The sequence below is a fragment of the Pseudorasbora parva genome, chromosome 9 (assembly GCF_024679245.1).
Source record: "Pseudorasbora parva isolate DD20220531a chromosome 9, ASM2467924v1, whole genome shotgun sequence".
Taxonomy (NCBI): Eukaryota; Metazoa; Chordata; class Actinopteri; order Cypriniformes; family Gobionidae; genus Pseudorasbora; species Pseudorasbora parva.
The window spans coordinates 43978810-44186117 of record NC_090180.1 but is presented as its reverse complement, the minus strand read 5'-3'; the positions used below and the strand labels follow the sequence as shown (position 1 = coordinate 44186117).

The 207308-nt window shown below is 38.8% G+C and overlaps 10 protein-coding genes, 1 long non-coding RNA gene and 1 other non-coding gene across 25 annotated transcripts; 8 read left to right on the top strand and 4 right to left on the bottom strand.

Annotated features, from left to right (window-relative positions):
• Window positions 1-2313: 2313 nt before the first annotated feature.
• LOC137089889 (uncharacterized) lies at window positions 2314-17539 on the top strand. The gene is made up of 12 exons (XM_067453453.1): window positions 2314-2549; window positions 3140-3454; window positions 9538-9856; window positions 10637-10683; window positions 13936-13972; window positions 14055-14132; window positions 14270-14370; window positions 15969-16018; window positions 16094-16141; window positions 16215-16274; window positions 16375-16479; window positions 17447-17539. The coding sequence occupies exons 1-12, from the start codon at window positions 2504-2506 to the stop codon at window positions 17468-17470; spliced, it is 1230 nt and encodes a 409-aa protein (XP_067309554.1). The 5' UTR covers window positions 2314-2503; the 3' UTR covers window positions 17471-17539.
• A 7384-nt stretch (window positions 17540-24923) lies between these two features.
• On the top strand, window positions 24924-26260 carry pigrl4.2 (polymeric immunoglobulin receptor-like 4.2). Its single transcript, XM_067452777.1, has 3 exons — window positions 24924-25039; window positions 25469-25795; window positions 25876-26260. Exons 1-3 carry the CDS (start codon window positions 24994-24996, stop codon window positions 26223-26225), a joined length of 723 nt encoding a protein of 240 aa, XP_067308878.1. The 5' UTR covers window positions 24924-24993; the 3' UTR covers window positions 26226-26260.
• Window positions 26261-28478: 2218 nt separating this feature from the next.
• Window positions 28479-30459, top strand: LOC137089755 (uncharacterized). The gene is made up of 5 exons (XR_010907782.1): window positions 28479-29102; window positions 29247-29404; window positions 29596-29630; window positions 29742-29816; window positions 29969-30459. It is a non-coding gene; the product is annotated as an uncharacterized lncRNA (long non-coding RNA).
• Window positions 30460-31753: 1294 nt separating this feature from the next.
• lrrc24 (leucine rich repeat containing 24) lies at window positions 31754-70142 on the bottom strand. Of its 2 annotated transcripts, XM_067452772.1 has the most exons (6): window positions 69636-70142; window positions 69323-69524; window positions 43123-43295; window positions 40644-40922; window positions 38716-38884; window positions 31754-35875 (listed from the first exon to the last, which is right to left on the bottom strand). In XM_067452772.1, the coding sequence occupies exons 2-6, from the start codon at window positions 69441-69443 to the stop codon at window positions 34719-34721; spliced, it is 1899 nt and encodes a 632-aa protein (XP_067308873.1). In that variant the 5' UTR covers window positions 69444-69524; window positions 69636-70142; the 3' UTR covers window positions 31754-34718. The 2 variants fall into 2 exon arrangements, with proteins under 2 accessions (XP_067308873.1, XP_067308872.1); XM_067452771.1 differs by having other exon boundaries at window positions 69323-70142.
• A 15305-nt stretch (window positions 70143-85447) lies between these two features.
• Window positions 85448-89082, top strand: them6 (thioesterase superfamily member 6). The gene is made up of 3 exons (XM_067452768.1): window positions 85448-85497; window positions 86837-87341; window positions 88756-89082. Coding segments are annotated over exons 1-3 (618 nt in total). The 5' UTR covers window positions 85448-85495; the 3' UTR covers window positions 88867-89082.
• Window positions 89083-89417: 335 nt separating this feature from the next.
• On the top strand, window positions 89418-92448 carry si:ch73-52e5.2 (protein THEM6). Of its 2 annotated transcripts, none has more exons than XM_067452769.1 (3): window positions 89418-89505; window positions 89929-90433; window positions 91667-92448. In XM_067452769.1, the coding sequence occupies exons 2-3, from the start codon at window positions 89933-89935 to the stop codon at window positions 91772-91774; spliced, it is 609 nt and encodes a 202-aa protein (XP_067308870.1). In that variant the 5' UTR covers window positions 89418-89505; window positions 89929-89932; the 3' UTR covers window positions 91775-92448. The 2 variants fall into 2 exon arrangements, with proteins under 2 accessions (XP_067308870.1, XP_067308871.1); XM_067452770.1 differs by lacking the exon at window positions 89418-89505 and adding an exon at window positions 89522-89613.
• Window positions 92449-94607: 2159 nt separating this feature from the next.
• ftr67 (finTRIM family, member 67) lies at window positions 94608-102651 on the top strand. The gene is made up of 7 exons (XM_067452767.1): window positions 94608-95277; window positions 95360-95455; window positions 98377-98610; window positions 100332-100485; window positions 100608-100667; window positions 101459-101545; window positions 101678-102651. Exons 1-7 carry the CDS (start codon window positions 94681-94683, stop codon window positions 101731-101733), a joined length of 1284 nt encoding a protein of 427 aa, XP_067308868.1. The 5' UTR covers window positions 94608-94680; the 3' UTR covers window positions 101734-102651.
• A 1497-nt stretch (window positions 102652-104148) lies between these two features.
• On the top strand, window positions 104149-109104 carry ftr87 (finTRIM family, member 87). Its single transcript, XM_067452751.1, has 7 exons — window positions 104149-104744; window positions 104833-104919; window positions 106706-106939; window positions 107152-107311; window positions 107449-107508; window positions 107621-107674; window positions 108332-109104. Exons 1-7 carry the CDS (start codon window positions 104169-104171, stop codon window positions 108880-108882), a joined length of 1722 nt encoding a protein of 573 aa, XP_067308852.1. The 5' UTR covers window positions 104149-104168; the 3' UTR covers window positions 108883-109104.
• Window positions 109105-109186: 82 nt separating this feature from the next.
• Window positions 109187-123268, bottom strand: eef1da (eukaryotic translation elongation factor 1 delta a (guanine nucleotide exchange protein)). Of its 8 annotated transcripts, none has more exons than XM_067452758.1 (10): window positions 123173-123232; window positions 118558-119063; window positions 116049-116169; window positions 115627-115698; window positions 111894-111959; window positions 111399-111486; window positions 110951-111051; window positions 110663-110842; window positions 110368-110562; window positions 109187-109316 (listed from the first exon to the last, which is right to left on the bottom strand). In XM_067452758.1, the coding sequence occupies exons 2-10, from the start codon at window positions 119058-119060 to the stop codon at window positions 109278-109280; spliced, it is 1365 nt and encodes a 454-aa protein (XP_067308859.1). In that variant the 5' UTR covers window positions 119061-119063; window positions 123173-123232; the 3' UTR covers window positions 109187-109277. The 8 variants fall into 8 exon arrangements, with proteins under 8 accessions (XP_067308859.1, XP_067308858.1, XP_067308863.1 ...); XM_067452757.1 differs by having other exon boundaries at window positions 110663-110860; window positions 123173-123187; XM_067452762.1 differs by lacking the exon at window positions 118558-119063 and having other exon boundaries at window positions 110663-110860; window positions 123173-123268.
• Window positions 123269-123969: 701 nt separating this feature from the next.
• trnal-uaa (transfer RNA leucine (anticodon UAA)) lies at window positions 123970-124052 on the bottom strand. The gene has a single exon. It is a non-coding gene; the product is annotated as a tRNA-Leu (tRNA).
• Window positions 124053-128501: 4449 nt separating this feature from the next.
• ghrhra (growth hormone releasing hormone receptor a) lies at window positions 128502-151717 on the top strand. 2 transcript variants are annotated; one of them, XM_067452766.1, is made up of 13 exons: window positions 128502-128768; window positions 129380-129488; window positions 133711-133818; window positions 138416-138516; window positions 138957-139054; window positions 139202-139334; window positions 142723-142876; window positions 143179-143239; window positions 143426-143495; window positions 143626-143717; window positions 146024-146153; window positions 146262-146303; window positions 148973-151717. In XM_067452766.1, the coding sequence occupies exons 1-13, from the start codon at window positions 128724-128726 to the stop codon at window positions 149126-149128; spliced, it is 1299 nt and encodes a 432-aa protein (XP_067308867.1). In that variant the 5' UTR covers window positions 128502-128723; the 3' UTR covers window positions 149129-151717. The 2 variants fall into 2 exon arrangements, with proteins under 2 accessions (XP_067308867.1, XP_067308866.1); XM_067452765.1 differs by having other exon boundaries at window positions 138413-138516.
• A 3754-nt stretch (window positions 151718-155471) lies between these two features.
• adcyap1r1a (adenylate cyclase activating polypeptide 1a (pituitary) receptor type I) lies at window positions 155472-196548 on the bottom strand. Of its 4 annotated transcripts, none has more exons than XM_067452753.1 (15): window positions 196341-196548; window positions 194103-194206; window positions 188168-188273; window positions 177212-177319; window positions 169818-169918; window positions 169589-169686; window positions 167759-167891; window positions 164843-164996; window positions 164552-164612; window positions 163095-163164; window positions 162913-163004; window positions 161625-161708; window positions 158572-158701; window positions 157651-157692; window positions 155472-156544 (listed from the first exon to the last, which is right to left on the bottom strand). In XM_067452753.1, exons 2-15 carry the CDS (start codon window positions 194196-194198, stop codon window positions 156320-156322), a joined length of 1500 nt encoding a protein of 499 aa, XP_067308854.1. In that variant the 5' UTR covers window positions 194199-194206; window positions 196341-196548; the 3' UTR covers window positions 155472-156319. The 4 variants fall into 4 exon arrangements, with proteins under 4 accessions (XP_067308854.1, XP_067308855.1, XP_067308856.1 ...); XM_067452754.1 differs by having other exon boundaries at window positions 155472-156531; window positions 196341-196547; XM_067452755.1 differs by lacking the exon at window positions 161625-161708 and having other exon boundaries at window positions 196341-196546.
• Between the last annotated feature and the right edge of the window lie 10760 nt (window positions 196549-207308).

Below are 207308 nucleotides of genomic sequence, written 5' to 3'. Positions count from 1 at the left end.
ATTTCTGCCCGAGTCCTATTTTCCACCGACTGTGAGGTGAAGACCACATGTCCCAAGATGCTGCATACATCAAACTATGCCTTTGTTTTGAATAGGCGCCTTCTAGTGGATGGAAAAGTTGCATAGTGCAGCTTTAAATATGTTTATTGTGTGTCTTTGTAGATATTTTGCATGCAAGTTTTTATAGTGCTAATGTTTTCTGGCTGTTAGCTGTAAAATCTAACTCTCTGGGACTCTGGGAAGGTTGTAACAGCAAGACTCTAGGTTAGTTGTAACATCAATGAAGCATATGCTACGTTCGCTCAGCGGCTGCTATGCGCCTCATAAAGTTTTAAATATGGATCATTTTCTCACACAAATGCATCGCTTCGATTTAGAAGGCTTTTATTAACCCCCCGGAGCAATGTGGCAGTTTTATGATGGATAGATGCACTTTATGGACATTAAAACAGAAGCGGCCATCCACTTCCATTATAAAGCTATGAGCCAGCACATTGTTTAATATAAATACAATATAATTTATTCTGAAGCTTGATCCCCTGCCCATTTGAAAGTGAACGTGCCCTTTTCGATCGCACCACAGTGCCCCCACAAACACGATTTCCACCCCGCACCGAGATGAGAGGGACATTTGGTCCCCACAATGTGATATAAACAAGTACACACACACACACACACACACACACACACACACACTGACATACAGACACACACCCAGTAGTGTTCAAGTTATTGAAGCTGGTGCACATTTGCTCATTTTATAATTTTTTGTTTCACAGCCACACACACCAACTGTGATAAAAAGCAGTGTTGAATAAAAATCTTTTAAAATTCATGGTTTGCATTTCATAATGTTTCTCACCCCTAACTAACCCGGAATATGTAACATTTCACTCCTCGTGTTTGAAACTAACCCACACATTTTCTGTTTGTGCTGCAAAGATATGACAGCTATGTCGTTGAATACCTGACACTTGTAACTAGTTTGAATCACGTTTTGAATGCTCTGCCTTAAAGGAACTCCAATATACAGACAGAAATGTTACAATATAAACATTTTACAACCATCGGTCTCTCGATGGAGCATATAGAATGTTGCAGTTTATTCAGGATATACACAACTTTTTAACTGTCGACTGAGAAGGATGCTTGCCCCATATGTGTATCACACAGTGGCCTGTTGCTGATGTCCATGTGGTTAACACTTTAAGTGGAGCAGAAGTCAGTCTCTGCTTGAATGCTTCCTTACTTACTCGTGTGTTTCTGTGGTTAATTTCTGTTCAATGGCCACACAGTGCATATTCACACTTTATTTTATTCTTTGCTCAGAAGTTCAGCACACTCAACCAATGCAACCTCAAAACATTTACAGTTGTTTTTACAAAACGTTTTAATATACATAATTGGGAATTATTTTAAGGCAATATGAGAGATGGGCATGGTTGCAATACTTTTTTTAAACCTCAAACTTTGATATAATTTTCCATATGTTTATGTTATGAATCGTGTTTTGAATTTAATTGAATGAATTGTGAATTGTCCCCAATGAACCCCTTTCAACAACTTCAAAAACCTTTTATAAAACCTCAAAATTATTAAAGGAACTGTATGTAAGAAATGTATTTTAGTTAATCATAAAATGGCCCTATGTCGTCACTAGACATTAAGAAATCATGTTAATTTTAAATACTTCTATCACTGACAGCAGTAGTCCGGCCAGGATATTATCATTTAAAAGTTCTTGTTGCAGCCCTCAACTGATGTTGTGTTTTGGCCTGAAGCTCCGCCCTCCATCTATCTACCAATCCCGAAGTCAGTAGTGTTTCTGCATCCGGGTTGCCAGATCTGCTCTAGTTACCACAGCTGCAGATCTACAAACGTTCCTGCTGAACCTGCAGCCAATCTGGCAACCTCGAGTCAGAGAGAGGGGGAGAGGGGATTCACCGCTCTACAGTCATTTGAAAGTGATTGCAGTTCCAGTTTTGGCCACAATCTTACATACACTTCCTTTAAACCTATGATTGAAAAAACAAAACAAGCTAACAAAGAAACTTTAACAGTATGTTTCACAGTTTCACAGTTTTGTCAAAATGGTTGCTTGAACAATAACATTTCTTACCTGTTGCAATTATGTTCTTACATGAGCGATCATAAATGTGTTATTTAATGTGAGTTGTGTTGCTACATGTATGTACACTGCTGTCTACAAACAGAATTGCCTTTTAGGACAATAAAGTTAACTCAACTCAACATTTTGTTCAGTAATAGTGGGAACAGAAAGTGTTTTATAGGCTTCAGATTGTACCACTATCGTTTAAAACAAATGAAATTAGCCTTAAGTAAAATGTTAATTTGTTGTGTTGAGGCTAGTTAGAGCTTCTGCTGAAAATGGACTACTTTTCTCACTTGCTGACACTGTGTGGTTTCAGGTGATTATTTCTGCTCTGAGACAGGCTACAAGAAGGGACCGGCTCCTCTCCTGCACACACACCGCGCTACAGTCATGATTTACCCTCTGATTCTCTCTGGGATTTTACTTTATATCTCAGGTAAAACAAAATGATAATTCTGTTTAAAACGCATTATTACATTGTAGAGGTGGTTTGCATATACATTGGTTCAGACTGCAGGATGCCTGAAAGACTACAGAAACTTTATCAGCAAGATGGTAGAAAACTGTACATTTCTGGTCTCTTACCAACAGCTGCTACTTACACCAACAACGGAAATAAGTGCCCTTACAATGGCAAAATATGTGTGAGACTGTTGCTATAGTGTGAAGATATTGTACTGCAAAAGGTAGCACATCAAAGTTAATACAGAACAAAACTAGTTACTGTAGCATATCATTTGTATAGGGTTTTATTAAATATCTGGTTATGATTACACTTAAACAGGAATAATATACTGCACCCAGCATATATGTATAAAGTTGAGAGAGAGAGAGAGAGAGAGAGAGAGAGAGAGAGAGAGAGAGAGAGAGAGAGAGAGAGAGAGAGAGAGAGAGAGAGAGAGAGAGAGAGAGAGAGAGAGAGAGAGAGAGAGAGAAAAGAGGATCCAAACATGCCCAAACTATATATGAATCAGTACATGTGCAGTTTGTGAGTGTTTTCTGCCCTACATTTATTCTTGTCTACAGGTGGTGCTGGAGTTTATACACTGGAACTTAATATTGCAGTGAAATCTGGATCACCTGGAATTATGCCATGTGTGTATGATAAAAAATATAAAGCACAACGCAAATATTGGTGCTGGGGGACTTTTTGGAGAAGTTGCAGTATGTTGGCATATGCAAATGAGTCAGGAAAATATTCCATCAGTGATATTCCAGAACAGAGTCTTTTTACAGTGCAATGGGACAATCTGCAGACCTCAGACTCTGGATATTACTGGTGCGCTGTGGAGATTCGTGGCTTAGATGATGGATATTATTTGTATCTGACGGTACAATCAGGTAAAGAACTTTTTTCCAAATTACCTTTTTTTTGGATAAACATGATAATGCATTTTAATATAATATAATATAATATAATATAATATAATATAATATAATATAATATAATATAATATAATATAATATAATATAATATAATAGCCCAGAAACTAGCCTAGAAATCTAGACGCACCCTAGCGGCTGCAAATCTAATCTGCCCGCGAGTGTCGTCTAGCAACTCTCAATACCCTTCTGAACTGTAAACTCCAAACTCTTGTCGGGCCAATCACATCGTGTATAGAGCCCGTGGGCGGGGCCATAATGACGACGGCAGAGTTGCATTTGCGTGCTTCTAGTAAACACAGAAACTGGCGAACGGCGGTCTTTAGAATCAGCTTTGACCGCAACTCTAGAAGACTTGGAGTAAAGGGGGGGGGGGGGGGGGGGTGAAACACTCAGTTTCAGTCAATCTTGAGTACCTATAGAGTAGTATTGCACTCTTCATATCTCCAGAAAGTCTTTAGTTTTATTATATTTATAAAAGAAATATGGGCTGTACCGAGTCTTTCCGGAAAAAAAAACGAGCGGCTGGAGGCGTATCGTGTGGGCGGAGCTAAAGAATGACGAGCGCTCACAAAGCGGTGACGTCCTCAAGCGTGGAGAAGAAAACGTTACTCTAATAAACCATGGCTATCGATCTCAGCTAATAGATATATGATCCAGAATCAGATCCAGAGGCTGAAATAAATTGAACAGGAGAAACAGCAACAGCAGGACATCCGTCTCTGTGGTATGGACTGTATTTAGTGGCCTGTCAACATTTGTGTGTGTTTACTCGCAGTTTATGAGGACATGATTCGGTTTATGGACTATTGTATGTGACTAAACCTTAGCAGTAGCAAGCAAAACGGTTTTGCACGTCAGACTAGTGTAACGTCATACATAGAACAACAATGGAGTAACCGTTAGCGCATTTGAATGATGAAGCACGCTTTGTGAGAACGCTAGGTTTATGTTTGGGTGGTTTTACTGACACCTAAGTTATAGTGGTCAGCTAAACAAATGTATTTAGACACACACCATAGATCGCATGCTCCATTGATAAATTAACTATACACGATCGTGTCATTTACTGATGTTTACTCACGCGACGAGCCAACAGCACAGACATTTGAAGCAGTTTTACTCACCGGCTGCTTCCAAAGCAGGACCGAACCTTTATCGCTGGGACCGCTCCATCAAAAACACACTTCTGTGGTATGATTTGGAGAATTCCTATGACAGCAGTGACCGTGGAGATCCGCGATGTTGTGAAGCTTCCCGTCATTTCTGTGTTCAAATCGGTTCAAATGCTGCGCTGCCTTCCTGGAATGCTGTGCTGAAGTGTTGAAGTCGCTCGCCGTCACCCATAGGAATAAAGTGGAGTGCGGCGCAGACTATAACGACATAAGTGTTCACAGACGACTAGATCTGCAGCTGAGCGAGTGTTTGGGCGTGCATTTTCTCTCTCGCTCTAGTCACGTGCGCGCACCCTACCGGGAGAAGAGCCCGTACGGCCCATACAGGGACCTTCCACTCTATCGACATCAAGCCGAGCCATACTCGAAAAAAACTCTCAGAAGCTTGTGAGAAACCGGAAGGAGTATTTTTGACACAGAAATACTCCATCAAACGTCCAACATTAGTTTTTGAAACTTTGTCTATGTTTTGGATGGGAATCCAAGTCTTTAACAGAAAAAGCTCAGTATGCATGAAACAGCCTTTCATCCCCCCCCCCCCCCCTTAAATGTTTAAACTTAATCTAAATCTAAATCACTTGGAGAAACTGTATCTGAAGAGTAGGCTAGTGTCACTTTTATGAAAAGTGCGGGACTTTTGATGACCTGTAGCCATAATAGCCAGCCCCTAGGGGTCTCACTTTGACTGAATGTTATGTCCTCCTCATCATGTCATCACTCTCTGTCATGTTCGCATGCTTAAAAGCCAGGAAGAGCCTAAATCCCTGCCCGCCCCTGACCAGGTACAGTAACTATTATAGTTGCTGTTCTATTATGGCTACAGGTCATCATAAATCCCGCACCGCACTTTTCATAAAAGTTACACTACCTTACTCTTCCAATACAGTTTCTCCAAATGTGTTTAGTATTCAGTATTCAGACCCCCTTAAATTTTTCACCCTTTCACGAGTTCGCACTTACATATAATTTATGAAGAGTGAGTTTAAATGGCGAGCTGTCCAGGGGGAGAGCTTCGAGCTCTGAGTTTGGCCTAGAATACCCTATTGGATACTCCAGTGTGTGACATTTTTTCTGTATTTAATGCGGCTAGAGTTTTGATACAGTTGTGTACTTCTTTAAAAAAATGAAACAAATCAAGCAGGGATACTTACTTGTCAAGCAGAAATGTGATTAACTCTGCATCTCGGACTCTATCGAATTCTTTCTTTTTGTCTTTTTTATCATCGTCATCTGTCTTTTTCCGTTTACCCGTCTTTATTTCATGATCAGGTGCCACTCAAGGATTTGGCAATTTGGATTGTTTGTCCGCCATAAGCAAAGCTGTGGCACACCGCTAATTCTTGAATTTGAACACCTGTACGCGCTGTGTACGAGAGGGGTGTGATCCGCACACACAAGATTGATTGACAATGCTAAGACACTCCTCCTGGCTCTGATTGGTTGTTTCTTACCGGGAGCGGTGTATTTCTGCAAATGGCAATAGGACAACTGGGAGGAGCCAGAGGAGATAGATTTTTTCACAGATTATCTGTCTCATATTCTACTGTCAGGACATAATGACAGGTTTAACAAATATATTAAAAAATATTTTTTTAATTTTCACAAAAGTTACCTACTGCAGATTTAAGTAAAAAAAAACAACAAAAAAAAACATCTCATTAATGTACACACACCACCCCATATTGACAGAAAAACACAGAATTGTTGACATTTTTGCAGATTTTTAAAAAAATAAAAACTGAGATGGTCCTATGGTCCTAAGTATTCAGACCCTTTGCTCAGTATTTAGAGTCTTTTCAAGTTTTTCACACTGGATTTGGGGATCCTCTGCCGTTCTTCCTTACAGATCCTCTCCAGTTTTGTCAGGATAGATGGTAAACACTCGTGGACAGCCATTTTCAGGTCTCTCCAGAGATGCTAAATTGGATTTAAGTCAGGGCTCTGGCTGGCCCATTCAAGAACAGTCACAGAGTTGTTGTGAAGCCACTCTTTCGTTATTTTAGCTCTGTGCTTAGGGTCATTGTCTTGTTGGAAGGTGAACCTTGGACCCAGTCTGAGGTCTTAAGCACTTTGGAGAAGGTTTTCGTCCAGGATATCCCTGTACTTGGCTAAATTCATCTTTTCCCCGATTGCAACCAGTCGTCCTGTCCCTGCAGCTAAAAAACACCCCCACAGCATGATGCTGCCACCACCATGCTTCACTGTTGGGACTGTATTGGACAGGTGATATTTTTCTCCACACATACTTAAGGACAAAAAGTTCTATATTGGTCTCATCAGACCAGAGAATCTTATTTCTCACCATCTTGGAGTCCTTCAGGTGTTTCTTTTAGCAAACTTTCATGTGTCTTGCAAAAAAATATGTCAACAATTCTGTGTTTTTCCGTCAATATGGGGTGCTGTGTGTACATTAATGAGAAATTGAACTTAATTGATTTTAATAAATGGCTGCAATATAACAAAGAGTGAAAACTTTAAGGGGGTCTGAATACTTTCCGTACCCACTGTATTATTTCAGGTAGTTATTATGACGATAATCCATTTCCAATAGTCAATTTTCTTGGATGAGTTGGTTTTTTTTTAATTACTTATTTGACACAATGCTATAAACACACACTGACCGGAAGGTACTTGACCATGCTTCAGATGTTGATGCCTTGGGAGTGAGAATGGGTTGGTTAGAGCTCCACAGCAGACTTCTTCCTGACAGTCAAAGTAGCATGAAGTCACAAAAGTGCAGACTCTTAAGAAGACAACGAGTGTTTAGGCTGCCATTTGGGACAGGTCCTATTTTTAATGCACTGAAAAGAACCGTTTTATAAGAGTCATTTGTTCTGGATTGGATCACTCGTATCGCTGAATGTAGTTTAAAAAAAATCAAATAACTGCTATCAGTGCAGGATAATTTGTTTTTAAATCCAGTAAAAATCCAGTAATCCAGTTTAAAGCAGCACTTGGCAACTTTTGCTCTCAGGGTCCCCCTACAATTGGGAAAAAATAATGTGGTCAACTACTGTCGTAAGCTCTGTCCTCCTACAACAGGGGATGCCATTGCGCGTGCATTTGTTGACATGACAGCCCTGATAGCCCTGAACTAGTGATGCGCGGGTTGTCTCATAACCCGTGGACCCCGTATGTCTATTTAAAGGTGCATTATGCAGCTTTCCGTCCACTGGAGGGCGCCTATTCAAAACAAATCGTAGTTTGATGACGCAAAATGTGAGCGCAGCATCTTGGGAGATGTGGTCTTCACCTCACAGCCGGTGGAAAATAGAACTCAGGCAGAAATCACGTTCATGCATGCGGTTATTAACGCTACTGTAGTGTAAAGCAGAGCAGGACCGAGTGTTGTGGAGCTGAGCACGGCCGCTGGAGCGATTGTTAAACAAATACCCGCCTCGCGAATACCGGGACTTTTATTATGACGGGACGGGACACAGTCGCCGGGCGCCCGCACAGATCCGCTCTTCCGGTTATGATTTTGAGGTAATGCAGCTCTGTTTATCATATTAGATACATTTAAGTGTGTTTAAAACGATGTTATGACTTTACTCCGTGCGTTCACTTGTTCACACTGCTAAGAGTAAAGCGCTCCTGCGAAATAAAAGCTGAAACCGAGGGTAGCGCAGATATGACGCAATTGACAGGCGACTCCCTCAAATGCAATGCTGAAACGTCCCTGTCCTTAGTTAAAATAGCAATTTTCTCACAATTTACAAATAGTTGGAATAGTTGGAAACTTCTGGGATATTGTAGGTACTCAACTGAACAAAATATATAACACTGGCCAAGTGTTTTTTGGATATTTTACTGTAAAAATACTACATAGTTCACCTTTAATGGTCGCGGGTGCTGCGCAGGTTGTAAAAATATATACAGTGGTGCGGTGCGGGCCAAATAACTTCATAAAAGCGGCCCGCGGGTTGGTGCAGCACTAACAGTTCCCCTGAACACTGCAGGAGGAGTTCACATTCAGGTGTTCTTCTGGCGTCGCGTGTGAAATGTCTTCATCCCAGGTACAGTCAGTGGCATATGAATATAATTTCATGGGTTTTATTTTTTTCAAACGCCAAATAATCACGATGCTCACGTTTACAAGCCAGCGTCATTATAGTAGTCTATTGGTTACCGTTTTACAGAATCTATATGATACTTCAGTTCAATGTTTGAGTGGTAGCTCACCATAACCAGCCGGACAGCATCGGTCGGGCACGCCTCCTTCAGCTCACGCCGACGAGCAAACGCTGGTCACATGTTGATCCTCGTCCTGCCTTTAATCCCATCACTTTTTCGTTTCCTCTTATTGCTTTCCTCCAACAAAACCTTTTCTTTCTTATTTGTCTCTGCTGCTTCGGACATGACTATATTATCCGACGAACAAAGTTCTGCTCGCACGTCCGAATTTAAGGAAGTGTGAGTGTTGGTGGAAGTGACGTATATGCCGTAAAGCAGTCGAATTTTGTATTTCTTTTTGTTCTCGGGTTACTACCCGAAACCCGAAGTTTAAAAGTACGATTAAAAACGATACAGACCCCATCAGGCTATGGCAGACGTGTCATTCAACCTATTGTAAGTCGATTTATCATCACAAGAGTCTTGAAAATATATTATGAAGGTTAAAAAGTTACCTAGTGCTGTTTTAAAGGGAAATTATGCCGCAGTCAGACTATTTATTCCCTGTGCATTGGTGGAAGAATGCTTGTTCGATAAAATGTCATCTTTATCTGTAACTGTTTAAAAAAAGAACCGGTTTTGAATAAAGTGTAGTAGTAAACACTTTATAGTATCAAGGGAACTTAGATATTTACATCATAGCCAATAAGACAATTGATTGACAAATCGTATTGTCTTTTTGACCTTGTTCAGCTCCTGATGTGTCTGTGGTGAGCAGCAGTGTATCTGGACATGAAGATGGTAATGTCAGTGTCCAGTGTTTCTACAGTTCTGGATATCAGAATAAACTCAAACAGTGGTGCAGATATAAAGATCAGAGCTGTTACCCAGTGGGGAGGACTGACACATCCCAGACTTCATCAGTCCAGATCAGTGATGATGGGAGAAGCTCCTTCACTGTGCTGATGACTGGACTGAGACTCAGTGATTCTGGATGGTACTTCTGCTCCGCTGGAGATCGGCAGATTCCTGTTCAACTCATAGTCAATAAAACCAAACATGGGAGAGACATGTAGGTGTAATTTTTGCAATTTTTTGACCATTTAAAATAATCAAACACATGCAAATACTTTTGTAGCCAGAACATTTAAGTTAACCCTTTGTAAAGAGCTGTAAAAAGGGCAGTGTTCAGTTTTTGCTGTGACATAATTACTGTATTATTCTCTAGTTATAGTGATGTACGATATTATTGATATTGATAATGCTTTTTTATTAATTAAAACATCCAATTCATGGCCTTTTATTTGATGTAATTGCTGTTCAAAGGCATTAATACTGTATCTGGCTGTAACATATTAATGTCTGTATGTGAGAGAACAACTCAGTCAGGCTAATTAAGCATATTAAATATTAGTTTGATTTACTTTAACATATGACTTTCCTTTATTGTTTGCTCTTTTACACTCAATAAAAATAAATGGGATCTACTTTCAAGCTTCAAAAAATGTCACAAAACCACCATATGTGCTTTATAAAGTAAAATATCTAGATTACAGCAGACCACTTTCCGTATTCAATTTACAGAAAAAGCTTAACTGGCTTAACGATGATGTCGGATGTGGCGTAAGTATTTTGAACTGTGTGAGGCGCTACACTTTCTTCGTAAGTTTAATACGGAAGATGGTCCGCTGGAATCTAGATATTTTACTTTATAATATGTTGAGGGTGAGTAAATGATGAGGTAATTTTCATTTCTGTGTGACCTATCCCTCTAAGAGAAAACGCAACACAATATCAAAATAAGAGTCCGAGACGTGACACTTTGTCTTTTTCTTTTTACATTGTTTTGCAGGTACACAACTCAGACATCTGCTGAGGATTTCAACAGGAATCTTAGAAGTATGAATAAAATATTACACAGTAGGAGCAGCTGAGATGGGTTGATCAGATTAATTTAGTTTTTTTTTTTCTTCAGAATTACTCCAGAACAATGATAATGCGTTTAATAACTAATTATGATATGGAATCTTTTTAATCATTTGTCCATCAGAAAAGACAACATAATTTGGAGACAATCGTTGTTGAGATGTACCAAATGGAAGCCCATTTCAGACACATAAGGAAAAAAGTATTTTAATTATTTTAAGTATTTTAATTATTAGTAGTTTAATAATTATGATTTACTAAAGAATGATTCATGACATAATACATAATTTATGAGATAAAAAGTCATATTTGTTAACAAGCTGAAATGATGGCATTAACATCATAACTATTTCATAAAAAGTCTTAATTATGCCAACATACTTTTTAATATTATTTGAAAGTATCAAAAAGTATCAAATTTAGTAAATCATAATTATGACCAAACTCATAAAAATTATGACATAAAAAGTCAGTTATGACAACAACAACAAAATCAAGATTATTAGATTAAGTCATAACTATGACAAAAATTTAAATTGACACGAAAAAAGGATAAAATCTTGCTTTAGCATATTACTATTATGACATAGATTATGACATAAAGCCTTGAGATTATAAAATAAAAATTAACTCTTTGGCCTGGTTTCACAGACAGGGCTTAGATTAAGGGTGCGTTCACACTTGTCATGTTTGGTTCGATTAAAACGAACCCTAGTGCGATTGCTCGTTTAGTGCGGTTCATTTGAACCTATGTGAACGCTGCCATCCGAACCCTTGTGCGCACCAAACAAGCTGCGTTACCTCATACTCATGACCGGAGAAGCGGAAATAGCGCCGGCGACTGCGCCGGAGACCCATCTTTTTAGTGGTCTCGGTCCGCTTCCAAACGAACTCTGGTGCGGTTCGATTGATATATGAACGCAACACGGACCAAAGACATGTAAACGGACCAAAAACCGGACGTAATGTCACAAGATGCGACGCACAATGCAGCTGACTTGACGACGCGGAAAGATCGGTGTATCCAAAATGAGTAACTTTAAAGTTAGAGGGCAAACGTGGAGCAAGGAGGAAGTGCCTAATCAATATTTGGTCAGACGAGCATGTTTTGAAAATGCTAGAAAAAACACACAAAAAGCATACCTGGCTCTTCTCATCAAAGTTCCTGTGTTGCCCATTATTAGCAGGTACAGACGACAGAACGGCCATCTCTTTTCTGCACAACGGAGGAAATCCTGCTGCTGTTTTGAATGTTTTGAACATTTCATGAGCTCTTCATGAGTTCTCAGGGGGTAAAAATAATGCCACATGTACACGCATAAAATGATCGCGTTTAATCCAGCACAGCGTTGTTTTGAACATTTCATGAGCTCTTCATGAGTTCTCTGGTAAAAAATAATGCCATATGTGTTACACGCATAACATGATCGCGTTTAATCCAGCACACAGCGTTGTTTTGAATGTTTTGAACATTTCATGAGCTCTTCATGAGTTCTCTGGTAAAAAATTATGCCATATGTACACGCATAAAATGCCTGCGCGTGTAATCCGCACACAGCATTGTTTTGAATGTTCGGTAAACGAGCTCCTACGTCATATAAGCCGACCAATCAGGTTTTGACCGTCTCCCTGTGCCTTTGGTTCGGTAACTTTAGGTTCGCTGTTAAAAATGCCCGTGTGAACGCTAAGCGGACCAGGACTATTATGTTTGTTTTTGTTTTTTGGTCCGGACCAAACGAACCAAACGAACCGAACTACAAGTGTGAACGCACCCTAAAGCTGCACTATGCAACTTTACGTCCACTGGAGGGCACCTATTCAAAGCAAAGGCATAGGTTGATGACGGCAAGTTTGTGCGCAGCATCTTGGGACATGTGGTCTTCGTCTCACAGCCGGTGGAAAATAGGACTCGAGCAGAAATCACGTTCATGGATATGATTATTAACGTTACTGTAGTGTAAAGCAGAGCAGGACCGAGTGTTGTGGAGCTGAGCACGGCCGCTGGAGTGATTGTTAATGAGATGATTGTTAAACAAACACATGGCTCGCGAGCAGCGGGACTTTTATTATGACGGGACACAGTCGCCGGCGCTATTTCCGCTTCTCCGGTCATGAGTATGAGGTAACGCAGCTCTGTTTATCATATCAGATACATTTAAGTGTGTTGAAAATTATGTTATGACATTACTCTGTGTGTTCGCTCTTCGGCTGCTGTGACTCTCGTTCACACTGATAAGAGTAAAGCGTTTCTGCAGAATAAAACCGTACACCGATGGTAACGCAGATATGACGCCATTGACAGGAGACTCCTGGGTCCTGCACACTGTGCGATTTTTCAAAATCCTTTGCGAATGTCCCTTGTCAGACTGTACGAACATGATCGCCGCTGTCACACTGTAAGATCTCAGTTGTCATTAATGTCAGACTGCACGGTAGTGAAGGCGCGCCAAAAAACAGACGCACACAAGATAAGCGTCCGGAGTTTTATATCATCAATGAATGACGCGTTCAGTGACAGTGAGCTGCATTACACGCGGGACTGAAATGCTGACTACAAAGAAATCTCTAGCTCTCGTTTTGGTCATAGTTTGTCTTGAAAAACGGAGATATTTGACTGTCGTCGTAGGAGAAGTCACACTGCAGGATTGTTTGCCAAATCTTCTGACACTGCCAGAATTTCTTCTGAGGTAAAATTTGATCGCAGCACTCATTAATCGGCTGCCGGTGAGCATGTCAAACTAACGACCAAAGACGTCAGATTTTAGCCTAGGATCAGAGGAATCTTTTAGGATTTGCAAAATTTGTCTCAGGCGGCCAAATCGTAATCAAAATCGCACAGTGTGCACCCGGCTTCCCTCAGACGCTATGCTGAGACGTCCCGGGTCCTTGGTTAATGGTTAAAATAGCAATTTTCTCAAAATGTACAATTACTTATAAACATTTGGGATATTGTAAGAACTCAACTGAACAAAATATATATCACTGGCCAATTGGTTTTGCGATATTTTACTGCAAAAATACTACATAGTGTACCTTTAAGCCAGGATTAGGCCTCAGTTCAAGGCATTTAAGTAGCTTTTATAAACCAATGTGCCTTAGAAAAAAAACACTACTGGTGTGCATTTTTTTTCTTGTGTAGCGGAAATGGGCTTCTATAACAAACAGCTTCTTTCATTAATGATAACATTATGATCAAACTAAGAAACTTGTTTCTGTTTTTGGCAGAAATTATGAATACTGTTTTAAGACCTAAGACAAACATGTAAGTGTAAATATTGTTATTCAGTTATTATAACAAATGATACCAAACTATTACATGTCACAAATTATATTTTTAATTGCAGAAATGAAGCCACCTCATCTCTAACTGAAGCTCCAGAAACAGAAATACACCGCGAGAATGAGCTAAACAAGTTTTTAAGGCATGTCAAGTAACACATTTGCTTTTGTTGTTTTTCTTAATTAGAAACAAAGCTTTAACAGATTAACTTGCTAGTACACATTAAAAGTGAGACCAGTTCTGTATGATAAACACAAATATGTCTCTCCGTCACTACAGGCATGATGCGACTCTGTTCATGTTTCTTGTAGCGATGCTTGTGCTGTGTCTGCTTCTTTCTCTTGTTTTAATCGTAACCAGGAGGCGGAGAAAGAAGCCAGGTGAGTTTTCTATTGTTTCATTTACAACTACTTAACAAATAAATTACTAAATTGACATAAATATATATATATATAGATTTGAGTTTAATTTATTTTTTACAGTGTGTGAGACGAAGGAGACTGTAAAGTTAGAGAGGGGTATTAAACTAGCACAGTTACAAAAACGGGGACAAAAACGAGTCAATGTATAGTATATCAGCATGACACAAATACATTTGACAACAGACTGAACAAACAGAATCAACTATTTCATGGGGCCATATAAAATAAATAGTATTTTTTACCTTTTGTGTATTTCATTCATAAACCCTTCCAATTCAGTTGATTGTACATGATTTGGAAAGGCACACACTTGTCTTTATAAGGTCCCACAGTTTACAGTGCCTGTCAGAGCACAAACCAAGCTACGAAGTCCAAGGAATTGTCTGCAGACCTCCAAGACAGGATTGTATCGAGGCACAGATCTAAACATTTCTGCAGCATTAAAAGTCCCAATAAGCACAATTGCCTCCATCATCTGTAAACGGAAGAAGTTTGGAACCACCAGGACTCTTCCTAGAGCTGGACACCCGGCCAAACTGAGTGATAGAGGGAGATGGGCCTTAGTCAGGGAAGTGACCAGAGCTCATTGACAGAGCTCCAGCGTTTCTCTGTGGAGAGAGGAGAACCTTCCAGAAGAACAAACATTTCTACAGCTCTCCACCAATCAGGCCTGTATCTTACAGTGGGCAGATGGCACATGACAGCCAGTCTGGAGTTTGCCAAAAGGCACCAGAAGGATTCTCAGACCACAAGAAACTAAATTCTCGGATCTGATGAATCAAAGATTGAACTTCCTGGCCTAAAAGGCAAGCGTCATGTCCGGAGGAAACCAGGCACTGCTCATCACCTGGCCAATACCTACCAATGCCCTACAGTGAAGCATGGTGGTGGCAGCATCATGCTGTGGGGATGTTTTTCAGCGGCAAGTACTGGGAGACTAGTCAGGATAAAGGGAAAGATGAATGCAGCGATCTATAGAGACATCCTCTCCAGAAAACCTCCATGAAAACCTGCTCCAGAGCACTCTGGACCTCCGATTGGGGCAAAGGTTCATCTTTCAACAGGACAACGACATTAAACACACAGCCAAGATAAGATAGGAGTGGCTATGGGACAACTCTGTGAATGTCCTTGAGTGACGCAGCCAGAGCCCAGACTTGTACCCGATTAAACATCTCTGGAGAGATCCGAAAATGGCTGCGCACCGACACTCCCCATCCAAAGTTTCAAACAAACTTCTTTCACGTTGTCATTATGGGGTATTGTCTGTAGTATTGAGGGGAAACATCTGTACATTCTGTAACATAAAATGTTGAAAAAGTGAAGCGCTGTGAATACTTTCCAGATGCACTGCATATTTGGTTCCTCAAAGAAACTTTCAGTGATCATTTCTTAAAATAATCATTTTGCGTTCTTAGTGTGAAGAACATTTTTCAAAATCTAAAGAACCTTTTCCCATAAAATAACAAATCTTTTGTGCAATGGAAAGATTCCAAAAACGTTTTTTAGTGTCTATGGAAAATATTATGATTATGATCTTCATATTTCCCTGACAGAGAGGGGTCACATTGGAGTTGATGCACATATTAACACCACCAGTAATACAGTAAGTATTTAACATACTGATGGAGTTCAGAAATCATCCGAAAATAATCTAAATCTGTGTTTGTGTTTGATGCAGACGTCCTCTGAATACCAAATGACATCCAGCAGTCCAGCAGCTGCTACTGTAAGTCATCAGTCCTCTGGAGACATGTCCTGAGATTAAAGCAATTGAATGATCATCCGTTGTTTATTTACAGTCGTCTGCCTCAGTGGGTGGCTCTTCAGTGATTTACAGTGCTGTGATCTTTCGGAAGACAGTAGGCTAAGTGTTGTCTTGAATGTGTCACCGTCTGTTTGTCCAATTCAAAAGGGAAACTTGGAAATGATCACACTTTTTGTATTTCTGTTATGTTACAGAAACATCAGAACATCAGCGCTGATCAAGTTTGTACACAGAGTTTATCGTCAGTGGATCCCGAGGGTGATGTGATCTACAGCTCTGTGGAAAAACCCCGCAAAAAAGTAAATAATTGTACATTATTAATAATATTTCTAAAAACAGCCACGACTATGTAAATATATATGAGGTAAATTTTGAAAAAATGGAAAATAGTTAAACTTGTCAATCTAGCACCACCATCATTTTACATTGCAGATACTAACAGTGAAGAAATGTAGCTAGGCCTATTTATTAAAAATGTTCCTATTATTATTTAAATTAATATAGGCTATTTAATGCGGTGGTGCAGTTTAAATAGTGTAGAGCAAGTGAAAAAGCATTGCGTGTCCTCATAATTGTAATTGGTCAAATAAACTGACCTGGAATTTCGGAAGAATTAAATGTCCCTCTTTCTCTGTATCCCCCGGAAATCATGCGTGTGACACTGATATCTGTCTGTTAATAGAAATGGTGCCCAGCTTCATACCACCTTATGAATTAACAAAAAACATGAATGCATTCACTCATACATTATTAGATCAGTATGACAAGTAGTTCTATGATTCCATACTCATTAACTGCATCATCGATCTTCTACACCTTTGTTGTTGTTTTGAAGAGGTTAGCGGCCCCTAGTGGCGAGAAAATACATACACTGATGGTTCTAATGAATTTTAATTGAAGTAAATTGTTAATTCAATGAGAGCCTCATGAAAGATATAGATATTAATTTCTGTCATTAATTTATGTCAACGGTAACTAAAATGGTTTGGTTAATAATATATTAAAAAATATCTATAATTATTTGTCCAGGATAAGCCAGGATTTATCCAGAGTAGAATCTTAGCCCCAGTGCAGTGTGTGTGTGTGTGTGTGTGTGTGTGTGTGTGTGTGTGTGTGTGTGTGTGTGTGTGTGTGTGTGTGTGTGTGTGTGTGTGTGTGTGTGTGTGTGTGTGTGTGTGTGTGTGTGTGTGTGTGTGTGTGTGACAAAATGAGTGAGTACAGTCTTGCATAAAAGTGCCTTTCGTTTCTCTGCATCTTACTTCACAGGTACCTTCCAGAATGGATTCTTGACCAAATTACAGAACCTTCTTGACCACTTCAGAAAAAGCTGAAACCTTTATTTTTATGTTTAAGTCCAAATAGGCCTGCATAAATTTTAGGCTTACATAAACGCAGTTTTGTTAGTTGTAGGCTAACTGAAGGTGGGGGTGCTATTTTACTTTTTTCTCATATAATACACATTTGTCCTGTATGTGTGATCATCTGTGATGCCATCTGCAGTTTTACCTTGTATCTCTTAATCTACTTACATAGCTGCCATTTTTAAAACACAGTAGGCTAATGCATGCCTTGCCCTGTTTAATCATCAATGTGTGTGATGTTCTTATTGTAACTTTTTAACATTGCAGTGTTTGTTTTTTTCTTTTAGTTCTGATGTAAAATTTCCTGAAATCTTTAGAAGGACAGTTCACCCCAAAAATGAATTTCTGTCATGAATTCCTCACCCTCATGTCGTCCCCAAACCGTAAGACATTCCTTCATCTTCGGAACACAAACTAAGATCTTTTTAATGAAATCTGGGAGCTTTCTGTCCCTCCCACTTTAAAAGCCCTTCATGAAAATATTCACATGATTTCTTTTCTACCTTTCTGGGGCTTGAAAGTGGTTGTTGTGTGGAGGGACAGAAAGTCGCTCAGAGCTTCATTAGTGCTCCGAAGATGAACAGAAGTCTTAAATGTTTGGAATTACATGAGGGTGATTAATGACAGAATTTTCATTTTTGGGTGAACTATATTTAATACTTGCCATTAGATAGGGAGTATTCAACTCCACTTTCTGTAATTTCCTTCATTTATGCATACTTTAAATAGTTTAAATGCTCCAATGAGGTCAATCTTGTGTGTATCTTGTGATGTATTTATATTTGTTACAGACCAGCATAGTTTAGCAGTTTAATATGGAAGCATGTTTCCTCCACTAAAAATTAATTAGAGTAATTGTGACCTTTTATATCAGAATTTTGAACTTTTTTCACACAATTGCGAGTTAAGTTGTAATCACCAACAAAGGCTTTCTCTATAAAGTATTAAATAAAGTGTGTTCAATACTTATTCCCAGTGTCATTTCGCTTTATTATGACTCAACTTGTACACTTAAATGTTCTGATTTCTTTGTATGAATTCAATATTTGGCTTGATGGCTACATCTGGTGAAAATTGCGTCAAAACCCCACTTAGAAGTCCCCTTACTGATAAAAATGCTGATGTGTCAAATACTTATTCTCCCCGCTGTAATTTTAGTGGGTGTATTCTCGGAATTCAAGCATTGAGTGTGTTGTTCTCGGGCTGTCGGGTCTCTGTCTCCCTCGTCTGGTGATGTTCGGGACCACAGTCCTCTAATGGGCTAACGGCGTGGGTTGAGGTAATTAGTGCAGGCAGGTGTTTCAGGTTAACGAGACTCACTAAAACCCTCAGACTGTGCCGTTCAGAGGGAGGTGGTGAAGAGATTTGCTGTGTTTAGGCGGCTTGCCCTTTGTGTGGCTGAGTGGAATGAGCTTGATTTTTGTTGAAAGGCGTGTTGCCTTAAAAAAAAAAGGTTGGAAAAGCAACAAGGGAGAAAAATGCTTTTATTATTTTATTCTCAAAGATTAAGGAGGACTCTTTAGAGTTGCATGCCTTTTGGCTCTTCTTAAAGGTTATATTTTTAATAAAATATCCAAAAACCACTAATAATAATGTTATATTTTGCTTATGGACATACATTTATCCCAAATGCTTCCAAACAATGATTAAATCTATTGAAATCAGCCATTTTAGCACGATTTATATTAGAGGGGAGTTGGAAACCTTTAGGCTACTTAGCAACAGAAAACGAATCTGTGTTATAGGCTACAGCTCAACTGTTATGTTATCGTGTATGGCTAAATGCATCTTGTTGTCATGTAGGACCCTGTTCTTGTTGGACAGACATTTTAATTGCATTTTGTGTCTGTTAAGAGGCACAAAGATACCCTTTATGTTATGCCCCCAAAGCTGCCGTTTTAGCTGAGTGGGGGCTCTGGGCATTAACTGTAATAACTCCGTGTTGCAAGCACCAATCCGGTTCGTTTTTCTCTCTCATATAGACTGCACTCACAAAGATATAACGATCAAGATAAACTTAAAAATTCACCGGAGTTGACCTTTAACCAGCCATTCAGAAACGTCCTGTTTAGCCTTAAATGTCGAATTTCTTTGGAGCTGTCGTATTGTCCCGGGTCCGACTCCGGTTCAGATTGATAGAGTTGCACAGATCTGTCCTCAGAGACTCAAGTTTCGCCTCTATTGTCGGCAAGGGCAACAGCTCCATGTGCCGGCCCACAAACAGAGGTGCGGGTTCATTTGTCATTTAAAGCCGTATGCACCGGTGTACCTTTTGTGCCGGTCCCAAGCACGGATAAATAGAAAGGGTTGTGTCAGGAAGGGCATCCGACGTAAATATTTTGCCAAATTCATTATGCGAATCACAAATATGACTTCCATACTGGATCGGTTGGGTCCCGGGTTAACAACGACCGCCATCAGTGCTGTTGACCTACAGGGCACTGGTGGAAACTGGCCTACTGTTATGGAGAGGAGGAATTGTATTTGAATTATAATCACTTTGAATTCATATATGTTCATATAAATATGATTTTAATTGACAAGTAGCCAAATAGTAATATAAATATAATACATGCATTCATAATTATTTTAAACAACATGTATTCATTTGAGCTCTTTGTGATAATTATTAAAGCTACACTGTGTGATATTTTCCCCCATCTAGTGGTGAAAAGGTATATGACCATCCCGTGAATAATAGTTTCTGCTCCTCTCAATTTCGCTTTCATTTCAACTCCTACGGTGGCCGATTTAGTCATGGCTTCCAGTTCGACCTCTTCGGTGAGTGTTGCTTCAAGTGATGAGGTTACTTTTGAAAACTATTATAATTTGCTGTTATTTAATTTACCAAATGATCTATGATCAAATTAGTCTATGTAAAATGAATATTAGTTTTACGTTTTCGTTATTTTTAACCATTTCATTGCTAACATCAGCTATCAGGTTCCCAGACGAATTCAAGCTAATCTTAGTAAAGTATCTTTTATCAGTGCTATCGTTATTCTGTATATTGTACAACACCACTAGCGTAAGGCAAACAAATTATAATGCAATTAAAATATTAATCTCATGTTATCCGTCATAGAACACGGATTTATGTTATAAGGTAAACAATACTTTTTCATCATTGACGCGAGGAAAACTATCCTAGACGTCGCTCTAGTGTTATGCACAGCACACCATGATATAATTAGCCAAGCAACAATAAAACTTCCAATATACACAAATAGGCTGAATTAATATTACCTGTCGAGAAGAAAGCAGGCAACGTCGGCATCCTTTTTAAAATCGTGGCTCCTCATGAGCTCTTTATCTTAAAAGGCCACTCCAATATTTACTTTTGTCTTGTTGATTTGCCTGTCGCGTTGCCGTCTTAATTCTCTTTTCCGCTTCCTTGGTGACTCTGATACATATCCCGCAATGTTACTAGGTCCCCGACCCGGGTCGAATTCGGTAATCAATTCCGGGACGTGGTTGCTTTCACACAGAAGGCGACCCGGCAATGTTCCGGTAATATTGCGGGTCCGACGTGCAGTGTGAAAGGGGCTTAAGAGTGATCCCCCATCATCATATAGCAGCCTCAAGCAATCCTCCTCTTCACATTCGACACAGTGCCATCGAGTGTTAAAACGCGAAAAGCGAAGCTTAAATTTATGGGTATGTCCCTCTTTGGCAAATGTACTTTCAAGATGGAGGAGCAACATGGCGACCGCCATCCGAACCCTCAACACGTATGTATTTTCAATGGTATATTATAAAATTACGAGAATGCATTATTACTTGAAAGAAGTAAATATACATTAATGAGCACATATATTTTTGAAAGAACTAAGTGATTATAGCTAAGAATAAACTAAAAAAGTTACACAGTGTAGCTTTAAACATATTTCTTGATTCACATCATGCATTGATGTGGTCAGATATTCTTTAAGATGCCTTCTCAAACTGTCGCCGCAGCATCAGAATTTATTCCTGCCTTGTAAACACATTTAATTTCATAATCATTTTCAAAACGATCTCTCAATCTTCAGAAGAGAAGTGAATCAAACGTACACTGTGATTGGCTGCTTGCCGCACGTGTCACACTTTCAGGTGCACGCGCTTCAGAGTTGATCACTAACTCTGGATTAAACCTGAGTTTTAGTTTAAACCTGAGAAAGTTTATACCGAGCTTTGAGATACAGTTGAACTTGATCTAAACCAGGTTGGATTTATCAGGATTTGTCAACTCTAAACCTACTCTGAAACTCAGAGTTTGTTCAGCTAGCTTCATGCTACAGGCCTCAGGAGACCAGGTGGAAAGGGAGTAAGGCTAGAAACATTGTAGCAGGGTTTAAACTGTTTTATAATGGAGTAGGAGTGATCCTGAAGGAGGAGTTTGTGAAGAATGTTCTGGAGGTGAAGAGAGTGTCAGGTTGATGAGTCTGAATCTGGATATTGAAGGTGTAATGTTGAATGTTGTTAGTGCCTATGCTCCACAAGTTGTAAGCAAGATGAAAAAGACAGATTCTGGAGCGAGTTGGAGGAAGCGATGCAGACTGTTCCCAGAGGTGAGAGTGTAGTGATAGGGGCAGATTTAAATGGACATGTTGGGGAAGGGAATAGTGGGGAAGAGGAAGTGATGGGCAGGTTTGGTCTTCAGGAAAGGAACCCAGAAGGACAGAGGTTGGTAGACTTTGCTAAAAGTATGGAGATGGCTGTAGTGAACACATACTTTCAGAAGAGCCAGGAACGCAGGGTGACATATAAGAGTGGTGGCAGGAGCAAACAAGTGGACTATATCTTATGTAGACGCTGTAATCTGATGGAAATTAGCGATTGTAAAGTAGTGGTAGGTGAGAGTGTAGCTAGACAGCATAGGATGGTGGTGTGTAAGATGACTGGTGGTGAGGAAGATGAAGAGAGTAACGGCAGAGCAGAAGACAAAGTGGTGGAAGTTGGAAAAGGAAGAGTGCTGTGTGGTTTTCAGAGAGGAGTTGAGACAAGCTTTCGGTGGTCAGGAGGGGCTTCCGGATGACTGGACTACTACAGCCAAAGTGATTAGGGAGACAGGTAAAGGTGCTAGGTGTCCTCTGGAAGGAGGAAAGAAGACAAGGAGACTTGGAGGTGGAATGAGAAGAGTATCCAGAGGTTAGCTAGAAAGAAGTGGGACAGTGAGAGGACGGAGGAAAATAGACAGGAATATAGGGTGATGCAGCGTGAGGTTAAGATAGAGATGGCAAAGGCCAAACAGAAAGGGTACGAGGACATGTATGCAAGGTTAGATAGTAAGGAAGGTGAGAGTGATGTGTATCGGTTGGCAAGGCAGGGGGATAGAGATGGAAAGGATGTGCAACAGGTTAGAGTGATTAAAGATAGAGATGGAAATGTTTTGACAAGTGACAGGAGGGTGAGGGAAAGATGGAAGGAGTACTTTGAAGAACTGATGAATGAGGACAATGACAGGGATAGAAGAGTTGTAGAGGCAAATATTGTTGACCCGGAAGTAGAAAGTATTAGAAAGGGTGAAGTTAGGAGAGCTTTGAAGAGGATAAAGAGAGGAAAGGCAGTTGGCCCTGATGACATACCAGTGGAGGTAGGGAAGTGTCTAGGAGAGATGGCAGTAGAGTTTTTTACTAGATTGTTTAACAAGGTTTTAGAGAGTAAGAGGATAATGGAGGAGAAGTGTTTTGGTGCTGATTTTTAAGAACAAGGGAGATGTGCAGAGTTGTGGAAACTATAGAGGTATTAAGCTGATGAGCCATGCAATGACGTTGTGGGAAAGAGTAGTGGAAGCAAGGCTAAGGGGAGAAGTGGACATTTGGGAGCAGCAGTATGGTTTCATGCCAAGAAAGAGCACTACAGATGCATCATTTGCTTTGAAAATGTTAATGGAGAAGTACAGAGAGGGTCAGAAAGAGCAGCATTGTGTCTTTGTAGATTTAGAGAAAGCATATGACAGAGTGCCAAGAGAGGAGCTGTGGTATTGTATGAGGAGGTCTGGAGTGGCAGAGAAGTATTTTAGAGTGGTCCAGGATATGTGTGAGAGCAGTAGGACAGTGGTAAGGTGTGCTGTAGGCGAGACAGAGGACTTCACGGTGAAGGTGGGACTGCATCTAGGATCGGCTCTGAGCCTCTTCTTGTTTGCTGTGGTGATGGACAGGCTGACAGATGAGGTCAGACAGGAATCTCTATGGACTATGATGTTTGCGGATGACATTGTGATCTGTAGTGAGAGCAGGGAGCAGGTGGCGGAAAGAAGAATGAAGGTTAGTCGCAGCAAGACAGAATACATGTGTTTGAATGAGAGAGAACCAAGTGGAACAGTGAGGTTACAAGGAAAAAAGGAGGTAAAGAAGGTGCAGGATTTACCTAAGTACTTAGGGTCAACAGTCCAGAGCAATGGGGAGTGTGAAAAAGAGGTGAAGAAGTGTGTGCAGGCAGGTGAATGGGTGGAGAAAAGTGTCAGGTCTGTTGTGTGAAAAAGAGTACCAGCAAGAATGAAAGGAAAGGTGTACAGACAGAATTGAGACCAGCGATGTTGTGTGGTTTGGAGACAGTTGCACTGAGGAAAAGACAGGAGGAAGAGCTAGAGGCAGCAGAGCTGAAGATGTTGAGGTTCTCTTTGGGAGTGACGAGGATGCATAGGATCAGGAATGAGTACATCAGAGGGACAGCACATGTGAGATGTTTTGGAGAAAGAGTTAGAGAGGCCAGGCTGAGATGGTTTGGACATGTTCAGAGGAGGGAGAGTGAATATATCGGTAAAAGGATGCTGAGGTTAGAGCTGCCAGGCAGGAGGTCAAGAGGAAGACCAAAGAGGAGGTTTATGGATGTAGTGAAGGAGGACATGAAGATAGTCGGTCTGAGAGAAGAGGATACAGAGGATAGGACTAGATGGAGGCAGATGATTCGCTGTGGAGACCCCTGAAGGGAACAGCCGGAAAAAGAAGAAGAAGAAGAAGCACTGAAATGGCTTGCTGAAAACAGAGCTGTTTTTGACCAGGTAAAATGAGTGTTTTCTTACAATACTAGTGAGAATTTTTAATTAAAGCATATTACAAAGTTTTCATTTAGACACTAAAGAATCATATTAACTTGTATAAAAATGGCGTTATATGTATATATATATATAAAAAAAATTCTCCACTTGTTTTCACTCTAACATACAACCATATAGCTTATCGTTCCAATTATTTTTTTGTTTGTAGAGCTAGTCAACCACAACATCAAGTCTTATGTCATTTAAATGTAGGGATTTTTTTGGTTTGTTTTATGTTTTATTTCAGCAAACATAATTTGGGGTCAAAATGAGCCAGCCAGAATAGCGTGTGTGTGCACAGGACTGACGATGTCTCATGCTGACATTTCTTTCATTACATCAGTGAACACAGAAACAGGAACAGCTCATTATCAGAGGCAGAAAGTCAGATTTCATTTCAGGTTCTGTCTTTTACTCACTCCGACGGCCACATGGCTCTTCCTCCGGTTCTCTTTGGTGTTTTACTTTACACCGCAGGTAAGAAACAGAAATTGCATTATAACCTCAAAACATGCTTTTATGTTTTCATAAACTTTGATTTCAATTCTTATAGACACAGCAGGGTTAGCATGCATGTGTATTTGAATATATGTATGTATATACAGTATAAATATCTTCTGCTTTACAGTGATGTTCATTTTATACGCAGTTGTGCAAGATTCAAATGTTGCATAAGAAACCTTTCAACTGTTTTTTTTTGTAAAAAACGTTTTAGTAACTATTGCAACATTTGTTGACATAAATGATGACAGTATTTAAAAAAAAATCAATATTTGATGCATATATTTATTTATTGTAAATCTTTTTGTACCAGTATTATCATTAAAGCTACGTGTTTTAAAGCAGTGGTCATTTATTACATATTTTGCTGACGTGTGTGTGTGGGTGTGTGTGTGTTGTCTACAGGAACTTTGAGCATGAATACATTAGATCATGTAACTGTGAGAGAAGGAGGAACTGTTACAATCCCGTGTCTGTATGACAATCAGTATAAACTAAACTCAAAATACTGGTGTAGAGGGTTTGGTTGGTTGACTTGCAGAATTACAGCCCGTGCAAACAGTAGACCTACAGAGAAGTGGACAATAACTGATTATCCGGCACATAATTTCTTTACTGTGAAACTCAACGATCCAACATTCTCAGACTCTGGACATTTCTGGTGTGCTGTGGAGGTCGGCACTAATATAAATCCAGATTACAAAAAATATTTGTATTTAAACGTTCAACAAGGTAAATACATTTTTCCCCCTTTTCCTTTTCAGTAGATATTTACTGAAGTTTAGATTTAACAATGCTGTCTGTGTGTTCAGCTCCTGATGTGTCTGTGGTGAGCAGCAGTGTATCTGGACATGAAGATGGTAATGTCAGTGTCCAGTGTTTCTACAGTTCTGGATATCAGAATAAACTCAAACAGTGGTGCAGATATAAAGATCAGAGCTGTTACCCAGTGGGGAGGACTGACACATCCCAGAATTCATCAGTCCAGATCAGTGATGATGGGAGAAGCTCCTTCACTGTGCTGATGACTGGACTGAGACTCAGTGATTCTGGATGGTACTTCTGCTCTGCTGGAGATCTGCAGATTCCTGTTCAACTCACGGTTCACTGGGACAATAAACATAAAAATACATGCAAGTCATTTATTTCTGTTATTTTGTAAAAATGTATATAATTGAAATGCATTTACAGTCAGGTCTGTACATATTGGGACATCGACACAATTCTAATATTTTTGGATCTATACACCACCACAATGGATTTGAAATGAAACAAACAAGATATGCATTAACTTCTGACTTTTAGCTTTAATTTGAGGGTATTTACATACAAATCAGGTGAACGGTGTAAGAATTACAACAGTTTGTATATGTGTTGCTTACTTTTTAATGGACCAAAACCAATGGGACAATTGGCTGCTCAGATGACCCATGGCCTGGTGTGTGTTAGTCCCTCATTGTCCCATTTACAAGGAGCAGAAAAAAGGTTCAGAGTTAATTTCAAGTGTGCCCTTTTCATTTGGAAACTGTTGCTGTCAACTATCAGTAAAGCAAGCCATCATTAGGCTGAAAAAACAAAACAAACCTGTCAGAGAGATGGCAAAAACGTTAGGTGTGGCCAAATCAACTGTTTGGGACATCCTTAAAAATAAAGAACGCACCGGTGAGCTCAGCAACACCAAAAGACCCGGAAGACCACGGAAAACTACTGTGGTGGCGGTGAATGACCGAAGAATCAGATCGAGAACACTCTCCAGGAGGTAGATGTATGTGTGTCAAAGTCAACAATTTAAGAGAAGACTTCACCAGAGTGAATACCCTTCACCACAAGATGTCAACCACTGGTGAGCCTCAAAAACAGGAAGGCCAGATTAAAGTTTGCCAAACCACATGTAAAAAGCCTTCACAGTTCTGGTACCACATCCTATGTACTGATGAAACTAAGATCAACTTGTACCAGAGTGATGGGTAGAGAAGAGTATGGAGAAGGAAAGAAACTGCTCGTGATCCAAAGCATACCACCTCATCAGTGAAGAGTGGTGGTGGTAGTGTCATGGCGTGGGCATGCATGTCAATGGAACGGGTTCTCTTGTATTTATTGACCTGGCCTGAATCCGATTGAGCATATATTCTACTTGCTGAAGACAAGACTGAAGGGAAAATGCCCCAAGAACAATCAGGAACTGAAGACAGCTGCAGTAGAGGCCTGGCAGAGCATCGCCAAGGAGGAAACGCAGCGTCTGGTGATGTCTAAGCGTTCCAGACTTCTTCAGACTTCTGCAAAGGATTTGCAACCAAGTATTAAAAATTGAAAGTTTGACTTATGATTGTTAATCTCTCCCCTTACTTTTAGTCAGTTCAAAATTGGGAGGCACATATATAAACTGTTCACATGAAGTCTGCAGTTAAAGCACATCTTGTCCGTTACATTTCAAATCCATTGTGGTGGTGTATAGAGCCAAACATTTTTGAATTGTGTCGATATCCCAATATTTATGGACCTTACTGTTTATATATAATATATTCTAAATATAATCTATTTTAATATAAAAATATATTCTATTTTAATATAATTTATATTAAAATAGAAATTACACACTTCACGCACACTATATATACTGTATATATATAGTGTGTGTGAAGTGTGTAATCTCTATTTTATTATATCAAAATAAAAAATACTTAATTTTAAATTATATGTAAATAATTTTAGCCAAAAGTATTGGGACACCCCTCTAAATCATCAAACTAGAGTGTTCCAATCACTTCCATTGCCAAAATTTTATACAATCAAGCACCTAGGCATGCAGACGCTTCGACAAACATTAGTGAAAGAATGGGTCGCTCTCAGGAGCTCAGTGAACTCAAGCGTGGGGCCGTGATAGGTTGCCACCTGTGCAATAAGTCCATTTGTGAAATTTACTCTCTACTAAATATTCCACGCTCAACTGTTAGTGGTATTATAACAAAGTGGAAGCAATTGGGAACAACATCAACTCAGTCATGAAGTGGTAGTTCACGTAAAATCACAGAGCGGGGTCAGCACATGCTGAGGGCAGAAGACGGCAACTTTCTGCAGAGTCAATAGCTACAGATCTCCAAACTTCATGTGGCCTTCAGATCAGCTCAAGAACAGTGTGTAGAGAGCTTCATGGGATAGGTTTCTGTGGCTGAGCAGCTGCAATGCAAATGCTCTGCTCTGGATGCAGTGGTGTAAAGCATGCCAACACTGGACTCTAGAGCAGTGGAGACATGTTCTCTGGAGTGACCAATCATGCTTATCTGTCTGGCAATCCAATGGACAAGTCTGGATTTTGCGGTTGTCAGGAGAATGGGACTTGCCTGACTGCATTGTGCCAAGTGTAGAGTTTGGTGGAGGGGGGATTATGGTGTGGGTTGTTTTTTCAGGGGTAGGGCTTGGCCCCTTAGTTCCCTTTAGTTAAAATATACATTTTGGAAAAATGTTATGCTCCCAATTTTGTGGGAACTGTTTTGGGGATGGCCCCTACCTGTGCCAACATGACTGCGCACCAGTGCACAAAGCAATACAGTCATGGATGAGCGAGTTGGGTGTTGAGTAACTTGACTGTCCTGCACAGAGTCCTGACCTCAACCCGACAGAACATCTTTGTGATGAATTAGAGCGGAGACTGTGAGCCAGGCCTTCTCCTCCAACATCAGTGCCTGACCTCACAAAAGAGCTTCTAGAAGAATGGTCTGAAATTCCCATAAACACACTCCTAAACCTTGTGGGAAGCCTTCCCAGAAGAGTTGAAGCTGTTATATCTGCAAAGAGTCTGCCAACTCCATATTAAACCCTACGGGTTAAGAATGATATCTCACTAAAGTTCATGTGCATCTAAAGGCAGGCGTCCCAATACTTTTGGCAATATAGTAAATACCATAAAAGTTCCCATACTAACCTATATATTGAGATGTCAACTGCATCTGTGTATCAAATATTACATTTCATGTTTTGCTTTTTGTCCTCCAAACTCAGCTGAAAATTATATAAACTGCGATGAAGCCGGTCCTTCTTCGTAAGTAAATCCCTGAAACTTGAATTAATCAAGTCACGAATATCAGAAAATGATCTCTCACTGTAGTTAGACGTGGAAAGATTTTTGCTCCCTACTGATTAAAAAGCTGACTTAAACTGACCCATGAAATGATTGTATTTGCAGTAACAGCTCTAAATGTGAAAACCACCAAATAGCAAGAAATGACCCAAAGAATGCCTCTGACCACGGGAGCGGGATTTTCTTGCTGCTCTGGACCGCTGTACCGCTACTTCTGCTACTGATGCTGGTTTTGGTGATCTGGAGGATTATACAAAAACACAGTCAGTTCTAACACTTAAATATTCAATTTTAAGCAAGACTCCTCTGCTAATGCCTCAAATCCAATTTCACAGGATTTATTGCACTGTCGCATTACCTTGGTGAAAACTCATAGTCTCCATGAATTGGTTTTTTTATTTGTAACATTCAGAGGTTGCATGTGGTTTTATGATATGATTCTTCCTGTTTTTAGATTTGCCCAGACAGGGACCAGACGTCTGCTCTGTGGTATGTGTCCAGGCCTTGAGATATTTACACATGCATGATGAAACACTGCAAATTTACTTTCACAACATCTTAATACTCTTTTAAAGTTTTGTTCACACTCTTCTTGTACAGACAGAAGGTCCTGTGACGTATGACACGGTGGCCTTCAAGAAAGGAAAGGACAATGAACAAAACCAGGTCTCCAATGTAAGCATTAGTCCATTGCTGTTATCACCAATGCATGTCCTGTAAGCTTGTTTTTTTCTGTGGAAATGCATAATTTACCATGACCTCAATGCTTTCAATCACTAGCTCATTGGAATTCATCTCAGTCTTTTTGTTTATTAAATGATTCCCAGAGCTGTCCTCCTGATCGGGATGAAGTGATCTACAGCACAGTGAAACTTCACTAATAACAGATGATATCTGACACACGATTAACATGCTTATCTGAAGTAAAGGCATATCTTTTTCTGTTTTACATCATGCAAAGTTCCCTTTAAAGCCACAAAGGAGGTGAGAAAGAAAACAAGGAACTTGTTATGTTGTGTGCAGTCTGAGAGTTCATGGTTGAGTCACATTATCATTTTACTAATAAGAGTTTTGGCACAACTGCAAAATGCAAGATATTAGAATGTGTGTTTGCAGAGGTACATTTTCTTCTGCTTTTTGTACTTTTACTTTTAATTTAAGTGAGAAGTAAAACTGAAACACATCATGACAAAATCCGAGAGCAACAAAATCAGTTCCAGTCAACTAAAGATGTGTTACACCACTTCAGAAACAACTGAAAAATTACACTCACTTGAAATCTATTTACTCAGTAGCATTGCAAATAAAGGATTTTTTTAGCTGCATTATTATTGTTGATTGTGTAAAAATGTTAAAACAATTTCTCCTTTTCCAGATGAATATGTGCAGTAAGTCATTTGTCGGTTTGATTTCCTCAAAAACTGTGTGTGAAATGCATGGGAAGTATTTCAATTTGTACATCAAGAAATATTTTGCTTAAGAAATAATGGTGTTGCAATGTATGTATCATATATAATAATAAATCAAAACATAAATATGCTGTATGGGTCTCATTCAATGTAATGTTAATTATACAGTATACACCGACCAGGTATAACATATGTAATATTATTTTGGTCCCCCTTTTGCCGCTCAAACAGCTTTGACCTGTCGAGGCATGGACTCCACTAGACCCCTTAAGGTGTGCTGTGGTATCTGGCACCAAGATGTTAGCAGCAGATCCTTTAAGCCCTGTAAGTTGCAAGGTGGGGCCTCCATGGATCGGACTTGTTTCTTCAGAATTAAGTCAACACCTCAAATTGTTGTTGTGCTCCTTAAACTATTCCTGAACCATTTTTGCTTTTGCCTTGTGGCAATGCTGCAATGCTTAGGTAGGTGGAGCGTGTCAAAGTAACATCCACATGGATGGAGGACCCAAGGTTTCCCAGCAGAACATTGCCCAAAGCGTCACACTGCCTCCCCCGGCTCACCTTCTTCTAATAGTGCATCCTGGTGCCATGTGTTCCCCAGGTAAGGGACGCAAACACACCGGGCCATCCACGTGATGTAAAAGAAACATGATTCATCAGACCAGGCCACCTTCTTCCATTGCTCTGAGGTTCAGTTCTGATGCTCACGTGTCCACTGTTGGTGCTTTCGGTGGGGTCAGGGGTCAGCATGGGCACCCTGACCGGTCTGCGGCTATGCAGCCCCATACACAACAAACTTCTGTGTATTCTAACACCTTTCTATGAGAACCGGCATTAACCTTTTGAGCAATTTGAGCTGCAGTATCTCCTCTGTTTTGATCGGACCACACAGTCTTTGATACTCGTGCATCAATGAGCCTTGGCCATCCATGACCCTGTCATCAGTTTACCACTGTTCCTTCCTTGGAGCACTTTTGATAGATACTGACCACTGCAGACCGGGAACAGCCCACAAGAGCAGCGGGCTGCGGTTTTGGAGATGCTGGTTCTGATAATTGTATTTATTTATTTCTTTTTCTTTCTTTTTTCCCCTCATTAACACCACTAAATATAAAAAGCAAGGACTTTATAATGAATGTAAAGCAGCTTACCTTTGAGTCCTGGTGACTGTCAAACGTTCACTATTTTCCTTTGACACATGGCAAAACTCAAATAAATGCATAATTTATTAGGGTAAAATAGGTTGATATTTGATAGACATTTGACAGAAATACACAAACTATTGTTGAGCAGAAGCTTAACACCTTGAGATGTCCCCACAAGCTGTAATGAATGTTTTATACAGTATACCCTGATGTGATCAATCCTACTCAGTTGTCCATATAATGCTGGGGAAGAAAATAGCAAAGAGGGGAAAACACTTCCAAAAACAATACCGTTATATATGAAAGAAACTGGCATATCTAATAATTTACAAAAGCTAGCTGTGAATATAGAGTCCTGTTTGTTCATTCACAGTGTTATTCCAACAGAGGTCAATAGTATGAAACAGAAAATAGATGCGACTACTTCATTTGTATCCCGTCTGTAGTAAACACACCACCCACCCACTTTTGGTCCTTGTTTAAACCAGGTTTCTTTCTCTTCTGCTGCCTGCCGTTCACAATTAAATCCACACAGGAATGCAATTAAAAAGAAAGAATACTTATATGTAGACCGCATTTGCTAGAAGGACATTAAGCGTTTCACGTCGCGACACAGATGTCCTTGGCTGTTGTCCTCGCAGTCCTTGTCCACGAGGTCAAACCCTGTGATTGACCTCAGCCTGGATCACTTCATTTCACAGTAACAAGACAAAACATATCCAGTTTTTGGTAGTCTTCTTTTAAAGGTAGGTAACGGCTCTCATTCCACAAGAATTAGCTTTTAGCAAAAACCAACACTGTTCTCTTGAAGAAATAATTCATCCAAGAGTGAAAATGTGCTCATTTGTTCACCCACGCGTTGTTCTGAAGAGGCTGGGATATTAATGATCCTTATCTGTTATACTGACTTGGGATACTGCGTTGTTTTAAACGACATTAAAATCACAAGAACGTCTGTGATAAGTGCACTTTTAGTGTCGCAGTTTGGCCCTTTCTTTCTGCCTGTCGCAAACTGAAAAAGACACCAGATTTAATGAACTATACCGTTCAAAAGTTTGAGGGATGTTTTTTAATACTTTTGAAGTTTCTTATGCTCACCAAGGCTGCGTTTATTTTATGATCACTGCAGTAAAAACAGAAAAATTGTCAAATATTATTACACTTTAAAATAATGAATATATTCTAAAATGCAGTTTATTCCTGTGATTCAAAGCTGAATTTCCAAGTTAATAATAACAGCATTTATTTGAAATTAAAATCTTTTGTAACATTATAAATGTCTTTGTCACTTTTGATCAATTTAATGCATCCTTGCTGAATAAAAGTTAACTTATTTTTTATTAATAAAATGGAAACTCTGTTTTCTCTCCCAAATACTCGCCTGCATTTCTTCCTCATGTATTTTTATAGTAGGTTTTTAAAATGTACAATTTTCCCTTTTTTCTTCACTTCTAATTTCTATTTAACAACTTTAGGAATACTTATTATATATTTTTTTATTATTATTCATGTAATCAAAAATGTACATTAATTACAAACCTATGCTTTTATTTTATTTTTTATCTATGAAACACAAACAGGAACTTGTTGAATATGCACAATGGTGAGAGTTTTTGTAAATAACACCATTTATTATTCTACTGTAAAGTCTTTGTGATTCTACCGAGAGAGGGAAAACAGCGCAAATGCAAATGGTACAGTTTTCATTTTTGGATGAATTATTCCTTAAAAGCTGCTGTGTGCAATCCCAGTTTAATGTTCAAAGATGATTATGTTGCCGGTCAGTAAGTAGCCATTCGCCGGTTTCCCCAAACGAGAGTAAACACTGATGGGTTTAACATTTCTCTGCTTGAGCAGCTCAACATACAGGCTTAAAAATATAGGTTCTTAAGGGTTTTTTTATAGCAATGCAATGGAAGAACAATTTTGCTCCCCAAAGAACCTTTGCCTGAACAGTTCTAAAAAAACAAAACATTTTATTTATTTATTTATTTTTGTGAGAAGATCATTTAAAAAATCTAAAGAACTTTTACACTATCTATAATGAACCTTTTGTGGAATGGAAAGGTTCTATGGATGTTAAAGGTTTTTCATGGCAAGGCCGTAACCATGTCATGAACATTATGGGGGTAATTAAAAAAGGAAATGTATTTAAATATCAAAGAAGAAATGAAATGAAAGGATAAATATGGATTTAAGGGAATAAAGAAATAATAATTATAGCCTATATATTTATGAAGTAATCCATGTATACTCAAAATATTTTATTTAAAAAAATGCACACATTCACTCTTGTTTGTATGTCTGATGTGTCAAAAATCTGGTCACATTCAGTTATGAAGGACATTATTTAAATATTTATAAAATTACATTGATAAAGTGGAGTAGTTTACATCACTGTATGTTACTGTGGGCCTTGTAAAACGGTTGTCAAATATTAAATGTTTAGCTACTTACATCTTATCACGCACACACTCTTTCGCTGTAAAAACTAAAAGCGTCGCCTTGAATTCACACTCGTCTTCTGGGAATACCCCTGCCTTCTTTGATCTGACTGGCCATCATTTTGACTTTGACGAGACCAAAAAATGTAACTTTTACACATTCTAACAACAAACAGAGTGGTACGTAATGGAGAGCAACATTAGGAAATATATTGGGGTAGGCAATTTGGCAAAAAAAAGATTGTCCCCCTCAATGCCCATGGTGGTGACGGCCCTGCTTCATTGATCCATCAACGGCAATCAAAAGCCTTTACTTACTTTGCTTACTTACTCAACACTAACTCAACCAATGGTGTGAGTTTGGAACTAGTACAACCTGCTAATTGGGAAGCGTTGAAAATCAGACAATTTCGCAAATACATTTGATGGCACCGAAATTGCACAACACAGCTTTAAATTCTGTTATTCCCTTAATGCTAAAAACTAAACAAAAAAACATTTGTGCTCTCCGAACAAAATAGGAAATTCAGCAGGGTAACATCCACTGGCGAAAACCCGAAGTCTTTCCAGCGAGACAGTTCAGCAGTGGATCTCATAAGCGATCTGCGTGTCAAACAGCAAGCTCTGGTTCATGAACAACCCTTCGGGATCAAGCGGAGGTCCTTCGCCTCCTTCTGCGGGAGCCCTGCGGGGTCCGATCCCTGAGGCCCGGCCTGGAGTCAGACACTCACTGGCCTTTAGAACCGCCCCCTGTTGGTTGCATGTCGGGGGAGGAGGCAGCACCGGTTTGGCGCGGTTTAACACGTACATCTCGTGGCCGCGTTCGTCCCGGTACTCTTCGAGCTGAGCGAACGTGGTGGGACCATCTGAGTAGTCGTTGACATAAAGGATGCTTTCCTCTTTGCTGGCGCCGTACCCGCCTTCCTCTTTCTGCCGCTGGCGATGACGACTGTAAATCATGCAAAGCAGCAAAAGCGCCGTCAAGGCAAGCAGCGAGATTCCCACCGCGATGGCCGTCTGTGTGGCGGTTCCCAGTGCGTTGAAATCCATGCTTTCGAGCTCGTACAGCGGCTCCTGACTCACGTCTACAGAGGAAGGATGATAGTAAGACGAGGAATGCAACCGAGGCCATATTTCCGAGCGGGACGAAGACATGTTCACTGAGAGGTGAAAAGTCACACGAGCAACACCTCCGGGATTCCAGGCCTCGCATTCGTAGCGTCCGGCATGCGCCACCGTGACGTTGCTGAGAAACAGCATCCCGCTTCCCGTATCAGGATCGAAGTTTTCCCGGTCAGCTCCCTCCTCGGCTCCTCCTCGGACTGGCCCGCGACTCGACGGCCCTCCTTTTCCGCCGGGCCTGGCCGTCACCAATCTGCCACCGGTCCTTGCATCTCCGTCGATCCCCACCTCCTGCACCAGACCTCTAGGGGACAGCTGGGCTTTTCCGTGAGACGCTTTCCTCCAGGTGACCTGGGGCTGCGGGTAACCGGACGCCTGGCAGGACACACGCAGACTCTCCCCCAGACGCACCGTCAAGTGGCTGGGCTCCAGCTGCACTACAGGCGGGATGCAAACAAGGCTGTTTGGGGGAACCTCGACCAGACTGAGGTGGGAGAGGCGCGGAGGTTCGGCGCACAGCATCCGGCGCTCGGCTGAGCTCAACAGCCTCTGACCCTCTTCGTTTATCCAGCCGCGCAGCCAGTGCAGAGCGCAGTCGCAGCGCCAAGGGTTATCTGTGAGAGCAAACACAATATAAGCCTCTCAAAATACATCATTAAATATTTATCCAGACGGCATGTTGTGCAAAAATATCTAAATGCCATGTCAGTGTGGTATGTTTGCAGGTCATACAACTCATGGATCATAGTAAAAGCTTGGATCATCAATATTCATTTGTTTGCTTAAAGGAACTGTATGTAAGAAATGTATTTCAATTGATCATAAAATGGCCCTGATATGGCACTAGACATTAAGAAATCATGTTAATTTCAAATACTTCTATCACTGACAGCAGTAGTCCGGCCAGGATATTGTCATTTAAAAGTTGTTGTTGGAGCCCTCAACTGATGTTGACATGTTGTGTTTTGGCCTGAAGCTCCGCCCTCCACCTATCGGCCAATCACAAAGTCAGTAGTGTTTCTGCATCCGGGTTGCCAGATCTGCTTTAGTTACCACAGCTGCAGATCTACAAACGTTCCTGCTGATCCTGCAGCCAATCTGGCAACCTCGAGTCAGGGGGAGAGGGAGAGGGGATACACTGCTCTACAGTCATTTGAAAGTGATTGCAGTACCAGTTTTGGCCACAGTCTTACTTTCACTTCCTTTAAAGGGGTCATGAACAGAGAAATCACATTTTTCTTGAGCTTTTGACATATAAGAGGTCATCATACTGTAAAAATATCCTGTAAGTTTCAGAACTGAAAACTTCCTTGCTAGTCCAATAAAAGCTTTTATTGACACCAGGCCCAGCAAACGGTAGGTTTTTCAAAATGGGGATCTATGACGTCACTGCCTGTTTAGCTTCGCCCACCGACTCGCGCTTTATACATGCAGTAGAATAGGTGACCTAAGTAACATAGGCCTACCTGTTGTTAAACCAGATTGAGCTACCAAGCAAAAAACTTGAGGACTACAAAATATTGTGCAGTGCCTGGGCTTGACATTAATGCAACATGCAAGTAACTTTGTTCATTATAATGCTTGATCTGAAATGTAATGATTCATATACAGTCAGATGTTCTTTGTCTGTGTGTCAGTAAATCAAACCAGTGACTAAACGTCATATTTGCGTTGTTTCTCTTAGTAGGATGAAAATAATCTGTTAACGGTGATTAGATTCAAAGAAAAGGTTAAAAAGAAAGCTCCCTTTGCAATCGCTGGAGCAGCCTGCGGTGCAGCTGTTTATCAGTGACTCCTGTTTTATTCAACGAATCTCTTAACTATATCACGTTTGCACTGTTAGTGAAGATGAAAGCATTCGTTAGTGTACAGAAACTGAGCTAAAACGACGAGATCACTGCGCTCATCATGCCTGTGATTGGCTACATTTCTGCAACCTTTCATGCCACAATCTTAATATAATGCCATATATCTAAATGTAATGCAACACTTTTTTACGATTGGTTAGCCATGAGAGCTGTAATAGTAAAAACATACTTAAAGAGAGAGTAATACTTAGCTATTTCAAATGGAAAGCCAATCACAGCAGTAGGTGTTTACACTGAAGTCTCACAGCAGACACGCCCCTTAAAACAGAGCTTTCAAACCAGAGGGCTAAAATCAGGGTGGGAAAATGGCTTTACAATATATATATATATATATATATATATATATATATATATATATATATATATATATATATATATATATATATATATATATATATATATGCTATTTTTTATGTAAAAAGCATTCTAACATTATAAGGAAGCATCATAAAACAATAAAATAACGCAGTTCATGACCCCTTTACATAGGAAGCGCTACAAAAATGACTCGTAGTCATTTGTGTGCTTTTCTAAGCAGACAAATCTAAACAGTAGAAGGACCTATTTTTACAAGATGTAAAACAAGTCTCTGATGTCCCCGGAAGGTGTAGGGATGTTTTAGTTCAAAATGCCCCACTGATCTTTTTAGAGCATGTTCAAATTTCCACTTTTTGAGGTACCGTTTTTGTGTGTGTCTCTTTAAATGCAATTGAGCTGGTGCTCCCCGCCCCCTTTCAAGAAGACAAAACAGGACAATCTCACACTCTCAAAATATCAGAAAATGTCAGTAGAGTCGGACAAGATGCCTACAGAGCCAGATAAAATATGCTGCATGGAGATTTAATGGGTATAGTTTAGTTTAATTACATTTATAACTTATGTTGTTATTACAAAACTTTACTGATGAATTTTATGAAGTTTATTGTATATCACACAAAAAAGATAAAGCATCTGTTTTAAAACAACTCTAATGACCTGTAATAAAATGTGTGCTCTCCGTTTCATTACTGTGTAACTGAAGACTATAAACTGGATGGATCACGAACAGTTGGTACTGATCCATCCTTGAGCTTCAAAATTGAGGAGTAAAATGATTTCGGCAGAGTTTATTCAGTGGCGCATTACCCTAAAAAACAAAACGAATCCACTGCGTCTTCTTCAGTGGCTCTTATGTCAGGAGAAAATGAAGACTCTCTTATGTTCACTTTTACATCCAACAACAAAGCGCCTGCATTTCTTACGAGACATTATTATTATTGTCAATACAGCTGCTCGAGTGCAGAGAAAATGGCCGACATTGTACAATTCGCTCAGGGTGGAAACTATGCTAATACGGGACAGTCTGTCATCGGTCGTGGGCAGGGCCTGAGCAGAATCTAAACGGCTTGATAATTGAGACGGTTTAGGTTTTGGGGGGATAAAAAAGGAGTGAATTGATTTGATCATTATCATTGTATGTGTCCACACACTGCTAAAACACATTTATATACAAACGCAATGTAAAAGTGAAGTCTGATCCGATGACCCCTTTAAGATGATTCTTAAAGTTCTGATAATTGTGGCAGTGTCTCATGTGAACCTCTCACCTGTGACTCTCAGGACCTGCAGGCTGACGAGGGGTTTCAGAGACGCGGGACTCAGGGTCCTCAGGCTGTTCCTGCTCAGGTCCAGAAGAGCCAGAGAGGACAGACCCACCAGAGCTTGATCTCCCAGCACCTCAACCGCATTCTCCTGTAGATGCAGCTCCTGCAACCGCTGGAATCAATTCATCAACATTTCATCCTGATTACTGCAACAAGCATGATCAGTAAGTAAAAACACACACCTTGTAAAGCGATCTCGTCTAGAGTAATGCAGCATCATCTACTGCCAGTTCAGTGTCTCCATCAAATTAGGGTAGAGAGCATTCAAGTGGAACAGAGGGACAGTTGAAACACCTTAAAGGTGCCCTGCCACACGCATTTCATTACTTTGTGGTAATGTCTGAAGTTCTATCATGGACACTATAACATTTTTGTGAAAAAAATGCCTTGGTTACCTTGTTTCAAGCCATTCTAGCGTGGCATAGAAAGCCTGCAGGAAGACTCGATTTGCACCAGTCCTCGTTAATATTGCCATATAAATATGTTCAGCCATTCTTGCTGTATAAGAAAACTGTCACTGAGCTAGATGAATTCTGTAGGAGCGGTCTCAACTGGGCGAGCTCCCAGGCAACACCACAAACGACCAGCTTTTGTAATTGGCCTGATTTCTCCACTTATTTATTTTCAGTGGTTAGAGCTGACAGAGGAGGTAGCAGTTCATTTTCACATCCACGACATAACAGAAACACATATGAACCTAAAAGTAAAAAAAAAAATACAAGTAGAAATTATTTTGTGTGGCAAGGCACCTTTAAATAACGTAATATGCACATCACTCATTAAACACATTTTGTAGTTTATTTGTGGTCGTTTTCCACAATTAAAGAGGATGTTACTACACATGTGCACACATTTAAGTTGTTTCAACTGTCCCTTTGTTCAAGGTCTATGCTACCATATTGCTTCATTTAATTTTGGTACTGCTTTTCTGTGGTTTCCGTTTCACTTCATAATTTCAAAACTTGCAGACTTCGGTGTAACATCATGTAAAGATTGTGCAAATGTGTGGTACATTCTAAAAATAATTTAATTTGAATGGCCATATGATGGTATTAGAATTTCATAAATGTTAGGATAAAACATTGAACCAGGGTTATTATTATAAATTATTTTAAAACTCAAATCATAAAAACATTTTTGCTACTTGAAATAAAAATCAATGTTACCTGAAATCAAATTATAATATAATTATTCAGTTATAATATAATGTAATATATATTACAGCTAGTTGAAAAGGCGATATTTCCCATTTTTAATTTAACTAAAACTAAAACATATAAAAATGATAATAAATGTACTGATATATATATATATAAATGAATGACACAGATTATAAAATATGAAAATGACAACCACAAGTGACATCATGTCACTATGCAGGAGTCAAAAACAGTCTAAACCTTAATTTGACAAAATTACCAAACTTTAACTAAAAAATGAAAAAATCTGAATAAAATTAATAAAAACATATAGTATCTCAATGATACTAAAATAACACTGGTTTGACTTCCATTGAATGAAGTTCTCAAAATTTTGTAAAATGAAATGTTATTAAAACTTTTAATTGCAAAAGCATTGTGTTTGTAGAGGCACAATAGTAGAATACTTGCACTCACAGTCAAATATTTTCCAATGCAATTTTTTTTTTCCTCTTTCATTTTTATTTTATATTTCTTAATATTGTTTACAGGTTATCATAATCTCTTGAATTCTCTCTCCCTCTCTCTCTAACAAGCCCAAAAATTATAATCCTAGCTAAAATTGTATCTTTGATTGAACGTTTTAGTCACATTAATACCGGAAATGAATGTTCCCATAACATACTGTAAATGTAAATGTAAATCTGCAGATGACACAGACAGTCCTTTCACCTGCAGCCCGCGAAACGTGTAGTCCTCCAGTCTGGTGATCTGGTTTCCTGCGAGGTAGAGGATGCGCAGGTGATCCAGGCCGCGGAAGACGTCCGCTGTGATCAGGTGGATGCGGTTTCCATTGAGCGCCAGCTCCAGAAGCAGGCCCAGGTTTCTGAACGCCCCGGGTTCAAGCGTGGAGATGCTGTTGTTCTGCAGGTACAGGTAGTGCAGCTGGCCGAGGTCAGAGAGATCCCGCTGACGGATCTGTCCAATGGCATTGTCCTGTAGAAAGATGGTCTGAAGCGGACACAAAGTGCATGGGAGATACATCAGTACATAACACAGTTTGAAAAGAAAAGAGAGAGTGGGTGACAGCGCTTCATTTTATAAATTGGACCAGGTTGATCAGTATTTTTGTTCTTTCTTTTTTTAATCTGAGTAAAAAATTATTATTGTTGGTGGCATTATTAATAAGCATTATATTATTAATGGAAAAAACGATATATATATATATTAGTTATTATTGATTTCTTATTGTTGCATGCACACGCACACACACACATACACATTTTCCTTTCTATAGCTGTTCATCTTTGCTCTGTTCCAGGTGAATTCAAAGTGAGAGAAGATTTCCTTTAACTTAAAATGGATCAATACAAAGTTCGTCAAGTGTTTCATAGTTCTGGGTTGACGATCAGTGAAACGTGCAAACAAATCAATTACCAGCATCAGGAAGCCGCCTTCATGGGCTTTCACAAGAGCAGGACGGAGTGGCCTGTCTTCACTACGGTTACTCTATTAATGAGGCAACATATTACACTAATTACTTTTCTAATTGATTTCTATCACGCTTTTGTCTGTGATCAAACACAGGCCGAGCCGAAGCAAATTTCTTGTGAAGCATAAGTTACACGGGTTAACTGAGCAATTTATGCAAGCCAGCTCATGAATATTCACAAGCTGCAGTGATATTAGTGATTTGACTGGAGCAGATACATAGACATGCAAATAAAGTCCCCGAGGGGAATATGGCCATAAGAGTCGCTGATTTAACCAATGATTCCCAGCACTTCCTGGAGTTATGATCTATAGTTTTAATCTCAGCTTTGCTTTATTGTGGGTCAAGGTGTAGACACATACAAAAGAAGGCAGTATCTTATCATTAAGATTGACCAGATGACCAGAATAAAAATTTGGGACAGGATGGTGAGAAGACCTGAGGTCAAACGCAGTCTAGTGTGATTAATGTGGTTTCATTCTCTTCTCAAGTCTGCAAAGAACTGAATAGAAAGTTTTTATAAACATATTCACAATTGAAAATTGAGTGTAGAGACATTTTTCTCTCAGAAATTACAAGTACATTTCACCAATAATTACAAAGAAAAGGCACGTAACACAATTGGATTAAGCGTGACATTGCGAAGTAGAAAGACTGACAGAATTTTTTCTTGTAAAACATACTCCAATGGACTTTTGTACAGTGCTCAAAAATTATAACATTAAATTATTTTTCAATAAAAACTTTATACAACAACATTGTTTAATATTATTAATTTACAAACTGTGTAAATTAAATGTAAATTAACTTTTTGATCACACATTTGAGGAGCCTCTTCTTACTCTGAACTCTGATTCTGGAAGTATATTTCCTTTTTGTTTTTAACATTGAAACCAAAAAACACCACACACACGCACGCACATGCACACACCCACACGCGCACACATGTCGTGTTTCCATGTTTTATGGGGACTTTCCATAGGCGTAATGGATTTCATACTGTACAAACTGTACATCCTATCCCCTTACACTGCCCCTGCCCCTAAACCTACCCATCACAGGAAACATTCTGCATTTTTACTTTCTCAAAAAAGCTCCTTCTGTGTGATTTATAAGATGTTTTTCTCATGGGGACCTAAAAATGTCCCCACAAGGACAAGGATTTTGGATATTGCCATCTTTGTGGGGACATTTTGTCCCCATAACGTAGGGATACCAGGCCACACACACGCACACACACACACACACACACACACACACACACACACACACACACACACACACACACACACACACACACACACACACATACACACACACACTTATCATTTGAATATGTATTAAAATATTATCTATATTATTAATTACTTAATTAGAAATTCAAAATTATTAGATCAGTTATAAAATGAGGCTTTACATTCTTAAAAATACAGTTTCTAAAGGGCAATATCATTGAAGAGCCATTTGTTTGGTTCCCCAAAGAACTTTTAAGCGACCGGTCTTTAATAGAACCATTTTTTCTTAGTATGAGGAACATTTTAATAATCCAAAGAACCCTTTTCCATGATAAAGAACCTTGTTTAGAATGGAACGATTCCATGGATGTTAAAGGCTCTTGGTGGAACTGCCGATACCATTTAAAACCAATATTTTTAAGAGTTTATCTTATTTAAGAATATCTCACCAACAGACGTCCACATGCCTTGTGCGATCACTGACCTGTGTCCCGTGAGTAATGCCTTGCGGGATTTCTTTGAGTCCGATGGATCCACATTCCACGGTCAAACTGTAGCAGCGACACCCAGAAGGACAACCCAGAGAAGAAGCGCACAGCTGGGCCAACATGAGCACCAACACCGGAGAGAGCTGAGGAGGATTCATCTCAGCAAAAACTGCGAAAACAGGAAAGACGGAATGATGGAAAAGAGGCGGCAAAACTAGGGCAAGAAGAGGAAGAAAGAGAGATGGATTGCAGTTAAACCAGTGGAATAATTGTCAGAGAGAGAGAGAGAGAGAGAGACAGACAAAAAGACATGGTTTGTTGTTAAAGAGTGCATGCACGTGTGAGCTAATCGGATCCGTAACGCATGAGAATCCCGCTTAAGTGGATCGGAAAATTGAATCCTGTGGTGCAGAAAGGGAAGAAAGCATAGAGTCAACATAAGGAGGGGGAAAAAAGGCTGAAAGACGGATAGCGCTCATTCCTGCCTGCTGGTCCCTACAGAACAGTCTCTTAGGAGGAATCTGTGGTGGGCTTTGGTTAATTAAACATGAGGCTTGAGGTGCACATGCTCACAGCCTCCAGGATCTCTCGTCTGTTTTGAAAGAATATGAAATAAAACACCAAACACTGCCCAGTGCACATTACATGCTTCTCCCAGGAGACGAGATCAAACCCTCAGCCTGCTCGACTCTCCTCACCCATCTGAAATCCCCAGCTTTTCATTAAGACATGGATTAGACGAGCTATGAACAAGATTTACAGCTTACTAGATGTATTTCACGGCTGGACAGTATGACTGTTTAGAAGTCTGAGATTATATAACACCTAGCATTGGGTTTATATGACAAAATAATAAAATTGCTTTACCAAAAAAACACGGATATTTAATATATCCTCACTATTGTTTAAATTTTGTGGTCGCATGATTATTATTATTATTTTTATTTTTTAAACAAGTCTCTTCTGCTCACCAAGTCTGCAAAGAATGAAAGAGTGGTGAGTGAGTGAGTGAGTGAGTGAGTGAGTGAGTGAGTGAGTGAGTGAGTGAGTGAGTGAGTGAGTGAGTGAGTGAGTGAGTGAGTGAGTGATGGAGTGAGCGAGTGAGTGAGTGAGTGATGGAGTGAGCGAGTGATGGAGTGAGTGAGTGAGTGAGTGAGTGAGCGAGTGAGTGAGTGAGAGATGGAGTGAGTGAGTGAGTGAGTGAGTGAGTGAGGGATGGAGTGAGTGAGTGAGTGAGTGAGTGAGTGAGTGAGTGAGTGAGTGAGTGAGTGAGTGAGTGATGGAGTGAGCGAGTGATGGAGTGAGTGAGTGAGTGAGTGAGCGAGTGAGTGAGTGAGAGATGGAGTGACTGAGTGAGTGAGTGAGCGAGTGAGTGAGTGAGCGAGTGATGGAGTGAGTGAGTGAGTGAGTGAGTGAGTGAGTGATGGAGTGAGCGAGTGATGGAGTGAGTGAGTGAGTGAGTGAGTGAGTGAGTGAGTGAGTGAGTGAGTGAGTGATGGAGTGAGCGAGTGATGGAGTGAGCGAGTGATGGAGTGAGTGTGTGAGTGAGTGAGTGAGTGAGAGATGGAGTGAGTGAGTGAGTGAGTGAGTGATGGAGGGATGGAGTGAGTGAGTGAGTGAGTGAGTGAGTGAGTAAGTGAGCGAGCGAGTGAGTGAGTGATGGAGTGAGTGAGTGAGTGAGTGATGGAATTAGTGAGTGAGTGATGGAATGAGTGAGTGAGTGATGGAGTGAGTGAGTGAGTGAGTGAGTAAGCGAGCGAGTGAGTGAGTGATGGAGTGAGTGAGTGAGTGAGTGAGTGTGTGAGTGAGTGAGTGAGTGTGTGAGTGAGTGAGTGAGTGAGTGAGTGAGTGAGTGAGTGAGTGAGTGAGTGAGTGAGTGAGTGAGTGAGTGAGTGATGGAGTGATGGAGTGAGTGAGTGAGTGAGTGAGTGAGTGAGTGAGTGAGTGAGTGAGTGAGTGAATGATGGAGTGAGTGAGCGAGTGAGTGAGTGAGCGAGTGAGTGAGCGAATGAGTGAGTGAGTGAGTGATGGAGTGAGTGATGGAGTGAGTGAGTGAGTGAGTGATGGAGTGAGTGATGGAATGAGTCAGTGATTGAGTGAGTGAGCGAGCGAGTGAGTGATGGAGTGAGTGAGCGAGCGAGTGAGTGATGGAGTGAGTGAGTGAGTGAGTGAGTGAGTAAGCGAGTGAGTGATGGAGTGAGTGAGTGAGAGAGTGATGGAGTGAGTGAGTGATGGAGTGAGTGAGTGAGTGATGGAGTGAGTGAGTGAGTGAGTGAGTGAGTGAGTGAGTGAGTGAGCGAGTGATGGAGTGAGTGAGTGAGGGAGTGAGTGAGTGAGTGAGTGAGTGAGTGAGTGAGTGAGTGAGTGAGTGAGTGAGTGAGTGAATGAAAGAGTGGATAGGTGAATGAATCAGCAAAAGCATCCATTGTGCTGTTGTGTGTTTCAAATCTACAACTCTTTCCTTCTGTAGCTACTCTATTCTATAAAACATTCAGAGTGAAAGAGTTTGCTGAGAGCCAGAGCATCCTCAAATCCCTGACAAGTCTCACAAAATGGATCAATACAGAGTTCTGTGTCAATTTAACAGTTCTATGTCGACTGTCTCTGAGCTTAGAGACTGAAGCATGCCAGTGACCGAAAAAGATCAGCACTGAAAGATTTAGATATCCTGACCACGTGGATCAAAAGCGGCATGAGGCGATTTGGAAACGAAGATTTGAGATGCCAGCTCTGAAATCGATGCATCCTAAATAGTGTTCAAAACCTTAAATATAAAAATAATAATTTGGCAGAAGACTTTTGCTTCACTCTTGATGTGATACATTTGAGCTGTTTTTGACTTAAATGTGTCATTGAATGATGAACCATGAGCAAATGTGAATATTTTATGCCTGTTGCTTAATTTAGAGAGTATTTGAGAGGACAGCGAGCTCAATTAATGCAACATGACCCACATAAGCCTTTTTATCTGCTCAAAGCATGAAGGAGAGAGACATGATAAACATCAGTGGAGAAATGGCAGTCTATTCAAGTCCACTGTCCTGCACTCAAACGCTATTCTCCTGTCGCTGGAGAAAGAGAATAAAAATCACAGCGGATAGAATAAAGGGGGGGGAATGGGAAATTCTGAATGAGTTTTGCTTTCAGCGTCTTTCTTTTGCTACGTGTGCCGCCTCTCAAACATTGGCAAGTCAAAAGAAGGAGCTGTGAGGTGTTGAAAAGGCGATGTTCTGTGAGATAGGCCGCTCCCTTACATGTGCGTCCGGGTTCTGAAGTGATTCTGCCAGATGAGATCCTTTAAGAGCAGCAGGAACATCTACAGAATTTAATATTTAGCGGCTTCACATCATGAAACCTCGTGTTTGGAATTCACTGCCTTTCGGCCTCCAAAAACAACAGAGTGTGAGTGGAAAACAGGAATGATGGATGGATTGAAATGGGAGTCTCAACAGACGTTATATCTCAGATGAATGGATAGACAGACTGACTGACACGTCTAAGAGAAACAGGAAATGCAATCAGGAAAAAAAATGTAGCAGGAGAATTCATTAAGCCATCTGAAACTGATTGAATCATGAAAAGTGGGAATTTTGGTTTGGCTGCTGGTAGATTCTGTAACCAGGGTTATCATCATTAGCTTAAACCACACAAAACACTTTCATTACTATAATAAACAGTAACTAAATTCAAATAATAATATGTTTTTTAAAAATTATTTTATTTTAGCTAGTTGCCAAGGAAGCATTTCTCATTTTTGTTTACTGTAACTACTAAAAAAATAAAAAAATAAAACAAGTATACAGGTGCTGGTCCTATAAACAGATTATCATCAAAAAGATGATTTATTTCACTAATTCCATTCAAAAAGTGAAACTTGTATATTATATTCATTCATTACACAAAGACTGATATATTTCAAATGTTTCTTTCTTTTAATTTTGATGATTATAACTGACAAATAAGGAAAACCCCAAATTCAGTATCTCAGAAAATTTTGAATATTACTTAAGAACAATACAAAGAAAGGATTTTTATGAATCTTGGCCAACTGAAAAGTATGAACATCAAAAGTATGAGCATGTACAGTTTTGGCTCCTTTTGCCTGAATTACTGCAGCAATGCGGCGTGGCATACAGTCGATCAGTCTGTGGCTCTGCTCAGGTGTTATGAGAGCTCAGGTTGCTCTGGTATACTATAGTGCCCTTCAGCTCTTCTGCATTGTTGGGTCTGGCATATTGTATCTTCCTCTTCACAAGGTCAGGCAAGTTTGCTGGCCAGTTTAGAACAGGGATACCATGGTCCTTAAACCAGGTACTGGTTGCTTTGGCACTGTGTGCAGGTCCCATAAAGTTGCTTTAAAACTTTCTGGTATATGGCTGCGTTGACCTTGGACCTCAGAAAACACAGTGGACCAACACCAGCAGAGGAAATAGCACCCAAACCCTCACTGACCATGGAAACTTTACACTGCACCTCAAGCAACGTGGATTGTGTTCCTCTGCTCTCTTCCTCCAGACTCTGGGACCCTGATTTCCAAAAGAAATGCAAAATTTACTTTCATCAGAGAACATAACTTTGGACCACTCAGCAGTCCTTTTTATCTTTGGCCCAGACGACACGCTTCTGACGCTGTCTGTTGTTCAAGAGTGGCTTGACACAAGGAATGCGACAGCTGAAATGTCTTGCATACGTCTGTGCGTAGTGGTTCTTGAAGCACTGACTCCAGCTGCAGTCCACTCTTTGTGAATCTCCTCCAAATTTTTGAATGGGTTTCACAATCCTCTTCAGGGTGTGGTTATCCTTATTGCTTGTACACTTTTTTCTGCCACATCTTTCCTTCCCTTCGCCTCTCTATAAATGTGCTTGGACACAAAGCTCTGTGAACAGCCAGCCTCTTTTGCAATGACCTTTTGTGTCTTGCCCTTTTTTTTCCAGAACTGTATATGTATATAAAAAATATACCAATATAAATAAATTAATTAATTAATTAATTAAAAAAGGAATAGTTTGAAGAAAAAAAAAAGATGTCAGAGATGTCATTATTTACACTTGCGTCATTCCAACTTTATTTCTGGAGAAATAAGTTCTAAGGCTTTCAATCTTCATAAAAGACACAAAAGTATTAAAAACGTTGTCCAAATGATTTATCTGCAATATCCCAAGTCTTCTGAAGCCATATGATTCATGATTCTTTGAGAAACTTAAGTCATTATTCACTAATAATCCTTTCCTCCAGAGAACCGTAACTGTCGGGTTGAGTTAAAGGCCAAACAGACTAAACAGATGCTGCATTCTCACATGCCTCATACTTTATTTTCCTGCTTCTCGACTCATTATGTTGAACTCGACACTTAACACATAAGAACAAACACTCAGTCCATTCTAGTGAAAAAGCACATCTGCAATTCAAACAACAAATTCAACAATTTTGCAACAAATTCAGCCCATCCATTTCTTAAACAAATACAAAAAAGAAAACAAAGGGCACCATTTTTCACTGGAAAGCTGTGGTGGAAAGCTAGATGATATACAGTATGAATGTCAGTTTGCCTCAGAGATATTTTCTGCTGTCATGAGCCTGGTTATAATTCTGTACGCTCTGGATGAGCTATAAGGGCTGTTCAGTTCTGACAAGCTAATAGACTCTTGTTTATAGTTTGTACCAGTCCTGAATGCAGTAAAGGCTGATTCGGGAAGCATGCAGTGCTTTGTTTGTTCTTGTCTGAGAGCAGCTTGGAGGGTTTAATATCTACAGAGCCGTATGTAACCGGGTGATTCGAGAAATGGCACTTCATTCAGGACCCTGCCCCTGAGCGAGACAGCAGACTGCCCTTGCACCAGAATTTTTTTTATCTTGAAATGTGCTATGATGTGTTGCTCTAAGTATGAGAAAATGTGATGTCAGTGGATGACAGTTTAAGGTAAACTATATATTTAACATCTATTTATATGCCATTGGCTTTCTTCATGAAGGACTGGTCTAGTTTCATTCTTTCTGCTGCTATCCTATTAGTTAGATTAGCTTGATATTGCCAATTTTAAAAGAAGCACTCTGTTATTAGTCTTTCTACTTTTTATGATGAAAGTCAAAATATTGCAGGAAATATAAGAATTAATGTCAAAAGCACTGTCAAATTAGACTGGGTAAACCCAGCCTGATCTGCCGACGATTTGATTTCGCCCTGCAAATTATTCGGGAAGCCTGTACATTAATTTCTACTGCTTCTGTTACACTTTTGCGGCGGGAACCAATCACAGACTGGCTTATCCACCTGGCACGCTATTGGCAGGTTTAACACAATGACGGCTAAAGAAGTGATGGGTCATTGCCTGTTGATCACGCCTCTTGTGGTCTGATTGGTTGAAGGACTATCCAATTGTGTACAGAGTCATTTGAATTATGCTTGTTTATCACGCCTCTTGTGCAGTAGAAAATACAGAGCAGACTCCCCAGACCATGTTCAATCTTAAATTGTCGCATTCCAAAACAAAATCTCCTAAAAAAACTTGTTTTTAGATCAAATGGTTAAAAAGTTAAAACCATTTGAAAGGTGAATTTTTAAACTGGTGACCACAAAGTTGGTCAGAATTCTACTCATTGCCATTACTACAAGTGTGGAAATTTTCATAATTTTCCTATTTACGGTTCATATGGCTGACATTGACTCCCACTGGGGAAGAATAATAAAGTAAACTGACAGTCATTTTCTGGGTGAACATCCCTTTTATTACCATTAGTCAGATTCATTAGCTTGATATTTGCAATTTCAAAAGAACCACTCTGTTTTTTGTCTTTTTACTTTTAATGATGCAAATCAATCTATTGTAGGAAATCTAAGAATTAATGCCAAAAACACTGTCAAATTAGCCTGACAAGCCAGACCCACATCAAGATGTTTGGTCTGGAAACTCACCATTGACAGCTCAATCCTAGGGGCGAATAAACGGTTGTCTTTCAAACTCCCTCTGCACGCGATAGGATAGCGCTACAACCAACCAGAGCAACGAAGGTGAAACAGAGCTCGTAGACTGATTAAACATCCGCCGTATCCGGTCGGCAAAACTCCGAACACATCTTCCCTTCTTAAGAATGACTTCAGTGCCGTTCTTTGTTCTTTTCGTGGTCAAAGCTGATTCGAAAGACCGCCGTTCGCCAGTTTCTGTGTTTACTAGAAGCACGCAAACGCAACTCGGCCGTCATTATGTTAAGTCCCGCCCACCAAAACACAATGTGATTGGCCTGACCAGAGTTTGGCGTTTACAGCTCAGAAACGTATTGAGAGTTGCTAGACGACACTCGTGGCAGATTAGATTTGCTGCCGCTAGGGTGCGCCTGGATTTCTAGGCTACTGTCAAATCACATTTTAACACAAAATCTAAAGAAAATAAATCATATTTTGCATAAAGAAAATTAAGTGTATTTCATTGTATTTTAGGACCTATAATACTTAATTTTCAATAAAATTAATGACATGAGAAATCAAATTTGCCTCCATTTTTTGCATATAAGATGTCTTTGTACCATTAAAACATCCTGCAAGGTTCATGGCTTAAAACAGCCTTCTCATTATAAACAAAGCATTTATTTAATCAAGCTCCAAACACAGCTTGTTTGGATATTGCGGGATTTGTCACGTCACACTGCCAAATAAATTTGCATATGCCTGCCTTTAGAGCAAGACATTGATTAATAAATTATCACATCATAGGCCCCACCCACAGACTTTCAGTCACTTAACGGCTGACATTTGCCTACACCAGATGAGAGTTTCGTCAAAAGCAAATAGTTCCCATTATAATCGCTGATGCTGTCTACAGTCAAAGACTTTATACACAGATAAAGTGCACTTGCATTATGAATGGGAGAAATTGCAATGCGCAATATGGCGGAATAAGTCCCGCCTTCTAAATAAGAGCCAATCGCCGATTGGTAAACTCATGCCGGCATCTGCAGTTAGAAGCTCCGGTTCTTATAGAAACTGCAGACCGGAGCTCACACACAAGCCATATCCATATTTAACATGTAATATCTGTATTCAATTTAAATCCTGTATTCAACTGTATTCAACTTTTGAAAAAAGCCCAACTGGCCCATTGTATGATGTCGTATGTAGCGTGGCCATCGGATGTTTAGGACCCTAAACTATAGTTAAATAAACTATAGTTTACTAAAAAAGTAAAGTCAAAAGATCCATATCATGACCCCTTTAAATGTACCTCTGAAATTGTATTCAAATGCATAAGTATTTTAGTAATTATTTTCAATAACGATTCCTATTACCGGTACTGTACACGTACATATTATCAAGAAATGTTTTACATTCCCTCATTTTATCTCCATAAACACACATCATGCTCTTGTGGTAGCTGTCACGTTTCGATCTAGCATGTTGAGTGTGTCATTATTTTAGCAAATAAACTCTGCGCTTGCACCTGTCACCCTCATATAACATCCCATTCAAACCTAATGTGTTCCCAGGAGTGCTCTCTTAATGGCCAGAGACGCAAAGAGGCAAATGGCCCGAGCTTAAAAGCTTTGAGTGTCTTCTTCTAACCCATATCATCAATACAAATCTCACCTATTGCGTCATCTGACACGGGCATTCATCAGCGGCGCTCCGCGGCCGAGTCACACGCACATCTATAATTTGAAAGTGCGGTTCTAAATAAGAACACTCGAAGTGATCAAATTCACCGTGTCAGGAAGAGATGAAAGAGAGAAAATGTAAGTGAGAGTGCAAATACACAGCGATGCCCTCCGGCCATGCCTCCCATGTTGTCATGGAAACAATAGCACAGGGCTGGGATTCTGAAGGCGAGGCCTGCAGGCACTATTACAACCGAGAAGTGTGTTCAGCAACGAGCAGAGACGGGAGAATAAGACAGAGACAAAGAATCAAAGGCAGAGGGAGATTAACTATGTGAATAGGGAGAAAGAGAGAAATACATTCATTAAACGGACCGCTTTTCAACCGCCTTGAGTCAAGTATGCAGCGAGCATCACTAATATTAGTGCTCATGTAGGGTTAGGCATAGGGCCATATGATTTCTGCGATGCGGAAAATGTGGATGGAGCATTTCAACATTTATTTGATAAAAACTATCATTGTATCATATCATATACACACAGAAACTTAAAGGTCTTTATGACGCACCGCCACATATAATATACAATGTCAGGTTTATTAGACAACTAGATAATAATATTATTAATTATCATTTGATTTATTAATATAATTATTGTCATCATCATCATCATCATCATTATTAATAATAATAATATTTCTATTTAAATATTAAACCTGTTGAGCATCACTTTCTTTGCCAAAACAATTGTTAAATATTAATTTGATTACATTTTGAAAGATGAATTAAATGTATGAACTAATTTGATTACCGATGTTTTTTTGTTTTTTGTATTTAATATTAAGAACAGAATCGAAATAAAATCAGAACAGACAACACAGAATTTTAGAAAAAAACAAAACACATTTAATTTGGCCCAATTATTGTTAAAATTGTTTAAAATTGTCCAAAATTATATATATATATATTTTTTTTTGTTCAATTGATTAGACATGATTTCTGATGATTCGAATTTAATCAAACCATTAAATGTGGGTCCAGAAAAAATCAAATGGAAACACAATGTACGGGGTAAAAAATATGTAATTTATGGGAACATAAAACTAATTTCATGACAATACAGAATTTCAGAAAAAATACAACATTTTATTTGGCCCCATTTTTGTAAATTTTTTAATAAATTGTTAAAAAAAATTGAATTAAATTTATTAGACATGATTTCTGGTGATGAATTTAATTAAACAATTAAATTGACATCCATACAATTTTTAATGGAAAAAATAATTTTGTAAACAAATATTAATAATGGAATTTGCAAAAAAATAAACACATTTCATAGTGCCATTGATAGTGACTTGAACAAAGCCCTGACCTTAAGTTTAAAATGTCAGCACATAATTCACCCTGCATGTTTGAGCTGCAGACATGAATGATAAATAATGCTGCATGTTGAGGCGAGGTGTGCTGGTGCGCTCAGACTTACAATTTTAACCAAGCAGAAGATAAAAGGTCTAGAAAGATGGATGCCAGCCATGCAGACAAACATACCAATGGCGAGGCCAGAAATATTAAACTGAGTGAAATAGGGTGGACCAAAGCCTACTCATTTTCCCATACATAAGATGATAATTTGACAGTTAAGGTTAGTTGAATGTGATTTACTGTCAGCCAAACGTTTCATGAAAACAACAAAATCGATAATCAATTCATCCATTCACCTGGAGAGCATCAAAGGTTTCTATTTACAATGTGTTCTTGCAGCTTGGAGCAATTTAGTCAATCTGTTGATTTCCTGAAAACAATGGCCAATCAGAAGTTAGTTAGAATTCACTCACCAGTCAAAAGCCAGAGTTTTTATTTAATGCTGAGATCTTTATGCTTGATAATCCTCTCCTAATAACAGAGTGTAGACACTATGCAAATAAGAGATTCATTGTGCAGTCAGCTTCATTGTGCAGACATCGTTAAAATATGTGACTAAAGTGATTCAACGTTAATCTTATGAAGCGACAAGAATACTTTTTGTGTGCAAAAAAACTAAAATAAATGTATCAACATCATTCTCCTACACTTATCACATAGTAAAAACAGTGCAGCGTTTCCAGGTCAGAACGCCGCCTCATTATTGTCAACAGCGAGACTGACACAGATGAGAAGAGATTGTTGAATAAAGTGTTATTTTAGTTAGTTTTTTGCAAAAAGAAAGTATTCTCAAGGTTGAACCACTGGAGTCACATGGACTATCTTCACGATGTCTTCACTACCTTTCTTGGCCTTAAAAGTTGCAGTGACATCCATGTCTATGGTTTAGAGCAGGGGTGTCCAAACTCGGTCCTGGAGGGCCGCTGTCCTGCAGAGTTTAGCTCCAGCTTGCCTCCACACACCTGCTGGAAGTTTCTAATATGCCTATAAGACCTTGATTCACTGGTGCAGGTGTGTTTACTTAGGGTTTGAGCAAAACTCTGCAGGACAGTGGCCCTCCAGGAGCAGGATTGGACACCCCTGGTGTAGAGAGCTCTTGGATTTCATCAAAAATATCTTAATTTGTGTTCCGAAGATGAACGAAAGTCTTACGGGTTTGGGACGACATGAGGGTGAGAATTTTATTTTGGGGTGAACTATCCCTTTAGGTATCTGTTTAGCTACTCTGTAGTTTTACTAAGTATCAAAGATATCAGCTACTTTTACCCTCTGCTTGAATACATTCTTTCCTCCAATACATCTGTAATGAATAATGTAATTATTTTGTACACTTTGTGTGGGACTTAACTTTTTCTGCAGCAGGGCTTTGAATTGAAGGTACGATTTCTTGTGAGTTCTTCCCTTTCTCACCCAAACCTCTTTACGTGAATGTGAGTGCTTTATCAGGAAGTTGCTGAATCGCAGGGGTTTGATTTATGAGATGAGGTCATGACTGCTGCCGGTGATGAGGCCGAAACCAGCACATCCAGTGCAAGTAGACTTTAAATAGTTCATTTTACTTAACATTATTTTATTTATCCATTATAATGAAGAGACATTTTTGAAGGATGCTGGTTTATTACTTATGGCCTCTTTTGAGCACTTGAACTTAACCGAGACTTAAGAGACTATGTCGTCCTTGATTTATTCCAATAAATGTTCAGATTTATTTTGATTTTAGAAAATGGTTTCTTTTCACTGGCAAGTCCCTTAGGTGCATCTTTGAGCCTACATTCAGTACAAGTAAAATACTTCATACTGTTAAAATCAGAAACTCTATGGCTGCATTTACACTGGCACAACAAATCAGATTTTTTACTCACATCTGACACATGTAAACACAAAAATCCGCACGAGATTAGATTTTTTCCGCATTCGAACTGAGCCACTTACAAATGTGCTTTTATATAGATTCCCCATTGAATTCCAACCGACCACAAAGATAGCTTTTTAATGTTGTATAATGAAGCAGACATGCCTATGTGCGCTTACTGGCAGCTTTTATATTGATGTGGAAACTTTATAAAAGAAAGAAATTGCACACACACACACACACAGAAACCTTCGGGACTTAGTTTTCAACCTCTGCCCTGTGAGTCTTATAAATAAAACACCTACACTACTGAAACCAACATAATATTTCTCAGCAATGAGCTGTAATTAAACCAACAAGCTTAACTATTAGCCTTAGGCTACTCTCTCTCTCTCTCTCTCTCTCTCTCTCTCTCTCTCTCTCTCTCTCTCTCTCTCTCTCTCTCTCTCTCTCTCTCTCTCTCTCTCTCTCTCTCTCTCTCTCTCTCTCTCTTTTTCTCTTGTCTTACAGTGCTACTTTATTTCACTTTAGAATTCCAGATCTAAGCCGTAGATAAAATAACAAACAAAAAATACTGCCATTTTCCTGTCTAAATCCTTTCAGTCATATTCTGAGCTGCAAAACATCCATGACAGCTGTTATCTTGCTTGCTGGCAAATAATATTGGCCACCCGTCACCCGACATGAATTATATGAATAATTCTAATATCACGCAATTCAAAACCAAAGGGTCTAGTGTGTGCATAGTCAAGTGATCCCTGACAATCATTTTGTGAGGGAATTAAAGGGTTAGTTCACCCAAAAATGAAATTGATGTCATTAATGACTCACCCTAATGTCGTTCCACACCCGTAAGATCTCCGTTCATCTTCAGAACACAGTTTAAGATATTTTATATTTTAGTCCCAGAGCATATGCAGTCTATGCACACTATACTGTCCATGTCCAGAAAGGGAATAAAACCATCATCAGAGTAGTCCATTTGTGACATCAGTTAGTTCATTAGAATCTCTTGAAGCATCGGAAATATATTTTGGTCCAAAAATAACAAAATAACAACAACTACGATTTTATTCACGTCACCTGATTTCAGCAGTTTGGCAGTTTGACACGTGATCCAAACTGCTGAAATCACGTGACATTGGCGATCCGAATCATTGATCGATTCACTGATTCATGGCCGTTTGAATCTTTATTTGAGGTTGGAAAACAAACACAGAAGAGAAGACTGATGCTGAATAAAGTCATAGTTTTTGATATTTTTGGACCAAAATTTATTTTCGATGCTTCAAGAGATTCTAATGAACTAACTGATGCCACATATGGACTACTTTGATGATGTTTTTATTCTCTTTCTGGACATGGACAGTATAGTGTGCATAGACTGCACTATGCTCTGGGACTAAAATATAAAATATCTTAAACTGTGTTCTGAAGATGAACGGAGGTCTTACGCCTTAACCCTTTAATGTAAACACTGATATCGGAATACCAGTCGTGTCTAAAGTGAATGTAAAAAGACGGGCCAAAAGAAACGAATATGGTCAAAAGATCTGTGATGATCTGTGCATTAAAGGGTTAAGACTTGCGGTGTAAACGCAGCCTATGATCTTTACTCAAGTGGTATTAAAAACACTTTAATTAGTAATTTTTCGCTGTTTGTATCTGTACTTTTTAAAGAAGTGTGGTTTTCAGGTACTCTTTACCCAGGAGGGACATCTGCTAAATCAATGTATTTGAGTGATTCTTTCTGTGCATGCGTGATTTGATTGGGTAGACCGGCGGTCAAGAGTCGGCCAATGCAGTCCTGGTTCTTCTGTAGCGTCGCCAATGCAACATACATAAGTTTTAAGATTTTTTCACGTTTCATCTTCTGCATTTGTGTGCATTTGTGTGCTCAAGAGGCAAGATTATATAAATTGCCGTGCTCTGTTCTTCCTCTATGATGTGTGTTTTCCATTCAGCCCGTGGTAATCACAGAACACAAGGGTGGGTAGTAATCAGAGACACAAACACACTTCCACTCCGTTGTCTTTCATCATTTCTCATCAAAAGTAAAATCACACACACTCCACGGTCCCAGCAAGCAGACAAAACCTGCACCTACTGTCTGCAAATCAATACCAGGCCTGTGAATGTCTGTTGCATGTGCTGGCGTGTCACCAATTTTTCCAGAGAGTCTGAATTTCGGATGGTCTAAATGAATAGACACATATGTGTATTATTTAATCGCAGCAGCACATCCAGATGCGGTTTGCCGTGATCGATTTTTCTGGTCGCTAAGCACAGATCAATATGTGCGTGTGATTGCCAGAGGAGCAACACTGTCCACTGATTTTAAAACTTTTAGGATGCAAATCAATGTATTGTGGGAAACCTGAGCACGAATCTCACCAAAACAGTCCAGCTCGCTTAAAGGAAATAAATCCGATCTATTAGGCATTGTTGAATTATTTTCATGAATATTAAATTAAGCACATTTCCCCTGAAATTCTCATTACCATAAAACACTCAGACATTGTTTTTCATTTTTAAATTCTCATTATTCACAATAATGATTTCCATTAGTTTCTCATTACTGTAATACAGTATTTTTATGTAGTTTAACACAAATTGCAGTAACAAAGAATGTTTTATTTAAATCACAAATTAAAGTGCAAAAATAATACCAGGATGTATTTATATAAAATAATAATATTATATCATATTTTATTTTTCTTTGTTGCATTACAATTATAAAAATGAGACTTATTTGCATTACAGTAACTGGAACTGGGAGAGATGAATAGCTCAATTGTCAAGAAAATAATGTCATAATGGTCCTAAAATAAGCTTAATTTTATTTAAGCAAAGTACATCTAATATATTTAAGCATAATATATCTGATTTGCTTGGCTGATCAGATGTGCCATATCTGCCTGACACTCACACACCTCCATTGTTCTTTACACATGTTGGGTGTTGTAACATTACAGGATCCACACGTGTGCTGAGCTTTGCTGGCTGAATTGTATCGATCGCTGCTATGTTATTCAGCGCACGCTCATGTGCGTGTGACACTGTGCTCTTGTGCTTCCACGCTGGACTTCCAGCCGATACAGTCAGATAAAGCCTGAAAAGAAACCAGCACCATCACTGAATCACCTGTCGCTCAACTTCCAGCTCCGTGTGCTCAGTGCCATTCACGTGCCTTTCTGAGCACGTTTATTAAGAATTGCATCTCAAATCCACATGCAATATGTCTTTTAAACAATAATGGCCGGTTCTGTACACTCTTACAGCCTATAAAAATAGAACTCGTTGTATCCTGTCAATATGAAGACCTTTTATCCATGTTGGTGTTTTACCTGTATTTTGAATGGTATGACACTATAGTCCATCTGTGTAAATGAGGACAGCAAAACAAACCGTGACATATTATTCCCAAAAATTCTTCATACAGTTGACTACCAGTAAAATTGACACAAATGTGGCCTGACTATGGTTTGCTTATGTGTTTTTTATTTAATTGCTATTGTGACCTTTTACACCATAGACTGAACAAAATTAGTTGAAAAATCAACATTGGTTGACCTAAATTTGTATTATCTAATAATTATGTCATTAAATTTAGCAGGTGACAGCTGATTGGTTGATTGTAATCCATTTCATACCTTTCTATCAAAGTTATCTGACATTATCAAGATTAATCTGACACAGTTTAACTTCTCTGAGTCATATTTTATCACCATAATGTTGAAGGTGTCCGAATACATTTTAAATTCAAATTGACTATATATATTATAATCAGGGCTTGACATTAACTTTTTTGCTCACCAGCCAATCTGTGGCTAATGTCATGCCTAGAATGTAATATATCAGGCGGATCTCACGAAAATGCGTATATATAGTACGAGTGTGCAATGTCGTGGAATGTAAAACTCATTTTGGCTTGCATGTGCATGTGCTTTTTTTTTCGCGTGCATATGATACGCACTCTATGGCGTATTATATGGACAAACCACCCTAATCCTACCCAAGAGCATGTCATATGCAGGCCATAAAGTGTGTATCATATGCACGCGAAACACACTCGTACAATTTATACGCATTTACCAAGCGGCAACCTCCTGCGATCTCTCTTAAAGCCATTACGGAAGTAATGTAAACTGCAATTCATCGACTGGCCACTAGGGACAGGCTCCAGAAGGAGCAGAATCTCATTGAGCCCCATGTTAAAATTCCTAAATTTACAGCAAAAAAAAACATGTTTACAGCCTGGTACAAATTGTGGTTTTGGCCTATACGGCTAATCTTGACCTTCATGGCAACTGTGAGGGGGGTGAAATTTGTTATAACTCATTCGTTTACATTATATAAAGTCTTAAATTTCTGCATAATTAAGAGCGTGGTTACTTTGAGTGAATGGATAGCCATTTATCCGCTGTCTATAGTCATTGCATCACATAAGCTCCGCCCACATCCCGCCTTTTTGCCCATTTTCTGTTATCCGGGAGTGACATGCGATGACTTGCTCACAAGATGGCAATGCCCAGCTCGCCCCTACTTTAAAGGACAACTCCGGTGAGAAATGAACCTAGGGGTAATTAACAGATGGTTACAGAGTAGATCGTTCTCTGGGATGCGTTTTCTTGAAAATCGAATGTAAAGAGTTTTATCTCTAAAAACAGATTAGCTTATAACACTAGTCTATGGGGCACAGGGTAGACACAGGGTGGTAAAATAAAATCGCTAGTTAATATCACTAACAAGGCTCAAAATAGCCTCACACTAACACAGTAGCATAATGAGGGTCCCTACATGCAAACCGAAGCATTGAGAACTTTGTAAGAGTACAAACAGTTTAATAAGAAGATACGTTGTAAACATAGTCCCTTACGCGTTCACGGACAGGCACCATCTCGAAAAACAGTCTCGACTCATCGATCCACGAGCGCTGTTCTAAGTGAACTGGTCGATAGGAATTAAGTTTGTGAAATGTAATAACATGGACATTTTTGTATTTATTTATTTATTTTCTCTGTTGTGTTCAGTGTTTTCTTCCGGAAACAACGGACCATATGAGATTCCAAGTCACAGTTCATCACTTAGCAGAGCTCTCGTCGCTCGATTCATCGAGACTGTTTTCCAAGATGGCGCCTGTCCGTGAACGCGTAATGCAGTATGTCTATAAACTGTCTTCTTATTAAACTGTTTGTACTCTTACAAAGTTCTCAATGCTTCGGTTTGCATGTAGGGACCCTCATTATGCTGCTGTGTTAGTGTGAGGCTATTTTTAGCCTTGTTAGTGGTATTAACTAGCGATTTATTTTCATTACTCTGTGCCCCATAGACTAGTGTTATAAGCTAATCTGTTTTTAAAGATAAAACTCTTTACATTCGATTTCCAAGAAAACGCATCCCAGAGAACGATCTACTCTGTAACCATCTGTTAATTACCCCTAGGTTCATTTCTCACCGGAGTTGTCCTTTAAGCTTCAGAACGGCTTATCTGAATCCTATGGGTGACGTCACGGACACTACGTCCATAATTTTACAGTCTATGGCCTTTACATGTGATCGGACTGAATATATAGTTCAGTCTTGAAGCTCTTAGAGGTCACATCCTTATCACATGGCACAAGCTGATTGGTCTCTGCTGATCCTGCAGCCAATGAGATTGCTTGCTTATCATTTGAATAGTCTGGTTAATTGTTAGCTGTTAGCTAGTCCTGCAGTGCACTATTTGAGTTCCTCTGAAACACTCCCCCCAGCTCCACCTGCCTAGATCTGCTACGAGATTTCTGTATGTCTGTATATGCAGGGCCAGCATCTTAAATGCACACAGCAGCGTGTCTGCACACCTGGTTTTAGATGTGCTTTGGTCGATCAGATCACAAGCTAAATACAGGTGTAAAAGGGGTCTAAAAGGTTTTGAGCCTGTTCACTTTCGACCACTTCCAGAGGTCGTCGAAAACACATTTGACCGTGATTGCTTTCGTAGTGTAAGCGCTCGTCTGGTCGAATGTGTTTGGACAGCCACAAAAGACCATCTTCTCTCCACCTACTGACCTAACGTTAGGGGAAATGCACTAGCCAGACAGGATTTAAGCTTTGTCGGCTGAAGACCCAAATTTGATTTGAAGATGAAAAACACACCAAGCACAATGTTCTCTCTCCATTCCTGATTTCTAACACACACTCACTCGGCTGGTCTTGCGGCTGTCAGAGCAGAAACGAAAGCTCCTTATTTCCATCGCCTCCGTGCGCGTATAATGTGAAATCTTTTTTTGTCCATTAGATCGAAAGATCTGGGGAAAAAACACATTCCTTTACCTGCCCATTGACCCTCGCCTCGAAGAAATCAGGACAGAAGTGTTTGAAAGTGAACAAAAGAGACGGATTAAAACACCATGTCTCTCTCGGCTACTTATGATCCGATCGACCAAAACACATCTTAATACCAGGTGTACACAAGGCCTAATTATATGATGTTTCTTAAAAAACTAAGTTCGGGAGAAGCACGTGCAAATGATCTACCTAATCATGATGTCATTCCAACCAGCTGTCAACAATCAGTAATCATCATGTCTACCAATCAGCTCAAGTAGAGGATCACATAAATAGCCAGTCAACTCACCAATGTTCCTTGACAAAGTTTGCAGCATTCTGGCAGGTCACTTTTTCTACCCACGCTGTCAACATGGCTCCACACGCTGCTTGAAGCTATGCTACAATGCTAAAAAACTTTCCTTACAAATTCCTAAGCTACCTAAAGCCCCTTTTGGCCGATTTTCATCAGCATTCTTTCAAACCAATGGCTCCTCAACATCACGGTAAAAGAATTCCTGTTTTTTCCAAAGTGTAATGTGGTCTTTGCCACAATTCAATCAATGAGGAGTCAATTGTTTGAGCAGCGCTCAGACACTGTAAAGAGTGCACACTGCACAGACTTGCAGCAGGACAGCTACAACAGCTCCTGTCCCAAGAAATAGAAATGTATCTTAAATAACATAGTTCCGGCACGCATCAAGCTTTGTTGTGATCTTGCTGCCTCTGTGTACAACAGACAGAAACTTGTCACACACAAAGTGCATTTGCCGTGGTGATAAACAATAAATCTACTCGCTCGCAAAGCGAATGAATGTATCGTGAGGCTAAGTAACTTAAATGTTGACAATACAGCATAATGATTATTTAAGCCATCTTATATTTTGGAGACAGAAACATGCATCACATCTTCCTAATTGTGATTAAACTTTTGAATGTGGCGTCGTGTTGCGTTCAGAATATTACAGTTTCAGAGCATTTACAATCAATGTATGGCGCCAAGTTCTTATGAACCAGGACTGTTTTCTTTATTGTGATTATATTGTAATGTTGTATGCTAAATTTAATAAGAGTTGGACCCAAATGGGTCTCTTTCAAAATAAGAGTCCCATTATGGTTTTACAAACATGCTTTTCCATTTTGTTCCATCTAACTTTTTCTCCACCACAGAAGCAGTGATGTTCCATCTTCTCCCATAGGAGCTCAGTTTCTCTGGCTAATTTCTCCTCTGCCATAACAGTGCTATTCTCTCTGCTCCCACAGGAGCTCAGTTTTCTGGCTAATCTTTTTCTCCTCCGCGCCACAGCAGCACTGTTATCTCTGCTCCCGCAGGAGCTCAGTTTCTCCGGCTATTTTTCTCCTGTGCCACAGCAGTGCTGTTCTTTCTGCTCCCACAGGAGCCCAGTTTCTCTGGCTAATTTCGCCAGTATCCATAACAGTGTGTTTCCTTTTGCTCCCACAGGAGCTCAGTTTCTCTGGCTAATTCCTCCAGTGTCCATAACAGTGTGCTTCCTTCTGCTCCCACAGGAGCCCGGTTTCTCTGGCTAGTTTCACCAGTATCCATAACAGTGTGTTTCCTTTTGCTCCCACAGGAGCTCAGTTTCTCTGGCTAATTCCTCCAGTGTCCATAACAGTGTGCTTCCTTCTGCTCCCACAGGAGCTCAGTTTTTCGGGCTAATCTCTTCTCCACTGCTGTAGCAGTGCTGTTCCCTCTGCTCCCACAGGAGCTCAGTTTATCTGGCTAACCGTTTTTCCACTGCTCCCACAGGAGCTCAGTTTTTCTGGCAAACCGTTTCTCCACTGCTGCAAGCAGTGCAGTTCCCTCTGCTCCCACAGGAGCTCGGTTTCTCTGGCTAACCGTTTCTCCACTGCCAAAACAGTGTTGTTCTTTATGCTTCCGCAGGAGCTGAAGAAAATTGGTCCTACCCATTGCAATGTTTGAGAATGAAATTTATCCATCTGACGAAGATCCTCTACAGCATTCCACAGCTGCAAGGAGCACCACAACCCAACAAGACACCGTGACTGAATCTCCAGCAACACAGCGTGGCCGTCGGCCCAGCCGAGCCACATCCCGTACACCGAGACGCAGAGGCTTGCCATCGCCTCCACCTTCAAGACATCCACCATCTCCAGCTTCCTCCTACTCCTCAGTACAACCTACGATTCCAGCAATAGAGAAATGGACCGTACTAGGGTTAAGACAAGTGCTAATCAGTGTCGAGGATAATTTTTCCAGAAGAATTAATAAAGCCAAATTATACAACCTGTACGTGTCACTTCAAGCAGCTTCTCCATCTCCAAAATCCACTCCACCTTCCAAAACTACAAACAGATCAAGGAAACATAAGGATCCGAACTCACGCTCTCAAAAGACCCCTTCTCCCACAGAATTGGTTCTTCCTCGAGCACCAGGCCACTGCAGCAGGCCCTCAGCTAGCCCGGGCCGCGCCCCAGTTCCAGCCACCGCTGCCATCGTCGCCGCCACCCAGCACAACTCATCTCTCTGCTCCGCCGAGCCAGAGACCGTGGGTGTTTTCCAGCATTGCACCCCAGGCTACAATACCAGTTTCCTCTGCCCCAGGCAATCCTTTAAGCGTAAGTACGCTTCCGCCAGCAGCTCAAGCTTTGTATCACAGCCTTTTCCTGTCACTTTTTCTAACCCCTTCCCTTGGCCTGCAGCCCCACCATCAAACTCTAGCGCGAGGCTGCCTCCGCTAGCGGTGCAGGCCCAGCAGCTTTTTGTCCTCCTTAGCTTTCCTCTTTCCCCTTTTTCCCATTCCTTCTTTGACGGGGACCAACTGAAACGAGAGGTTGCCTCCGCAAGCGGTTTTCGGCCCCTGGTTTTCTATCTGCCTAACACTTTTTCCCAAACTAGTGCTTCATTCACCCTGTTTTCTGCAACACAGATGCCCTTCCCGCCGAATTCTACAGCCTTGGAACTGCCCCCTGTCGCCAGCAACATTAGAGCACAGATCCTCACAGAAATTCAGGCTGTTGGCGCCAGAGGCGGACCCATTCCCATTCCCAACCCCAGTACCAAAGTATTGAGAGCTAATATTCCCATAAACCACCCATTGAGACTCCTCATTGACGCTTCTCTCAATTCCATCCTTCAAGCTGTTTCCCCCAGAACCCTTCAATCCTACCTAACTGCATGGAAGTGTTTCAAGTCTTTTCACTCCATATACAAGCTGAATTTTCCAGATTATTCTTCGCTTACCATCACTTCATTCATATCTTATCTCAACAGCACCAAGAACCTCCAAGTCAGCTCCATCAAGGGTTATCTAAGCGGAATTCAATTTTTTCACAAACTTGCGTTTGGTCTGCCCTCTCCAGAAATATCCAATTCACAAACATCCATGCTCATCAAAGGCATCCAAAAGACTCAACCCACCCACCCAGACGCCAGACAACCAATAACTCTAGATATACTTACCAAATGTATCTCCACCCTCCGCCGAGGATACCACTACACCAATACTGCCCGCACTCTGGATGCAATGTTCATATTGGCTTTCTTCGGTTTTCTCAGAAGCTCAGAAATTACCATCACATCCACCTTCAACCCAAAGCTTCATCCTACAATTTCAGACCTAGCAGTGCTAGATAACGAAACAATCTCTTACTTCATCAAACAAAGCAAGACGGACCAAATGAAAAAAGGGCATTCCATTTACATTTTCAACCTTCCATCACCAATCCAGCCGTATCAATCCCTTTTAGCCTACCTTCATTTCAGAAGTTCGCAGACTAAACTTTTCTCTGAACCACTCTTCACAGACGATACTAACCGCCCTGTCACACGTTTCTGGTTCCAAAAACACCTCAAGTCTATACTGATTCTATCCGGCATCTCAGCAGACAACTTTTCTAGCCATTCATTCCGCATAGGTGCAGCAACCACAGCTGCTCAAAAAGGTCTCTCCCAGCACCAGATCCAAAAACTTGGTCGCTGGTCGTCAGAGGCTTTCAAGAGCTACATCCGCTCCAATCGCTCCCACATCAAAGAAGCCCAACAGACCCTCATCAGCTAAAATTGTTTCAGCTTCAGCTTTTTTCCATACACTCAATCCTACAGGACCACCACATCCGCTCCATTTCAACATCACCAAATTCACTAAGTGAATCAATAATATTCACTGCCGTAGCAGCATCTCTCCAGTTACTCCCGCAGGAACCCACCTCAAATTTCCACTGCCGCAGCAGTGTTATCTCCTTCGCTCAAACAGAAGCTCAGTATTCCCCATCGAGCTGGCTGTCACTGCCGCAGCAACGCTATCTCCTCTGCTCTAACAGAAGTTCAGGATTCTCCATCCAGCTGGCTCCCACTGCCGCAGCAGTGTTAACTCCGCTCAAACAGAAGCTCAGGATTCTCCATCCAGCTGGCTCCCACTGCCGCAGCAGTGTTAACTCCTCCGCTCCAATAGAAGCTCAGTATTCCCCATCCAGCTGGCTGTCACTGCCGCAGCAGTGTTATCTCCTCCGCTCAAACAGAAGCTCAGTTTTTCCATCCAGCCGGCTCTCACTGCCACAGCAGTGTTATCTCCTCCGCTCTAACAGAAGCTCAGTATTCCCCATCGAGCTGGCTGTCACTGCCGCAGCAACGCTATCTCCTCTGCTCTAACAGAAGTTCAGGATTCTCCATCCAGCTGGCTGTCACCGCCGCAGCAGTGTTAACTCCGCTCAAACAGAAGCTCAGGATTCTCCATCCAGCTGGCTCCCACTGCCGCAGCAGTGTTAACTCCTCCGCTCCAATAGAAGCTCAGTATTCCCCATCCAGCTGGCTGTCACTGCCGCAGCAGTGTTATCTCCTCCGCTCAAACAGAAACTCAGGATTCTCCATCCAGCTGGCTCTCACTGCCGCAGCAGTGTTACCTCCTCCCCTCTAACAGAAGCTCAGGATTCTCCATCCAGCTGGCTGTCACTGCCACAGCAGTGTTATCTCCTCCGCTCCAATAGAAGCTCCGTATTCCCCATCCAGCGGGCTCTCACTGCCGCAGCAGTGTTATCTCCTCCGCTCTAACAGAAGCTCAGGACTCTCCATCCAGCTGGCTGTCACTGCCGCAGCAGTGTTATCCCCTCCGCTCTAACAGAAGCTCCGTATTCTCCATCCAGCCAGCTGTCACTGCCGCAGCAGTGTTATCTCCTCCACTCCAATAGAATCTCAGTATTCCCCCATCCAGCTGGCTCTCACGGCCGCAGCAGTATCTCCTCCTCAGTTCTAACAGAAGCTAAGCTTTCCATCCAGCTGGTTCTCACTGCCGCAGCAACGTTATCTCCTCCGCTCTAACAAAAGCTCCGTATTCTCCATCCAGCTGGCTGTCACTGCCGCAGCAGTGTTATCTCCTCCGCTCTAACAGAAGCTCCGTATTCTCCATCCAGCCGGCTGTCACTGCCGCAGCAGTGTTATCTCCTCCGCTCCAATAGAATCTCAGGATTCCCCATCCAGCTGGCTCTCACTGCCGCAGCAGTATCTCCTCCGTTCAAACAGAAGCTAAGCTTTTCCATCCAGCTGGTTCTCACTGCCGCAGCAGTGTTATCTCATTCGCTCCAGCAGAAGCCCAGTTTCTCCAACCGACTTTTACTGCAAACAGTGTCATCTCCTCCGCTCCAACAGAAGCCAGTTCCTCCACCCAAAGCCTCCACTACCACAGCAGTGATACCGCCTCAGCTCCCGCAAGAGTTCCGTTTTTCCATTCAACTTGCTTGCACTGCCGCAGCAGTGATCTCTCCATATTTCCGCAGGAGTTGAGGTTCTACTTCCAACCCGGGGGTTTCAAAAAACAAGTTAAAACGGCTCGTCCCCACGGCTGCAGCAGTATCGACAACTCCGCTCTCGCAAAGCCCGATACTCCACCGAAACTCGTTTCAATACCACAGCAATGTCGCCATCTCCTTTCCCACAGGAGCCCAATCGTCCATACAAATGGTTCGTTTGGATAGTTGGAAAGCAAGTTGAAACGTCTCGTATCTTTGCTGCAGCAGTTACAGTCAATTCCGCTCCCGCAGGAGCTCTGATACGCCCTTCCAAAACCCGTTCCACTGTCTCAGCAGTCTCACCGTTCCCTTACAGAGAGCCTAATTCTCTGTACAACTGGGTCTTCGGATAGTTTGGGAAAGCAGATTCAAAGGGCTCATCTCCACTGCCAGCAGTATCACCAACCTCACTCCTGCAGGAGTTCCGTTCCTCCATCCAAACTAGTCCCACCACCACAGCAGTGTCATCTTCTCAACTCCTACAGGAGCCTAATTCTCTGTACAGCCAGCCCATTGGATACGTTCGAAAGCATGCTGAAACAGCTCGTCTCCACTGCCACAGCACTGCTATCTCCTCCCGCCTACAAGCAACCACCCCCAGCTGACTACCAACGAGTTTCACCCGTCTGATACCACGACCACCAAAACCTCAGAAAATAATGATCAAAGATCTCCCGATCCAGTAACTAACCCCCCTTCGATCGGCACAGCACCAGTTCATGCTCTGCAACTTTTGGGGGGCATCAACATCATTTACTGGCTGCTGTCCTATGCTAGTAGCAATTTTTTGGGGGAGTACTCTGGGTTCGGGCCAAATACCGAGCTCGGAGCCCTCTCCTCGGACAGCACGCCAAATACGCATACTATTTATTCTATCTGAATTATTTGTAAGTGTGAACTCGTGAAATGATGTTTCTTAAAAAACTAAGTTCGGGAGAAGCACGTGCAAATGATCTACCTAATCATGATGTCATTCCAACCAGCTGTCAACAATCAGTAATCATCATGTCTACCAATCAGCTCAAGTAGAGGATCACATAAATAGCCAGTCAACTCACCAATGTTCCTTGACAAAGTTTGCAGCATCCCTCCACCACCCCTTCTACCTCACACGCACCTGGTTAACTTTCCTAACCAGAGATACGGGGGGAGTACTCTGGGTTCGGGCCAAATACCGAGCTCGGAGCCCTCTCCTCGGACAGCACGCCAAATACGCATACTATTTATTCTATCTGAATTATTTGTAAGTGTGAACTCGTGAAATTAGCATTAGCAAGTCCATACTTGCTCTTCAAGCGCAGTGTGGCAGATCCAGTCCAGCCAAGACCAGATACATTTTGACATGGCTCTAGATCAGTGTCAATATCAGCCATATTAGTCAAGTAATCTAGTCAATATTTAGTTAACCACCATTTAATTACAAATCTACCTTACAAAATATGACCTCGAAATTCACTAAATACATTTGAAATTAAAAATATTTTTAGAGATGACAGATTCTCACAAAAATTGCCTGAATAACTGGCTCGTTAGATAAATCAGTCTATCACTAATCAAGACAGGTCATAATATTTTCATATTTCCAGTTCCATTCCAAGAATTTCCTGTATGCTTGCCATATTCAGGCTCTGACATTCAGCGTCTGCTGCACAACAACTGACATATTGCATTCCTTGCAATCAAACTTGTTGTTGTCTCTGTGTTATGAGTAGAGTGTTAGTAAATTTGCATTAGCTGAGCTAAATAAACCAGCTTTCGTTAATATTAGTAATTGGGTAGTGCTATTAAAATATGCCATAAGGGTTTAATGAATATGTTGCCCTTTGCTACTTTGAATCTTTTCCAAAATAGTACACGATTCTTGAGCGAGACATCAAATAAATCGTATTAGATTCACCTAAATGGTTCATCTAAAATATCAAAATATCATATCAAAAATAACAGCACATCTACTCTCTGTCACACAGAGTGACCGCTCAAAACAAATGATTTCCTTGTCTAATTCAGTTCTGAATGGCCTGATTTTACAGTACTGCACATCTCATATTACATTGCTGAATACGTGAGACATATTAAAAGTCAAAACAATAAGCTCGAGAGTGCATTGCTACTTCCTTCAGTTTGCTGCAGGTAGAAAGACACACTGTTGTGAACGCATGAGGAGAAACAGCAGTGCACGTGTTGGGCATTCAATTAGACAAAGTGTTTTAAAAGTCACAGGATGCGTGAGTATCTATCGGAGGAACGCAGACAGAGGGTCTTACCTCCTGTCCGTGGTCTCGGTGCGGTGGTTGAAGAGCGACGCTGTGGGTCTTTATACGGGCTGAATTCAGATGCACATGAATGAAATATCAATCCACGTCTGGACGGCGAACAAAGCGGCATTTGAGCTGCGATCCGAAAAGGCCACCGCTCCGTCCGGCCATCCTCACAGCGGCGACGCTGGAATATTCCTCTGTGACATCCCTTACAAACAAAATATCAAATCAATATCGACCGGGTCGTGAGTCTCTTACCAATAAGAGATTAACAAAGCAAAATGACGCTCAGTCAGTATCCCTAAAATAGGTTAAGAACCTTTCTCCAATTCCCTGCTTCCCTCTGAACACAGCTGAGTCGCTCTCTCTCTCTCTCTCTCTCTCTCTCTCTCTCTCTCTCTCTCTCTCTCTCTCTCTCTCTCTCTCTCTCTCTCTCTCTCTATCTCTCTATTGTTCAGTCCGATTCGTAACGTAAGACTCGCATCAGTGCTGCAATCGTTCATTCAGCTAGTTTTATTTTGACGTAACAATCTAAATATAGCTGTAATATGAGTAGAATAACATACTGTTTTTGTTTATTAAATGGCTGCTCAAATATATAAATGTTAATTTTAAATTAATTTGCGTATTATAGATTAAAGCCTCTGCTAAGTAAAACCGGCACTAGGTTTCAACATTATGCTACAGAAAACAATCGGCCTATTTTACGATATGTCTATTATTATTGCTACTTGGCCTATTAATCTACAGTTGACTTCCTCTTTTTAAGTTCTCTCTCAAAGTTCTTCGTTTCTCTGCTGTTCTTTCGAAGCTTCTCTGTAAGACTTGAAACGTTGACTGACACCTTTCCGGTCACATGATTTCAGCACCAAGGACAGCGACACGTGACCTCAACACGGGCTTCTACAACAAATGAAAACATTAATGCACTTTATATATGAGCAGAGGCCTATCTAAGCAACAACACAAAAGAAAGAGTGCAATTGTTTGGACATATATTCATAACAGCACAATTGCAAGTATAAAAGTGTTTTTCTACAATAGTGCAATAAACAAAAGGTTAATGAGTAACTTACGTTTTAGACAATATTGCCTGTAATATATATATTTTTTTCCTTTTCATTTATATTTTTGTTCTGCCAAAAAAAAAAGCAGCTCCAAAGAAAGCTAAAGCAGCAATGACTCACTAACCGTAAATGTACGCCTCCTACTGGTGTACCTGCAGAGAAAGTCAATGGGAGAGATAAACAAAAATATGCCTAATATATTTATGCATGCCTAACACATTTATGTATCATTATGATATATAATAGTACAAAATAGTGCATGCATACAAACATTGTTACTATGCTATTTTTTGTCACAAACAACTGCACTGTAAAATCTATTAGTTAAGTACCTTCAAAAACATGCAACCTTATTGCCTTCAAAAATGTTTAAAGTGAAATAGGAATGTATATTGATGTTGTACATTACAAACACTTAGTATAGTTTACTTACACAAGTGTTTTTACACAAGAGAGAATTGACTTTAAATAAAATGCAATTGTTTTATTGTTAAAAAACTTGAGTCTGTGACTCAAGCATGGCCATTTGCAAGATATTTTCACAAATATTGCAGGATTATATCAACCCAATTAAAAGTTTTTAAAAGTGTTTATGACATGTATTAGCAAATTTACAAAATAGACTAGTTGTAGTAATGATTTAGTAAAAAGTCACATTTTAAAAGCAACATATTTATTACTTCTCTTCCTTTGAAACCACAATGAAGTTCCAAGTGCCCAGCCAAGGGAACACTGATCGAGTTTAAACAAAAACATTTGAGGAAAATCAACATCAATATAGGAAGTCATCTTATGTGATGTGCCCTCCAAATGTTTCATTTGTATGGACAATTCAACATTCAATATGACGTTAGGAGATGAGTGAATGCAACTAGAGAAAGCAGCCCACAAACACTTTTAAATATTAAAAATAAAAGGATTCCTCTCTTGAGAAGCATTCAGTCTTTCCACCATGTAAATCGCAAACCCACCATGGTGTGAGCGCAACTGGCTTTTAAAGGGAATGAAGATGAGACTCGGATGAGTTTATTGCATGTTATAACCAAACACACATTACTCATTAAGAGAATAGGATGGACCATGCACAGAGTGTTTTTAATAATAATAGTAATAACTTTATTTTATATAGCGCTTTTGAAAGTAAATTCTCAGAGCACTTCACATTAGTAAAATTAAGATAGATAAAACAGGGATGGTAAACACAATATAATAATAATAATAATAATAATAATAATAATAATAATAATAATAATAATAATAAATAAATAAAAAATAAAAAACAATTTAACAATTTTTTCCATTGTTAAACTAGCAGATTAAAACACACACTAAGTGCACCTGCGCCTTCCGCTTCAGACCATGCACTCAGATCAGGGCTAGACATCACAAGATCCGCTAAAAAACGCATTGTAGTCTAGGTGTAACCCCTTCTGTTCAGACCAGGACTCGAACCTGGGTCCACCGGCATGAGAGTCGGATGCTCTAACAAGGAGGCTAAAGGCTGCAACCTCAAGTGTCAGTCGCTAGAGCGTCCCTTGAGGTCAGAGGAGTGAGGTTTACTCGCACAGCAACTACTGCTAGCTGGCCTCTGTTACATAGGCGTGCAGTTCATTCATTGTAGTTCTTGGGAAGTATATTCTGTTAAAAAATATCTCCCTTTGGAGTGGACTTTGAGCTTCAGATCTTTCAGATCTAACCATCAGATCTTTTTATGCTCATTACACACTAATTAAAAAGCATAATAGGAACTCTAGACATTAAGTAAAGTTAACTAAAAAGTGTTAGTTAGAACAACTGTTGGATTTTAAAGTTTTGGAATATTTTTTGGAGAGGATTTTCAAGTTATTTGTACTTTATAACATCATCAAATAACAACATCAAATGCATCACTATTCCATCACATAATCACAACACGGAGGGGCTTAAAACCCACATTAAAACAGTTTATGAGCAGAGAGGTGCAGTACACCGATGCATTAACTCACAGTCCATTACTGTCTTTTAGTGTACATGAAATAACACTTATATCTGATGGGGAGTTGGTGATCCCTCTGCTGTAACTGTCATTTTCATGCCTGTGTCTATATTTATGTCTGCGCTTATTTCAAAAAGATAAAGTCAGTGTATAAGAGAAAGTGTTGGTATGGTGTGTCAAATAGCTGATTTGTTCTCTGCTCCTGGGGCGAGTCTCACCCCCATAGCAAAGACGAATCGAGCGTCACCCTACTTTAATAATGCATCTCTCCCAGACTGATAATAACACAATTTATTTCCGAACCAACCCTTGCTGTTAATGAATGTTTCGACAGAAACACGCTCCTCATAAATGATAGCACCCGGGTGTCAACGGCATAACCCACATCTCAATAATGCTCGTCCTCAGCGGCCGCACTTTGTCATAAAACAAGGGCTTGGTGATGTCATGTCCGCCCCTTGTGTTAAATCCATAAAACTAGGTGGATGGCACACAATGGAAGGTTGAGTTTTCAGCAAGCAGGTATGGCACTCTGTCACCATGGTGATGAGATCCTGGGATGACATTAGTATTGGTTAACGAGAAGGAAGGGAAACTCTGCCTTTTCCTTTCTGTTTCTTCTCCTGCGTGGGGAACGCAGCTGCTTATCTGCGCGCATAATCCCTGTTGGGTTCTTTTGATGGCTGCGTTATTGTTTATATATGGGTCGTATTAACCTCTGGGATGGAGCAGGGTAGAGGGGGAGCAAGGCAAGCTGACCCACATTCAAATGCGGTTGGATCCGTGTGCATCTGTGGTGATGCATGCATTCAAACACGTTTTGAGCATTGAGACTGTATTGTGGTGTTTGTTTGCATTCGTTGTGCGTGTAAATACCCTCAGGGCTGCGCTGGTCCATGTCGACCCAGATCAGAGTAATTACACATCACAGACCAGCGTCTGGAGTAGATTTGGTACACCACATACTAAACAAACACACGTCAGCTCATATAGATCCATTTGACTTGACAAATTAAACCAAGCGCTGTTTCAAAACCAAGCGAGAAGCTTACCTCCATTTTTTTATTTAAAAATGTCATTCAAACACACTGTCCCAAGATTCTGCATTCCAATTGATATTTCTGACCTCTGCAACAAAAGCATTCCATTGCATAATGCATGGAAGATGAGTTTTGGAAATTGGACATTTTGAGTTACAAGCGTTTCATCATAGGGTAGAATCATATGGTTAAGTCAATCCCAGAACATGCTGCAAGAGAAACAGATATCATTTTGCGTTGTAAATGTATGTCGTTCAAAAGTTTGGGGTTGGTAAGACTTTTAATGTGGTCTTTATTTAACCAAAAACAATAATATTGTTAAATTGTCAGCTTTCTGAGGCCTGTACCATGAAGCTGGTTTAGCTGGCTAGCCAGATTTGTTTAAGCTTAGTTTGTGCCAATCCTGGGTTTTAGGTACCATTAAAGTGGTTTGGCTTTTAGCTGTGTTCATCGCCATAGTAACTTACTCTCCACAGCTAACCTGCTCCAGGGCAGGTTATGTTCTGGATAAGAGATCTCAAACTGAAACTGGACCAATCAGCTGTGAGTAAAGTGACACACTTCTGCAATAAAGTCACTCCCCCTGTTTCTGTCACGGCCGGGATACAGAGAGACACGATGAGAGATCCAAGTGCAGGTATGTCATTTATTTAGGGTAATTCTAAAAGAGAAAACAGTTCATGCAGGGGTCAAAACCAAAACATCAATCCAGAACATAAACTTGACAAGGACACAAAGCGAGAACAAGACTAGAGACGGACGTGAATATCAACAAGGACTCCGTGCCACATACTAAGACAGACTGGTATAAATACAAACGGAGAGACAAATGCTAATGAGGAATAAACTGAGTGCAATAATTACTGACCAGGGACAGCTGAGAGCAATGATTAGACAGAACATGGGAAATGTAGTTTATGAAGTGACAGACATCATAGGGAAGGAGGACATCTAGTGGATACCCAGGGAACACAACCCAGACACTGTGACAATACCCCCTTACTACGGAGCAGCTACCAGATGCTCCAAGACAAGACTAACAAAACAAGACCAGGAGGGAGGTGGACAGGTGGAGGCTCAGGGGGAGGGACGGAGGGCCAGGTAAAAAAAAAAAACATGTAAATGGGGAACAGAGAACTAAAGAGCAGACACAAAACAGGGAGACCAGGAGGGAGGTGGACCGGAGGAGGATCAGGGGAAGGGACGGCGGGCCAGACTCACAGAGGGGAACAGGGACAGGGAGAAAAAAAAAAAGAAAAAAAACAAGACAACAAAAGATCAAGGTGGATCAGGGCGTTCGGGAACCCAGGATAGTGCTGACTGGGCAGGACCCCAGGGTGGAGCAGAAGACCACCACAACCGTGTGGTCGAAACCGGAGCCCACCAGGGCGGCGCCGAAGACCACCACAGTAGGATCGGACTGGCAGGAGAGCAAGTCTGGTTGGGCAAGTCTGAAACAAAGAACGTGAACAAGTTAAGGGTAGCCTCCATGGCCACGATAGGATCAGTCTGGCACTCAGAGAGTTCGACTGAGACGTGACGAGGCTCTGGAAGTTCCGCAGAGGCGAGGAAAGACTCTGGTAGATCAGCCGAGACGTGACGAGGCTCTGGAAGTTCTGCAGAGGCGAGGAAAGAATCTGGTAGATCAGCAGAGACGTGACGAGGCTCTGGAAGTTCCGCAGAGGCGAGGAAAGACTCTGGTAGATCAGCCGAGACATGACGAAGCTCTGGAAGTTCCGCAGAGGCGGGGAAAGAATCTGGTAGATCAGCAGAGACGTGACGAGGCTCTGGAAGTTCTGCAGAGGCGAGGAAAGACTCTGGTAGATCAGCAGAGACGTGACGAGGCTCTGGAAGTTCTGCAGAGGCGGGGAAAGAATCTGGTAGATCAGCAGAGACGTGACGAGGCTCTGGAAGTTCCACAGAGGCGGGGAAAGAATCTGGTAGATCAGCCGAGACGTGATGAGGCTCTGGAAGTTCCACAGAGGCGTGGTGAGACTTCGGTAATCCAGCTGAGATGAGGAGAGGCTCCAGTAGTTCAGCAGAGACATGAAGAGTCTCTGGTACGCCCATGGTTTTTAGACTGGATTCCAGAAGATCCCCACTGACTTGACTTGGCTCAGGAAGGTCCTCGGTGACTAGCCCCGACTCTGGAGGGTCAACGGCGACTAGCCCCGACTCTGGAGGGTCAACGGCGACTAGCCCCGACTCTGGAGGGTCAACGGCGACTAGCCCCGACTCTGGAGGGTCAACGGCGACTAGCCCCGACTCTGGAGGGTCAACGGCAACTAGCCCCGACTCTGGAGGGTCAGCTGTGGCTGTCATCCTGTGCAGAGGTACTGGGCAAGCAGCCATCTTGGGCCATGGCTCTGGACCGGTGGCCATCTCTGGCATTGGCACTGGGTTAGACGCCATCTTGTGCTGTGATGCTGGACTGGCCTCCATCTTGCATCTTGACGCTGAGCTGGCGGCCATCTTGTGCAGTGGTACTGGGCTGGTGGCCATCTTGGGCCATGACTCTGGATGGGTGGCCATCTTAGGCCGTGGCTCTGGGCCAGTGGCCATCTTGGGCATTGGCGCGGAGTTAGTGGCCATCTTGTACTGTGGTGCTGGGCTGGCGACCACCTTGTGCTGTGGCACTGGGCTGGCAGCCATCTTGGGCTGTGGCGCTGGCTCAGCAGCCGTGACATGAACACTCCTGGAAATCTCTAGGATCTTGTTCAGCATGGAGAAGTAATCCAAAAATGTCTCAGCAGCCATCTTGGGCAGTGGCGCTGGGCTGGCGGCCATCTTGCCTCGTGGCATGTGGCTGGCGACCACCTTGTGCTGTAGCGCTGGGGGGGTGTCCATCTTGCCTCGTGGTGCTGGCCTTGCGGCCATCTTGGGCAGTGGCGCCACCATGGCGGACGTGCGCTTCTCCCCTCTCCGTCCACCATGGTGAGACAGTGACTCTGTTCCCTCCTCTACAAGCCCTGGATCGAAGGGAGGCCATTGTTGAGAGCGGTACTGGGCCTCCTCTCGACTACTCCCTCCTCGACGACCTCCCCTGGTTCCCCGGAAAACCACCAGGCGGGTTCCCTCAAAACTTCTTCTGTCCCACTCGGTGGCTGGGGAGGAAACATGAACAGACATACCGCTGGATCTCAAAGATGACGGAGTCCTTCTGTCACGGCCGGGATACAGAGAGACACGATGAGAGATCCAAGTGCAGGTATGTCATTTATTTAGGGTAATTCTAAAAGAGAAAACAGTTCATGCAGGGGTCAAAACCAAAACATCAATCCAGAACATAAACTTGACAAGGACACAAAGCGAGAACAAGACTAGAGACGGACGTGAATATCAACAAGGACTCCGTGCCACATACTAAGACAGACTGGTATAAATACAAACGGAGAGACAAATGCTAATGAGGAATAAACTGAGTGCAATAATTACTGACCAGGGACAGCTGAGAGCAATGATTAGACAGAACATGGGAAATGTAGTTTATGAAGTGACAGACATCATAGGGAAGGAGGACATCTAGTGGATACCCAGGGAACACAACCCAGACACTGTGACAGTTTCTGCTCCAAATTAAAGGTCACTACATAGCAAATGGTTTTTAAAGACTAAAGCATCTGGCTTTTAACAGTGCTTATTTATAATAATAATAATTTTGAATGATTTAAATATAATTAATGTAATTATTATACCCTTAATCAATTACACATTTATCATTAATAGGCACTTTGTTAAAATTTATATAAATAGCCTACATAAAGTCATACAAACTAAGCTTTAAAATTAATAAATAAAACTATTAAAAAAGAAGCTTACTGAGCTTAAATGTTAAATTTTCTCTATATATCAACTAGACTAACTTCATAACTTTTACTGGCATTGACATATAATATTTTTTTTCTTTAAGTAGTCTTCTTTCATAGACCGCTCTTTTCTTCTTACTGTGCATTTTTTCAATCATGTAATATTCTGCAGAAGAGAGAACTCAATTCCACTGCTCCTCTCGTGAGAAGTGAATCTCAGTTCCACAGCGTGTGATTGGCTGTTCACTGCTGATGTCACAGCTAAACTCCTGAACTCTGGATCAAAGATCAGCATCATGGGACCAACAAAGCCTTAAAACATTGATTTGGTTTTGTCAACGCAAAACTAATCCTCTAACCCTGAGTTTGTTAAACTACCATCATGGTACAGGCCCCTGGCGTGTTCTAGTCAAAACACGGCAGGAAGAACTGATTCAAAGTCTTTAATAAGTCTTTTCTTTTTTTAATCAGGAGATCACAGGAGAATACAAATTAGAATGATCACACTCTACTTAAAGATGACATGGAATAATCAGCTGAGGAAGCTGAGGGCTTTATTACATGGTGCTGTGTTCAAATCACCCCTATACCCCCATTCACTATTCCCTACATTACTCCACTAATACAGTCCACTTGAAGGAGTGAATGAAAACGAGTGAGTGAATTCAGACACTGCCTGTGACAGAAGGGCTGGCGCTTTTGTATAGTTTGTGCTTGCTGTTTAATAATCATTTGAAACTTAGCAAACTAGCAGCTCTAATATTAATGAAAAAAATGATCAGTAACTATCATGGAAACTAGCATGTATAAACCTTAATTGAAATATTTAATAATCAATTAAAAATGAATGTACACCTGTATGATATTACACTATACCCAGCAGTTTAGAAAGGGATAGATAGACTGATGATTCATCTGCAGGCGCCATCTTCTGATCAGACGAAGGAATTCATTGGGCACGTGACTCTCACAGTGCATTGTGGGTATTCTCTAGCCATTAAGCAACCATTTTGATCAGTTGTGCACTTGTTATTGAGATGCATTGTAGGATTGAATGAGTGTACATTGTCAATAATATTCATTGTGGTTTTGGACACCATTACAGATGGCTCCTCAAATAGTGCTCTACTTAAGGGTAGGGGCGATTTCGGACACGGACACAGACAGGCAGTCATGAGGTAACTAAATGAACAACAGATGAAAATAATAATCAGTCACTAAAGAAACAAACTGGTATAGAACTGAGTCCAAAATCACCCCCTAAAACCTCGATACCTATTTCCTACTTTAGTCCACTAATACAGTTCACTTGAAGGAGTGAATGAAAACAAGTAAGCAAATTTATTGTGGTGCAATGCGGGATAAAATGAGTGGACTCAATAAAATCCACCATGGTTTCGGACACCACTACAAATGGCTGTCCCCTTAAATAGTGCCCTATTTAAGAGTATAGGGGGGGATTTTGGATTCAGCCTTATAAACCAGAGGAACTTCTAAATCAGATCTCCAGCTCATGAAACAGTATATCATGTTCACGATCTGAGCACTGGTAAGAACAGTAAATGATGCTGGCTCACTACACATTGGGAGACTGATGCCTCTGTTTCCCTGTGACAACGCCCTCATTGTACAACATCATTTCTGGTATTTATAAACCACAGCAGAGCTGATATCTTTCTGACATTACTCATAATTATATTTAAAGAACATTATGATAAATTCTTTGCTTGTTATGTGTGCAACATTTCAGGAAGATTATTGTTAGCTAGGTTATTTATTTATTTTTTACTAGTATCAGTGTTTATGCTGAAATATAAAATAAGGGTTTGTATTTTTAAAGTTTAAAAACTTTTGTCCCTTAAAAATATTTAAAACATTTTTTCATTGAAAAAAAATGCCTTCATGCCTTCAAATAGCTTGAATGTAGCACCTTTGCCTCATTTAGTACACTGTAAAAAAAAAGAAAAAAAAAGATTCAGGCCCCAATTGAAACATTTTCAGTTGGCCAAATTTAATTTAAATGATTTTAATTTAATTCACAGAAATTAAATTTAGCCAACAATTTTTTTTGATGTGATTACTCACTAGAAAAATTTCAATTGGAGACCTGAATTGTTTTTACATTGTATATGCACATCTATGAATATGCAAATTACCCCCGCCTCCACTCATTCGGACCAGCTCAGAGATTCACTTGTTGATGATCACAAGCTTTTTGACGTCAGAAACACCAGCGATTTTGAACCGTGTTTAAATATGTGGTGCAGGCACGGAGCCAGAGAACAGAGGGAGCCCGGTGTAGCCGTAAGGCCGATGGTCCGAGGTGGAGCCGAGGAAGGGAAGAGCAAAGGTAAAGCCAGCAGGTCAACAGGCCAAGATGGAGTGGTGAGATCAATGTCTGGAGGCAGAAGCAGAGGATCCTCTTATAGGTGAAGCTGGAGACTGGAAGGTCTGAGGTAAATCCACACAGAGTAAAGTCAGAGGAGTAGTCGAGGGGCTGAAGGGAACAAGTGAAGGTGGCCGATGAACTGGCTAACTTTGGAAGAGGCCTATGTAAATGTTGCAAAGCAGCTCAACGGGTCTCATTGAGTTAGCATGCTGCCTTTGTAGGCAGTAGACAGCAAGGATTGGCTCACTAGGTTTTGGAACAGAGCAACTGTATCTGTGAACTACAAAACAATAGCTATACGAGCTGTGAATGTGTAAGTAAGATTGTACATTTGTCTATATGTCCATAGGCAGAGTGTTTTGTAGGAATTATTGTAACATTGAACTGAGAAACCAAACACGTTTTTACCCTGGAGAAAGAGGTCGGTCATGACTAAAACAGCTTTGAAGGATTACAGCATTGAAAAAAAGTCATATTTTAGAAAGAAAACATGAGCAATGGTGTAGAGACAGATGTTTTCTTTTCCACTAATCTTTGGGGGTTTTGGGGAGGGATGAAAACAAGGGCTTTAGTAGAAACAGTAGAGCAGAAAGTCTCTCTCTCTCTCTCTCTCTCTCTCTCTCTCTCTCTCTCTCTCTCTCTCTCTCTCTCTCTCTCTCACACACACACACACACACACACACTAACACATACGTTCAGACATCTGTCTCTATACTGGCTGCTCGAGGTCAAAGAATAAGCAGATTTGACTGATTAATGTGTGCACTTTTATCTGTGTGTTTGCAAAGGCCTGTTCACGTCAAGAAAAGCTAAAGATAGCGCTAATGTTCTGTTTATAGGCCTTTATTACACTTCGGCCTTTGAAAAGAAGCTTCAAATAATAAATTCTGCTGTAGACTGAATCAACGGCAGTGCCCATGGCATGGTGATTTATTGATGTGTGTCAGGTATGATGAAACAAAGAAAGATGGTGTCATGTTATTCTGATACATTCCTTGATTTATAGGGGAGCGCACAAGCCTACTGTACGTTTATGTGCAATACTTCAGTCTGGCCACCTTTTTTAATTAAACAGATGCAATAATAAAATACAAACAACATATCACATTAAAGAGCAATATAATTAGAGGAGATTACATCTAAAAAAACATGTATTATTAGCAAAGACTTTACAAATGAAACAATAACCGCATTGCTTTCACATGCTTTACTTTCCAAAACAATCAAGTATTAGATCAAATTGAAGTCGTACAAATACATTTGCAGCCCAGAGTTGATTATTTTAAAATAACTGGTTTGATCATCTTAAATGTTTCACACTGTAGACAAGATTCGAGTAATCATAATAAACAAATACATTTTTTTCAAAATAACTTACAAAGGAGCAGTAATTTTTCGATTTACAACAAGAATATTTTCATACTCATAAAGTATGTTCAGAGCTTTATTTTGAAATAATGATGAACAGGAAAAATCATGAAATTGGTAGAAACCTCAGTTTGTTTTCATGCCAAGAGTTCAAAAGATAATATCCATTACATTTTAGAGAAAAAAAAGGTCTGAAAAATGTTTTACATATAAAGAACAATACAACAGATTTGCCATTTGTTTATTAGCGGTTGAATAGTGTCTACTTAATAAATTGTATGAAAATTATGGAAATATATTGTTCAGATCACTCAAACCATATATGGAACTGGAGGCGCCCGTATATGGTCTGTAATGGAGCTTGGTTGTCATCTACTGAAAAAGTTTGGCACTGCTCCAAAACTAAATCTGACTGAAAGCTCATTTTTTGAGAATTGAAACACAACTCTCGTGTTCGTGTAAAACGTTTTGTAAAATGTATATTTTATATAAAATTTATTTTTACATTTTCATAAACTTTAATTTTTATATTTTTTTCTATTTCACTTACATAATTAATTTAAAAATACTTCTTCTACAATAATCTGCCAAATGTCGTCTTTAAAACAAGACCAGCCTTATATCTATATTCCAAAGCATTCTTGAATTATAACCATTTAAGGTTGGGATAGTGCATTCTCATGTCTATACCAATAAAGGACGGGTGACAGGTTAAAATCATTCAGTTCCTGATTCCAGTGATATAATTCATCTGTGATGTTACTGTTACAGTTGTACAGTGGTGCTATATCTTTATCGTCACAGTTATCTTCCTTTGTGTGAACAGGCCTTAAAGGGATAGTTCACCCAAAAAGGAAAATGTGCTGTTAATTGACTCTCCCTCAGGCCTACATAAAGTGTTTCTTTTTCTTCAGTAGAACAGTAAAGAAGATTTTTAGCTGAAACAAAGTGACGGTAGGTGGCCATTATTCATTATTCAAGGTATTATAGGTACCTTGATCAGGGTTGGAGCGAAACTCTGCAGTGCATTGGCCCTCCAGGGTAAGATTTGAATAGCCCTGGCCTACATCTTATATGGCTTGAGGATGAGTCAATGAACAGCAAATTTTCATTTTTGGGTGAACTATCCCAATTCATCTGTCATCTATTTGAATGTCCAAACCACTCATTCCAACTCACACACGCAAACACTCACAGCCCATCAACGCAGTGGTCTGTAAATCCTCCTCAATGCTTTTCACCAGCTACCCCTCAATATGCTCATTACGATTTCAGAAACACATTGCACCACAATCGATAGATTTCCATTAACGTGATGGACGGCTGTTTTTCAAACGCTCTCCTGTCTCAACAGAATCACAGGATGCCATTTATGCGACAGAAGTGTCATGACTAATGCTCGCTCCTGAGACAATATCTGTCTTCTTGGAATTTCAGCCCATTTAACTTCAGCAGATTATTCACATTCAGACACACTGCAGAGCTATTATTTTCACGTTAAACCTTTGATGAATTCATGTGGTAATGCCATATGAGAAAGGAGAATGGGGGAAGATGGCTTCAGTAATTTTCCGTTTCTTTCAGACGTTCCGAAGGCCTGTTCATCCCTCTCCGTCACTGACAATGCCAGACTCAATCTCCTATAATTCATCATTCATATTGACTTACAGGACTTCTCAGAGGACACAAACTGCAGCCAAAGCAGGGACGAATCCAGCAGATATGAATACCTGAATTCATAAAAAGACAAGGAACCTTTAAAACATGTAAATTTATGCATCCCACATGCTCCATTAATTAAAAAAATATGAAAACACACGAGCAGCTTGGATGAGCTGCTACAGTTTTTAAATAAACAGTCATTCATGACTTGAATTCTGCGAGAATCTTCTCAAACAAATGCAAATCTGCTCATGCTAGGATATTTTAGATGGTCAGTGCATCCAAATTTGAGCTTCTGAGATACATGCCTACTTAACCTAATTAATGTACGCAGTAAAAAACAGTATGGTTATATTAGTAACAGCATATACCCTGTACACCGTGTATTGTACAGTATGCAGACTGCAACATTTGACAAAATGTACATTATACACAGTATCCCACAATGCAGCATGCTCTACAAGAATTTTAAGCATCTCTAAAACTGCAGCTCTTGTGGGCTATTCCCGGTCTGCAGTGGTCAGTATTTATTAAAAGTGCTCCAAGGAAGGAACAGCGGAGAACCGGCGACAGGGTCATGGGCGGCCAAGGCTCAGTGATGCACGAGTGGAGCGAAGGCTGTTCCGTGTGGTTCGATCAAACAGACGAGCTACTGCAGCTCTAAATGTTCAAGAAGTTAATGCTGGTTCTGATAGAAAGGTGTCAGAATAGACAGTGCATCGCAGTTTGTTGCGTATGGTGCTGCTTAGCCGCTGACCAGTCAGGGTGACCATGCTCCGAAAGTGTCAGCAGTGGGCATCAGAACTGGACCATGGAGCAATGAAAAAAATCATATCTAATTCACATATTTTTTTAATAATACCGATTAGATCTGCTATTGATCATACTGATAATTTTGTTCCATGGATGATTTGGGAAGTTGTCCACATCATAAAAAGGAATTGTTCAGGACAGTTATCAGAGAGAATCTTCTAAGCTAAATTCCTCTTCCAGCTATCTTGACCCATACCAACAATATATTTTTTAAAGTTTCACACTGTTTGATAGACTACGTCCTTGATATAGTTAATTGTTCCCTGGAGACATGCAGGCATTTTTTCTGCATTTTCCCAAAGGCTTTTAAATGTGTTGTTGTGAAGCCACTTATAAGAAAAGAAACCTGTATTGTTCTCTACTTTAATAGCTTCTGGTCAATTGCTAACATGTGTTTTTTTTTTTGTTTTTTTTTAGTATGATTTTAGAAAGTTGTATTGCAGCAACTTCATCAGTTTTTAGATGAATATAATATTCTGGAGAAAAATCTGTCAGGTTTCAGATAAGGTCACGGCATTATTAAAGGTAGTGAGTGCTCCCTTTGGGCAGCAAATATGACATCAATTATTACGCTTATGCCACTGATGATATACAATTATACACTGAAAGGAAGACTAAACTGAAATTGTTATTGTGGGCCAAAAACATTAGCAGATAGAAGCTGGATTGGGTTCCTTAGCCCTACAAAAAAGAACGGGTGTCATTTTAAACTGTGACCTGAATTTGAAGTCTCATATTAATCAAGTGACAAAAACTTGCTTTTGTTTATCATCAGAGAAATGTCCTTTCTTATCTGATGATGCTAAGAAACCCATTCATGCTTTTATCTTCTCTCATCTTGTATATTGGCTTACCTAAGATTGATACAAAATGCTGCAGCCAGAGTACTAATGAAATTAAAAAGGAGAGAGCATATTACACCGGTTTTAAATAAATGATTTACTAGTTTATTAAAGGATTGGTTTTAAGGTTATTTTATTGGTTTATAATGCACTACATAATCTAGCACTTTTATTTCCGAACTGTCTGTTAAAATACATGCTCCAAAAATGTAGTAATTGTCAACTTAAAGTGAAAGAGGCTAGCATTCATATTTTTAAAAGGCAGGTTAAAACATATATTTTTAAAGTTATCAGTGATTCTCTCTATAGTGTGTGTGTGTGTGTGTGTGTGTGTGTGTGTGTGTGTGTGTGTGTGTGTGTGTGTGTGTGTGTGTGTGTGTGTGTGTGTGTGTGTGTGTGTGTGTGTGTGTGTGTGTGTTGTGTGTGTGTGTGTGTGTGTGTGTGTGTGTGTGGTTTATTTATAGAATTTTATATTATTATTGAGGTGAAACCTCAATGTAAAGCACTTTGAGACTTTGGAGTTGCATTCCATGTCTAAAAAAGCGCTATACAAAAAAAAAAAATGTATGTTATTTTTCTAATAAATAAATAACTGTATATGTTGTTCGTTACATTCCAAATTGTCTAGTATAAAAAAATCACATCAAATAGCTACACACACTTCTATACTTCAGTTTATATACTTCTAGTAAATACAGTAAAAAAACTGATGCAAAATAGTTTCTTTGGTGAACAAAATTCCCAGGTATGTGAAATATTGAGCTTAAATCTTAACAAAAACATGCTTAGCAAAGCTCCTTCTGAACGCTGTTAGCAAATTAGCCTACTATAAATGCAGATTCTTCCACATTCTTCATAAAGATTGAATGATATTCTTCAAATCTTTAGACTCATGCGTAACAAAAAGCCTTAAACTACATAATAATAATCTTCTAAAGGAATTTTGGATGACCCCTCCTGTAATAGCATTTATTTTTTTAAATACAAATAAAAAAAGTATTATTCTGCTATCTGAACTTCTTGCAATTGCATTAAGATTTGTCTTTTTGTGCTTTGTTTGGTATCATGCTTTTTTCAAGCAAAAAACAAAACAAAACAAAACAAAGCAAAACAAAACAAAAAACAGCTTCTCGTTGCGTCATATCTAGGGGCGTGTCGCCGTGCGTTCAGTCAGGAGACGTACAGAACGTAAAGGAGCAGCTGGTAAAAGCGTGGACATGTAAGTGCTGTGTTTGACACTTTCACAACTATTATTTACTTCCGACGTGTAGTTTTATCGTTATAAATGAACAACTGATTTCGCAAAGATTTACACTGTGCAGAAAGGTGACAGTTTTTTAAAAACAGTTTCTGTTCAAATGACAACTTTGATCCTTAACGCTGTAACGTTAAATAATATCAACGTGCTGAACAGTCGTTCATAAAACAAAATAGTTAATGCATTAAAATACAATAACTACAATTATCAGTATTTGTTACAGTAACGTTAGTTAGGTAATAAAAATACAACTGTTCATTGCTCAGGTTATTAACAGATACAACTTTTGATTTTAACTAAGACATACCTAAGAGCAAGACTAATAAGTAAGTACTATTATTTTATTGTTACTTCATGTTAGCCAATGAAGTTAACGAAATGTAATGGCTTATTATAAAATGTTACTAAAAGGGCGCAAATATTCTAGCAAGGTAGCCTAATTGTTTTCTCTCAAACAGAAGTTTGTTAAACTGTTAGGATTAGATTTAAATTAAAGTGACAGTGTGGATTTTAATCAGTTTCTCTCGTCAATGCATTAATCAACAACAGGTACTCAAAATATTATTTTCCTCCCACAAATACATTCTCTGGAGTTTGATTCTGGAAGTACGTTCATACGAAGCAGCCGAAAATCTCGTTAAAACGTGTTCACAAACCAGCCTAACTAGTTCAACTTGAATGAGACTTGTAGCAAAAACCTGAAAATCTCTGAACCTCAAAGAGATAGATCACCCAAAAATTAACATGTTGTCATCATTTACTTATCAAAGATGATATTTTGTACAGTGTTGGTAACCAAAGAGTTGATGGCAGTCATTGTCTTCCATAGTAGGAAAAAATACATGATGAAAGTCAATGGGTGCCAGCAACTGTCTGGTTACAAGAATTTTTCAAAATATCTTCTTTTGTGATCAACAGAAGAAATAAACTCATTTAGGTTTTGAACAACGAGTGGGGGTGAGTAAATAATGACAGAATTTTAATCTTTGGGTGTACTTGCTCTCCCCTTTTTTGTAAGTCGCTTTGGATAAAAGCGTCTGCTAAATGATTAAATGTTATTGTCCCTTTAAGAATAACATGTGAGCACAAACACTCTTTCATGCAGCATAGAAAGAAATATACTGACAACTAACATGCAACTTTTTAATTAAAAAAATAGAATTGTAACAATAGAATAAAATAAAGAATGTTTGTTCAAAACTGTTTTAAATCGCTGACATGGCATGTCAGCTGCCCATGCATATGTTTAATATATATCTCTTGTGTATTCTGGCCTCAATGTGACTTCTGTATATGACAGGGAGGACACACTGCTGTGGATTCTGGGTGTGTTGCTTCTCCTGTTCTGCACTGTGGATGTGTGGTATTATATCCGGGCAGTGGTCGTGGTGGTAAGGGCCTGGTTCCTCTCACCTGTATTTGATGTCACGGGAGAGCAGACCGCCTGCGGACGAGTCGTTCTCCATGATGTTGACCTTTGCCATATGAACAACGCCCGCTACCTACGCGAGTGTGACTTTGCCCGTTTGTCTCTTTACACCCGCAATGGGGTGTTCAAGGCATTAAGAGCTCTCGGGTCCACCATGGTTGTTGGGGCAACTACAATTCGCTATAGACGCCCACTGTGTGTCGGCGAGGCGTTTGAGCTGCGCAGTCGAATCATCACCTGGGACGACAAGTCATTTTACCTGGAGCAGCGCTTTGTGTCTTGTAAAGATGGGATGGTCTCGGCTGTTATGTTCTGCAAACAGAATGTCCTGCGCAGCAGTCCGGACAAGATCCTGCAGTACCTGTGCAAAAGAAAGGTGAGCGGCTTTAGATTTACTAAAACTTTTAATTTGTAGTAAATTAAAATTTCCCCTCTGGTGGTCTTTGGTGAATGTGATTGCACCTCCTACAACATGACAGTGTAAAGTGACATGTAAAGGCCAAGTCCATTCTTGAAATTTGTCCTCTGCATTTAACCCATACAAGCTGGTGCACACACATAGGAGTAGTAAGTAGTGAGCACACACACACACTGCAAACTGTGGACACGCACCCGGCTAGATGTGTGCAGCATGTTCAGCACCCGAGTCCCACCCCTGAACTTTGAAAAGGTACTCCCTTGCAAGCAGGGACTTTCGGAGAGGGAAATGTTTACAGGGGAAAGTTCCTGCAGTTAAACCGCGGCTAATGTAATAAATCATGGGCTAAATTTCATTTTTCAGTTTATAATTACACACAAAAAAAATACCCCAAAGCACCACCTAGTGTCCAACCTACTAAAAACAATTATGATAATACAAGTCTAAACCACACCAAACCCCTTGGACATTTCCATGTGTAATTTCACAATATAGCCTACAGTTGCTACTTTAGGGTCTAAAATGAGGAGTCTACAACATGAAACAATGAAAAATATAGAAAAGTCAGGCACAAGTTTGGGACACAGTCATGCCTCAGGGAGCATCACAATAGAGAAATGAACCTCAAGGTTGATCCATGTCAGTGTGTGTGTGTAATTGTATAGAGCATTTATTACTTTTGCCTGGAGCCCCAAATCACTAAATCCACCTCAGGGTTAGGGTTAAGACTACATTTTTGGGCTAAATATGTTGACCCCGGAACATGTCTTAGTTGGGGAAAATCACAGGTGACCAAATTATTTTGTGTTTTGAATTTTTTGACTTAAATGTAATCATTCAAAACCTTTTTACTTTGATGGCACTTGCTATATAAACACAAAAAAGAAAAGATTAAATGGTCTTTAATCACATCTACAATCAGCCTCAAATGCAAGTCTTTGTTAATGTCTAAATGTATGCAAAACTTAATAAAAAATAAGTAATTATGTCTGCGAATTACTCTTATAAGCAACTAAGGAATACACAGCCATATATAAATATTTGTATTATTTAAAAATAATAAAACCAGTTTTTATATAGAAATAAATGGTGCATAATTTAGAGGTATATTGTCTAGTAATATGAAATCCTCCCCCCATAAAACAAATATTAAAAATATATATATTATTTGAAACAAAGCACATTCATTTAATTTTTTTTCATGTAGTCTTCTATATTTTTTGAGTGTGACTCACCCCTAATTGAGGAATACCTAAGTTAAAGGACTAGTTCTTAACAAATAATTGATTTACCTTCATGTTGTTCCAATCGAATATTAATCGTCTGATTTTGAAAACATTAAATCCTGACATTTTATTATCTGACTTTCTAGGTTGAAGTGCCAGAATTTCCTGAAGACCTGCAGCACTGGATCAATTTCATCTCGGCCAGCAGTAAAGCCCTCAGGGGGGAATGTCAGCTCGATAATAAAAAGAACGAATGATGGCTCACTGCCTTAAATGAACTCTCGCACACTGGTTTACAAAAACGCAAGACCGCTCTGATGCACATTAATGTCTCAGGTGTTTGGATATTCCAATGTAAAATAAAAATGTGAGTTCTGCTGTAGTCCAAAAGCCTGATCCATGTCATGCTGTGTCTTGCAAGCCTAAGATAGTGAATATCTAAAAATGAATTATTAAAAACAATAGAGAATTTTTTTTCTGCCGTATTTCATGGTGTATTAACGGAATGGACTGTGAAGCACTAATCGGAAGTAAATAAAATAATATTAATAATAAGAAGAAGAAATGGAACAAATGAACAAGTGACTAAATATAAATAACTCCTTCATTAATATATTGTAATCATGTTACTGTGAGATAATTATTTTTCTTTGTATTTTGACTGTCCTAATACAAAATTCAAGTGGTAGAGTGAAACTCCTCTGAATCTCTGAGGTTCTGTAACAACTCTTATATAAAATATGTTTTTGTGTTTTCTAGTAGGATGAGAGAGAATCTGGCGTCATGCCGTTCGTAGTGCGGCCTACTGTCGTAGGCACGTGGTCTAGTTAAACCAATCACTGCGTAGTCTCTGTCATTGCGGAAGTGCGTGAAGCCGGTTTTTGGGTGACCATCGCGTGAGTATCCAGAAATGTCATATTTGGGAAGATTATGATTCTAAACATTAATAAATGCACCTAGTTCATCTATTTATGTGTATTTAAGCGCAAACCGTTAGGCCTGGGGTGGGTTTCTTTGCACGAGCGTCAGTATTCTGTATGTGCGATTTGATATTTAATCTAAATGTAGATTTTTTTCCCCCCCGTTCATTTCCGAAATGAATGGGTGAATGATGTTACATATATTCTCATAGCAACTATTGCATTAGGATTTTTTATAATGACCTAATAATGCATTACGTCGCATTTTGTAGCATCTGAAGCCGGTCTGGATCGCTTTCTCTTTACAGTCGGGCTTTAAAATATTCAATTAACCCAGTTCTGTATCTCCACGTGAATTATTCATGATGTGAATAATTAATAGTCTTCACTGTGTAACAGAATCATGCTGCTGTGGGTTCTGTCCGGGTCTCTGGTTCTGTTCGGCAGTTTTGACGTCTGGTACTTCCTGAGGGGCTCATGGATGGCGATCAAGTGCTGGTTCCAGGGTCCGGTTCGAGATGTTCTGGCCGAGCAGGTCGTCCACGGACGGGTTTTGCCTCACGACCTGGACTTCATGTGTCACATGAATAACGCCCGCTATCTGCGCGAGTGCGACTTCGCCCGCTTTGCGCACTGCACCCGGAACGGGCTCTTCAGGGCCGCGCGCTCGCTCAACGCCACTATGGTGGTCGGGGCCACGACCATCCGCTACAGACGCTCGCTGGCCCTCGGCGAGGCGTTCGAGCTGCGCACCCGGATCGTGTCGTGGGATGAGAAGTCCTTCTACATAGAGCAGAGATTCGTGTCCAAGTCAGACGGGTTCATTTCTGCTGTCATGCTGTGTCGACAGAACGTGATTCGCGGAAATCCACAGAATATCTTGGATTGCCTTTGCAAGAAGAAGGTATGCATTTTTTTTTTTTTACCATTTATTATGTGCATTAAAGCAGTTGATTTCCATCTTTTAGAAGCCACTGGCCCGCCAGGGACCTTTATCCTTCAATTTAAAAGGCTGTTATAGTAGCCTATATTTGTATAAATATCCTATTTATAACGTAAAAAAAAATAGCATTTTGGTTACACTTTATAGGTGCTGTAGGCAAGGCAAGTTTATATAGCACATACTGTATACACAATGTTAATGCAACACGCTTTACACATAAAATGAATTTAAATATCCATAAGAAATATAAACTATAGCTTGAATCAGGGTCTGGAGTGGGAGAACATTAATTAATGTTCACAATTTTACTAATTCTTAAAAATCTTCCTGAAACCACCAGGGCTATACTTTCCGTCAATGTAGTTACTTTGTACATACTCAAATAAGTACTGTAATATTACTACATGTACTTACTAGAGTTTCGGTTTGGTTTCGGTTAGTTACTTGTAATTACATAACTGTTATTATTATAGTAAGCACCTGTAATAACTTGTAACTACATCACCTTAAAGGGTTAGTTCACCCAAAAATGAAATTGATGTCATTAACTCATCACCCTAATGTCGTTCCTCACCCTTAAGACCTCCGTTCATCTTCAGACATAGTTTAAGATATTTTAGATTTAGTCCGACAGCGTATCCAAGTGTAAATGCACACTATACTGTCCAGAAAGGGAATAAAAACATCATCAAAGTAGTCCATATGTGACATCAGTGGGTTAATTAGAATATCTTAAAGCATCAAAAATATATTTTGGTCCAAAAATAACAAAAACTACGACTTTATTCAGCATGGTCTCTTCCTTGTTTATGTTCAATCCTCAAATAAAGATTCAAACGGTTATGAATCGGTGAATCGATCAATGACTTGGATCTTTATTTATTTTAATAAAATGTTTTATTTATTTAAAATAATATGGTTATTTATATCTATCTATCTATCTATCTATCTATCTATCTATCTATCTATCTATCTATCTATCTATCTATCTATCTATCTATCTATCTATCTATCTATCTATCTATCTATCTATCTATCTAATCTCCTAGCACTCCCTTGTGGCCCCCTGGGGGTCGCCGTCCCCTGTTATGAAATTAGAGCGTACCATATTATTGGGCATGTACAGTACTACCATGATTTACTTTCAATATGTTCCTGTTTGACTAACATAACCCATATGTCTGTAATTTGAAGGTGGACTGCCCTGATATTTCAGAGGATCTTCAGCACTGGATTAGATTCATCTCTGCTAGTAGTCAGGCTCTGAGAGCAGAGAGTGGACTAGACGAGAAGACCAAATGATCGTATCTAAAACCATTACCGTAAGCCTTCCTTGTGCATGTAAGTTTCCCCGTGACGCTAACCTTGAATCATATAATGTCTCTTAATGTCAGTTTTAAAATTACAAAAGGGTTTTCTGATCCGGAACCTGTCGCTGTTGGAAGCTTCAGCGTTTACTCTATCATACCAGCCCTTTGTATAGTTTATTTTAGTTCAGAAGCATTGCAACGTCATTATTGTATTTACAAAATCCACTCCAGAAGCTGCAAGGAATGGAACTGATAAAACGCAGAGCATGTTTCTGTGTTGATAAACAGAACGCATGAACAAATGTTGGAAAAAACTTGAATGCTCGGAGCTTTGGAACGCTCCCTTGACCAAATACGCACATGACCGTAACGAAAGTCACCTTAGAAGGATTTGCACTGAGTATTTTAGTAGTATAATGGTAAATGAGTGTGTTGATTTATCATATCACCTCATGGATTTGTTGTGCCGGTCAGATATGTTAATATAGTTTGCCTATTTAAAACTGAAATGGTTTATTGTTATTATTTATGAAAAGGGAACATGTATTTATTCAAGTAATTATTTGCATAATTTCTTTAAGAAGAGTATTTATGTAAAGTATTTTAAGCACCTGTAATGAAACCTGAAGACTTGCATTATGAAATAAAATACTGCATTATAAGTAATGTTTGTATATGTTTCTAATTTATTAGAAGCATTTGCTTATAAACCCTGTCCATGATTCTGTATCAAGTGAAAGCAGCACTGCTGCCATCTAGTGTCCTATTACACTCTGAGTGGAAAGTTGAATTAAAAATGTACAGGTCCTTCTCAAAAACTTAGCATTTTGTGATATAGTTCATTATTTTCCATAATGCAATGATACAAATTTAACTTTCACATATTTTTTTGTGATAATTTATGCTATGCATAGATAATAAACTATGCTAATTTTTTGAGATAGGAATTTTGGGGTTTCATGAGCTGTATGCCAAAATCATCAGTATTAAAACAATAAAGACCTGAAATATTTCAGTTGGTGTGCAAAGTTTAATTTTTATCATTACATTATGGAACATAATGAACTTCACAATATGCAATTTTTTTTAGAAGGACCTGTATATGGGTTTCAGAATGTCTCGGCATGTTTTTTCTCCTATGAACGAATGGCAGCAGCACTGAAGCTCTCATGAACAAAACCTGATGATCATGTTCTTACGCTTCAGTGTAAGATAGAAAATCTGACAAATTATGTACAAAGGAGTTCTTATAATCTCTCATTGATATGACCAGAGAACTCTGGTAATAATAATTTTTATTGGTTTTAAGATGTAATGTTCTTTGTAAAAAATATAATGTTTCTTTGTTTTCCTTAAAATTCTAAATAATTACGTTTATTTCCAAGTTTAAATTAGATCAGTTTCTTTGTGGACCTCACGGTGTATATTACATAAAAAGGTATTAAAGGTTAATTTATGATCCTAAAAGCAGGCTTAATTGTCTTTCATATTTTTAAAAATGTTTTTACATGTTTAGTTTATTCATTTGTACCATATTTTTCTTATATGTATGTATGTACGCAAATCGGGCATAACATTATGGCATAATATTATGTTGGCCCCCCTTTTTGCTGCCAAAACAGCCCTGGCCCGTCGAGGCATGGACTCCACTAGACCCCTGAAGGTGTGCTGTGGTATCTGGCACCAAGATGTTAGCAGCAGATCCTTTAAGTCCTGTAAATTGCAAGGTGGGGCCTCCATGGATTGGACTGGTTGTTTCAGGATATCCCACAGATGCTCGATTAGATTGAGATTGAGAGGCCAAGTCAACATCTCAAACTGGTTGTGCTCCTCAAACCATTCCTGAACCATTTTTGCTTTGTGGCCGGCACATTATCCTGCTGAAAGAGCCACAGCCACCAGGGAATACCGTTTCTATGAAAGGGTGAACATGGTCTGCAATGCTAGGTAGGTGGGACGTGTCAAAGTAACATCCACATGGATGGAGGACCCAAGGTTTCCCAGCAGAACATTGCCCAAAGCATCACACTGCCTCCGCCGGCTTGCCTTCTTCACATAGTGCACACTGATGCCATGTGCACACACATCCAGCCATCCATGCGTTGTGGTTCAGTTCTGATGCTAACACGCCCACTGTTGATGCATACTGCCACATATACAACAAACTGCGATGCACTGTGTATTCTCACACCTTCGCTCACCACGTGCATCAATGCGCCTTGGCCACCCATTACCCTGTCGCCGGTTCACCACTGTTCCTTTCAATCGACAACTTTTGATAGATACTGACCATTGCAGACCGGAAACTCGCTCAAATCCTTACGCTTGCCCATTTTTCCTGCTTCTAACACATCAATTTAATAGGCCATAATGTTATGCAATGTTTTTTTTAATATATATATATATATATATATATATATATATATCTGAAAATACATGTGTCGGAGCTGCAGTATTAAGAATTAGTGCTGAAACTAACTAAATTAATTTAGACCAAATGTCCTAAAAATCAGAAGCTAATAATTGTGTGTCTATAAAAATATCGATAAAAATAGATCACCTTTGAGGACAATTACTTGGATATACATTACTATCTATATCTATCTATCTAGAATACAATATATATATATATATATATATATATATATATATATATACACACAATTATTAGCTTCTGATTTTTAGGACTTTTGGTCTAAATTAATTTAGTTAGTTTCAGCACTAATTCTTAATACTGCAGCTCCGAGACATGTATTTTCTGACATGCTCAGTTGTTGTGCAGAGCAGCTGTTTCGCCCCTCCCCCTCCTGTCAGACTCTGGTCACATGACTCACTTCCTGCATAAACAAAGCTTGCCTCGAATTCATTCTGCCACTGGACGGCAAGAAACCTTTTAAAATGGCGCAAGCTGGGGTTTTTCTGGATCATGACCAGTTTAACTGTTCTATATGCCTGGATGTCTTAAAGGACCCTGTGACTATTCCATGTGGACACAGTTATTGTAAAGGCTGCATTAAAGGCTACTGGGACCAGGACGACTATCTGGGGATTTATGGCTGCCCTCAATGCAGGCAGAGCTTCGCTCCCAGACCTGTGCTAGGCAGGAACACGATGCTAGCAGATGTGGTGGAGAAACTGAAGAAGACAGGACTGCATGCTGGGCCGACCCCATCCGATCCGACCCAAGCTGAACCTGGGGACGTCGAATGTGACGTGTGCTCTGGGAAGAAAAACAAAGCCTTTAAATCCTGCCTGGTCTGTCTGGCTTCTTACTGCGAGACTCACCTTCAACCTCACTACGAGTCTCCTGCCTTTCAGAAACACAAGCTGGTTTCTCCTTCAAAGAAGATACAAGAACAGCTCTGCTCTCGGCATGATAAACTATTAGAGGTGTTTTGCCGCACAGATCAGCAATGTATTTGTTACCTTTGTTTAACGGATGAGCACAAAGGACATGACTCTGTTCTAGCTACAACAGAGATGAATGAGAAAAAGGTAAAATTGTAGACCATTTCTAGAGTGTGGTTTTTGTGAGTGAGAAGAACAAACTATTGTGTAACCTGTTTTTCTTTCCCAGAATGCTCTGGCGGAGATGCAGAGGACTTCCCAGCAGACGATTCATGAGAGAGAGAAGGAGCTGGCAGACCTGAGACAGGCTACACAGATGCTCACTGTGAGTGTTTTCCTATCACAGAACTTATGAAAGAGGTCAATCCATGTAAACCTTTAGCTTTTCAGTAGTGGTTTATTTATTGGGGGCAAATAACACAGACGTCTAGTATTTTTATATTAAATGTTGGTAGTAAGAAGAAAGTCTAATGTTTTTTTGTAGTTAATTTTAAAGTTTTATATGCATTTGGGGTAAGAAATTAAAGGTCCTTTTCTTCGCGATTCCATCTTTCAAATTTTAGTTAGTGTGTAATGTTGCTGTTGGAGCATAAATAATACCTGTAAAATTATAAAGCTCAAAGTTCAATGCCAAGCGAGATATTTTATTTAACAGAAGTTCCCTTTCAAAGCCTACAGCGAGCGGCCGGTTTGGACTACACCCCTGCACTTCCTGCTGTAATGACGTCACTAGAACCGTTTGTTGACTAACCCTCTGCCCACAAGAACACGCAAAATAGGGGGCGTGGTTTAGTGCTCTCCCACGTGGAGAAGAGTGCGCATTCAGCGCGTGCATCTCCCCGTTATGGTAAGAGGCGGGACCTTTCCGGGCAAAGTGCGCTAAGCTGCTGTCCAATCACAACACAGCGCTTTGCTAGCCCAATCAGAACTCGTTACGTATTTCTAAGGGAGGGACTTCATGGAACAAGGAATTCATCAGGCCGTTTTTAGGACAGGGAAAACAGCGCTGTACAGATAAGTCAATTGTGTGAAAAATACTGTTTTTTTACACGCGAAACATAAACTCATGTTATATTGCACACTGTAAACATAATCAAAGCTTCGAAAACACGCAAAGAACGGGACCTTTAATACAGCAAGGATGCATTAAATTCATCAAAAAGTGCATAATACAAAATATTTCTATTTCAAATAATGCTGTTCTTTTGAACTATCTATTGAACTCTTTCTAATGACCTCCTTTTTGACTGACTACAGAGCCAAAGTCAAGACCTAGACCAATACCGGACCTCCTAGACCTAATTGTGTCTGAAATCGCCCCCTATACCCCCATTCACTATCCCCTACATTACTTCACTAATATAGTCTACTTGAAGGAGTGAATGAAAAGGAGTGTGCAAGAAAAGCTGCCGCTCCTGAATAGTTTGTGTTTGTTGTTTAATCATTTGAAACTTAGCAAACTGGCAGCTCCAGTAGTAATGAAAGTATTTATTTGTCATGGAAACTATCTATATACCATAAATAAACAGTCAAGTAAAATGAAATGTATACCTGTATGATATTACGCTGTACCAGCATTGGACCAGCAGTTTGGAAAATGGAAGAATCAGCTGCCAGCTCCATCTGGAATTAATTCGGCACGACTGGGTATTCCCTAGCAGTTGAGCATACATCGGTTTTACACTCATTATGGTGGTGCATTGTGGGATTGAATAAATGCACTTGATAACATCCCTATTTAAGAGTATAGGGCAGTTTCGGACACAGAACTATACTAAGACTTAACAAAGGATGTGTTACCACTTGGCATATTTGGGTGCATTAAAATGAACTGGTGTGATTGCTCTGTTAGTGCGGTTCATTTGAACGCTGTCATCCAAACCCAAAACAGCTGAAAAGATTGGTAAAAGACAAATAATGCAAGATATGACAAGATGCAGCCCTGAAAAGGACAGAATACTCAAGCATGATTCCCGTCACAGTCTCGTTCAGGCATCAGAACCGCAGATCTTGGTTTGATTGTGTGACGGAGGGATACCTGCCGGTGGTTTGATTCCTTTACAACATTTTATAAGCTTCACGAGTTCTCAGATGGTCAAAATAACATCATATGTTCCTTTGTTTGTATGCTACACACACACACACACACACACACACACACACACACACACACACACACACACACACACACACACACAAACAAACAATTGATTGTTGTATTGTTTATTTTATTGATCTTGGTTATTTTGTATTTGTCTCTGTAAATAGTATCTTGGTTTACATAATAAAAAAAATAAAAATACCATCATATGTAGCTACGCACATACAACGAGCGCATTTCGTTTTGGGTGTTTGATAAGTTCCATTGCAAAATACATGTAATTAAAGCCAAACAATCAGGTTGTGAACATATCCCTATGCCTTTAGGTTCGTTGTTAAAATGCCAATATGAACTTGGACAAAACGTTTTTTTTTTTGGTCTGGACCAAGCGAATCGAACTACAAGTGTGAACACACCCTAAAAGATTCAGATCCAGAGTAGCCAGCCCCAGATCCAGAGTCAAGACCCGTCAGGCAGTATAAATAAAATGCTGAAGGTATTCATTTAAAGATTATCTGTTACATCTTTGACTACGACACAGTAATAAGACTCTGAACATGAAAATTACCTCATGATTCACTCACCCTCAAGCCATTCTAGGTGAATATGACTCTTCCTTCTGATGAACACAATAAAATAAAAATGCGATATATGTATCATTAGAAGCGTTATTAAGTTGAATACGGTAGGCGGTCTGCTGGAAGCTAGATATTTTTCTTACAAAAACCCATTGTGATGTGTTTATTATGGATAGATGTGCTTTTTTGAGCTTCAAATCAATAGACCACGTCACTGCCATTATAAATCTTTGAAGTGTCAGGATATTTATTAAAATAACTCCAGTTGTGTTCATCATAAAGTCGTATACACCTAGAATGGCTTGAGGGGAGAAAATCATGAGCCAATTTTCATTTTAAAGTCACTAGTTCTTTAACAAGTTATATGATCTCAAATCCAAGGCTGTAGAAAGATTTCTGAATGAGCCATTTGGCACTTTAGTTGCAGTAACGAGTTCTGAAAGTGACAGTATGTCTACATAGCTCATCAAACTCTAACTTCAAAAGAGCAAGAAAAATCCTGTTTTCCACGGCATGACCCCTTTAAAGCCGAAGTCACGCTTCATCATTTGGCTTTTGTCTCCTCAGCTCTCCGCACAGACAGCCCTTGAGGAGAGCGAGCGCATCTTCACAGAGCTGGTGTGCTCCATAGAGCGACGGCGTGCTGAAGTGAAGGAGCTGATCCGGGGTCAGGAGAGGGCGGCAGTGAGCCAGGCTGAAGCACTTCTGCAACAACTGGAGCAGGAGATAACAGAGCTGAAGAAAAGACACGGTGAATTAGGAGAGCTCTCGCAAACAGAGGACCATATCGCCTTCCTTCAGGTAATGCTGCTGGTTATTCACAAATTGCTTTCTTATCCAAAGTCTCTGGAGTGTCTTAAAGTTAAGTGCCTCATCCAAGCACAAAGAGGGTTAGTTCATGAAGCTCATTTTTGAACATAATAAGTGTCTTTAAAGCTACACTGTGTAACTTTTTTAGTTTATTCGTAGCTAAAAACACTTAGTCCTTTCAAATATATGTGCTTATTAATGTATATTTACTTCTTTCAAGTAATAAAGTATTCTCGTAAGTTTATAATATGCCATTGAAAATACATACGGGTGAGGGGTTCGAATGCTGGTCGCCATGTTGACCCTCCATCTTGAAAGTACATTAGCCAAAGAGGGACATACCCATAAATTCAAGCTTCGCCATTTGCGTTTTAACACTCGATGGCACCGTGTCGAATGTGAAGAGGGGGATTCCCATGTTAATCTTGGACTAAATCGGCCACCGTAGGAGTTAAAACGAAATCAGAATTGAGAGGAACAGAAACTATTATTCACTGGATGGTCATATACCTTTACACCGCTAGATGGAGGAAAATATCACACAGTGGAGCTTTAACCACTGAGCAGCTCTCACTCACGCCATAATGAAGTTTTATTGTTGGATTTTTCAGCTACAGGTTTTTCATGTTGACATAATAATTCACCAAAAGATGAATGTTCTCTGACTTTTTCTCACAATTTAAATTTATCATTTTGCATTTCAGACTTTTTATTTTTTAGAATAATTGCAAGAAATAAACTTGCAATTAAAAAAAAAAAAAGTCTGATTTTTAATGTTTCATCAAAATTGGATCTTTTATTTCTTTAATTTCCTAATTTATTGGGAGAAAAAACCCAACGGAGAAAGAAAAAAGTTGAATTAGATTTTACCTCAAATATAGTATTTATAGTATTTGTACTGTGATATATTTATAAAGATTTAACTTATATTATGAGTCATAGGCTAATTTTTAAGGCTATTTTTTTTTTCATAGGCTAGTTTTTGCTAGTCCCCCCCCCCATATTTATATAGATACATAGATATAATGGATGACCAGTAATGATTTATAATTTAAAAAAAGCTTGCCAGTGTCAATATTTTAATTTAATGAATTAAAAAAGTAATTGTCTTAGAGATTTAGCATTACAGTGAAATAATACTGATTAAAGATACAGAGGGCATATGAATAAAATAAATAAATAAATAATAATTTAAAAAAAAAAATATATATATATATATATATATATATATATATATATATATATATATATATATATATATATATATATATATATATATATATATATATACAGATAAATAATTTCTAATAAGCTAAAAAAAAAAGATTTGGCATTTTTGATTTCATGGTAACTTTACCCATGTTTACTTTTAGGTGACCATTTTCTTCCAATGTGAGCATTCGCTAAAGAAAGTCTTAGCAGGCATGAGCTCTGAACCCACTTTTGTCCTTTGGACTGTTCCTGGTTTTCATTGAGTTTCACAAGGCGAACCTTTATTCAGAACTTCAAAGGACTCGAACAGAGGCGGAATTGAGATTGCATCAGTCTGTGCTTTAATTTGTCATTATGTGCAGAGATGAAAACTAGTCTTTGTGAACTGAAACCAGTAGCAGGAATTGTATTTGGGTTGCATACGGTTTATGATTCACACAAGTTTAAAGTCAAACCGCTGCCTATGGCTAACATTATTTTTTTGCATCGTTCTTGTCCAGAACTGCAAGTCTCTGTGTGCTCAGCCTGTTCCCGTTGACCTGCCAAACATTACCTCTGACCCAAACTTTGGAATAGTGATGGCGGCGGTAACAGAGTTTCAGGCCCTCCTCGAGGACGTCTGCCAGGGGGGATGTGTCAATATCTCAGAGAAAGGTGAACAGACTTGCATTGTGTTTTAAATGACACACTTTAAGCCATTAAAGACTAAATCAATATTTCCTTTATTGTGAAATTACTCTATATACTCAATCTAACACTCCTGTTCCGGTTCGCAGTGAGCGATGTTACGATTATTCAGAGCACTAAACCAAAGGCAGATTCTGAGGCAACTGCAGGTAAGAGTCCATACAATTCAAAACGGTTCCTCAAAGAAGCTTTCAGTGAACAGTTCTTAAAATAATGTTGTTTTTTTTCGTAGTGTGAAGAATATATATATATATTAAAAAAAAAAAAACTTTCTGAAGAACGTTTTTTGTGTAGTGGATAGTTTAATGGATGTTAAATGTTCCTCATGGAACCACCAATGCCAATAAAGACGTTTTTTTTATTATTATTAAATAAAGAACTCACAATTGATTAAAAACATACATTGCACATTTACATAGTGGGTAAAATTGTATATTTTAATTAGATTTAACTATTATATATTTATAGTCACATTTCACTCCATCTGCTATCTTGGGTTATTTGTTTTATTTTTCATTTGCAGTGCATTCTGGGTAAGCGTATTCCTCCACCAAAACTAGGTGTCATAAATGTATACATCTTGGAACCACCTTTTATTTTTATATATATATATATATATATATATATATATATATATATATATATATATATATATATATATATATATTTATATATATAAAACATCACTGTTGAAAATTGTCTTTAGGATTCTTTGATAAATAGAAAGTTTACATTGTAAAAGCCTTTACTGTCTTTTTTTATCAATATAATGTTTCTTTGCTTAATAAAAATCATCAGTTTCTTAAAAAAAATAATACTTTAGTGATGCCAAACTTTTAATTGAGTATTATGCGTTATAATGCAGTCTATGTAGGCAGCTCACTAGGTTAACAGGATCCTTGCTAACAGGATTCATGTTTTTTTTTTCTTTTTTTCATAGCTTTAGCTCCATTGTTTGGCCAGCCTGTGCAGATCCCTTTTAACGTTAGTGTCCCAACAATTGGTGTGTTTCCGTTCTCGTCATTTGGTGAGTATCATGAAAATATTTGATTGTTTAGTGTTGACCTGAGACATGAAGAGATTAAGCTGTGACCACTGTATCATCTTTGTTTCTGTATCCAGTGAATCATTGTCTCCTCATCTTGTCTTTCCTCTTCAGGATCGCGAACACAAGGTCCTCGTCAGAGACTACAGCCCCGCAGGAGGCGAAGGTAGCCTTAAGTGTGGCCTGAGAAAGTCCGAAAGAGGCCAAAGTTGGTTTGTCATGTGTTTTGGAACATGCACATTTTCATGGTAAACAATGTAAAGCTATATTAACCATAAACTCTTATTACTAAATAAGACGGAAATGTAAATGCAGATGCGTTTCAGTGTCTACTGTCCAATGGCTATCAACTTTAAACTTATGTTAAATTGTATATCTTATCATTACAGATGTGCTTGGAGTGATAGTTGGAATATTATGTGTTCAAACTTTTATAGAGGCCATATTATGCTCTTTTACAAAGACTTGAATTTGATTTATTCATGCCTGAATGTAAAAAAAAACAAAACTTAATTTTCTCATGTATTTGATATTTTTGCAGCTCTTCGCTTTCCAGTCTGTCAGTAACGCTCTTTTTAGTTTCTGTCTCTATGAAGCCCCTCCTTTTGAAAAGCGCAATGTGCTGTGATTGGTCGGTTGGACCAGTGTGTTGTGATTGGTCAACGGCTTCGAGCGTGTTTGGGAAATGTCACTCCTCTTACTGGCGTGTCAACACTAACTCAACCATAGAGAATAACTGCCTTTGGAGTGACTTTGTGCTTTGTAGATCTTTTTCTTGCTCAAACAGCAACATTACACACTAAAGAAAGATGGGCATGTAAAAAAGGATAATAGGCCCATTTTAAGCTAATTACCTGTTGATTAAGCTATGATTATAGTATTTTCTTAAGTATTAATCATACATATTATATAGAGTGCTATATTGGTGTAATTTTATCAGTGTTTATTGACTGATGTCTATATTCATAGAAGTGCTGATGTTAATTTAGCTTTATATGACTGAAATGTATTTGTGTGTATTAAACCTTGTTAAACTGCAAGTATTTTTAAAATGATGGTAAAATTAAAAGTAACGTTTCTTATCAGCAGTTTGTTGGCTCTGGGATTTTACTGTGGACCCAAATGAATTTTACTATAAAGACTGAATCATGTGTACGTTTTCTGTATGTATGCAATCATCCCATGATACAATGCGCTTGACATATTCTTTTTTGAGTAGGTACTTATTTTGAATAAGTAATTACTTTCCGACTGCTAAAAATTATGTTCTATATATGAATATAATTTGGATGTACTACATTCACCATGTTGTCATTATCATGTGACCTACCAGCATCAGTTGTGTCGCTTCACTGCCGTTCATACATCTTGTCCCATGGCCTCATGGGATAGTAGTGTCCATCATATATACACATGAAGAATTGTCATCTGGTTCTTTTTTGGGTACTCTTGTGAGTACTTTTATAACATACCCTGGTTTGCCTGTGTGTAGTAGGGAAGGATGGGATTTGGATGCAGCCAATATTTTCATTGTGACGACTGAACACGACAGTATCAATCAATAGCAACTAATGTTTTTTTTAACCTCTTTCTCAATTATTTGATCAACTAAAAAGAACATCTAGATAAGTATTTGAACATCTGGACCTGCACAGATTTGCATGCAGCTTTGCAAAATATGAATTCAAGGGAAAATAAATCTGCTTATGAAAAATAAACTGCCTGTATTTATGACTGGATTGTATAATTTGGATAAGTCACATGAGCTTTGCATGTGAATAAAACATGGTCACCTCTATATTGATGATACTTGTAATTCAAGCAACAATATGCAAATCATGGGATAATTTTCATTTTTGGGTGAACGAATCCTTTATTGCTTAAATAGAACTGGGTGGGTGGGTAGATATATATATAAAGCAAGCAAAATATGAATCCCTCTTTGTCTTTGAGATATCTCAAACTCATCTGTTTGTTCATGTTTATCCCACACTAAAACTTTGACAAGGCAAATGTGAACTAAAAGAACAAATGCACTTGTACTCATATTTCATTCTAAAGAGTTTTTGAAGGGTCTTAGTATGAAAATGTTTGGAAACCACTAATCAATGAAAGACTTAAAAATATAATGAGTTTTGAAATTGTTTAAAGTTTAGAAATTAATTGGAATTATATTTCAAATACTCTATTTTTATATAATATATTAATATTATTTATATATAATATTATTTAATATATATATTTAAATAATATTTATATCATTATATACATTTTCTTTTTTCAAAGCTTAAAAGTCAAAATGTGTTTCTCAAAATGATGGAGCAGATCACAAAATATAATGTATGTATGTTGCATGTAAAGCAAGTTTACCTATACCTGGTACTTTGTATTTGCATAAAAGCAAAAGAAGTGTCCTTTTCCTGTTCTTGTGTGATTGGCCCCTTCAGGCCGTTTCGGACTGAAACCTGATAAGCTTCTACTGTACCTGCATTATGTTCACGCCCAGTTTGTACACAAACAATCATTGTTTCGTCCTCTCTGTCCTTGGTGACCAGCTTCTGCCTTTCACTTCGCTCTCCTCTGACTGCACACATGTAGGGGAAAAATGGCTGGAACAAACATCTCTGTCGATAAAGACCAATTCTGTTGCTCAGTGTGCTTGGAAGTGCTGTGGGAACCGGTCACTATTCCCTGCGGACATAGTTATTGTATGGAGTGTATTAAAGGTTACTGGAGGAAATGCGAGTTAAAGGAGGAATACAGCTGCCCTCAGTGCAGACGCACTTTTAACCCCAGACCTGCGCTGTCTAAAAACACCATGCTGGCTGATATAGTGGAAAAACTGAGAAGAACCGGCATTCAAGATCCTGGTGCGAAGGCAGACGATGTGGAGTGTGACGTTTGCACCGGAAAGAAACACAGAGCTGTTAAGTTCTGTGTGAAATGTCAGACGTTATACTGTGAAATTCACTTGAAGCTTCACAATGAAAGGAGTCGCGGCAGGATGCACCCGCTTATTGAAGTTACAAAACAACTGCAGAAAAGAATCTGTTCGCGGCACAATAAATTGCGGGATGTTTACTGTCGCACAGACCAACAATGCATTTGTAGTTCATGCTTAAAAGACGGACATAAGGGGCACAGCGTGGTGTCGGTGATTGAGGAGAGGATGGAAAAACAGGTAACAAGCACTGTAAAGAAAATCTGTGAATTGCACAAAATAAGAGTTTAAAGATGGTAAAATTCTCACGTGGGTGGTTTTCGAGCAGAAACATCTGGAGGAAGCGTGGAAGAAGTCAAAACAGAGGTGTAAGGAACGCGAAAAGGAACTCAAAGACATTGTAAAATACGTCAAGGTAGGTCTAGTAATTGTACTGAAAATGTCAGATAACGACTTCTATTTATGTGGAATACTGTGCTTCTGCTTTATTTACCCCAGTTCCGTTGGGGAAAGAAAAGAAGAAGAAAAAAAAAGACACCTAAATTCCTACTTCATAGGAATGGTGCAAATCTTGGTGATTTTCGAGGGATGGATGGTGTATAATTATGTCTGAAAACCCTGTTCTCAGTAACTAAGAATTACACAACCCTATTATACATTTATAGGGATTTTACACATGAGTATTTTTTAGTCTTTATTAATTAGGTCTAGCATAAAAAGTGTACTAACTAATACTCTGTTTTGTATATATGAATATACAGTTTATTACAATTGTTAGAGAACACATTTCTCAAAAGAGTGATGCAGGTATGATGTTACTTTGAAGGTCAGCTGGCAGTTAGCATCACACTGGTTCTCTCAACAAAAACCCAATAGGTTTTTCCCATAGGCTTTTGGATTATTGACAAAACCGAAAAAGAAAAAAAAAACTGCGATAATCAAAGGTTTATGACTGTGCTTACCTGTTTGTCGTGATGACGTTAAATCTCCCCGACAGCCTCTGTAGTCCCATTTAGCCACTTGTTAGCAACCACCTATTTCAAGACAAAACTTTAAAGTTCCAGTGAAACGGAAGTTGCAACTAATTTTATTTCAGTGCTTCAGTGCCTCTCCATCTCTCGCTCATAACAGACTAACGGTTGGAGGGGAGTGGTTAAGGATATTCAAACCCAAACCGTCAAATTGACATCATCTGAGAGGGAACGCCATTCCAGACCAGAAGTTACTTTTTTCCTGTGTATTAACTTGCATGGATTAATTGTTCACCGTATGACCTTTAATATGGGCTAACAATAAGGTCGATTTTGATTTCATGAGGACTTAAAAAAAAAAGTGTCTTGAGCTTGTGTTCCAAAAAACCTACTGCAACCATTAAACCAAAACCCCATTCAAAAATCCCATTGACTCAGGGACGATGGAACCGGAAGTGCTAAAATGCTAACTTGCTTCTGCATTTGGCCTACAATGTGGTCATACCTCTACCATTCTAGTTCAAATTTTCAAAAATCTTCCAAAATTGAGAACAAATGCAGTTTATGAGCTAAATACTTTATCATTGCTTTGATATAAAATACATTCAATGACTACGTCTTTCAAATTGTGCAAATTCATTTCTTACTTAGACACAAAACTAAAGGCCAATTTGCATCTTTATAGTACATGCTGTAATGCTGTAATATAATGTAAACATAGATAATGCAACAGTAGTGTGTCATTATTGTTTTTTGTAAGAAACACAACATTGTGTAATGTTATCTGTTGTTATGTCAGTTTTATTAAAGGGTCATTAAACCCTAAACCAAATTTTCTGAGATTTTAACAGAAGTGTTGTTGTGGTCGTTTTAGTGAGTTTTGGATGTGAAATTGAAAAGCTAAAATATGGTTAGAACTTTGAGAAGAGATTTGAAGGGTGACTTGTATTGAGAAATGTATCCTAATGGTGGTAAAAAAAAATTACATTTAAAAAATATATATTTTTTGGAACTAATAAAAACCTTTTTAGATGCAATGGGGCATAATTCAGATACATATCATTCAGTAGCTTACATTGAAATGCTATAAAAATATGAATGAAAAGAAAAAAGAAGGGAAAAAATATAGCACATTATTTTCTTTGAGTTTAATTTATGGTTTTCGTTCTGTTAGACTGGCTCACCAGTGTAGGTGAGGATTAAACAATGTCTGTTCTGTCACTGCAATAGCGTTCTGCACAAGCGTTTGAGGAGGACAGCGAAAAGATCTTCGTCAGGCTGCTGCGCTCCGTCGAAAAGAAGCATTTGGAGGTGAAAGAGCTGATCAGAGGAGAGGAGAGGACGGCTCTCAGCCAGACGGAGAAGCTTATGGAACGACTGAATCAACAGATAGTTGAACACCGGAGAGGAGAGGCCGAGTTAGAGGTGCTCGCAAACACTGAGGATCATATCCATTTCCTACAGGTGAAGTCCCGGGTCTGAAATATGAACTCAATTTGTTTGTTTGTGCTGGAGGTTACGATACTCCACACAAAACAATATGGGGACAGCTAAAGAAAAGTCATTCTCTTTGTGTAGCTATAAGTTAAGCTGTAGGGGGGTTTTGGGCCAGAGAATAAAAAGGTGTGTGTTTGCTTATTCACTAACTTGACCTGTCTGACTCATGACCCATGCAGAACTATAAGACGCTCTGCGCCCCACCTGACGCCGGAGGTCGGCCCAGCATTGACGTCCATCCGTACTTTCCTTTGCTGATATTGAGGAAAGCTCTCACAGAGCTGAGAGATAAAGTCAGTGAGGTCTGTGACAGAGAATCGACAAAGATCTCAGAATTAGGTGAGTATAAAAACAGATCCACAAGACCGCTGAATATGGAGGTCTAGTAGTAGGCTACGCTGCCGACGCCTGCTGTGAATTATATCAGCTGCTGATGCACAAATGACTGTTGACAGCGCACAACGTTATATTTACAGTCGATGAGCACGATCAGTCAGCTGAAAACTCCCTGAGTTGTCCGTTGAACACAGAAACAGGTACAGACACTCACATCCCTCCCAACAAGTGAGTCATCAAACCACATCAACTGCATGTTTATCTGTGCAAGTTAAAACACATCTGACGTAATTCAACTCTGACCTTTTCCAGTCCATAGGCATTTACAACCGACTGAGCCCAGGACCAGAGGAGATTTCCTACAGTGTGAGTTCTGAATTGGCAGATATTGGTTATTTGTAAGGGATACTGTAGCCTACATCCAGTCGGTTGTTATCGCAAAATAAACCCTGACAGGGTGTTCAGAACATGATCCCGCTTATTACACGGCTACTTTCCACTTCAGTCAATTTTATTTGGAATATTTGATTATACCACGGTCTGTCTGAAAACTATTTTTTATTGGTTTTGAAGGCGTGCATTAAAAGCATTCTAATGCACAGGTAGTTCCAGTCTAATTACTGTTCTATAATCATAGTACACACACACACACTTTGTATTAGGCATCTTTAACATCTTATGTACTATGGAGCCGTGTCGGACTCGTCTACTTGTCACTGCCTTTATAAAGCTTGGTAATAACAGGATATTTATTAATATAACTGTTCGTCTAAAAGAAGAAAGTCTTATGGACCTAGGATGGCTTGAGTAAATCATGGAAAGTAAAATAATCCTTTAATACTAAAGCCTCCGTTTAATTTCACAGTAAATACAGTCGATAATTAAGGTTCAAAATGGCATTAGTTCTTATCAAGCGATAACTGCAACCTCAGAATATTGCAACCGGCCAATCAGAATACAGAATTTCAGAGAATTGTGTAATAAAGTAAATTTCTTATTGGCTAAATATCCTTCCTCTTTCAGACTGCTGTGATTTGATATTAGACCCAAACACCGCCAACCTCTTCTTGCACCTTTCTGGAGATCACACAGAGGTCACGAATGTCCACGAGCCTCAGACGTACCCCGATCACCCAGAGCGCTTCAGCAGCTGGGCTCAAGTCTTGTGCACCGAAGGTCTGTCTGGATGCGGATACTGGGAGGTGGAGTGGAGAGGAGCTGGAGGAGTTTCTATTGGAGTTTCCTACAAATCGATTTCCAGGTCTGGAGAGTCCATGGAACGAAAACTGGGATGCAACTCAAAATCGTGGAGTTTAGATTTCTCTGATTCTCGTTGCTTGTTCCGGCACAGTAAGTTTAGCGTAGAAATACACACGCCGACATCACACAGAGTCGGCGTGCACCTCGACCGCAGCGCTGGAACTCTTGCGTTTTATAGCGTTTCTCTGGCAGATGATACCATGATTTTGCTGCATCGAGAGCAGACCACTTTTGCCCAACCTCTCTACCCTGCTTTCTGGGTTGGACTGGGATCCACTTTGAAACTCTGTCGAATTTTCAGCTTCTCAGCCTAGGAATGCATTCTGTGCTCTCATTTTGAACAAGGGACAGTTCACCCCAAAATCAAAAGCATGTTGTTCACTCACCTTCATGTGTTTTCTTCCTGCAGTTTGTTATAGTAGAGGCCAGACAGTCCATGCAACCATTATGAAAAGGAGCACTCTGACCTCAATATAACGGTGTTACACAACATACTGACATTTTCATTTTTGGGTGAACTAACCTTTTAAATAAAATAAAATTAGGAAGCATGAATATAATGGAAACTTGTAAAACCAGGACAGGAATAAAGAGCATACAAATAAAGAGTCAATGCAGTGAGTTTGTTCTCGTGGCTGAACAGTTTATTGGTAACCGTGATATAAAAGCAGCATGACCCAGTGTGAGGTGGTTCTTCGTGGTGAGAGGCTCAGATCTTGTTGAAAGCAGCAATATCAACACTCTGGACCTACAACATCAGGAAGAATTATTGTAGGTTTGGTCTAATTTTAATCAATAAAATTAGATTTATTTATTATTATTTTTTTAAACATTGTATAACTTATTAAAAGAGTGAATCTCAAAAAAATGTAATCACGTTTACACAAACAAAACTAAATGTATACTCTCTCTCTCTCTCTCTCTCTCTCTCTATATATATATATATATATATTTTTTGTGTGTGTGTGTGTGTGTGTATGTATAGATATATAAATTCTTAAATTTTATATAAAGTTGTTTCTTTATTTTCATTACAATCAAGTACGTTTCCTCTATTTTACTAAAATCGGTCATGTAAGATTGCAATAAATACTTTTTTTTTTAATTTATATAAATTTGTAAATAGTTTATACATTATAAAATCATCAGTATTTCACTAAAACTCACAAAATTACTATAAAAACATTTAGCAATAAATATAAATGCTAGATAGACTAATATGCTTTTGTCATTGTGATAAATTATACATTTCATTTCCTATGACTTAAATAATTAGTTATTTTCATGATAATTTACACTAATTTTCTTTGGAAGTTTTCCTCCATTTTATTAAAATGACTGTAATGCAATAACTAAATACACACACACACCTTTTAGAATAGGTTTCTTATCAACGTGATAAAATTATTTTTTCATTATAATATTTATCAAATTTATTTGATTTAATATAATGTATAATTATCTTATTTTTCGTTATTTTCATGACAATCAATTTAATTGATAAATTCAATTCTCCATTTTATAAAAATAATACTGTAATGCAATGAATACACATCACTATAATCTAATTATTTTACTGCAGCATAGAAAACATTTACTATATTAAATTAAATAGAATCTAAAAATGCTTAAGTACAAATGTCTGGATGCATTACAGTAATGGGAATTAGATGAGCAAATGTGAAGAAGAAAACACTGAGCCCTAAATATGCTTAATTTTCTTTCCACAAAATTTCTTTAGGTGAAATGTGACCTGAACTTGTTCTCATGATATTCAGCCCAAAACACAGTGCACTTACGTAGTCCTCATATTTGGTGATCTCCTCTTCCAGAATGTCTGTTCCCACTTTATCATCTTCTACCACACAGTTGATCTGCAGCTTTTTGATGCCATAGCCGACAGGAACCAGCTTAGACGCTCCCCACAGGAGCCCGTCCATCTGTATGGAGCGCACACACTCTTCCAGCTTGGACATATCGGTCTCGTCGTCCCACTAATCAATGAAAGAAAGATGATTTCAATCGAAACTAGAACTCAGCAGGAAGGAATTATACATGATACTGTAAAGATTGTGTGTGCAGAAGGTCTCGTACAGGTTTAACGTCCAGCAGGATGGATGATTTGGCGATGAGGGCTGGCTTTTTGGCTTTCTTCTGGGAGTACTCCTTCACCCTCTCTGCTTTGATGCGCTCTGCCTCCTCATCTTCCTCATCACTGCCAAACAGGTCAATGTCGTCGTCATCGTCAGCACCGTTATGTTCCTCAACCTTGGGCTTTTGGACAGGAGCAGCCTTCAGATAAAATAATATACATGGTATGTAGAGAATTATGGTAGTATCTGTTTAATGCACAATAGCGGACTCATCGTTATTGACTTCTACCTTTGTGACAGTAACAGTTTTTGAAGCTGGTGATTGGCCTTTCTCCAGCGTGGTCATTCTGGACTCCAGTTTGGACAGCGTAGCTCTCAGATCATCCACCACTGATAAACCAACAGCTCCATTAATCTCACACTGATCACAATATGCTCATTAAGACACACTGGATATTCAGCCTAAACTGTGGCAATCTGTTCCAAACTCTAGTGTGCTGCATCGCTGTCCACATAGGCAGCTGCTTTCTAATGCATTCTAGTTATTTTATGTTGGTCTAATTGTGAACTGCATTTATGGGCATTCCCACATTGCATCGCTAACATTCAACAAGTCTTTAAGGCACTCCTAATCGCTGTTGCAACAACCGTCAGGTCAGGAACTAGAAAATTACTTTCTAGGTAGACAACTCACTAGGTTTTGGAACAGCCATATCTCTGTCTTCTTTTATATGTACCTCTGTGCAGATTCTTGTTGTCCAGTTCTAGACTCTTCAAACGAGAGACCAGCTCACTCTGATCCTCAGACTTACTGGCATTCTGACTCTACAAATCAAAATGGAGGAGAAGTGAATATTAGAGCATTGAATCTCAAAGAGCTGACTGTAAAAATCACACCATGCAGGGCTGTGACTGCAGACACGCCCACCAAAAGTTTGTCAAACTCAATTTAAAAAACACAGGAAACGATAAATGAATGCATGTATGGCAGAATATTGTCTTAAACATTGAAATTACATTTATTTTTTCCACTTGATTCGCATTCAATTTACTCTACTGAAGGCTAAATCTTTAAACCATGAAAACACAGGCATGCATGACATGTGCTCCTAATGTGTAAAAACACCAGTCACACAGAAAACTGTTTTGGAAGAGTAATGTGTGTATGATCCACGTGCTGCTCCAGGCTCCATTCACATGCTTTTCACACAGAACTGCCCCAGAGCACTTACGGTCTTCCTCTCCCTTTGCTTTTGAGAGCGTGTGTGCGCTTTACTACCCTGTAGAGCAGTCTTCACCTGAGAGATTCAATTTAAACACCACAACCAGAAAACAAATCAGAAAAGAGACAGATGAACTATAACAGAAAGAGTTTTACTCTATTACAAAAAATAAAAAAAGAAAGACATCAGAGTATAGAAGTATGCAAGCTTGTTTCTACCATGGAAAAGATAATAGCGACTTTTTCATCTCACAATTTTGAAAATTTTCTAGAAATTGTAAGCAATAAAGTCAGAAAGATATAAACTTCAGAGATTTAAAAAAAGACTGAATGGCTGAATTGCAGTTTATATCTCACAATTCTGACTTTAAAACACGCAGTTCTGAGAAGAAAAAAAGTCAGACTTGTGAGAAAACGTTTTTTTTTTTTGCATGCATGGATGCATGCATTAACTGTTTTCATTGCCAATCAGTTTCTGCTTCCTTTTAAAAGGTGTCATGACATGGATTTTTATAATTATTATAATATATCTTCAAATATGTCAGTGCCATTGTTTTGTCTCAAGATGCACACAGGATTTTTTCTTTCTTTCTAAGGCATGTTTATAAAAGCTCCTAAGGCCTAATCCTGGATTAAAATTTTAAATTATTATTGTCCCTTGAGTTTCACTAATAATGTGTGTGAACTTATTTTCACTTATACATTTTTTGCAAAAAAAAAAAAAAATCTGTTTTTAAGGAGTAGTGCACGCTAGTAAGTGCATTAAAAACATTATCCATTGAAAAATGTAATTTACACACAAAGCAGTATGAAATAATTTACATGCGGTTTGTGGTGCAGCTGCTGTCAAATCTCATCTGTTAACAAACGTTTCTTTGCGAACTCTCCATTACTCTGTGCCGAGTTTACAAATAAAAAGCTCCGAACAAACATAATCCACCAACATGATCCAGCACACCATTAAAATAAACCATCTACTTGTTTCCGGCGCCAAGATCCTTCTGGAGTCTATACAGAGACACAAAAGAGCTGTTTAAACTGGGCATCAAAGAAAACGCTCTTTCACTCTTCCATTTGTCCTGTTATCGACAGACTCAAACATATGGAATATGTCAGAAGGTAATGCGCATCTGTATATGTATCCAGTGTAGACAGCATCAGTGATTATAATGGGATCTATTTGCTTTCGACCCAATGCTCTCATCTGGTGTAGGCAAATGTCAGCCGTTAATTGACTGAACCTCAGTGGGCGGGCCTATGATGCAATGTGTAGAACTATTAATGTCATGCTCTAGTCTAGAGTAGGGCTGTCAAAATTGCTCATGACATTCGAATATTCCCTCTAAAACAAACGCAAATATTCAAACTATCTGGGCGCGCATTACGTCAATAAAAGGACAAATTAATACAAAGAGACATAACTACTTGCATAGGTTGTCTATTTAAGTTTATACAAAAACAAGTAGATTGTTATTATAAATAATATAATTATTATTATTATATATAATTATTATATATTATTAAATTAACTCATGGCCAAGACCGCCAAGGTTTAAATGAACAAACTTTGAGTGCTGATCAAGAGTTTTTTGCAAGCAATTTAAGGTCGCGAGACTCGCAACTCTTGTCCCAAATATCGCACGCTTCATTCAGTGACTGAAACAAATATTATTAATATTAACTGAAGTTTTACAGCATATTGAACACTCCGAGTGAGCTGTGCTAAACATGGAGCTTTTCCTTGACATGAAACAGTAAATAATGCAGTGAAAGCAGTGCATTTATTCTTTATTCATGTAATATATCTTCAGTCAGTACAGTAGCCTACATTTTATTAACGTTAAATAAAATGAGGCATGGTATGCTAACTGTATCTTACATAGCTTGCATATAACTTTATCTCGCGGCTCAACAATTTTACCTCCTACCGACCAAAGTCCAACGTACTTCCAGACATGGCTTTTTAGATTATGGAGTTAAAATCTCTTCCTCTGCTACGGTCGAGTTGGGCTCTGCACTTTCTGCCATCTTCCCTGCAAGACGCGTCCACTTTCAGCAGTGACAGTGCGACTCCTGTGACCTGTCCCTGAACCCTCATGCTCGCGCTCACTCGCAAAGCAGAGAGCCACGCCTCTACTACCGCGGCGGGGGATTTTTTTCATTGGAATATTAATTTTCACCTTCGAAATTCGTTTTTTAAAAACTATTCGAATATATATTCAAATTTAGAATATTCATTGACAGCCCTACTCTGGAGATGGGCATATGCAAATGTATTTGCCTTTGATATCACAAATCCCACAGTATCCGAACACGCTGTTTTTGGACCTTGATTAAATAAATGCTTTGTTTATAATGAGACAGCTATGAATCTTGCAGTATGTTTTAATGGTGCAGATCTCACCTTTATAGGTCAAAAGTAAGGCAAATTTGAATTCTCATGTCATGACCCCTTTAAAGACGTAATTAGGTTACTTAAATATATTTGTGAAACTGTGCATAGCTCTTAATAAATTACAGTTGCAGACATATTCGTTTTTCGAGAAGCAAATTGAAACATGCAGTGTAGTGTTTGCAGTGTATTTGTGAGGTCTGCTCAATTCAGTCAGACCAAGACGAGAACATGCCATTAAAGCATAAACCACAAACACTAACATCTTCAGGCAACTGCAAAGCAACCTGCTTCCTTTAACAATATGAACGATGACAGATGAACAAGACTGAGAACGACACAGCGCAGCACATGCATTGCAAAATGAACAGGCACATATAAACAAATAAAGAGGTCATGTTGGGAAGGAGATCAAGCTAGACCCACTTGCATGACAGTACAGTTTTGTAAAGCTAAGTGCTTTTAGGTGCACACAGTTGGATTATATAAAATCTTTGAGGTGAGTGAATCTTAGTCAATTTTGTTTGTGTCTAGTAATGCTAGCTTAGATAATACGGGAGGTGTAAAGTAACTGCTGACAGAGGAGTCAAATACTGCAGAATCAGTGAGAAGAGACTGTGGGAGATTCTGTCTGTTTTGGGAAAATTATGGAGCCTTTCATGTAATGAAGCAATTCAGTGTGCACATCATTTATTAAACCCCAAATTAAAAATAAAATGGTTCACAAGCAAAGTAAACAAAACACAGTCAGCCAATTAAAAGTGCTGCAGATCAAAAGTTTGTTTTCAGTGGTCAAATGCGACAATGCCAACATCTGTTTGTTTATAATATTTTTTATATATATATATATATATATATAAATTATTTGGAGTTGTTTTGTTTTAAAGGTTTAGGTTTAAAAACAAAACTCCAAATCATTTCACAGGTCATGAATTGTGTACACGAGTTAATAATCTGCATGTACAGCTTACTAATCCATATCTATAGCTGATTTTGTCTTCCCTGCCAAAGGCACAGAGGGAGCTCAGTAAACATGTTAAAATAGCACAGGGATATTTTGGGAGGGCGAGTGTTTGTACTGTAGCTCCAGTCTTGTGGGTGAGCAGCAGCTGAATGAAAAACTGTCCTGTTCATTTCACCTCCAACTTGGTTAAAGTTTCATGAAGTAGATTTAAATCAGCGCTTCAAAGTGGTCCCATGCAGGACGACAGATACAGAGCATCAGTAATCACTCTCGTTAAATGCGACTCACAAGAAGATTTCACTACAAATTCATTATGCTCCAAAAAATGATTAATACCAAGAGTTGAGATTATGATGAGTTTTCTTTCATTTTGGGGGCAGTACTCACTCCGGCAAGGGATTGCTGGATATTCTGTCGGGCTTTAGCAATGTCCTGCAGGATGGCACTAGAATCTCTCTCCTGGAAGGGTACAGCGGGGTAAAAAGGCCCATGTCAAACAAACCAGCAAGAGGCAGAGAGTAAGCATGCAAGCAAGCAAGCAAACAAACAAACATGCACAGGTCAGGTGAATATAGAAGCGCTGTCAGTGCAGACTTTTCAGCATATGAGGGAAAAGAAAAAGCAGACATACAGCAGCTGAGTAAACATGAATTCATGCCTTACCATTAGAGATCTGTCACTCATTCATTACGACAACTTCAGCCTTATTTGTATGTTTGTATGACCACCCAAATGAGGAAGTTATAGACCCACAAACTGTGCTGTTGAAACTGCTTTACTAAGACATCCAGATCTCTAGGGGGCAGTACCTGAGATGTTTGAGGTATGCCGTTCGAGCCCTCGTAGAAGCATCTCTCGGCCTCGTCGTATCTGGACTTGTCAAACCAGATGTTCTCCTGGGCGAGTCCCTGAAGTCCACTCATTGTGAGGCTAAGAACATGAAAAAAGGAGACGTGGAAGTTAGAATTATAGTTTGTGTCAAAGAGCAAACATACAATTTCATAAAGACTCAAAGTAACAAAAACAGTCAGAATTCAAATGCAAGCCTTCAATGCATTAAGTAATTCATGAGTAATTGTGCATCACAAATGCATTAAAACAAGCAAATGCAAATCAAGCCAAGCACCATATTTCTTTTTCTGCGTTTACAATTTACAGGTTTCAGAACCATTTAAATTTGATCAGGTCTCTAGATTTTGGATTTTAAATTGAATATACAGTAAATAATAAAAGATTTTCTTGCACTCAACCTAAATTCTTTGCAGCCAATACAGCCGAATAATTCATTATTCTTTTTTAAAATTTTAATAATAAAAAAATGCCTATTTTGTATTGTTCTAAAATAAATGTCAGAATCTCAAAAGTTGAAAGAGAGAAAAACAAAACTTGCAAGATTAACTATGTTCATGGCAATATATAACGATACTATACTAAGTTCATACAATCATCTTTTCACTATTCTGTACATTACCACACATTCAGTCACTGAGTAAAGCAAATCAAATTAGTATTATCAGATGCCTAGTGTTTCTGCATTAGTAGGAAAAAGCTATTGTGAGATGCACAGCAATGGAAAACCATATTTGTGAACAGACCCTTCATTAGTTATTCATTGTGCTTTATCCATTTCATTTTTGCCTGTGAATAGACTTTTATTGTCAAGTCAGTATCGGTTATTCAGCATGAAAAAAAATTAAAGACTGAAGATGATCATTAAAGGGGGGGTGAAACACTCAGTTTCAGTCAATCTCATGTCAATCTTGAGTACCTATAGAGTAGTATTGCATCCTTCATATCTCCGAAAAGTCTTTAGTTTTATTATATTTATAAAAGAAATATAGGCTGTATCGAGTCTTTCCGGAAAAAACCGAGCGCCTGGAGGCGTATCGTGTGGGCGGAGCTAAAGAATGACGAATGCGCAAAGCGGTGACGTCCTCAAGCGTGGAGAAACCCATCTATCTCAGCTAATACAGATAATGATCCACAATCAAATCTGAGGGAGAAATAAATTGAACAGGAGAAACGGCAACATCAGGACGTCCGTCTCTGTGGTATGTAAGTTACTGTATTTAATGGCCTCTCCACATTTCTGTGTGTTTACTCGCAGTGTATGAGGACATGATTCGGTTTATGGACTATTGTATGCGACTAGACCTTAGAAGTAGCAAGCAAAACGGTTTTGCACGTCAGAATACTGTAACGTTATACAGAGAACAACAATGGAGTAACCGTTAGCGCATTTGAATGACGAAGCACGCGATCGTGTCGTTTAAGTTACTGATGTTTACTCATGCGTCCGTAGCCAAAACCAGAGACATTTGAAGCAGTTTAAGTTAACTCACCGGCTGCTTCCAAAGCAGGACCGAAGCTTTATCGCTGGGACCGCTCCGTCAAAAACACACTTCTTTGGTATGATTTGGTAAAGTCCCGACAGTAGTGGCGTGTAAATCCATTTTGAGACGCAACTGAAACGGTGTTGTGAAGCTTCCCGTCATTTCTGCGTTCAAATAGGTTCAAATGCAGCGCTGCCTTCCCAGAGAAGTCGCTCGACGTCACCCATAGGAATAAACAGAAGTGGGGCGCCACATTAGTGTTCACGGACGACTGGATCTGCATCTGAGAGACTGTTTACAGCGTGCTCTAGTCACGCGCGCGCGCACCCTACCGGGAGAAGAGCCCGTACGGCCCATACAAGGACCTTCCGCTCTTATTAACGTCAAGCCGACCCATACTCGAAAAAAACTCGCCGAAACTTGTGAGAAACCGGAAGGAGTATTTTTGACACAGAAATACTCCATCAAACGTCCAACATTAGTTTTTGAAACTTTGTCTATGTTTAGGATGGGAATCCAAGTCTTTAACAGTGTAAAAAGCTCAGTATGCATGAAACAGCATTTCATCCCCCCTTTAATAAACTTGTATATCCTGCAAACACCCACTTTACGCCTGGCTAACTTCCGGATGACGGGAAAACTATATCGTCCAGGTCTTACATTCACATTGATTTTGTAGAATGGTTATTTGGATTGATTGTCCAAGTCCATTCAACCACTAAACCTCCTTTCATTCATTTTTTTGCTGACACGGGCTGCAGACAATGGGACAGACTTTGCGTGCTAAAGCCCTCGGATTAGTTTCACACTGATCAACTTTCACCCAGCAGCCAATCATGACAAACCAGCTTTTGAAAAGAGAAAAATTCTCTTTTACGGTCCACAAACAACTCAAGTAAAACTCACAAAAACACACCGTTCAGTAAGTGAGAAGACTCAGAGTTTCTTAAAAGTCAATTGTCCCATGCCCCTAAACTATCCATACTTGTCCCTTTTCTGAGGGGCGCGCTCGGTCTCGGAGAAGACCCTCTTCCTGCTACTTTTTGGGAATTGCCGGTCCCTCCGGGGCTCAGACGATGAGCGCTGGTAGGTTGAACCCCGCTGCTGTTGATGTGACGCATGGGAACGTGTGTAAGTTTGGTTCTCCTTCTCTTGGGATTGTTGTGCACCGTTCCGTTTAGCCCTGAAGACCAGGGTGCGGGGAATTCGGTCTTTGGGGTTAGTAACTGGCGGGGTCCCGCTCCCAGTGCTCAACAAGCTCTGATAGGCATCGTTGGACTGCTTGTATAGGTTGCGGTTGAACCAAACCTTCTCTCCTCTAACGCCCTGAGTGGTCAGATCATGATGGAAACGACCTTCTTCAGAACCCTGATTTTCAGACCTGGACGAACGAGTGCGGTTTTTCTTTCTGTCGTTTGAATTCGGCAGATTTCTTGTCAGTTCGTGTCTAGTATCTTCTTTGGCTCGAGACCCACACTGGTTCTCCATCCTCTAGCTCAATTATAGCATACAAGGAAAAACAAAAATGGTACATGCTAAATAATTAGTTTGAGCTTATGTTAGACACAGTAACAAGGGCAGATATGGAAACAACCAAGCACATCCAGAAGCCCGGCAGAGCAGACAGTTCATGAGGGATTCATCAAGGGAACCAATAAAATACATTTTGAAATTCAGACAGTGTGACTATTCAAATTGCGTATGATATTATATTGTACAGTCTGGTTAATGAGTATTATGTAAATGATTGTTGTCCCTTTGATAAATACATTTAAAATAATATTTAAACCTTTTTGAGCCATGCAAATTGAGCAAAAAAAAAAAAAAAAACCGTACAAAATGAACAAACAAGTTGCACAAAATAACAGCCAAATGGCTTAATATATTTTGGCTATATATCCAAGTTTTACATTACATGTTTGGCAAACTGTTGAACACAACACAAATGTTAAGCTATAATCATTCTAGTAATAAATGCCATCTGGCCAGTAACTGGAGCCGAACGGAAAAAAACACAAATTGCAACGCCTTTCACTAGAAATTAAAGTGCCCTATTATGTTTTTTCAAACATTCCCTTTCCATTCAGCGTGTAATATAGCTAGCTGTCTGTCAATTGTGAACATTCTGCAAAGTTGTAAAGTCAAATGTGAAAGATAAATAAAAGTTATTGTCTTCCAAAAGTAAGAATCAACTCTTGATTCTTGAGTCATTTGTATTTTGAGGCCCATGGTTTTATGGTTCTACATCACTAAAAAATAAATTTGCATAATGCCTGAATATGTTGTACATTGTCCGCCCACAAACAACTTGTCCAGCCCTCAAATGCATAATTAAACTGACGACTGCTTCTCAAATCTGAGTTCAATGTGGGATTCACAAAACAATTGCTCCTGGGTCAAAGCGTTTATTTAGACCAGCTTGCTCCTTAGAATAACTACCTGTAAGTCTGAATAATTATTGCTTCTACTTTCTTCTACCAGGTTTTCAAAATACGATTACTGGTTTTATAGTGTGTAAGTTCCTGTGTATTGTATATGTGTTACAGTCCTACTGAAATGCTTCAGCTAATCAGCGGTGTGCCACTATTAACTAAAACTGTCTATTAAAGAGTTAGTTCACCCAAAAATGAAAATTCTCTTATTAATTACTTAGCCTAATGTCATTTGACACACGTTAGACCCATAGACCGTAAAAAAATATGGACGACTCGACATCATCTGTTTCCGCTTGCCATATTTGAAGCTTTCAGGTGGCCTGCACGGCGCTGACATCTTGGGACCGAGTCTGCGCAGTAGCGATTTCGGGACCGGAGTTGCGCAGTAGAGCGCAGCAGGAAAGACAGCTGCGAAATCAAAAGCCCGCCCACACTCTCGCAGATGCAGAACAATTAATTATGTTGGTGTGAAATAAACAGTTATGGAAATGTAGAAATTAAAGCTAAAGCTCCAATCTGCTCCCAAAAATTCCGAAAAAAGTCTGTTAGTGCCTCAGTGACAACTTCACTCAGAGAAGACGTCGATCTCAGCTGTCAATCATGACATCACACCCCCTGTTTTTAAAGCGTCAGATAACTAACTAAAACTAAACTTATTTTAAAAACGAACACTTGAAATGAAATCATCGTGATGATAACTGCCTTCAATGACATAAACTAACTTTGGGGGAAAAATATTTGAAGTGTAATTTTATTATTTAGTTTGCCTCGCGTCCATTAGAAAGCACAGAGGGGCGGCTATACTGGGACCGGTCACCGGGGGGCGATCGAGGCGCGAAAGCTTCAGTAAATGAGAGGGAGACTGCAGGCTTGGTTAGACCTCACTACAGTGGCTCTACAATAATTTTATAGCACGACGAGAATAGTTTTTGTGCGCAAAAAAAGAAAAAGAAATAACGACTTGTATAGTGATGGACCGAATTCAAAAAAACAATGTTTCGAATGGTTATGAACCAGGGAATCGATTCATGATTCGGATCGCCAATGTCATGTCATTTTAGCAGTTTGCCAGTTTGACACGCGATCCGAATCATGAATCAATACGCCGATTGATAACCATACGAAACATTGTTTTGAATAAGCCCCATCCCTATACAAGTCGTTATTTAGTTTTTTTGCGCACAAAAATTATTCTTGACACTTCATAAAAATATTGTAGAGCCACTGTAGTGAGATGGGCTTTGTAACGACGTCTTTAGTGCCTTTATGGGTCTTGAGAGAGGAAATGACATTGGTGCCAATGAAGGCCTTTCTGAGCCATCGGATTTCACCAAAAATATCTTCATTTGTGTCTGAAGATGAACGGAGGTCTTACGGGTCTAGAACGACATTAGGGTAAGTAATGAATGACAATTTTCATTTTTGGATGAACTAAACCTTTAATGCAGATTGTCTGTCGTTCTTACTATACCTTGAGTTAAGAGTAATGATGAAGCAAGATTAGCTTTACAAACGTTAGTTACATCAGTCATTCACGTTTGTGCTGGTCTAAACGTATGTTCAGTGACTGATACAGTTCCCGCATGTGCACCACAATAAATTAGAAACATACACACCAGTTTGTTGATGGACATACTCTTGTTAATGCTGATGGTGAGGAATTACAGCTGTTACATCGCATTATGCATCTCAAAGTAAGTAGCGCATCACTGAGAAACGTCCTGCTCATGTCGTCCTTGCAATTGAGGTTCAGGTTGATAACTAGTTAACTAGTCAGGTTGAACACTGTAGTTAATTTCATCATCGGACTCACCCTTTATGTGGTTAAATGAATGTCATTGTTACGGTCTTTACAGTGTGCACAATTGCTTTAGGAGATTTAGGAAGCCTCCGGACGGAGCTGAAGAACAGTTATGGTAATGGGCATTTAGCTTCAGATAGTTAAACCAATCACAACAGACTGATCCATCTGACCAATCAGAACAAAGGAGGGATATAAAGAGAATCATTGAAAAATTTGTTGATTTGCAATGTATATTATGAGAAAATTCAAGCGTTTTTGATCTTTGATGCATGTAAAGCTGTTGTTGGAGATCTCCAAAACTAAATGAAAAGCCTTTAAAATAGCATAACATGGGCACTTTAACAAGAGATGAGATGTAAAAGGCAGAAGTGCATGAGAAGTCCAATAACTATTCAATTAAAATGTATACACATTTACAGTATTTTGGTTGAATCAAGTTGAATATTGTATTATTGATATCACTTTACAAGGTCACTTTAGATAATGTTAGTTAGTCAATGCATTAACTTACAATGAGAAATACATTTGTTACAGTAATTATTAATCTTTGTTAATGTTAGTTAATAAAAACAACAGTTCACTGTTAGTTCATGTCAGCTCAGGATACGACATTTGATTTTAATAATGCATTAGAAAATGTTACAATTAATAAATGCTTTGGAAGTATTTTTCAATATTTCATTATTATTTAATGTAGGTTACTAATGTAAGCCTTAAAATGTTACCTATTTTTTATTTTTTAATGCAACAAACAAAAAACTAAAAAATAGTATATAATTGCATTTCAAATGGCATACATTGTTATGGACGTTGTCTTACTCTGAGATTTAAAGATAATAGAAAAGAGATGGGGGAAAACTAATTGTGACCATGTGAAATGTAACTATGTCTGTTTTCATCCAAAAAAAAGGGAGTCACTGAGGCTGACTTTGGCTTGTAGGACATGAAAAGCAAATAAGCAAGAGTAGCACACGTCTAACCCAGATTTACACCAGTAGAGACCTGTGGGTCAGGATTAGATGACACACAGATCCGTTACAGATGCTTCATATGACCCACCCTGTTTATGAACATGACACAAAACACAACTTCATGTGTGCTGTCAGTTTCACCCCCAGTTACTCCATGGAAGTTTTATGAACTCATGAAACATTAGCTTTTATTCAAGTCCAAGTTACAGTATGATGTGCATAGTGTGGGATCAAGTTCGTGGAGTTTTAAATTCTGCAGCGGATTAAACTCATGAGTTTCACACGCAGCCACGTGGCGCGACACGCACAGCCGTACACTTCAGCAATAACACGATACACGTTAAATATAAATACTACTATCGTGTTAGTGGAAACTAAAGTTTTACTTACTTTCGAAGAGTTTGATAAGCGACAAGCGGTTCGAGTTGAACTTCTCCACCGGACTCCCTATTACAGAAAGAGACCGAGGAAGCAGGGTAACACGAACTTATAGCTGACAGAGGGGTTTCCTGTTAAATGTCATTATTAATATGGAAAGATACAATGCAGCTTAGAGGATTTTAGCATTATAATATACGTCTAATGTAATAAAAAGTTGATTATAATATTTTACAATATGCACAAATATGTAAATATTTATTAAAGTGCACGTATGTTTTTAATGTCGCTCCCTAAGCAGAGATGGTACATTCAGTGACGTTACAACGAAACATTCCGTCCTCCTCATGCCCGAACTAACAGCTGCACATCAAAGCTACAAGTTAAAACGTTCCGTTAAAAAGGTGACGCATTAAATTCATCGTGCATACTATTTTATGTATATGCCAATAGTGGAAAGATGTTTTCTGATCAATATACAATTCTTCAAAATGTCCAAGTGATCTGTTGAGCATTTTAGACAACAGTTTAGAGTAGGCTACCGTAAATTCCACTGTAATTTTGTTGTGCCCTTTTCACATATCTGTTGCGTTTCTACTCCCCACGTTTTATTGAACGAAAAATCAATTGAAAGTTGCCTGGAAATAAAGAAACATCTTCTGTAATGACAGTAAGGTGTATTTTGAGGGTGAGACCAAGACACTACCGTATTATATTTATCGTTAAGACCACACACTATGCATTTTTAGCAACGTTAACATACATGGATTATGGATATCATTCTTTCAGGTTTCTTAAAGAATTGCCATTACCAGGAGTGGGGTTCGAACCCACGCGGACATTTGTCCATTGGATCTTAAGTCCAACGCCTTAACCACTCGGCCATCCTGGTTAGCTGCAGAAAGGAATACACCAGGGAGGGGTCTGGGGTCCCACTGCAGTTCTTTTACCCTAATAGGGTGTTTGGGGACAATATGACCCCATTTGAACTTTCCTTAATGGTTCCCTTCATCTGAGTAGCATAAGCATTTTTTTTAACAATATCTATCTGTACACACACACACACACACACACACACACACACACACACACACACACACACACACACACACACACACACACACACACACACACACACACACACACACAAAGACAAAGCCAGATTCGGATTTGTTTTGAAGGTATGTACAAATAAAAACAAAGTCACACTCTGGGTGTTGAAATGGAGGCCTGGTACAAGAGAGCTCTCTCTCACACACTTCACTCCTGTTCATATATGCTTATTGCAGATTTTTTGTTGGTTGTATTTACTTTTACTTCTTTATTTCTTATTCTAATGTGAATTATTTTATACATTTGCATTTGTGGAATAAATAATGTGACTACAATCAAGTCTTGTCTTTTAGTGGTAACTTAGGTGGCATTATTGCATATTTATTTGGCATTAAACCAAAAATTGACATGATTCATATTATAATGTTTAAATATATATCACATAAGAGCATTTAGCGCCACCCAGAAAAATGAATGGATCTCTATGGGCCTCTGCTGGATGTACATGGAATTACACTTTCCTTCTAAAACTGTCTTTCCTTCGGATTTTCTATAACCAGCAGGATTCTGTCTCTAACACATTTATAAATATCCAGAAGCAACCATTTAATTTGATCATTAAAGTGTGTATTTGTAATATTTCATGGTGTAGTTAAGGAAGCAGTAAGTAGACACTTCATTTCACCCACAACACAGAATAAACATAGAGATAATATGTAAGTATGAGCAACAAATTTAGTTAGGCCTATTCATGAACATACTTATGATTGACATAGTTAAATTACAACAGCAAATTCTTCTTTTTAATGTGCAGAGCAGGAATGACCAGCTCTAATGGAAGGAATGAACATTCCCTGTAAAGTGTGCTTGAGTCCAAGTGTGGTGCTTGATCTGGATACAGTATTTTGTGGCCTTTAGTGCCTTGAATGACCATCTGAAATGCCTCTGGTATTGACAGATCAGCCCAGTAAATAACAACCACTCCATTAAAATGACAGTAATCGATGTTAGCTCAATTACCAACAATTTACAAATTCAGACCATTATAAACCAATAGTACTTAACCTTTAGAGTATAAAGTGACTGTCAGCATCAATGGACAGACATAGCGTCACATTACTGATACAATCTACTAGACTAAACTTCCACAAACATTTAGTTTTAATCATTAGAAATGTATAGCTATTTGAAATGTTCTATCATAAGCAGTTCATGGTTAAACTTGTGTTACTATACCCTATTAACCATTTGCAGTTTTGAACAAATAAAGCAGCATGTTTTAGCTATCATCGGTTTGGTCACTGATTTTCATCAATCTCTCATCTTTGAACGTACAGTACTCTGAATATTTATTATCATTGCACCCAATCTCATGTGTAAAGCATACTAAAGCTTCTACCAGGAGTGGGGTTCGAACACATGAGGACATTTGTTCATTGGATCTTAAAGCTACACTGTGTCACTTTTTTAGTTTATTCTTAGCTAAAAACACTTAGTTCTTTCAAAAATATATGCTCATTAATGTATATTTCCTTCTTTCAAGTAGTAAAGTATTCTCATAAGTTTATAATATGCCATTGAAAATACATACGGGTGAGGGGTTCGAATGCCGGTCGCCATGTTGACCCTCCATCTTGAAAGTACATTAGCCAAAGAGGGACATACCCGTAAATTCAAGCTTCGCTTTTCGCATTTTAACACTCGATGGCAGTCATGAACGAGGTCGAAACTGGAAGCCATGTTAATCTTGGACTAAATAGGCCACCGTAGAAGTTAAAACAAATTCGGAATTGAGAGGAACAGAAACAATTATTCACTGGATTGTCATACCTTTACACCGCTAGATGGGGGAAAATAACACACAGTGTAGCTTTAAGTCCAACACCTTAACCACATGATCATATTAGTCCAGTTCTGTCAACACTGCACTGGCTCCCTATTAAACATCGCATACATTTTAAAATCTTGCTTATTACTTACAAAGCACTAAATAGTTTAGCTGCCCGGTACTTAAGCGAGCTTTTAACCCATTATACTCCATCACGTCTATTGCGGTCTCAAAACTCTGGCCAGTTGATAATACCAAGAATATCTAAATCAACTGCAGGCGGTCGATCCTTTTCCTATTTAGCTCCTAAACTGTGGAATAGTCTTCCAAGCATGGTTCGGGAAGCAGACACACTCTGTCAGTTTAAATCTAGACTAAAAACACATCTCTTTACTATGGCATACACATAGAACATTCTTAACTTTCATTATTCAGATCAATTGACTGATTGTTAGGCTGCATTAACTAGGTCTGCCGGAACCGGGAACACTTCCCATAACACCTGATGTACTCGTTACATCATAAAAAGAGTGGCATCTATGCTAATGTTAGTCTCTCTTTTTATCCCAAGGTTTATCCCGGATCTGGGCCCTGTCCGGATCGGATGGTGGACCTGCCTGGACATGACCAGCTCATCCTGGAGTGTCTGCTGAGCCGTGTCAAATGGTGTCTCCTCCGAATTTTCCTCACTGGCACGACATGCTCAAAACCCGTCTTCGGCGCAATAATTCCGATCTTTCTTGTATTTATACTCTTGTTTAATCGATGCCCCATCCTAAATAAATCCGTCTCTTCCGTGATACCATGAAATGTTGAATATTCCAATCTAATATGATTTCTGACCTGCACTGTTGCCAGAATAATAATCTTACACGGTGTGTTAATAGGCCAGAGGAGAACTGGCACCCCGACTGAGTCTGGTTTCTCCCTATAGGTTTATTTTTCTCCATCATGCCCTGATGGAGTTTTGGTTCCTTGCCACCGTCGCCTTTGGCTTGGCTTGCTCAGTTGGGGACAATAAAATTATGATCTAAGTTATTCAACTTATTATACAAATAAAATGTATGAATTAGGTCTTATTTAATTCTATAAACTATAATACTGATCTGCCAACATTGTCGCTATATGATAAATTAAAATAAGCTGATAACATCACTGTTTTCGCCAGAACGACTGTACAGCCAAATCTAATTCTGTCGCAATATTATCCTGTTTGACACTGTGAAGCTGCTTTGACACAATCGTGATTGTAAAAGTGCTATATAAATAAAGTTGACTGATTGATTGATTGACTCAGCCATTCAGGCCAGTGTTTTATATTTGCCAGTGTTTTATATTTACAGTTGAGTGCTTCCAATATCCTAAATGTTTCCAACTATTTGTAAATTGTGAGAAAATCACCTGTCAATTTGTGTCATATAAATCTGCATTACCCTCGGTTTCTGGTTTTTAATCTGCAGAAACGTTTTACTTAGCAGTGTGAACGAGAGTCACAGCAGCTGCCGAGCGAACGCACAGAGTAACGTCATAACATAATTTTAAACACACTTAAATGTATCTAATATGATAAACAGAGCTGCGTTACCTCATACTCATGACCGAAAAAGCGGAAATAGCGCCGACAAATGTGTCCCGTCATAATAAAAGTCTCGTTGTGTTTGTTTAACAATCGCTCCAGCAGCCGATCTCAGCTCCACAACACTCTCTCCTGTTCTGCTTTATACTACAGTAACGTTAATAAACACATCCATCAACATGATTTCTGCTCGAGTCCTATCCCGATTCTTTTCCACCGGCTGTGAGGTGAAGACCACATGTCCACCTGTGACGGGATCTGGATATTCGAATGACAATTTTTCAATATATAAACTCCTCATCAAATAAAAGTATTTACAAAGAAAATGTGGATGATGTGATAAAAAGGAGCAATTGGAGGAGCAAAGTCAACAATTATAAAATAGAGCAAGGAATTTTAAATGAATCACAAAAATATTTATGACAAATGTGGTTTTATATTAGTTGCTGCCCTCTTACAATTAAGTAACACACAGCATATGCCAAGCACTTCTAGCAAAACCTCACAGCATTTATAAGCATTTTTGACAGTTATAGGCTATATCTGTTTATGAACGTTAGCTTTCATATGCACCTATTGTGTAATCTTACAGTCTGTTCCACCAGAGATATTCAACAATGAAAGAAAACTGTGTCGACCAACCGCCGTGCCAACCAATCATGGTCCTCCCTGCAAAATCCCTAGAATTGGCTCAGTGTTTTTACCAATGTTGTTTTCAATTATTCACATTTATCAGACGGCATTTCCTCTCCCCTCATCTACCCCTGTTTAACAAATTAAAAATAGATGTTTTCTCAAATGAAATACTGATGCATCAAGTATGCGTTTGTCTACAAAATCTCACACATCTCTGAAAAGATCAGCATTTCTCCACATGCATTTCACAAACAGATGCTTATATATTCAGCTGTGAAATTGGGTTACATGATTTTAAAGTCAATCCGACAGTGCGCGCTCCACCACGACCCAATGATGAGGACGCGCACACGCGCATCCGTGAAGAGAGCTTCAGGGACTTCAGTCTGTCGAGTCTGAGTTGAGGAGATCAGATCGCTCTGTTTGTGGAGTATTTCGCGATTCTTGGGTCACCACAAAGTGACTTTAATATGACGGTTCTACATCTGTGTTTTTTCGCGACTTTTTGGGGAGCTGTAAGTATTTAAATTTACACATTTTCTCCATATTTAATTCATGCAGTGAAATAATTATAGCATAATAGATTCCTTTGGGAATGTACTGGACCTGCATCTTTTTGAACAATTACAGAGTTATGCGCATCTGTCAGAATGCATTTCAAACGATTATGACAGGCTATATGAAGACGTCCAGTAAAAACGCTAAAGAAATCATATTGGAGTTTCTTGTATGAATTCCGTGCAAAAACGTCCTTTATTTTTTATTTTAATATTTTATAATTCTAATTCTAATTCTTAATAATGTGATGAATTCTTAATAATTCTAATTCTTATTTCATCACATTAGACTTCTTTTTGTATTGACTTTAATGATAGGCTAATCGAAACATTCCTTTTAGTGTAGTTTTTTTATAGGTTTTTTTTGTGGTCTAGGGTCTTATTTTTGGAAAACAAATGTCTGGGAAAAAATGTTGACAAGTGGGTATTTATGTAAGTCAGGATTTTGCAAGATGGGAAGAATGACGTATTTGAAAGCAATTACAGTTTTACAGTTTTGCATTACTTTACAAAACTGGTAGACTATTAAACAAAATGTGCATATGGAGTAATATTTTTTTCCTCATCAGGTGCATGTTATCCATCCAGATTGTGCTATTATCTCCCAGTTTATTCGAGACCAAGAGGTCTGCATCCAGATGAGGATGAGAGAGATGAAGAACCAATCTCAACAATCAGGTTGTAGCTATACTGATGAAACATTACACTATATAATATACTGATGAAAAAATGTGTGTGTGTGTGTGTGTGTGTGTGTGTGTGTGTGTGTGTGTGTGTGTGTGTGTGTGTGTGTGTGTGTGTGTGTGTGTGTGTGTGTGTGTGTGTGGTCCTCAATCTTTGTGGCAAATCTCCATAGACGTAATGTTTTTATACTGTACAAACTGTATATTCTATCCCTTTACACTATCCCTACCTCTAAACCTAACACACAAAAAAGTCTGCATTTTTATATAAAACAAAAGCTTTTTTCTCATGGGGACCTCAATTTAGGTGCATTCAGTGTGCTTTCAGGGTGTCACCACCGGGACAGAAAACAGGATCACAAACACGCACACACGCACACGCACACACACACACATTGTGTTTTTGTAAATGTTGTGGGGACTTTCCATAGGCGTAATGTATTTTACGCTGTACAAACTGTACATTCTATCCCCTTACACTGCCCCTGCCCCTAAACCTACCCATCACAGGAAACATTCTGCTTTTTTAAATTTTTAAATTTTAAATTAAATATTTTTTAAACCCATTTACATTGACCGCTGTCTGGTGATCTCAGGGTTATATTACATTGTGGGGACATAGGGAGGGTCCCCACATTGTAATATAAACAAGAACACACACACATCTGGTTCACTATCTCTGTGGACCACACACACACACACACACACACACACACACACACACACACACACACACACACACACACACACACACACACACACACACACACACACACACACACACACACACACACACACACACACACACACACACACACACACACACACACACACACACACACACACACACACACACACACACACACACACATGTCTGGTTCACTTAGATAGTGAACCAGACATGTGTGTGTGTGTGTGTGTGTGTGTGTGGTCCAGGTAAACTTATACATGGCAATAGTACAAATATGTCATCTGAAATCCTTGTCCATGTGGGGACATTTTTTGGTTCCTATGAGGACAACAGCTTGTAAATCAGGCTAAATTATGTTTTTTGAAAATGTAAAAATGCAGAACGTTTTCTGTGATGGGTGGTTTAGGGGATATAATATACAGTTTGTACAGTACACTGTAAAAAATCCAACTCACAGAAAGTTAGGCTAAGGATTATGTTTTAGTTAACTGGACAATTAAATGCAAAAACATTGGCTTAAGTGAAAAGAAGTTGGTTCAACAATTGTTGGACCAACCTAGAATTAACTGTAAATGTGATTTGTAATTGCAAGTTAACAAGCATATAACGTGTAACAAGTTAACAATGCATTCTGGGTGCATCATTCAAAACTCATCCATGGCTCCCGATGCTCAAGCATGTCACCGATGTTGAGATTCATAAGCTGATTCTTGGTGTCGGTGGGAGTAAATCTCACAGGAAGGCAAAGTGCTTAATGTACAATTGGTTTTAAACCTCATTCAGCTTTTCTGATTAACACCATGCTGGATCTGTTCTAGAAGTTAATAATATATTGCTCATATTAAACTCAGTCATAAAATCAGTGAATTCAACCACTACACAATGATTCAATTCTTATTCAGCAGCTAGAAAAACACTAACATTAAAAAGTCGTCAAATTGCCCAACTAAAGAAAACGCTAATACCATGATGGTGATAAAAAAATACAAAACAAATTCAACACAAAATCAAAAAAACGATACAAACTCATTCAGCTGAACAAAAGATCTAAAATTAGGAGGCATGTGACCTTACTCAGTTAATTGAGTTGAGTGAAGTATGTTGTGTAAAAGTTGAGTAAACTCAAAAATGCTGTGCAGCAAGTTGCTGTACAATTTTAAATTGTCAACTTTTCTTTTTTTACAGTGTATAAAAATCCTTATGTCTATGGAAAGTCCCCTGAAAACATGAAAACATGTGGCATGTGTGTGCGTGTGTTGTCCTGGTTAGCGAAATATGAAATATGCAGACATTTAACCCTGTTACTTTAATTGAATATAGTAAGGGAAAGGAAGGAAATGGTTTTCGTCTCAGCAGAACAGCTTTACCCACGTTAGATGTGGTTTTCGACAACAGAGCAGTTCTGTAGTGTCATTTTAACGGATTATACTAATATTAAAGTGTTGTCCTTTCTAATAGGATTTTAATTGTTAAATGACAGTCTGGAAACAGCTAAGCACTGTGGGAAATATCCCTGCAAAATCTCTTTAGACCAGTCAAGCATAATCTCTGAAGTGACTTGCAGTGTTATTATTAATTTGAAATGAATTTCGATTGGGGTTCTGATTACGTTCCTTCCTGTGACCTAAGTTCTATGAATAGAAATTTGTTGAATGAGATTCATACAGACAGACGGTTCAACCCACAGGACATATGATAATTATGTTACGTGGCAGCATAAACCTCTGGAGATCTGGGTTCTTACAACTTGACGATGCGTGAGTGGAAAAGGAGATTGCGTAAAATTGTGTTCTTATTTCCTGCAGCACATGTCCCGCTAGATGCTTTATTTAAGCTTTCCTCAAACAAGCTAAATTTAATCCAATTAATTACCTCTTTTGCAAATCACAATTAATCTTATACTGAAAAAATCTCCAAATAAGTGTGTTGGGGCTATTGTCACACGACAAGTTTTTGAATTCAGTCTGCAGCATTTTTTATGTACACAGACCGTCAGTCTGACTGTGACTGGCAGACTTTAAAAGGACATGTCTTCCCCTCAGCAGGGACATACAGATACAAAGCTGTATATGTCTTTAAGGCAAAAGGCAGTATTCTCATAAGCTTACAAACAGGGTTTTCCAGTCTGATTGATTCATAAGACCTTTATAAGATTGAATGATGCTTTATCATAAACCACTTTGCCTTAGTTTACAATAGGACACTGATCTAAAAAAATGAATCCATCAGAATCCAGAATTCAAGCAAGACAGAGCAGGACTCCAGAGGGGACTCTGCAGCAGACTCTGGCTGACAAACAGTACCGGAGGAAGCCAGCCAAGAAGTGTACACCAGGACCACTGGACATGTGAAAACCAGATCAGTTCCTCCAGGACCACTGGACATGTGAAAACCAGATCAGTTCCTCCAGGACCACTGGAGTCAGGTCCTCCGGGAGCACTTGATTCAGGACTACGAAAGTAATGTCTTTCAGGACCACTGGATTTGGGAGAGTGACAGCATTCCTTCTTTTTCTGTCCTTGAGAGGGCGAAATGATAAATAGACGGCCGCCGCTGGGGAAGCTGCGATCCACTCCGCCTCCTAATGTTGCGTTGCATCCTCTGGAGAAGCTACAGCAACAAGGAATATTTCAGAGTGGGCTGTAACGGACTTGGACACCTCTCTGTAGGTGGCAGATTAGGCGTATCTGTTCATCCTCTTTGGATTCATGGTCATTGGAGGTCTAGGGCTTCTACTGACTAAAGGATGAATGAAGGGACACTCAGTGTGGGAAGACCTCCTGCTGTACTCTCCACAACAGTGTAAATAACCGGCAGCCTTATAGGCTTAATTGTCAAAAAAAATTGTCATTCAATTGAGAAAGCATCTTCCAAATAATATCAATGCCACCATGTATATCTGCCAAGTCTAAAATCTGTTTCAACTGTAAAAAAAAACATATTCATGAGTTAATTTTCAAGCCATGCCCTGAATGTATTTACCTTGTTTTTGTCTCAAAGTATTGTGATACTCCCAAACTAAGAATAAAAAATTAATGTTGCTATGAATAGCCATAGACATCTAGGTCATTCTGCAACCGAGGTCTAGAGTGTCTTAAAGGCACAGTTATACTACAACCTATCTCATTCTTTATTATTCAAATTGGATTGTTCCAGCTTTACATCATTTTAATAGCATGAAGGCATGCAAATATTGACAAGTGAACAGAAGCTTACTGACCTTTAAAAACTAGATGAATGTCCAGCTAATGAATATTCAGTGACATCATATTAAGGGCACTGACAGTTGTCAAAAATGTGCATTTACTTGAGGTCCGTATATGCCTTTAGGCAGCAACCAGAAAAAATATTTAACATGCAGATGGGTGAGCAGTCAACTAGAGTTCATTCACTGCAATCACTGATCTGCACATGTTTGTGACTTTGGAAATATTGGTAAAAGGAAGGAAGAGTGATGAATTTAACATACTGTAGTGTCTATCAGCTGATTTTGACTATGTCATGACAGTTTCTCTGTGTGTCTCAGGATGCCGGACGGATTGGGATGGGATCCGCTGCTGGCATACAGCCAATTCGGGACAACTCATTAATGTATCCTGTTCAGAAGTCTTCCAGCATATCTCTAACACTCAAGGTCAGACCTATCTATCTATCTATCTATCTATCTATCTATCTATCTATCTATCTATCTATCTGTCTGTCTGTCTGTCTGTCTGTCTGTCTGTCTGTCTGTCTGTCTGTCTGTCCGTCCGTCCGTCCGTCCGTCCGTCCGTCCGTCCGTCCCTCCCTCCCTCCCTCCCTCCCTCCATCCATCCATCCATCCATCCATCCATCCATCCATCCATCCATCCATCCATCCATCCATCCATCCATCCATCCATCCATCTATCTATCTATCTATCTATCTATCTATCTATCTATCTATCTATCTATCTATCTATCTATCTATCATTTCTTGGCTCTTTATCGTTGCTGTCATTCTTTAATATGGGCTGGTGTGACAGAGCTTCCGGCTTATGTCGCCTGAAAAGTTTGTCAAACAGTAGCAGATTATTTTTTTCTTCTAATGCCTGGTGTGCAATAATGGTGGCTGAAAGCTGTCACAGTTCTAGTCAGGGGTTGTAACATTGTACGGGTCAGTAGTCTTTATAGTTACAGGGCTATGATTCTGCGAAATGTTGAATATGCAGAAAGTTACAGAGCCCTAGAGATTCAGCTTGGACTGAGATGACCTGTGTATATCCACTCATGGATTTTTTCAGCTGGCTAAATTTATGTAATTAGATTTGCTAGTTTTGCTAACGTAATTCATGAACAGTTTTTACAGCTTAATTTCATGAAATAAAATCATTGTAAATTCCTAAAATGGAAATTTACTTAACCATTTGCATTGGGACTACATGAACAATTTTCGCTGGATTTATGAAAATACAAGGTGACAGAGATGTTGGGCAGATATATAGTGCCCTACTAAATTAAAATGAGGTTATTTAATTTTGTCTTGCCACATCTACACAAAAATACTCAAGAATGTGGACAAACAGAACATGGTTCAGTTAATTTCATTCTGTGTGAAATGCATAACAAAACAAAACTGTGTATAAAGTGTATAGAAAGAGTATGTGAACCGCATGCAGAATCTGTGAAAATGGGAATCATTTTAACTAAATCAGAGAAATTATACAAAATGTTATTTTTTATTTAGTGCTGTCCTGAATAAGACATTTAACATAAAAAGATTTTTTACATATATTTCACAAGATTAAAATGACCCCATTCAAAAGTTTATGAGCCATTGATTCTCAATACTGTGTCATTCCTGGATGATTCACGGCTGTTTTTAATAGTTGTGTTCGAGTCCCTCGAACATAAATATGGATATCAAAAGCTGGAGAGGGTTAAAATATGCAAAAGATGCTGGAAAACTCAAGAGGACCTGGGGGAATTGTCTGAAGAATTTTGGGTAGTTTAATTTATCAGGACAAGCAAGAGACCCAAGAGCAACCATCACAAAACACAAAAAACAGACGTGGATCATCAGGGAACGACACACAGTATTAAGAATCAAGGGTTCATAAACATTTGAATGGGTCATTTTAATAAACACAGCTTTTTTTGTCTTGTGGAACAAAAACTGTTAAAATTATTAATATAAAATTATTTTCACAGATTCTGCAAGCGGTTCACATATTATGTAGTTCATAATCATAATTTCATTCGGACTGCAGACTCTGGTCAGATATAACCTTCTGCAATGAAAAGCTGTGAGAGATCTTTGGATTTGAATATCAATGTTGACATCAAATGAGGATTGCGATGAATGTGAAAATCACTTTTATACCATTTAACCTAGACCTTATATAAGATTAATCTTTAACTCTTGTCAACATTTTCTTTGCTGCTTGTCAGTGTTTTTCTTTTAGAAATATGATTGTCTCCTTCTGACAACATAAAGCCATAACATTATTATTTATTTTTTTTACAATCCATAATTTCATTAAAATTCTTGTCAAGAAGGAATTATGACATCTTTTACTGCCCCTAACTATTAAACATCAGGTGGTGTATCACATCTGTGTGATTACTTTTCCCCTAAATCTGGAAATTCTGGATTAAATCTAGTCTGGTTCTGTAAATATTTTAAATCCTCTAGGAGTTCTTACAGCTCAAGATGTTCAGATGACAGTAGACACTTACCATCTTAATCAGGGCAGACACCATACTTCATAATGAGGATGGGAGGAATAGATGTAGTGCAGACACACACACACACACACACACACACACACACACACACACACACACACACACACACACACACACACAAAGCCAAAATATTTGGGACGCCTGCCTTTACATGCACATGAACTTTGATTACATCCCATTCTTAATCTGTAGGGTTTAACATGGAGTTGACCCACCCTTTGCAGTCATAACAGCTTCAGCTCTTCTGGGATTTAAGGTTTAGGAGTGTGTTTATGGGAATTTTTGACCATTCTTCTAGAAGCGCATTTGTGAGGTCAGGCACTGATGTTGGAGGAGAAGGCCTGGCTCGCAGTCTCCGCTCTAATTTATCCCAAACGTGTTCTGTCGGGTTGAGCTCAGGACTCTGTGCAGGGCATCAAAGTTTCCCCACACCAAACTCGCTCATCCATGTCTTTATGGACCGACTCTTTGTGCACTGGAGTGCAGTCATGTTGGAACAGGAAGGGGCCATCCTTCCAATATTGTCCAAAATATCGTGGTATGCTGAAGCATTAGGAACCAGGCCCAACCCCTGAAAAACAACCAACACAATAAACCCCCCTCCACCAAACTTTACACTTGGCACAATGCAGTCAGGCAAATTACGTTCTTCTGACAACCGTCAAACCCAGACTAGTCCAGACAATTGCCAGACAGAGCAGCGTGATTGGTCACTCCAGAGAACACGTCTCCACTGCTCTAGAGACCAGTGGCGGCATGCTTTACACCACTGCAACCCACGCTTTGCATTGCACTTGAATGAATGAATGAATGAATGAGGCATTTATATAGCGCTTTCAAATGTACTACTGTACACCCAAAGCGCTTCACACTCATGTCAGGGGTCTCTCCTCAACCACCACCAGTGTGCAGCATCCACTTGGATGATGCGACGGCAGCCACAGTACAACGGCGCCAGTGCGCTCACCACACACCAGCGATAGGTGGAGAGTAGAGAGGGTGATAGAGCCAATTCAGTGGATGGGGATTATTAGGAGGCCATGATTGGTAAGGGCCAATCAAGGGAATTTGGCCAGGACACCGGGGTTACACCCCTACTCTTTTACGAGAAGTGCCCTGGGATTTTTAATGACCACAGAGAGTCAGGACCTCGGTTTAACGTCTCATCCGAAGGACGGTGCTCACTTGGTGATGTAAGGCATGGATGAACTTCTTGGCCATGGAAACCCATCCCATGAAGCTCTCTACACACTGTTCTTGAGGTGCTCTAAAGGCCACATGAAGTTTGGAGGTCTGTAGCTATTGACTCTGCAGAAAGTTGGCGACTTCTGTGCAGGGCTGAGTTGCTGTTATTCCTAATTGCTTCCACTTTGTTATAATACCACTAACAGTTGAGTATAGAATATTTAGTAGTGAGGAAATTTTAACAAATTGACTTGCACAGGTGGCAACCTATCACAGTACAAGGCTCGAGTTCACTGAGCTCCTGAGAGCGACCCATTCTTTCACAAATGTTTGTAGAAGTGTCTGCATGCCTAGTGCTTTTTATAGACATGTGGTCATGGAAGGGATTGGCAATGTTAATGGAAACTTTTGGCAATGTTAACAACATGTTAATTAATTCTAAGAATATGTCAAAAAAAAAGAAAATTCTAGCAACATGCTAAAACATGCATGGCAAATCATGCTAACAACATGATAATTCATGCTAGCAGCATACTATAACATTCTATAAAGTGCTAAACATGCTAGTGACGTGCTAATTAATGCTAACAAAATGCTAAATATTGATATGCTAATTCAACATGTTAAAACATGCTAACATCCTGCTATATCATGTTAGCAAAACATGCTAAGTAATGCTAAATCAGGTTAAATATGTTAGCAATGTGTTATGTGTTAGCAAATGTGTTCCCAAACTTCAATTTCAACAATTAAATTCAAACTTTAAGCTTGTCAAAGTTATTTCAAATTTTCAGACAAGGTTTTTTTTAAGCCAACTTCAAAGTTTGTTTACACATGTACTTTATTCATCGAATTCCTATTATTTTCTAGCTGTATTCTATAGCCTGCCTTATAGTTTGAAAGTAGTTTTAGTTAGAGTTGTAGTTGCTGGTCAGACTCACAGTGCTCCTCAGATCGCTCAGGGCAAAGCAGGTGAATCCGTGACGCATATGGGGGCTGAAGAGATGACCTGTTCTGCCACAGGAAATGCAACCAGCAGCAGATTTTGTCCCAGCTCTAGTGATCATGTTTTCCCCTAAGCATTCTCCGGGCTTCAGTAGGTATTTTTGGAAGTGTTATGAAATGGGAATTGTGCTCTCTGAAATTAGGGCTGATCAGCAGGAGTCTGTAACAACTGATAAACTTGAGACTTATTGGCACTCAAGCATGAGAGATTTTAATGACTATTCATTATGTGATCTTGAGCAATAAGGTTCAGTTAAATTTTGCCAAGCCCTTCAGGGACAAACTGTGCACTTCTGTCATCGTTAAACCATAATTCTTTGCTGTTTATTCAGCAGGTTTTATATACAGGAACTGCACGGCTCATGGCTGGAGTGACCCATATCCTCCATATGAGGAGGCCTGCACATTTGAAGATGACTCAGAGTCTGGGACTGTGGTGAATATATTCCCCTAATGCATACATATTTGACAGCAATGACCATAATTCTGAAAACATTATCTGTGTGGAGTGGCTCAGTTTGATAAATGACTTCCAGTGCATGTATATGTTCTTGAACTCCCCATGATGACCACTAGTGGTCGCTGTGTTTTGTTTTTGCATGTGCATATGTTTCCTGTTCTTGTTTTAGGATAATCTGTAGGAAAACGAAACAGGTCATTGACTTCTGCATGCTGAAATAAAACAAACAATAATTGCACAAAAATATATCCTTTAAGATCTGTAAGGGTTTCACTATAGGCAGTTTGAATCAAAGTCCAAGGTATTAGTCACCGACATATAATGAAACTGAAATCTGCTGGAATAGTTTGACGTGATGCAGTTTGTCTATTGATGTAAATTACTTTTCTCTCAGACGTGGCCTTCATTTTTTTCAGACAACTTACTTATCGACTTTGAAACAGCTGTACACTGCAGGATACGCGACATCGCTTATATCACTCATTACTGCTGTTGTCATATTCACATGCTTCAGGTACTTATATATTATTGTTGTGATATCCAAAATCAATTTTGATACACAAAATGGAATCATGAGGAATGAAAATATCTGCAAATATTAAGAAGGCCTATGCAATCTTCAGAATAACATATATTATGCATCATGCTCTGTTCATTACAGGAAGTTCCACTGTACCAGAAACTACATACACGTCAATCTGTTCATTTCCTTCATCTTGCGGGCTAGTGCGGTCTTTGTGAAAGATGCCGTTCTCTTCTCAGACGAAACTCAGGACCACTGTTTAATGTCCACGGTGAGCGAGAGTGTGTCTGTACGACAAAGAATTCACAGGTTTACTTTCACTGCAAAAAGACACTTTGCATAAATGTGTTAATAAAAGTGCTAAATGAATAATCTCCGGTTTCACATAAACCTAAGATACATGTTTGAGCTGTTTTAACTTAAAGCAAATTGCACTGACATATCTTAAAAATGTAAGTGCCATTATTTTGTCTCAAGATGTCTCTAATGTTTTTTCTAGACACGTTTATAAAATCTACTTAAATGTCCTTATTCAACGTAAAAGGCCTAATCCTGGCTTAGTCTGTGAAACCAGGCCTACTGTAAGGAAGAGGCTGAGGCCAGGTTTGAATCCATGTGCAGAAGTTAAAAAACAAGCCACAGGAATATCCAAAAGGCAGTAGTCGAGAGGCAGACAGAATGGTCAAACACAATAAACAATCCAAACAGGCAAACAAGTCCAAAGGGTAGTCCAGAAACAGTGATCAAGATAAACAGGCAATTGGTCAAACGCAAGGCAAACAGACAATGGATAAGGCACAGTAAGACTGGCAATACTTCGCAAGGTCTGTTTGGCCATGCTACGCTTAAAATGGCTGCCAAACAGGAAGTGACTGTGGAGTGAGCAGAGCCAGTGGCACACAGTCAGAATTCAGGTGAGGGCTCCCTCTGCTGGCGTGGCATTACACCTACATGTGTAAAGCGGGGGTGAAACACTCAGTTTAAGTCAATCTCATGTCAATCTTGAGTACCTATAGAGTAGTATTGCATCCTTCATATCTCCGAAAAGTCTTTAGTTTTATCATATTTATAAAAGAAATATAGGCTGTACCGAGTCTTTCCGGAAAAAAACGAGCGCCTGGAGGCGTATCGAGTGGGCGGAGCTAAAGAATGACGATCGCAAACAAAGCGGTGACGTCCTCAAGCGTGGAGAAACCAATGGCTATCTCAGCTAATGATCCAGAATCAAATCTGAGGCAGAAATAAATTGAACAGTAGAAACGGCAACATCAGGACATCCGTCTCTGTGGTATGTAAGTTACTGTATTTAGGGGCCTGTCAACATTTCTGTGTGTTTACTCGCAGTTTATGAGGACATGATTCAGTTTATGGACTATTGTATGTGACTAGACCTTAGAAGTAGCAAGCAAAACGGTTTTGCACGTCAGAGTCAGACTAGTGTAACGTTATACAGAACAACAATGGAGTAACCGTTAGCGCATTTGAATGACGAAGCACGCGATCGTGTCGTTTACTGATGTTTACTCACGCGACGAGCCAAAAGCAGAGACATTTGAAGCAGTTTTACTCACCGGCTGCTTCCAAAGCAGGACCGAACCTTTATCGCTGGGACCGCTCTGTCAAAAACACACTTCTTTGGTATGATTTGGTGAAGTCCTGTGACAGCAGTGACCGTGGAAATCCACTTTGAGACGCGACTGAAGAGATGCTTTGAAGCTTCCCGTAACTTCTGCGTTCAAATCGGTTCAAATGCAGCGCTGCCTTCCTGGAATGCTGTGCTGAAGCGTTGAAGTCGCTCGACGTCAACCATAGGAATAAAGTGGAGCGCGGCGCGAGAGCAGTGTTTACGGCGTGCATATCCTCTCTCTCGCTCTAGTGACGCGCGCGCACCCTACCCATAGAAGAGCCCCTACGGCCCATACAAGGACCTTCCGTTTTATTAACGTCAAGTGGACCCATACTCGAAAAAAACTCTACGAAACTTGTGAGAAACCGGAAGGAGTATTTTTAACACAGAAATACTCCATCAAACGTCCAACATTAGTTTTTAAAACTTTGTCTATGTTTAGGATGGGAATCCAAGTCTTTAACAGTGTAAAAAGCTCAGTATGCATGAAACAGCATTTCACCCCCCCTTTAAACCCAACCCTGAAAGAGAACTACCAATCAAAAACTACCATGGCACGATGTGAATCCATTGAATCCCTGCACTCTTGAAATACTAATGTACTGTATTTGAATATTTTGAATTATCATATATTCTGATGCTCATCTGCCACTGTTGGCGTTTTCGGAGATGGACAGGGGTCAGAACGGGCACTCTGATTGGTCTATACAGCTCCATACACAACAAACTGTGATGCAATTTCAGCTCCAGTAGCTCGTCTGTTTGATCGGACCACACGGGCCAGCCTTCACTCCCCACGTGCATCAATGAGCCTTGGCTACCCGGCCATGAGCCTGTCACCGGTTCATCACTGTTCCTTCCTTGGAGCACTTTTGACAGATACTGACCACTGCAGACCGGGAACAGCCCACAAGAGCTGCAGTTTTGGAGATGCTCTGACCAGGCCGTCTAGCCATCACTATTTGGCCATTGTCAAACATGCTCAAATCCTTACGCTTGGTCATTTTTCCTGCTTCTAACACATCAACTTTGAGGGCAAAATGCTCCCTAATCCTTTGCTATCTAATATAACGTGCCGTGATAGCAGGTGAAGAGATAACCAGTGTTATTCACTTCACCTTATGCCTGATCGTTATATATGCCATAATATTTTTTAATCAATGACATATTGTTTTTTATTGTTTCTGATTTGATTCAGATTTTTCATTATTCAGGCTATGTGTAGCTTATTGCCTCATTAAGTCTTGTATCTTTTTGATGTAATAATTTTTTCTGGTTGGTTAAGAGCTTTCTATGGAAGATTGTTTTTTAATGCCTATTTGAAAATAATAGGAAAAGTTGTTCCTTAGTGCAACCATCCATCATAACAATAATCCATTCGACTCCAGGGGGTTAATAAAGGCCTTCTGAAGTGAAGTGATGCTTTTGTGTAAGAAAAATATCCATATTTATAACTATAAATCCATTCGTAATCTACGTTTGTCAATACGCCAATGCGTTAGGTCAGAGGTCACTCTTCCGCCGGAACTAGACTCACGTATGGCCGTTACCGGAAGCCAGTGATTATAGTTTATAAAGTTATAAATATTTATATTTTCCTTACAAAACACATCATGCTTTGGGTCAGAAGCCAGTGGTTATAGTTTCCTCCTATGACACAAATATCGTCAATTTGCATCATAGGAGGAATTTTTACAGAAATCAAATGCATAAATCTCTTGTCTCAGGGGGATGGGGGGGGGGGGGGGAGGACAATCATTTGAATATACTCCAGGGTTTAACACATAGTTAATTATTATTCTTCAGTGCCTAAATATATAATTACACTGTAAAAATAACATCTTAAAAGTAAAGTGTAAACAATTACCGGTATATACACATAGGATGGCTTGATGGTGAGTAAATTATGGGATAATTTTCATTTTTGGGGTCACTTAAATAAAATATTTACTTATGTAAAAACTGTCTTAGAATTATATTATAGTATGTATTAATACCTGGCTTCTCAGTATGTGTGTGTTGCTGTTCACAGATAGCGTGTAAGGCAGCTGTATCCTTCTTCCAGTTCTGCATCCTCACAAATTACTTCTGGCTGCTGGTGGAAGGCATGTACCTGCAGACACTCCTCGCCCTCACGTTCGTCTCGCAGAGGAAGTACTTCTGGTGGTACATTCTAATAGGATGGGGTTGGTACATCCTGAAAAAAATGTCTTCCAGGAGAAAGGCTGTGTGTAATTAGATTAAAAGATGTCTGTCACCAGTGTTGAGGAAGTTCATTTTAAAAGTATTAAGTAACATGTTACTCCCTAAAAAGTAACTGTGTTAGTTACTATTCATGGGAAGTAATGTGTTACGTTACTTTTGTATTACCGTTTCTCACCTGGTCTGGGATTGCTGGGATTTTCAAAAATATACCCTTATGACTAGTTTTGTGGTTCAGGGTCACAAATATGTAAAATAAACTGTATGCCATGTCTGTCTTTTGTAGGCGTCCCATCAGTTGTGCTGATTGTGTGGGTGTTGACCAGACAATTCTTTGATAACAGAGGGTACGTCACATATTCAACTTCAAAAGGATCATGAAACTAAACACAACTAACCCTATTTACTTTCTTAATTCACTTTCGTTAATTCACTGGTCTGATTGGGAATTATTAATTGGTGCGTTGCTACCCAACCCCCCAAAGGGTTGCAAATACAGTTCAATGCTGTTACAATAAATCTCATATTTGCAGATGTTGGGATGACACAGATAATATGAACATCTGGTGGATCATTAAAGGACCGATCACAGCATCACTGTTTGTGAGTTATGATGTCGTTGTATGTCAGATATTAAAGTTGACAACATTTATTTAAACAGATATTTATTCAGAGATATAACCTGAAATATTACCCGCTCTACTGTTATTTTAGCTCTTTCTTTGTCTGACAGGCTAATATCATCATCTTCCTAAATGTGATTCGAATCTTGGTACAGAAATTGAAAATTCCTGGAGTTGGTGGCAATGACACGGGTCACTTCATGTGAGTCAAATAATAATGCGCAAGAAGAGCTGAAAATGAACATTTTGACACAGATGTTAATGATGTGTGAAGAAAAAAAGTCTTTCTTTCTTTTAAATATTTGCTAAAGGAAAATTGTTGTTTATTTCCTTATACTTGCAGCAAAGAGCACAACATTATGTCAGAGTCACTTACCAGACTAAGTTGTAGTTAATATGATTTAGCACTCAATTTTGTTAATGCTTTTGATTTCTTGACTAAATGCAATGAAAATTCCACTATAGAAATCGCTGGTTACGACGAATAAAAACAATAATGCCATTTTCTTGAAAATAAGAAGATTTGCCTAAAATTCACTATTAGAAAAAAACATTGGGATTCTATATAGAACTTCCTTCCTGACTCAGTTTTAAAGAACTTTATATAATTAAAGCTGCAAGCAGCGATGAAAGGGCGCCCGGTGGCCTCAAGAAAACAGCGAATAGTGGGCGACATGCATTTAAACAGGTAAATACAGTAGAAATATCGCAAAACACTTCAATGTGCCACACTTCCTGTTGCCTGTAGGTGGCGGTATGACTATAACTTAATATTGGCATGCAAATGTCATCTAGCCTGACAACGAGCCAGACCCACATCAAGATGGTTGGTCTGGAAACTCTCCATTGACAGCTCAATCCGAGGGGCGGATAAACGGTTGTCTTTCAAACTCCCTCTGCACGCGATAGGATAGCGCTACAACCAACCAGAGCAACGAAGGTGAAGCAGAGCTTGTTGACAGATTAAACATTCGCCGTATCCGGTCGACAAAACTCCGAACACATCTTCCCTTCTTAAGAATGACTTCAGTGCCGTTCTTTGTACTTTTCTCAAAAAAAAAGCTTAACTCCAAGTCTTCCAGAGTCGCAGTAAAAGCTGATTTGAAAGACCGCTTATCAAACGTGTGAAGTTTGGATTTTGTATGCCCGAGTTACAGCAACTTCCTGTTTCATGGTGGCCATCAGCCTTTGTGAGGCTGCCACGGTCACACCCTCCAGGGAAAACTCAAGATCTTAGCAATGTAACATCGCAAAGACCTTTAGATTAGACTAGATTATAACAAAAATGAAAACTAAATCCATAAAATGATCCCATGATGGGAACACTAAAAGGTAAACATATTATATATGCTGTTCCAGATGAAACTAGGTTAGAATCAAACAGATGGCATGTGCTAATGTGAGTGAAATGCATATCTTTATACCGCTGCAAAATATCTGTTCATTAGAACACGCTGCCAGTTCGTGCTTCATGCATGAATAATATTTAGCTTGATGGTTCACGCAAAGGTGAGTTTCTATTTTAGACCCCGTTATGTCTTGATACCTGTACCTCCTGATAATGAGATATATATGCAAACGCGAAGAGAAATTGCATTTAGCCCATTATCCAGAGGCTTATTCGTTTCTGAAAGAGCAGATCTGCCTTTAAAATTTGATTATGTGCTGTTTAACTTCATACTGGCACTGGGCTTGAGCTTGCAACCCCAGAATTTATGAACGCACTAACTTTTGGATATTCTCCATATGAAAATAAAGAGACGAGGCCTGGTCGATTTGTGTTAGAAGTCTGTTGAAACTCGCTGTTATGGTAAGGGGTTTGACCCAACATTTCCCAAACGCTCTCGAAGTGATTGACCAATCATAACACTGGTCTAGCTGTCCAATCAATTGCTTCATAGAGACAGGAACTAAACAGAGCGCTTCTGACAGACTAGGAAGAGAGGAGCTTCAACAATGAAGAATATGTGAAACATCATTTTTACATTTTCCAAGCATGAAAACCTATTGTAGACTCCAAAATTAAAATCAATACTTTGTAAAAAGAGCGTAATATGATCTCTTATTTACATTTTGCTTTAATTCATGTTACAAAGCATGCACTGTTTATACTTGAACAGGAAGCTACTGTTCTTAAAGCTGCAGACTGTAAGTTTTGCCTCTTGTAGCCATCTCTGTTTGAAACCTGCAATTACATTTATTTGCAGAATTCATTTTGTTTTACAAATTTCAGAAATTTCCAGCGGAAAGCTACCAGTACCACTCAAATTACAAGCTTAGCATTGTGAATTGACTACAGTAAGGAGATAGTTTTGAACACTGGTTGGTTTTGTACTTGCGCAAAAAAATATTTAGGATCATTTTGAACCAAAACCTTTAACTAATAAAAAGTTACGTACTGCAGCTTTAAATTAAATCATATAATCATACTGTACGTCTAGTAGTTATGCGAATTGTTTGTGAGAAGGCATTCAAATTGATTGAAGATTTTCTTTGATCATCTCACAGGAGACTGGCCAAGTCCACCTTGTTTCTGATTCCTCTGTTTGGGATGCACTACACTTTGTTTGCCTTTCTGCCAGAAAACACGGGTGAAATCGTCCGCTTCTACATCGAACTCGGCCTGGGCTCCTTCCAGGTACAGATGAATTCAACTGTTATGAAGAGATGATCTGCCCGAGTATTAATTTACAGATTCAATAATGTGGAAATGTCTCGTTTTATTCCTTTTTTTTGTCTTCCCCAGGGCTTTGTGGTGGCACTTCTTTACTGTTTTCTCAATGGAGAAGTAAGTATAACAATAATGGAAACATTCAGCCTGATATTGATATAATATATACAGTAAAGACAGTATTTAGAAAAATATCATAAAGATATTTATTTAATGTATACTAATGTCAGCAGAGGCTTTCCAGACCAAGTGCTCTTTATAAGACACGTATGAAGACATATATGGGCTATAATATATAATATATAATATAATGGGGCGGCAGTGGCTCAGTGGTTCATGTAGGTTGTCTACAAACCAGAAGGTTGGTGGTTCAATCCCCGGTTCCACCTGACCAAGTGTCGAAGTGTCCATGAGCAAGACACCTAACACCAGCTGCTCCCGACGAGCTGGATGGCGCATTACATGGCTGACATCGCCCTCGGTGTATGAATGGGTGAATGTGAGGCAAAATGTAAAGCGCTTTGGATAAAAGCAGTCTGCAGTCCATTTATAATACAAAATCGGCAATCAGAGACATTCGCATTTGGACGGGATTAGATTTCCCAGAGGACCGTTGAGTTTGCTAAAAACAGTAGGTCATTTGCAGTGTTGTGCAAGTTACTTCCAAACTGTAATATATTATAGATTACTTACTACTGCTATTTAAAAGTAATTCATTACACTACAATATTACTGTCTCAGAATTGTAATGCGTTACATTACTCCTGTATTACTTTTGAGTTACTTTCACCAAAATAACTACAGAAGTAGCTCTTAACATTATAAGATGTAGACAGAGAGCATTTTACATCCAGTAGAAGGCGATATGATGAAGAATAATGACATGGGCCATCCAGGCTAACAATAGAGAATTGGCAAAAAAGTGAATGCTCAAGACAATGCAAGAAATCATGACGATCCATCTCTGTTATAAGTATTATTTTAAAGGTAAAGTGATTATCTGGCAATATCTGGGAATAGCTTAGGTCTGTTCATAGACACAACAGAACTGTGTAAACTCTAAGTTATGACAATATGCGCATTTGTTATTTTCTTATTGTTGCGACATAGTTGCGAGATAGCCTAGTTATTTCGGTTTTAGAAAAAGGTTGTATTTGACTGCATTTGCATTTGACTAGCCTACGTTCTTGTCCTCATCTCTGATAAACTAAGCAATACGCATCCATCTCGCGAATGTACAGTAGGGATGAGACGGTGTGGACATTTTCCCACCGGTTAATCAAAGTGTGATGACAGCACCGGTATCTGGGCTTTTAAATCACTAGTCTATTTAACCGAAAGGAACATGCGCACTGCCGCTTGGGCATTAATAACGGGAGGAGTGGATGCAAAGCGAGTGCTTTCAATGAATTCCTATAAAAGTTAAGCTTCCATATGAACTGAAAACGCGCCAGTGCGCGCACACAGTGAATGACAGCTCGTTAGTAAATGCGCGCTCTGTCTGCGGCCAAGCAGATTTTTAGTTTCGGTTTAAAATTAGCCTATTATTCTTAATGAAATACACAACACAATGACAAACCCCCTTTAATAGGCGCTTTTACATTTTACTTTGAAACCAAATCTTCCGCGATCATCTGTCAGCTCAAGATCACATTTTCGGTTCATGCTTCCGTTTTTATTTGAACGGCCTGTTCTCTAACTGAACTAAATTACTTTATTGCTATAAAAAATCTAAACGACGGTGTCACGGTGTGCAGTAGTCTTATTCTGTCATCTTCACCCAAGTGTTGTTTTTAGGCATTAGGCCTATAGTTTGGCTCTGCAGCGCGCGTCTTGTCTCTCATCCGTTCTTCGACGCGCTCGCCGTTGTGCTATTCTTTGAAACGACAGAGCCTTTAAACCTTCTTTAGCCACTTTTCCACTGGCCAGCGCGAGCACAGAGACTGAGATCATGCCTGCGGTACTTCTGTAAAATCCGCAATAAACACGTACGCCTTCACTGGACTATGTCACACCATATCCAAAAGTACACCAGCAAGAGGGAGATGAATTGAAGTACTGAATTGAAGGAAAATGAAGTAAATCGCTATACAAAAATATATCAGAAGCTGTCAGTTAGTATTTAATTACTAACCTGGACACCACACGCGGCTATTGAATGACCACGAACAGGTAATAACTTGCATTTTTCATGCGTTAATGTATCACGCCTTTTTTTCCTTTTCCTTTTTATTGTATTTCTTTTCTTTTTTTTTGGGGGGGGGGGGGGGGGGGGGGGGGGTAACGCACGCGTTACTGGAAATGTACCGAGTAAAATATTACTGAAAATTGATTAGTAATGCCTTACACTACTGCGTTACAGCAAAAAGTAATACGTTACTGTAATGTATTACTTTTGTAATGCGTTACTCCCAACACTGGTCATTTGCCCTGGAAGTTTACTGAGGTTATATAAGAAAAACAGATTCAGACAGGATTAAAATCGCAAGTGTAGCCCTATTCAGACAGTTTTGACCTTTACGTCATGTAAAAAAGAGGCTGCATGAACTTATTTCTGGTAATTTTCACTTTTTTAACATGACATCCGCCATTTTGAGATAAAATATAAGACAGAACTATTTTAACTATAGTGAGTTCCTATTATTAAATTAAATATGAGCCTATTCATAATATTCCAAGCATATGGAATCTTATTTACAGCAGGCAATCATGTGACTGCCCACATGAGCGTTTGTAGGATCACAAAACGCACTCCTTTGGTCTGAGTTTTTTCTCTCTTCCTTCAGGTACAGGCAGAGTTGAAGCGCAGGTTATGGACGTGGCAGACTCAGACTCACCTGAGCCCCGGTAAAAAGCGTCGGGTCACTGTCACCCAGTTTATGATGCATGAGGCTGCTCATCCACAGACTGACGTCTGCAATAGCTACATCACATCAGTGTGAACACACCTGGAGGTTGCAATCCGAACAGCATGCTAGAGACTTCGGGAGCTTCCCGCTCGGCTCTGGAGTGTGGAAGACCGCCGCACGCGAGGAAACGGGCCACCGTACGGCACCTATCAAGGTCATGTTGAAAATAGTTACCAGATGTTAGAGTTCGGGACACAGCAAGTGTGTGGAGGGTTGATTTGATTGAGGACCAGGAGATAATGCATGTGGCCTTTTTCTGAGGCTGGCTTTTTTTTTGGCAGGTTGATCAACATTTGAATATGATTACATCAATATTTGATTTTGGTATGCAAATAAGAATGATTATAAAATGTCAAGCATTTTACATCCTCATAGGCTAGATGCCATAAACTGATAGTAACATTTGATCAGGCATTTCATTTGTAAAGTGATTAATAAGTTAGTTATTACTATTATTGCTGATGATGTGCTCTAAGGATGCAGGTTAGATTTTTCTTACATGCCAATGATTTTTTATAACTGTTTTTTAACTTTAGAATAGTTTTGACACTTTGTACATTTGACAGAAACTAATAATAATAGTGCTTTTCAGCCACATATAGATGTATTTTGGTACTGTGGGAAATAATATTTTTAAGTGTGTACACTGTTCAAAACATGGGGGTCAGTAAGAGTTTTTAAATGTTTTTGAAAAGAAGTATCTTATGCTCACAAAAGCTGCATTTATTAGACCAAAATAACAGAAATATTGTGAAATATTAATGTAACTAATGTGACCAAAGCTGAGTTTTCAGCATCCTTAACTTCAGTCTTCAGTGTAACATGATCCTTCATAAATCATTCTGATATGCTGATTTGATGAAACATTTCTGATTATTATCAATGTTGAAACAGTTGAAACTGATAGATTTTAAAGTTCAAAGTTAAAAACAGCATGTATTTAAAATAGAAATATTTTGTAACATTATAAATGTCGTAACTGTCAATTTTGAACAATTTAATACATCCTCACTGAATACAAGTCTTAATTTATTACAAAGAAAATCATACTGACCCCATCATTTAAAAGGTATTGTACATCTGCAGACATTACAGCAGAATACCAATAATGTATGATATTAACTGGAGCACTTAGACTGTAAAAAAAGGAAACAGTTTTGTTACACTGAGAACAAGGTTTACAGCTTTACATTACTATTATTATTATTATTATTATTATTATTATTTAACTTTGTACCCCTTTTAGAGATGTGGACAGTTACTTTTTATGTTCCTCCTGACTGACATGCTGTTTTTGAATCGTTTGGTTTTCTATTAAATTTGTATTATATTAAATTGCAGCTGACTATTTTAATATTTAATATATTGTACTGCTATCACTTTCAAATGACTGTAAAGCGGTGAATCCCTCTCCCTCTCCCCGACTCGAGGTTGCCAGATAGGCTGCAGGATCAGCAGGACCGTTTGTAGATCTGCAGCTGTGGTAACTGGAGCAGATCTGGCAACCCGGATGCAGAAACACTACTGACTTCGTGATTGGTCGATAAATGGAGGGCGGAGCTTCAGGCCAAAACACAACATCAGTTGAGGGCTGCAACAACAAGTTTTAAATGACAATATCCTGGCCGGACTACTGCTGTCAGTGATAGAAGTATTTGAAATTAACATGATTTCTTAATATCTAATAACTAATGAGGGCCAGTTTATGATTATACATTGAAATACATTTCTTACACACAGTTCCTTTAATGTATCATGTTTATTTGAGTATGCTGGCTGTAGCGTAGCTTATTTTACTGTTACTACTTTGACTATTTTACTTGATCATTTTTTGCTTTGTAATAAGAAAAACATGCATTTGAACGGAGGTGTAGGCCTTCGCTTTAAACTTTTGTCTTTTTGTCAAATTTAAAGGTGCAGTAAGAGATTTCTGAGAAACACTGTTGATATCTGAAATGAACTCAAACAAACACACCCCTCCCTTTATGACTCCGCCCCCAAAATCCATGCAGAGTGCAAGAATGAATGTCTCTTTATCATAGCTGAATAACTGTTTGTGAATATAAAGTGATGACAAACAAACGACAAAGAAGAAAAAAACTGAACATTCAGTACACAAGATTATATACAAGCAAGAGTTGGATGTTAGTCGATGTTAGTCAAGACAAACATTGATACTCAAAACTGTCCTGTCACTAGAGCTAACATTACAACAACAGCATATTTTGGTTCTGTAAAACAGCAAAACCAATGTTACATATGGAGCAAAAACAATGCAGCCTCAGCATCCGTTTTCAGGCCTTCCTGCTTTGGTCTCTCCAGCACAGAAAAACAGGTCTCTCCAGCGCTGAGTCCTAAAGCTCTTGGCTGATCATAACCCTTCTCCTGATATTCCTCTGACCTCTCATTTGTAATGTCTCTATACCATCTTTCTTTCTATAATCTTTCTTTAAATTTCCCTCTTGCTCACTCTCTCTCCTCCACCATCATGCGTGGACACGCCCCCTACAGCTGACTAGCTCACTTTCTCCTCCCCCATCATGAGTGGACACGCCCCCTACAGCTGACTGGCTCGCTTTCTCCTCCCCCATCACGAGTGGACACGCCCCCTACAGCTGACTGGCTCGCTTTCTCCTCCCCATCACGAGTGGACACGCCCCCTACAGCTGACTGGCTGGCTTTCTCCTCCCCCATCACGAGTGGACACGCCCCCTACAGCTGAATGGCTCACTTTCTCCTCCCCCATCACGAGTGGACATGCCCCCTACTGCTGATTGGCTCACACTCTCTCTCCTCTCCATCATGACTAAACACACCCCCTACAGCTGACTGGCTCGCTTTCTCCTCCCCCATCACGAGTGGACACGCCCCCTACAGCTGACTGGCTCGCTTTCTCCTCCCCCATCATGAGTGGACACACCCCCTACAGCTGACTGGCTCGCGTTCTCCTCCCCCATCACGAGTGGACACGCCCCCTACAGCTGAATGGCTCACTTTCTCCTCCCCCATCACGAGTGGACACGCCCCCTACAGCTGAATGGCTCACTTTCTCCTCCCCCATCACGAGTGGACACGCCCCCTACAGCTGAATGGCTCACTTTCTCCTCCCCCATCACGAGTGGACATGCCCCCTACTGCTGATTGGCTCACACTCTCTCTCCTCTCCATCATGACTAAACACACCCCCTACAGCTGACTGGCTCGCTTTCTCCTCCCCCATCACGAGTGGACACGCCCCCTACAGCTGACTGGCTCGCTTTCTCCTCCCCCATCATGAGTGGACACACCCCCTACAGCTGACTGGCTCGCTTTCTCCTCCCCCAACACGAGTGGACACGCCCCCTACAGCTGAATGGCTCACTTTCTCCTCCCCCATCATGAGTGGACACGCCCCCTACAGCTGATTGGCTCACTCTCTCTCCTCTCCATCATGACTAAACACACCCCCTACAGCTGACTGGCTCACTTTTTCCCCCCATCACGAGTGGACACGCCCCCTACAGCTGATTGACACAAGTGTGTTGTGTGCTTTGTCCGATCCACCTTCAACACAGTGTTTCTAAAATCGCTTACTGTAACTTTAACAAAAATAAAATGGGTTTCCCATTTTGCACAGTGCAGATAATAGCCAACCTTATTTATACTGTATCTCTCTCACACACTCAAAGAAGACACATGCATGCCCACATTAATAAAAACTCCAGAAACTCCAGAAAGTTGTATGTCAAGAATGGAATTCAGACGCGTACAAAAATGTTCACAGGTCAAACATAGACATCATCTCTACATCAAAGCAGAAGAAACAGCAGGCAGCTTTACAGAGCAGCTGAATGTACAATACAGTTGTTGTCCGGGTGTTACATTCAGACTGAAATGAGTTAGTCCACAACATGAAGACATCTCAAAGACACAACGAAACTTCACCTACACGAGAGACAGTCCTCGTTCCTCAAATATACAATCAAATAAAAGCGCCATCTACTGGCAGATAGATGCATTACAAGCACAAGAAAACACGTCCGTAACAGCTTTGAGACATGGTCGTTACCTTCTGAGCGCTCACACTCAGAATGACGGCTGGTGTCAAGAACATAGAAAGCAGCAAAATTCTCTTTTTTTTGTCTTTGTCATGCAGATATATCTAGAAAGAGCCAAAGAGGGAGCTCGGTCCTCCCGTTACTATACCCAAACACATATGAAGCTCTATGTCGTGAGGTCACATGATCCAAGCAACATCTGATGTTAATGACACTCTGTTAGGATTTCACAATTTATTTCAACAGACAAGTTCACTATCACTGAGAGCTTGTTCGAAATCATTAATATTTACAGGCTGAAAACTGACAATAAAACAAAGGTCAAAGTTTTTGTCATCGGTGAGCATTCATGGAATATTTTATTTAAGGACCCACCCCCTGGTCTGCCATTGGTCGGCAAACAGACACAGCCAAACTCATGCCATTGGTTGAACTAATGTTGCTGTTTGTGATGCAGAACAAAATAAAAAGAGCCAGTGTTTACTCTTTTTAAGCAAAATGACTTCACAGCTAGCAAGTTTCCATAATGTCCTTAGAACATTCAAATGTTTTTTGTTTTTTTTGATGTGATATTAATGTTCTTCCTGTCTCTCATTACATTAAAGTTCTAAGAATGTTATGCAAAAAGTTATTAGAATGTTAATACAATGAACAAAATGATCTTTTTAAGAATATGAAAAATGTTCTTAAAAATGTTAGTTGTTTCTATTAAGAATAAAATGTATTTTACACCAAAAAATATTCCTTTTAAAGGAACAGTAACTGTCTCAACCAATAGCGCAAGTTTTTGGCGAGGCTATTTTTATACCGGCCAATGGAAAATGGGGAGATCGTTTGGTGTTTCTAGTGGCACAAATTACACACTTCAACTTAATTAATAACTACTGGGGGAAAGGGGGACATATACATTTTCCACATTTTCTAAAAGAAAGATTTGTGCGATCTACACGACCATTACTTTTACTGTACATTTCAATAATCTCAACTCTGCTTCCAATATGATACACCGACAACTGAGCTGCAACAAAAAGCATATTGCACTTCAAAATTGGCACGTTCATAATCACAGAAGTTTTACATACATCGTTGGTACTTCATGTTGACTGCAAGTGTTGGCTAATGTAAAGAGAGAGTGCTGGTACATCCATCATTTACTGGCACATGTGCATCTTTAACGTATACAGAGAATTCACACTCTAGAACTTCACAGCAGAGAATAACACTGTACTGGAAATAAAACAACACCGTTAGCAGAGACTGTCGCCACTTTACACACTGATGCACGTTGTTCCCGTGATCAAACATGTCAAATGTAAGTGATAACTAATTATGATTGTCAGTCAGTGGTGGTGATGATGAAGTCAATTTGGTTAGCTTTATAGATTGACATCAGAGATTGTACTTGTAAAGGGTTGGGGTTAACGGTCTCTCAAGCTTTAAAAGGGTTCAATCCAAAAAGAATTCAAATCTGTCATCATTCACTCACCATCATGCCATTTCTCAGGACCAAAAAGCACCATAAAAGTATGACTTGTGCACAGTTTATGGTACTAAAACTGTGCTGCCTTTTGGAGCTTGATCAACTGTAAAATCACAGTTGTACAATCAACCTGTATTTTTAAGTCATTGCAACCTAAATGACATTAAACTGACTTAAAAAAATGAGTTGAATCCTGAAAATTGCTTAACTTATTTTGTTGAGTTAAAGCAATGTAAAAGCATGTGCTGTCATAACGTATTAATCATATAATTTGTTACAGTGTGTTATACAGTATAAAGATTAGAAAAAGTGTATGAAGGTCAGCACATGATGACAGAATCTACAATTTTTGGTGAAATACCCCTTTAACACTATCACGTCGCATTCAGATGTTTCCTTTCTCCCCCAGTTGAACATGTCAGCCCTAAAAAGCATTTATAATGCACCTGATAGAAACGTGATGGCATTGATTTGCACATCTCAAAGCTTTAGAAATGACTATATATGCATTCTAATACCACGTATAAATGAATATATTCCTACACCTGCAACCTGAACACTTGAATCTGTTAATCTACACTACTAAATGACTAATATTTAACTCAATACTGCATGGCACTGGTTGTTCAGAATAGATCCATCAAAGCTATTTGTGTGACCAACAGGCACTTCAGAATAAATCAGAGGGAATTGTGGGAATAGCTCCCTAGCTCCGATACTTTTTTGACAATCCTTGATTTGATTATATTGGCTCTGTGTAATTATAAAGTAATTCGCGTGACGAGAAGAATGCACCATCTAAAAGCTAAACCGAAACACAAAACCATAACAACATTTACATATAATCTAAATTCATGAGTCATTCATAAGTCTTTATATTATTGACATACTCTGTACTTACGGCTGATTGTAAAAAAATATGTTTTACAATCTCTCTGTGAAGAACACTGAACCAAATACACAGCATTTGAACGAGCAACACGAAGTCTGTACATTTTCTTTTATACTGTACTTCTTGATAAACACGGTAGCTTGCAGATAAAACAATACTTAAATAGTCATGTTTTGGCACTTCATGTCCTTGATCTCATCATAACACTGAACTGTTAACCCGTCTCTCTCTCCGATTAGACACTCGTTCATAACTAGAAAGCATTGTGCTATAGGTTTGACAGAAATGAATGAATGGATGTTTCTCTGACTACATTCTATCCACAAACGATTCACATTCTCAATGGCTCATAATGCGTAATATGAAAATTCACTGAAATTTCTGCTGCGATCTCATTTTGGCTTTTAGGGCAGCGGTTTGAAGCGTACAGCCCCTGCTCTGCATTATTATTGACTGAGAAGAAACATAACATTCTTTTATGCTCGTATTGTTGTTTTCTTATTAGATTAATTAGAAAGCCTTCAAAAAGTTGCGTTATGGTCAAAAAAAAAAAAAGCTTTCAACCTGAATTGCAACTTTTGTTAGCATTAGCTCAAAACTGTTTTGGCACTATAAATATATCCCTGGACGAATCTTTTCTAACCTATAATGGGCGATGCGTTCTGGATCTCGTTTGGAATCTTTAAATAATATCCAGAGAATTCATGAATAATTAATAGTTCTTCTCTAATTGTGATTGGCCGGCCCTACTGCAGGTGAAGAGGGCGAGTAGAAGGGCGGGGCTTTAGGGGCGGACGGGCAGTGGAGTGGACCAATCAGACGCTCAGGTTGGCAGGTTGAGGTTGACCGTCTCGGCCAGCGGGCTGGACATGCGTATCTGTGAGCTGCTCTTGCTGAGGATGGACAGCTGCGTCCCCCCGTTCACCCCACTGCTCGCTAGCGAAGGGTGACGCTGCTGCTTCAGGTCTACAGCAAAGTACCTGTTCACCGTCCAACTCCTCCATTTCCTCTTTATCTCCGACTGCACCTTTAGGGAGAAACTTGAAAAGGTCATTTTTTAATGTACTCAGCTGTAAAGGTGCACGCGTTCTCCACCAGTCCACACTCTCTCTCTCTCTCTCATGCTTTGCACCATGTCTTAGCCAGACGGGATGTGACACGTTTCCAGCATCAATTTTACTATGCTCACAGAAAGCAAAATCCTGCTTTAAATAATCAAGTTATTTGAGGTTTTACGTTTGAACCAATGAGATTTCACCGTGGGCGGGGCTACCTAGAGCAAAAAGTTCCAATTTTTGTGTGAATTATTTTAAAGGTGCACTATGTAGTATTTTTGCAGTAAAATATCCAAAAACCAATAGGCCAGAGTTATATATTTTGTTCAGTTGAGTTCTTACAGTATCCTAAACTATTTGTAAACTGTGAGAAAATTGCTATTTTAACCAAGGAACCAGAACATCTGAGGGAGTCGCCTGTCAATCGCGTCATATCTGCGTTACCCTCAGTTTACGTTTTTATTCTGCAGAAACGCTTTACTCTTAGCAGTGTGAACGAGAGTCACAGAAGCTGCTGAGCAAACACACAGAGTAACGTCATAACATCATTTTTATCACTCTTGTATCTGTAAAACCCTGTGTCTGATATGATAAACAGAGCTGCGTTACCTCATACTCATGACCGGAAAAGCGGAAATAGCGCCGCCGAATGTGTCCCGTCATAATAAAAGTCCCGCTGCTCGCGAGCCATGTGTTTGTTTAACAATCGCTTCAGCAGCGCTCAGCTCCACAACACTCTGTCCTGTTCTGCTTCATACTACAGTAACGTTAATAAACACATCCATCAACATGATTTCTGCTCGAGTCCTATCCCGATTCTTTTCCACATGTCCCAAGATTCTGCGCTCAAACCTGGCGTCATCAAACTACGTCTAGCGGACAGCAAAATAACTTAGTGCAGCTTTAACATGGAAGAAATTGATCACTTATAACTTTATCACATCATGTCTGGTTAGGATATGGTGTTTTTCATTCCTTGGCAGTAACTAAAAATAATTGTAGCAATATTGGAAAATTACTGTGGAATTTTTTTTTTTTCAAAGTAAAAATGTATTGCATGCATTTGAGAATTTCAAAACAAAAGCTCTTACCTCTCCATTCAGAAAGCAGTACAGCACGCCCACCACAAACCCCTGTGGAGATGATATTATTATTCAGCAAGGGATCCATTAATTAAAATTGATAGTAAAGACACATGTAAAATTACAAAATATTTCTATTTCAAATGAAGCTGCTCTTGTAAACTTTCTAACTAACATAAGCATGTTAAGTTTTATTTTAGTTATTTAATTAAGTTAATGATTTCAAACTAATTTGTTCTCTACACATTTACCATTTTCTGCATGGATACTGTCACATAGTGCACTATATAGGGGATAGGGAATGATTCAGACAATGTAAATATGCTTTCTATTGGTGCAAATGTTTTCGCATTAATGTCACGCAAACCGCAGCAGCTCCAGTCCAGAGACACGATAGCAGATCATAAAATAGAGTTGGCATAGACCACAAAACGTATTGGGTCTATTTGAATTCTGCACAGAATGCTGTATTTCAAAGCAATATGAAGGAGATTATTATGAGAAACGGTTAGAGATTAGAAGGAAACTGTGGCTTTATCGAGCTGAAAGGCTCTAGTCAAGCTGTGATATACACAAATCACTATTGGCTGTTTTAAAAAAGGGGAAGAGCTGTTCCATACGTCCCAAACTTCTGTATTCCTGTTTCATGGGAAAATATGTCAATACATTGAATAATGCTGCACGTTTCAAATCACTTCAATGGGCATTTAAGATGGAACTGGATACGAAAATGCATTTTGATCAATGCATCATGGTTTTCCTAAACCACAAAAGCTTAGATCTGAGCAAAGTAATGGCATAATATCAATGGTATCACACGGATGATGCAGCTCACTAGGGTTTGAAACAGAGAAATAGTCTCCATTCTCCAAGGAGGTGTTTCTAAAATACAGTGCTGAAGTTGCTACTATTAAAGCAGATGCTCAGTACCTGGAAAGAGCCCAAGCCCAGCTCAAAGACCAGTCGCTCCCGCTTGCTGAAATCCTCCGGGGAGAAGGCAAACACAGTGTAGTGGATTCCAAACAGAGGGATGAGGAGCAGGGTGGACCGCGCCAGCCGCCTGTCAACACACACACACACACAGCCCTTCAGACAGATGATTGAATCTCTCACTATGTCAACACACAGTTACTGTAATACACTGGAGATTAAAGACATTCACAACAATCCTGCTCCATAGGAAAGAAGTATCTATAATTTTTCTTTAATATATCTATAATTTCTCCTAGACAGCAAAGACAATAAACACACACAGACCTGCTTCTCAGATGTTTTTCTTGAGCTAAAGACCCCCAATGGTTAATATAAACTTAAAGTGTTACTCATCAGAAGAGCAGTATGATAAGTATACTTTTTACATTTATATTTTAGTTTTCACTCCAAAGATCATGAAGAAGATTCAAATAGAAGTTTTTTTTATAATTTAAAAGAATTCAACTCAGTTATTCGACATTTGCGAGACAGCATGCAAGAACAAACACAAGAACAATAGCAGAACATAAATGTGAACTAAAGAGGAACTTAAAAAAAGATAATGAGCTGAATACAGACAGGTGTACTGTTAAATTAATTTCCACGAAAACTAGTGGCGGGAAACTAAACATAAAAGCTAAACTGAACATAATGGAGACAGAATGCCCATCTCTGGAAAGGCATGGGCTCACGCTGTAACAGACCGACAGAGGGGTAGGGAGTCGGATGAGGGGCTAGAGAAGAACCAGACCTAAGCCGGAGGGCCTGGGGTGGAGCAGACGGTAAAACGACCCCTGGAGGAGCTGATGGTGGACACAGCCATCGGAGGTCTAATGGAGGAAGGAACCATGGATGAGGCGATGGTAGAATAACGCAGGTGGTACACAGACCCACTGCGGAATAAGTGGTGGAAGGAGCCAGGGTGGAGTTAGCGCCACGACCGCCAGTGATGGAGCTGAGAGATCTGGAGACCCGGACAAAGCGGAGTCGGTCACAGGACCGGACAACACTGTAGGATTCAGAGGCTTAGGCTTAGCAGCAGCAACTAGTTAATAAGGTGGAGCAGGTAGACCTGACGGAAGGAGGAACCTGACAGAGGCGAAGGGTTGGAGGGACGAAGCACAGCAAGAAGCCAGGAATTCTGTGCCGCAGGCAATGCGACATCTGATCAATTCGGAGCCGGAGGAACAAGAGAGCCAGGTAGAGCCGTGAGGACGACCTTCCAAGGTGGAGCCGATTGTTCGATGGGTCGAGGTACGGGAATGGTGGCCCGAAGCGAGGCAAAGGCAGTCTTGTTCCAACAATGGAGCCTAGGGACAGAAGGATACCAGTGAAGGTGGGGCAGAAGGAGCGACTGGCATGGTAGAGGAGGTGGGAGAGGGAGGCAGGATGGGTGAATTATCCATAGCAATGAAGTCCAGCAACAATGATGGTATTGGGCTTGGCAGGACCAGCGAGGATGAAGTCTTAGAGCTGGGCAGGGCCAAGGGCAATGAAGGCGTTGGACTGGATATACGACCAGCAGCGAATTAAGGTTTTGGGCTGGACAGGAGCAGCGGTGATGAAGCGGTGACAAATCATTAGATCTGGGCAGGGCCAGGAGCGATGAAGGCTTTGGGCTGGGTGGAATCAGCTGACGAAGGCTGTCCTCGTCCTCAAACTCCTCTCTATTTCCCTCTGGCTCAGATTTGGAATACTAAACTAAAGCTAAACTGAACATAATAGTGACACTCATATGTATGTCTGTCAACCATTATTTAATTTTGTTTTTCCTTACAAAATATAGGAAGAACTGAGCATCTGAGATTTACATTTAATCATTTAGCAGACACTTTTATCCAAAGCGACTTACAAAGGAGGAGAGCAATAAAAGCAATCAGACAAACAAGGCGCTGTAACAAGTCTCAGCTAATCTAGCGAAGTACACATACACATACACATACATTTTTTTACAAACAAACAGAAAAACAAATAGAATAGTTAAGTGCTAGTCTTTATTGATCAGGCGCTGCTGAAAAAGAAGTGCCTTTAGACTCGGCTGCTTGAATTGAGATAGGCAGGTTGTTCCACCAGGGTGGGAAAGTTCCAGGAAAAGGTCCGTTAGAGAGATTTCATGCCTCTTTGGGATGGAACCACGAGGTGTTGTTCACTTGCAGAACGCAAGCTTCTGGAGGGTGTGTGAGTCTGAACAAGCGAGTTTAGGTATATTGGTGCAGAGCCTGTGGTTGCTTTGTAGGTGAACACCAGTGCCTTGAAATGGATGCGTGCGGCTTTTTTATTGATATTACAATAAAACAACTGAGAGCTCAAGTATGCATCATAAGTTTTGAAAAAGCAAAGCATCAACAAATGTCTTTTTTGTCAACTAATGGATTTAGTTCTTATGCAATAAATAGCTTGGAGCAGAAAAAATGCTTCGCAAACATTTGAACCTATGCTAAATGTTTCAAAAGGTTTTGACAGCTGTTTTGGGATCAATTTGGGATAAGTGAGCTACCATGTTTCAAAAACCAGCAAGACCACCTTAAGATAGTATGTAGTTATATACGGTTATTTATCATGGGTCATGAACCATAACTACTTGGCTGATTAACAGTTGTTGTATAGTTCACCTTGTATAAACCCGATTGGACCAACCTCAAGCTCCAAAACACAGATGCAACTTTAAGCTGGATTTTCCAGCAGGTAAAAGTCTTGTAGCTCAAACAATAAAGCATAGCAGTAGCAACGGCAGCGGCATGGATTTGATTCCCAGGTTAATGAAAACGATACAAAATATACGTATAAAAATAGGAATGCAATGTACTGTAAATAGTTTTGTATAGAAGCATCTGCCAATCATGTAAATGTAATAAAAAGATCAGCGGCGATTATTCACAACCATTTTTCTTTAAAAAAGATTTCAAAACAAAAAAGCACATTTGTTGGCCAACACAGATTCAGACACACACACACACAACCACACACACAAACACACACACACACACACACACACAAACACACACACTTACAGCGTGATGGTAGAAAGCTCTGACATCCTGCACGAATGCTGGGCGGCCTGTGTGGGCTCACTGAAGCATTTCTGTGCACAGCTGCTAAACACGACAAAGACAACAAACACTCTTTAGGACAGAACACACGCACGCGCACGCGCACACACAAACACACATGCACACACACACACACTCATCAAACTGACCGCACACAGCAGACCTCAACACAGAGACCTCAAGGACATTTCATAGCTCAAGCACATACTTTGTTTTCACAATACTGTTCCATGCAAATACAATACACAGGGCTTCAAAAGCTTCAAAATCAAGCAAAAGCATCAGAACTGTGGTTCTTCTTGTGTGCTAGAATATTAAAGTCACTCACAATAGACTTCGGGGTGACTTCCTGAAGCTCAAACAGCGACGCATGGCACTAGAAACTCCAAGTTAATGGGTTCATTTCCCAGGGAAAGCAAGAACTGATAAAATGTATACCGTTACTGCAATGTAAATCGCTTTGGATAAAAGCCTCAGCCTCAGCCAAATGCATAAAAGTAAATGTCAAGGGACTGTTTTCACAAACAGGGCTTAAATTAGGCCTGAGTTCAATTAGGACATTTAAGTATTTTCTATAAAATGCCTTTACTGGTGTGAATATTGAGACTGACATATTTTGAGATATGCAAGTTGCTTCAGTTAAAACATGCATTTTAGTCTGGGTCTAGGGTAAGTTTTGTCTGTGAAACCGGAAAGTCTTCATACCCAATAGATGGTATATCCAGAAAATAAAAACAGTCATTTTATTTTATTTATCACTGACACATGCCGCCTCAATCAGCAATACAATGATTCCTCCTGGATTCTCTCCTGGAATCAGCACACAACTGAACTACAGAACCCAAAAAACTACAACTCTTCTAACAACAACCAACATAAACATGCAGTCTATGGAGATTTGTGACACTTTGAAACATTAATCACACTTTCTATTATTACGCCTGTGTGCATGCGAAATGCTACCGCTTACACTATCAACACTGAACTGATTTCAACTGAATAATCACGGTTTAATAGTCTTTATAAAGCTGCTTTACATGATCGAATCCTGTTATCACAGTAAAGCTCTTTTGAAACGATCTGTATTGTATAAAACACTATATAAATAAAGGTTAAAACACCTATAACAGTAATACTTTCAATATCATTTCAACCACTGCGTTTATCATGAGATGCTCCATATCGACCAATCAGCCAGAAGACATCAACAGTCCGCTGTTTCCATGGTGATGGAGGCAAGCGTACTCACAGGTAGATGCTGGACTCGTTCCCGCCAATGTCTGGAGACTGCAGCTTCTGCACCAGGATAATGATGATTCCAATGAAGAGGACAAAATTAACCTGGAAGAAAACGCATGCATTTATTATAGCACTCATGTTTTATTTATCCATGATTTAGCTTTTTTTATTCTAATTTTATTTAAAGCTTACCATGATTGATGCCACAACAGGTCCCTTGATCACCCACCAGAGGGCAGTATTATCATTCATGTCCCAGCAACTGCAGAAACACAATCATTTTAGAAACATTGTGGCTATTGGTCGGTTCGGTCACGTGATTTAGCAACTAAGAGTCCAGAATTATATACTGCATGCTTTTTAAAGAAAATAGCTTTCAGTATGTGCCAGATGCCCTGCTACATTAAGAGAATTATATTCCAGATTATTGAACATTTAGACAAAAAATCTGGTAAAACTTTATTAAAATTGTGACATAGTTACACATTATTACATGTAGTTACTATAGTAATAACAGTAAATAATGTTAATGTAGTTAGTTCCTATTACTCAGTACTTATTTGAGTGAGTACAATGTAACTACGTCACCTTAAAATAGTGTAACCAAAAATCAAATTTTATTTGTTCTTTTTTTGAGTATCATAATTGATACGCCATGATGACTCATATAATAAGAATATAGACTATATAATCAAAAGAAGGAGAACACACACGCTTTTATTCAAACTGAGCAAAAATATGCAATTTGGTGCAGTTTCTGATATTTATATAGCCAAAAAGTAAGATGAAATTCTGGTAGATAGTTGTAATGTAAATGAATAATATCTTAAAAAAGCTATAGCAGATACTAACACAAAGTGCACTTAAATATCAGTCATAACTATATCCACAAATAATATGTCTTAGTATAATGGTATTTAAATAATTTGTTTTATGATCAAAGCTGTTATTTTTATTGTAGGGGCAAAAAATATAATGCAACACAATGATTGAGAGATGAACAAGTAAGCATTCCTCAAAAGCCTGATGCATCATATTTGATACATTTTAACATGATTTTAAAAATAATAATGTACTGATAATCAAGTGAACCTAAGCTGCTTCAGTCCATTTAGTGTTCAATTTGAAATATTAAATGCAGTATATCTGAAGTTATTCTTACATTTACTTTATACAAATCTGTATTTCTCTGCATTTTTTTTAACCAAAATTTTGATTTTGATAATTTAAAGGCCTTAAAGATTTGCATATCAGATATGATTCATCCCTTATAGGGTGCATGATCATATCACATTACAGAAATAAAATGAGTTGCACTATTATATGTTGACCATGTTTAACTCATATTTTATACAAAACTGGTTAAAAAACCTATGCTTTTCTGAGATAATAACCATATGGGACTTGCTGAATTAAACATGCAATATAGTGAGGTTATATAATATAATCTCATTTAACATTTATTGCTTTAAATAGTATGCAGTATACAGTATATAATGTGCAGTTATCATTACACTAGCATTCCTTTCCAAACATACACTCAGTAGTGACACTGAACGCCAATAGAGTAGTTCAGTGCCAGCATCTGCGTAGGTATCAAAGCGACAATTACAGTATATCACTTTTTGTTTATGCGGCGTTGCACATACCCAGAATCATCAAAATGAAGACGCAGAACAGCCCATATGGTCACACAAATGGTGGGCGTTCCTGAAAGCGCGAGAGGAAGAGGAAATTTGTCAGACCTCAAAGCTGTTCTCTAATACATTTAGACCATTAATATTAATGTATTACATATGCCAGCACAACAAATCACATCATGAAGAGCCAGTGGCCAGTTAATACAGACGCTGCACTCCATTTCCTTCCTTATATATGAGTGTGACATATAATCAATCACGTTACAATCAGTTTTGGTATGATGCATCGCTGTGACATACCCCAGCCGATGATGGTGTACCAGTAGAAGTAGCGTCTCTCGGGGAAGAAGGTTTCCACTAGCAGTGTGAAGAGATAGAGACCTTCGATGAAGAGCCAGAAGTAGTTTGACATCACACAGTAATGGAAGAAGACCATCACTGCCTTACACCCCACCTGAACACAGAGAAACACACTCAGGTTGGCATAAAATCCAGTGGCTCCGTTAGCAATCCATCAGACGACCCCGTTATAGTCACGTATTTCAGTGTCCTTCATCATCAGTTATCAAAAGCGATGGTTTCGAGGTAGTCACAGGGGCTGAACAGGGTTTGGGACAGAATCGGTTTGTAGTTTTAGAGAATTTTAAATGTTACTGCCACCACAACGCAGGAATTCCCACAAACAACAAAACATCTTAATGATATGATATAATACGATATGATACGATACGATACTACTTTACTGTCAAGGTCTAATATTTGGGTGAAAAGACACTACAATTACTGAAAAACTAAAACATTACATATTTTGCAACAATTCAATTGGCAGAAAACACATACTTTGTACCTAAAATTCAAAATAATAAGAACTGATAGGGACAGTAAAAGTTATTTCCAAAAGCACAATATTAAAATAATGTTGGAAAATAATACAGCATATTCATCATTTGTGAAATTAATATATAAGAAAATACATATAGAAAGCATTAAACATAAATCATAAATATAACATAAATATTTATCATATGCGCTCATATTTGTTATTTTTGTAAAGTTGTATTAAAAAAATATTAAAACAAATTTAATAGTGCATAATTTTGATCTGTTTGCTAGTTGCCATTTACTGTTTTTAATAGTAAATAAAATTTGAATAGTAAATCATTGTTTACAGTATATTCACAGTTTGTGAAATTATCATATTAAACACAGTTAGAAAATGTAAAAAATATTTCATAAATACAGGTTTTATTTATCATATGCTTTCATATTTATTTTGTTTAATTTTTGGAATGTTTTTACATTAAGTCATAATTAAGTCATAATATTAATATTGTATCATTTTGATCGGTTTACTATTTGCTATTTTCTGTTTTTCATAATGGATTTTGGCCACTTGTATTAAAACCAATTAGGGTCAGACCCACAAACATCATAAAAATGATAATAATACAATATGTAACCCAACAAAAATCTCTCTCTCTCTCTCTCTCTCTCTCTCTCTCTCTCTCTCTCTCTCTCTCTCTCTCTCTCTCTCTCTCTCTATATATATATATATATATATATATATATATATATATATATATTAGGACCATGTGATATTTCTTTTTTTCTGTTTTCATAAATCTGCAAAAATCTCAACAATTCTGTGTTTTTATGTCAGTATGGGGTGCCGTGTGTACATTAATGAGAAAAAAATGATTTTAGCAATATAGCAAAGAGTGAACAATTTAAGGGGGTCTGAATATTTTCCGTACCCACTGTATATTTATTTATTTTTTCACCAAAAAAATTACATGAAATTTCAATATTTTGTCCACTACTGTAGATAGATTAGTATAAATGATTATCAAAGGCCTCCTTGTGTCAAATAAAGTCAGTAAAGCTGTTTTTTAACATAACAGCTGATTTTTTGCTTTTTTAACAGGTTACTACCAGGTAATGTACCTTATCAAACAAGCCTAATGACCAGCTGGATCAATAATGCATTCTTTCGTCTGACAGATAGCACGTACCCTGAACATTTCCATTGACCATATCTAGCCCGTTATGCATTAAAACACCCTGAAGCCTTTAACCATGTTCATCAATTACCCTCTGATCCAATTCAAAGCTAAGTGATGTCATTACCATGGCCTCTGATTGGCTAGGGGAAAGAGCTCAGAGCCCTCATTCAGGTGTATAATGAGAACGTGCACGTTTTTATAAGCTATTCATATGCTAATATGGAAATAATGGAATATTTCCAGAGCTCGCTGAACTCGGCTTCATGATAATTACAGCTGTTTGTCAGGCACAGATGGGGGACAGAACATGTTGCTGCAGAACGTGGGCTTGAACATAAACGGATCGAGTTATTATTAGTCTGTGGATTTCACATGTTAATGGCATCCAGGCAAACACAATTCAGTCTCATATTCATACATCTCTGTTTGTGGGTGATTCACTGTCAAAGCAGCTTATAGAGACACCGAAACCAAAATTCAAGTTTTAAATTAGCTGAAAAAAAATGAAACACGAAAATAACATTTAATTAATAATCCATTACTGCAATAAATTAATATAATAATCAGCACTCAAATAAATACTGAGTTGTATATAAAAAATTGAATTGCTAATAAGGCAGTTTTTATATAATTATAGTTCTATCAACTGTTCTGTTCAACTGTATTGACAATATTTTTGTTCTCCATGATTCATTTCAAAAACCAAAAGTGTTTGTAGCAACTCATGTAATAACTGACATAATGTAAAATCGCACATAATGTAATAATTTTACATGATTATTATAATAATAATTATTATAATAAAATATTCATAATGAAATAATTTTCTCAAACTGTAATAAAAAACCTTGAGCTCATAATGTAATAATTTTTACATTATAAGAAATGTATTACATTCTAAACTCACCAAAAACAATATTTCATTATTGTAATAGCTTTTAAAACATTAATATTAGTATTACCTTACCATACTTTTTAAATAAATACATTATTACATTATTTGCAGTTATTACATTGTATTGCAGCAGTGTTCAATAAAAGGGGTTAAGCAAACAAGAAATGAGTAGTATAAATGTGCTCTCAACCTTATGTAAAATAAAAATGCTTCATTGTGTATTAGTGAACATCATTTTGAACAGATTTGTCATAGTACTCATTAGCATTAAAATGTAAAAAAACAACAACAAAACAATGGCAGATGTGCATTACTCACAGTATGAACAAAGCAGTGGTCGCTTTCCTCCTCTGCGTACAAAACTCCATCTTTAATGAACACAGAGATGGCTCTCAGGATGAAGGACACAAACAGGTTCATGTGGATGAAGTTCCTGGTGCAGTGAAGCTTCCTGTTAACAGACGTTCAAAGGAAGGATTACAACATTACAGGAGATTGAAATTCTAATGCGTTTGGGTGGGCAGCTCAGGGTCTGTATCAATGACCGTGTAAACACTCATCAGCAGTTCTTTGAAGCCCTTTGCATCTTACCCTAATTTCCATTATATGTAGGTTCTTCAGATCACTCTGTTTGGTTTTAGGGTACTTTAAAGCAACGCTACAAAGATGGATTTCTAAAAATCTAAAGAAAACAAAGTACTTTGTGTAACTCAAAAGGCTTCATTAATTGAATCAGGCTGGAAAGTTTAATTGGAAAACAATATTTTTTAAAGAATCTCACAAAAAGTATCTGGGATAGAAAACACACGAAAAGAAAAGAAGAAATTATATTTTGCATGAAGAAAATGCTGCCTGTATTTTTAAGATATCATGGTAATACATTTTATTTCACATTTATTGTGTACTTTAAAGTTTGACAAGTATATACATTTTTGTGAAATATTGCTAAAAATTCCTTCCTTCCAATACTGTTAGTTCCCCTTTTGCTGCCAAAACAGCTCTGACCCGTCGAGGCATGGACTCCACTAGAGCCCTGAAGGTGTGCTGTGGTATCTGGCACCAAGATGTTAGCAGCTGATCCTTTAAGTCCTGTAAGTTGCGAGTAGGGGCCTCCATGGATCAGACTTGTTTGTTCAGCTCAGCCCACAGATGCTCGATTAGATTGAAATCTGGGGAATTTAGAGGCAAAGTCAACACCTCAAACACGGTGTGCTCCTCAAACTATTCCTGAACCATTTTGCTTTGTGGCCGGCGCATTATCCTGCTGAAAGAGGCCACAGCCACCAGGGAATACTGTTTCCGTGAAGGGGGGGGGGGGGGGGGGGGGGGGCAGGAACCAAGGTTTCCCAGCAGAACATTGTCCAAAGCATCACACTGCCCCTCGCTGGCTCGCCTTCTTCTAATAGTGCATCCTGGTGCAATGTGTTCCACAGGTAAGTGACACACACGCACCCGGCCATCCACGTGATGTATAAGAAAACGGGATTCATCAGACCAGACCACCTTCTTCCATTGCTCTGAGGTTCAGTTCTAATGCTCACATGACCACTGTTGGTGCTTTCGTCAGCATGGGCACCCTGACCGGTCTGCAGCTATGCAGCCCTATACACAACAAACTGTGATGCTCTGTGTATTCTGACACCTTTCTATCAGAATCAGCATTAACCTTTTGAGCAATTTGAGCTACAGTAGCTCGTCTGTTTGATCTGACCACACTGGCCACCGCAGACCGGGAATGCCCCACAAGAGCTGCAGTTTTGGAGATGCTCTGACCCAGTCGTCTAGCATCACAATTTGGCCCTTGTCAAACTCGCTCAAATTCTTACGTTTGCCCATTTTTTCCTGCTTCTGACACATCAACTTTGAGCACAAAATGTTCACTTGCTGCCCAATATATCTCACCCACTAACAGGTGGCTTGACGAAGAGATATTTAAATCAATTTCTTTTTATTTATACATACTGTATATGACCAGAGATTAAAATGTGCTGAATTGTTGAACATAATGAGATTCACCAGCCCTTTGCAAGCAGGTTGGATAATTCTCCATTGAATTTTCCTCAAGTGACCAGCACAAAATTACATTATCCAGAGAAACAGCATATTATGAAAAGGTCAATGTTGTCTGATGACTGCTTTAAAACTGACCTGAACCGGCACAGAATGACCATGGCTGTGGTCAGAGACACCAGAGACGTGCTGTAGCCCACCGTATAGAGAGCCTTTACAGACGCATAGTACATGTCCTTGGGAAGGGAAGAGAAATACAAAATGACTTTCGTTTAGCAGCCATTTTGCAAAGATTTTTATTATGGTGTAACTATGGTGGTTATGACCTTATTTAAAATGGTTTGATCAATTCTGATGAGATACTCACAGGCTTGGTTTCGTTGTAACCTATCATACAGGCATCGACATAGTGCGGATACGGTTCCGACCAACCGAACTCTGTACAGTTTCTGCTGATCTTGCCAAGCCCTGGAAAGCAGTCAGACAACAGCCAGAACAACCATAAATCAAATGTGTTTCCCACTTTTAAAATATTGTAAGCAACTGCTGCAATTTGCTGGTGTCAGCAGAACTACGAGAACAAAAGCGTACATACATCACCACATACATTTATATTGACTCATGATCTCACATACAGACTCACTAATGTTCACTGTTTCAGTCGGATGTTATACCTGATTCAACAGTGTTGCTGTTTTACACTATAAATAAGGACAAAACATTTAGCAAAAACACAACAACAAGTTCGACATAAAAATAGTTTTATAGTTTAATTCTTGTTTATATCATAACTATTTTTTTTTATTTTATATCATATTGGCCCCACTTTATATTAGGTGGCCTTAAGTACTATGTACTTACACCAAAAAATAAGTACAATGTACTGTGTTCAAATTGTATTGCAAAACCCCTTTTCTGATACTGAGGTGGATACGGGTAGAGTTAGGGACAGGTGTGTTGTTATCGGTAAGTTTAAGGGTAGGGTTAGGTGTAAGGGAAGTGCCAATTGTGTAATTACAAATGTAACTACAGAAATTAATTACAGAAGTAATTACATGCAGGTATTTTTTTTTACAATGTAAAAACATGTATGTACACAATAAGTGCATTGTATAAAATTATTAATTAAAATGTTAGTACATACTAGTAGTTAAGGCTTTTCTTCTCAATATTAATGATTTCTGAAGGATCATGTGGCACTGAAGACTGAAGTAATGATGCTGAAAATTCAGCTTTGCATTACAGGAATAAATACATCTTAACATTATTCAAATAGAAAACGCTAACTTTAAACAGTAATACAGTTTTTCTCAATTGCTTAAACACTATTTCTGAAACCTTGCTCCATTTTCTGAAACCATTAAACACAAAACCTCCTCTTCAAGCACTATTCACAAAACCTCTGACTCCTCTTGCAAAATGAAACTTTCGCTTCAAAACAGTTTTACCTGTGTTCAAAATCAAACACTGCTCTCAAATCATAAACAAAGTGATCAAAATGATAAACACTATCAAGCAATCAGTAAACAATACAGCAAAAAATAGAAAACACATTGTTCAAAACGTAGTTCTCAGGCAGAAGTAAATTTTACTGTAATCTCAAAACAAATTTCATATTTTTCTGTCATTGTCTTGTGATCATAGTAGCTCAAAATTGGTCAGAAATTATTACTAGTCGGCTTTGCTTTGCAATTTTTTGTTCTTACTCTTGCTTGTAGCCCTATTTTTACCAACTCATTCTCATGAAATGCATATACATCACAAATTGTATTTATTGTGCGATTTATACGGCACAATTATTTTTTATGTGCATATGATTTGCATTGTCACCCTATTGGGTAGGTTGAGTTGTTTGGAGTATGTGCACATAACACAATATAAAGTACATATCATATGCACACGAAAACTGCATGCGTAACAAATGCACATAAAAACTCATTTTGGCATATAAATCGCACGATAAATACAATTTGTGCTATAGATATGCATTTTCATTAGATTAGGCTGATTTTTACAGTACTGTACTCTGCATCTCACAAACTCGTTCTTTGTCCTTTGTTGATATGAACCTGCAACCAGTCAAAATCTATTGAGCAGTCAGTAGCCTACTGTAAACAACTGGAAAGCAACATGTTCAGGGCAATTTGATTTGTTAATTGTACAGTATACAGCCTACAATGCACTGTACTTATATTGGTTGTGTCTCATCATTTGAAACAGGTTAAATCAGTTTTGAGTGGTTGCGTTCAATCAATGACATTGTGTTCTCCATTTGTATTTGATTGTTGCCACTTGTGTTAACCCGTATGAAGGCATGTGCATTAGAGAGCAGAATGTGTCTTGACAATGAGAATGTGTTTAGAGTTTTGCTGAAAAGTCTAAGTGAGATCTGCAAATTGTGTTTTATGATGTGAAATGGTTTAAGGTATTGACAACAGACAGCACAATTAGCTAAATGAGTTCAGGCAGCTGAGAAATGTGTTCAGCCGATGGGTTTTAGTGTTTTAGCAATTGAGAAAAACTGTAATATACAGTTGTGGTCAGCAGGGACGTGCACAGGGGGGTTGCTCAGGTTGCCCGGGCAACTGCCCATATGCCCTTCTCGACTCACGTTGCCCTTCCGAGGTGGAAAAAAATAAATAAAAAAATCATACAATGGATGCAGAATTTCACCTAGGCCTAGATACAATAATAATAATAATAATAATAATAATAATAATAATCGCAAAGCCTCATTCACTTCCATATTCGGGTACCCGTCCGAAAGTGAAAGTCAAGCAATTGCTTGGGGCCCCGAGCTGGCCTGGGGCCTCAAGACAACGACAGGTTAAGAATAAAATGCAACGACAAACTGCTTGAGCGCCCCTTTGATAGTCAATGCAGTTAAGTGCAATGACACTGTTATCGGAATCCCCCTCAAGGGGGCCCTCTCAGTCGTCGCTGACAGCAGCCACCCAACCGCAATCTCTGCCGGCAAAATACAAATCCTCCTCGGCGATCATGAAGCCGAATTATGCTTTAGGAAGCCAGAAAAGAAAAAAGAGAAAAAACAAGATAGTGGTAAGTGATAAATTACACTATATAAAATAGCTCTATTTGTACAAAAATTGTGTACTTTTGCAGCAGGTAGGCTAGCAAAAATATATTTATGTTATCATGACGGCAAATGCTGCTTGTAACGAACAGTTAACGTTAGTGTAACTTTTTTTTTTCCGAACGGACGGAATATGGTTACATATACTGTAATATGTTTTCTAACGGGATAAGGAAGACGCAGATCTGTTCCAGAATAACTGTTTATCGTATTTAATGACATAAAATTGCTATACCTTTGATGAAAGTGGCATAGCATGCTAAACTAACTATTTTTATGCTATGCATAAATAACCTGGAATAGTTAATATAGCATTAACTATTATTATAAACATTTAACCAGAAAGAGGCAGAGGAACATGATTTTTTTTTCATAGCTTATCTTAATGTGCTAGTGTCGGGATATATGGTAGTAACAGTTTTTGCAAATATGATATTATTTTTATAAGTTACCAATGGATCTTGAACAGTTACTTTATTCTGTGTGGCAATTTTTACACTGTTGCATTTTGAAGTACAGTATCAGGACAACCCACATGTTTTACTGTTACTGTTTATTAACTATTTAACAGGTATTATAGTCATCTGTTGCAACTTTATAATAACCATCCAGATGATGTTTATAGACAGTTTACAAACCAACTAGTAACCCTTAACAAAGTGTTAGGAATATTTGGTCTGTCTATGTAATGTTTATAGATGTTTTAAAAATGGTTTCTTAAAGTTTTACAAATTTTTTTTTTTAATCATTACCCGTTAATCTGTAGAAAGTTAGCCATGTCCACTTTGCTTGGGGCCCCCAAATTGGTCTGTCTATCTATGTAATGTTTATAGATGTTTTAAAAATGGTTTCTTAAAGTTTTACAATTTTTTTTTAATCATTACCCGTTAATCTGTAGAAAGTTAGCCATGTCCATTTTGCTTGGGGCCCCCAAATTCCTTCTAACCGTCTTGGCTGAGCCTGCATGAGGGGCACTAGAAGGAGATTGTTGGGGTTGTCGGGTGAGACTTAACGTTGTCGGAAAGGTATAACAAACGGACGATCATAAACTGTTGATGGCTGTTAAATTAATATTGTCTTTTTTTATTAGACTATTGATATTGACTGGTTTGAGTTCTTTATTGGTATAGGCAAGGGAAATGGCCTCAGACGCACCATAATGCAGGAAATCACATCTACGAAATAAAAAAAATTCTTGAGGGAGAAACCCCCAGACCCCCCTGCAAAAAAATAGCCCCACTAAACAGCTTTCCTAAACAGAACATAAATACCACTAGGGGGCATTGAAATAATAATGATAATGGCGATAACAATAATATGTAATTGGACAGATGATGGGGGGTGGTTTCGGTGGGGTGGGGGGGGGGTGGGGGGGGTCTTTTTTAGGTCAGAGCAACTGCCCCTCAAAAATCCTGTGCACGTCCCTGGTGGTCAGAATTATTGGCGCCCCTTAGCCTAGAAATCTAGACGCACCCTAGCGGCAGCAAATTTAATTTGCCCGCAAGTGTGGTCTAGGAACTCTCAATTCCTTTCTGAGCTGTATTCCTCAGAATCTGGACGGCCCAATCACATCGTGTATAGAGTCGGCGGGCGGGGCCATAATGACGACGGCTGAGTCGCGTTTGCGTGCTTCTAGCAACACAGAAACTGGCGAACGGCGGTTTTTCGAATCAGCTCTGCCCGCGCCTCCGGAAGACTTGGAGTTAAGCTTTCCTCTGAGAAAAGAACAAAGAACGGCACTGAAGTCATTCTTAAGAAGGGAAGATGTGTTCAGAGTTTAGCCGACCGGATACGGCGAATGTTTAATCAGTCAGCGAGCTCTGCTTCACCTTCGTTGCTCCGGTTGGTGTAGCGCTATCCTATCGCGTGCAGAGGGAGTTTGAAAGACAACCGTTTATCCGCCCCTCAGATTGAGCCCTGTCTATGGTGAGTTTCCAGACAAAACATCTTGATGTGGGTCTGGCTTGTCAGGCTAGGCGCCCCTGGCAAATATGATCAAAAATGTCTATAAAAAATACATCTGCATTGTTTATCCTTTTGATGTTTAAATACTGTTTACAACCTCCTTTTGCTAAGATAACAGCTCTGAGTCTGAGTTTGGAGAACACCTGACATGATATCAGAGACCATTCCTCCTTACAGAATCTCTCCAGATCCTTCAGATTCACAGATATCTGTCGGTGCTTCTTCTCTTCAGTTCAGCCACTCATCTTCTATATTAGGGTTCAGGTCAGGGATAGGGTTAGAAGCTTCATTTTGTGTTACGTGACACATTTGCGAGTTGATTTTGATGTTTGTTTTGGATCATTGTCCTGATGGAGGATTCAACCACGGCCCATTATCAGATTTCTAGCAGAGACCGTCAGGTTTTGATTTTCTATCTGTTGGTATTTGCTAAAATCCATGATAACATGCATCTGAACAAGATGTCCAGGACCTCCAGCAAAAAAATAGGCCCACAGCATTAAAGATCCAGCAGTATATTTAACCGTGGACATGGGGTGCTTTTATCCCTGTTTGCACCAAACCCATCTGGTTGATTTTCAGCCAAAAGCTCTGTTTATAGTTTCATCTGACCACAGAACCAGGTCCGGTTTGAAGTTCCTGCTGTTCGTGCTGTTCATGCTGGAGTTTGTTTCTGGATGAGCAATGAAGATTATTCTTAAAACCCTCCCAAACATGTGGTGATGTAATGGTTGTTATATTTTTTTGTACACTTTCTGACCCCAAAACTCCTCTAATCTCTGCGATTCTCCATCTGTGATCTTGGAGAGTCTTTGTCCCCTCAAACTCTCCTCCTCGCCGTGCATTAGGATGATATAGACACGTCCTCTTCCAGGCAGATTCATAATATCTTTAGTATGGAACTTCTTAGTTATTGCCCTGATGGTGGAAATGGGGATTTCCGATGCTTTAGCTATTTTCCTACAGACACTTTCTATTCTGTGAAGCTTAACAATCTTTTGCTGCACATCAGAACTATATTCTTTGGAGTTACTCATTGTGATGAATGATGAAGGGAATTTGGCTTTATGCTACCTCATATTTATACTCTTGTGAAACAAGATGTCATAGCTAGACAATTTCATGCTCATAGTCACTCTTGGTGTGCAAAAAATAAAAAATGTTAAAGGGGGGATGAAACACTCAGTTTCAGTCAATCTCATGTCAATCTTGAGTACCTATAGAGTAGTATTGCATCCTTCATATCTCCGAAAAGTCTTTAGTTTTATTATATTTATAAAAGAAATATAGGCTGTACCGAGTCTTTCCAGAAAAAAACAAGCGCCTGGAGGCGTATCGAGTGGGCGGAGCTAAAGAATGATGAGTGCGCAAAGCGGTGACGTCCTGAAGCGTGGAGAAACCCATGGCTATCTCAGCTAATACAGATATGATCCAGAATCATTCGGAGGCTGAAATAAATTGAACAGGAGAAACAGCAACAGCAGGACGTCCGTCTCTGTGGTATGGACTGTATTTAGTGGCCTGTCAACATTTGTGTGAGTTTACTGGCAGTTTATGAGGACATGATTCGGTTTATGGACTATTGTATGTGACTAAACCTTAGCAGTAGCAAGCAAAACAGTTTTGCACGTCAGACAAGTGTAACGTTATACAGAGAACAACAATGGAGTCCGTTAGCGCATTTGAATGATGAAGCACGCGATTGTGTCGTTCACTGAGGTTTACTCACGCGGTGATAGCCAACAGCACAGACATTTGAGGCAGTTTTACTGACCGGCTGCTTCCAAAGCAGGACCGAACCTTTATCGCTGGGACCGCTCCATTAAAAACACACTTCTTTGGTATGATTTGGTGAAGTCCTGTGGAGGTGGAGATCCACGGTGGAGATCCACTTTGCGACGCGACTGAAGCAATGTTGTGAAGCTTTCCGTCATTTCTGCGTTCAAATCGGTTCAAATGCAGCGCTGCCTTCCCGGAATGCTGTGCTGAAGCGTTGAAGTCGCTCGACGTCACCCATAGGAATAAAGTGGAGCGCAGCACGGACTATAGGGCGTGTCAGAAGTGTTCACGGATGACTGGATCTGCACCTTGAAAGAGTGTTTATGGGCGTGCATTTCCTCTCTCGCTCTAGTCACGCGCGCGCGCACCCTACCGGGAGAAGAGCCCGTACGGCCCATACAAGGACCTTCCGCTCTATTAACGTCAAGCCGACCCATACTCGAAAAAAACTCTCCGAAACTTGTGAGAAACCGGAAGGAGTATTTTTGACACAGAAATCCTCCATCAAACGTCCAACATTAGTTTTTAAGTATGACAATATAGGTAGGAAAAATGAAGTTAAATCCGATTATTAGTCTATAGAATGTTATATCAAAGGACCATGGTACCAAATATTTTTTACATTTTACAATAAGGTTCCACAAGTTGACCTAACAATAAGCAGAACATCTGTTGGACTATTTTTTTTTATTTTTTTATTTTTTATTTATTTATTTATTTATTTTTTTTATGTGTAGCACTTTGGGATTGTTTTTAACTATGAAAAGGGCTTTACAAATAAAATATATTATTATTATTATTATTATTATTTATTCATCTTTTTGCAGTATTTATGCAATACTTTGTACTTGTAAGTGGGGTTTTCAAATACATACTAAACATCAACCTATTAAAAAATGTCAGCATGTATAAATGTCTCTCACCCTCCTCTGGACTCATGAAGTCAAAAAGCTCGGGACAGTTGACCTCCACGACATCACCAACACCGGCCGGCTGCCAGCAGGTCAGATTGTCCCACTCCCACGGACACTCTGAAAACAACACAACAATTATCACATTATTACACCGACATTATTACACCGTCCATCTGACAGGAGCTAGTTTTTTTTAATGTGTTGGACTGCTTTTACCAGAAATCTGAACGACAAAGAGTACCTAATAAATAGCATAGTATTTGATTATAATATTAATTCAAAAGCAAATTGAAAACACTTTACAATAAGGTCTTATTTGTTAATATTCGCTAATGAACAAACAGTTAGCAATATGTTTTACAAATGTATTAATCGTTGTCAGTGTTAGTTAAAACAATGTAAAAATGTAAACACAAAGCTCAAAATGTATTAACTAGTGTTAACAAATGAACCATTATTATAATTCAATACTGGAAACAGATTCCAGGAAAGTTTCATTCATCGTGCCTATTGAAATATTTTCTGTACCACAACAGAACTTTTGTAACAAAGCAGCATTCAAAACAACCTCTTTTGCATATAAAACAAAGTCTTCCTGAAAACACCAATGCCAAATTACATCTGGACTCCTGACAGTATAACAGATGTCTCTGTTTAATTCTCAATTATACCGAAGCCTTTCTAAGATTAGCCCTTGACGGGAAGCCAAGGTGAATGTGAATGTGACCAGCAGGGGGCATCAGCACGGGTTCCTGTGACTCACCGCCTGCCAGAAGACATGAACATGATCAATATGAGATATGGATCAGAATCCATCACATTCAGAACTGCATTTGACTCCTCGTTTCCTTCAGCTCATTACAGAAATGATTCTAGAATTAATTTCAGAAATGCCTCTCCCTCAATCTGCTGGCAACAAGTGGATGCAAAAGATGAACGAAAGAACGTGGAGATGCTGTCAGAACATCAACAGCGGCTTTTGACATGAAACGCAACAGGTCTGTTAACATAAAGCACTGTTTTTATTGACAGACTATATGATTCATTCATTTATTCTATTGTATAATGAAAGAATATTCAAGAGCGAAACACTATATTTCAAACGTAACCCTAACCCTGATTTTCAAACGTATAGGAATGAAAACAACCATCTCCAGACTTTTAGAACAGATCTTTAACTCAAAACTCAAACTAAAGGCAGAGATCTGAACACTACAAATACTAAATAAAAGGTAATTAAATAATAAAAACAAAAGTCTCAAAATAATAAAAACCATCTCTCAGCCCAAAACAAACCTAAACATCAGAACATTTTATTTTTTTAAACGTTTTCAAAAAGAATGAAAAAAATATTCACTTTGATTTATGAAATGCTTTCCTCATGAGGACCAAAAAATGCCCCCACAAGGATTTCGGATTTACCCTTAATGTAGGCTACACCTAATCATCGATGCACAGGACATACACATATGTACTACACACACACACACACACACACACACACACACACACACACACACACACACACACACACACACACACACACACACACACACACACACACACACATAAATAAATAAATAATACACAAACAAACATACATACACACATGCACAGTTACATACATTTCATAAACACATCCATACATAATCACGTCTGTACTAACACAATACACACATAGAGCACACACATACTTATATAGCCTAAATACATGCATACATTCATACAAAACATAAAAATACTATACAAATAAATTTTAAATTTACTCTAACTCTAAAATGTTCTGCATTTGAATTATAATTGAAGCAACATTTAAGCAATCATTTTCCTCTTGGATCTCACGATGGAAAAAAGAAAAACATTTCTCTACAGCTCATTTCACAGAACTCATAAGTGAACACTTCTATTAAAATATTTCATGAATATGCGGTTAGATGTTTTGCTAACTCATATGAGAAAAGAACAATAAATCACGCTGTTGTTCACAGGATGGAATAAAGTCATAGTTACTTTGGCCAAGAGCCTGATTACAGTTTTTCTCAATTGCTTAAACACTATTTCTGACACCTTGCTCCATTTTCTGAAACCATTAAACACAAAACCTCCTCTTCAAGCACTATTCACAAAACCTCTGACTCCTCTTGCAAAATGAAACTTTCACCTCAAAACAGTTTTACCTGTGTTCAAAATCAAACACTGCTCTCAAATCCTAAACAAAGTGATCAAAATGATAAACACTATCAAGCAATCAGTAAACAATACAGCAAAAAATAGAAAACACATTGTTCAAAACATAGTTCTCAGGCAGAAGTAAATTTTACAGTAATCTCAAAACAAATTTCATATTTTTCTGTCATTGTCTTGTGACCATAGTAGCTCAAAATTGGTCAGAAATTATTACTACTCTGCTTTGCTTTGCAATTTTTTGTTCTTACTCTTGCTTGTAGCCATATTTTTACCAACTCATTCTCATGAAATGCATATACATCACAAATTGTATTTATTGAGCGATTTATACGGCACAATTATTTTTTATGTGCATATGATTTGCATTGTCACCCTATTGGGTAGGTTGAGTTGTTTGGAGTATGTGCACATAACACAATATTAAGGACATATCATATGCACATGAAAACTGCATGCGTAACATATGCACATAAAAACTCATTTTGGCATATAAATCGCACGATAAATACAATTTGTGCTATAGATATGCATTTTCATTAGATTAGGCTGATTTTTACAGTACTGTACTCTGCATCTTACAAACTTGTCCTTTGTTGATATGAACCTGCAACTAGTCAAAATCTATTGAGCAGTCAGTAGCCTAATGTAAACAACTGGAAAGCAACATGTTCAAGGCAATTTGATTTGTTACAGTAATTGTACAGTATACAGCCTACAATGCACTGTACTTATATTGGTTGTCTCATCATTTGAAACAGGTTAAATCAGTTTTGAGTGGTTGTGTTCAATCAATGACATTGTGTTCTACATTTGTATTTGATTGTTGCCACTTGTGTTAACCCATATGAAGGCATGTGCATTAGATTGCTGAATGTGTCTTGACAATGAGAATGTGTTTAGATTTTAGCTGAAAAGTCTAAGTGAGATCTGCAAATTGTGTTTTACCATGTGAAATGGTTTAAGGTATTGACAACAGACTGCACAATTAGCTAAATGAGTTCAGACAACTGAGAAATTTGTTCAGCCGATGGGTTTTAGTGTTTTAGCAATTGAGAAAAACTGTAACGCTGTACATTTAGTTTGATTAGAGTCTCCAGAGCGCCGTGGTTCCTTCTGCGAGAGAATATTCAAAGGGAAAGTGGAGACTGAGAATCTGAGAGCTAGGTTTGTCTATCTGTCTGTCGGGTGGCATATATGTTCTTTCTCATATATCTCAAAGCAGTCTGGACATAAAGCATATTACGTGAAAGGCCAAACGAGAGCTATCTAAATCAGCAGAAGAGAGAGAGAGAGAGAGAGAGAGAGAGAGAGAGAGAGAGAGAGAGAGAGAGAGAGAGAGAGAGAGAGAGAGAGAGAGAGAGAGAGAGAGAGAGAGAGAGAGAGACGGAAGAACAGCGAACTAACCAGACAGATAAAAGTGCTCACTGCTGATACAGACTCTCTGAATCATTTCTACTGCAGACTCTGTAAAGATGAACACATCTGCTCAGATCAGAGACTGACTCACTGCTGTAAAGGTCAATGCAAAGATCGTCATCAGATTTATTGGTGAGATTTTACCGATTGGACTCAAAGACTAATCAAAGTGTGACGTCATCGGTGAGTCATGAGCCAAAGGGCATGCGGCTGTTTTAGCATAAGCGTCATTAGAGCTTCATTCATGCTAAAGAACATTACACAAAATCAACACGAATAAGCTGTAGAATAAATTTACTATACTTAATATTTTTGCACAATAGCATGCAAAGAAGCATTCAGTATGCAACGATGATGAAACAGTATATCCTAACTAAAATCAATCTATTAAAAATCACTTTGGGTCATTGAAATACATAGCCTACAGCTAAAATAAAATCCAAAATATGCACTAGATTAAAAACATAAGTAAAAGTTTATAAAAATGAAAATTTGGAAATGACGCCTTTGCAGCTAACTAAAATAAATAAGTTGAAGTTCTAAAATAACTAAAACTGACATTAAATTAAATGTAAGATATATATAGATATTTAAGAGACAAAATTGCTAAAACTAAAGTGACAACTGGAAATATAAAACTAAAAGCTAATTCAAAATATTAATAAATGCTATAACAGTAAAATAAAAATACAGTATATAAATAATACAAAAATGACAATTTCACAAGCTCATTATGCATTCATTTAAGTCAACAAGTGTTAAAATCATCCTTAAAATTTGATATCTAAGATCTTGTGAATTTTTTTTTTACATTGGCTTTATTGGTTCTTGTTCATGTAATTTCAGTGCATTCGATAATGTTAAGTGATCCAAATTTTAATCTAAAATATGTATTAGTAAAGGTTGAGATTAACATTAAAGATTAGATGCTGTAGAAACGGTTAGTTCCTTTGGTGTTATCATTGAAATAAAATTAATTCAATTAAATGTTGTTCTAGTAACAAAAATGTTTTTATAAGTTATACAAGATTCAACTAATATTTAAGCCGGTATTTTTTAAGGCAGTGTAATAACTGTTCGTCAGCCCAATCAAATGATGAATCAGGATTTAAAAAAAGTTGATTCTGCTTGTACATTTGTCAAGGGCATGCAAAATGGATGATTATTTGTGGTGTTGCTTACGCTCATGGCTCAAATGACACTATCGCTCTGCTCACTATCTCTTTTGTTTTCCCTCTCTGTCGCATTTTCTCTCTCACACACACTTGATTTTTCTGTATGCATCTGTCAATCTCCTTCTCTCCCCCCTCTTGCAAACGTGGCTGTTTTATTTCCGGCTGAATGATTTTCTGTCTGCGCCTGCTGTGCTTTAAGGAACAGGAGAGGCCGAGGATCAATGGAGCAGATGTAAACAGGCTGCACACAGAGGTCATTCCTCCAAAACACTCTGGACCATCTCAGAAACACACACACATGGCCCCTAAAAGCATTCAGACACTAAAGTCAGGTGTAAATTGCAGGTCTCTGTTGTTCACTAAAACCATGTCAGTCAGCGATAAGTGATCATGAGTATTTTTGCAGCTACAACATCATTCTTCCCCAGCAAGAGCTTTCAATTTAACAAGGTCTTCAATTACTGCCGTTTTAATGGTGTTCACATATCTCGAAACTGACGCCTAATTCTCTGCTGGTTAGCATGTTGCTCTTCGTTGCGGTTGAGGGCACTATTGTCGTCTAATTAGCTTAAACGCCCCCAGAGGACGCTGATTGGACGGCTACAATTTGCCAAGAATTTAATGGGTTTGAAGTGAGACTGAAAAAGGAGATGTGTCTGAACACACCAAGCCAAACATTTGACCTCCTTTTACATCACATTTGTTGAAATTGCTCTTCACAGTGCATTTTCAATTTAAAAGCTGCTGGGAAAAACTTTTCACTTGGAGCTGCTGGGAAAAACTTTTCACTAACACTTTAATTCAACTTAAAAGTTAAAACTTTTTTTTAAAAGTTATACAAGATTCAGATCATTTTCTTAAAGCTGGTTTAATGTAATTTAAGTTGAAATTACTTATGCATCTAAGGTCATTGTCGCATTTACTCTCTCTTACGCACACTGTTGGGAAAAACTTTGCTAACACTTTAATTAAAGCCTTTATGTATAGTGCATTATTAATAATGTACGCTATAATGCGTTATTAATAATTGTCATCAAAGTTAAAAAAATCCTTGTTGCATCTAAAATTGGTTGTTTGTCATGTGTCAAGTGACCTCGAGCGGTGGAAGGTACTATATAACATTTTCAAAGGGAGGTTCAGTTAGCAGATTAGTATTTTAAATGTATCATAAATGTGATTACAATTATTCATTAGATCACTCAATGCAATATAAGGTGCATTGCAAGGCATGCAATACATTAATATATTAAGGCTTTAAGTAAAGTGTTACTAAACATTTTATAGGTTTATTTATACATTGTAAAAAATAAAAACGCAAAATGTACTGGTTATTTTCTGCCAGTACATTATCCAGTAATTTTACAGAAACTTCCATTAACCCTTGAAACACAAACTAATATAATGTGTAATTCAAAATACAGGTTAAAAAACCAATACGGAAAATTCCTTCATATTTATACAGTACATTGTGCCCTATTTTTACAGAGTTTATTTTTTATATATACACTGCTGTTCAAAAGTTTAGGGTTGGTAAGATTTTTCTAGGTTACACTTTATTTTAAGGTGTCATTATTGTTATAGTGTAATTGTATAGTTCAGTACTTATATTAATGAAGGGTAATTAGGTTGAGGATAATTTGCATGTAATTATACATCATTTACTGTTATTACTACAGTACATTTATGTAACGTGTAACAAGGACACTGTAGAATAAAGTCTTACTTTTTTCTGTAATTTTTTTTTAAAGACTTCTGCTCATCAAGGCTGTGTTTATTTGTTAACAAATACAGTAAAAACAGTAGAATTCAAAACATTTTATATTACTATTGTAATATATTTTAAAATATAATTTATATCTGTGATCAAAGATGAATTCGCAGCATCATTACTCCAGTCTTCAGTCACACGACCCTTCAGAAAACATTCTGATATGATGATTTGCTGCTCAACAAACTTTTCTGATTATAATTAATGTTCAAGAAATTGATTTGTTTCACAATTACTTAATGAATAGAAAGATCATCAAAATTGTTGTTAAATTATAAATTACTTTATTTCATTTTTTTATCAATGTAATGCATCCCTGCAGAGTCCATGCAAAAATTGCAATTTCTTATACTCAGCCCAAATAACTTTTGAATGGTTGTAAACAGCTTTTGCCTAAGATATCTTGCCATTTTTCTACATCTGAAAACGTCTAAAGATAAAAGGCTGATGTCGGAAAAGAAAAGGTGCGATCCAACTTTAACCAGCACATGATGGTCATTGAATAGCATGCAGGTTTTTGCACTGATTATTCCACATGCAAAAATGTTACGGTTCAGTCTTTCTAGCAACTCGAGCTGTTTTTTACACTTTATAAACTGTTATTTTCTGCTCCAAGCAGTCCGAACTATCTGGAGTGTCCTTGAGGCTGTAAACATATGAGTCAGAGTCAAAGTGCTTTCTCTCCATCTTCCTCTTCCCCTCTCGGCCCATTTATCCACATCTCGCTGTACGAGTCCTCCAGCTCTCACAAAAATAACTTCTCTTCTCTGTAATTGCTGACAGGTGTCACAGCCCTGCTTCCTGTTTACCACAATACCTGAATACCTCTATAGGGACGGATGACACATTTAGTGCACGGTGAGCAAAATGTACCTAATGAATGCAAGTTCAAGTTAACTGAGTGAGGAAGAGATGGCGAATCATGACTACTTCATTCCTTGAAAATTCTGATAGCAAGAAAGAGCTAGGAAGTACAGAATACATGGAATACATGCGACACTGTAACGGATTCGATTCATTTCCATGGCTCAAATTGTTCATTTCAATGAATAAAAAAATGATTTAGCAGTTCTCTGACTCTCTTACAGGGTCTTAAAGGGATAGTACATCCCAGAATGTTAATTCTGTCATGATTACTGTCGTTCAAACCCGTAAGACATTCAATCATCCTCAGAACACAAATGAAGATGTTTCTGATAAAATCGAAATCTTTCTGTCCCAACATTGACATGTACGCAACTACGACTTTGATGCTTCAAAAAGTTCATGAAGGGATTGTAGGGTTGAAACTAATCACAGATGTTTGAAACTGAACAAAGACATTTGCTTTACTGTTTTTAATTCCTAAATGAATTCCTAATAGTGCATCAAGCCCTGTAGGGGGTCTAATTGTCACACCTTTAGTACGGTTGGGGAAGTTGTAATTATCTGATCGGTCAGTTTGAATGCCTCTCTTGGGTTTCAGTCACATGGTCAAGGAAGGGATAAAAGAAGACTGATCTATTGCTCTGGGCTTCTTTTTCTATCACTTCTTTTTGACTCTTCTTTTCCTCTGCATGAGTCCCTTTTTCTTTGCCTCCTCTTGTCTCTCTCTCTCTCTCTCTCTCTCTCTCTCTCTCTCTCTCTCTCTCTCTCTCTCTCTCTCTCTCTCTCAGGTAACATTATACATATATGCTGGGTTTGATTAATGGTATAAATTATCATCTTATATATATTTTTATTAATATTTGAAGTGTAATCATAACCAGATATTGTCATTAAAACTTTTCAATTATAGATGATGTGCATGCTAGCTAGTTTTTGTTCTGTATTAACTTTGATGTGCTACCTATTGCAGTACAATATCTTCCCACTATAGCAACAGTCTCACACATATTTTGCCATTGTAAGGGCACTTATTTCTGTTGTTGGTGTAGGTAGCAGTGGTTGGTAAGAGACCAGAAATGTACAGTTTTCTACCATCTTGCTGATAAAGTTTCTGTAGTCTTTCAGGCCTCCTGCAGTCTGAACCACTGTAGGCAAACCACCCTAACAAGATCATAAAACTAATATAAATTGAACTAACAAATTTCCTGGAGATATTCGGTCACTATTCACATAAACATTCATCAATTCACACATCAGTCATGGTAAACAGAAGCTCAAGCATGTTCCAATAACCAATGAGGTTTATTCATGTGTTAAATTCAATGAGGTTTGTTCTTGCGCGTAAAAGAGATTCGGTTGAGCTTCTGTTTATGTTTGCTGATCAAAATTTAAATGAGAAAAAGCCTAAATTCAATCTGTTCATCAATCGATCGAGTCTCTTTAAAAAATGTTGGACTAAACCGCTCAATTCAACTGGATTAGCTTTACGATCTCTTTGAGCTTTTTGAAGCGTCAGCATGTTTTTTGTGTGTGCTTATTTCATCCATTAGTTCGAAAGATCAGATAAATCCCTCCCCTTGAAGAAATCAGGACAGAAGAGGTCAAATGTGGACAAAAGAGACAGATTAAAACACCAGGTGTAAACGGTACGTGCCTCCCTCGTCTACTTGTGATCCGATCGACCGAAACGCATCTTAATACCAGGTGTAAACAGGGACTGGATAGGGGAGCGTGGGGCCAAACCTAACACGGGGTTAGTTGCAACACACAAGATTTAACACTTTCCACACATGCCAGGATGACGAAACTTAGTGTATAAACGTCCTAGTTGCCATATCAACATTATTTAGATGAATTATTCATTATTATTATGTTTTGCACTATGTTGTATAGCTGTATTTAGTGATGTGTTTGTTGTCAAACAAAACAAAATTAGTTTAATTTTTAATGGTAAAAAAGGCATTCTTTTATTTTAAAAAGTTAAAAATTGTATTTATTGACAAAATCTTTTAGTTTGTCTTGGATATTTTTTTGATTATATCAGGTAACATTTTAATCTGTCATATGGTCATTTTACTATGTAAAACTATAGCCCCGTTTCCACCAAAAATACCCGGAACAATTTGTACCAGGAACTTTTTTACAGGAACTTTTCTTCCCCCCAGACCTGCAACTGTCTGGGTTTCGACCGCGATCTAAAGTTCCGAGAAGATTAGGCAGATTAGTCCGGTGATGTAGGACTGCGCGCGACTGTTCCTCCAAGTCAGTGAAGGACATGTCTTACTGCAGTAATCATTTTTGTGTGTACCGACTGAAAGATGGACTATTTACATGAGACGTTATCTAAACCGATCTGGTGTTTACATGTGAATGACTTTCAATCACAATCATTTTGTCACATGCAGTTTGTCTGCCGCATCAAAAATGTCGCCGCTGTTTTCTCCAGCAGCTGAATGTGTTTACTGTAGCCATAGCAACTCTTAAAGGCCACCAGGACTAATACAGTATTATTTATAGCTATTTATTTGTTGTAAAGTGTAATAGTCATCTCAGAAAAAAAAATTCTTCTGTCAGGCGCAGTTAAAGTAAAAACTGCCTGGGGCAATATACGCTGTGTCATTACTCCAACATTATCTTCATAACTTACGAAATAAAAAGTTTACCCCTCCGAAAAATTAACTTTCCTCTCTTGTCAACATGAGCGCGGCGCGCGCCGTCACGTCATGTAAGGACACACACTTAAAAGTAATCGGTCAGGTCGTTTACATGGTGAAAAAAAATTAATAACGAGTATGGAAGAGATTCAAGCTGTGCTCCTTTTGCTGGTTATGTATAGGTTTACTAAGGTAATTAACAACGACATTAAAGAGCACTAATATGCAGCAGCATGCAGCATATTCAGAAAGCTTGTAAAGCTAGATTTAAAATGACAATGTATATTATTATCAGCTATTACGGACATTACGTGGCGCGCGCCATTAGACAGAGCGCAAGACTGATATTTACTGAACGAGACTGAACCTCGCAAGACTTTTAAAAATGCCCGTTGAAATAAAATGGTGCTTGATTTAAACCAATCAGCATGTTCAGCGCCCAAGTCCCGCCCTCGAAAGTTCCTGAACTTTGAAAAAGTACTACCTCGCGAGCAGGGCCGTTTGGAGGGGGAAATATTTACCCGGAACTTCATTTAGACCCTGGTTCCTGCGGTCTAAACACACAAAGTACCACCCAAAGTTCCTGGTTCCTGGGTAAAGTTCCTGCGGTGGAAACGGGGCTTATGCCGACTATGGGGCATGTTGTCACATTTCACTTCCACTCTTTCAGGGTTCAAGATAAAAGTATAAACTGTATTAATGAAACAAAACCACATAATTGTACTAGACGTGTGAAACTAATGCGGGAAAAAATGTATACTCTGAACCCCGAGTGGATTTACACAAACTGAGGTTAACTTAGGTTGTGCCCCGCTCTCCACTATTACTTTGTTCACTGTTGCTGATAATTGTATTCTGCTGCCATGTGAACGTGACCATAGTCTTTGCTCTCGCTTACCAAACTTTTCGTCATCTTTGGGGTCATGTAGCGCGATTCGCTCCAAGCATCTCTCCTCCTCACGCTTGATGACACATTTAGAGATCTCTGAATGTATGGGCCACATCTGGAATAACAAACAGATTAAAAAAAACATCAATAAACCAGAACAGCACTAACAAACAGCAGCAGCAGACAGGATCAAACCACACAAAAATGTTTCCACTAACAATGTGCCTGTATATACAGTAAACAAGATGAAAATAGACCTGCAAAATCTGTGCTGGTTCATTTACCTCAACAAAAAAAAAGAGAAAAAAAATTCACAGACTTTATTTTCTAAAAAAGTTTTATTCTTTCTGTCTCTGTCGGTTTGATACTTTGCTGGACTGAATATCCATCTCTGTAAAAATCCAGCTATCCAACAACAATAAAAATATCCAGCTCATTTTATGTGGTTTCTACCTGCTCTAAATGGTTGTAGGTGGATCAAGCTGGTTAGCGGTTGTCCTAGAACTAGACCACATAGAGCCAGCACCAAACCAGCTACTACATTTCAAAATTTAGCAGGTATGACCTGGTTTGATATCACATCTAACCAAATATTCATTTGTAACCAACAAGAAGACTTAGGGCCCTATAATACACCCGGTGAGACGCCAGACGAGACAAGTTTCAGCCCGATGCAGTTATCATTTTCACATCCAGTGACACATTGTTTAAATAGCATATGCATTTATGCCCATCGGTTCACCCATGGGTGTGCTGGTCTGAAAAAGAGGTGTGTTCAGGCGCATTGTTGGCGTGTTGCTATTTTGAGGAGCTGAAACCGACTGCACCATTGACCAACAAATATCTAATGTCAATAGAGTGTAGTATTTTTTGTGTCAGTTAATTAAAGGGCGCGTTAGTTATATGTGCTTATAGACGGGTGCACAATGCTCTACTTATTACACACACTGGGACGCGCAGCAGCACACAAATTAAATATTAAAGCGTTCAGTCTTTCCACTCAAAAATTCCGTCATGTAAATAGCGAATCCGCCATTGTGCACGCGCAACTGCCTTTTAAAGTGAATGGGAGAAGAGAGAAGAGACTCTAATTGGTTTATTGCGCGTTATGCCTAAAACATGCGCCTGGAGCACAGACCGTTTTTTCGTCTTTTCGTTTAAACTAGCAAAAGGGGACTCGGACTCAGGCCGTGAGGGCATCTGCGCCGTGCGCTTCAGATGAGGTTTCTTGGACCCATTTCTGCCAAACTCTTGTATCAAATGTTGTGACAAAAATTTTAAACAATGATTTGTCTGTATAGTGGGATGTGAATTATACAGCAAAATTGTTAGGGTTCAAATTAAATGAGCTTGTATGTTTTTAGTTTGTTTTTGACATTATTTTGCATTTGTGCAGCCAGTACGAATGCATACGAATTTTTCAGCAAAGCTCTTAAAGTCAGCTATAAAAAACTAAATAAAATAAATTAATTAATAATAAATAAATAAACAAATAAATAAATAAATAGAGCTATTAAGGCTGTACACAAAATAAAGACTAAAAAGTATAGTAAACACACGATAGACATGTCATTGAAAAACACACTAACTTCCATACAAGAATATTTCACATTTTGACAAATTAAATCTATAATAAATCTCCAAGTAAACTGATGTACTGTCCATTGATCCTAATGGAAAGCACTTGAGGAGCCAACTGTTGCTATGGTTACCTCCTACTGCAACTGAGTGAAAATACATGCTCTGAGTAACGTGTAAATGTGTGGTTATTCAAACGTCACTCTATGAAAATCCAAAAATGTATAATGTATTGTAAAGCTAGGGGTGGGCGATATGACCAATGTCCTATATCAAGATATGAGTAATTACATTTCATGGTAGCGACGACTGGGTTACTTAAAAATGACTTCATTCCATGATGTTGAAGTTATGTGAACAAATCATGTTTGTTTAACTTAATTGATTCATGTGGAACCGATGTACATGATTAAATCATGTTAATCCAACACACATTTTTTTCAATGTATGAGACAAAATCTCAATTTAAACTGGTTTATCTTCTCCACCGGAATGTCCCCCACAATGAAGCATTATATATTTAGATATATAAACATTTTGTACATTTATTTGTCGCCTAACCATTAGTTTTGCCTTCGTTTGAAACATTTAAGCCAATAAGCCTTAATTGTAAGGGTCGGGTCAGACCTCAAAATCTCTAAAAGGATTAGATCTAAAAAGATCCTGTCTGCTGTCTGCATTCCATCAAAAATAAAACCTCCCAAACACAAATAATTCAATGAGTGATGTTTCCATTTGTGTTGCTGCTGACCAGATTCTGTGAATCCACTGCATTTATTTGACTCAGTATATAAATAAATACATGCATGTGAAATGCTGAGCTTCTGCCTCTAGGAATGAGAGATGATATACATCCAAGTGGCAATACATACTTCTTGTTTTATAGAAAAATCACAAATGAGATCTCAATTCCTCTTAGATCAAGAATTTAGCTATAGCTTCTCAGATGATTATCATCAAACTCTTCCGAGGCCGAATGATCTGATCTGTCCACTTTCATTTTTATAGCTCTAAACTCTTACTTTATGTTAATAATTGTCTCATTTGTGTCTAGAATTTTAGGAGAAAAACCTCAGACAAAGTTGAAATTTTAATCAAATTGCATACCTCATTACACTTTCAAAGACATAAAGGCGTAATCTGAGCAATATTTTTATGGACTTTTACCTATTTAGCAATGAAATTCACAAACCATCAAAACCCTCCGTTTCTACAAAGTTGCATTTCTTTGAAAAAGACAAATACAAATGACATTAAAGATAAGATGCTCTAATCTTTAATACCTCACCATAGGGAAATTACAGAGAACTAACAGAACATTTTTCACAGAACTGTAGCTGCATGTATCTTCAAAACCACAGGATGTGCTTTACCTTTAAAGGAAAAAAAAAAATCAATGCTAGTGTGTTTTGCCAGTTGGTTTCACTCAGCTATCTCTAAGGTGTCCTGAGTGGCTAAAGTGTTGCTTTTCATGTGGTTGCCAGGGTTTTATCACTAACTAAATCTATAAAATAAAAAAATTAAATGAAAAAAAAAAAAAACATTTCTAGGGTTTACAAAGAATGGTGTGAAAAGGGAAAAACATCCAGTGTGCGGCAGTCCTGTGGGCGAAAATGCCTTGTTGATGCTCGAGGTCAGAGGAGAATGGGCCGACTGATTCAAGCTGATAGAAGAGCAACTTTGACTGAAATAACCACTCGTTACAACCGAGGTATGCAGCAAAGCATTTGTGAAGCCACAACACACACAACCTTGAGGCGGATGGGCTACAACAGCAGAAGACCCCACTGGGTACCACTCATCTCCACCACAAATAGGAAAAAGAGGCTAAAATGTGCACAAGCTCACCAAAATTGGACAGTTGAGGACTAGAAAATGTTGCCTGGTCTGATGAGTCTCGATTTCTGTTGAGACATTCAGATGGTAGAATCAGAATTTGGAGTAAACCGAATGAGAGCATGACTCCATCATGCCTTGTTACTACTGTGCAGGCTGGTGGTGGTGGTGTAAGGGTGTGGGGATGTTTTCTTGGCACACTTTAGGCCCCTTAGTGCCAATTGGGCATAGTTTAAATGCCACGGCCTACCCGAGCATTGTTTCTGACCATGTCCATCCCTTTATGACCACCATGTACCCATCCTCTGATGGCTACTTCCAGCAGGATAATGCACCATGTCACAAAGCTCGAATTATTTCAAATTGGTTTCTTGAACATGACAATGAGTTCACTGTACTAAAATGGCCCCCACGGTCACCAGATCTCAACCCAATATCATCTTTGGGATGTGGTGGAACGAGAGCTTCGTGCCCTGGATGTGCATCCCACAAATCTCCATCAACTGCAAGATGCTATCCTATCAATATGGGCCAACATTTCTAAAGAATGCTTTCAGCACCTTGTTGAATCAATGCCACGTAGAATTAAGGCAGTTCTGGAGGCGAAAGAGGGTCAAACACAGAATTAGTATAGTGTTCCTAATAATCATTCAGGTGAGTGTATAATTTAGCATCATAAAATCTGCTAAATATATATATATATGACTGACAATAAACTAGAAAATAAAACCAAACAGAGATGAAAACTAAAACTGAAATAAAAAGTAATATAAAAAAAGATACAATCAATAAAAATTACAAAAGCAACAACAAATTAACAACAAATTTAACAAATTAAAATGAAAACAAAAGAATTCTACAAGCTAAGCTAATTCAAAATGTTGATAACAACTATAATATTATAAATTATAATAGTATAAACTACAATAGTATAAAAATACTAAAATGACACTGGTGAACTATACAGTTTTCAAAAAACATTCTCAGCAAATTATTTTAAATAATTGAACCAAGCCAATCAGCAACGAGGTGAATCACAACATTACAAACTTTGATTTGAAAAGATTGTAAAAAAAGTATATGAAAATTGTACTTAACAGCTTTAGTGAGGGAAAGAACTACAATCCCTTGAAGCATTGAGAACAGTGCATTCAAACTAAAAATATATAAAACAGTGATTATATATGAAAACAATATACACTGAAAAAATTATTGTTCAAACTTGTTCAAATTGCTAAATTAAAATAAACCAAAGCAACACAATTGCTGTACATTTTGTCCAAAGTCAGTTGTGTTGAATCTACTTAAATATAAGTCGAATTGATGTCAAACTTAATCAGTTTAAGTGGTGTTACATAATAATAATAATAATAATAATAATAATAATAATAATAATAATACAGTTTATTTATAAAGCAATTTACATTTTAAAGAACATCTCAAATTGCTACAAAGGGAGAGAAAGAATAAAATAAAATTAAGAATTAAGTTAAAATCAATACATACAAAAAATGAATGATTTGTGTTGCCTTAACTGAATCTGGGCGGGGCTTGTTAGTTTCCAGCATGATTTGCATATGGCAAAATCAAGAGCAAGTAAATGTTGTTATTTTATATGTAAAAGTGTTTTGCATGTATTTTTGAGCAAAAAGAGAAGGGGGAGACTTGATTGTGTTTAATAAAGTGTAATATTACATTATGTTTGAGTGTATTTTAAGTTACAGCAAAATATGCATACATATTCAAATATTTAAGTATTTTCAGAGTGTAGTAGGGATATCAACCTGATTACAAAATGGGCAAAGCGTTTGTTGGCATGTTTTCAACATCAATTCAACTCTGATTGGTTGAATTTTCTGTGCAGCATCATGGGAATTGTAGTTTTTCTACTGTTAAACGTAATCATTTTAAAACTAAGTTGAAATAATCCAGGCTGATGGCTTCAACAGAAGCAAATACTATTGATTAACAACATTGTAGCTCACGGTATGTCTTTAAAGGCTTATCATCTATTTGTTAAAATTCATTTATTTGTTTCTCTTTGGAGAGTTTTTACATGGAACCCGACTGTTGGACTTTATTGGAAGCTGGTTCCTGGGGTTTTCTGGATGCTTGCATAAAGTCTCTACGATATTCTGGTCTCTAAATATGATGGCTTTGGATTTGCAGGGATAGGTTACCCAAAAATGAAAATGCTGTCATCATTTACTCACCCTCAAGAGGTTCCAAACCTAAATTTAAATGTCTTTGTTCTGAAAGATTTGGAAGAACGTTTGTAACCCAGCGGATTTCACCCCCATTGGCTACCATAGTATTTTTTTCTTCCTAATTTGTTAGTCAATGGGGGGTGAGATATGCTTGGTGATTTGCTAAATGATGACAGAATTTTCATTTGTGGGTGAACTATCCCATTAAATGAGAAACCGTAATCGAGATCCTTGCCATACAAACGTCACTAATCGTCAAATTTGTTAAATATAACCATGCGAATCCAAAGCACACACAAATACATGATTGTCTCTGCTCTTACCAGGCTGATGATGAGGAAGAGGACGAGGAAAGACACTCTTGCCATGTGTCTATGCATTCTGCTCACGATTGTTCCCAGAGATCTCACGTACAGCATTATAAAGCCTAAAAGAGAAGGTGTATTGTTTTAAAATACAGAGAGAGAGAGAGAGAGAGAGAGAGAGAGAGAGAGAGAGAGAGAGAGAGAGAGAGAGAGAGAGAGAGAGCTGCTTCAGTACTACTATATCATAACATACTGCACCAGAGTAGCTGATGTTCAGTCTGGACCTACAACAACAAAACCAAAACCCCTACATTCTTTATTAAATACAAGCCCATCTCAAATAATCAAATCTCTGATCGCTGAAGTGCGCAGGAACGACGTGGAGGGAGGGGTTTACGGGAAGTGTGTGTCGACCAGATTTACTGATCCACAGCGCATCTAAGGAGGTATAAAAACCCTTAAGACGAGACCTGTGCGAGGATAGTCTGCGGTCTCCGAGCCGCCGCTGTCTTACTCATCTTTATTAGATCCCAAAAAAGGAATAAATGGATGAATCATAGTGAAATAAAACACACGGAACGACTACAGATTCAATTACATGCAACTGTAGAATTCCTATCCTGCAAGATCAGAAAAACAAGATTTCTACGACACCGGTGATTTAAGAGGAAAAGTGTTTCCCTCCCACTGAACCTCTGGTTGAACGTGAATGCTTTACATTCACTGAGCTCTCCTATTGTAGAAAATGTCTTTTGCTTGTAATGCACTGTTCTCCGTACTATTTTTTGTAACCCTATGGGATGCAAACAGGCACTTCAAGGAGAGAAAGACAGTGGAGTGTCAATCAAACAGAAGGTTTTTTAAATGGATGCAAAACACACACAGAGCCTCTGATAACCATCATAATGAGAAGCACAGGGCTGAACACGGCTCTGTTTCTGAATGGGCTCTGTGTCTTAAAGCAAAGAGAAAATAGCATCTGGCAATGATAACGACGGTCATTTAACATGGTATGTTCTTGTGTATTTTTATAACGCTAATGCTATTGTGATCTACTGTATTGCTGTAGCCTATTAATGGCGAGGCATCTTTTCCACTACACAAAAACATAACACAAAGAGGAAAGCATCACATTTTAGGCACTAAACCAACACAGTGTGCATCTAAAAAGTACTTCACATGATGCCAAACATTTACAAGGTCAAAAGTGTGTGAGAATGTTTAACAAAATAGAGGTCATTACTATGCATGTGATTGGTTCTGAGGCCATCATTTGAAAGGGAACATACAGTGCTTGGACTCGTTTGCATGCATGTGAAGGCAGTGTGCTGTGACTCACTGCATGCCTTCATATTCACTGCAGAAATCTGGATTGATTTACTGATGATGGTGTGAGGCGTTAGAGAAAGACAACAGACCTAATGCATGAGAGAATCCATCAGAATTGGCTGATTATTGGCTTTACACTGGTGCTTTGCTGTAAATGGCATAAGACGCACATGAGTTTGGTTCAAATCAGTGCATTTGTTGTTTAGATCATATTTCACCCCAAAATAAAATAAAAAGCATAATGCTTTTGCATATGTTTATGTCACATTGTTCCTTCCTATAGTTGCCAGTGCCACAAGATGTTTTACTTCTGAGTTTGGCTGTAATTTTCATTATTCTTAGGGACGGTTCTCATTACTGTAATAGAGTAATGGAATTATATCCTGTCTGGACAGTTTTTTATTTCATTTAAATCAGGCTATACGTTAAAGGTAGAATAACAAACGCAGCCTCAATTTATCAATATATTTTCTGCATTACACTCAATTGTGATGGTCTTGAAAATAAGGTCAAGGTGGGGGGAAAAAGTGATGTATGCTAATATAATTTCGTTTTTATGTTTTTTTTTTTCGTGAGAAGAAAGAAGCTTCGTGAGATTCACACATTATAATTTATAGAAAAAACAACACTCCTATACTATGCGTCAAACATGTTTTGGATGCATTTAAAGTGCTGATGTTGATAAAGAGGTACATTATAACCCATAAATCATCTTTAAATTGCACGCCTGAGCATATATCAAACAAAGGCAATAACCTCCGCGGAATATTCACTCATCGTATATTAATGATTAAAACACGCGTGAATCGAATGAGAAACATGTCGTTTGCAGTCGTATTGTGAACGGAGGTCGCCCACATTCAGTGTATCGCTGTAGCGCTAGACTGCGATCAATGACTGAAGAAACGTGAAGAAGAACAAACTCACCATCACAGAAGGGCACGCGATATAATCCTCCTTCTTTATAACGTCTGCAAATGGACGGTTCGCTTCGTGCACCTGCGATTTCAACTTTGTCATCCGCGTCTCACCGCGACAGACTGGAGTAATGAAGGTCTGTAGAGCACTAGAGGAGTGTGAGGGCGAAGAGAGCTCGCGCGCGTGTGTGTGTGTGTGTGTGTGTGTGTGCTCGGTGATTCCCTCGCAGTCTCTGCTGCTGCCGACTATCACCTGCACTGAGGAACACCAGCATCACTGAACACAACTCACATTATTAAAACATCACACACCATTATTCATCATCATCCCCGAACAATTCACCCTCAGTCAACACATGCCACAATTTTTCACCAGTTGGCATTATGCATTCAACGCTTGTTGTTGTTTGAATTTCTAATTGTTACTATAGTAGCCTAATGCATTTACTAGTGAATAAACTTACTGACTATTATCACCAATATCGCTCTCTTCAACACCGAACATTCTTATAAATAAACCATCACTCGCCATTATTCACCAACAGTGATTTGTGGTTGCTAGTGTTAATTCATACCATTATTCATCATCATCACTAATATTGCTTTCCAATACTAATTTTATATTACCAATCGCTTACTAATATTCACCATCATTATTCACCATCATTCACCAAAACTGTTCATAATTATTCTGTCTGCTATGGTGTCCGTCTTGGGTCTTTTAGGCGTTTAAATGCTTCCTTTGGGGCAAATCATTTGGAAATATGGCTTAGCTTATCACTTTTATGTCGATGAAACTCAAATTTACATTAGCTCCAAATATGATCATCTCTACAATTCTCTCAGAGAGTGTGCAGAAAAACATGGATGCACCATTTTTTAAAAATTGAATTGTTCCAAGACAGAGGTTAATTTGATTATGGATGATAGTGTCATATGCCATATACTCCAGCTCTTAACCTTGGTGTGATATTTGACACACATCTGACATTAGACTCACATGTTAAAAGTGCCACTAACATCCTGCATTTTTTTGTTTTTCTTTGTTTTGAGTCTATTATTGTGGTTTATAACCCATTAATTAATGAACAACCATTATTCTTTATCACTAATATTGTTCTCAAAAACTGAACATCAAATTAAACCACCACTTATAAAAATCATCATTATTCAACATCACCGAACCGTCATTCACTAAGAGCGAACACTTATTATTCACTAACCTGCATGATATTTCAATGCATTTTCTTGCCTTTCTTTGTTTTGTGAGTTTTAAATAGTGATTTATGACCCATTAATTAATGAACAATCATTCAACATCACTAATATTGTTCTCAGACACTAAATATATAATTTATATAAATGCATTATCAATCACCAACAGTGATCACTTCACAACTTTTCACTAATCGGCATTATGCACTTTACACAGTTAAAATGCATAATGCATGTTTGTGAATTTCTTATTGTGGTTCATAATCCGTTAACTAGTGAACAATGCTACAATTATCATCACTAATATTGATCTCCAACACGGAACATCATATATACTAATAAACAATCCTTCACCAATGAACACTATAGTCACAATTTTTCACCAAAAGTATTTCTTTGAAGACTGTTTTGCCAGTTTCTAATTGTAGTTTGCACTCCAATAACTAGTGATCAGTCCTACCGTTTTTCATCATTATTTGGCATCACTAATATCACTCTCAAACACTGAAAATCTCTCATATTAATAAACGCTCACTCACCATTATTTACCATCACAGAACCATCAGCACTAATATCATTCACCCTTACTCAAACTGACCTAACATAATTCTCGTAACATAATTCACACTCACCCACATTATTCACGCCATTATTCATCATCACTGAAGATACAGTACCATCACTCACCATTACACACAATCAGTGAACTATCACACAAGTTCAAACTAGTTAGCACAGTTCAACATGAGAGCACTGTAAATAGAATAGCCCCTGTTTGTATGCTTTCATAAAATATGGGTACATAATACGAGTACCGTTTGTTAGCGGTGCATTTTTGTGTGAGTGTTTGTTTGTGTGAGGTCTCTAGAAGAGTTGAGTTTTTTTACGGAAACGGCTAATGTACAAGCTGGAATTTGTTCCACCATCGAGGCCAAGAATAAAGAAGCTGTATATAAAATCTGGACAAGCTGGAATCCATGATGTGGAGAGAAGCGGAGCAGATCCGGCTGGACTTCACCGTCTCTGATCAGTCATACGAGAGTGTTGTCTTCTTTAAGCTCTGTCTAGCTGTGCTGTTGTCTCTCACTTTGGAAGACATTCAGCATTCAAAAGTTTGAGGTCAGCACGAAATTAAATTAAATACTTTTATTCAGTAATGATGCATTCATCTGATCAACAGTGATATAAAGACGTCTATACACTGAAGCCCTGAAAGCAGCAAGAACAAAGTATGACTCGTCCATCATTAGTGATGATGCTGCAAACCCTAACAAGACTTTTAAGATGACCAACAATACTCTTACGCCAATTAAGACACCAATATGTTCCTCTGCAGGAGTGTAACAAGTTTCTTAGTTTCTATGAAAAAAACAGAGAACAATCATAAGTCCATCAGTTCGGTCGAGACCTGTCCACTTAGTTTTCCTGAAACTACATTCTCTAGCTTTAAAATATAGTCACTATTGACTGTTTTTTGAAATCAGTGATGGCAATGAACACAACTAGCCTACATCTCGATCAGGGCTGAAACCACCATAGACAAATAATTGATAATTGATAGGTGATGCTCAATATTACTCTACAATAGAACTAGACTTTTAATAACTTTTACCGTTCTTATTTCTTTTTCTTTATTTCTTAAAATCCCTTTTAATTCTTTAAATAAACCAATAAGGCCAATAACATTTACAGCCTTGCTCTTGATGTACCCAATCTCAACATTCGTTCTTAAGGGGTGTCTGTCATTTGGCTAGTCTGTCATCATTTAGTCCCATCATTTTGAACATTGTTTTGCAGTTATTACGTCAGTCCTTAAAAAGACTGGATGTGACAAGTCTGATCTATCAAATTACCGGACTATATCAAATCTTACCTTTTCTCGCTAAGTTTTGGAACTCCATTCACACTTGTTATGCAACCAGCTTTTCGATCCTTTTCAGTTTGGGTTTAGAAAGGGACACAGTACAGAGACAGCCTTGGTTGGAGTTATGAATGACCTGCTTGTCTCAGCTGATTCTGGAGTCTCTTCCATTTTGGTCTTGTTGGGGCGAGTATAGCATTTAAAACAGTGTGCCATTCCATCCTGGTAAATAGGCTAGAGAGTTGGCTTGGTATCACTGGTTCTGTCTTAAACAGTTTAAAACTTACCTTCAGATCATTCCTAGTTTGTTAAAACAACACATCTGAAATTGGTCAGGTCTGCCATGGTGTTCCTCAGGGATCCGTCTTGGGTCCTATATGGTTTAGCGTTTATATGCTTCCTTTTAAGGTAAAACCTTTAGGAAATATAGCTTAGGGTTATCACTTTTATGCTGATAATACTTAAATTTGCATTAGCTCCAAATCGGTATACTTTCACCTCTACAAATCTCTCAGAGTGTGTGCAGGAAATAAAAACATGCAACATTTAAAAAAATTAATTGTTCCAAGACAGAGGTTGGTCTTATTGGCACTCCAGTAGCTATTCACAAAGCTAGCAATTTTAATTTGATTGTGGGAAATAATGTTGTATTTCCATCTAATGTAACCTGCATGTCTATATTCCAAGTTCCGTAACCTTGGTGTAATTTTTGACACTCACCTAACCTTAGACACATATTAAGAGTATCACAAACTCTGCACTCCATCATCTCAGAAACATTGCTAGAATTGGGCATAACCTCACTCTGCCTGATGCTGAAAGGTTTATTCATGCAATTGTTACTTTCAAGATTGATTGTAACGCAATATTTGTTGATTTACCTGCTAAAGCAATCAAACGGCTGCAGTATATTCAGAACTCAGTTGCACATGTTTACATATACTCCATCAGGCGTGCTTCATAGTTTGCGTATTGTTTTTAAAACCCTCACACTAGCATATAAAGCTATGTGTGCCTCTTTTATTTGTGACTTTGTCATCCTGTACATTCCTTCTCATTCCCTTCATTCTGCTGATTCTCTTACTCTTCTCCAGCCTCCGTGCAGAATAAAACATATGGAGCTGCACCCAGGTTATGGAATGCACTTCCTTTAACAGTTAGAAATGCTCCCACATTAGACAGTTTCAAGAAGTTGCTTGATCTTTTTATAATCACTTACGGTACATCTATTAACTAGTTGCTTGTTAGCATGCATATTACTAGGATATAGGCTGTTTATTAGAGCTTATAAAGTACATAATATCCTAAACTCTTCCCACAAAGTTGGGAGCATGAAATTGTCCAAAATGCCATTATAAAGATGTAGTTAATATTGAATATTGTGTTTCTCATACTAAAGTGTCACCATGATGATTATTATCATTTTGATTAGTTGCATTGCAATGATTAGTAGTTTATGATTTATAATTTCTTTGTATTATATTATGTTTGTACTTTTGCAGTTATTTGTTTCATTTGCTATTGTTTGTTGTGCTTTGGGTATTAGAATAGTGCATAATAATGTATTTATTATTATTAATATAATAAATATTTCTATATTTCAAATACATTTTCATTTGAACTTTACATTCATTAAAATAAATGTATCACAGGTTTCACAAACAAAACAAAAAAAACTATTTTCAACTGTTTCATGAGCAACAAATCAGCATAATAGAAAGATTTCTGAAGGATCACGTGACTCTGAAGACTGGAGTAATGATGCTGAAAATTCCATCATCGGAATAAATTACTTTTTAAAAGATATTCACACAGAAAACAGACTTCTTAAATGGTATTTTTAAATAATAAAATTTAAAAAGATTAAAAAATAATATTTAACAATATTGATGTTTTTTTGTATTTTGATCAAATAAATGCAGTCTTGTTGAGAATTAACATTAAGATTCTTACTGTGTATAGAAACCTGCAGGTGGGGGAAAAACACAAATATGTAATAGAATATTTTAAAATCTAAATAGTTTCTTCTAGACAGCTGTTTAGATACCTTTACCTTTGTCTCCAGATCCCAGTTATCCCAGACGTGTCTAGAGGTTTCTGTGGGTAAAAAAACTAAAAACTAAAACAAAAAACAGGTCACCACCTGAAACAAAACTAGGTTGCTCTAGTCTAGATTTTAAGTCTGCACTGAAAGTCTGCAAAGTCTGCAAAGGTCATAAAATGAACCTAAACAAATGATCTGAGCTGCTATTTTTTAGCTGAACATTTTATACAGTAGCCAATAGCATATTACTCTGGATCGATTAAAATAGACACAAATTGTTATAAACACATTTTAGGAGAAACATCTGAGATCATATCATAAAGGGTTTGTTCACCCCACAATTAAAATGCTGTCATTAATTACTCACCCTCATGTCATTCCAAATCCTTAAGACTTTCATTCATCTTCAGAACACAGAATGTTTGATGAAATCGGAGAGCTTTCTGTCTCTTTATAGACAGTCTACACAATTACCATTTTTCAAGCCTCAAAGGTATCATAAAAGTAATCAAATTTTATAAAACAACAAGATATTAATCTCCAATGAGTGTTCACAAAAGCACCCGATGCGTGTGTGTTGTTGTGTTGATGCAAGAGCAGACATTGTTGCGAGATTAATAATTCGTAAATAGAGATTGCTTCTATATGTCGCTTCATAAAATGTAAGTTAACGTTTAAGTCTTACGTTTTGGAACAGTATATGAGTGATTCATTTACGACATCATTTTCATTTTTGAGTGAACTAACCCTTAAAATATCCAGTTTATCTTTTGAACTTAAAATAGAATAATTTGAGCAATAAAAATTCCTACCTAAAAAATAGTCTGTTGTTAACAGATTAAAGGAGCATGTTAACAGATTACAGTTCATCCAAAAGAAAAAAGAAAAAAAGCCTATGGGTTTGGAACGACACGAGGATAAGAACGGCATAATAACTATTCATTTAAATTTCTAAAAGTGTATAGTTATTTTTTTCAGTTTTGTCTGTCAGATCTCCCTGGTACTCTTTGGTTATTTTTGACCATTTTAATTTTTTTAAATTATTTTTAGAAATGTTTCCTTCATCGGAATGGTACGAAACTTGGTTTTGGCACTTTGGCTCTTTTTTGCAGTTTTAGAGTCAAATGTGTTTTTGAAAATATATATCTCATATACAAATGTGAAATAGTATTTATGTGCATTTTCATAACAATACACATACAATTCTGTCATTTTTCTCACCCCAGGGTCAAGAAAATCTCCTGAACTCCAAACTGAATGTCAGAATGGGAAAGAAAGGTGATTTAAGCAATTTTGAGCGTGGCATGGTTGTTGGTGTCAGACGGGCCGGTCTGAGTATTTCACAATCTGCTCAGTTACTGGGATTTTCACGCACAACCATTTCTAGGGTTTACAAAGAATGGTGTGAAAAGGGAAAACCATCCAGTATGTGGCAGTCCTGTGGGCGAAAATGCCTTGTTGATGCTCGAGGTCAGAGGAGAATGGGCCGACTGATTCAAGCTGATTGAAGAGCAACTTTGACTGAAATAACCACTCGTTACAACCGAGGTATGCAGCAAAGCATTTGTGAAGCCACAACGCACACAACCTTGAGGCGGATGGGTTATAACAGCAGAAGACCCCACCGGGTACCACTCATCTCCACTACAAATAGGAAAAAGAGGCTAAAATTTGCACGAGCTCACCAAAATTGGACAGTTGAAGACTGGAAAACTGTTGTCTGATGAGTCTCAATTTATTTTGAGACATTCAGATGGTAGAGCCAGTATTTGCTGTAAACAGAATGAGAGCATGGATCCATCATGCCTTGTTACAACTGTGCAGGCTGGTGGTGGTGGTGTAATGGTGTGGGGGATGTTTTCTTGGCACATTTTAGGACCCTTAGTGCCAATTGGGCATCGTTTATATGCCACAGCCTATCTGAGCATTGTTTCTGACAATGTCCATCCCTTTATGACCACCATGTACCCATCCTCTGATGGCTACTTTTAGCAGGATAATGCACCATGTCACAAAGCTTGAATAGAGCATCTTTGGGATGTGGTGGAATGGGAGCTTCGTGCCCTGGATGTGCATCCCACAAATCTCCATCAACTGCAAGATGCTCTCCTATCAATATGGGCCAACATTTCTAAAGAATGCATTCAGCACCTTGTTGAATCAATGCCACGTAGAATTAAGGCAGTTCTGGAGGCGAAAGAGGGTCAAACACAGTATTAGTATGGTGTTCCTAATAATCATTCAGGTGAGTGTATAATTTAGCATCATAAAATCTGCTAAAAATACAAAATATGAATTAAAAAACATTATTAAACTAAAATATAGTAGATTCGTTTCATTTAAAAAAAAAGAAATTCTGATTATTTTTTGACTAAAACGTAAAGAAGATGGTTAAACCAGTCAGCAGGTTTTTCCTGTAGTAATCAGCAAAATGACAAAAGCCAAATGCTCTCACCACGGACACATGACCTGTGTGATGATACAAAGCTGGAGATGACAGTGCTTTCGGAGCGCACGGCAGGGGCTTTCACCCCTCCAACCCAGTGTCCTGCTGGCATCTGTTCTCCATCATTTATACTGTCTGAAATGAGGTGAGGGGGAGTGCAGAACTCACAAAACTGAAGAATATCTGCAGAGAATTTAAAGGTCAACATATGTACACACACTATCCAGAGAAGAGAGTGCTGTGCTATATATATATATATATATATATATATATATATATATATATATATATATATATATATATATATATATATATATATATATATATATATATATATATATATATATATATATATATATATATATATTATTATTATTAGGAACACTCACCTAATACTGTGTTTGACCTGCTCTCACCTTCAGAACTGCCTTAATTCTACGTGGCATTGATTCAACAAGGTGCTGAAAGCATTCTTTAGAAATGTTGGCCCATATTGATAGGATAGCATCTTGCAGTTGATGGAGATTTGTGGGATGCACATCCAGGGCACGAAGCTCCAGTTCCACCACATCCCAAAGATACTCTATTGGGTTGAGATCTGGAGTTGCGGGGGGCATTTTAGTACAATTAACTCATTGTCATATTAAAAAAATATATATTTTAAATGATTTGAGCTTTGGTGCATTATCCTGCTGGAAGTAGCCATCAGAGGTTAGGTACAAGGTGGTCATAAAGGGATGGACATGGTCAGAAACAATGCTCAGGTAGGCTATGGCATTTAAACGATGCCCAATTGGCACTAAGGGGCCTAAAGTGTGCCAAGAAAACATCCCCCACACCATTACACCACCACCACCAGCCTGCACATTGGTAACAAGGCATGATGGATCCATGCTCTCATTCTGTTTATGCCAAATACTGGCTCTACCATCTGAATGTCTCAACAGAAATCGAGATTCATCAGACCAGGCAACATTTTTTCAGTCTTCAACTGTTACATTTTGGTGAGCTCGTGCAAATTGTAGCCTCTTTTTTGTATTTGTAGTGGAGATGAGTGGTACCCGGTGGGGTCTTCTGCTGTTGTAGCCCATCCGCCTCAAGGTTGTGTGTGTTGTGGCTTCACAAATGCTTTGCTGCATACCTTGGTTGTAAAGAGAGGTTATTTCAGTCAAAGTTTGCTCTTCTATCAGCTTGAATCAGTCTGCCCATTCTCCTCTGACCTCGAGCATCAACAAGGCATTTTCGCCCACAGGACTGCCGAATACTGGATGTTTTTCCCTTTTCACACCATTCTTTGTAAACCCTATAAATGGTTGTACGTGAAAATCCTAGTAACTGAGCAGATTGTGAAATACTCAGACCGGCCCGTCTGGCACCAACCATGCTAGGCTCAAAATTGCTTATATCACCTTTCTTTCCCATTCTGACATTCAGTTTGGAGTTCAGGAGATTGTCTTGACAAGGACCACATCCCTAAATGCATTGAAGCAACTGCCATGTGATTGGTTGATTAGATAATTGCATTAATGAGAAATTGAATAGGTGTTCCTAATAATCCTTTAGGTGAGTGTATATATATATAAGGGCCGGGACTCGATAAAAAAAAAAAAACTAATTTATTTCAGTCCAGCAGACCAGTGCAATATTTGCCATTAAGTTTAGCAAAAGCATATTTGCGATATTTGAGGCTCGATGTGTTGTGGTGATACTTAAATTCCTTGTTGTATAGCTTGCACACACACATGCTCTTGTCGACGCTTCCATCCTTTCGTTTTTTAAAACAAAATTTCCCATCCACGGGGCCAAGCAAAGCGGTCTCATCAGCTTCTTCGTAAATGTTCACTATGGTTTGTTGTTGTCGTGACCAACGTGACTCCTATGCGTGACTCTTGAACGCTAGTTGGTGTTCCAGTATAATAGGTCCATCGAAACTCATTCATTGAAAAACGTTCCACGGTGCCACGGTTTTATATATATATAAAAAATACTGTATTGCATAATTGTGGAAAGTGATTTTCATATCACACTGTGATCAAATAATGGAAAGTAGTTCAAAAATCAATATCTGCCAAAAGTTTCCTTGCCAAAAAAGTAGGACAAATACAAACAATCCATATCTTAATTGGAGACCTCAGCAGAATCAGATGTCCTTCAACATCAGAGCACTTTATAAAGCGTCTGCTAATCAGCATCAAAAACAGCATTCTCAATATTTAGAAGGGATTTTAAATTGAGGGGTTTATTTGATGTCTACTGCACAAATGATCCCAATCCTCCCGGCTCAGCAGACATCTCAAACAGAGCTGGTGCCTCATTCAGGGCCCTCAGCGCCCGCTATCGCCATGGTGATTCATGGTGACGCAGAGCCGATATAGATACTTGAAGGGTTGAGCGCTGAACTCCCGCGGCCCCCTGTGAAGAGTGCTCTGTGGGGAGGCGAACGGAAGGACTCGATAACCGCCATCAACATCAACTCTCATTAAGAGGAGAGCATCGGCACTCACACTCGTTCACTCACGCGTGAGATCATGCCAGGTGCTAAACTTTCCCTGCAATAAAGTCTGTCAATGAACCCCAAAAACACCATCCAGCTTCATCTTTAATAGTTTAAAGATAAAAACACACGAGTTATATAATCTCAACTTCATCTCGCAGTTCTGACTTTATATCTCTCAATTCTGACTTTATATCTCTCAATTCTGACTTTATATCTCTCAATTCTGACTTTATATCTCTCAATTCCGACTTTATATCTCTCAATTCTGACTTTATATCTCTCAATTCTGACTTTATATCTCTCAATTCCGACTTTATATCTCTCAATTCTGACTTTATATCTCTCAATTCTGACTTTATATCTCTCAATTCCGACTTTATATCTCTCAATTCTGACTTTATATCTCTCAATTCCGACTTTATATCTCTCAATTCCGACTTTATATCTCTCAATTCTGACTTTATATCTCTCAATTCTGACTTTATATCTCTCAATTCTGACTTTATATCTCTCAATTCTGACTTTATATCTCTCAATTCTGACTTTATATCACTCAATTCTAACTTTATATCTCACAATTCTGACTTTATATCTCTCAATTCCGACTTTATATCACTCAATTCTGACTTTATATCTCTCAATTCCGACTTTATATCTCTCAATTCTGACTATATATCTCTCAATTCTGACTTTATATCTCTCAATTCTGACTTTATATCTCTCAATTCTGACTTTATATCACTCAATTCTGACTTTATATCTCTCAATTCCGACTTTATATCTCTTAATTCTGACTTTATATCTCTCAATTCTGACTTTATATCTCTCAATTCTGACTTTATATCACTCAATTCTGGCTTTATATCACTCAATTCTAACTTTATATCACTCAATTCTGACTTTATATCTCACAAT

Excerpts from the sequence above, each read along its gene's own strand:
- LOC137089889 (XM_067453453.1), top strand. The coding sequence starts at position 2,504 with ATGATTTACCCTCTGATTCTCTCTGGGATTTTACTTTATATCTCAG. Across the intron at positions 2,550-3,139 it reads GATTTTACTTTATATCTCAG|GTGGTGCTGGAGTTTATACA; the intron begins GTAAAACAAAAT and ends TCTTGTCTACAG. Across the intron at positions 16,275-16,374 it reads CTGTGATCTTTCGGAAGACA|AAACATCAGAACATCAGCGC; the intron begins GTAGGCTAAGTG and ends GTTATGTTACAG.
- pigrl4.2 (XM_067452777.1), top strand. The coding sequence starts at position 24,994 with ATGGCTCTTCCTCCGGTTCTCTTTGGTGTTTTACTTTACACCGCAG. Across the intron at positions 25,040-25,468 it reads TGTTTTACTTTACACCGCAG|GAACTTTGAGCATGAATACA; the intron begins GTAAGAAACAGA and ends TGTTGTCTACAG. Across the intron at positions 25,796-25,875 it reads GTATTTAAACGTTCAACAAG|CTCCTGATGTGTCTGTGGTG; the intron begins GTAAATACATTT and ends CTGTGTGTTCAG.
- lrrc24 (XM_067452771.1), bottom strand. The coding sequence starts at position 69,443 with ATGCCGCTTTGTTCGCCGTCCAGACGTGGATTGATATTTCATTCATGT. Across the intron at positions 43,296-69,322 it reads ACCGAGACCACGGACAGGAG|TTTTTGCTGAGATGAATCCT; the intron begins GTAAGACCCTCT and ends CTGTTTTCGCAG. Across the intron at positions 35,876-38,715 it reads GCAGGTCCTGAGAGTCACAG|ATAACCCTTGGCGCTGCGAC; the intron begins GTGAGAGGTTCA and ends TTGCTCTCACAG.
- them6 (XM_067452768.1), top strand. Across the intron at positions 87,342-88,755 it reads AGTACCTGTGCAAAAGAAAG|GTTGAAGTGCCAGAATTTCC; the intron begins GTGAGCGGCTTT and ends CTGACTTTCTAG.
- si:ch73-52e5.2 (XM_067452769.1), top strand. The coding sequence starts at position 89,933 with ATGCTGCTGTGGGTTCTGTCCGGGTCTCTGGTTCTGTTCGGCAGTTTT. Across the intron at positions 90,434-91,666 it reads ATTGCCTTTGCAAGAAGAAG|GTGGACTGCCCTGATATTTC; the intron begins GTATGCATTTTT and ends TGTAATTTGAAG.
- ftr67 (XM_067452767.1), top strand. The coding sequence starts at position 94,681 with ATGGCGCAAGCTGGGGTTTTTCTGGATCATGACCAGTTTAACTGTTCT. Across the intron at positions 100,486-100,607 it reads TGTCAATATCTCAGAGAAAG|TGAGCGATGTTACGATTATT; the intron begins GTGAACAGACTT and ends TCCGGTTCGCAG. Across the intron at positions 101,546-101,677 it reads GTTTCCGTTCTCGTCATTTG|GATCGCGAACACAAGGTCCT; the intron begins GTGAGTATCATG and ends TTTCCTCTTCAG.
- ftr87 (XM_067452751.1), top strand. The coding sequence starts at position 104,169 with ATGGCTGGAACAAACATCTCTGTCGATAAAGACCAATTCTGTTGCTCA. Across the intron at positions 104,745-104,832 it reads AGGAGAGGATGGAAAAACAG|AAACATCTGGAGGAAGCGTG; the intron begins GTAACAAGCACT and ends GTTTTCGAGCAG. Across the intron at positions 104,920-106,705 it reads ACATTGTAAAATACGTCAAG|CGTTCTGCACAAGCGTTTGA; the intron begins GTAGGTCTAGTA and ends TCACTGCAATAG.
- eef1da (XM_067452757.1), bottom strand. The coding sequence starts at position 119,060 with ATGGAGAACCAGTGTGGGTCTCGAGCCAAAGAAGATACTAGACACGAA. Across the intron at positions 111,052-111,398 it reads CAACAAGAATCTGCACAGAG|TGGTGGATGATCTGAGAGCT; the intron begins GTACATATAAAA and ends TTGGTTTATCAG. Across the intron at positions 110,861-110,950 it reads AAACTGTTACTGTCACAAAG|GCTGCTCCTGTCCAAAAGCC; the intron begins GTAGAAGTCAAT and ends TTTTATCTGAAG.
- ghrhra (XM_067452765.1), top strand. The coding sequence starts at position 128,724 with ATGACGGTTCTACATCTGTGTTTTTTCGCGACTTTTTGGGGAGCT. Across the intron at positions 129,489-133,710 it reads GAACCAATCTCAACAATCAG|GATGCCGGACGGATTGGGAT; the intron begins GTTGTAGCTATA and ends TGTGTGTCTCAG. Across the intron at positions 143,718-146,023 it reads AATGACACGGGTCACTTCAT|GAGACTGGCCAAGTCCACCT; the intron begins GTGAGTCAAATA and ends ATCATCTCACAG.
- adcyap1r1a (XM_067452753.1), bottom strand. The coding sequence starts at position 194,198 with ATGCTGTACGTGAGATCTCTGGGAACAATCGTGAGCAGAATGCATAGA. Across the intron at positions 167,892-169,588 it reads GTCATTCTGTGCCGGTTCAG|GAAGCTTCACTGCACCAGGA; the intron begins GTCAGTTTTAAA and ends GTCTGTTAACAG. Across the intron at positions 163,005-163,094 it reads CTGTTGTGGCATCAATCATG|GTTAATTTTGTCCTCTTCAT; the intron begins GTAAGCTTTAAA and ends GTTTTCTTCCAG.